We start from the raw sequence: 288,358 nt of genomic DNA on the forward strand, positions 1-288,358 counted from the left end.
TCCATCAAAGCTTTTACAGGAGTTTATGTCCATCAAAGCTTTTACAGGAGCTCATTTCCATCAAAGCTTTTACAGGAGCTCATGTCCATCAAAGCTTTTACAGGAGCTCATGTCCATCAAAACATTTACAGGAGCACAAGTCCATCAAAGCTTTTACAGGAGTTCATGTCCATCAAAGCTTTTACAGGAGTTTATTTCCATCAAAGCTATTATAGGCGCTCATGTCCATCAAAGCATTTACAGGAGCTCATGTCCATCAAAGCTTTTACAGGAGCTCATGTCCATCAAAGCTTTTACAAGCGCTCACGTCCATCCGCTGCCCTTTGCTGTTTGTCAAGACCCAGTATTTTCCGTTATGGGTGAATAAGAATTGTGGGAGGAATCAAGATTGTTCTGCTGCTGCCTCAGACAGGACACTTCCTCATGGGCTGCGGCCCATCTTTCACTGGAAGAAGGCCAGTCAGTACATTGAGTTCAGGTGTCACTCTCTTAACTGATGGCAGAGGATGTGGCATTGGAGACTGACCCTCTGACTTTGGAAGCTTCAGAATCATCAGGCCGTCAGCGTTCACATTTCACATGCTTTCATCCATCTTGTATTTCCTAAGAGAATTTAGTCTTTTCAGATGATGTGTTTCAGTGTCTTTATTGTCATACAACATATGACCCTAATGTATTACAAATTGTGAAGCTGTCCCCCTCAGGTCTGGGTAGCTCAGACTGTGGTTGGGTGTTTATGATGGGCAAGACAGAGAGTCCTGTCCTTCAAAGCTTTTACAGGCGTTCGTGTCTGGCAGCGCAGAGTGCACACCCACATCTGCGAGGCTACGCAAAGCCACCTTTCATGACGCTCCGGCAGCGCAGAGTGCAGACCCATATCTGCGGGGCTACGCAAAGCCACCTTTCATGACGCTCAGGCAGCGCAGAGTGCAGACCCATATCTGCCAGGCTACGTAAAGCCACTTTTCATGGTGGTCCGGCAGCGCAGAGTGCAGACCCATATCTGCCAGGCTACGCAAAGCCACCTTTCATGATGCTCTGGCAGTGCAGAGTGCAGACCCATATCTGCCAGGCTACGCAAAGCCACCTTTCATGATGCTCTGGCAGCGCAGAGTGCAGACCCATATCTGCCAGGCTACGCAAAGCCACCTTTCATGATGCTCTGGCAGTGCAGAGTGCAGACCCATATCTGCCAAGCTACGCAAAGCCACTTTACATGATGCTCTGGCAGCGCAGAGTGCAGACCCATATCTGCAAGGCTATGCAAAGCCACTTTTCATGGTGGTCCGGCAGCGCAGAATGCAGACCCATATCTGCGAGGCTACGCAAAGCCACTTTACATGACACTCTGGCAGCACAGAGTGCAGACCCATATCTGCCAGGCTACGCAAAGCCAACTTTCATGACGCTCCGGCAGCGCAGAGTGCAAACCCATATCTGCCAGGCTACGCAAAGCCACTTTACATGATGCTCTGGCAGCGCAGAGTGCAGACCCATATCTGCCAGGCTACGCAAAGCCACTTTACATGATGCTCTGACAGCGCAGAGTGCAGACCCATATCTGCCAGGTTACGCAAAGCCACTTTACATGATGCTCTGGCAGCGCAGAGTGCAGGCCCATATCTGCCAGGTTACGCAAAGCCACTTTTCATGATGCTCTGGCAGTGCAGAGTGCAGACCCATATCTGCGACGCTACACAAAGCCACTTCTCATGACGCTCCGGCAGCGCAGAGTGCAGACCCATATCTGCGAGGCTACGCAAAGCCACCTTTCATGAAGCTCCTGCAGCGCAGAGGGCAGACCCATATCTGCCAGGCTACGCAAAGCCACTTTACATGATGCTCTGGCAGCGCAGAGTGCAGACCCATATCTGCCAGGCTACGCAGAGCCACTTTTCATGATGCTCTCGCAGCGCAGAGTGCAGACCCATATCTGCGAGGCTACGCAGAGCCACTTTTCATGATGCTCTGGCAGCGCAGAATGCAGACCCATATCTGCGACGCTACACAAAGCCACTTTTCATGATGCTCTCGCAGCACAGAGTGCAGACCCATATCTACGAGGCTACGCAGAGCCACTTTTCATGGTTGTCCGGCAGCGCAGAGTGCAGACCCATATCTGCGACGCTACACAAAGCCACTTTTCATGACGCTCTGGCAGCGCAGAGTGCAGACCCATATCTGCGGGGCTACGCAAAGCCACCTTTCATGACGCTCCGGCAGCGCAGAGTTCAGACCCATATCTGCGGGGCTACGCAAAGCCACCTTTCATGACGCTCAGGCAGCGCAGAGTGCAGACCCATATCTGCCAGGCTACGTAAAGCCACTTTTCATGGTGGTCCGGCAGCGCAGAGTGCAGACCCATATCTGCCAGGCTACGCAAAGCCACCTTTCATGATGCTCTGGCAGTGCAGAGTGCAGACCCATATCTGCCAGGCTACGCAAAGCCACCTTTCATGATGCTCTGGCAGTGCAGAGTGCAGACCCATATCTGCCAAGCTAAGCAAAGCCACTTTACATGATGCTCTGGCAGCGCAGAGTGCAGACCCATATCTGCGAGGCTACGCAAAGCCACTTTTCATGGTGGTCCGGCAGCGGAGAGTGCAGACCCATATCTGCGAGGCTACGCAAAGCCACTTTACATGACACTCTGGCAGCACAGAGTGCAGACCCATATCTGCCAGGCTACGCAAAGCCAACTTTCATGACGCTCCGGCAGCGCAGAGTGCAAACCCATATCTGCCAGGCTACGCAAAGCCACTTTACATGATGCTCTGGCAGCGCAGAGTGCAGACCCATATCTGCCAGGCTACGCAAAGCCACTTTACATGATGCTCTGGCAGCGCAGAGTGCAGACCCATATCTGCCAGGCTACGCAAAGCCACTTTACATGATGATCTGGCAGCGCAGAGTGCAGGCCCATATCTGCCAGGTTACGCAAAGCCACTTTTCATGATGCTCTGGCAGTGCAGAGTGCAGACCCATATCTGCGACGCTACACAAAGCCACTTTTCATGACGCTCCGGCAGCGCAGAGTGCAGACCCATATCTGCGAGGCTACGCAAAGCCACCTTTCATGATGCTCCTGCAGCGCAGAGGGCAGACCCATATCTGCCAGGCTACGCAAAGCCACTTTACATGATGCTCTGGCAGCGCAGAGTGCAGACCCATATCTGCCAGGCTACGCAGAGCCACTTTTCATGATGCTCTCGCAGCGCAGAGTGCAGACCCATATCTGCGAGGCTACGCAGAGCCACTTTTCATGATGCTCTGGCAGCGCAGAGTGCAGACCCATATTTGCGACGCTACACAAAGCCACTTTTCATGCTGCTCTCGCAGCGCAGAGTGCAGACCCATATCTACGAGGCTACGCAGAGCCACTTTTCATGACGCTCTGACAGCGCAGAGTGCAGACCCATATCTGCGACGCTACACAAAGCCACTTTTCATGACGCTCTGGCAGCGCAGAGTGCAGACCCATATCTGCCAGGCTACGCAAAGCCACCTTTCATGACGTTCCGGCAGCGCAGAGGGCAGACCCATATCTGCCAGGCTACGCAGAGCCACTTTTCATGACGTTCTGGCAGCGTAGAGTGTGGACCCATATCTGCCAGGCTATGCAGAGCCACTTTTCATGATGCTCTGGCAGCGCAGAGTGCAGACCCATATCTGCAAGGCTACGCAAAGCCACTTTTCGTGACACTCTGGCAGCGCAGAGTCCAGACCCATATCTTTGAGGCTACGCAAAGGCACTCTGCTTGGCTTTCCATGGTCTGGTGGGTATGGTGTAGGGCAGCGCAAGACGCTGCGTTTCCTTACACTGCATCAGGGGGGCGTTCCATGGGCGCTGCAGTGGGTGTTCCCATGGGTTTTGACGCATTCCCAGATTTACGTGAATCTGTAAATCTAAGAATTTGTCAAGACTGTGGTTATTTTTCACTTCACTTCACGTGGTAAAATGAAATATGGCATATGCCAAGAATGGATTTTCCAATTATCTGGTAGACTGGGATGGTAGACCTTTTTTTTTTTTTTAAGACCTTTATTGTATCAAATTGCAAGAACACAGCAGTAGGCCTACAACCCTAAAGGGCCGGCCGCGGAGTAGTCCAAGGTATATACAGCTAAGTACTTTAACTCAGCCTTCCAGCCGACAACCAAAGGTCCGGCAGCGTCTCAATTCAACAAAATGATAAATATGTGTCCTGCATTGGGAATATAAAAGATAACAGCAGTCTCATTTTCATATTGACATTAGAACAACCGTGTACTTTAACATCCCCCCACCCGCAACAACCCCGGGATCTGATCTGTTCAACGATTAATAATGCATAGGACTTAAGGACACAAAGAAGCGAAGACATTGAGTTCGGTATACTCTTGGTTAAGGCAGCGGTCTCAGCTCTCCAGTTACCTATTATATCCCATTAGAAGAATGTAAGGGCATTTTCTACTTTCTTTTATAGCGCTATTTATACTAATGTAGGATCTCAGAGCACTTTACATCACAAAAACGGATTACACAGAGATAATGAATCATACAAGTGTGTAAATCAATGTACTGGGAATGTTACAAACGACAATGTGGGCTACACTGTATGGGCGTCACATATCACAAACTCGTAGGCGTTATATGTTAAGTGCACTTGGTGCAGAGAATCGCAAAGTTCGGATTTCAAATGTTAAGCAGTGGTCGCCTGTGCACAGACTTTATTACTATCCAATGGGGCCTTTCTTAACAAACGTGGAATAACGAAAAATGGATGATAAAAACAAGCCATGCCTTTCAGGGCACATGTAGCTCCTTGTTGCGGGTAGAACGACACAGCGCTATGCTAGAAAGATTGTCGCTTCTTAACTGCAAAGAACAAAAGGTTGTCTGTTACAAAAGCAGTAACCCACTGAGCGACCTACATTCAATACAACAGAGGTGGGCACGCCAACACATGAACAGGGAGTGCCGAGCCGGAGCCAGAGCGGAACCAAAGCTGGGCTCTGGCTCGAAAAGCCGGTGGTGAAGCCGAGCCATGAACATGTTTGTCATGTACATCACGGCACAAAGACCATGTTAGACTATGATACAGTATCTTCACAATTCAAAATAGTATTTTTTCAACATTCAGTGTGTTACACCTTAATACATCAAATTATACCGCCGCACTGAGATGTATGTATTAAAACTGGGAGTTTTAAACCAGCACTGACAAACGTTCCTGAATTGAATGATCGACCACGTTCAAAGCGGCAGCAGGTCCAATAGGACCAAGGTATTAATATGACCAGCGTCTAGCTTGCCGACGTCATCAAGAATAGAAAGGAGAACGGAGGAACGGATGAAAATCCGTCTGCATGTTATTTAGACCATCATTAGCCTAAAGCTGTCTACGCAATTAGTTTCCAAAATCTTAGCCTCAAAAGGCAGCAGCAAAACAGGGTGAAAATTCTTCACATTACGAGGGACTGTATCGTATGTTTTCAGGAGGCAGCTTTAAATGACGAGTAGAACTGGAGATATGCAATTTTCAAGAGTTAGATAAACGTTGAGCCAAAAGGTGTAAATGACGAACTGAGAGTATATGGTCGCACTGGACCATGGCAAAGTCACAAATTCAGACCGACCGTGAAGGAGTGCAGGCTGGGCACAGGACCAAGATTGGCATTCTGAGGTTTGTCACTTATGTCATTGGTGTGCAGTCTGCAGGCGGGTTTTACAAGTCTTTGCATCAAGTGGCGTCGGTAGTATAAGTGCGCCCATATTTAGCAACTACCAACTGTGTGTAGAGATAGGAGTACCTTTAGTGAGAGGTGCAGAGATGGTCTGTAGTAGAAACATTCAACCTAATCCCTTTTGGGATCATACACCTTATCCATCTAGCAATCTATACTAGGGTTGCTGTTCTAGACTGCCAATCTATACTAGGGTTGCTGTTCTAGACTGCCAGTCTATACTAGGGTTGCTGTTCTAGACTGCCAATCTATAGTAGGATTGTTATGCTAGACTGCCAATCTATACTAGGTTTGTTATACTAGACTGCCAATCTATACTAGGGGTTGTTGTTCTAGACTGCTAATCAATATTAAGGTAATTGTTGTAGACTTTCAACCTGTATTAGGGTTGTTTTTCTAGAATGGCAATCTATACTAGGGTTGTTATTCTAGACTGCCAATCAATATTAGGGTGGTGGGTCATTACCAATGGCAATCCTACAATAAATCCATACCGTTGGGAAGCAGTGACTTTGAAACGGGTGCACATATTGTGTTTTTCATCTTCAGCCATGTACTAAAGGGTCTCTGTGACAGTATGCTCAGCCACAGGTCCTGAAGGTAATTCCATACCATCAACAGCAGTTATTGGTTCAGAAGCTTCTTTGGTCACTGCTGGTATGGACGGACGCTTCAATGTCTGTAAATCAAAGAAATGACTAGGAGCCTATGAATCTATCATTGTACAAATGAGGACAGCGGACCGATTCATGGAGAGATAAACTAGTGTGTCTTCATGTCCTGTGCTCTACCTGGACAAAGAGAAGGAACTTCCCAAAGGGGGCCCCTTCATCCTGCAGCAAGGTGCTTAGAGTTCTTTCAAAACATCAGCACTGTGTATAACAGCGACTATTCCTGATAAATTACAAGCCTGCATATTGAGCCCTTTTGAGTGGAGCAAACTCTTTAGATGATGTGGTGAAGGTCTCATCATGGTTTATCAAGACCTTGCTGTGGCTTGGTTAGAGGCAAAAGCTTTTGCTAAGAGGGTCACTCAAATGAAACACAGGAACCCAGTCCGATCATGAATCTCTCACTTCCCAGGTACAGAAATGCAGGTTACTCCAAGTCCCCCTGTACAACCTCCAGTTGTGGCTCCTGATAAATCTCTATTAGGGCCTAAGGTTGTCCAGCTGTCTGCTCTGAAGAGATTTATTGGACCCACCAAGGTACAAACCTACTTAACCCTGGCGCAGTTGCAATGTGTGAGTTTCCCAGTCTGGGGCAGCAGGTTTCATTTCCTATTTGGGAGGAGAAAGCTTTATGGACAGTGCCGTTAGTGAGAGGATAACCCCCTCTTGTAAACTGGAGTAACTCTAGATCTGAATTTAAGAAGATTTTTGATTGAAGATCAACCATGTTGTCAGCTGACAGAGTACTGCTGGGCCCACAAGAAGGAAATCAAGACTTTCCGGCACATCTCGTCTATGTCAGTTGGCTGGAGGCAGAGACCGTGTGACTAGAAGAACACACAGCAGCTGTTTATTTTTTGCTGTCTCAAAGACTAACTGAAAGATGTCTACCAGACTGAGCCAGAGCTAACAAAATGCACAGATCTTATAAATTTTCCTTTACGGTTAGGCCAGAGGCTTCATAAGAGAACAGGAGACTGGAGAAAGTTTATGATGATTTGAGGGTCCACAGAAAGATATCACGCTTGTAAAAGCATGATTTCAGGCGAGAGCATCTCTGAACCCTTGGAAATCTGAAGCTTTCACTCTACTTTGTCTACGAAAGGAAAAGATGCAAAGCCTTGGAATGCACAGCGCCTACACTGTGGTAGGAAACGATACTTTGTAAGAGAGTGTCTGTAAAACCAAAAGATGAAATCATGGGAAGTGACGGAGAGACAGCGGATGGCCTACTATACATGTACCGGGCAATCATGAACGAGTCATACAACCCACTCTTGGTAGATGCTCTCGGCCTGCAGCCTTACCCACGAAACCAGACGCTGCTCAACACCAATCATGGGGAAGGCAGACACCAGACAACCCCGCCTGACTTTTGAAGCTAAAAAGGTGGGCCGTACTCAGCAGGAGCATGTCAGGGGGAGTACGGAGGAAGCCGCGCAGAGAGCGCCCTCCCCACCGGAGGACGATATGAAATCTTTGCTAATAGAGGTGCGCCAGAGCCTCACCACCATTTGCAGGCAAAATGGATGCCATGACTAGTCGTATGGATGCTCTTGTCCACAAGCTGATACCAAAGGGGATGATGGACGGAGCGCTTGAGCAAATCAAACACTCACCCCCCGTCAACTGACATCGGTTTAATCCATCACCATTCTTTAGCTCACTCCACCACCCCAGTTCAGACATGGCCATATGCGAATCAGTCTGACCCTGTGCCTCATGGGAACAATCCATCCCGAACTGCCAAGCCATGTCTTCACTGGACCGGAAACAAGCATCCTGGGACCGGTTTCGGATTCATAATCCTCATCAGCCAGGCTATCTTGAATCAAGTAGTAGAGTGAGCATGGAACCCACGTCTGGAAATACCCTGCCAACTTAGGGCAAACAAAGCGATACTAAAGGGGATGATGGACGGAGCGCGTAAACAAATCTAGGGTGCTTGATTCTGGTTAGGGAACACATGGCTTGGCAGTTCGGGCTGGACTGTTCCCATGAGGCACAGGGTCAAGGCTGATTTGCATATGTCCATGTCTGAACTGGGGTGGTGTGGTAAGCAAAAAAGAATGGATTTAGACCCAGATCTCTGTACTGGGGTGAATGTATGACATTGTTCTGCATTCTGTCAATCAATTGTTGTTTTTGTATTTGTGACCCCGTGTGGGACGGGTATGCTCAGACGTGAGTACCGTGCTCTCCACGCCACTGGAGTCAAGCTATCCTGGCTGAAGACGGCTGATAGCCAGAAACCCGGTCCTAGGATGCTTGATTCCGGTCCAGGGAAGACACGGCTTGGCAGTTCGGGCTGGACATGAGGCACAGGGTCAAGGCTTGGCAGTTCGGGAAGGACTGTTCCCATGAGGCACAGGGTCAAGGCTGATTTGCATATGGCCATGTCTGAACTGGGGTGGTGAGTAAAAAAACGGTGGATTTATGCCCAGATCTCTGTACTGGGGTGAATGTATGACATTGTTCTGCATTCTGTCCATCAACTGTTGTTTTTGCAATTATCCACAAGCTGGAAGGACACGATGAAGGCATTAAAGAAACTGAGCACCGAGTTTCAGATGTAGAAGACAGTACCTCCAGTATGTAAACCCATGTGGCGCAGATGGATACATTACTCAAGATAATTGCTGCAAAGTACGAGGACCTGGAGGCGCGCAGTCCCAAGAATAATATACGCGTCCTGGGAATTCCAGAGAGTACAAACACGGGCAGAATGGAAGTGTACATTGAGAGGCTGCTGACAAACACCATTGTTCTACATTCTTATCCTCCCATTTTATCGTCGAAAGGGTGCATCGAACCCTCGGCCCCAGGCCGCCACCGGGAGGCACCCCACGCCCTAAAATGTTGTCCTTAAAATAGCACGGGAAAAGCGCTAACTTGTTTAAGAAGGCAACAAATTTACGATCTACCCAGATTTCATGAGTGCAGTGCAGGAGGAATGAAGCAAGTTTAATCCCGCCAAAACAGAAGTTGCGCCAGGCCGAGATAGAATATGCTCTTCACTACTCTGCGAAGCTACGAGTCACACACCAGGGCACGCAATCCTTTTTCACCAATCCGCAGCAGGTATATGACTTCCTGAAACGATTGAAACAACAAAATAACACTTCCTCTACGCCGGACATGTCTCCTAGCAAAAATCCTGAAGACAAAGGCTAACTGCTGGTAGTGACACATAACCAAAGTTCTCATGACTCCCGGGGAACTGAACCCTCCTGCTATAACTGATGAACTGGATGAACTGCACAGGAAGAATTGCCCACCTGATGGGAATTCTCAGGCTTATATGGTACAAGGGCAAGCTACTCCACAAACCGAGCACCCTCGCCCTCGAGAGACATGATCGCTCCATCGTCCTACCTCTCTGAGGGCGGGGAGGAATCGTGCTTGCCCCTGGAAGTTCCCCATAAAGGGTGTACCCCCGTTGGCTCTTGTCACAGATTAATCTGCAGAAGTTATGTCATATTGGGAGGGGGGAGGAAATGTACTTACTGGCATGTTTTGGATGCTTTCTTGGGAGGGGGGAAAAGGGTTGTTAATAGGGGTTCTTCTAGAGACATGCCATATCAGACAGATAAGGTTTAGATTCTCAATGCGACGAACATTCATTTTTACGTTTTTGAATGGCTAATTCATTGCATCACCAAGGTCAAAAAATCCTTACCTGGAATGTTAGACGGCTGAGTGACCCGAGAAAGCGCCAGAGGGTTTTGTCATATTTAAACCGCCATCAGACACAAATTGTCATGCTCCAAGAAACCCATCTCAACCCTCACCACAACCACACCTTTGCATCCAAATGGGCGGATCACGAACATTTTCATGCTACTCCTCATAGTCTAGGGGGTCGGCATACTCATAAAGAAGAACAACCCTTTTGTAGTCGCTGGCAGGGCAAGCGATCAAAAGGGACGCTACTGCATAGTATGGGTAAGACTGGGCCCGATTTGGTCACCCTGGCGTGCTGTTATGGCCCTAACATTGATGCCCCAGACTTCTTTACCGTGCTGTGGGGAAGAAATAGGCTCCACTCACATTCTATGGGGCGGGGGTTTCAACGTTGCTCTGAATCCTGTCAGAGATAGGTCTAATCCCGCACCACATCACTATACTAGAGCACAAAAAGTCCACAAGAAATAATAGCCGATGGCGGGCTGATAGATGCATGGCGTCAACTACATCCCCACACTGCGGAGGGCACACATTTCACAGCACACTCTGCCTCCTGGGCTCGACTGGAGTATTGTCTCATATCTCGAGGCCTTGTACCTGCACTGCTCTCAGTCACGCAATTGACCCGCACATTATCTGACCACTCTCCTGTAAGAATGACGATCTCCCCTGTGGGGGGGACCTTCCACGCACAAGCTGGAGGTTGTCGCCTCTCACGCTGCTCGATGCAGTGTTTCCTGATGAATTAGGTCAAGAAATAACTGACTTTTACAGACATTGGATAGGGACCTTAAGGGCATAGAGACTAGACTTTCACAGGGCACTGATGGCAGAACACAGCGTGAACTACGGGATAAACTCTCGGACTACGCAGACACAGCAGACAGGGAGACAAAATTCAGGGGAAGTATTGGGTGGCTTGACGCTACGGTGAGGGAGAGAGACCGGGCAAGGCTTTGGCAGAGACCTTACGAAAGCTGGATTTTCCAATTCTATGTCAGGACAGGAGGCTCCGATTATGCTTTCTCATTTCTTTATTAGAAATGCTCAGCAGCCAATAGGAAAACAGCATATAAAAAATAAAACTACAATACCCATGAATCTTTGGGTATCACATGACATATCATAGAGTCACTGGTATAAAAGGTGCCATAGAGAATACCAAATCCTCTTTCTTTGCTGCTCGGCAGCCAGTTAAGTGCCTTTCTACATTTATCATTCTTCTATGTGGTTGTTAGATTTGCCATTGTACCTGTATTTTGCTGTGTTTTCAGTGTGCTTTGTTACCGCCTTGCTGGCGCTTTATTACTGCTGCTTCTGCCAACTTTCGCCTTTTTCCTTCGGCTGGTAGTTTTGGTTCTTTGTAGTTGTACTGCTTTGGGAGCGTGTGTTCGCCTCCTAGGTGCAGGCGCTATGCGCCCACATTTCCTTGTTTTGTGTGGAGCGGGAGATACCGGGGCAGGGGAGCTCGAGCACGGTGCGCGAGAGCTTTTCCTTTTGTGTGCTGACAGGCGGCAAGACCGCGCATGCGCGGTGGCCATTTTCCGGTGTTTATTTCGGCTTTTGTCGGCACAGGAAAATATTCTGACACGGCGTTCACGCCCACAAGAGCCCACAGCCTGCAGCTTGCCCTAATTTACGCCCTACCCAGAAAATATCAGGATTGGGCTGTATAACCATCATAGGCTTTGCCTAGAGTGGCTAGTCTGAGCAAGCCCTCCCTCCACGTTTTATTCTGCAATGTTAGACAGGTTTTGCCTGTGTGTGTTTCTTGGCTTGCTTTGGGGTTGTCCACTCCCCCTGCATTGTGCCTTTGGCCACCAAGGTTTTTCAGTCTCCTCTGTGGGCATTATTGTCGCAGTTTTGGTGCGACTATGGCTGAATATTACGAGGAGGATGACTGTTATTATGAGGATGACGCCTCTGGCTCTATGGAGCACAATTTGGTTGAGGCTCTGGTTTAGGGGGTCCAACAGTCAGTTAATAAGGCACTGGTCCGAGCAATAACTCCATTGAAGCGTCATGTGTCCAAGTACCCCCAGCAGCAGGGTTGGTTGCCAACTTTCTGTGTTTCGTCCAAGTCTCCCTCAAACCCCCATAAATCAGATTTTCAAAGGTTGGCGAGATCCTTGTCTTCTGAGCAGTCATCTGCCAAGTCCTCAGTGGGGGCTGCCACATCCCAGGTTCATTATACTGACACTGATGATGCCCATTCCTCTTCATCCTCAGGTTGATCCTCCGCCCTCCAAGAAGGCTAGTAAGGAACATTATGTTGATGCTCCAATGCATCCTCCCCTTCTCACTTTTGAGCCTTCAGACATCATTCATCCAAACTCGTCTTCATGGCTACCGTCCCCGGCTGTCGTGGAATTTTTTTAATTTTTTTTTTTAGAGTTTTATATAGCGCGAACTTGACCCGCGACATCGGGTATCAGAGCGCTTTACATGAGCACCAGTTTCTTTACAGATGGACACATTCATTTTTGTTAGGCACGGGGAGATTAAGTGATTTGCCCAGAATCACAGGATGTTGAGTGTCCTCGCCGAGACTCGAACCCGGTTGCCAAGCTTCGAGGCAGACTGCGCTTCACCGGCCCTTTGAAAAAAATGTCAGGGCTCATCTAAGGTCTGAGTGCCCTCGTCCTGATCTGGCCGACAATTTGTTTGACACCCCGGAGGTTGACCCTACCATGGTCACGTACCTTAAGAAGTATGCTAAGGACCCGAAGAAAGGAATTGACCGAGCATGGCGTTCCTGCCAGGATAAAGTACTAGATTTATTGGGTCCTCTTACTCAGATCTTGGACTTAGGTTTTCAGGCCACGGAATCTTTAGGTCTTGTAGGTCTGCAGGCGTCGCCTGGTTAGTCGAGGAGGGTCTTTGGGCACTGGACTTCGGGTCCCAGTTGCCGGGGGTACGTCCTCGTGGTCTTGGTTCGGTTGGGCCCGGCCCGGGCTCGGCGGGTGCAGAGTGGGCTGGTCCGGAGCTTCCTGGCTGGCACCAGGTGGGTTGTTGCAGCAGAGCCTCTGCTGATGGCCAGTCTTTAAGAGGGTCAAGGCAGGCAGGTTCTCTGGGTGTCCCAAGGTTGCTGTCCGCGCAGGTCGCCGGGATTAGGCAGGAGCAGGTTCCAGGATTGACAGGCCGGTAGGGCTGGGGCCAAGTCAGTTGTTGTCGTCCTATTGTTAGCAGCTGCACAGCAGGTCTTCTTTTTCTTGATCTTCTTTCTTCTTTTTGTATCGGGATCTGAGCAAGGAAGGTTCAGGGAGCCCTCAATACTAAATTTAGGGTCGTCACAGATAGGGCAAGAGCAGGGACCAATGTGTCCCTGTCCTGGGGTGAGTACACCCCCTAGCCTGCTCCTCTCCTGTGGGAGGGGGCAGGAGCCTAGCTGGGATTGGGCAGGGCTCCCCATCTACAAGATGGCCGGAGCCCGGGGTCGTGCTTCACCTCGTCTCCTCCACCTGAGGGGTGGAGTTGGCAACGGTTGGCACCCCCTTCTTACTGACGTAGTTTTTCACGCCAGTGTGGGGGTAGCACTGGTGGGGGCCAGTTGCTGGGTACAGCAAATGGTCTGGAGAAGCTCTCAGAGGTGGCATGCCTTTGAAGCTTCCCCCTGTCCATCCTGGGGGAGGAAACATAGCACCTCACCCAGGATGTGCATTGTTGCAGGCCCATGAGAGCGAGGGGCTCTCCACCCAGGGGTCCAGCAACATGTCTGCTGTGTGGCAGCCTCTGCAGCCACTCAGCCCAGACGTGGATTGTAAGTTCGGGTTTTGGAGGGCATCTCTAAGATGCCCTCTGATGCATTGTACATTAAATCCCACACTGGCATCAGTGCGGGTTTAATGTGCTGAGAAGTTTGGTACCAAACTTGTCAGGCTTCAGTGTAGCCATTATGGTGTTGTGGAGTTCGTAATGTCGACCTTCCAAAACCATATACTCTTAATGGCATCACTGCACTTACAGTGCCCAGGAATGGCCCTGGGTACTGTAGGGGCACAGGGCTCATGCACCTGTACCCTCACCTCTGGCATAGGGCACCCAGCTAGAGGGGTGCCTGAAGTATGCCAGGGCAGTGGGTTCTGTGGGCATGTGCCATGTTGACTCTTGTTTTAGTTCTGTACTTAAGCACTCAGCCTGCAAAGGCAGTGTGTGGGTGCCAGGGTAAGGGCCCCTGAGGGTGGCACAATAAGTTCTTCAGCCCTCAGTGGTCTTCCCTGGTCGCCATGCCCTGGGTACCTAGGGTACCATTTACTAGGGGCTGACAGGTGGCCAGAGATGCCAATTGGGTCTTTTGTTTCAGCATAGTTTTAGGGAAGGAACACAGGCCCTGGGTACCTGGTTGGCAGGAACCCAGGGCACACTCAGTCAAAGTACATTAGCAGTTCAGAAAAAAGTGGGGGCATACCTATGCAAGAAAGATGGCACTTTCTCACAGATGGGTTCCCCATTGAATTCTACAAAGCGTACATTGGTCTCCTCACTCCCATTCTCCAGGAGGTATGAGAGAGGCTCTCATTATCTCACTACTTAAACCTGGAAAGTCGTCCGCTTCTTGTGACTCATACAGACCTCTGTCACTTATTAATTGTAATGCGAAAATTCTCGCTAACGTCATTGCCAATCGCCTGAGCTTGCTCATGGAATAGCTGGTTCTTCTCAATCAGTCGGGATTTATCCCAGGGTGCTCGACCACATATAACTTACATTTTTTTTTTGGCAGAGTTTTATATAGAGCGAACTAGACCTGAACCGAATCAGGTATCAGAACGCTTTACATATTTTTTTTCCAGTTCCGTTACATGAGGACACACTTTCATTTTTAGGCACAGGGAGATTAAGTGATTTGCCCAGAATTACAGGAGTTTTGGGCGTCGTTACCAAGACTCGAACCCAGATCCCCAGGTCCGAGGTCGAGCGCCCTAGCCGTTAGGCCGACTCCTCTTTAACTCATTAACTTATAACTCATTAACTCTTTGCTATATTACATAATGTGGACCATGATCTGGCCCTGGAGGCCACCAAGGCGTTCGATTCGGTCGACTGTGACTATTTATTGGAGGTTCTGCAAAGCATGGGCTTCGGTCCATTGTTTCTCTTGTGGATCTGCTTGTTATATAATTTCCCTTCCACCAGGGTTATGATCAATGGCCACATATCTACGGCTTTCTATTTAGTCAGGGGGACCAGACAGGGCTGCCCTCTTTCCCCCCTTTTTTCCCCCTTGCAATTGAGCCCCTGGCTGCTAAGCTTCGGCAACATCATCAGGACAAGGCGTTATGTTGCAACTTGCAGCAAATACTGATATCCCTCTATGCCGACTATGTTACCCTATATGTTCGAGACCCCCAAAACAACTTAAATCCACTTCTTTGAGAATTTTTTGTATTTGGGATCTTTCTGGGGTACAAATCAACTGGGGAAAGTCGGAAGTCTTCCCTCTCACATCCGCTGCCATGCGATTCCCTTTGGACTTCCCATTGGAGTGGTGCGACTCAGATTTGAGGTACTTGGGGATACATATCTCCAGAGATCGTGAGGAATTAAACTGACTTAATTTCGGCACTGCCCACGACCGCATTGGAAGCAACGTGACTAGATGGATCTCACTGCCCCTTTCTATGGCTGGCGCCTCTCCCTGATAAAGATGGTAGTACTCCCACAACTGCTATATTTATTTCTTAATGTTCCATACCATCCAGGCAGGTATTTATTTAGGGCACTGCAGTCAGAAATGATCAGACTGGTTTGGCGGGGTGGGGGCAAGCACCCGCGTTTGCAATGGAATGTACTCATTAGGCCCAATGCAGAGGGGGGCTTTGACGTCCCTGATTTCGAATTATACCACACCTGCGCACAAGCACACTATGCTTATTTTTGGTTCCATCCCCCTGCGTACATGCCTCAGGTTGTAGCAGAGCATTGGCTGGCTGACCCTGTCCCTCTCGAGGGCATGATTTATTCCATGCTAAAACCCAGAAACAAAACGTCCACAACGCTCACAGGCACGGTAGAGGCCTGGCACCGCATTCTTGCAATGCACGGGGGAACAGTGCTCTATTCACCTTTACTCCCCCTAGTATATCACCCACTCTTGTACTATTAGAGGAGATGGGATTTCCCAAACTACTCACACGCCTGAACATTTCAACTTGGGGAGACCCATACTCCAATGGGAAGTTTAACTCGCAGGATCAAATGTTTTTTGATAATCGGCCATCCCCGTTAGACATATTCCTTTATTCGTGGCTCAGGCAGGGTGTGCAACACATTTCCCCAGCTTTCCCTCAGGAGCTCCCCACGCTCACCCCGCTGCACATGGTTTTGCAGCTGCTTCACCGGGACATGTTGTCTCCAGACTTTATCATACCATTCATATTCAACGAGAAACAGCCCCTTGCTCCGCTCGTACACATTGGAACACAGAACTAGGATTAGAGCTCACAGATGAACAGTGGGATTATTGTTGTTTACAAACAGAGCAAATCTCGGCCAGCAGCAGACTCCGTATTACACATTTAAAATGTTTAAACCGGGGCGTGGCCAAGATGGCGTCGGAGTAAGACGTGCTTTTGAGTCGCTCCGGCGCCCGACCTGCTAAGCATTGTACAGCATCGCCTACGGGGCCTCGATCCGCTCCCGAACGACGACAGCGGTCCGTGGTGCTGAGCGGAGTGGTCTGGTGCTATCGGCGCCCTCCGGAGTGGTCGTCCGGCGCCATTCAGAGCTCTGCAGCAACGGGCCTACTGAGCACCGCCCTTGCGCACGGACGAGCCCGCCTTGGAGCGCAGTAGATCGGCGGCGGCTGGGCGGGGCTTCACGGAGCAGCGGACGTCCTCTGCCTTCTCGGCTCTCGGGCCCCCTTCGCTGCAACGGAACGTTGGTTTGGAGGTTCACCTCTTGCTTTGGCCAGCTGGGGAGCTCAACGGCTGACTCCTTGGGGCAACTTGGCTGTTGTACGGACCATCCACCGGGCCCGAGCGACCGGGAGACGGAGGGCTCAGTCGTGCACTGTGCCGAGTGACTGATTACGGCCTGGCTCTGCGAGTCCGGTCCGTCGACTTTGCTGCCACTCCCTGGCTCCTCGGCTGGGGAACTTTTCTCGAGTGTCCATTGCTGTGTGCAAGTGCTCTTCCCTGCAACTCGGACGGCCTTGTGCCGCTACCCCGCCGCCATGTCGACCTTGCCTCGCAAAGGAAGGACGGTGAAGGAGGGGACCTCCAAGGCATCGCAACCGCCCAACTCCCCAGGGGCGAGTGGCTCGGCGAGACAATCGGATGAAGAGGCGCCGGCCACTAAGGCCTTCATGTCGGAGCTCTTTGCCTCAATCAAGGAGGACATCTCTGAACTGCGAGCCCAACTAGCTTCGGACCTCCGTGAAGTCCGGAGGGACGTGGATGGCATTGGTGAGCGAGTGGCCGTACTGGAGGACCATGACCTAAGTATGGCGAATGACGTCCACCAGCTACAGCAAGATGTTCTTCGCCTTACGGACCAGAACTTGAATTTGCAATCCTACGCCGAAGACCTGGAGAACCGCTCCAGGAGGAACAACATCCGGATCAGAGCGGTCCCCTGGGACGGTGAGGCTGGTGATTTGAGGGGCTACGTGCAGGCCCTCTTCCTCCAGGTGCTTGATGAGGAGGACGTTCTAGAGATTAAACTGGACAGGGTGCATCGAGTGGGCCTGCCCAGGCGGGGGGGCCCTCCTCCAGATATCCTGGCTTGTGTTCATGACTTTCAGATCAAGGAACGCATCCTCCGGAATGCCAGGGCCCTCTCCTCCTTGACCTTTCGAGAACATCGGCCACAGTTGTTCCAGGACTTGGCGGCATCTACCCTTCAGAAACGGAGGGAGTTCCGGCCGGTGACTGCCTATCTAAGGGAACAGGGCATCTCTTACTCTTGGGGTCACCCTTTCCGAATCATCTTCCGGTGGCAGAACCGGCTGGTGCAAATCCGCTCCTTGAAGTCCGCGAGGGAGCTGTTGGGACTGGAGGAAGAGCCACCCTCACAGGCAGCACGATCCTCGCCTTCACGGCGCCGCCATCGCTCCTCGTCATGGCAAAGAGTTGGGGCCTCCCCGGAGCGGCTGCGACCGGACCACTCCATTCGCCTGCAGGAGAGAGGATCAGCAGTGGCGTCGGTGGCCTCGGTCACTCTTGCAGACTCTCAGCACTCCTCTGGAGCGGCTTGACCCCTGATTTCTTTCAAGGTTGGGCGCCGGGGCGCCTCTACTTCGACGGCCCTGGGGTACTATGGTACTTTTGGAGAAGACACCCCGGGCCTTGGCCCTGGGGGCCCCCGATCTGGTGCCCCCGCCCCGGTACCAGTCTGATGCGGACCGTGTGACCTGTGGCCCATTGGAACTGCTGACTGTAATCTTCAGGTTGCGGGCCTTGTGCTCTGTTTTTTTGGTTTTGGGGCTGTTTGGGGGGGGTGGGCCAGTTGGTGCTTGGCAAGCGCTTGTAGTGGCAGTACAGCTTTGGTTGGGGCTGGGGTTTGGGGGGGTGGTGGTGGCGACCTGGTGTGTTAGCGGTATGGTGCGTGTGATTACAACCCTGTTTACTCCCACGCTTCCTGGAATGCTCTGTTTGAGGGGTCCTTGGGCCCTGGTGCCTCTTTGGGCCTTTGACCGCGAGGTTCTGATCGGGCTGTGTGGCTGTTCGGACGTATGCATGGCGTGGCTTTCTAGTTTCCCGATATGACTATTAGCATAGGTACATGGAATGTGAAGGGCCTCAACTCCCCGCAGAAGAGGCAGAAGTTATGGAAGTACATTGTGGACCACCACTTAGACGTGGTTGCCCTTCAGGAGACCCATCTGGCTAGGAAAGATGAACTGCGGCTCCGCCACAGACAGTTCCCTCTTCTCTATAGGGCGTCTGCGGCCACGAAGCATAGGGGAGTGGCCCTTCTATTCCGAGCTTCCCTGCATTTTCAGCCCCTGGGAGTGAATGTTGACAAGGAGGGTCGATGGCTGATGGTGAAGGGGGGGTTACATGGCCGCCTCTGTACCTTTGTTGTGATGTATGCCCCGAATACGGGTCAGAATGGCTTTTTGCAAGGCTTGCTTGATAAGGTGGGGGATTTTGTGGAGGGACACTTGATCTTGTTGGGTGACTTTAATATGGTGTGGGACAGAGACCAGGACGCTTCTGGAGCACGAAGGGCGGACACTGGAGTCTTTTCGGAGGAAACTAAGCGTCAGTTGGGTGATATGGGATTGGTGGATGGTTGGCGCTTTGTCCATGCGCAGGCTAGGGACTACACTTTTTTCTCTAATGTTCACCGCTCGTACTCTCGCATTGACTATGTCTTGGTGGGCCAAGCTCTCCGGGGTGATATCCAACTATCTAATATCTTTCCACTTTCTTTATCCGACCATAGCCTGGTGGTTCTGGGACTACGCTGGGCCCCTGGGGGGGACGGTTGGCGCAAATGGTACTTCCCAGCAGCCCTGGCGAGGGATGACCTGTCCTGTAAGGCTTTACGTAAGGCAATCGGAGATTTCTTTCTTCTCAATCCCCCTTCGGACACCTCGGTGTACACCACCTGGGATGCGTGCAAGGCCTCCTTAAGGGGCACTTGCCTCGCTCTCAATGCGCGCCTGAACAAACTGCGACGCGAGGAGAGGGAGGCTCTTGAATCGGAACTTGCCACTCTGGAGCAGGCCCACAAAGCGAACCCCTCCAGGGTGACTTTACGGCCCCTAACGGCGGTGCGTGGGAAGCTGAGGGCCCATTATAATAACAGGGCGGAGTTCACTCTTTTGCGCCTACGGCGCGCCTCTTACTCCCAGGGCAACAAGATTGGGCGCCATCTTGCCCGGCAACTCCGTGACAAGCGCGAGCGGGAATACATTGGAGGGGTGCGTGATCACACGGGCTTGGTTCAGCATAAGGATGCGGACAAGGCGGCCATCTTTGGGCGCTTCTACGCAGCACTCTACTCGAGTGATGCTCTCGACCCGGAGGCTCAGTCCAGATTCCTGGAGGGGCTCCCTCTCCCGAAGGTCTCCAATGAATGGAACAATTTGTTGTCCTCCCCCATCACTCGGGAGGAAGTTCTGGACGCTATCAAGGCTCTAAAGCTACATAAGGCGCCTGGGCCTGACGGCTACACGGCCCTCTTCTATAAAACGTTCGCCTCGGAGATTTGTGACTACTTGGTCTCCCTCTTCAATGCTATGGCGACTGACGGTAGGACTACGGACTCCATGGCCGAAGCATTGATCACCATAATCCCCAAACCAGGGAAGGACCCTTCCTCCTGTACGTCTTATCGCCCGATAGCGCTCCTCAACCTGGACGCTAAACTGTATTCCTCCATCTTGGCGGGCAGACTGCAGGACCTCATGCCGGCCTTGATCCATCCTGACCAATCTGGTTTCATCAAAGGTCGGCAGACTCATGACAATCTGCGCCGCGTGGTCCATCTCATAGAAAAGGCGGAACGATTCCGCATACCTGCGGTGCTGATAGGGCTGGATGCGGAGAAGGCCTTCGATCGCGTGGATTGGGGGTTCCTGCACCGGACACTGGAGGCCTTCGGATTCTCGCCCGGCTTCATTCGCATGATCGAGGCCAATTATCGAGGTCCTACCTCCCGGGTTCTGGTCAATGGCCACAGATCCGAGAGTTTTAGCCATTCCAGGGGGACGCGCCAGGGGTGTCCCCTCTCGCCCCTCCTTTTCGCCCTCAGCATCGAACCTTTGGCATTGGCGATACGGGAAAATGAGCGGATCTTGGGGCTTCCCTTTACAGGTGAACAACATAAGATATCGCTCTTTGCCGACGACGTCCTCCTGTCCATACGCGACCCTGCTCAGTCCCTACCCCATGTCCTCTCAGTCCTCTCCGCCTACGAGGCTGTGGCAGGTTTTAAGGTCAACTTTGATAAGTCCTATATCTTGAATCTGACCCTGTCCCCGGAGATGTGCAACAGACCCGGATGCTTACTACGCTTGCTTGGGCGTCCACGTCCCTGCTTTATTTGGGGGTGCGACTGACCCCCACCGTGGGAGCCCTGTTTCAGGCTAATTTTCCGCCGATATTGTCCTCAATCCGGGCTGAACTGGAACGGTGGAAGCCTAAATTCATCTCCTGGCTTGGCAGGATTCACGCCCTCAAAATGGTTCTTCTTCCTAAACTCTTGTACCTCTTTCAGGCTTTGCCGATTCCGGTGGGGCTGGACTATTTCCGCCGATTGAAGACCGTGATGCTGAAATATGTATGGCAAGGTGGCCGTGCCCGGCTTCCATTTGCGGTTCTTCGGCGCCCACGCTTAGATGGAGGGGTGGGTTTCCCGGACATGCAATTGTACTACAAAGCTGCTCAACTGAGAGTTCTGGTGGAGTGGTCCCAACAACGCTCGGAAAAACATTGGCTCCATATGGATCGGAGTGTGGCGGGCCGCTCCATATGGGATTTGGCATGGAAGCCTAAGATGGACCGGCCCAGGAACGCATACCTTAGCACCCCCACGAGCACGGTATTGAAGGTATGGGACGTGGTGAGTGGTGATGACCGCTGGACCACATTTCCGTCCCCGTTCACCCCGATCCATTTTAACCCGGCCTTCCCCCCGGCCTTGACGGAGGGTCCTTTTGAGGCCTGGAGGGAGGGCGGCTGCAGAGCCCTCACTCATTTATTTCATGGTACTGTGCCCCTCACTTTCCACAACTGTATGAGGGACTACGGGGTGCTGCCAACGGAGCGTTTTAGACATCTCCAGCTCCTCCACTGGGCGACATCGCCCTCGGTGGCGGATGCCGCCACCAGGCCCCTGACGACTTTCGAATCTTTCCTTCTTCGCACCTCCACCATGAAGGGGGCGATCTCTTTCATATATAAGCTGCTATTGGACACTACTATATCTCCGAGACCGCGGTACCAGGACCATTGGGAATCTGCGTTGGGAAGGGACATCTCAGCTTGTGAATGGCGGGGCCTGTGGCGGGACGTGTCGGCGCATAACCACTCCACCGACCTCAGGGAGGCCCATATGAAACTCATCTTTGATTGGTACCTGTATCCCTCTAAATTGCGACGCATATTTCCGACTGCTTCGGATAGGTGCTGGAGGGGCTGTGGAATGTTAGGGGATTTTAGCCATATCTGGTGGGACTGCCCCTCCATCAAGCCATTCTGGGCCGAGATTCTCTCACACATGAGGGATATCCTGGGTTATCCAATCCCAGACTCCATGGCTTTTGTCCTATTAGGCCTTAGGGACCCTCTGCTCGAGCATCAAACTAGGGCGGATAAGCGTATCATGTGGTTGTGTTTGGGTGCGGCTAAGATGACCTTGGCAGCCGCCTGGAAGGCTCCGTCTGCCCCTGCTGTCTCCTTGTGGCACGCCCGTTTGTGGCGCTTGTTGAGCATGGAACGTCTCTCTGACATTTTTCTGGGTAAATTTAAGAACTTCATGCACAACTGGGGCCCACTTGTACGATTTCTATCTCGGGGCCTTCCTTCGGCAGTGTGTCCGTCAGCACTGCGATCCCTTCATCTTTTCCAGATCTGATTGTGGGTGTGATTGTGATGGATTGTGTGTTTGGTGTCGCCACCACTGGGGGGGGGGTGAATGTTGGGGTGGGATGAGGGTGGGAGGGTAGTTGGGGACGTTTTCCTTTTTTGCGACTTACTTTACTCTTGGGATGAACACTACATCTTGCTTAAGGCTGGAGCTGCTTCCCCTCTCCAGGGACACTGCCTCTATTGTTGGTACGCCTGGCTTACCGTGGACGCTCTGATGGGTGGGCCTCCTACCCATGCCTCTGTTGCTTGCCCGGTCCCTGGTGTCATGGTGTGGACTTTGGAGTTTAGCTGGCCTTGCTTTGCGGACGTTCCTCTCCCCAATCATTGCTCCCCCTGTGTGGGGTTTGTGGCGGCATGTCGCCTGTTCTTCTTTCCTTCTCCTTTGATCCTCTTGCTCTATTCCCTTCCCCCCTTTCCGTTTCACCTTGCATACTACAAAATAAAAATTTTACAAAAAAAAAATGTTTAAACCGACTCTTATACCCCAGTCAAAATGTATAATATAAATTGAAGGAATCGGACCGCTGTGACAGATGCAGATGTGCAGGAGCAGATTTTTTTTCATCTGGCCTGGGATTGCTCGGGGGTAAATGAGTATTGAAGGCAGGTTTTTGAGGCCCTAGCACAGATGACAGCCCTTCCTTTACAGCCCGCTCCACTGACGGCACTACTGGGCTACACTGCACTGGTGGCAAAGCCCCACCGACGCTTCATATCACTTGCTTTGCTGATGGCTAAACGCTGTATCGCTTGTAGATGGGGCAGAGCGTCAAAGTTTAAGGACTGGCTCTCCAATCTCACATATTGTCAAGAAAATTGTGTTCTTATGCTGAGCTACTTCCATTTTCATCCCGCCCCAGAGGCATTTGGGATCCTCTGAAGGCCTACCTTGCTGCCCAGCCCTCAGACACACCTGAAGACACTAGTGTGGAAACAGAGACATGGATCCCAGGGGAGACTTGTGCCTGTAATGCCCTTTGGCATAGAGTGTAACACAGTGTCATCCTCGCCTTTCATATGCCTATGGGTGACTACATGAGAGTAGATATATGTCTACTGGATCATGGACCTGTATTATGCGAGCACTAACTGCCTCCCCTTTATGTGCCCAAGGATTGTGGACACTGAGGTTTGTAGGATGTAATGCTTGATGGATTTGAGGGAGCCCAGAAAAAACAACATGATGAACATGACCTTTTCCTTTTTCCCTATGCAACGCTTTTGAATGTATTGACTAATATCTGATGATCCAAATTGATATGTCGGTCTATGTTTGATTCTGATGTAGTGATTACATGCCGTTGAAAATCAATACAGTTTCAACAACAAAAAAATAGACCTACACGACAGACATATGTTTAGTGAATTGAAAGTTGGCCCCTCCACGCGCAACAGGTGGGAAAATAACTGGAGAGTGCGGTGCGTCTGCACAGGACACTGCATATGTGCGTGGAGAATCCAGAATTGCAGCCATGAATTTCTGATCTGTGTGTTGAGCACGCATACACCCAGTGGCAGAGGAACAGCCTGGGGAAAGCAGATAAGGCGCAGGCCAAGTTGCAATTTGAGCCACGAACGTCTAAAAAGCAGAGACACCAAACCTGATGATGCTGACTCTGGGCCTGAAGTTAGTAAACTCCTGTGGATGCAGATCTCAAACAAATATTGGTAGCCATGCAACACAGTTTAACAAAAATAGATGGGAAAATAGACACGCTTACTAACCGTATGGACAGAATGGTGGAAAGACTAGACAAACATGCAGAGAGACTTGACACTGTAGAAAGAAGAGTCTCTGACGTGGAAGACACATTCAGTGAAGGAGTGATTAGGAACAAGGTAATGGATGGAATACTCCGCATCCTGCAAGCAAAGACAGAGGATCTAGAAGCACACTCTAGGCGGTGCACTATACGTATAGTGGGAGTTGCGGAAAAAGCCAAAATAACGAATATAGAGCAGTTCGTGGAAAGCACACTAGTGAGCATAATAGGCAGAGACACTTTTCCAGAGATCTTTGGTATGGAGTGGGCTCACAGTGCCTTGTCCCTGAAGCCGGTCCTGGGGTCCGCCCCTCACCCAATAATTGCCAAACATTTAAATTATAGGGACCGGGATGGTGCACTGCAGAAGGCCAGAGAGATTCGGACTCTGCGCCACGAGGACATGAAGTAATCCATTTATCCCGACTTCACGCCGCAAGTGCAGGAACTTTGCCGCCAGTTTGTGCCAGTGAAAAGAAAGCTGCGAGAGTTACAGCTGGAATATAGCATGATGTATCCCGCTAAGCTCAGAAATGTAAATAAAGGGAAGACTCTCTTCTTTACAGATTACAAGACAGCACTCCAGTTCCTTAAGCAAAAAAGAAAAGTTAAAGACAAAAGGGACCTCCCCAAAGATAATTTGAACGAAGATGAGGACTCTCCGGACCTAGAGGAGCAATAAGGTGTTGTTAACATCAGAGCTGCCCCAACTCCCCTGCTAAATTGTGGATATGAGATGTGGAGCTGCGCTAAGCGCACTGCAAACATTTTAAGCACACCATGGTTTTATCCTTTGCTGAGAGACGACCGTGAAAGTGTTAACCTGGTGTGGGAGGAGAAGATTTCTTATGCAGTTACACGTATGGATTATTGGTAAAATGGCACTAGGGTCATAGGACCATAATATCCTTACAAGACCCCTTTGTATAAGTAATCTTTATACAGTATTTTAACTTCCCAGATAGACCCCAAAAATAAAGGGAAACCGGGGATCTATCTAGGTGATTTTATTTATCTTCAGTAAAGCCCCCTCCTCCAATATATCAGAAGAGCTTCCCAATACTGTGGTTGAGCCCACCCTGACTTGTAGGGGTCGGGGTGACCCGATGATGAAGCATGACACCACTAGGGTGTGTGAGGGTAATATAAACAAGATTAAAGTATTCCCCAAAGAAACATGGTAGCATTAGAGGCAACCAGATAGTTAGACCACCCTATTAGCTCCCACTTCTCTTTCTTATAGATCGCGGGCATAGAACTCTATACTCTACTCAATTGACTTACCTGTGGTCCACTGGAGTATTTTTTCGTGTTGTACTATTCTGGGAGGATATACTCCGGTTACCTCTCTTACCCTCAGGGTATCTAGTTCATTCCAGTGCCCGTTTGTGTTTTTGTGATGCTGAGCATGGAACGTACTTGCGTGCAATGGAGACGGGGAGGCGGGGATAGAGCTCCTCTGAAGGGAGAGGACTCTATTATCCAAACTGGCCCTTGATGTTCTTAACGCTTAGCTAACAAGTGGAATCAAGCAATGTTGTTTGTGCACAGAAAGTTAAGATCCGTGAGAGATAGCATCTAAATGAACGCTGGGATTAGGGAAGAGTGCCGACGGAGCAACACCCGCCCTCATGTGTGCACCACCGTGTATAGTTTACAGTACTTTTAAGTAACCGGGAGGGACATATGGGGGGGGGGTCACAGAGATGCTATGCAAAGTTTGGGAATGTATAGCGTGGGTGGGATCCATAACGGGGTTGGTATGGTCTGTTTAGTTTTGTTAGGTAGAAGTGTGTATGTTGACAATTTGGCTACTCGCAACTGCACAGAACACAAAGCACTGAGATCATGGAAGATACAAGAAAAGGAATGATTGATCCACACACAGAGCCGCAGATTAGACTCCTCACAAGGAATGTTAGAGGATTGAACGACTGTAGGAGAATACGGAAGGTGATAGAATATCTCAAACACTACAGTGAAGATGGAGCAATATTACAGGAGACGCACCGGCCCCCAATAGTGATGAATTGATGCAACGTAGACTGCAAGGTCAATCAATGAATCAAAATAGAATGGGGGTTGGGAGCACACTGCCTCACAGTCCCAGCACAGTTCACCCCTCTGCATCCTGGTAAATACAGTACACAGTTCAAACTTACTTCAAAATCATCTGGGGTTAATGGAAATGCTGTCAAGTTCCTCACAGGTCACAGTGCACTAATCTGCACCAACTTTGATGGAACACTCCAGCAAAATACCAAGTAAGCGCGTACTGCAAACTGCATTTAACACAATGCTAAGGGGCGAACTGTGCTGGGAGGTCAGCAGTGTGCTCCCACTCCTTCCCAATCAATCAAAATACTTTATTCAGCTTTTGTATAAAAACCATAAAAGTGCAAGTTACATTGTAGCAGACGGATCCTGTCCATGAATATCATTGAATAAATAATTTTAATTCCTTATAAAGTAGATAAAAAAAAGGCATGACAACGTATCTACAACATATATAAAAATCAAGAATGATCACACTTTCAGGACTACTTCATACATGAAATTTAGACACAGCTAGATCTAAGCCTAACTGCAACCTTTAAACGGCTAAGAACGTGCCATAAAGTGGACTCTGAAAGCATAGCCAAGGAGATAAAAGAAGGGCGCACTTGCGTAAAGTTTTTTGTTTTAAGACGGGGATTACAAACATTTCCCTCGGCACCTCGTAATACCTACAAAACATTAAAAAATAAGTCATATCCTGAGCGGATTCGCCATCGCAACTGCATGGCAACAGAGTCTCGCCTTTTCTACTCCCCCTCGGGTGGGCGGGGAGAAGGTGATAAATCAAAACGGAATCTTGTTAATAAAAAACGGCCATGCGTTTTGGGAAGCCCTAGGAGATACGGTTCAATTGTGGGTACGTCTTAAGAATAATATATTTACGTACACTCGGCTTCATTAACTCACGCTCTTCCCTGTTCACCAGCCGCTGTCTAAAAAAAGTCTCCTTGGCCCAAAGAAGATCTTTTCTTTCTTTGAATTCGGATTACTATAGAGATCCGCCCTACCAAGAGTCCTATATCCATCCTGGATGTATTTTAACCAAGGAATGTAGTGGGCATGGTCCAGAGCCATACAATCCCTTAGGATCTCTCTATTTAGGGCGGTACCCTTGTTCAACCAGACTTTGAGCCAATGAGAAAGGGGCGAAACGATAACATGACAGTTTATTGCATCTGGATTTTCCTTATCTGGGCTGACAATAAGGCTGGTGTGACGATAAAAAATGTGCGCATTGACCCAAGCGGTAGAATTGTGGTGTCCATTGTTATAAGGAAGACGTAGCAGTCCTGCCGGTTGGACTCTCCGGTCCTAACTATGATGATCCACAGTTTCACCACACACTCTGCGCCTACCTGCACCAGGACGATGGCCTGCCTCAGATTTTGGGGGGGCTACTTTAATTGCTTCCTGGACCCTGCTAAGGATAGATCAATTGTCCCGACCCGTTGACCGGCAGCGGGTGCACAAACCATCACCGATATAAAGGACTGTTTGGCAATGGTGGATATATGGAGACATTGCTCAAATACGGGAGGCGGGCATATGCACTATTCCTCCGTACATGGCATACCCACTGGGATAGATTATTGGTTAATCTTTAAGAGTCTAGTGCCTAGGGTTACCCAACATGAACCTCTCCCACTTACATATTCGGATCACTCGCCAGTGATATTGACCCTGGAGCTCTGACAATGTCAGACCTCTGCCATTACTTGGCGATTCCCACCGTACTCTCTCCTAGACTCAGCCTTTAAAGTGGAATTGAGCCAGCTAATAATTGAGATTTTCTCAGACAATGTAGGCTCGGTGGCTACATTTGCTACGGTCTGGGAAACATTCAAAGTTTATATCGGGGGGATGGTTATATCAAAGCACTCAGGGGTACTGAAATCCCCCGGAGAAGGTGAACACTCCTAGAAAAAGAGGCATCAGAGTTAGAAACATCAACGGTTGGGAGATAAAGAAACGTTAAGGTACATCCAGGTCAGACTAGAAGAGGACAATGAAATATCAGCCTAGGAGTTTCAGCATATGGGACAGTATGCAGTAGCCAGAGCATACAGAGAAGGAAAACACCCAGGGGCAACGCTAGGAGCATTGGTGCGCCCTAGGAGAGAGGTAGAGACTCTGTTGGAAGAGTTAGATGAAGATGACAAACCCCTACATGAGCCGCACTATATAGCCAAGAGATTTTGCAAATACCATGATGAGTTATATAGGTCTTGAATAATCCTAGATGAGGCAGCCATAAATGACTATTTGGGGCACATTAAAATTACGTGGGAGCATCTGATGGCTCCGCTGGACCCGGAGGAGCTCCGTGCAGCACCGGCGGGTATGCAACCTGGGAAAGTGCCGGGGATGGATGGCCTAATGATGACTTTTTATAAAGCATATCAAGATGTCCTGATACCACACTAGTCACGCTCTATGAAGAAATGGTACAGACCGGAAAAATACCCCTTTGAGGCACGAGGCTTTCAAAGTTACAATACCTAAACCTGGCAAACCTCCCCTTGCCTGCTCCTCCTGTGGGCCTTTATCGTTATTAAATGTTGACAGGAAAATATATGCTAAAATACTTGTCAATAGGCTGGAGTTGATATTACCAAGGGTGGTGGTGCCAGAGCAGATAGGATTTGTCCCGGGTCGGAGTCTGAATACTAATCCTAGGACGCTGCTGGATGCACTACAGCACCTGGACCCCGAAAGAGAAGAGACCGCAGTCTTTTTGGACGCCCAAAATGCATTTAACTCAGTTGAGTGGGTATTCATGAGAGCAACCTCAAGACGGATCGTAGTGGGAGAAGTATTTCAACAATTTGTTAGGACACTGCACAACAAACCGGTGGCACATATTGGTATTAGTGCAATAACCACGTCCCAAAGTCCGATTACAAGGGGCACCGGTTAGGGCTGCCCACTATCGCCCCTGCTATATGCTGTCATAGTGTAGCTACTGCGTGCGCGCTCCGAGAATATCATGGTCAAAGAGGGCCGCAATTCCTGAGCTACAGACTAGTCAGAACAGCATAGGCTGACAACATGTTGCTGTATGTTCGGAACCAGGGAAGAATCTTACGCCTATGCTAAGAGAAGTGGTACGATTTGGGGTCTTTCAGGGCTAAAAGGTTAACTGGGATAAGTCCTTCATGTTTCCACTTACCCCATCCACGTCGCCACCAGTATTGGAATTCCCCTTACGATAGACCACAGAAGCAGAACGATATTTGGGAATACAGATTCATACAGACCCAGCAATAGTCATACTAGAGAACTACGGTAAGGCAATACAAATGTTAGAAGAAAATGTGAACCGCTGGGTCAAACCACCACTCTCTCTCATTGGGCGCATAACTCTTATGAAAATGGTAATCCTCCCTAGGTTTCTGTTTCTGAACATACCTACTCTCCTGTCTAAAGCAATTTTTGCGACATTATGCAGTTTTCTGACAAAATTAACAAGGTCGGGAAAGCAGCCAAAGTTTCGGTGGGAGGTCTTCACTCTACCTTATGACATGGGGGGGTCTTAATGCCCCAGACCTAGAATTGTACTATAAAGTGGTGCAAAGCTCCTTCGCCTACTACTGGATTCATGGCCTACACAATCTGCCTAATCAGTGCTTGGAGAGAGACGCCGCACACCCCCACACACTCCCACAGAAACTTTCAAGGCTCCAACCCGCCAAACTGGAGTCTTTGATCTACTGAACACTACATCTCATGCACAGTGGAGCTTGTGAGATAAACAAGGGGCACACTCTTGTATTCCCGTATGTTAAACTGGAGCAGTGCACCTGGCTCTCGTTAGTACTGGTAAGAAAAATATGAAAACTGCCCTGCAAACACAAGGGGTAACAAAGATGGGAGATCTTTTTCACAAAGTAAAGTTTGAGAATTGGAGGAATATCCCTGAGCAAGACACCCGCCATCAGCCCTGACTCTATATCACTGCCATGAATTGAGAGAACTATTAGGACAAGACTTGCAAGAGCCACCAGACATGCCAGCTCGTTCTGCCCTGAAGCAGAAGCAGCCCCAGACAAGGTAGTAAGAGTGCTCTATGCTTACGCACAGGCAGGCGCAGACCCAGTGTGACTAAAGCAAGATCGGACTCGCGGAGAGACTTGGGTAGGCCCATAGAAGATAAGGTATGGCAGTCTTGCTGCGCTAGAACTAAGGAGGGGTCTGTAAATGGGGACACCAGTTGATACACTTTAAGTACATAAACCGTGTGTATTATACGCTGGAAAGATTGTACCGATATGGCCTACGGGAATCTGCAAACTGCCTGCGATGCAGTGAGCAGTAAGAAGGGTTTATACATGCTGCTTGATACTGTCCAGCGATACCTCAATTCTGGGAGGGAGTTTTCCAGGTATTGACGACTAGAACAGCCTCACTATACAGATGGAACCAATGCGAGTTTTTTTGTGATACGAGAAGGACCTAGGAAGCTAGTAGTTATTGGACTACTATTAGCTAAGCGCAGAGTAGCGATGCGCTGGGCAAGGGGCCCTGCCCCAAAATTGGGGGATCGGCACTCGGACATGGCATACTTAGTGGAAAGCTGCAAAAATGGCGAGGAGGAATGGCACGCAGAGGGGTGATGCTGGACAAAGGATACTAAAAGAGGATTGCAGGCTGCAGCGTGGTGGGCTATGGAATGGGGCTGCGGTAACACCAGACCCCTGCAAAGGACGAACGAATGTATGCAGTTGAAGAATGTACGGACGACAGGTCCTCTGGGGCAGATGTGTGGGGAGAGGTCTATCGAATGACTGTCAGCAGCAGAAAGGTACAATGAAGAGCGCCACTTTCCACTGAATGCTTTGCAGCAGAGAGGAGCTGGACAAGAAAAGAAAGGAATCCCATGAGAGTGTGAAAGATTTTTCTGGACTATACAGCCATTTCTGATATTTCAGGAATTGCCTTAAATAAATGGAAGATCCAAACTACCTGCTTGTGGAACAGTGGAGGATGAGTGGAGCCTGCAACCCGCAACCTGCAACCAATTATCAATTGCATTTTGGTTTCGGTGGACTGGTAATGGTGAGCCGCAGAACAGTGAACATGAAATGCAAAGTGCCACAGAAAGAAAGTGATTGTAGCTACGAAAGAAAAAGGTTTAGGCGATCCTCTAAACCAAAGTGTTTTTTGTTGATCCTCAGTTACAATTGACATACATACACAGTTGTTCCTGTGTCTTAGTAAGCATGTAAGGTAGCGCAGATTGTTAAGGCATCCACTGTGGACATCTGCAGCACGCAGAGCACAGGCTTGAAGCCTTTCAATATGCAACACATCCTCGACCCTTCTTTTGTGAAGGCGTCCCCTCCCTCCGATGGGGAATGCTATACAACACGTGGATTGGAGTAAAATGGACATAAGGCGTGGATATTCTTAAAAGGGTTGATGCGTGTGTGTGTCTGTTTTGTATGTCCAAAATGCTTGCGGGTATAATCCTATGTACTGTTCATCCCACTAAAATCTAAGGGGCAGATTTACAATAACTGGAGCATCCCCAGGGATGCGCCAGTTATTGTGCGCCACAGCTCCGCCACCCATGGTGTGCCGCATTTACATTGCGGTGCTCCATGGTGCAAAAATGGCAGAAGGTGCGTGACGCATCTGTGCCGTAAAGGCGGCACATTGCTGGAGTTGCGTCGCAAGCACGAAGCAGCTCCAGCAATGCTCTGGGGGCCCTATCTGTCCAATGCTGCGTCAAGCCTTATGTCTGCTTCATGCAGGCTCAGGGTTTTGACGCAGCATTGGCCTAAAAGTGACTGAGTGAAATATTGTAGATTTCACTCAGCCACTTTTAGGAGGCGTTCCTGCGCAGGAACGACCCCCCCTACGCCGGAACGCCTCCTTATGGCGCAGGGCTTTACAACGTGACGCATCTCCCAGATGCGTCACGTTGTAAATACCCCACACCATGGCGCATCTTTTGCGTCGCTGCTGCGTCACAAAAGTGACGCAATGACGGCATAAAAGAGGCGCATCAGGCTTGTAAATCTGCCCCGATCTATTCAGTTGCATTTAGGAACCAAACTGTGTTGTTAAATGAAACATACGGGAACCTTACTTAGGCAGAATTAAGTCATGCATGAACCAAGAAAAGGTAGACAAAGGGTTCGCTGTTACTCAGCCGTCGGCAGTGCAGTGACTCGTAATAATGATCATTTTATCTGAGCATGGTCCTGGAAAGATCGCCTCTCCTTCCAAAGCGTACAGCCCTCCATCAGTGCTAGCAGGAACGTCCTACTCGGGTTTATGCATATTTATGGAAAGATCAGGATGCCATGAGCTCAGGTGCAAGCAAAGAAAATCACCAATTTGATTGTTGTTGGGCTGCTAATATACAGTCATTTACAGAGTCAACGGGCCCCTCATAGCCCTGGGCCCCGTGCCACTGCACCTGCTGCACCATTGATAAAGCGCACAGAAGCATGAAGAGTCACCAAGCACCAGCAGGAGTGTGTGATGAATGGACCGAGAACAGCAGGAGCTTCTGCCGTCCGCTGGGAAAACACGAGCATGGACTTCAAACAAAATATTATCTCCAAGCTTAAGACTGAAAGAGACATCTGCAATCATGAGGAGCACAAATAAATGAATGCTTGCAGTGATTAAATTGTTTAAAAAAAACAAACCTGTGCCGGTGCTCAAGCCACTGCTGTTGCTGCACACGTGCAAAGCTGGCGCTGCACCATTAGTGTAGTGCCCTATTGGCTAGTTCTCCTACTGGGGGAGTAAATCATTAGGGGTCACTTGTACAAAGCATTTTTGAAGTCGGAAACGTCCAACCGCAAAAATGCTTTTACAAATGCACCAAATACAAATTGTGATTCAGTAACACGCTACCTACTTGCAATTAGTGTTTGAGATTTGGTATTTAAAAGGGGCGTGTTTACGGCATTTATTCCAATTACTGAATCTGAATGAGCTGTATGAAAGTTTTGCGACCAAATTAAGATCACATTTTACTGACTCCCTGAAGGAGTTAGTAACCTATTTGCAAATAGGTAGGGGTCCTTTGAATAATGGAAAACAAATATTTGTAAGAGCAGGCGGCTGTCCCACGGACCCCACTGTCTACTCTTAAAAAATTAAACGAAAAAGCTTATTTTCTTTCTTTTTTAATGCATCCCATTATCCTTTCAGGAAAACGGGCTGCATAAAAAAAACAACAGACTGCTTTATTAAAACCCAATCATAGACATGGTGGTCTGCTGTCCTCAGCAGGCTGCCATCTCTGTGATGGCTGTGATTCCTAATGGGTCTCAAATTGCGACCTACCTCACTAATATGCATGAGGTAGGTCTATTTGTCACTCGCTAGCAATCGCTAATGAAACTCAAAAGAGTTTCATACATTAGGAATTCAGATTTCCAAATTGCAACTCAGAGAGAAACACAATTAGGAAATCGGTATTCCTGATGCTAGTACATCCTGCCCTAAGTCTTGTTGTATTTTGCATTCTTCGAATGAGGAAAGCAAAAAAGGGCTGGGATGAAAAAAATAAATTAAAAAATCAGTCTGGACACAGTACTAACTTCTTACAAGAGGTAAATGAACTTATACCTGGTGGTACACATAGATACGGAGCTGCTTGGTGGGTTCGCTGCTTTCCAGTTGGTTGCGGCAGCACTCTTCACTACCGAAGCCTGAGTGCTGTAGAGCTTACTGAGCGACAAAAAAATAAATGTGCGCCCTATAGGAGGGGATCTTAAATGCACAGAATGCTAACTCGAACCCATTGAAATGAAAGATACAGCAGGATTTATTTAGGAAAAGAGGTCTAAATACATCTGCAATAAACACAGTTCAACTACTAACTTTTAAATGTATGTGATAAAAGGTATGATGGGAAAGGAAAAGAGCCCACGTTTTTTTCTGCAGCTCCAACGTTAATCAGGCACCACAAAGAGCGAGCAACACCTGGGCTGAAGATGGAAGCAAGTCCGTTCCACGAGTCGAGTACCTCTGTGCGCTGCAGAGGGGCTACGGGCTTCGATTTGTTAGGACTTTGGAATCTGCAAATAGGGGGCTGTGCTGAGAGCACTAGCTGTGAGCTCAAAGTTGTTGTGACGTGTAAGTAGTAGTTTAGTGTGTGTTTTGTAAGACAGCGTGAGAGCGTTGCGGCTGTGCCCTCATGTAATGCATGAGAGAGGTGGTAAATGAATCCTATATTCGGTTGGTACAATAGAATCAACTAGCAGTGAGAAACGCTCAGCACATTTATAAAGAAATTAGATTAGTTGGTGCGTTTGTAGATTTGCCTTTTGATTGAAGCTCTTCTCGCACACAGTACAGCGCAAAGGCTTTTCTCCTATGTGCGTTCCCTTATAAGCAAAGCGCTGGGAACACTCAGTGCAGTGATAAAGCTTCTTTCCTGTGTGTACGATTTGATGCTGTACAAGGGATCTCTTATCAGCATAGCGCTTGGTACACAGAGTGCAGGGATAAGGCCGCTCTCCTGTGTGCGCTCTTTGATGCCGTACGAGGCCTCCCTTTCGAGAAAAGCGCTTTGAACACACAGTGCAGTGATAACGTTTCTCCCTGGTGTGTTTTCTTTGGTGCTGTAGTAGATCTGCCTTTTGATTGAAGCTCTTCTCACACATGGTGCAGTGATGAGGTCTCTCTCTGGTGTGTATTAGTTTGTGCTTTAGTAGAGTTGTTCTTTGCTTGAAGCTCTTCTCACACAAGGTGCAGTGATAATGCTTTTTTCCTGTGTGTATGCGTTGATGCTCATGGAGAATTTGCTTTTGAGTGAAGCTCTTTGCAGATACAGTACTGTGATAAGGTCTCTCTCCTGTGTGTACCCTTTGATGCCGTACAAGGGTTGCCTTCTGAGAAAAGCGCTTGGAACACACTGTACAGTGATGAGGCATCTCTCCTGTGTGTATGCTTTGATGAGGCATCTCTCCTGTGTGTACGCTTTGATGAGGCATCTCTCCTGTGTGTACGCTTTGATGCCGTACAAGGCCTTCTAGATGTGACTGTTGTGCTGCAAAATAGAAAAACATTAAAGATTACATGAAGAAAATATTTCTTGAAAAAGCTGCATTGTTATAATATGGAGAGGTGAACAGTTACAATGCAGAGAAAACAATGTATGTTCTAAGAAGAAGAGTCACACTTCCCTTTGAGACACAAATGGTGGCTAGTCCTCCTACATAAAGTGCGGTGACCTAGTCCTGCAGCAGGAGCATGCTGGGAAATCAAGTGATTCACAAGAACCACTGTTTGACATGGTGTTTCTGGTTGGCTAGGGTAGGCACCGAAGCCAGGCAGAATCCACCACTCTAGTCAGGGTAAGTCAGATACACACCTGAGATAATCTGCGCTCACCCTCTGGTAGCTTGGCGCAGAGCAGTAAGGCTAGTTTAAAGAAGCAATGTGCAAAGCATTTGTGCAACACACTCGTACAGCAACACAGTGAGTAAACCACAAAAGGGAATCCACACAGAATTAAGTAAAAATAGATTCTATACTGTACATCAAACAAGACCAAAATGACTTAAATCACACCATTAGTGCATATAATGCAGGTTTGACAGAGAAAAACACACATTACTATGAAAACATAGGTCACAGCGAACCTGTTCTCCTATTACACGTCATATGGTAACTGTAGTAAACGTGGTTAAAGTGTTTGCATTTAGAAACCAAACTTAGGGCGCAGGAGCACCTACTAAATGCTAAACAGTAACTGAGCTTGAGGTTTACAGCTGTTCTCCTCTATGGACGGCCTGCGCCTTTCTTGAGGTCATCTCTAGAGCAGAGACAATGCTGTGAAGGAGAGCAGGGCAGCTTTACCACTCTTCTGGACCCAACCTGCCTCACAGTACCTTTATGGGTGCAGGGTCACTGTCCTCAGGGCATCTGTAAATTGCTGACAATGTGTCATGTCTCGGGAGTGGGACCCGATGTTGTGAGCTTCGTGCAGTATACACGTTAAAAACAGAGGGCGAGGCCGGCTGGAATTTGCCTCAGAATGTTCACCAGCCACATGTTATAGAACAACGTGCTGTTGAAGGCTTTGTGCAGCTCCAGTAGCACGTATAATGTCCGTCATTACTAAATACTAAGCAATATGTAAACATATAAGTATGCATGTGTTTTCGAGCTCACCCCAAAATACATAAAATGCATTTGAAATGGTATAGATACACGAAAATGAGTATTATACTGTACGTTTTTCAAGCAGTGGTATCATTCAGATAATGCATATATAAATATCAGCTGAATGAAATGCGAAAATTACATTTATGAAATGGCTCTTAATACAGAAAAGAAGGTCGAGACCATTTCATCACATATTTATACAATACTCTACATGTGCTAGAGGCTACGTCGAAATATTGTCTCTAGAGTCTCTAAAAATAGAAGTTCTGTTCTCGAAGAATAGTTCTACTTTAAGCAGAGTACAAGTGCAAAAAAAAAGAAAATATTTTGGAGATTGGAAAAAATTATTTTGAAAGGCTTGCGAAAAATTGGTCTACAACAGTAGGTGAAAGTTCGACCAAGTTCGAAAAAGCAGCAATAGTGCAAATGTGAGAATCATTGCCATCATCGATTTCTACATCAGCAATGCTCACAGAAGGTTGTACCTGTGTGGTGCCGCTTTCATCTCATACTCCACCGCCACCTAATCGTAATGGTGAAGTCTCAACGAATGCCGTCATCAGAATAGGTAGCCACTGTGTTACAACACGTTGCATGAGCCGTTACCGAACCAAGCAAAGTATCGATATCCATTGGTACTGCTGATGGTAGTGTAAGACAGACGTCCAACGGGCATTCTTCTCCGCATAGCAGACATCAAAGCACAGGTAAGATGCAATCTTGCCAGATTGGTCTGAATGAAAGAAATGAGGTAGTACTCAGATCTCTTAGCCGGGCCAATCCGAGGACTCTAGTGATCCGGTCTCGGTATTGTATTGATAGGATCGTTTCTTCCATCGTTGCTGGAGTTTTGTCTGTGATTTGGCTTGCCATATCGGAGCAGAAGGAATAAAAATAAAATTCCTTCTACGAGTCCCAAAATAAGAGGTAGGCCGCCAAAGACAGAATGCACAAAATTCGGGAAGATGCCCAGAACTGTTTCAAAGGGTGCTAACAGTCCCGAAAAAATTGTCTTAAATACATGTGCGATGCCACTGGTATCAGACATGTTTAGAATTTGTCTTAACATTTCTACGAAATGCACGGGCAATTTGTCGACAATAGGATATGTATCACTGCTGCTGTCTTTGCAACTTGCAGATCATACGTCTCTTTGGACGAGGTTAAAGGCACAGTTGTCTATAAAAGAATAGACTTCATTCTGCTTAAAGTATCAATTCAAATAGAAGAGATATTCAGAGAAGGCCATATTGCTGCCTCCTTGTCTGGTTTGCTGTTTGGATACAATACTTGCATACAGCAAATGACCCTGGAAGTAACGGTTACGAGATAGGCTTTTCCTGGCACCATGCCACAACAGCTGTGGTCACTTATTAGAACGTAGCTGCTGTTGGAAAGCTGTCTGAAAAAAGGCTCTATCTGTTCTGCAGGGGTGCCGTGCAGGTGACATTAAAGGTTATTTGATGAACCCTCACAGGCTCCATGCAGGTTAATACCTTGACGCAGAAGTGTACCGCTTACTGAATTTTTACAGTTGTTACCACTAAGAAATACCTCTTTTTTCCCTTCACTATAGCATCTATGTGTATAAGGTAAATTCCAGGTTAACTTGACGTATCCTTTACCCAACTTTTCATACAGGCCTGCTGGTATATACTTTTGGCAATTTTGAAACTGAAAAGTTGTTATCGGAATTGTAATTGTTCCATGTATTATCCATTCAATGACAGGTCTCTCTGACATTGTCAATGGTAACCTCTCAAGTTTTTCAATGCTCAGTATCGTATAGTCTGCTCCTTTTTGTGCCAAACTGATTTGTTTATCAGTAAGGTTAAAGATAGAAAATAATGACGTTATGTTGCTTAGACGCCATGGCACATAGCCTGAACGCAGGTTTTGCAACGTCCAGCCTAGCTGTACAATAGAACGCAATTGGGACTGGCTATGTTGTAACATTAGCAAGTCCTGCTCTATTATATCAATAGCAGATGATACAATGCTGTCCAGTGAATATATTCTGGAGGACAGAGTCGTTAACCCATTGTCCACTACAGAAAGTGATTTTTCCAAATTAATACAATCAATTTCTCGTATTTTTTCTGCAGTTTCAATTTGTGTTTCTTTCCAAGCTTCGTTGTAAGCAGCGTATACACCGGCCGCAGTTTTTTACGCTGTTTGCCAGGTCCCAGTATGAAATCTCGCAAGTCAGCACCTTCTTTAAGTAAAGTCAAGTGTTGCTTAATTTCAGGCAGTGTGGATTTCTGTAGCCACTCAAGGCATAGTATTCCTACACTATATGTTGTAACTATCCCTGGATGTTGTCTCTGGGAATATCTTGGGTCTGGCCTGTTCTGTTTGAACCCCTGTGTTTTGTTCAGGAATCTATCTTGACAGTTATTAGTGTCTGTGGACCAGATCAACCATTTTTTCCAATCAGGATTTGTTCTGTTTTGGTGTAAAATATGGGATACGTCTATCCCCACATCTGTAGTGCTATTACTATCAGGTATGGGCTTTAGAATAGACAGTTTGTTTAAGTCTTTTATCTTAGCTAAGCCAAGACAAGTAGTCTGTTGAATGGTGTCATTCAGGAATATTATCTGTTCTGGGATCATGCAGGCTCTTAATAATGATTCTAGACCTTGTACCTGCCAGTCTTTTGTACCACAGATGGTTTTTGTCTCAATGTTGTTTTTCCAAAATTCAAAACCAGATGTAGACATTTTTTCATAACATTTTTCCGAATAAATCAATTTAGTATTTGTCAACATGTTTTTCATTCCTGTCTAATTTAACATTTTAAAATAAAACGTTTCTGGATCACTGTTGTTAAAACCTGAGAAGTATGGGAATTTCTCATAAAATGTTTTCTAGCTGCCTTTTGGTGGTGTTGGACAATGTTCTCATTGGTTATAACTAAAAACATTTCTAGCATTAGCAGATTTATGCAAATAGTGATGACCATAATGATTATAGCAATAGATTTCTTCATAATTTGATGAACCCTGTAGATAATCATGTTCTGTGAATTTTGCTGACATTTGTATGTCTGATTAACAAACAAGTGGTTCTGTTGGGTAGTGATAATAATTTCTTTAGGGGAGGCTGACAACAGCTCAGAAACACACAACAAGCAAAACTCTCTGATATGCAAAGTTTTTATATATATTAAAAACAAGAGAAAGACAATATACTGGAATTACTTCATTCCACTACATTACTAATAAGTACTTCAAATTCGTGAATAGTGACTGTGGTGATTAAAGTGACTAGTGCAATGCATATAGTGACACTTATATACAAAACAATTATTTACAATAAAACCACAAGGGGAAAAGACCGGGGGAAGGAAAAACGAAGTATTTTCTGTCGTTGTGAGGCCAGTATTGTAAAAGTAAATATTCCAAGGAAAACAAATGGTTAATGTCCAAGTTCCTGGAGCTATCTTGGCCAAATAAGAGCGTCGACGTTTCGACCCTAGTTGCGCCCCAGTTGGTGGTCGCGGCGGGTCTTTATCAAGACAGGGGGGGCTGAAAGGAAAGGGATAGGTATCAGAGAGGTGCTTGTAAATTACGTCAAAAAATGACGAGAGTCGCTGAAGGTTACTTACAAGGGGATCGGTCAAATGGTGAATTATTCCAGAGGGTAGCCCGTTGGTCAACCTAAATGGAAAAAGAACTTTTAGGACCATGTGGTGTAAAATTGTAGCAACCACATTTGTGTCTCTCATTAATCAAGAGGCATTTATTTAAGGTACCTAGGTGATTACCTAGGGTACATGATTACTCAGTAGATAGGTGTGGTAAAATTATTTAAATTAAGTGCCTAAGTGATTTAAAGCTGGCAAAGGAAGTGCCTAAGTGATTCTAAAACACGGTGCAAGTCCGAGCTCGGAAATACAACCGGAGTCCTAACAAGGGAAAATGATTAATACGGATCCCCTTGTAAGTAACCTTCAGCGACTCTCGTCAATTTTTGACGTAATTTACAAGCACCTCTCTGATACCTATCCCTTTCCTTTCAGCCCCCCCTGTCTTGATAAAGACCTGCCGCAACCACCAACTGGGGCGCAACTAGGGTCGAAACGTCGACGCTCTTATTTGGCCAAAATAGCTCCAGGAACTTGGACATTAACCATTTGTTTTCCTTGGAATATTTACTTTTACAATACTGGCCTCACAACGACAGAAAATACTTAGTTTTTCCTTCCCCCGGTCTTTTCCCCTTGATGTTTTATTATAAATAATTGTTTTGCATATAAGTGTCACTATATGCATTGCACTAGTCACTTTAATCACCACAGTCACTATTCACGAATTTGAAGTACTTATTAGTAATGTAGTGGAATGAAGTAATTCCAGTATATTGTCTTTCTCTTGTTTTTAATATATATAAAAACTTTGCCTATCAGAGAGTTTTGCTTGTTGTGTGTTTCTGAGCTGTTCTCAGCCTCCCCTAAAGAAATTATTATCACTACCCAACAGAACCACTTGTTTGTTAATCACATATACCCAGGTTCTGAGGGACACAGGGTTACCCCTTTTTGTTAAATCATCGACATTTGTAAGTCTGGCATCATAATATTAATATTTTCAAAGTCCCAATCATCAGAGAAAGTACTAGGTGATACAAAGTCACTTGAGGAAACCTTGAATTGATGTGGATATTTCAAGAGCTCAATCAGGCCATATATTTCGTAATCAGTTTTGTCCCATGCTACACCCCGATGTATAGGATTGGCTGTGATGTTCACTGATGACAGTTCTCTTTATTTGATGTGTGATGATCTGTGAGGCTTTAGGACCAAGTTGATGTTCTGACTTGCTGTGTCCATTGTACTATGTTTTCCATCAATAAATCTACCCAAACTTAAAACAATGATGAGCCAGAGCAGGAGGAAAAGTACACCTAACACAATCCATAATTCAATCCATGGTGAAATCAGATATGTTTCTCCAAGTTGATGAAAGAGTTCTGTAATTTTTTCTTTGAAAGTTTTTGTTGCTGGCATTTCTTCCTGTTCACTTGGATCATCAGAAAAGTCATCGAAATTGATGAAGTAGCTAGATGCAGTTCTGTCAATTGTTGGAATTGCTTCCGGATTTGCATTAGTCTTTGAATCTTTTTTTTTTTCGTTTGCATAGTCTGAGGCTACATCGTTGTAGACAGGCGTTTCATAACGAACTGTCGCAATTTGGGTTTCAAGAGGCACAAGTTCCATGGCTTTGTTGCATAGTCCTTTTTTATTCACTGCAGGTTTATCAAATGTGATTAGTCTTTCAGTTTGAACCTCTTGGATTGTAGCAAGATTTGGTCTTCTGCTATTTCTTGGGCGTCCACTGGGCCTACTACTTATTATTGGCCACATGATTGTGGTTTTACCAGGTGGATTGATACAACTCTGTTCTCCTTTTTACCAGAAAGGGGCGGTAGTACTACTGATCTTGTTCCGCTGACAGCTAAGACAGGTACTGCTTTTCTGTAAGAAGGCCCAAATTCCTACTTCACCACGATCTTTTCTCTGACCAGATCCCCAATCTTTGGAATCCAGACAGGTCTTGCTGGGACAGGTGGTTTTTCTTCAGTGGTTGTTGGCTTTAGCTTTATGTTACTTAGACTTCTTCTTGTTTCATTTAAGTCCTGTAAAACAGCCAAACAATCTTTGATATCAAAGGTTTTTTGTTTCACCACTGAAGTCTGACAATCTAGGTCCTGGATGATCATTCTAGTGCCGAACAATAGTTCGTATGGAGTGATACCTCCTAGAGAATTTCTTGGCAGATTATTAAGACTACGTTGGATACTTGTTAGATGTTTGACCCACCCGTCACCCGAACCTAATACCCTCACTGTTATAGATTGCTTTATGTCACAGTATCGGGTTCCTGCCACCACTGGGGTGCAGGAAGGGATAGAGCATACATTATTGACAAGACATAACTTTTATACTTAAACCATATAATGAATACCAATACAGTAGGCGTAACAGCTGAGAGAAACAAGATAACAGCATACACGTGTTAGCAATACGTAATCAGAAGGCGTGAACTAGGCGTGGACATAGAGGTTTGTGCTAGAAACGTCACATGTAAGTGTCACGAGTAGGTGGGTACTTAGCAGAATTGTGCAATGTCAGCAGAAATCTGAGGCCTGGATGCGCGCGCAGCTGCATGATGTGTGATTGACGTGAAGCTGGAGGGTGCAGGGGACTTGACATTTACACTAGCGGAAAGAGACAGAAGTCTGGCATGTCAGATCAACTCGTACCTATATCATATCTGATATCTGATGTTTGGGAACCATATTATCTAGAGGAAAAGGTCTCTTGGGCAGAGGCTATTCTATACTGACTGTGAGTGCGTGTATAAGCGTCTAAGTGTCTGCATGAGATGCGCGGGGGCATGGGCCTACCATGGTAACAGAGGCTATGAATTACTTGCACGGAGACAGTGAGGCCGGGCCCTTTGCTCTGCAGCTGGAAGGATGTTTACTTGAACTAGTAGGCAGGAATGTATGTTTGAGGAGCGGAACAGATAATTTGAAGGTTGAATACAGTTTTGGCAGGCAGCAGGCTGAGCCAAGCGCCGTTAGCCGCACAGGGAGTAAGGCAGAGGTCACGGGTACAGAAGCAGCCCAGGCTGAGGCGTTCAGAGTCAGAAGGCAGAAAAAAGGCTCGATGGCAGAATTCAGGGCCTACTTCGCCAGAGCTGAAAAACGTGTAAAGTACACCACAAAAAGACGTTGGCACGGCATACTTAGGAACGGAATATTCAACCCGTTCAGGGTGGATCTGAAAGAGGACATGTTAACGTTGGACGCAAATGTATTTGCGTCTTCATAACTGGCACAGGAGGGAAGTTACATGCACTTTAAGCTGGTACATGGAGACGGTGGGGTACACGTTAGGGAACATTTCTTGACCATAAAATCTATATTTCCTCATTCCCTCCTTGTTCCCTACGGACCCTTCATGATATATCGATCCTCATAAACCGATCAGTCTGTTCTTGTAACATCATTTGCTCTTCTTTCTTCTTTTCGCGTTTTAGGTGAAAACTGGAATGTGTAATACATGAAGTGGCGCACAGACCACAAATCGCTGGCCCACACTGTCGGCACAGGCAGCAACTGAATACTATGACAAGGGCAATGCCTAGGAAGGATAGGATCTTCCATCCCCAAGCGGTCAATGTTGTCCAGAACCAACCGGACCAAGTCCAGGTGCCTGGATTCTGATGTATCAAACTTGCAATCTTATGAAGACGTGTAATAGCTTTATATACTGTAGGCGCGTTTTCTGGAATGAAAACACAGCAACTTGACCCGATGACCTTACAAGCTCCGCCCCTATCTGCTAGGATGACGTCAATAACAAGACGATTCTGGAGAACAACAACCCGCATGGCAGATTGCTCCTCTGTTAAGTTGCCTAGAGCGGAGGTAGTTTCATTCACTACTGCTTCGAGTGTTCTAGTTAATCTTCGTATCAGTTTACTATTTTGGACGGGACCTGTGAAGAAAAAGAATCCTTTATTGAAATCTGTGTATTGCTCCCATGCCGTTTCAGTATAGTCGACAATCGGGAGATCTCTTCGGAGTCTATTCTTTACTAGATTTGTATTTCTGTGATAATCAGGAGGGGCTAGAAAAACAGGTGGCAGAAGGAATGCAATGTAACAGGTACCATCCCAATCTGGAGGTAAGCGTATGTATGCGGTATGGCCACAAACAAAGTAGGAATGACGAGTAGCTCTAAAGGAAGATTTGCCTTGATCACTGAATTCAACCACAGTAGTACATTTACTATGACCTAAGTGCACTGAGCCCTTCTTTCTGACACATAAGTCACCTGTGACTGGTAATACTGACATAGCAGGGAGAACTGGTGCAGCTTCGGATTCAACAGTAAGAATCATAAGGTTAATTGTATGATTACCTAATCCATATACTTCATTTTCTAGATCGGTTCCTATTCTAGTGGGAAGTCCCTTCTTGTCAGGGTAACAGGCGTTAAGCAGAACTAAGTTCAAGTTTCCCCACACCCAATTTCCTTCGAAAACAGCAATATCAGGATCTAAGGAATTAATTATTCTAAACCATGCTCCACATGAGCCATTGTGTGTGAACGGGTACGGAAAGAGGGGCAGAACTCCCTTGTATTTCTGATAAGGAGGGAGTCGGCCACATATCCAACAGTTTGTAGCATTATTAGTCTGATGGGAGTGATGTAACATACTAATGAATGTGTTGTTGCGCAGCGCAAGTCTGTAAGATAATTCATGGGGGGGTAACTCGCTAAAAGAATGCTCGGCAGTGACATTGTAAACAGGTTGTTCACGCTTGAAGATAGGGTAGTATATAGGCAGCAATATACTGGCAACAATAATCAGAAGACTTAGAAAAAACATAATCAATAATGTCACTATACAGTGACTATGGAGTGATTTACAGTATGCACGTTTCTTGAATCGTCTCTCTCTCTCTCTATCTCGGTCTAGGGGATACATGTCAGAAACTATTTAACCGATTCACCTAGGGGAGGACTTAAACAATTAAACTGTCTGACTTGCTAGACCGTAATTTCTCTTTGTATTCCTCTTGGGGAGTTTTCTCTCTTTTTGGAACTTTGAAGTCTCTAGTATCGAGGCAGTCCTTTGAGGGGGTGGAAGAGTCAGTCTCTGGCAGCAGTTCATTACATTTTTTAATATGACTCGTGTGGATCCACCCCTTTCTTCCTTCAACTTTAATCGCCGTCCTCGTGGTCAGAAGGACGATCTTCGGCTCCTTCCAGCGGGGCTCCAGCGGGCTTTTCCTGTCGAAGTTGCGAATCAACACAGTATCCCCGGGACGGACATCATGTGGCTTTACATCAGTGTTGTCAGGGAAGGCTGCGGCAACCTGTGAACGACATAATTGGAGTGCAGACATCAAGGAGGCAAGGTAATCTGTCAGCATGTTACAATCAACATCGGTTATTTTCTTAGGCATGGGCGTCCCCCACATATTCGGTGGTCTGCCAAAGACCACCTCATACGGGGATAGTCCTGATCTCGAATGGGGGACCATTCTCATATAGAACAGTGCAACTGGCAGGGCGACTATCCAGTCGACCCCTTTCTCTTTACAGATTTTAGCAAGTCGTGTTTTCAGTGTCTGGTTATGCCTCTCTACAAGGCCAGCGGCCTCGGGATGTCGGACGCAGTGGAATTTCCACTGATATCCTAGCAGAAGGGAAACCTGTTTCATGAGTTCGGATGAGAATGGCTGTCCGTTATCTGAGTACACGACACGAGGCAAGCTGTACCGTGGGAAGAATTCTCGAACCAGCTGCCTGGCAGTGGTCGGGGCAGTGTAATCTGGGACTGGATATGCTTCGGTCCAACGGGAAAGTGCACAAACAACTACGAGGACATACTTGAATCCTCGACAACGGTCCATCTGGATATAATCCATCTGGAGGACTTCAAAAGGGTGATCGGGAGGATGGAATCCACCTTGTTCTACAGGGACGCTTTTACCTGGATTGAACTGACAACAGATCATGCAAGTACGCACTTTCTGTTTTGCTGCTGCTCGTAAATGTTTGTTGTACCAGAGATTCTGTAAACTGTCTAACATAGCTTTTTCTCCTAGGTGTGCTGGACTATGTGCTGTATTTATTATGACTTGAACCATAGAGTCGGGGAGAAACCATGTAGATTTTCCCTTCGTCATCCAACCTTGATCTGTCTGGATCCCTCCTAGTTCAGTCCATTTCTTGATTTCATCTGGAGTAGCATGTGTCTGAATATCGATTACATCTAGTGTGGGATCCCTAACTGTCATACAATGTGTCGGTACTATTGTCTTTGTCACATCAGTTGTCTGGGTGTGAGTCAATGCTGTATGTTTTGCTGTTTGGTCTGACAGGTCGTTACCCTGGGAAATGGAATCTGTAACTTTAGTATGTGCTTTACACTTCATGATGGATATGCCTGAAGGCAGATGTATTGCTTCTAATAGTGCTTGAATGACGGGACCGTGTTGGATCTTGGCACCGTGAGAGGTCAGGAAACCTCGTTCTTGCCATAACACTCCGAAGTCGTGTACAACTCCGAAAGCATAACGTGAATCTGTGTATATGTTAACATTTCTGTTCTTGGCTAGTATACAAGCTCGGGTCAGAGCGATGAGCTCTGCTGCTTGAGCTGACAGTGTATCAATACGATATGTTTCTTTAACTTCAGTTTCAGTGGTCACTGCATACGCGGCCACTAATTCTCCTGTGTTTGTTCTCATACATGAACCATCCACATAAAGTGTCAGGTCTGGATTTGTCAGTGGAACATCTGTTAAGTCTCGCCGGGGTTTTGTTACTGCATTAATGATCTCTATACAATCATGCGGGGCTGAATTAGTCATAATCGAAGGTAACAATGTTGCGGGATTCAGAGTGTTACAGCGTCTGATTTCTATGTGTGGCTGGAATAGTGTCAGTTCATAACCTGTCAGTCGTGCTATAGTCAAGTGTTGAGTCTGGGTTCGGTTTAGAAGAACCTCTACAGAATGTGGAACTTGTACTGTTAATTGATGTCCTAAGACAATTGAATCGCTCTGTCTGATTGCTAGGGCTGTCGCTGCGACTGACTTTAAGCACGCAGGGAGTGCCTGGGCTACTGAATCCAATGTACTTGAAAAATAAGCGCAAGGCTTATGTGAACCTGCTTGATCTTGAGTGAGGACAGACAACGCTGTACCATCACGTTCTGTAAACAAAAAGTGTAAAAGGTTTGCTGTAACATGGTGTCGCTAAAACTGGTGCTTGACATAAAGCTTTCTTTAATTCCTCAAAGGCCTGCGTATGTTCCTGAGTCCAAGGAAGGGTAGTCGAAGTCGCTGCCTCCTGTGTTGTCAACTGAATGAGTGGTTTAGCTAGAAATGCATGTTGAGGAATCCATTGTCTGCAGTACGAGGTGAGGCCTATAAAGGCCCGCACTTCCTTTTGTGTCTGGGGTTGTGGCATATTTACAATTAACTGGATGCGGTCAGGAGTGAGCTGTCTCCCCACTTTGGACAGCAAGTGACCCAAGTACACAACTTGCTGAACACAGAATTGCAGCTTCGAAGGAGACACCTTGTGTCCCTTGTCGGCCAGAAAATGTAAAACTGTCAGTGATGCTTGTTCACATTCGCGTTCACTTCGTGCGGTGATCAGCAGATCATCGACGTATTGTAGCAAGGCGGTATTAACTGGCATTTGAATACAATCAAGTTGTCTTTTCAGTGCTTGACTATAGATGCTGGGGCTTTCTGTGAATCCTTGAGGTGCGCGTGAAAATTTGAAACTTCGTCCATTTAAACTGAATCCGAAGAGGTATTGGCTCTCTGGATCAATGGGCACACTGAAGAAGGCGTTCTTGAGGTCAATTACAGTAAAGAACGTTGCTTCTGAATCAATAGCAGTCAATAGGGAAGAGATGTCGGGAACCACAGGGTACTGTGGAACAATGCATTTATTCAGTTCTCGTAAATCAATCACCAGCCGATATACTGGCGGTGCATTGGGATCAGTACGTTTAAGAATCGGAATGATAGGAGAGTTGCAGATATTGGAGTCGGTCTCTACGACCACTCCTTGGGCAATGAGCTCTTCAATGATTTCCAGTAAAGCCACTACAGCATCGGGTGGTAACTTGTATTGTCTGATTCTCGGTAAAACAACTCCTTGTTTGAGTGTAACACGGTATGGTGTGATATGCATGCAACCTACATCGGTTGGGCCTTGTGCCCACAGGTGTTCCGGTACATTTTTCAATCTGACATCAAACTCTCGTAATACATAGTGACCCTTAAAGTCACGCAGGAAAAGTCTAACTCCTTCCGGAGAACAACATATCACAGCTCCTAGAGCCTTCAATGTTTTGATACCCAACAGATTTTCTGGACATGATTTCGTTAGCAACAAGTCGGTAACACGTGATAATGGACCCACAGCCAGGGGGACTGGTTTCGATACCTCATTTACAATAGGCTGTCCTGAAAAACCAAGGGAAACATTCTGTGAGCCTGAGAGGGGTGCCCCTGGGACTTCATTATGGCTGATTGTTGTGCGGCTTGCCCCTGTGTCAATTAAAAACTTTCTGTCTTTTCCCAATACTCGACTATGTACATAAGGACCCTCTTGATCTACAGGAAACTCAATAAGAGGCAAGCCAACCTCCCTCTCTAGGCTGTTTCATGTGTATCGCTGGTAATCGGGATAATCAGATTGGGCATACTGGTTCATCTGTCGTGAAACTTGCTGTGTCGCGGCAATGGGCTGTGGCTGTGGCTGTGATACCGCTGCGGTCTGTGCTGTATGTGGTGGAGCATGCCTAGGTTGTGAATTCTGTGAAGTCTGTTGCTGGACCTGGTCTTGTCTAGACGGATGCGGTCTTTCTTTAGTTTTACCTGTTGCTATATTGTGTTTCAGGACTGGACATTCATGTACGTAGTGACCTGGCTGCTTGCAATAATTGCATGTCCCTTTAACGGGAGCTGCGGCATTACCTGTCTGGATCTGGGTCGTACCCTTTCTCTGGCCGTCGGCTGGAACCGACTGGGCCACTAACATTTTCATTTTCGTGTCTTTCATACGTCTCTGTTCGTGATCCTGTTCTTCTCTAATTCTGTTCTGATGGTATTGTAACATTTGTAACATCTGGGATGGCGTGTTTGCTTGCCATGTACTTTCAACTTTATATACACGGTTTTTGACTGCTGTCAGGGAATTCTCGACTAACTTTGATACAAAAAGATGCGGGTACGACTCGCTACCTGGTTTTAGGCCACTATTAATAATGAAACATTTCTCGAATCTTGAATAGAAGTCACTGGTATCTTCATTGTGTTTCTGTTTACAGGCTGAGATTGCGTCCCAGTCTTCCTTTTTAGTTGACAATAATCTTGGCAAGACCTGTACTATTAAACCTGGTAATGCTTTTGCTTTCTCCCAAAGGCCTAGCCCTGGAGTACAAATTTTTTCCTCGTCTTCTATTTCTGTCCATATAATCTTTTTATCTCCCACCTCCCATTCCTTTTCCTTGAGTTTCTCGTAGATGCCCGTGGGCAGCAGTACCTTTAACAATTTCATAATATCTGTATATGTGTAATCTCCCATGAGTAACATGTCTTTAAGTTCTCGGTGAAAACCTGCAGGGTCTTTATCATGACAGGGTACTAGTTTCTTCATTTCTAATAATTCTAACTTGGTCAGAGGTGTGTATACATACACACGTTTCAGGGTATTATCGGTGCCCATAACTGGGTGTACTTCTCGTAACGGATTCTGCCTGTCAAAATGCTCAAAGTGACACATTTTTCTTTCGGGTGGCTGAGCTGGAACATATTGTGGACCTAAGAAAGCGTTATATTTACGTCGTTGTTCTAGAATTATTTGAATTAATCTGGTACTTAGGCCTCTCCATCTATTCATGAGTAGTGCTTCTAATGTATCGGGTAAGGGACCTGGATCAGAATGTTGTTGTCTGTATAACGTGATGAGATGCTGAATCATGTATATACCAGCTAATTTCTGCTCGTCTGGGGAAAGGTTCAGAAATGTCTGTGCTACTGTATCATCATTGTACGTGTTAGAATTGTCAGCCCATAGTACTGCTGACCTGGCTAGTTCTTGTTCATCCATAGAATTGAGTACATGGTACCCCATTTGTTCTTGAAGCATTTTATCGGTAACTTGAAACAGATGTTCAGGCGATTTTGGTTTTAATATGCCAGAGAGAAAAACTCTCTTGCTTTCTGGACGAATGCCTTTCCTAAGGTAATTTCCCTTACCTACATACGCTATCGTATCTGTAGTCGTTTCTGGTTCTTCAGGTCCTTCCTCCTCCTCCTCGGAGTCATTCTTGTCACTTTCTTTTTCTTTTTCATGTATTTCTATTACTGCCTTTCTGATTTTCTTGTACATGCTTGATATACAATTCATTTTATCATGCTTTCCTTCGGCTATATTTTGACCCCACTTGTTTAGTGATTCTATTTCATCCCGATCTACCCCAGGCCTGCTCTTATTAAGCAATTTATGAAAAAACGTAATATATATGCTTGAGTGTCAACTTTCTGGTGTGCCAGGGCCTCCTTAATACTATCGGGATTTTCTCCAGTCAGGACAAAATGATATATTCTATCTAGGTGATCAGTCATCCCTGGGAATAACACTAGGTAATCTGTAGCTTGTCGCAAGCGTAGTGATGCTATCAACATCCTATCTTCTTTACCGGGTACTGGATCGTATCTGCAAACTGGAAGGGGTTCTTTGAGTCTGTCGAGACGGGGTGATTGGGGGGTATGTTGCTTCAGCAGGTCTCTAAGATGTAATCTGTGTGTTGTTGGCGGGGTCTGGAGCCAGAGGCTTGAGCATTATTTCTCTGTGGAGTCTGTATGTGTATCTGAACTTGTCTCTTACTGGGATCGGGCACAATCGGATTTGGTATATTAATCTTAGGTGCGGGAAGTGGCGGAGGTGGAGGAACAAGTGGAGCGGGTTGTCGAACGGGGGAACCTTGTTGCGGTAATGGCAGGATATGGTCTGGAGGCGGGTTGCCACCTCCGTCCCCGTCACCGTCAGTAGGCGGGACGCGGGCACGTGGATTGGTGTAAGCGGGTGCTACATCGTCTAGATAGGAAGCAAGGAATATGTCTTTGGTGGTCCTGTGATTTACTTTAGTCGGAACCAATGGTGACGGCAGATTTTTCGGTATTTCTGAAGTGGCTTCAGGCGAACCCTCGGCCACAAGATACATGCCATTTACAAGATTGTTTCGCGCGCGGTCTACTTCTTCTGCTTTTACTCTGATCCCTTCATTAACTAATTCGTTTTCTCGGGCTCTATCTGATTCTTCTCTATGTCTGTCTTCTCTACGGAGCGCTCTTTCAGCACGTTTATGTGATTCTTTACGCCAAAATTCTATGGCGTCTTTCTGAGATTGTCTGGCTTTCTTTTTCCATAGCGCTTCTTCTACCTTCACGATGCACTCGGCATCCCATGTTCCTGTAACGGGCCACCTGTGTCTCTCGTCTAGGTGCTTAGTATAATCGGCCCATAAATCTAGATACAATATGGCATCTAAGCCATGCTTATGGTACATAAAATTTCCAGGAGTGTCCCTAGGGGGGATAGGAATTTCTTCCTCTAGCATCCCTTTCCTAGTTCCTATCTGTCTTAGTTTATTGAAGAACGGCATCTTGTTGCTTAGTACTGGATACTCGATACTTGTTACTTACTTCTGAATACAGCTAGTTACACAGAAACACAATAATGTACATCAACCAGTCACTCATACCACGACATTAATCACATGAAAACATTTTGAACATATATCACTACCCTTGATACTAGATGTACTGCTAAACAGCACAGATACACTGTTGAGAACAGTGCAAGAACTTGTATGCTTGATATACTGCTAAACAGTACAGATACACTGTCTAAAACAGTGCAGACCGTGTTTGTGTACCCAAACACGTCTTTACCGGATACATAATAATGCACCCGTCTAGATACGTCCCAGCAATGGTACTCACCGGGAAGCACGGAACAGAAGGCCTCGGAAAACTCGACTGGACTGGACCGGGCTGGACTCGACTCGACTCGACACGTGGATACTTCGGAAACTGGTGGGCCTCTTGACACCTCGGACCTTGCTTCTTTCTGCTAGGCTCTGGTCGGGATCCTCCGCACTCCTCACCGCCTCGTCTGGGTGCTGATCGCAGTCTCCGTCACCTCCGTGGGCCAGAGGGAGATACAGGAAATCCTGCGGGTACGCGTAGTGGTCCGTCTTGACTTATGGCAGGGGGCAAAGGTTGCAACGCACCAACCGGCGCGTGAGGTGGGGGAGGGGTCCCTATTCGGGCGCCAAAATAATGTGGTAAATATTTGATTTACCGTCCTAATTTCTATGCAGGTAAGTACTTAACAAAAATAACTCAATCGGAAAGAAAGACGCAGAGTCCGTGGTGTTAGAGTTCTTAGGGGTTTTATTCCTTAAAAAGGAATGGTCATGGTACCAGATCGGATATCGGGTTCCTGCCACCACTGGGGTGCAGGAAGGGATAGAGCATACTTTATTGACAAGACATAACTTTTATACTTAAACCATATAATGAATACCAATACAGTAGGCGTAACAGCTGAGAGAAACAAGATAACAGCATACACGTGTTAGCAATACGTAATCAGAAGGCGTGAACTAGGCGTGGACATAGAGGTTTGTGCTAGAAACGTCACATGTAAGTGTCACGAGTAGGTGGGTACTTAGCAGAATTGTGCAATGTCAGCAGAAATCTGAGGCCTGGATGCGCGCGCAGCTGCATGACGTGTGATTGACGTGAAGCTGGAGGGTGCAGGGGACTTGACATTTACACTAGCGGAAAGAGACAGAAGTCTGGCATGTCAGATCAACTCGTACCTATATCATATCTGATATCTGATGTTTGGGAACCATATTATCTAGAGGAAAAGGTCTCTTGGGCAGAGGCTATTCTATACTGACTGTGAGTGCGTGTATAAGCGTCTAAGTGTCTGCATGAGATGCGAGGGGGCATGGGCCTACCATGGTAACAGAGGCTATGAATTACTTGCACGGAGACAGTGAGGCCGGGCCCTTTGCTCTGCAGCTGGAAGGATGTTTACTTGAACTAGTAGGCAGGAATGTATGTTTGAGGAGCGGAACAGATAATTCGAAGGTTGAATACAGTTTTGGCAGGCAGCAGGCTGAGCCAAGCGCCGTTAGCCGCACAGGGAGTAAGGCAGAGGTCACGGGTACAGAGGCAGCCCAGGCTGAGGCGTTCAGAGTCAAAAGGCAGAAAAAAGGCTTGATGGCAGAATTCAGGGCCTACTTCGCCAGAGCTGAAAAACGTGTAAAGTACACCACAAAAAGACGTTGGCATGGCATACTTAGGAACGGAATATTCAACCCGTTCAGGGTGGATCTGAAAGAGGACATGTTAACGTTGGACGCAAATGTATTTGCGTCTTCATAACTGGCACAGGAGGGAAGTTACATGCACTTTAAGCTGGTACATGGAGACGGTGGGGTACACGTTAGGGAACATTTCTTGACCATAAAATCTATATTTCCTCAATAGTTATAGTTATGGGATCGCATTTCTCCGTCTGGATTTCTGCGTATAGATAGCCTAACGCTTCTAATAAAGGAGTCCGGGCAAGTGTCTGGTCCGGTTCACAATTGTGATCTCTATTACAGTTCTGCCAATTAATTGCAAAGTTATAAATGTGCACGCTCATCCCTGGCCACCAGTACTCCGATTGTAATTCTATTAGAGATTTCAAGGTCTCTTGGTGCCTCAGACCCATTCCCATGACGTGAGTCTTTCGTAGTTCTTTCTGTAAAAGAACTACTTGTTCCCATAGCTTTTTATGCTTTATTGTGGCACCTGTCTCATTTTTGTAACCATTTTGAATCCAGGTCTGCATGTTGTTATTGTAAGACCGGACGCAGTAATGTGAATTGCACACTATAAGTGACGGGAATTCGCGATCAGCATTTTCAAGCGCCTTCTTTAAAGATCTTATTTCAGCTTGCTGAGCTGTACAGTTTCTGAGGGATTCAGTTTTTGTTATTATCGGTCTGAATTTCCCTAAGCGCCCGCGACCTTTGACAATCGCGCACGCTGCATTGTAAGTTTGTTTTCCCACAACGTAGTGTTGTGCAAATCTGTCTGTGTAGATTACACAGGTGTATTGTTCTAGAGGCACAATTTCGATCGGCAGAGGATATTCATGTTTGTATTCTAGATTTTCTAGTTTTTCATTTTCGGATCAAAAGTGTGTTTCACGTCTTCTGCAGCAAGAGAATTTTCCCATTGTATCCATTTTGGATCTAATGCCACAGCATTTGGAATGCGTGGTCTTGTTACTGCCTCAAGGGCTGATACCGCTGTTAAAACAGATATGCTCCTAGAAAGAGCCCTAGTCCAAGTAGGGCTCTTTCTTTTGCTACAGCCGCAGTTAGAATTTTTTCAGTAGAACTGAATTTCATTTCAGCTTGTATGTACAAGTGTGATTTATAAGCTATTGGTACCGTTTCTCCCTCATTAGAGGTCAGGTATGTGAATCCGCATCTTTCTGGGATGACTCAGATTACAAGGTTGCGTACGTTTAGGCGTGTTTGCAGTTTTGTTTTAGTTAACATGTCTGTTTGTAATGATCTTAAAATTTCTGTGTGTTTCTGAGTCCAATAAATTGGTTTGAAATCAGGTTTTATTAATTCGTAGAGAGGTTTAACCCTCTCTGCATAATTTAGAATGTATATTCTTACGAAATTCAGGAAACCTACTAATGATTGTAAGTTCTTCAGCGTTTTTGGAGCTTGGAGTACAGCACACTTCTCTAAGAAGTTGTCTGCTAGGCTTTTGCCACAGGAATTTTTTAGGCCGAGGCAGAGTCCAAGCACGAACCTCTAGGAGTCGGGAAAGGAAAACAACCACAGAGATGGCCAAACCCTCCCAACCCCGCAGGCGAACGCTTTACCCGTCAGCAACACTACCGATGGTAACCAATGAACCTGTCAGTCTCAGTAATATTCCTGAACAAGATAATGCACTTCTCCCTATTTTCAATCTTACCCAGCACACACTGTCCAGTGGTGAAATGTCACTGCTCAACGAAGGACTCTCATTCGTTCCTACCATTCGCCCTAACTACCTTGATACCCAAACCGAGCTACTTAGATTTTTCAGAAAAACCAGGCTTCACAGCTTTTTTCTTCTGAACCCATCACCCTTGAAGCATGCCAACACTCCCTTCAAACCACCCTCGAAATTTTCTCCCACTAGAGGAATGATTCCACCTGAAATTTCCACCTTCGAGAAACTGGTTCTGAATGACCTCACCACCCTGGAAAAACAGAAATCATTCATTCCATATAACATTTCCATCAATGAAAAAAACGCCCTTGCATCTCTTAAAAACAACCCATCCCTTGTCATTAAAGCGGCTGACAAGGGGGTGGAATTGTGATCCAAGAACTAGACAACTACCGGAACGAAATCTTCAGTCAGCTCAAGAACACCGAACATTACTGTAAACTTCCACGCAACCCGACAGAGGAAATACAAAAGATGATTCATGATGTCACTAACGAGGCACTCGAATCAGGATATCTATCCAAAAAGGAACATTAATTCCTTAACACAAGAGCCCCCAGAATACTGGTGATTGACTGCCTCCCCAAAATTCATTAAAATTCCGACAGTCCACCTGGTCGTCCGATTGTCTCTGGGTGTGGCTTCGTGTTAGAGCCCCTCGGACACTACATTGACTTCTTCACTAAACAGCTTATCCTGAACTCCCAATTCTACATAAAAGATAGCATGTCCATGATAAACATGATTGAGGACCATCCGTTTGACCCCACACCCAGGACCATTTGCACGCTGGATGTGGAGTTATTATATACCAACATCCCTCAATTTGAGTCTCTTCGGGTAATTGAAAAAGTTCTGAATACACGACCGCGCCCACATAATGTCCCCTCACTATTCATTTTGCAACTACTGGAAATTTGTTTAACTAAGAATTCCTTTCTTTTTGAGGGACAATACTATGGCCAGGTACGTGGAACTTCTATGGGAGCTATTTTTGCTCCCAACCTGGCCATTCTGCACATGGACCACATCGAAACATCATGTATCCTGAACCCCTCTAATCCTTTCTGGCATAGCCCTGTGGAAACTGTACATAGACGATATCTTTCTACTATGGACTGATTCTACAGACTCTCTCGCCCACCTACTACACTGGCTCAACAACAGTGGTGGGCTAAAATACACGCTCTCCATGAGTAAAGACTCAATACCATTCCTTGATCTTGAAATTAAACACACAGATGGCCGCCTGACCACTACTCTCCATCGTAAACCGACTGAGCGTAATACTCTGTTAACCTACAACAGCCATCATCCCCGTGCCTTGAGAGACTCCCTCCCTTACTCTCAGTTCCTGCGTATCCGAAGGAATTGTTACTTTGAGGAAGATTATTTTAAGAAGGATAAAATTCTCAGCGATAAACTCAGGAACAGAGGGTACCCGAAAAAATTGGTACGCCACTTTTTAAAAAGAGCTTGGTACTGCCCCGTGAGGTCTTGCTAGAACCCAAGCCCAAAAAGATCCAAGACAGACTCATTTGTGTAACTACTTTCTCACCAGCCTCAAACTCTATAAGTAAAAGCATACTAAAGCACTGGCCAGTACTGAATGCAGGGGAACTACAATTAGAACGCCCCATGTTCGCTTTCAAACGGGCCAAAAATATCAAAGACCACCTGGTAGGAGCGTCCCTCCCACAACCCACACCCAAAGTTACATTAAATGATGTATGGGGACTACCCGCACTAACTGCCCACACGAAATGTGGCAACTGTGTAGCCTGCGACTCCACTATTGAAGGCAAAACCTTTTCATTTGACTCAATCAAGTTCGAAAGAAAACAATTTACTAATTGTAATTCATCAAATGTTGTGTATGCAATCTTTTGCCCATGTATGAAAATATATATAGGTCAAACCACCCAGAAAATAAAGCTTCGCATTGGGCAGCACCGGAGCAGAATAAGATGCAACACGGAAAACGCCCCCTTGGTGGAACACTTTATGGAAAAGGCACACAATGAAAGAGACTTGACTTGGACAATTATCACACAGATCAAACCACCACCACGTGGTGCGGATGTGTCACAACTTCTAAACAAGGAGGAGCTCCATTGGATACTAAGGACTAACGGTATCCGCATGGGACTCAACCGCCTTGAGGATTGGACAACCCTCCTCTAACTGAATGTGCAAACATCCCCACGATATGTCTGGTTAGAAACCACTGTCTCAAAGAAATATTCTGTCTCCATCTATGGATAGAAAATATTCTCTCAATGCGATCATCTGTCTCCATTTCCTAATAGTTGAATTGCCAATTTGAATGTACATTGTTAATACATTTTTGAATTTTTCACTGTAAGTCACGTTACCACCACTACCACTTCACAACGTCTTATTTCTCCACTCCAAGATGGCCACCGTGTCCTAGGTACCCAATTCCCAATCCAAAATGGCCATCACACAGTTATCGTGAGTCCCTCCTCTATTTTCACAGACCACATGCCCAATGCTAGCTTTTTTAACCGGCTCTCCCAGTACAGTTTAACAGCGATCCCCCGCCAGAGATGCCGTGCCCTGGGATCCTGCAACCGGTACAACTGTAAGTACACCAACCCTACCCCGCATAGCCTTGCTCCGGCCCCACTGTCACATAAATCTGAATTGTGCCCGTGCTTCCTTTCCCTAGCGAGCTGTGATTTGGATGGTTTCTTGACAAATACGTGGGATACCCTGACATTAAAGCGCTACCATTGGTAAATATACTCTGCCCATTTTTCTCACGCCCAATCTGCCCTAACTGCACTATACTTATGCTTGCTACCTTCCCCATAGGTCTTAAATCTAACCACTTCTCTCGACCTGAGCCACCCTCCCCGCCTTAAGGATCAGTCTTGGTAAAAACTTTTTTCCTCAAATGTCACCACGCCGCTTTCACTAAAATTGCTCACTTTATAGACAATTCTACTGCCAATGATCAGCCTCTTTAAAACCTTCTCCTCATATATCACCGCGCCGTTCACACTAAATTGTTCACTAAAGAGACCACTGTGTACTCAGTAATGTGAAGTCTCCGCTAATGCATGGACCGATTTTGATCCTTTCACTACTACTCTAAATATTGCCTCACACCGCGCCATTTATATAACGATCTGTTTTTTAATTCGCCTTTTTCCGAAAGGTTTCTCTTATTGTTCCAAACCTGAACTCTGGTTTTTAACTCAAACACAATTTCACACTGCGTCGAGCACCGATCAGAGTTCCTAGGCAAACGTCACTGCACCGTTGTTTAGTGCACAGCATGACATCCTTGTTCTAGCACTAAGCATGCCAGAAAAGAACGGTCCTTGAGGTGCGAGCAGTAAACTGTACCACTATCTGTATTCATGTCGCTTCTGTTCTAATTTAACATGCCTGGCCACGAATCCACAGTGTCTTTCCCTTCTCTCCCTAATTTTTTTCCCCACAACTGTCGTTTGTATGTAGCATGAAAGGCAACTGTTTATAATTCCAAGACAAACATGATTTATATATTTGTGCTGAAGATGATGCCATGTATCTTGTTTTTCGGCATCGAAACGTCGTCGACACAATACGATCATATGTAATGAATATGCTTGTGAATACTATTTTACAATGGTCACTCAAACTATAATCAAGTCTGTTCACTGATTATAAGTATACAGACCGATTTACTCGCTCTTGCCTATATTTGTTGTTCTGTCTTGTTCACTGTAGGTCACGGGCTGTGCCCCCTTGACATCACTTTCTGAATTTGTGCATCGCCAAATAAATTCCTGTCCGGCCGGACAAAGGACATAAATACTATTCAGTTTGTGTCTATCCTTACCTTGGTCCCCCAAACGACTAGGGTCCACTGTTTTGTGTAAGAAGGGAGCAATGGCAACATGCTAGCCCTTGTAAAATGGGCTCACCCAGCAGAAGTCTGGGAGAAAAGAGGCAACAAGGTCTTTGATGGCGCTGAGATCTCGAAAGAACAGGGGGCAAGCAAACAAGCCCTTGGAGAGCACTTTGGGGCACACAATGTGGTGGCAGAGGAGGAGGAGTTACGCTAGCAAGCAAGTGTAGTGTAGTTCCTATTTTCCCAATAGGCCCTGCGCATTGGAATAACATAAACAGTAGTATCGACGTAGAAGTGCGGATCTTCCAGGCCTCCACTGACTATGCTAAACTTAATTGGGTTTGTTACCAACTAGCTCAGAGGTCACTGGAAACTTTCTTGACTGAAATAGGAAGTGATCAGCTTCCCTGGCACAGCCAAGAAGGGATTCAGTTTTCCAACAACCGTGCAACATGACAACTTTGCTCCTCAGATCAAGAGTCAATCTCTAGGGTCGTGTGAAACAATAGACAGTTATTTTACTCAGTCAGTGGTTGTGCAGTTTACTTTCACAATATGTATAGAATAGAGAGACGGCGTTGTCAATAAAAGGTAACATTTATTGAACAGTCTTTCTTCTGGTACAAGAGAAATGAATTGCCACAATTGCAAGACTTGTTATTATAAAAAGTACGTACTGTAAGATAAGTATTGCGAAATAATACTGTAAAAGCATTGATATGGTTTCTTAGCCATACAATGGTTTAAAAGGAATAAAACATATATACATTCATATATACATTAGGCTGAAATACTCAACTGGTGCTTCTAACTACGCCTATCCCAGTGTACCTTACCTAAGCCTAATACTTGGGAGGGGAGTAAGTAAGTAGCTTTAAGTTAAGTTGGTTTTGCCAAGGTTTGCTTCAAGAATTCTCTCTCAAGGGTTTAGTCAACACCATACCTCTGGAATAGAATGATGGAGGTCTGGTATCTCCCTCAGGACTCAATATCCCAGTCACCCGCAAGGGTAGACCAGAAACGCCGGAGCTGGATTTCTCTGCAGGAGAAAGACAGCGTCTCTTCTTCAGCACGTCGAGGAGGAGGAGGGGCAGCGTCCGCGGGCAGCTTGCATTTGCTGGGCTCTTTGCAGGGTACGGCTGTTCAGCTCCTAAGTTCACCACATCATCGTTCGCTAGTTAGCAGCGATAGCAGTAGCGATAGCAGCTATGGTATCATCAGCATGACAGCTTCTTCAGCAGCAGCGAGATAGCTGGCAGCATCAGCTTCAGCGAAACAGCAACGAGACAGCAGCGTTTGCTTAAGGCAACGTTGGTAATATTTATACCAGAAAGGTGCCTTGTTTGACGTACGTTTTTGGACATAAGACGTCAATAAAGATGTCACTAGGAAGTGATCGTCTATCAGTGCTCATTAGAGTTCTATTACTAATCAAAACACAGCAAGCGGGGATTTCCAGGTTGCTGAGTTTTTATCTTGTTGAAGAACTCGGAGTGTTAATCTAGGAATCTCAGATAGTAACTTCTGCTATGTCATTGCACTAATTGGTTGCAGAGAAAGCTATTCTGGAATGTGGCTCTGTTCGTGTGAGGCCAGAGACGAGTTTCTGAATATTGCACTTGAACGGTTATGCCAATATAGGGAATAAATGGATTTATAGCCGAAAAGGGGCATAAGGTCACAGTATCGATCAGGGTCCTAGATTAGAACGCTACACAAGATGGCCGCATAAGCTCCCGGCTCCGCCGACCTCCGCCAGCAGCTCGTATATCCTGCAAGTTATCCTGTTTTCACACCGGACTCCCGTGTACATGAGGCGTTACTGACTCTGAAGGTGCAATCCCAAACTTTTTAACTCATCGGGTGACGAAGATATGCCGTATCTCATTCTCGGCCTAACTCAGCGTGGAAGCCGGGGCCTCGATCTCCAACCCATCCGGGCTGGAGTTGAACAACATCGGCTGTGGACTTTGGGCTTCGTCCGGTCTCCCGAACGGAGACACTTTACTTGTTTTTAACGGCGATTTAGTATCCTGTCTACAACGCAGACGCTGCAACGTGACTCTCCCATTGTTGTTGCCTGCTGCGGTTGTGCCTGCTACCTCGGAGTAGTCGACCTCCGGGGTTCATATCCTGCTCAGTCGCTACGCGAGAGGAGATGGAGGGGATAGAAGGAACACCATCGCTGTATCCCGTAATGGCGGCCATTGGAGCGCTCCACTCACAGATCATCGCCACCTGCCAGGCACTGTCGGCAACAGTGGACAATCTCTGCCGGAGACCGGACGGCCACTTCTCAGCATCATCTCAGCCAGCTGTACTACCCATGGAACATTGTATGCTCAACTTTGAGGACCCTGTGCGGAAGCCGGATTCCGTGTGCGCTGCTGATCCCTTCAGGACAGATCGCGCGCCCGTGAACATTGTTAGCTTCCCCTGCTTGAGCCATATCCCGCTTAACATCGCTATGGACAACCTTGAGTGCCTCAACAAGGTCACCAGTGACTATCGGAGAGTTTCATTATCCTTCCACGCTTTTCCTCGCTTGTTCTGTGGATACCGTGAACTTTTATCCTTTCTTCGATTCGCTCGTACTGACTTGAACTTTTATGAAAGCTCTGCTTCGCTCACTGTTGTTGTGATCTGGGTTATAAGTGCTCTAGTGAAGAATCGTACCGGCCAGGATTAGCTTGTGTTTTTTAGGGTTCGGCACAATAATTTAATTTGCTGCTGGGATTGTGACCTGTAATGTACGGGAGTCGGGTGGTGTGTATCATACCTCCCCGGATTGATTGTATATTTCGCTGCATTCTGTTCGGGGTGGTCGCATCTGGTGGGGGGTAAGGGAGTCCGGGAGTGTGTTTTTATCTCTCCTCCTCCGCTTCTCCTTTCTTTTAGGGATGTTTCTGGGCGACAGGCACGCGGGTAGTGGGTTAGGCCGTAGCCACTGCAGGGGTGCAGGGTGGGGGGGGGGTTGTTATATTGCCTTTGTTTTGTTCTATGGCCCCTTTTTCTTTCTTCTCTCTCTTTTTAGGGTATTCATCTGGGCGACAGGCACGCTGCTAGTGGGGTAGGCCGTAGCCATTGCAGGGGTGCAGGGTGGAGGGTGAGTGGGGGGTTTGTTATTTTGCCTTTGTTTTGTTCTATGGCCCCTTTTTTTCTTCTTGCAGTGTCCGGTAGCAGTACTTTCGGTTTCATCCTGAAGTATAAGAGTGGGCGGGGTCTGGGGTGGGCGGCTACGATGAGAGATCGGTTGTTTTGTTCTTCACCCTCATTGAGCTTACTAGCGCTTGCGTCTTTACTGTTTCTTTAACTTGGTCCGCGACTACCTTCTTGCACCTACCTGCCTTTCTTATATCTTCGAATGTGTGGCTCCGGATATATCCTGTATCTTCTTCTTTATCTTGTCTCTGGGGGGTCAGGGGGGGTTAAATTCAAAATGAAACCTTATGACTATCCTTCGATCTGTACTATTTTCAATGCACCGTATATCCTTTACCGCTGCCGGACCTCAGGGTTGCCGGCTGAAGAGCTGTGTTATTGGAACTTCTGATACGTATCGCCTACATGTGGTGACCGGCCCCTGTGGTTGTAGGGCTACTTCTGTAATTTTTGCTGAAAGATATAATAAAGGTTTTAAAAAATATATATAATAAATGAGGTGGCAGGGAGCAGACAGCAAATACAGTTAGGTTGCAAATTGGCAGTCCCTTCTGCAGCCCAGCAGCAGCAGGTCAACACAACAAGGCAGGTAGTCGTAATGGTAGTTGTTCCTGGCAGCACAGCAGTCCTCATGGCAATGAGCAGTTTGTAGAGCCAACAGTGTCTGACTACAAGTCCCAAGCAGCGTCTAAAAACATGGGATCAGAGCTCCAGTACATATACTCAAAAATGTCTTTGATGAACGGGTGACTTCAAATGAACCCTCAGAAGTGTGCAACAGTCCCTTGCAGCCCATTCCTGGCTCCGGACGATCTGTAGGGGATAAATCAGCTTTTTGAGTGAGGGCAGGACACAACCTATTCAAATGAAAGTGTGAATCACCTCTCCCCCAGCCCAAGAAGACTTGGGATGAATGCAGATGTATCCCCTGTCACACCCAGCCCTTCCCATTTGGAAAGCTTGGTTGTCATGACTCTTCAAAACATGATAGTTGCAGGGTTTTTTTTGTGGTTGAGCACGTTATAATTCTTTCCATCTATTGCATCTATGAACTCTTCAAAAGTCTCTATCCATCCATCTATCGCCAATATTCTGTTTTTTTGCAATATCAAACGCAGTTGGCGGTTTTAAGAATGCAGCAGCCGTGTATACATTGAAGGACAGTAGTGGTCTCGCAGGCACTCCCTGTGGAACTTGATCAGACAGAGCGTCTCTAGCGCCTCGTGATGTGCTGGCTTCGAGGTCAGCCTCAATGACTTTTGGAGCTTGGATCTCGTCCTGGCTCTCCATCGGAGCTCTGTATGTTATGGCTGTCTAAGGAGTTGTTTTGGGCCCCTTATGCAGCAGCTTTGGTGGTGGGCGGCTTCGTCTGGGGAAACTCGGCAAACCCAACTCCGATCCTCTTTCTGGGACTGCTCTCCAGCATGTTGTGAGACGATGATTTGTTGATGGTTTAGAGAAGGAGATAAATCTTTGTACACTACAAGTACATGAAAGCAGATAACACTGGTCGATTTTGTGCTGAAATGTTTCTTCACAAACACCTGGTTAATCTCTGCTTCACAGCATATGAATTTCAGTGTAATGTGTACTGAACTATTTCTATGTGCTTTCCTTGTCCACCTTTAGTTTTCTTACATAGTAGTATTAATTTGCGTATTGGCGCCATATATTCCATTAGAAGCTGTTTCATTCAGTTCCTGTCCAGCGACATGTAGACTTTCAGTATCGCTGTCATTATCTTTAAGCATTTTAAGCGGGCTGGCATTGCGCTGAGACTCCACCAGTGCCAGCATCGATTCTGCACTTAAACTGAGGCACACGTGGCACGCACGAGCAGTGTGTTGGTCCACGGCAAACTCTCTGGAAGAGCGCTTTCAGTGTACGTGCTTTGTCTCCCCTATCTGGTCACCAGTTATAGCTTCCTTCCAGCCCAAGGACTCGCCAATAACCAAGCCACACATGGATAGTAGTTGAACACGTCTTGATTACACTACGTGTACGTCAGAACTCAACATTCTACGCCTGCCTTTATCTCATCTCTCCAGCGCTTACGTGCTTACCGATGATATACCTTCGAAGTCACTCATGAAGGATCAAATTTGTTTCAGTTAGCCTTAGGACACCAACCTGTTCTACGCCACTGTGAACCCATGTGGTACCCTTTGTAAAAGCTTTCAGGACCAACTAGGCTACCCCACTGGTACTCCACAGCTGTCCGCGGCCAGGACCAGGCCCTAGACCACCCAGATGCCACTGGTCCTTGCCCATCCACAGAGTGGGGGTAGATACCCCTGGCACATAGTAACCATTCTCCACTCTTCTCCTCATCAGGGCAGTTCTAGACTGCCACTGATCCTCCAGCTTAGGGTCCGCACCCTCAGGCTGACTAGAAGTCACGGGCGAGGCTCTCCTCCCCCTACCTCTCCTCCTAGGGTTCCGCACTCTGCTCCTTTGAGAGGTACCCTTAGAACACAACTCTCCCGCCAGTTCAGGAACTCTCTCCAGCAACTGGTCTCCCAACCTAGGGTCTAAACCCTCAGGTTGCACCGGGGTCAGAGGTGAGGGCTCCCTCCCTCTGCACCCCCCTTCCAGAGTTCTGCACCCTCCCAACTGGAGCGGTAGCCCTGGAAGCCAAACTGGTCAGGACACTGGGTACAGATGTCCCTCCCTCCAGGTCAGGCAGATCCTGAACCTGTTCTCCCAACCCAGGGACCAACCCCTGCGGTTGAACACTTGTGTACGCAAGGACTTCTGGGGGTGCACACAGCCTCAACCCCATGAAGGTAAGACATGACTCATGTGTCATGTGAAACTCTGCCTGGCACAGATCTCCCGACCCCTGTTCATCTGACAGCATGTGAAGGTCCCCCAGGACAGTAGTGGTGTCACCATTGCCATTCATCGGTTACTCAGCCCTTTTGACTGGCCCCTGACCCACTGGTTCTTCCACTGGAGAACACATCCCCCTCTCACCCCTCAATCCAGACTTCTGCACCCTCCCAACTGGAGCGGGACTGCCAGACACCAGAACCACTGGAGCTCCATTTACCGACGTTCTAGGGTCTCCTAACACTAGGAGATCCCCCTCAAATGGATTCCTAGTACAGCCTAGGCCCTCAACCTGGTGTTCCCTTTAGGGAACCCTCCAGGCCCTGAGACTGGGTTTCGGGCACCTGGGGACACACAGTCCCACACTCACTCCTACTCCACTGAGACAGGACGTGATCCCCTACACCCCTCCCACTACTCTGGGACCTAGCTGGGCTACACTGAACCTCTTCCCCCACACAGGACGGGAAGATACTCAAGCCACTACTTTTGGAATCACTCTCTAAGACCTTGGCAGAACTTCGGGCACTTACCCAGAAGTGTGCCTCCTGAGCAAGTTCCCAAGGATTAAAGGACTCTCACTCCAATTGGTGTTGGCACAACCCCAGCAAACAACGACTGAGCATGTGCTCTTTGATAATCATATTGATCAGTCCCTCAAAATCATGTTCCAGGTTAACCATCACCCAATCAACCAGTGCAACAAAACATTCATCCGCAAACTCCCCCCAAGACTGGTGAAACAGTTTCTTACTGCCACTGGACTTCAACCTGTACTCCTCTTCTTGGGAACAAGGTACCATACTTTGGGAACTAGGGATGGGACTTCCTGCACTGGACTCCATATTGCTGCCTCCACTGGACCCCACCCTCGCTGGTGAATCCAGAAAACCACAACTGCACTCAGGGGATAATCTACCCTCCAGAGCTAATTTCTCCCTGGCGAAGGCCCTCTCAGCCATCTTCTCCTGCACTAAGACCCTTTTGTTCTCTAGCTTTTTCTCCTCCACCCTCAGCTGCGCTATCTCCTTGGCATGCTCTAACCTGAGCTTCTTCAAAGCCAGCTGATGCTCCCGTTCTTCCCTCTTATCTACCCACTCCTCTGGGGATAGGGAAAGGGATGGGGCACTGCCCCCGACACTGGACGCAGCTAGAGACTCCCTATCTATGGGGTCCTCACTATCTACTAGCGTGGCGGTCCTGCCATTTTCTTCCTCCCCTTCAAACTCCACAGGGCCCCCTCAGACCCACCACCCTCTTGGCTTGCGACCAGGGCCCTCATCTCCTCATTGCGCTCACGTTCCCATTCGTCCTTTTGCCGTTGGATCAGGTTTTCCAAAAGTTTTGACGTGGTGTCTGACCCACTCACTGCTATGTCTCTCTCCTCACAGAACCCCACCAACTCCCACATACTGTATCTAAACAGACCATAGAAATTAAATGCAGACTCCAATTTGGCAGGACGCTCAGACACGTGCAACACAGGAGATCTAGGTGCAATAGCTGCAACAGGAGTACGTAATTCAAAAATGACACTTTTAAAAGAAAAAAATCAAATAAAACTCGGAAACAATAGTGCAACCAGTTGTCGCTCTGGTACTGCGCAAACACATGTCCTATCCTCACCGCTGACCACCAATGTTAGAAACAGGATCTCTGGTTGGCTAAGGCTTGCACCAAAGCCAGGCAGAGACCACCATTCTAGTCGGGGAAAGGGAGTTACACGCCAAGGATAACCCCTGCTCACCCCCTTGGTAGCTTGGCACGAGCAGTAAGGCTGATCCCAGAGGCAATGTGTAAAGCGTTTGCACAATACACACACACACAGCAGCAACACACTAGGCACAACACAAAAGGAACTCCACACAAGGTTATATGAAAATTAGCCTTTGTATTGTCAGAAACACATTAGAAACATAAACACATAATATACACTGTGCCAACTGGCACTAGGCAATATTCACAGGGAAATATATACAGGACCAGGCCAATCAGGCCCTGGTCATAACCACCAGAACATGTAAGTAAAACACAAGTAATGAAACAACCAGTAACTACTTGTACCATAATGACCTCAGCATTATCACCTGTAATAAACACATTATGTCTGCATCACTTTGGGCATATACACATTACACTATCTCCTTAGGCATAAACACGTTAGGATAGATCTCATACTCCTAAATCACTTTAGGGCCTCCGCCCTCAAACCTATTGGTCCCCCTGGCCAACTGGCCTTCTAAGGGGCTCAAATGCCTTATGTCCCAAATGTCAGGGCTCTGCCAATGCAGTGGAATTCGCAGTGTGCAATTGCGCTGGGCAGAGAAGTGCATCTCACTCCTACCTCATGCAGAAATGCCCCCAAAGGAATTGCTGGCCTAAATGTGGCAGCTGCCCTCTACTTGCTGGGCAGCTGTGAAATCCAAAAAGATGGGCACTGGCACCCTCTGTCCCCCACTGGGACTCTAACAAAATAAATGGGCCAAAAGTTGCAGCTGCCTGAGCTTCGCAGGGCAGCTGTGGGAATGCACTGGCAGTCCTGGCACTCACTGTGCCTCTGTCGCCCAAAACAATTTCCCACAAGCAATGAGGACAGGCACAGTGCACATGGGAGTCTCGCCCTGGGACTCTGAAAATAAACCCTGCCCCAAATTTTGCAGTTGCCCACTGTCACGCGGGGCAACTGTAACAAAATGTTGCCAACACAGGGAAGAGCACAGGCCTCTCGTTGGAGATTAGACTGGAGAAGGGCCCAAAACGTTGCAGCTGCCCGCACCTGTGGCACAGCTGAGAAAATGCCAAAAGCACCGACAATGGGCTTCAAGCGGCACCAACACTGAGGTGCATTCAGCCCCCACTCACTCACTGGGGGCGCACTGGCATATTTCTCGGGGTCCCGGTGGGTGGGGGCAGGCACCGACAACGTGCCTCGTCTCTCTCCCACGTCTGGGCCCCACCTCACATGGTCGGGCAGTCTCTCTCTCCTTTTGGTCCAAGGAGCGCGGGGTAGGCTTCCGTCTGCTTCCTATCTCCTTTTTCAACAGAAGCGTGAGGTAGGCTTCCGTCTGCTTCCGGCGTCTTGAGGAGCACCCCGCCCACAACCAGACCGCTCTGCCTGGCTTCAAGGTCGCCGAGGGCAGCACTGCGGCCCCTCTTGTAGATCCTATATGTTCTCGGCAGCGGCCTCACGAGGGGCGAGGGGGCTCAGAACCGGCGGTGTGGGCTCCGCATTGTTTTGTTTTTTTAAAAATACTAATACGTGGAAACAGTGGCAATGCGTGGTGGGCACCCATTCTTTCAATAAAGATGATTGCGTGGTGGGCACCCGCCAGTAGCACACACATATGCAAGGGGGGCTACTGCTTCAATAAGGAGCTCAGGGGAAATCCCACACGCCAGGATTCCCTAGCAGACACGCGCTGCAGCAGGGCCTGCTCCTCTCCCTTTAGGCGACCCAAATTCAGCGCTCACGAGGCACTAGGCCACAAAAGTCCTCAAAAAGGCAGAAATAAGAGAGTCCTTGGTGCTGGGGAGACCCCAGCAAAGTCAGGCAGGCCAGCACGCAGGGACCCCCAGGAAACAGCAGCTGGGTCCCACGGCGGTTCCTCCTGGCAGAGTGTCCTCCCAAAGTAAGAACAAGCACAACACTTTCATGGGGTCACAGCCCCTACATTTATAGGACAATTTAATTTGTGTTACAGCATTGGGCTTGGGAAACCAGATGCAATTGGTTTTGGAGCACTCTGTTTACCAGGCTCCTCTTCCCTATTGTTAGGTGGGGGCTCAGTTATCAGACGCACCACAGGGGGCAGAGCCAGCATTGTGGAGGGAAGGCACAGACCTATTCAGGTCCCAGGTGCAACTCCTCCCTCCCATCTGAATGCAGATCTCTCTATTCATCACTGGGCTGACTCACCCTGTCTCCTGGAGCCACCCACACCATCCAGCCCCTGTCACTCACAAGCCAGACATGCAATTCACATCAGGCAGGCAGACACACAGCAATGCCAACTTCTAAAAGTGGCATTTCTCCCCCAGTCACTATAAATATGTGCACACCATTGCGCAGAATTAATTCTTCATTCATACTAAACTCGACCCTGCACTCCTCTCATACCAGGAATTACCATGGACACACATATCCCCCATGCATTCCTGTGGGAGGGCATGCCAATCTCACCACAGCTCTCAGAGAGCGCAGGCACTCTACACTGGGCCACAGTGCTAAAGTGCCCAGAGGTCTAAAATCACTACCACCATATCAGAGCTTAAGGCAAAAAGTTCAGGGGGCAACCTGCTTAAAGGGCCAAGTCCAACACAGATGAAAAGTGGGTGGAGTCTAGGGAAGAGCGAGAGCTGCACTCAGCTTTAAAGTTACAAAATAAACCTTAAACGGCACGGCTGAAGCAGCGAAAGGAGAGGGCATTGTTTGTGGCCTAGCTTCTGGTGTATGCAGGAGGGTAGGGTTGATGAAGCAATAAAAAAAAAATTGAGTAGACTGACAGCAACATACTGGTTACCTTGGACTTCTGCGCATTATATACTAGTATCCCCAAATCTGGGGGATTGCCGCCATACAGCATTTTTTGGAAATCGGAGACGCCACTCTACTTGAGCATTGTGAAATGCTAATAGAATTGATTACTGTTGTTTTGGCTAACAATGACTTTATCCGGGGAGTAGTATGATTTTACAGCAAGTTGCAATAACTTAGCATGGCCAGATTATCAGGCACAATCTGTTTTAGGATTTCACCCGATGCACTTGGCTCTTCACAGGGTATCCTTCAGGATCACAATGGGGTTCTTCTTGTTCTATCTGGTGGTGGTGACTTAACTGCTGCATTTCTTATCCCTATGTCATTGTTACAGTTGTGTAAGATACTTTCTATATCCTCTTGCAGCTTTGAAAAAGTCTCTATGACGAAACACTTGACGTCTGCCTGTCTGTAATGGATTTTACGTCTCAGGCGCAAGAAAGGTGAATAATTGTGGAAACAATAAATCACAACAAACATCTCTGATCTTGCAGTACTTCTTTACGAGCCACAAGGCATGGCCATTGGACTTCGCTGAGTGCTTCGGTATTCCTCTGCTCATTTGGAAGCGAGGTGCTGGCAGGATAGGCCTCTTTGACTTAACGAGGGGGAGCAGCTGTCACTTATCACAGTTGCACATCACAAAGGCTCTGCATCAGCGCTCGCACAAAGCAGTTATCACTGGTCTTTTGTGACTCCAGACAAACTGGACCCAAGGCAAGGAGGAATCAGATGCCTGACACGTCATGGCGGTGGAAGCCTCTAGAAACTACTACTAGTGGGTGTCAGGTATAAATTATGGACTCCAGACCGCAAAAGAATAAATGAGGTCCCAGTGCCACCTACTGTCCCTTCTATTACTTCATGCCAGTAAAAACAACTCTCAACAAATTCCCACAAAATTATAGTGTCAGACAATTTACATCAATGACACCTAGAGACCCCTCCTAACATATCTCACCGTTAAAACTCTCAATGAAGTTCCACAATGCTAAAGTGCAAGATGTTATCTTGCGAGTATACTGTGTCTTTATATCTACACTGTTTTTCTAAGCCTACATGGGGATTGTTTTGCCCATCTTATTCCAATATTATCTCGTGCATATACTGTCATCTCAAGTTGATGCTGCTTCCTATCCTACCACGTGCCTATAGCAGTGACCCATCCTTTGTGATGTCTACTAGTCTATGCTGATAGTGATATACTACCTATGATGTGGGTGTATAACTTATATATATGCCCTCGAATATAAAGGATGTTTCTGCAGACTGACCAATAAACTCCATCACAACCTCCAGCTCCTAGATACCATGGCCACTAAGAACCCAGTGACATCAACAGGCCCACTGGCGCTTTTCGGCATTCAAGGCCCACTTTTCCTCTAAGGGATCCTACCAGATCGCCTTGATGACCTTTTTCACACGCCTCTGACACTCGCATCCCACTCTTCCAAAGAAGTGCCCACCAACCGTCCATTGAAAGGGCCCAATGTTACAATCAGGCGGCTATCTTAGCTGTCGGACACCGCCTCTTGACCACTATGCACACCTCTGAATGCTTCTCCTGAAGTCTAACTTTGGTTATCCCCAGAAACAACTTTTGAGTATCACTTCAACTTCGGGAGCGTGGAAAGATACGCCCTCAACTCGTTTCCGCAAAACCTCTCCAAACATGCTGCTAAGAAGTACACACAGAAAATCCTGAAAGAACACCTAGAGACACTAATACCAGACATCTTCTACAATCCAACACACGCAAGTCTTACAATGGATTAATCTTCTGCACTACGAACCCCGCCAAAAGGAGAGAAAACGTCATTCAACACCTTCATGTAACTAATGCTACCAATGTCCCTTATGGATCTAAACAAACTATATCCCTATCCCAGAAATTTAGCGGAGATCTGTCCATAACTATATACAGAAATTGGAACATCCTAATCCAAGCCACTGAACAAAATTATCTATTTTCCACTTTCCGGCTCTCTGCGCCACCATGCCATTCGCTCCCACCACCACCCCTCCACTCTCTCCCATGCACGCACTCATCTACTAGCCGAACCTTCTACTCCCAAACCCCCTCGCACTGCCCCCACCTCTACCTCCCCTACAGCCTCTCTGATCACCTGAAGAAGCACTTAAGCTTCTGTTTCAATACCAAAACTACTTGCCCCCTCGGCATGGCTCACCTCCACTGCCCAGCTTGACTTATCTATTCCACAGGAATCCTCTCAGTCCTCCAACCACAGCAGGCTGGATACTACATTAGCCCAGGAGCAGCCTGTGCAGGTAAGAGCAGTGGGGGGCCAGGGGAATGCGACAGACGATGACAAGGGAAAATTAAATAAATAATTTCCCCCTCTTTGTCGTCTATTGAATCCCCCCCACCTGGCCCCACCGCTTTTACCTGCACGAGCCGCTCCTTCATTAGCCTCCGCCCCAAACTCTGCTGAGCTGCATCACACTCCACTTCCTACCACTGACCCAACCGCCACTCAACTGATCCCTAGAACAGCCCAGCTTGAACTCACAATCAACACTATTCTGGATCAAATCTCGTCACTCACTACGTAAGAACGCAAAGATTAACTAATTCTGGCCCCAGCTTCACGCATCTATAGCGAACACTGATCCTGGGACAAACATACACTCTAATCCTCTATCCTTTACCCCTAGACAAACTATCTTTAATATCCATCACCAACTCAATCATAGATGCACCACGACTGAAATCACGCAACAGGAAGCTGAAATGCTGAGCAACACGTATGACAATGCCCAGAGCAAGCCTTGCCGCCGCAAGATCCCGGTTATCCTTGGCACGAGTAGAACCCTGAACATCACTCGCCCTCCCAGGCGTCCTATCCAACTAACTACCATCCAACCCTGTCAGCCTGGCCCAAGATAACTACCTACACGTTGCTGCATGCTATTAAACTGTCAGTCAGCAGTCAAGCATGCCACTCAAATAGCCGAAACCATCCTAGGACACAAAATTGACTTCTGCTTTCCAACTGTAGCCCGGCAGAACGACCACTCATCCTCTTTCATCAATTTTTCTCAACCCACAGGGCTTCTCAATCATCCGTACGACCGCTAGGATAGTATTGGCCGTGGATTAACCATCATACACAAAAACTATCTGTGCTTAACTCCATTCCTCAACACGAAATACCCAACCTTTGAATATGTAGGAGTTCAACTCTCGTCCAAAGGCCCCAACTCTATCAAGATTCATGTCATCTATCACCCTCCTGGTGAAAAATGCCTAATCTTTGAGGACTAAACAAACCTATTAACGCAAAACTACCTTAAAGGCAGCGCAGACGTTCTACTAGGAGACATGAATCTGCACTTGAACAATGCCGATGATCCAACAGTAAAAGCCCTATCCACCCTTCTGGAAGCGAACGATCTCACCCAACACTGCAATAAACAAACTCATACCAAGGGCTCTATCCTTGTGTTGTATATGACTCTAGGACCCTCGTGTAATTTTCCCAATTCATGCTCATATATAGGTATAAATTACTCTATCCTTATATAGGCATAGAAATCATATTCATATTTAGACTTAGCCTATGCAGCCAAAATACGGCATGGCTACTTCCACTAGTTTCGAGAATCCACAATGATTTCTTGCGAAAACCCGCCTTCAGCAACTAGGGACTTCCCCTTGCTTGAATACTAATTTATCTGAGAAATCATGGAGTTTTAAAAGAACAGAGTCTTTGATGACTTTATTATGTCCAATCGTACGTCAAACTCGGCACCTTCAAGGTATAAATATGCCCACATTCGCCCAGACAAACACACAGTGGTTTGGAGCAGTTCGACTATTTACTTGCCCGACGCATCACGCCGCAGCAAGTGCCGAAGGAAGCCGACCCTCCAGCAGCGCACTGAGAGACGCTGTCTTTTCTCTGGCCGAGAAATCCAGCTACAGTGTTTCCAGGCCACCCTTGTGGGTTGCTGGGAAATCGAGTCCTGAGAGAGAGATACAAGATCTCCTTCATTCTAAACCAAGGTACGGAGCTGAGTAGACCCTTAGAGAATTCTTGGAATAGATTCTTGGCAAAAAGAATACTGAAACTAAGCTACACCTCACTTACGTCTTCCCTTGTACTAGACCTAGGTTAGGTACACCGGGGTAGGCGTATTTTAAAAGCACCAGTTGAGTACTTTTAGTCACTATTTATTAATGTATGTATTTTATGTTATTTTATATGGCTTAGAAACCATACCATGCTTTTACAGTACTACTTTATAATACTCTTCGTATTATATGCAGTGTAATTTATAACCAGTATTACGATTGTAGCAGTTCATTTCTTGTGCTTGAGAAAGAAGACTGTTCAATAATTACCTTTATTGAAAACGCCCGTCTCTCTATTTTCCCTGCACCTCTGGTGAAACGAAGCATGCACGATTGACTGAGTGAAATAATTATCTATTGTTTCCGCGACTCTAGAGACTGATTTCTTATTCTTGGGAAACAAAGTTGTCATGTTTATGCGGTTGTCAGAAACTAATCCCTTCTTGTTTATTCGAGAAAGTGTCTAGTGGCCTCTGAGCTAGCTAGCACTCACAATTAAGTCTAATATATTCGATAGAGACCTAGTCGACCTCAGTCCTACATCTAAACTATAGTATATGTTATTCCAATGCGCAGAGCCTATTGGGAATATAGGAACTACACTACATGGCGCCCAACGTTTGGTAAGGCGATAATTTAACGCTAGATACTAGAATAACTCAGTCGTGCTTTTCACACAGACCCCTTTTTCCCGTAAAATACTCCAATACGTCTGGAGTGGGTGAAAGGATATAATATCTGCCAAAACTGAGTATGACGAAAATCCTATGTATTAGTTTTTGGTTTGTTCAACACTGAAGGATACAGTGTTCCAAAATATTGTATACCTAATCTTTGTTTCCTTGAAACTTGCTCTGCAAACGTTTGGCCGACAAAAATGTCGGCTAGTGACGAGGATTTGGATAGAGCAGCACAGGTCTCCAACAAAATAACCCGGATGCTATATTGATCCCGGTAAATGTAAGAAAAACCATAACTTACAAACTAATAAATAATGGAGTATCATCGAGAGGTGGTAAGAGGCACATGAATATCGGCAGACAGAGGTATTCTATTTATGGATTCAGTTTCCTGCAGCAAATGCAGTAACAGATGAGTTCCACTACTACAAAGTAGAGGAACCTCCAGCGGAATACGTTCCTTACGAGGACGTTGAAATGCCATTAACTTACAAAGAGCATCAGCTCTGGTTTAAAGACAAATTCAAAATCACATTACCAGGCTCGGTCCACTAGGTAGACCAGGAGCAACATGGCCGGTACTAGCCAGCTATACACCACATCCTGACATTGAAAAAATGACAGGTCCAGAACTGTTAGCTCAGCTGAAAGATCTAATTAAAATACATAGACAATTGGTTCAATATGTCATGAGGACTTTAACAGTCCAGGCTGCTGTAAGGATTCCACAGCACACCCCTCACCAGGGGAACACAAACAAAATTACACCACAGACTATACAATCAGTCATTGGTAAATTGCCCGCAAAGAGGGATCAAATTCCGTTCTGGTTAGCTCAGAAAATTACTCAAATTGAGGCTGTATTCCCTGATAGTGCACCTCATGAGAAACACAGAATTCTGACAATCTGCTTACCAATGGGGATAGCACCACATGTGGAGGACTGTCACACTTGGGGTACAGTCTTTGCTTCAATCGACACAAAAACACATGGTGTTCCGTCTATGGCGGTAATACCAGACGTCCTAAGACAGATTCAAAATGAATACGGATCTGAACCTGCTTTGAAACTTGGTATGAAACTGCTAAAAGATTTCAAACAGATCTCGGCTATTCTATTAGCCAACATTAGAAGTGAAGCAGCATCAGTGGCAATCCGCCAAAAGCTAAAAGAAACAGATATGAAATCAAATCAATATCTTTATTTAGATATAACACAGATATCTTTAAAAGAAGAATGCAATGTTCACGTTATGTACCAAATATTAAAATAAGTACAGAAAGGCGATCAATTATTGATAGTCGTAATAAAAGTTGAGATCGTCCACATCTTGAGCCTCCTTGTTCCATAACATTTAAAAATAAGATTTAAAAACACAAATATATAGTGAACCAAAGGGAAAGTTGGTTAACTCGTAGTGTACAAAACTCTTCACCCCTTTTATATTACTCTCGCAGTCAATAGCATCCTGCATATAGAAACAACCCAATATTTTTAGGGATACTGCGCATGCTCTTTTCATATTGTTCTCCTTGGAGTAGGTTGTAAGGTGGGTTAAGTGGTTAAAAAGAGTAAGGGGGAAGCTTAATGGGACCTCATTTGCTTAAAATTACGGTATGCTTGCTGAATGAAATTTGCTAGTCTTATATTTAGGGCTGTATTTTCAGGATCTAAAGCCACAATAATGGCTTGCCTACAGGTCCGGGCACCTAGCCTGTTCCATTCAGCTTTTAGTTTGCACCTGCGTTGGAAATTAAAAAGTGGGCAAAGGCAGACCACATGCAGCAGGGTTTCAGCTGTTTTACCACACCCTCTACATGTTGGATCTTCCACCGTGCGTCGCCAGGAAGGCAGATCTTGCAAAAAACGCGAGTCACCCATCCTAATAGCAATAGTGCTACATTTTAGGTACAGTGAATACGTACAAGACAGGTAAATGGCGGGGCTAGCCGTCTATACGAGTTTATGAGAGCCCAGGCGTGACTACGTTTCGCAAAAAGTGCTTTATCTGTGGTGAGTGATCTCATTCTCACACATTTTTTGATGGCCTTTTTAAATGCTGTCTGACTGGGGTGCGAGCGGACTATCTTGGGGGGCTGTGTCCTGTTGGTCCTGGATGTTCTGGAGACTTGAAGTAGTCAGTGAGGAATGTTGCCCAATCCGATTCTTGGATATTTGCTGATCCAAAACTCGATGTACTCGGGTTTGTCCGGTTGATTAAGGCCCAAATTTTTCTTGAGTTTTTATTCTTACTCTCCCACACCAGTTTGCACCAGAATTGGTTTTCGTGCGACTGTTTAACTTTAATCATCGCCAGTCTGAAGGACTTTTGGGCGGTTTGGTAATGGTTTAAGCATTCACTGTTCCCCGGGTATTTTGCAAGTAGCCGCAAGGCGTTGTTTCTGGCTTTCTTAAGTAACTTTGTCTGTATCGACAGTGTAAACTTGCGACGCTGGGTTGGCCTTTGGGCCTGCTGTTTTGCTGGGAAATGGTTGGTCAGGTGGGAGCACAGCGTCGACCAGGTCGCAATCATTTAGGCATCTTGGTCGATTCCGCCTCTTATGACGTCCATACTTTCTTGTAGGATGTTCGGGCTGATGTCTTCACTCCACTTGAGACGCTTTAGGTTCTCCGTGTGTATTCCCCGGCAGGTTAACACCATGCGCGCTAGCAGAATTTCGCTTGCACGCTGGGGTTTGCGAAAACGCACTTTACGTGACGAGCTGGGCTCGTCATCAGCGTGCGAGGAGGCTACCCCATGACGAGCCCAGCTCGTCATCAGCGTGGAAGGGGTTAAAGGAGCAGGTTTATGGTTCACTGGTTTTATGTTGAAGGATATGACGTGGGGCCTGTAGTCACTTTCGATTCGTGGATGAATACGGAAGCTAGCCAGGCAGTGAAACAAGGCAGAATTGCAGATGGTATAGTCCAAGTAAGATTGCTTACTGCCAATTGTCCAGGAACAGTTTGGAGGGGTGTCACCCGCCGACCTGCCGTTGATTACCAAGTAACCAGCACTGTAAAATCGCATAACACAGAGTTCGCCCAGTCCACAGTGTGCTTGATTTGACTGTTTAGTTTGTGTCACGGCCTCTGTGATCGGAAATAAAAAAGGCCCTTCAGTGTCTGATAATTTGCCCTGCAATAGGTTAGTGTTAAAATCTCCCGTGACAATACAGTCTGCGCTGGGGTATTCCACGGCTATGTCGCTCATAATTTCCGTTAGACGCGCCAGGTGGTCTTTTTTTGTACGTGTACTTGGGTTAATGTACACGTTTAGAAGGAAAAGTGAGCTCTGATTCCTCCATGAGCTAATTTTGACCCCAAGTAGCCAGTCTTCGTCTATGGATAGTCGTAAAATTGAGCCTTTTTAGTTGTTTGATATGTATATTGCAGGCCCCCTTTAGAGTGACCATAGCGGCTGTCCCTGAGTGCTGGTTTCCTTAGCTCAGTAAAGCCAATGACGGGACATCCTTGTAATGCCCAGGTTTCCTGCATGGCTATTACTGCGTGCTCGCATAGAAAGGAGAGGGTTTCAGGGTGCATGAGTTTCTGCTGGAGTCCGCTTATGTTCCAGGAACACATTAAAAAGGTGGAATCTACTTGTGGGTTAAGCACAGTTGTTGGTGAGGCCACTAGGGAGATTGACTTTACCTGGGTTTTGTGATTGGGGCCCCTGCGCTCCACTTCGAGCGGTCATTCTACGCTTTTGGTTGACAGGATGGCTGGGAGCCACTCCCATCCTCGCCTTGTGTCGACGTAAGAGACCACTGTTGGAGGGGTTTTATACTGTTCTTCGGGTCCTGACGCGTTTTTTAAAATTGAGTATGGTCTGGAGTGTTCCTCTGGTCTGGTGATTCTGGCTTTACAGGGTGGGGTTGGCTGGTTTAATAAGGCAATGGGGTAGCCTGGGGCAGAATATGGGTACACTCGAATGCCCCAGTCCCGCAGAGTGGCCTTACGGTCCAAAAAAGCTCCTGCCCAGCTGGCCGACTTGAGACACACCAGGGTAACCTCAGATGGTTGAGTGCCTCTTGGTGGAAGAAATTTGATGGATTCTATGTCGTCCAAAACCAGGCCTGCGAGCCCCGGGATGCCGTCCACTACTTTTATTATGTTCGACCTGTTAAGGATGTCTTGCCGGCCCTTTGATTTGTATTCCGGTGCCAGTAGAATATAAAAATGTGGTGGATCGTTTTTGTTCTCGTTATTTTTTACACTTAGGGTCGTCTTATTAAATTTATTAGGTAACAGACCTGCGTCTTGTTCCTGCTCCTGTTGCATCGGGCGATGGGAGGCATTCCACAAAGGCTGACTGTTTTCAAGGCGAGTTATTTTTTGAATATGAATTGTTTTTGTAAGGTTCATTCTTGATATTATGGAATCCGCCTGTGTCAGAATTGAGGCTAACACTGGTTTAGGTTTTGCTTGGGTCACTATGGACCCAGGTAGGCTTAGTTCGTCGATTTTCATCCTTGGCTTTTCTATGACAGTGCTGGGCTCATCTACTGCTATTCGCACCGCACGTTCAGTTGAATCATGGGAACTCCCCGCGGTTAGCTGGGTGGTGGATGCAGGTGGATCCCCTTTAGGGTTGTTGGCGCTGTTTTTTTTTGGGGGGGGGGGGTGTAACTGTCTCACTTGGAGCTTTTTTACTAGCCGCCATTTCAAAGAGGGGAACAAATTCTGAGTGGACAGCAGTTGCTTTTACCCTTGTTTTGTTTCTCTGTTTACGCAGGCTTTTGCGCTCTCTCTTACTACAGGGAGGTTGAGGGGCTGGTAGCCCTTCCGATTTAGAGGGGGCCGAGGTCACTACACTGGCCGCTCGCAAGCTGCAACGCGATAGGGGAACACTGACCTCCTGATTTTCACAGCCCACGGACGCCCTTGGACCATTTTGGCAGCAGCTTTGGGGCATTAGGACGGGCGCGGGACTGCGAGGTCCAGCACCCTCAGCGGTTTCACACTAGCTGCAGCTGGAGCCTCTTCCCGCCCCGCCTCCTACTACTTAGCTCCACCCCCACACGCGAATCGCGGGCCGCGCGCGGGAGAAGCGCGGGCGAAGCCCGGGCCAAGGGCGGGCCCGTTGTAGCCCCTCTAACTTCTGAGCCCTAGTTGGACTGAACGTACGTGCACGTATTATATATTATTGTTTAATTGTCATTTGGGTTTCACTTTTAATATTTTTGTTCGATATTTGATAATTATGTGCACTTGAGGGAGCAGAAGTAAAACGGCAGCGGGGGGGCACTACAAACAGGCACTCTAGATAACTTCATAATAAGGGCAAACACCTTCATAGAGCAAGAAATTATTGTGTTTCTATCTAGGAACCTAATTTGATATTTCTATTTTATGCCCTTGTACGGTTATAATAAATAATATCCTTATAAAGGCATAAGAATCATATCCATATTAAGTCATAGCCCATGCATTCCACATTAAGCAAGGCTACTTCCCCAGACACCTAGAAAGCACAACGAGTTCTCTAAACAAAACAAACCTCCAGCAACCTGGGAAATCCCCATTGCTTTTGTTTTTGTTTTGATTGTCCTAGAACTCCTGTGAGCACGGTAAGAACGGCCAGTTCTTAGTGACATCGTTATTGACGTCTTATTTCCAACCTTACGTCAAACCCGGCACCTTTCAGGTATAAATATACCAACGTTGCCTTAAGCAAACACACGGTGGTTTTGGAGCAGAGCGGCTATCTACTTGCCCGAGAGCCCAGCTGATGCGAGAGCCCACGGACGCCACCCCTCCCTTTTGACGCACTGAGAGAGACGCTGTCTTTTCTCCTGCCGAGAAATCCAGCTCCGGTGTTTCGAGATACCCTTGCGGGTTACTGGGATATCGAGTCCTGAGAGAGAGATACCAGACCTCCTGCTTTCTATTACCAAGGTACGGAGCTGACTAAACCCTTAACGAGAATTCTTGAGTCAGATTCTTGGTGAAACCAACTTATTTAAACTGCTACTTACTTACTCCTTCCCACGTATTAGGCTTAGGTCAGGTACACCGGGGTAGGCGTATTTAGAAGCACCAGTTGAGTACGTTAGTCAATGTATATATGTATGTATATATTTTATCTATTTTAAAGTATCATATGGCTAAGAAACCATATCAATGTTTTTACAGTATTATTTTATAATCCTCCTTTTACTGTACGCACTTTACTTTACTATGAGTATTGCAATTGTGGCAATTCATTTCTCTTGCATGAAAAAGAAGACTGCTCAATAAATTACACCTTTTATTGAAAACGCCCGTCTCTCTATTCTCTGCAATCTGGTGAAACTAAGTATGCACTGCTGACTGAGAGAAATAGCTGTCTATTGTTTTCACACGACTCTAAAGATATACTCTTATTCTGAGGGAGCAAAGTGGTCATGTTTTATGGTTGTCAGAAGCGAATCCCTTCTTGTCTATCCAGGGAGGTTAAACTCCTCCTCGTTTATTCGAGAAAGTTTCTAGTGACCTCTGAGCTAGCTGGCAAACCTTAAGTCTAATATAGTCAGTAGAGACCTAGATGACCTCAGTCCTACGTCTACACTGCTTTTTATATTATTCCAATGCGCAGAGCCTATTGGGAATATAGGAACTACACTACAAAATGTCATCAATGGAGCGCAGAGTATCCCAAGAGCTTGCCCTGGCAAAAAGATCATCTATGGGCCACTTTGCAACAGCTAAAACACCCGACAAACCAAAGGGCGTGGTCCCTTTGGAAACCCCAGTAGTAACCCATGCCGATATACATGTTCACATACAGAGTTTGCCTGGCACGGTAGATCTATCAGTATCTCATCTATCAAGTACAGACTTAGAAAAAACTCCGGACATTGCTGCTATTACTTCACCTGATGATCTGAGTGCTAGCCAGCTGAAGGGTAAGAAGGAGGGAGCTATCCCTAAAAAACTCAAGCCAAAAAAAGTAAGGGATAGGGCTAAACAATTGAAAAAGACTTGTGGGGATTCTGTTTTAATCCTGAATATAGATCATGATGCCTCTCGTAATGTCCCCTCCAAAGAGGCCTTGAGTAGAGCGAATGCAGAGGCCCCGGAAAATCTGGACAGGATTAGTGTCAGGGATAACGAGGTCAATATGTCACTCCTACCTAGGACAGCTGAACTCTTCAAACTATATCTTAGGCCCATTGAGATAAGACTAGCCCACATTGAAAAACAGCTAGCCGACCTGTGCGCTGTGCCCAAAAAACAAAACCCACAGGGGGCTAAAAAAAATAGGGGGAAACAAATCCAACACCAATAAACCTGCCGACCAGGCTACCAAAAAACCACCAACATTAGTGATCAACCCAAAACCTAAGTTGGTCTTGGCCTCCGAGAAGTCGGCTGCAGCAAAAACTAAAACCTGTGCCACCCCCCCCTCGAGAGGGGCAGACTTCACCCAGGGTATATACCACGCAAGTAAATAAGAATAAGAACGATGGAGGTTCACTTAGGAGAAGAGCGGTGAACCTGCCCCCCGAGGCAAGTCCCTACGTTGTGGTTATGACGGGGGTCCCTGAATTGGGTGAAGCCGACGAGGAAGCTAACTGGTCATTAAAAAACAAGGTCCAACATTGGCTTAACTCAAATCGGCCCTTACCCCCTAACCAGACAAGCAGGATCTTGACGGTGCGCAGGGTAACATGGGTGGGACATGAGAGGAAATCGGTTTAAGGTGATTGTGTTCTGATTCATTTTGCGGATCCTCACACGGCTAACCATGTTTGCGCATGGAACACTCAGGATAGATATGAGGGAATTGCAACTAGACGACTTTCCTTCTTTTATCCCCCTAGGAGTGGACCAACACGTGATTGGGACATTGATAGAAATTGGCATATAGTAGGGTATCGTGGGCGGGGCGGAGATTGGGGGATGTGGGGGGCGCAGCGCCCTAGGGAGCCAGCTTACAGGGAAAATTGGGGTGGTTTCCAAACTGCAAATAGATTCAGTTGCCTGGAGATGGTTGACTGACAGCTAAATCCTACTAGTTTATTAGAGGGTGAGAGGATGGATCCTGTAGTTTTAAGGGGGGGTGGAAGAGGGCTTGGTGGGTCTATAAATGGTGGTTCTGTAGTATTAGATGTCCAGGAGGTTGGGGGAGAAAGTGTGGTCCATATCACTCGTGGTCCGGCATACATAGGAACAGACAGCACCGCTGAATTAGGGTCAATTCCCATAAATGATGATAGTGAAGTAAACATTTTGAATATGACTTGTCATACTTGCCCAGTTGTAGTAAAGGAGGTTGTGGGAGAACCTGTAGGGGGTGGCTTAGTAACGTCATCCCAGCGGGATGGTATCCGAGACGTAATCCGTCTAGTATCAACAATTGTCGCCCCATTGAATGACCATGGGGACAGACTGGCCTTGTTATCATGGAATACAGCGGGTCTGGCTAGTAAAGTGAAGGATCCTGACTTCCTGGCATTCATAGACAATTTCGATGTAATTTGCCTACAGGAATGCTGGGAACGATCCGAGATACATCTCAATGGTTTTCGCACCTTTTTTACGCCAGCACAGCATTCTAGCAGGGGTAGGCCCTCAGGCGGATTATGTACTTTTATATCTAACACTGCAAATGTGTCAGTTAAATGTCCACCTGATAAGGGCAATCATCACTTTTATCAGACATTAACACTCATGACGGGAGGAAACCAGTATATCAATCTGATCAACCTTTATAATAACATTCCAGGGGAAGATCGGATTAGGATAATGGACGACCTAAAAGCAGACCTGAGTAGGGGAACTGGCCCAGAACAAGAGGGTAGGTGCACTTTAGTGACAGGAGATTTCAATTGTCACCTTTGTCCTCTTAGTAATCATGACATATGCGGCATGGTTAACTTGAAGGGAGATCCCTGTACTCACTTTGAACACTCCCCATTTGGGAATCTATTGAATAGCTTGCTATTTGATTATGATTTTGGTTTTGTAAATGAGCTCTGTAACCCCCAGGTTGAGTTTTTACCAACTTTTATCGGGAGGGGCTCAAACTCGGTGATTGATTTCATGTTGATCACTACACGTCATCATTGTAATGTCCGATCATTTAATACAGAGAATATTGCTCTTAGCGATCACTTTCCAATCTCCGCAACTTTCAGCAGGGTAGTGGGACGAGCCAAAAGACCCAATGTTATAGAAAATCTACATAGTCATGGGATATACCTAAGTCGAACAAATGGCTATGCAATAAAATGGAGCAAGGTTGACCCTTTAGGTTTTCTGTAAAATTTGGTAGCAGAGCATTTACAAGATTTTATGATCTGCCTTGCGGAAAATCCAAATTTCGTAGAGGTCGCGGCAGCTTTCCAAAACATTAGCGCACAAGCCCGTAGCAAATTAACAGGGATTGCTCGGGTGGGGGGGGGATAGTCGCAAAGCGAAGGATTGGTTTAATTCTGCTTGTAGTAAGGCGCACGCCCTTCTTAAAAGAACTTTAAAAGCAGTGCCAAAAATCCCCCTAGAAATAAAGTCTGCTAGAGCAATTTATAAACTTGCCCTCGAAAAGCGCAAAAAAGAACTGAAAGAGGCGGCATGGGGAGATCTACTTAAGGCGTATACACTGAGAGATAATACTGCATTTTGGAGAGCAGTAAACGCTCCTTTCTTTGTGGACAGAAGTTGTGATGTGATGGAGATCGCCATAGAGGAGACGATCTGGGTTAGGCATTTTACTGAACTCTACAAAATAGACGACACTGTCAGAATAGGCAGGACAAATACAAATGAGCACGTAACATTAGAGTCTACTTCCCATGAATTATTTCCCCTAGAAATAGTTTTCTCCCTAGCAGAGGTGGAACTGGCCCCAGGACCAGATGGGATTCCCATTGATATTTATAAGGAAAATACCTCTTTATGGGCACCGCTCCTGACAAATGTGTTAAACAGCTATAATAAAGTTGGATTGCCGTCCACTTGGCAGGATGCGATAGTAGTGCCAATACTTAAAAAGGGCGAACGTAATGATCCCAAATGCTTCAGGCCCATTTCACTGCTTGACTCCCTTATAAAGTTGGCAGGTCGAGTTATATTAAACAGACTACAGAGATGGGCTAAGGATAAAGGCATTTTATCTAAATTTCAATATGGGTTTAAGTCCGGTCTTGGTACTATTGAACAAGGACTCAACTTGGCATTGTTGATAGGGAAATATAAGACCGCAAAAAAGGGAAACTTATTTATGACATTTGTTGATCTTAGTTCAGCATTTGACTGTCTAAATCACGATGTCTTGTGGGATACCCTGTCACGGCTTGGAGTGGATCCAAACATTCGATATTTTATCATGGAACTATACAGAGGGGCAGGGGCGAAGGTGCGTTACGGTAAGAAAGGCGAATGCTCAGATAAGTTCCCAATAATGAAGGGCGTTCGCCAGGGATGCATCCTGGCGCCCTTTCTTTTTAACCTTTATATTAACAGTGTAGCAGATCACTTAACACATCTGGCCGTGGACTTTCCTCAAATCGATGGCACGGCGGCGCCTATTTTACTTTACGCAGATGATGCGGTTATTATGTCAAGAACTCAAGTAGGTCTCCAGAAGGCGCTAACTGGATTCTCAGCATACATGGGTTCTAGGGGCCTAAAAATAAACATAGGGAAAACCTACACTATGTGCTGCTCATCAAAAAAGAAGGTTTCTTGCTACACATTTTTAGAGCAGTCAAAGATAGAAATGACAAACACTTTTTCATTTTTGGGGGTTGTTTTTAATAGTAATTGTTCATGGACTACAGCCATTACTACCAGGTGTTTAGCTTTTTCGCGAGCCATTGGGGCATTAATGCAGTTTGCAAACAAGCTGGGGGGCAGGCCTGTACGCATTTTGCTTGACATTTATAAAGCTAAGTGCGTATCGAACGCCATACATGGGGCTGGGATCTGGGGTATCTCAGATTGCCAGGAAATACAGGTGAAGGAAAATGGATTTCTTAAATATTTGTTAGCTGTTCCTAGGTCTACCCCAACCTATGCGTGCCATAAGGAACTTGATTTGATTTATATTACTGATTTAATTAGGATCAGTCCAGTGCTGCTCTGGTATAAAATATGGACCTCCACAGAAACTGATCTTAACAAGGCAATCATCACAGATTGCATGAGGCTTGTGGGGTTAAAAAATATAAAGTGGCTTTCCTACGTGCAGGATTTTTTAACAAATATAGGGCACCCAGAATTTTATCACACGCCCTTATTAATAACTTCCATTTCCAAAAAGACTCTCAAAGAAAAATTTACCTCCTTCTTGGCCGATCAACGCTGGTATGTTGAGGGTAAGAAGGCTTCAGTGCTTCATCACCTTTCATTATTGCAGGAATCTGGTCTACAGCTTTATTTGGGCCCCGAGTGGGGTAGCTATGATAGAATGTTATTGGCACGGCTGAGACTGGGCCTCTGTTTTAGGATGGTTACCTTCCCTCACACAAATGATTGGTGTAAAACTCGAAGTAATTGCCCATGCGATGATCGTTCTGCACAGTCTACTATTCATCGTGTTCTTTTTTGCAAATTTTATTATTATTATTAAAGAACTGGGGTTTAAGGCAGTGCAGACCAGCGCTCTTTAGGATTCTCCTACTCTAGGATGAAAAAAACATCATTACTGTAACAAAGTTCTTAAAATTCATCATTAGATGTAGAACTTCAATGAGCTAATGAATTGTGAACGGTACTATGCACTTTTTGTAAATAGTCTGAAAATGAATTGATGTAGTGGAACTGAAATTGTTTATCTTAAATCAAAATGTTAACCTTAAACGTCCTAATGTTTTTTACAAGTGCTTTTATAGTTTTTATGGAATCGAATAAAGCGATCTTTGACTTTGACTTGACACTAAACAGGCCGTTGGGCCTATCACTTGATGGTCCGTGCAGACTGTGCACCCACTTGGGGTCCCGGCGTTTTCAGTCATCGCTTTGATCGAGTCAAGGCCCGTTGATGCTGATTGAGGTTGGCCTGATTTTGACTGCTCGCTCGGCTGGTTTGGACAAAGAACTGTTCCCCCGCTTGACTTGGTACCTTTGTTTATAATAGACCACGGATTAGCACCATCTTGGATCGTGTCTGGCATTTTTTGCAATTGCGAACAGGGTGTTATGGGTGAGTTGCCTCCCTTCAGCTGTTTGACTTCTTTTATTACACTAGTTAGGAAGTCTGGAAGCGAGGAAAGTGAATCAATGATTGGGGAGCAGCAACAGACCGACTGTATGAGCTTTGTCGAGGCTTGCGCTCCTAGTATTAAATTGTTTAGTTTATCGAGTTTATTATCAATCCCTGCCGTAAACAGCGCTATGGTATTCAAAAGATCGACCTGCGCATCCAATTTATCCGAATAGTAATTTAATACGTTAACTGTTTGTTGGAAGGTTTGAAGAAGTTGAGGCCAGACCCCGGTTACTGTGGGTTCTTCTTGGTTAGGCTTTTGGTTTGGCGTGTGATTGGCGGGGTTTTGATCGTCTTTGAAAAAGAAATGACAGGTCCGCTAAAAGCTGGTCATTAGAATCAGATTTTTTGGGCGATTTTTGTGGAGATGTCATTATTGCTGCTGGTGGTGAAAATGCAAAGTGCTGGGGACTTGACGCGTCCAGGGGTTCCCTGGGTGTGCTTTTAATTTGAAGTAAGTTGGACAGTTGAGGAATGATATTATGCACCTGCGTATTTTGTGCATGGATTTGTGCAAGTGTTAGTTGACGATGGGGAACCATTGTGGGTTCCTTTGGCACGACTGGATCTTGTCAGGGGGATGATATTGGTATTTCCGGTTTCTGAATTTGATCTGTAGAAAAGCTTGGGTTATGCTGTAAACTCACCGGAGAGGGTTGCAGCGGGCATACTCCTTGCATATCCTCTGCAGTAGGTGAGAGTTGCTGGCCGAGTTGCGGCTCTAAGTGGTGACTAAAAAGGTTTTGTTTGAAGCTTGCATTCCCGAGTCGGGCCAGAGCCAAGGCGTTAAGTGCTGATCCAAAGATGTAAACTCCCGAAGGTTGAGTTGACTCCTTGGTTTTCGTTGGCCGCCGTAGTGGGGGAGGCAGTTGTAGGGGGGGCGTACTTATTTCAGCCTGCTGGTCCGAGGCTGCAAAATTGGTTGACACCTGGGGCTGGAACTTTGGAGGAGCGTTGGTCGTGGTTGGGATTTTTTTAAAGTAGTCCAACAAGGTTTTAAGGCATTTGACGTGGCCATACTCATGCCTTTGAGACTGGGGTTGCAGCATCCATCTGGCGGAGATTTTGCTGCAACCGCTGCTTTCTGACAGGCCCAGGGGGGCTTGTGATTATCCGGATGGAGCACTTCATTGGTTGCCGGCTGTTTTGATTTCCGCCGTTTTAGCGCCGCTATGGTCTTTTTTGACTTTTCCCGACCCCAGTGCCTGTCAGCGGTGACCCACACACGCTGCACTACTCGGACCTGGCCCAGGCTGGGCCGGACTGGCTGAACAGGGAGTCCAGACCTCACCTCTGTGTTAACCCCCCACCAGATGGGGTCGCACAGATAGTAAAGGGTCAGTCGACTCGACCGGTCAGCCAATCTGCCAGCCAGGCGACTACCCGAGCAGGCAGTGAGGCCGGCCGTCACTCGGCAAACTCGGGGGGGGGAGGGGTTTGAGCAGCCCCAGAGCTGGAAAAAGCAGACGGCTGCACAAACGGCCGGCTGGCTAAGCGGGTGGGTGAAAGCGGTGCAGAAGCGGGCGCTGACCGGTACGCAAGAGACAGAGGCAGACACGGCAGGCCAGGGCAAACGCGGGACGTAGCCAACAGGGGAAAGATTAGTATGTGACAACGTGCGGTTCAGAACGGAGGGGGGCTGAGCAAGGTCATACGTTTACAGTTTACTGTTTGAACTAACCAGCCAAGCACCCCACCCACTACCGGCAACGGCAGCGGCGGGGGTGGTGGAGACGGTTGCACGCCTCGCATCTCCTCACCCTCACCTCCTCCCCGCACTTTCCTCGTCAGCTTACCGGTGTTCCACCACTGCCACTGCCGGTCCCGACTATGCCGCCAAATCCCCCGGGGGAAACCGAGTCGGCTTCCCGACCGCAGCGGCGTTTCGCCTCGCCTCGCCTCAACCTCGCTGCGATCACCGTCCAGCTCCGCCCACCTCACCTCACCACGCCGACGACACGTCCGGACAGCAGCTACAGTTCCATTAGTGGGACGCGGCCAATAGCTCATCCAGTCAAGAAACAGATATAGCAGAGCAACCATATGAACTTGCAAGAATTATTGAAAAATCATATGAAGAACTAGGTAGAGATAGCTGGCTGGGAAACCATTAAAACCCCAACTGACAGAAAATCCTGAAAACTTTTTATTAAAAACAATCAAACTACTCCTAAAAAGAAGTGGGAGAATAGTAAACAAACACTTCATAAAGAGAAGCGTTCTCAGTCCAGAGGAAGATCTCCCCAACGGTGAGGTAGGTCTCCCCAACGGGAGCCCTCTGAAAAGAGGTATAACCTCAGAAATAGGCATTTGAGAAAACCTGATAGATATCAAGATACTGATACACGTTCCTCTCGTACCTTTCAGACTTCCTCACAGAAATCCGAAAGAAGAGGACGATCTGAACAGAAAGAAGAACGCGCGAAGTCCAAAGACGAACAGCACGTTCCAAAAAATAGGAAAACTCAATTCACCAAAAAGAAGGTGGCAAACGTAAAGACCAGACATGCCGAGGATCTTGAGGACACAACTCAAGAACGGGGAACGGGCCCAGATAATGCTAGAAAGCGCAGCAGAAGTAACCATAGCTCGCAAGATCCTGAAGGATCATCTGGAGACATTGGACTTGAATAAATGCATTCAAGTTGAAACTGCCGACACCAGGCTTAGCGTACCGCATAAGTTATATAAAGTAACGCTCTGGATGGAGGGGGACATACCTAGAAAAATAAAAGCACTCTATTGGGCGAAGTTTTCTAATGGTTATGACGTTCTTCTAGCTGAAAAAGACAGGCCACCTGAACTTGTCAGGGACGCCCACATGGCGAAGAGATAATGATGCCAGCCTTCTCAAATCGCATTCCAATACTCACAAAATACTCTCACTCTGCTGTCACTCATGCAGTCACTCTCACTCTGCAGTCACTCCTGCTGTCACTCTCACTCTGCATTCATTCACACTCTGCAGTCACTCATGCAGTCACTCTCACTCTGCTGTCACTCTCACTCTGCTGTCGCTCATGCTGTCACTCTCACTCTGCTGTCACTCTCACTCTGCAGTCACTCATGCTGTCACTCTCACTCTGCTGTCACTCATGCTGTCACTCTTGCTCATGCTGTCACTCTCACTCTGCTGCCACTCATGCTGTCACTGGGTTACAACATTGTTCTAATAATAAAATAATATTAAATGGAGGCTTAAACCGAACAGATAACGAAAACAGATGTTTTGCCCTGTGTTATCTTTAGACACAGGCCTCAGCACGCCAAAAGACGCAGATTTTCCTGACTGCTGAACTCCCCCAGAGATTGTTAAAGGGTAAACTGACAACCTGTTGACTGAACAGCCTGTGTTGAAACCTTTCAAGTATGAAAGGCATCAGCCTGTCAGGGACGTTAGCTAACCCTACATCTGCAACGTGGTTCGACATATAGAGATACAAATAGCACAGCCTCACACACACACACAATCACACTCACATTAGAACCATTTACCCAAATAATGGTACTGCTAGGAAACAAAGGCTGGCATGGGCTGGGCTATGGACATTGACCATAGAGCTCAATGAAAAGTGTTGAACTCTTTTGGCGCACCTAAACATATGAGTAAAACACAATAAAATGCTTGCGTAGGAAGGACCAAACACATTTTACTTTCATATTAAACAGCAAAAACATTATATCACTAAATAAAACGATTACCAAATCTAACCATACTCAACCTAAACAGGTCGCTGGAAATGCCAGAAACATACACAAAGGGCACCCAGACTAAGAAAGGACAATGAAACCATCGTAGTAATATTTAATGATAAAGATATTTTCAAAGTGATAAAACGCCACAACGACGTCTCCTCGCAGCGCCACGGTCACAGGAAGCCGGGGCCAGGGGTGAAATGTGGCCTGCTGTGGGTTAACGGTTAGCCTAATGACTGCTTTGGGATTACAGTCTTGCAAAATAATTGGAGCTTTCGACAGCACACACACAACTTTTTCCCTCGAAACCAGGCCGCATCCCGCTGCTTAGGTAAACATAATAACCAGCCATTTTCTATTTGCTTGCAAGGAAAGTACGAGAGAGAATACCAGTCAGTGCTTTATAAAAACTGGAGATGAAGATATATTTTAGTTTCTGTTCAGAAAATCGGGTTTGGGTACATTTTAGAGAACTAAATGCATTTAAGTATATTGAAGTTGTGAAAATTGCGCTCGCTTTGGTAGACGGGCAACATCCCTCTATATCAGATGAAAAAAGGATGTGTATGAAATAAGAAAATAACCTGTGCCCACATCCAAGCTGGATCGCGGCAGAAAGTGAATTTCTGCCCCGCACACTGAATCTCTTGCGACATCCGTGCCAACGATCCCCTGACTGGAAGCTGGTTATGTTGGCGCTCATTTTCATGTAGCATAACATGAGACCGATGAAAGGGAGTTCCTAAACACAGTCGTTTTGGAATGTAACCAGCGCCGAAATGGTTAAAGTGGGTCAATCTGTAGCGGCATTCTCCTCAGAGCAGGCTGTCGCCGCCGTACGTGATTAATCCGGCGGCACATTAGTGAGCGCGCAGGAGGCAAGGGGGCTGCAGGAAAAGGTTAACAGGCTGCCTAATGAACTTCTTAACTCATTTGCGCTGCGAGCAGAGAGGGAACCGTGGAGCCATCAAGGCGACTTAACCCGGGCCCAGGGTGAACGCGTGGCGGGGCTGTCCATCAAACGTTCCATGGCTGGGCACCCACGTGGGGTAACTTCGGCTAAGCAAGCACAAGCAACGAAGAATGGCAACCTTTGGCGCGAGGTAAGTCTCGCGAAATTTCAATGGAGGGAGTTCAATGCGGCTTCGAACGGGTCTAGTTGCGGAATGTGTGTGTGTGCATTGCCTACGGTATGTCAAATGTGAAACAAGGCATTGCTGAATGATAAAGCGGAACGCATTGTGATGACGGAAAAAAAAGTACCGATCCTCAACCCACAGCTCAAACGAAGCACCGAGTCACAGACGTCGGGATTCTGGATTCCAGCCTCAGAGAGGGGGGTGCAGCCTCAGCTGATGCCCGGCCCCATGGGACTGAGTCACCGTCCCCTCCCGCCTCTGCACACAGCGCAGGTTTCTCTTTCCCGAGAAACGAAATTCAAAACGCTGTAGTTTTGTTTTCAGAGCCGGGCCCTCCTGGTTAGTTGCGGTCACTGTGCAAGCAGAAACAAAAAAAATGCTTGTGAGTGGTGCGCACACGCGCTCCACTGCGAGCATATGTCTTCAATTACCGCGGCCGTCAGATATATGGCCTCTTGTGCGCATAACAGACACCAATAGCCCATGGGCAGAGCTACGCGACTGCACATGGCATATTGTGTGTTCTGTTCTAAAAACACACGCACACGAAGGCCAATGAAAAATGGACCTAGGAAACAACAGGCACGAGCCGCTTGGAATTCCTAGGTCCATTTTCAAAACGCTGAAAAAAGGACTCTCGCTGCACGACACTGCTGTGCAGTGTACGCTAGACCAGAGACCTAAAAACTCAACCTACAATGCAAAGGCAATATCCTGTTAAGCAGGAAGCTAAAAAACAGGTCAGGGAGATTCTAAATATATTGGAATACAAAGGGGTGATTGAAACATGCACCTCATCTATGAACAATCCTTTGTTTTCGGTCTCCAAACCAGACATTTCATATCATCTAGTTTTGGACTACAGACACTTAAACTCTTGTTGCAAAACATTTGCAGTACAAAATGCACACAGTGCAGCACTGATGAATAACATTGTGTGGAAAAAATATAAAACGACATTAGATATTTCAAATGGTTTCTTCTGTCAAAACATTGCACCTAAAAGCAGGCATTTGACTTCTTTCTCAATTATGGGGACACAGCGTCAATTTTGCCATCTCCTCCAGGGATTCAAGAATAGTCCAGGGTTCATTTCAGCCAGAGTAACATAGTTACTACAAACGTACGATGATGAAGCATTATCGTATGTCGATGATATCTATCTTACAGACGATGACTTGGACGTACGCTTGAAAAGAGTGAACACCATAATACTTGGGTTCGCTTCTGAAGGGTACAGATTCAATTTTAAGAAATCACGAATTGCCCACCACAACGTCCTATTCTTAGGATATGAACTTTCAAGTGAAGGCAAAAGCCTGCCAGCAAACTTTCTAGAGAAATGTGCGCTGCTCCAACCTCCAAAAACACTGAAAAACTTACAGTCAATTCGAGGTTTCCTGAATTTTGGAAGAACTTATGTTCTAAATTACGCAGAAAGGGTTAAACCTCTCTACGAACTGATAAAATTTGATTTCAAACCAACTAATTGGACTCAAAAACACACAGAAATTTTGCGCTCAGTACAAACAGATATGTTAGCAAAAACACAATTACAGACACGCGAAAACGTGCGCAACCTTGTGTTCCGGATCATTCCAGGGAGATGCGGATTCACATACCTAACCTTTAAAGAAGGTGAAAAGGTACCAATAGCTTATAAATCACACGTGTACACACAAGCTAAAGTGAAATTCACTCCTACAGAAAAAATTCTGACAGCGGTTCAAACTGCAGTAGCAAAGGAAAGAGCCCTAGCACAGGGTAAACGCATAATGATCGTTACACCTGTACCTGCTTTAGAAGCAGTGACGAAAGCGAGCATTCCAAATGCAAAAGCTTTACATCCAAGATGGATACAATGGGTTATTTCTCTTGCTGCAACAGACGGTGAATAGTTGTTTGACCCCTACTTGAAAACACAAGAATTCCTACAATACGAACACGAATGTCCTCTGCCAACTGAAATTCTGCCTCTAGAACATTACGGATGTATAATCTATAATGACGGTTCAGCACAACCCGCAATTGGGGGTAAACAAGCCTAAAGTGCTGTGTGCGCGATTGTTAAAGTTCTAAAACAACGATAGATGCTGAAACAATGCTAGCAGTTAATGCCTGTCAGAAGGTTCAAGTATCACTGGAGTCGACGCAGGTTCCTATGCCCACCACCTCTGAAAGGAATGACTTAAGTATTACACTCTAAACATTTAATGTGAATTACTTGGAATAACAGGTGATGTCTCTTACCCTCTGTATGAGCTGGACAGGCCTCTCTATGTGGTAGCTGACGGGTTCTTCACAGTTCCTTCAAGTGGCCCAAAGCAAAGGACTAATTGGCAATTGGGAGGGAGAGTCTCTTGGGTAATAGGGATGGATGAATGAACAGACTCAAGAAATGTTCGCTGAAGTCGACACTGAAATGACTAGATAACGAGCTAAACCTTGCTATAAGTAAGCTAAAGTATTGTCCTAGGAAACAGTATGCTAATCTAAGGTGAGGGAATAAACCCTACTCTGGTTCTACGAAATATCTAACTAGAATCCTATGAAGTGGCACTAACTAAATGCAAATACTACAAAATTCTTCTTAAAAGTCACTTGCCAGAATCCCACGTTGCGCATGCGATAAGAAACAACCAAGAACAAGAAGCGCTGACAGGAATTTTTCGGAACAAGAACTTCACACGAGAGCCGCGCTATGACTCCGGTGAAGAGGTCAGTTGAAGTGCGCAGATTCCAGAGCAGCCGTGCGCTTCATCTCCACAGCTGCTCGCGCGCTCTCGAAGACTAGAACGCTCACTCAACACTGTTCGTGATCCTCTTCGGCGGCCATGTTGGGGTACTCGCTTTCCTAGATTCAGGACACAGCGCTGCAGGAATAACGTGGTCACTCTGTGCTGCCTCCTCCAACGTGGATATTTAGAGACCTGCTTTAATGACCGCTGAGTTTTTGCTTGCACTGACCTAATGCTAGCTATAGTGCTTGAAGTCTTGACAGTACCCCCTTTCAAGAATGGTCCTTCCAAAGTGGGTTTGTTGGGGTGCGCCTTCAACCAGTCGTGGGGCATTTACATTGACTGATGGTTCCCACGACCGCTCTTCAGGTCCGTACCCCTTCCACTCTATCAAGTAAAACAGTTTATTCTTAGTGACCTTGGAATCTAAGATCCTGCTGACCTCGTACTCCTCGCTAGATTCTACCACTATAGCGGGTGGGAAGTCTTTTAACCTGACCTTATATGGACTTTTCTTCAGAAGGGAAATGTGGAAAGTCGAATGAATTTTCAATGACTTTGGTAATTGTAATTTCACCACTACTGGGTTAATGATCTTCTGGATTTTAAATGGCCCTATGAATCTAGGCTGAAACTTCCGATTACCCTTCAATCTCAAATGTTTTGTGGATAGCCACACCTGATCGCCTACTTCAAACTGGGGACCTTGTCTTCTCTTTTTATCTGCCTGTTTCTTATAGGATTGCTTGGCCTTTTTTAAGTTTCTCAATGCTCTTTTGTAAGAACCCTGTAGCTCTTCCATTACACTAGTAACGGCGGGGACCTCTCCAATCTGTTTTCCTAGTGTGATTGTCGGGTGTCTGCCTGTATTCAAGTAAAATGGAGTAAACCCTGTGGAGTCATGAGTTGCGTTATTGTATGCGAATTCTGCTGTCCACAGTAATTCAGACCATTCAACATCCTGTTCTAACAGATAGAGGCGTAAATACTGCTCTAGATCTTGGTTCAACCTCTCGGTCTGACCGTCTGTTTCAGGATGATAACTAGTCGAATAACGTGTATCAATACCTAAATTGTGCATAAAGGTCTTCCAAAATTTCGACATGAACTGTGATCCCCTATCTGAAATGATTACTTGTGGAATCCCGTGTGCCCGAATTATGTGTTGGTTAAAGGTCTGCACTAATTGTGAAGCTGTGGGTACTGTCTTGAAAGGAATGAAATGTCCCATTTTTGTAAATGAGTCCACCACCACCAAGATCACCGTGTTGCCTTGACTAGCGGGCAGATCCACTATCAGATCTAGTGTTACTGTGTGCCATGGGTAGGGTGCGTTGGGTAAGGGTTGCAGTAACCCTTGTGGGGCCTGTCGACTAGGCTTCCCCTTGATGCAAATCTCACAGGTCGAAACATATTGTCTTACTTGGGCTGCCAAATCTGGCCACCAAAAGTGTCGTCGGACCAGTTCTTCAGTCTTCTTAACTCCTTTGTGACCCGCCAACCGGTCATCGTGGCAACCTTTCAAGGCCTCTTCTTGAAGTTTTCTGGTCGGAAGATATAGTTTGTCTTCATGATAAGGAAGTCCATTGACAAGAGTTCTTTTCCGATCCGACTCAGCCCACTTACGGAGATCCTCCTCTGAGCAAACTTGCTGAATTTGTTCATTGAATTCTTTCAATTGCATGGCCCCGATAATTTGTTTCAACTGAACTATCGGTTCTTCGACTGAAGGTTTTTCTTCGGCTGTTGGGTTCATGCGTGAAAGGGCATCAGCCTTCCCATTTTTCGCACCTGGTTTGTACGTGATCACAAAGTCAAATTCTGAGAAATACAGAGACCATCTCAATTGACGTGGCGAAAGTGTTTTTGCAGACTTGAGAAATTGGAGGTTACGATGGTCTGTAAATACGGTGACAGTATGCTTGGCCCCCAGTAAGTAGTGTCGCCAGTCTTGGAATGCTTCTCGAACAGCCAACAATTCCTTGTCGGCGATGGAGTAATTACGCTCCGTGTCAGACAGCTTCCTGGACCGGTAGGCCACCGGATGCAGTTGTCCCGTCGTTTTGTTTCTCTGCGATAAAATTCCTCCGGTTGCAAAGTCTGATGCATCTGTTTCAACGAAAAATGCTTGTTCCGGGTCGGGGTGCACTAGGATAGGGGCGCTAATGAAGGCAGTCTTCAAGTCTTGGAAGGCTTGTTCAGCAGTTGCGGTCCACTCGAATTTTTGCCCCTTCTTTAGCAGGTGAGTGATGGGAGTGACTTTAGACGAGAAATTAGGAATGAACCTCCGGTAAAAATTGGCAAAACCAATAAAACTTTGGATTTCCTTCACACTCCCTGGTGATGACCACTCCTGAATGGTACGGACCTTTGAATTATCCATCTCGACCCCAGCTGCGGACAACATGAATCCCAAGAACTCCACCTTCTCTGCATGGAATGAACACTTTTCCAACTTCACATACAAGTGGTTATCCAAAAGTTTCTGGAGTATGGCTCGCACATGCTTGACGTGATCTTCCATCTTGTCGGAAAAAATCAATATGTCATCAATATACACTACAGCCACTCGATCCAAGAATTCCCGCAGAACATCGTTTACGAAGTTTTGAAATGCTGCTGGGGCATTGCTCAACCCATAAGGCATCACTTGATACTCGAACAATCCATACTTGGTCCGAAAGGCTGTTTTCCATTCATCACCCTCGGCCACTCTCACCAAATGGTAAGCCCCACGCAGATCAAGCTAGGTGTAAATTTTTGCTCCTTTGACTTGGTCCAATAGCTGATTGATGAGAGGTAATGGGTACCGGTTTTTTACTGTGACTTGATTCAAGGCTCTATAATCAATACACGTGCGGAGGGTCCCATCCTTCTTGGGCCGGAAGAAAAGCGGAGACGAAACTGGAGATTGTGATGGCCTTATGAATCCCATTTTAGTGTACTCTTCCAAATATTCTTTGAGATAGATGTTTTCCTTTTCCGTGAGCGCATAAACTCGACTACAGGGCAGGTTGGCACCGGCTTCCAACTCAATCTTACAATCGTAGCTCCTGTGTGGCGGTAGTTTCTCTGCATTCCTTTTGTCGAACACACTTGCCAAATCTTGGTATTCTTTTGGTATTTCTTCAGCGCTAACAGTGCAAATGTGGAGCGACAATTTAGCCAACTCAGTAGCCGGCGATCCCTCGCACTCTTCCGGACTTTTGGCAAAACAATTCCTCTGACAAAATTCCGAGTTCATCTTAACCGTCCTCCTCTCCCAATCAATAATCGGATTATGAGTAGTCAACCATGGCAAACCCAAGATCAGCTGGAACTGAGGTGCATCTATGAGGTTAAATCTGATAAATTCTTGATGACCCTGTAACCCCTCCAATTCTAAGGTCTCCGTTTCTTCTACTATGGGTCCTGAAGTCAAATTGGAACCGTCGACCGCTTTTACTACTTCGAGGTTCTTCTTCTTAATCGCCTTTATGCCCATCTCTTGCGCATATTTCAGGTCGCAGAAGTTCCCTGTGGCCCTCGAATCAATCATAACTGTAACTTCTTCCAACTTCTGAGGACCGAATTTGACTGTAAAAAACACAGTAAGGTGAGGGGCCGCTGACTGTAATGTGTTGATCAGTTGCTGAGGTTCATGAGTTGACTGTTCGGAACATCCCACCAGGGCAACTCCCTTTACTGGTGGGATCGATCTTTTAACCCCTGGCTATTTTTGTTTCTCTTCGGACACTCTCTCACGAAATGTCCCGAGGTACCACAATACAAGCACAACTGGTTTGCTCGCCTCTTGTCTTTTTCTTCCTGTGAGAGAGGTCCTCTGATGGAACCTATTTGCATCAGTTCCTCTCCGGTACCAGTATCGGGTTTTGAGGGTTCAGATCTCATACGGTCTAGGCGTGGCACAAATGACTTGTAATCTCGCTTCTTTTCTGACCTTCTTTCAAACAATCGATGTTCAATTTGAAGAACTAAATCTATAAGTTCTGATATCTCCTGAGGACGTTTAGGGATCTGTGCTAAGGCATCTTTTATTTCATCTTTAAGACCTCGATAGAATATCGCCGCACGTTTACTGTCGGGCCAATCTGTTTCGACGATTAGTTTGTTGAACTGGGCTATATAGGCTACCAATTCTCGATTGCCTTGTTTGAGATCTAGGAGTTCATTGTCTGTAGCTTGGTTGGCCGTTCTTCTATCGAATATTCGTAAAAATTCTTTCTTGAAACGGTTAAAATCATATAATGCTGCATCATTTCGAGTGACCAACGGCATAGACCAGGCAGCGGCGTCTCCGCTCAAGTAAGACAACATGAATGCGACCTTGGCTTGATCCTCTTTGAAAACCACTGATCTGCACAAGAAATGCACGGAACATTGCGTGAGGAAAATTTGGGCCTTATGGGGGTCCCCGCTAAAGCGTTCTGGGTTGGCTAAAGGAACAGTTGGAGCCACTGAATGAATCACTTGCGTGGCCACTTCTGCACCAGAATTGTGAGAGGAATTGAAACTAGGTAAAGGAGTTGTTCCCGCTATGAGTTCCTCTAATTTCTGTTGAACGTGATGAGTTTCTTGTTGGGACCTTTTTACCTCATCCCTAAGGACTCTATTCTCTTCTGTGGAGCGTGTAAGCTGGGCCTGTAACCCTGCTAAGATTCCCGCCAAGGAATTCATATCAAATCCCTCAGCCATGTCGACTCGAGTGAAAAGTTGCACTTCAATCTGTCAGAAGGTTCAAGTATCACTGGAGTCGACGCAGGTTCCTATGCCCACCACCTCTGAAAGGAATGACTTAAGTATTACACTCTAAACATTTAATGTGAATTACTTGGAATAACAGGTGATGTCTCTTCCCCTCTGTATGAGCTGGACAGGCCTCTCTATGTGGTAGCTGACGGGTTCTTCACAGTTCCTTCAAGTGGCCCAAAGCAAAGGACTAATTGGCAATTGGCAGGGAGAGTCTCTTGGGTAATAGGGATGGATGAATGAACAGACTCAAGAAATGTTCGCTTATCGGGACACAGCGTCAATTTTGCCATCTCCTCCAGGGATTCAAGAAAAGTCCAGGGTTCATTTCAGCCAGAGTAACATAGTTACTACAAACGTACGATGATGAAGCATTATCGTATGTCGATGATATCTATCTTACAGACGATGACTTGGACGTACGCTTGAAAAGAGTGAACACCATAATACTTGGGTTCGCTTCTGAAGGGTACAGATTCAATTTTAAGAAATCACGAATTGCCCACCACAACGTCCTATTCTTAGGATATGAACTTTCAAGTGAAGGCAAAAGCCTGCCAGCAAACTTTCTAGAGAAATGTGCGCTGCTCCAACCTCCAAAAACACTGAAAAACTTACAGTCAATTCGAGGTTTCCTGAATTTTGGAAGAACTTATGTTCTAAATTACGCAGAAAGGGTTAAACCTCTCTACGAACTGATAAAATTTGATTTCAAACCAACTAATTGGACTCAAAAACACACAGAAATTTTGCGCTCAGTACAAACAGATATGTTAGCAAAAACACAATTACAGACACGCGAAAACGTGCGCAACCTTGTGTTCCGGATCATTCCAGGGAGATGCGGATTCACATACCTAACCTTTAAAGAAGGTGAAAAGGTACCAATAGCTTATAAATCACACGTGTACACACAAGCTGAAGTGAAATTCACTCCTACAGAAAAAATTCTGACAGCGGTTCAAACTGCAGTAGCAAAGGAAAGAGCCCTAGCACAGGGTAAACGCATAATGATCGTTACACCTGTACCTGCTTTAGAAGCAGTGACGAAAGCGAGCATTCCAAATGCAAAAGCTTTACATCCAAGATGGATACAATGGGTTATTTCTCTTGCTGCAACAGACGGTGAATAGTTGTTTGACCCCTACTTGAAAACACAAGAATTCCTACAATACGAACACGAATGTCCTCTGCCAACTGAAATTCTACCTCTAGAACATTACGGATGTATAATCTATAATGACGGTTCAGCACAACCCGCAATTGGGGGTAAACAAGCCTAAAGTGCTGTATGCGCGATTGTTAAAGTTCTAAAACAACGATAGACGCTGAAACAATGCTAGCAGTTAATGCCTGTCAGAAGGTTCAAGTATCACTGGAGTCGACGCAGGTTCCTATGCCCACCACCTCTGAAAGGAATGACTTAAGTATTACACTCTAAACATTTAATGTGAATTACTTGGAATAACAGGTGATGTCTCTTACCCTCTGTATGAGCTGGACAGGCCTCTCTATGTGGTAGCTGACGGGTTCTTCACAGTTCCTTCAAGTGGCCCAAAGCAAAGGACTAATTGGCAATTGGCAGGGAGAGTCTCTTGGGTAATAGGGATGGATGAATGAACAGACTCAAGAAATGTTCGCTGAAGTCGACACTGAAATGACTAGATAACGAGCTAAACCTTGCTATAAGTAAGCTAAAGTATTGTCCTAGGAAACAGTATGCTAATCTAAGGTGAGGGAATAAACCCTACTCTGGTTCTACGAAATATCTAACTAGAATCCTATGAAGTGGCACTAACTAAATGCAAATACTACAAAATTCTTCTTAAAAGTCACTTGCCAGAATCCCACGTTGCGCATGCGATAAGAAACAACCAAGAACAAGAAGCGCTGACAGGAATTTTTCGGAACAAGAACTTCACACGAGAGCCGCGCTATGACTCCGGTGAAGAGGTCAGTTGAAGTGCGCAGATTCCAGAGCAGCCGTGCGCTTCATCTCCACAGCTGCTCGCGCGCTCTCGAAGACTAGAACGCTCACTCAACACTGTTCGTGATCGTCTTCGGCGGCCATGTTGGGGTACTCGCTTTCCTAGATTCAGGACACAGCGCTGCAGGAATAACGTGGTCACTCTGTGCTGCCTCCTCCAACGTGGATATTTAGAGACCTGCTTTAATGACCGCTGAGTTTTTGCTTGCACTGACCTAATGCTAGCTATAGTGCTTGAAGTCTTGACAATGCCTCAATGAAAGGCAACTATGTGGCGTTACCACTAAATTATCCACTCGGACATACATACATAATTGATGCAAACTCCGTTCCTTTTGCTCGAATCCCTGGAGTGGGGGACAGAATAATTCCAAACAGGAACCGGAGAGCTGCTTTGGTTCACAAAGCACATATGGGAGAGGGTGTGACACATCATGGGATCTTAAAATCTCTAATAGAGTTAAAAGAGGTGTACTGGTGGCCAGGAATGAGTGTTGAAATGTATGAATTTGGAATTAATTGTGATGCCTGTTACAGAGATCATAGCATTGAAAAACACCAAGTACCTGACTACAGTGTAGCCAGCCCAGCACAAACACCACTGTTAGACAGCATTAGACTTTCTACACGCAGACGTCACCATGGACGAATGCGGTCCCACAACTATTAGGACAAGATTCATTTGGATGTGACCTCAGCGCTCGCTGACGCCCGAACTGTTATAAAAGATTTGCGAGTCTTTATCGGCACATAAGCAATCGGCATGCTACATTCTGCCCAGGGTCCTGCGTTTAGCTCTCAGGCTTACAAGGAGGCCATGGTCAGCTTGGGCATTGCATTGCGGTACTCAAGTCCATTCCATCCTGAGGGAAATGCGGTAGTGGAAAGAAAAACCATGACATAAAGCAATCTATAACAGCTAGGGTATTAGGCTTGGGTGACAGGTGGGCCAAACATCTAATAAGTGTCCAACGTAGTATTAACAATCTGCCAAGAAATTCTCTGGGTGGAATCACTCCATATGAATTACTGTTTGGTACTAGAATGATAATCGAAGACCTCGATTGTCAAACTTCAGTGGTGGAACAAAAAACCCTTTGATGTCAAAGATCGTTTGGCTGTTTTACAGGACTGAAATGAAACAAAAAGAAGTCTGAGTAACACAACACAAAAGCCAACAACCACTGAAGGAAAACCACCTGTCCCAGCAAGGCCTGTCTGGATTCCAAATATTGGGGATCTAGGGCCCGATGTAGGTAAATCTAATTTACAACTTCTCAAATACCGAATCATACCGAATTGGTATTTTAGAAGTGGTAAATTAGAGGGGGGAGATGTAGGTATTTCAGAATCTGTAAATGCCGAATCTGTACCGATTCTGTAAATACCGAATCGGTATCCCCCATTGATTCCTATGGGCCTTGAAGCCCATAGGAATCAATGGGGAATACCGAATCGATATTTACCGGTTTGGTAATTACCGATTCCTGCAAGGGTGCAGGGGGTGTCACTTTGACACCCTCTAGCACCCCAAATACAGGCATGTGTGCCATGTGGCACACATACATGCCCTAAGGGCATGTCTGTGTGTCACATGGCACAGGTGTGCATGCACACATGTGCATGCACACCTGGATTCGATATTTTACCACCCAATTGGATTGGGTGGTAAAATACCGACTCCTAAAGACCTGTGGGACTCAGAAGAGTCCCACCTACATCTGGAAGGTACCGAATCGGTATTTTACAGATTCTGTAAATTTACAGATTCGGTAAATTTACAGAATCTGTAAAATCTGGCCCCCTACATCTCAAGATGCCAAATACTGGTCGGAAATGGCCGAATTCGGCCGTTTCCGACCGGTATTTGCCACCTACATCGGGCCCCTAGTCAGAGAAAAGATCGCAGTGAAAAAGGAATTTGGGCCTTCTTACAGAAAAGCAGTACCTGTCTTAGCAATCCACGGAACAAGATCAGTGTCACTACCGCCGCATGCTGGTAGAAGGGAGAACAGAGTTGTATCAATTGACCTAGTCAAACCACATCATGTGGCCGATAATAAGTAGTAGGCCCAGTGGACTCCCAAGAAGTAGCAGACAACCAAATCTTGCTACAATCCAAGAGGTTCAAACTGAAAGACTAATCATCTTTGATAAACCTGCAGTAAGAAAAGAAGGACTATGCAACAAATCCATGGAACTTGTGCCTGTTGAGGCCAAATAACAGTTCATCAAGACACTCCTGTCTACCATGATGTAGCGTCTGACTATATAAATATGAAAAAAGGAAGAAGAAGCTCCAACGATTCCAAACTATCCTGATGCTATTCCAACAATTGACAGAACTGCCTCTGGCTATTTCATCAACTTTGATACCTTTTCTGAGGATCCCAGTGAACCTGAAACAACGCCAGCAAACAAATCGTTCAAAGAAAAAAATAACAGAAATCTTTCATCAACAGGAAAAAAATATCTGGTTTCACCATGGGTTGAATTTTGGATTGTATTAGGTGTACTTTTTCTCCTACTTTGGCTCATTCTTGTTTTAATGCCTTAGATATGTTCAGTACTTATACATTTAGTTTTATTGAACTTAATACAGTGGAGTGGGTGTTGTATATGAATCTAGGACCCTAGTGTAATTTTTCTGATTCATGCCCATTTATAGGTATAAATTACCCTATCATTATATAGGCAGAGAAATCATAACCATATTTAGACTTAGCCTATGCAGCCCAAATACGGCATGGCTACTTCCACTAGTTCCGAGAATCCACAACGATTTCTTGGAAAAACACGTCTTCAGCAGCTAGGGACTTCCCCTTGCTTGAATACTAATTTATCTAAGAAATCATGGATTTTCAAAGAACTGAGTCTTTGATGACGTTATTATGTCCAACCGTACGTCAAACTCGGCACCTTCAAGGTATAAATATGCCCACATTTGCCCAGACAAACACACAGTGGTTTGGAGCAAGTCGACTATCTACTTGCCCGGCGCATCACGCCACAGCAAGTGCCGAAGGAAGCCAACCCTCCAACAGACGCACTGAGAGACGCTTTTTTCTCTGGCCGAGAAATCCAGCTCCAGTGTTTCCAGAATACCCTTGCGGGTTGCTGGGAAATCGAGTCCCGAGAGAGAGATACACGACCTCCTTCATTCTAAACCAAGGTACGGAGCTGATTAGGCCCTTAGAGAATTCTTGGAATAGATTCTTGGCAAAAAGAATACTGAAACTAAGCTACACCTCACTTACTTCTTCCCTTGTACTAGAACTAGGTTAGGTCCACCGGGGTAGGCGTATTTTAGAAGCACCAGTTGAGTACTTTTAGTCATTATTTATTAATGTATGTATTTTATGTTATTTTATATGGCTTATAAACCATACCATGCTTTTACAGTACTACTTTTACTCTTCGTATTATATGCCGTGTACTTTATAACCAGTATCCCGATTGTAGCAGTTAATTTCTAGTGCTTGAGAAAGAAGACTGTTCAATAAATACTTTTATTGAAAACGCCCGCCTCTCTATTTTCTCTGCACCTTTGGTGAAACGAAGCATGCACGATTGACTGAGTGAAATACCTATCTATTGTTTCCGCGACTCTAGAGATTGATTTCATATTCTTGCGAAACAAAGTTGTCATGTTTATGCGGTTGTCAGAAACGAATCCCTTCTTGTCTATTTGAGAAATTTTCTAGTGACCTCTGAGCTAGCTGACACTCACAATTAAATTTAAAATATATTCGTTAGAGACCTAGTCGACCTCAGTCCTACGTCTAAACTAGAGTAGGTGTTATTCCAATGCGCAGAGCCTATTGGGAATATAGGAACTACACTACACTTGATGCAATCATCTCTAAGCAGAACACCTTATCCCTCCGCTCTATCCTACCCACTGACTGGACTCACCACCACCTAATTCTTTTTAATCTCAATGCCATCGAACCAAAGGCCCACCCCCAAAATACCCGGCACAACTACTGAGCGAGGAACATACACTGAATCTCCCAGGCAGAGTTAGAAGCGTTAGCCAGTTCCCAAATTCCAAGGTGATGATCTCACTGCCCACTACAACAGAAAAATGGGAGAACTACTTGACATAGACGCCCCTTTCAAACTCAAGAAATCAAGAAGTATCTGTCATGCCCCGAGATTCTCGATGTACTGTCCCTTTAAGGGAAACCACTATAAATGTTTACTGAGCCCTGGGAGCGACGCTTTACGTTCTTGCGTCAAGCTCCGTTGTTTGCAGTTCTGTCTTGTTCCTGTGTGCCTGATTTCCTGTTTGATCCTTCCGCCTGGTGTCTGAAGTCGGAAGTCCTCTGTCATTCGTGTAATTGCACGTTGTACACGGCTCCCCCTTAGACTCTCTACTTGTGCTATTATTCTTGTCTACCGGTTGCTGCTCCACCCGACGGCCGGGCTTAGTCTCCGCTGTCCGGCCGGGCACTATTTTACTGCACCCTATCCCGTCTGCTGCTCCGCCCGATGGCCGGGCTTAGTCTCCGCCGTCCGGCCGGGCGATAAATCCCTGCAATCCTCCACATCCCATTGGCAACTCCGCACGACCGGCTGTCTTACGGCTAGCCCCTTCATCATTCATTTCCTGGGCCAGCATCCATTCGTGTTTGGGGATACTTGCGTGGACTCGATTGGGGTGCAAGATTCCAGCTACACATCTAAGAATCACGATACTCTTGCACAGTATTGGTGTTGGCATCGGATGTTTGTCAAGTACATATTGTTGAATACCACATCCATCCTGAAAGTCTTGTACAACAAACCAAGTGAGAGCATTGTGCTTTAGGTGCTTATTAATACATGTTCTTAGTCATAGGAGAGTTGTCACTAATCTTGGTTCTATCACTCCAGTTATAGCTCAAGACGAACTCCCACTCCTCCTACACATCTGTCCTGAGACTTAGACAAAACATTGGTGGTATGTAATGTTTATGTATAGAAACATAGCGACATATGTGTATTGGAAAACTGTTGTTAGATAACTTGTATATTTCTTTCAGCCCCACGTCTACCAGAAATTCTTACAGTGTTGTTACACCTTCACGCAGAAGATTACAGTCAAGATTTATTTTTTCCCTTCCCAACCTTTCCTTGTTTTGTCTCCCTGTTTTCCCCTGGCGAGCCTCTCGATACTCTAGTGTTTGAGACGGAAGGCCGTAGGGGAAGGCTGCAGATTTATCTTCGGATTCCTGACGCTCCTGCGGAACCTGCCTGGAAATCATTACAGGACGTAAAGCCCACGTGGTTTGTTCTGCCCGAGCGTCATGGATCTTGAAGCTGTTACCTTATCGGATTTAGCTAACATGTTAGGAAACTTGCAGGTTGAGACCCAGACATTGATGTCTAGGGTGGACACTTTACAAAGGCAACATGCGGCTGGGGCTACGGGGGGAGGCACATCAGTAGTTCAGGTCACCACACCTCCTTCCATACCTCTAGCCCCCCCTGAAAGATATGCAGGAGACGCAGCACGATGTGCTGCTTTTCTTAGTCAGTGTCAACTTCATTTTTCCTGTAAAGCTAATTGTTTCCCATCTGAGCAGGCAAAGGTGGCCTTTGTGATTTCCTATCTCAGTGGGGCGGCTGCTGATTGGGCCATACCTTTGGTTGACCGAGACGATCCACTTCTACATAGTTTCACTGCATTCAGGAGGGAGTTTCATAAATTATTCGATAGACATGTCTATACCCATTCTTCTGATACGGAATTATTGAGTCTGAAGCAGGGTAATCAAGATCTTGTTGCTTATATTACCTCCTTTCGTAGGCTAGTAGTAGAATCCAACTGGCCAGAAGAAAAACGCAGTACCATGTTTTACAGGGGCTTAAGAGACGATTTGAAAGATGCTCTCTCACAGATAGTAGATTTACCGACATCCTGTACTGATCTCATTGACCTGGTGGTAAAGATAGATCATCGCATCCAGGAAAGAAAGAAAGAGAGGGGTAAACTTGAAGCAAGATATCTGCCTCTTAGAGAAAAGAAGTGTACCATAGAAAAAACATGTGAGGAGAGTGAACCTATGCAGTTAGGTATAGCACGGGGACCCCTTACGCCAGAGGATAGACAGAGAAGACGAACACTTAGACTTTGCTTGTATTGTGGGAAGGCGGGTCACTTTTTGAAGGATTGTCCTGTTAAACCCGCACAACCTAAGTATTCGGGAAACTAGGAAGCCTGGAATCCTGTGAGACAAGGATTCCAGGTAGGTCTGGATTGACAGTCTCTTCCTCAGAGTATAATAGCACCCCTACAAATCACCTCTATGTGTCAGCGCTTCTATCCCACGGAGTGCATGGTTTACATGTGTTAGTAATGGTGGATTCCGGTGCATCAGGGAACTACATGGATGAGGAGTGGGCCAAGGAAAACATGATACCCTACACTAAAAAAGAGATAGCCAGTCATGTTACCACTATTGATGGAAGTTCGCTTGTTTCAGGTCCCGTAACTCATCATACTACATTACTACACATGACTATAGAACCAGAACATCAGGAAGATATAAGGTTTGATCTCATTTGTTCTCCACAAACTCCACAATTCCCGGTGCTCCTGGGTATTCCTTGGCTACGATCCCAAAACCCCGATATAAACTGGGAAACCTCTACGATAACTTTTCCCCAGGTAACGGGGGCACAAGCAGTAATAGCCTCCGTTGACAAGGTACCCTTTACCATTACAAGTAAAGAGGGTGATTCTGAACTACCATCCTGCTACCAAGATCTGCAGGCAGTCTTTGATGTTAAAGAAGCCGAGACTCTCCCTCCTCATAGGGTTTATGACTGCCGCATTGACCTGGAGACAGGGGCAAGGATTCCTTGTAGCAGGGTATACGCTCCCACAGAAAAAGAGAATGCGTATTTACAAGAATATTTGGACACCATGCTTGAAAAGGGCTTCATTAGGCCCTCCCGTTCCCCAGCTTCGCCATCTCTCTTTTTTATCCCTAAGAGGGAAGGCGGTCTTCGCTGTTGTATTGACTACAGGAAGCTGAACGACGTCACGATAAAGAATAGATATCCAGTGCCTCTGATCGCCTCTCTCCTTGAGCGAATCCGCAATGCCCAATTTTTTTACCAAGCTAGACTTGCGTGGCGCATACCATCTTGTGAGGGTCAAGGAGGGGGATGAATGGAAGACCGCTTTTTGTACCAAATACGGTCTGTTTGAATATCTCGTGATGCCCTTTGGGCTCTGCAATGCTCCTGCAGCATTTCAATTTTTTATAAATGAATTATTGAAAGACATGCTGGACTTATATGTCATTGCCTACATAGATGACCTTTTGATTTTCTCTCCTTCAATGGTGGAACATGTACAGCATGTATGCAATGTCTTAGAACGGTTACTGGAAAACCGTCTGTATTGCAAGTTAGAGAAATGCACCTTCCACACGCATGAAGTCCCCTTTTTGGGGTATGTTGTCTCTCCGTGGGGTCTTCGTATGGATTCCACCAAGGTGGATGCAGTATTGGCATGGCCAGCCCCTCGTACTGTGAAAGATTTTCAAAGCTTTTTTGGACTGGCTAATTTCTACAGACTGTTCATTCGCGGCTTTTCTACCCTTGTGGCACCCATCACCGCTTTGTTGAGGAAAGGAGTTCCTTTTGTGTGGTCCCCTGAGGCTGAAGACTCTTTCCGGCTCCTGAAGAAGGCCTTCACCAGTGCCCCTGTCCTGCGACATCCTGATCCGGCCTTACCCTTTGTAGTAGAGGTGGATGCGTCGCAAGTGGCAGTGGGAGGAGTACTGTCCCAAATTGATACGAACTCTGGCGAGTGTCATCCAGTAGCCTACTACTCACATAAGTTCACCCCTGCTGAATACAACTACGTTGTGGGAGATAAGGAACTTCTAGCCATTAAAAAGGCTTTCGAAGAATGGAGGCAATATTTACTGGGGGCCAGGTATCCCGCTGTGGTGTATACAGACCACCGCAACCTGCAATACATTAAATCCGCCAAGGCTCTTTCTATGAGACAATTGAGATGGTCACAATTCTTCAGCGAGTATGACTTCACTGTCCAATACAGACCAGGGAGAAGAAATGGCAAGGCAGATGCCCTATCACGGTTAGGGTTTGAATCCCCTATAGATGTAGTAGAACAAACTTACATCATCCCCAGAACTAGTATAATAGGAGGGATGACGACTGAAGATGATTTTCTAGCACAGGTGCAGAGCAGTCAGGCCGCAGTGGATGTGACGTCTTTGGTGGGTTCCCGGGAAGTGTCCCTAAGGGGAGGATCTGCATGTGTCCAGGGAGGAGTGGTTCTACCCTCTAAAGAGTTACAGGAACAGGCTATGCAATGGTACCATTCTCATCCTGTAACAGGCCATCCAGGAATCAAGAAGACTACCAAAGCTCTGAGAGACCGGTTTTGGTGGCCTGAAATGCTCAAAGATATAGAATTCTTTGTTAAGACATGTCATGTTTGTGCTCAGACTAAGGTATCACATCTTAATCCTGTGGGCCTACTCATGCCGTTAGCTTCCCCTCCTGGCCCTTGGCATACAGTGTCCCTTGATTTCATAGTGGAGTTACCACTCACTAAGATGAAGAACAACACCTTGTTAGTAGTGGTAGATTTGTTCACGAAGATGGCCCATTTCGTGCCATTACAGGGGTTACCCACAGCAGAAGAATTGGCTTCTGTATTTATGCAACAGATAATCTGACTCCATGGGTTCCCTTCCGTCCTGATTTCTGACAGAGGTACCCAGTTTGTGTCACGTTTCTGGAAGTGTTTATGTTCTTTGCTCCAGATTGAGGTCCGATTGTTCTCAAGCCACCACCCACAGACAGACGGACAGACAGAAAGAGTTAACCAGTGTTTTGAACAATACATATGTAATCAAGTATTGCACTCCCTGAGGGATTGGGATGAGCTTGTATGGCTAGCTGAGATCTCAAACAATAACAGTTCACACTCATCTATCAACACCACCCCATTCTTTTGTTCTTATGGGTATCACCCCAAGTTGTTGCCTTCAGGGACCCCGACTGATTGTTCCACTCCCGCTGCCTCTGACAGAATACAGAAATTACACCAAGTACATAAGGATGCTTTAGACTGTCTCGAGATGGCAAAGGTGAGATACACAGAAGGGGCAAACTTACACAGGAGGTTAGAGCCCATCTATACACCAGGAGATGAAGTTTGGCTCTCCACAAGATACATAGCTCTGGGGGGTCCACGCAAGTTTAACCCCAAATACATTGGCCCATATAAGGTGGTGAAGATGATTAATCCGGTGGCTATGAAACTGGAACTTCCCCCTTCATTCAAGATTCACCCTGTGTTCCATGTTTCACTATTGAAGCCGGTTGAACCGGGTACTAGATTGCCCCCAAGACCTGCTCCTGTGATCCTCCAAGACTCGGAAGAGTATGAGGTGGAGGCAATACTAGATTCCCGTAAAATAGGAAAGAACCTTCAATATTTGATCCATTGGAAGGGTTATGGAATAGAAGAGCGTATATGGAAACCTGTGTCAAACATTCATGCACCTCGTCTGATACGTATATTTCATCAGAAGCATCCTGACAAACCCAAACTAGGAGAAGGGAATTGTGGGGGGAGTGTACTGTCATGCCCCGAGATTCACAATGTACTGTCCCTTTAAGGGAAACCACTATAAATGTTTACTGAGCCCTGGGAGCGACGCTTTACGTTCTTGCGTCAAGCTCCGTTGTTTGCAGTTCCGTCTTGTTCCTGTGTGCCTGATTTCCTGTTTGATCCTTCTGCCTGGTGTCTGAAGTCGGAAGTCCTCTGTCCTTCGTGTAATTGCATGTTGTACACGGCTCCCCCTTAGACTCTCTACTTGTGCTATTATTCTTGTCTCCCGGTTGCTGCTCCGTCCGACGGCCGGGCTTAGTCTCCGCTGTCCGGCCGGGCGATAAATCTCAGCAATCCTCCACATCCCGTTTGCTGCTCCGCCCGACGGCCGGGCTTGGTCTCCGCCGTCTGGCCGGGCAATTTACCCCTGCATTCTTCTCTATCCCATTGGCTACTCCGCCCGACGGCCGGGCTTGGTCTCTGCCGTCCGGCAGGGTGGTGTGTGAGTTGCCCCTTTCTTTTAGGTATTTAGGTTTCATACCGCCCGTAGGCCGGGCTTGTTCTCCGCCATCCGGCTAAGCCCCATTGTTTGTCCCTTCATTCCGTTACTTGGCCGTCTTACGGCTAGCCCCTTCATCATTCATTTCCTGGGCCAGCATCCAATCGTGTTTGGGGATACTTGCGTGGACTCGATTGGGGGGCAAGATTCCAGCTACACATCTAAGAATCACGATATTCTTGCACAGTATTGGTGTTGGCATCGGATGTTTATCAAGTACATATTGTTGAATACCACATCCATCCTGAAAGTCTTGTACAACAAACCAAGTGAGAGCATTGTGCTTTAGGTGCTTATTAATACACGTTCTTAGTCATAGGAGAGTTGTCACTAATCTTGGTTCTATCACTCCAGTTATAGCTCAAGACGAACTCCCACTCCTCCTACACATCTGTCCTGAGACGTAGACAAAACATTGGTGGTATGTAATGTTTATGTATAGAAACATAGCGACATATGTGTGTTGGAAAACTGTTGTTAGATAACTTGTATATTTCTTTCAGCCCTACGTCTACCAGAAATCCTTACAGTGTTGTTACACCTTCACGCAGAAGATTACAGTCAAGATTTATTTTTTCCCTTCCCAACCTTTCCTTGTTTTGTCTCCCTGTTGTCCCCTGGCGAGCCTCTCGATACTCTAGTGTTTGATAGAGACGGAAGGCCGTAGGGGAAGGCTGCGGATTTATCTTCGGATTCCTGACGCTCCTGCGGAACCTGCCTGGAAATCATTACAGTATGCTTTCCAGATCTTGGTTTAACAAACACCTTAACAAAGAGTCATCAACTGAAAAAAACTGGAGACAACAAACCTTTTTAACACTCAATAAATGACTCTACCATGCACTGCAAAGAGTTTGCAACATTCTTCTCTCAAAAAATATCTAACATTGAAATCTCTCTTGACCCACCCATCTCTCCGTCCTACACCAAAGATGTCCCCCAAACAAAGAGGGTCTACCCAAGGCCCTACCTATTACTAATGGTCATCTCGCCAAACTCACCCTATGCCAGCTGAACTGAATTCGACAATGTCCCTTAAGAAGAAGTGCTCCAATAACTCGCTTGCATGAAACCAACATCGCACATTTCTGATCCCCACCCTCCTGAGCGTGCCAATTATCACAGTCACATCATATCTCGCCTGCATGGACCAAAATCATCAACTACTCCTTTTCGAGAAGCTCCATGCCAACCTCCCTCAAACTCTGCCAAGTCACCCCCCTCATCAAACAACACAGACGCTGACTAGAACAACCTTAACAATTACAGACCTATATTTATTCTCATTTACCTTCAAAAGCAAGTCTCATCAAAGCACAAGAGGGCCTGACGAACTTAGTAGTCCATACGCTGGTACTTTTTAGACTAGATTATTGGACCTCTTTCCTGTCTGGCCTTCCCCGAGAAAATTAGCATCACTGAGAGAAATGCTTCATACAGTTATCCACTTTGTGACAGGTCACAAAGTTTCTAAATCACATTTCTTCTATACTTCACATCCTACAATGGCTTCCAATTGAAGCAACAGACCAATGTAACACTGAATGCATCACCCACAAAGCCCTCCACAACTCCACACCCTCCTACTTGGTAAAAAACTGAAAATCCCTGGTTCTAAATAAGGATCGCAAATTCGTAAAGTCCTCCTGCTGGAACAAGTGACATTTATAAAGCTCGCCTTCTCTGCCAGCGCTACAAGGACCTAGAACTCCCTCCCACAACCACCTTGAACAACCACAAGTCTTGCCACAATTATAAACTCAAAATCTTCCTATTTTGAGAGACGCTCTGAATAATAAATATGTGGTTACTTTTCTGCATCCACTTTTCCAATGTATCCAGATATTAACTGTTTGAACTTTCTCCCCTGACGTGAATTGTGGGATTAGTCTATTGCTTCTCTGTTATTTTATGGCACATCTAATCTGCATTTTGGTCTTTCTTCTTTAGAAAAGTGCTTCAATGCCCTTCAGCAAAGATTGTATCATATAAAACCATAAAAATAAACACATTTAGTACCCACGTAGGGATCCAGCCTTATTTATTACTAGAAACACGTTGTTATTCCCGTATGTTGTTGACTAGATTTCGCACTGACTCATTTTACAGACTGGTAACTTTTCCACAATGTAATGACTGGTCTAAAGACCTGGTAATGTGCCCATATGACGACACCTCCCATCAATCTAACATTCATTGCATTTTGTTTTGTAAATTCTATCAGATCCCCAGGAAAAGGTTTTTAAAACCTATACTTACAAAGTGGGACATAAGGGGTTGCAGAGTGGCGTTCTGTAAAATTAAAACAATTAGAATCTGAATAAGTTATAAAGGCAGTATCTTCTTTTCAGATTCCGGAACACCATATGATGTATGTATTCGTTCATTCTGTTTTTAACAGGAATATCATCTGAACATATGTACACAATGTATATCTAGATTATAATATTCTGAATTGACCATGTATGTATAGGAGTGCTCCCCCCTAACCTTGAGACTGGTAAAAAAAAAAAAAAAAAAAACAATTTGGAGATTGGTAAAAAAAAGAAATAATCCATTTGGAGCGATGATTATGGTGATTGACGGGCTTGCATAAATTGTACATCAGTTTTTAAAATATTTGTATGTCTTTAAATCATATAGGGCCAGATGTAGGAGCCCTAATACCGGTCGGTAACGGCCGAATTCGGCCGTTACCGACCGGTATTAGGGTTTTCTGATGTAGGGGGCTATTTTTTACCGATTCTGTAAATTTACCGAATCGGTAAATTTACCGAATCGGTAAAATACCGAATCGGTATATATACCGATCCGGTAAATCCATATGTAGCTGACACTCATAAGAGTGCCACAGGCCCTTAAGAGTCGGTATTTTACCACACAATCCTATTGTGTGGTAAAATACCGAATTCAGGTGTGCATGCACATCTGTGCATGCACACCTGTGCAATGTGACACACAGACATGCCCTTAGGGCATGTATGTGTGCCACATGTCACACAAGCCTGTACTTGGGGTGCTAGAGGGTATCAAAGTGACACCCCCTGCACCCTTGCAGGATTCGGTATTTACCGATTCGGTAAATACCGATTCGTATTGCCCAATGATTCCTACGGGCTTCAAGGCCCATAGGAATTAATGGGCAATACCGATTCGGTATTTACCGAATTGGTAAATACCGAATGTTACAGATTCGGTAAATTTAGATTTTTGATTTACCTATATCTGCCTGCTTCTAATTTACCGATTCATAAATACCGAATCGGTAAAATTTGGTATTTATGAGTCGGTAAATTAGATTTACCTACATCTAGCCCATAGACTTTTTAAAAATTGCTTTTAATATGTGCTTTTATGATTTTGTAAACCAAATATCGAATAAAGGTTATTTGACTTGACTTAGCTTGAACACATTTGGTATAATAAAGAGGTACCAGAAAAAAAAATCTTTTTGAAAAGTTTGTGCAAATTTGTCAAAAGATTCCAAAATGATTAGCAAAGAAATAATTGCTTTTCAAAAGAAACTCTTATAACCACAAACTACGTGGGAGGGAAAGAAGGAAGAGCAGAAGAGAGAGAGAGAGAGTGAGAGAGAAAGAGAAATAGAAAGGAAGAAAGATTGAAAGAAAGAGAAAGAGAAACAGAGAAAGAGTGACAGAAAGAGAGAAGGAGAGAGAAAGAGAGAGACAAAGATAGAGAGAAAGAGAGAAGGATAGAAAAAGAGAAACAGAGAGAGAGAGAGAGAGAGAGAGAGAGAGAGAGAGAGATAGAGAGACACACTATGGTTTACATGAGTTTCGAATAATTTTTAAAAATAAATTAAGATGTTAAACGAAATCCCAATATTAACTTCATTGTGACCTTTGTGTTTTAGATCCAAGACTACCAGACAGCGCTAAAGACATCTTGGGGATATTCAGAAAGCATCCCTGGGAATACATTCCACCCATTCCTTACCATTGGATTTGAGGTTTGTAACTCACATCCGTCCCTCCCGCTGCCCAAACCTTGTTTACTATATTCTTCCACAAACACACTTTCTGTAAAAAGGCCTTTAAATATTGTTTTTATCTGGTCACATTTGCATTGCATTCAAAGACAGAGGTCAAATGTCAAGCTCTCTCTTTGAGAAAGCTTGGTGTTTACTTTTCTTCCTATGACTTCAAAATGAGAGAATGTATGTGACAATTCTGCTGAGTATCCATACAAGAGGAGAAGGTGTAAGATTTTTTTCCTAGCACACAACAAAAAACAAGCACTGGCAAAGCCAATTGGTCTTGCCTTGCGAACCTACTGACTTTGCAAATGACTTTTAGCAGTGTCCCACACCATCAGTCGAAAAATAAATATCCTACTGTATTTTGCCGGGTTGCAAAGATTAACACGTTGTGGTAAATATTTGATTTACCGTCTTAATTTCTATGCAGGTAAGTACTTAATCAATAATAACTCAATCGGAAAGAAAGACGCAGAGTCCGTGGTGTTAGAGTTCTTAGGGGTTTTATTCCTTAAAAAGGAATGGTCAGACCGGATATCATGTTCCTACCACCACTGGGGTGTAGGAAGGGATAGAGCAATATTTTATTGACAATACATAGCTTATATACTTAAAACGAATTATAGAAACCAATACAGTAGGCGTAACAGCTGAGAGAAACAAGATAAAACACACACGTGGTAGTGATACGTAATTAGGAGGCGTGAACTTAGGCGTGAACATAGAGGTGTGTGCTAGAAACGTCACATGTAAGTGTCATAAAGGGGTGGCAACAAAAAGCAGAATCTTGCAATGTCAGCAGAAATCTGAGGCCTGGATGCGCGCGCAGCTGCATGACGTGTGATTGACGTGAAGCTGGAGGGTGCAGGGGACTTGACATTTACACTGACGGAAAGAGACAGAAGTCTGGCATGTCAGATCAACTTGTGCTTCTATCATATCTGGTATCTGATGTTTAGGAACTAAGTTATCTGGACGGAAAAGGTCTCTGGGGCAGAAACTATTCTATACTGACTGTGCGTGTATAAGCGTCTAAGTGTCTGTATGAGAAGCGTGGGGGCATGGGCCTTCCATGGTAACATGGTAACAGAGGCTATGAATTACTTGCACGGAGACAGTGAGGCCGGGCCCTTTGCTCTGCAGCTGGGGGGATGTTTACTTAAACTAGTAGGTAGGAATGCATTTTCGAGGAGCGGAACAGATAATTCGAAGGTTGAATTCAGTCTTGGCAGGCAGCAGGCTGAGCTAAGCGCGGTGAGCCGCGCAGGAAGTAAGGCAGAGGTCACGGGTACAGAGGCCGGCCCAGGCTGAGGCATCTCAGAGTCAGAAGGCAGAAAAGGCTTGATGGCAGAATTCAGGGCCTACTTCGCCTGGGCTGGAAAACGTGTAAAGTATACCACAAAAAGACGTTGGCATAGCATATTTAGAAACTGAATATTCAACCCATTCAGGGTGGGTCTGAAAAAGGACATGTTAACGTTGGACGCAAATGTATTTGCGTCTTCATAGCTGGCACAGGAGGGAAGTTACATGCACTTTAAGCTGGTACATGGAGACGGTGGGGTACACGTTAGGGAACATAACTTGACCATAAAATTTAATTTTCCTCATTCCCTCCTTGTTCCCTATGGACCCTTCATGATATATCGATCCTCATGAATCGATCAGTCTGTTCTTGTAAAATCATTTGCTCGTCTTTCTTCCTTTGGCGGTTTGAGAGAAAACTGGAATGTTCAATGCACGATGTGGCGCACAGTCCACAAATCGCTGGCCCACACTGTAGGCACAGGCAGCAACTGAATACTATGACAAGGGCAATGCCTAGGAAGGATAGGATCTTCCATCCCCAAGCGGTCAACGTTGTCCAGAACCAACCGGACCAAGTCCAGGTGCCTGGATTCTGATGTATCAAACTTGCAATCTTATGAAGACGTGTAATAGCTTTGTATACAGTTGGCGCGTTTTCTGGAATGAAAACACAGCAACTTGACCCGATGACCTTACAAGCTCCACCTCTATCTGCCAAGATGACGTCAATAACAAGACGATTTTGAAGGACAACAATCCGCATAGCAGACTGCTCCTCTGTTAAGTTACCTAGGGCGGAGGCAGTTTCATGTACTACTGCTTCAAGTGTTCTAGTTAATCTACGTATTAATTTACTGTTTTGGACGGGACCTGTGAAGAAAAAGAATCCTTTATTGAAATCTGTGTATTGCTCCCATGCCGTTTCAGTATAGTCGACAATCGGGAGGTCTCTTCGGAATCTATTCTTTGCTAGATTTGTATTTCTATGATAATCAGGAGGAGCCAGGAAAACAGGGGGCAGAAGGAAGGCAATGTAACAGGTACCATCCCAATCTAGAGGTAAGCGTATGTATGCGGTATGGCCACAAACAAAATAGGAATGACGTGTAGCTCGAAATGAGGACCTACCCTCATCAGTGAATTCGACCACAGTAGTACATTTACTATGACCTAAGTGTACTGAACCCTTCTTTCTAACACAAAAATGACCAGTGACTGGTAATACTGACATAGCGGGGAGAATGGGTGCAGCTTCGGAATCAATAGTAAGAATCATAAGGTTAACTGTGTAATTACCTAATCCATATACTTCGTTTTCTAGATCAGTTCCTATTCTAACGGGTTGTCCATTTCTGTCAGGGTAACAGGCGTCGAGCAGAACTAAATTCAGGTTTCCCCAAATCCAGCCCCCCTCGATGGTAACAGCAATATCAGAATCTAAAGAATTGATCAATCTAATCCATGCACCACAGGAGCCATTGTGAGTTAACGGGTACGGAAAGAGAGGCAGAACTCCCTTGTATTTCTGATAGGGAGGGAGTCGGCCACATATCCAACAGTTTGTAGCATTGCTAGTCTGATGGGAGTGATGTAACATACTGATGAATGTGTTGTTGCGCAGCGCAAGTCTGTAAGACAGTTTGTGAGGCGGTAATGTACTAAAAGAATGTTCAGCAGAAACATTGTAAGCAGATTGTTCACGCTTGAAGATAGGGTAATATATAGGAAGCAATATACTCGCTACAATAATCAGAAGACTTAGAAAAAACATAATCAATAATGTCACTATACAGTGACTGCGGAGTGATTTGCAGTATGCACGTTTCTTGAATTGTCTCTCTCTCTCTCTATCTCGATCTAGGGGATACATGTCAGAAACTATTTAACCGATTCACCTAGGGGAGGACTTAAACAATTAAACTGTCTGACTTGCTAGATCGGAGTTTCATACGGTACTCTTCTTGGGGAGTTTTCTCTCGTTCGGGAACTTTAAAGTCACTAGGTTCGATGCAGTCTTTGGAGGGGGTGGACGAGTCTGTTTCTGGTTTCAGTTCGTTACACTTTTTAATATGACTCGTGTGGATCCACCCCTTTCTGCCTTCCACCTTGATCGCGGTCCTCGTGGTAAGAAGGACGGTCTTCGGCTCTTTCCAGCGGGGCTCCAGCGGGCTTTTCCTGTCGAAGTTCCTAATTAGGACGGTATCCCCGGGGCGGACATCGTGTGGCTTTACATCAGTGTTGTCAGGAAAGGCTGCAGCAACCTGTGAACGACATGATTGGAGTGCAGACATCAAGGAGGCAAGGTAATCTGTCAGCATATTACAATCGACATCAGTAATTTTCTTAGGCATGGGCGTCCCCCACATATTCGGTGGTCTACCAAAGACCACTTCATACGGGGATAGTCCTGATCTCGAATGGGCAACCATTCTCATGTAGAATAATGCAACTGGCAGGGCGACTATCCAGTCGACCCCTTTCTCTTTACAAACTTTGGCAAGGCGGGTCTTTAGTGTCTGGTTATGCCTTTCTACAAGGCCAGCGGCTTCGGGATGTCGGACGCAATGGAATCTCCACTGATATCCTAGCAGAAGGGAAACCTGTTTCATGAGTTCGGATGAGAACGGCTGTCCATTATCTGAGTACACGACACGAGGCAAGCCGTACCGTGGGAAGAACTCTCGAACCAGCTGTCTGGCAGTGGTCGGGGCAGTGTAATCTGAGACTGGATATGCTTCGGTCCAACGGGAAAGTGCACAAACAACTACGAGGACATATTTGAATCCCCGACAACGGTCCATCTGGATATAATCCATCTGGAGGACTTCAAAAGGGTGATCGGGAGGATGGAATCCACCTTGCTCTACAGGAACGCTTTTACCTGGATTGAACTGACAACAGATCATGCAAGTACGCACTTTCTGTTTTGCTGCTGCTCGTAAGTGTTTGTTGTACCAGAGATTCTGTAAACTGTCTAACATAGCTTTCTCTCCTAGATGTGCCGGACTATGTGCTGTATTTATCATGATTTGAACCATTGAGTCAGGGAGAAACCATGTAGATTTTCCCTTCGTGACCCATCCTTGATCTGTCTGAATCCCTCCTAGTTCAGTCCATTTCTTTATTTCATCTGAAGTGGCATGCGTCTGGATATCGATTACATCTAGGGTGGGATCCCTGACTGACATGCACTGTGTCGGTACTATTGTCTTTGTCACATCAGTAGTCTGGGTGTGAGTCAATGCTGTATGTTTTGCTGTCTGATCTGCCAGGTCGTTACCCTGGGAAACAGAATCTGTAACTTTAGTATGTGCTTTACACTTCATGACGGATATGCCCGAGGGCAGATGTATTGCTTCTAACAGTGCTTGAATGAGGGGACCGTGTTGGATCTTGGCACCATGAGAGGTCAAGAAACCTCGTTCTTGCCATAACATTCCGAAGTCGTGTACAACTCCGAACGCATAACGGGAATCAGTGTATATGTTAACATTTCTGTTCTTGGCTAGTATACAAGCTCGGGTCAGAGCGATGAGCTCCGCCGCTTGAGCAGACAGTGTGTCAATACGATGTGTTTCTTTAACTTCAGTTTCAGTGGTCACTGCATACGCGGCCACTAATTCTCCTGTACTTGTTCTCATGCATGAACCGTCCACGTAAAGTGTCAGGTCTGGATTTGTCAGTGGGACATCTGTTAAGTCTCGTCGAGGCTTTGTCACTGCATTAATGATCGCTATACAATCATGTGGGGCTGGATCTGTCATACTCGAAGGTAACAATGTTGCGGGGTTTAGGATGCTACAGCGTCTGATTTCTATGTGTGGCTGGAATAGCGTCAATTCATAACCTGTCAGTCGTGCTATAGTCAAGTGCTGAGTCTGGGTTCTGTTTAAAAGAACCTCTACAGAATGTGGAACTTGTACTGTTAATGGATGTCCTAAAACAATTGAGTCGCTCTGTCTGATTGCTAGCGCTGTTGCTGCTACTGACTTCAAGCACGCAGGGAGTGCCTGGGCTACTGAATCCAATGTACTTGAAAAATAAGCGCAAGGCTTATGTGAACCTGCTTGGTCTTGAGTGAGGACAGACAATGCTGTACCATCACGTTCTGTAACAAAAAGTGTGAAAGGTTTGCTGTAACATGGTGTCGCTAGAACTGGTGCTTGGCATAAAGCTTTCTTTAATTCCTCAAAAGCCTGTGTATGTTCCTGAGTCCAGGGAAGGACAGTCGGAGTCGCTGCCTCCTGTGTTGTTAACTGAATGAGTGGTTTGGCTAGAAATGCATACTGGGGAATCCATTGTCTGCAGTACGAGGTGAGGCCTATAAAGGCCCGCACTTCCTTTTGTGTCTGGGGTTGTGGCATATTTACAATTAACTGAATGCGATCGGGAGTGAGCTGTCTCCCCACTTTGGACAGCAAGTGACCCAAGTAAACAACTTGCTGAACACAGAATTGTAGCTTCGAAGGAGACACCTTGTGTCCCTTGTCGGCCAGAAAATGTAAAACTGTCAGTGATGCTTGCTCACATTCGGGTTCACTTCGTGCGGTGATCAGCAGATCATCGACGTATTGCAGTAAAGCGGTGTTAACTGGCATTTGAATACAATCAAGTTGTCTTTTCAGTGCTTGACTATAGATGCTGGGGCTTTCTGTGAATCCTTGAGGTGCGCGTGAAAATTTGAAACTTCGTCCATTTAAACTGAATCCGAAGAGATATTGGCTCTCTGGATCAATGGGCACACTGAAGAAGGCGTTCTTGAGGTCAATTACAGTAAAGAACGTTGCTTCTGAATCAATAGCAGTCAATAAGGATGAGATGTCGGGAACCACAGGGTACTGTGGTACAATGCATTTATTCAGTTCTCGTAAATCAATCACCAGCCGATATACTGGCGGTGCATTGGGATCAGTACGTTTAAGAATCGGAATGATGGGGGAATTACAGATATTGGAGTCGGTCTCTACGACCACTCCTTGGGCAATGAGCTCTTCAATGATTTCCAGTAAAGCCACTACAGCATCGGGTGGTAACTTGTATTGTCTGATTCTGGGTAGAACAACACCTGGTTTGAGTGTAACACGGTATGGTGTAATGTGCATACAACCTACGTCAGTTGGGCCTTGTGCCCACAAGTGATCCGGTACATTTTTCAATCTGACATCAAACTCTCGTACCACATATTGACCCTTAAAGTCTCTCAAGAAAAGTCTGACTCCTTCCGGAGAACAACATATCACAGCTCCTAGAGCCTTCAATGTCTTTATTCCTAACAAGTTTTCTGGACATGATTTCGTGAGTAACAGGTCTGTAACACGTGATAATGGACCCACAGCCAGGGGGACGGGTTTCGATACCTCATTTACAATAGGCTGTCCTGAAAAACCAAGGGAAACATTCTGTGAGCCTGAGAGGGGTGCCCCTGGGACTTCATCATGGCTGATTGTTGTGCGACTTGCCCCTGTGTCAATTAAAAACTTTCTGTCTTTTCCCAATACTTGACTGTGTAGATAAGGACCCTCTTGATCTACAGGAATCTCAATAAGAGGCAAGCCACCCTCCCTCTCTAGGCTGTTTCATGTGTATCGTGGATAATCGGGGTAATCAGATTGGGCATACTAGTACATCTGTTGCGAAACTTGCTGAGTCGCGGCAATGGGCTGTGGCTGTGACTGTGGTACCGCTACTGTCTGTGCTGCATGTGGTGAAACATGCATAGGCTGTGTATTCTGCATAGGCTGTATATTCTGTGAAGTCTGTTGCTGGACATGGTCTTGTCTAGGCGGACGCGGTCTTTCTTTAGTTTTACCTGTTGCTATATTAGGTTTCAGGACCGGGCATTCATGTACGTAGTGACCTGGCTGCTTGCAATAGTTGCATGTCCCTTTAACGGGAGCTGCGGAATTCTGGGTCTGGGTCGTACCCTTTCTCTGGCCGTCGGCTGGAACCGACTGGGCCACTAACATTTTCATTTTCGTGTCTTTCATGCGTTTCTGTTCATGATCCTGTTCTTCTCTAATTCTGTTCTGATGGTATTGTAACATCTGTAACATCTGGGATGGCGTATTTGCTTGCCAAGTACTTTCAACTTTGTATACGCGGTTCTTAACTAATGGCAGGGAATTCTCGACTAATTTTGATACAAAAAGATGCGGGTACGACTCGCTACTTGGTTTAAGGCCACTATTAATAATGAAACATTTCTCGAATCTTGAATAGAGGTCACTAGTATCTTCATTGTGTTTCTGTTTACAGGCCGAAATTGCATCCCAGTCTTCCTTTCTAGTTGTCAGTAATCTTGGCAGAACCTGTACTATTAAACCTGGTAATGCTTTAGTTTTCTCCCCAAGGCCTAGCCCTGGGGTACGAAGTTTCTCCTCGTCTTCTATTTCTGCCCATATAATCTTTTTCTCTCCCACCTCCCATTCTCTTTCCTTCAGTTTCTCGTAGATGCCGGTGGGCAGCAGTACCTTTAACATTTTCATGATATCTGCATATGTGTAATCTCCCATCAGTAACATATCTTTAAGTTCTCTGTGGAAACCTGCGGGGTCTTTATCGTGACAGGGTACTAGTTTTTTCATTTCCAATAGTTCTAACTTGGTCAGAGGTGTGTGTACATACACACGTTTCAGGGTATTATCGGTACCCATGACTGGGTGTACTTCTCGTAATGGGTTCTGACTTTCAATGCCATGCAGACGCTCCATATGATACATTTTTCTTTCTGGGGGCGGAGCGGGAACATATTGTGAGCCTAAGAAAGTGTTATATCTGTGCCGTTGTTCTAGAATTATTTGGATTAACTTGGTACTTAGGCCTCTCCATCTATCCATGAGTAGTGCTTCTAAGGTATCGTGTAAGGGACCTGGATCAGAATGTTGGTTTCTGTATAACGTGAGGAGGTGCTGAATCATGTATACACCTGCTAATTTCTGCTCGTCTGGGGAAAGGTTCAGAAATGTCTGTGCTACTGTGTCATCATTGTACATATTAGGATTGTCAGCCCATAGTACTGCTGACCGGGCTAGTTCTTGTTCATCCATAGAATTGAGTACATGGTACCCCATTCGTTCTCGAAGCATTTTATCAGTGTCTTGGAACTGATGTTCAGGAGAATTCGGTTTTGATATGCCAGAGAGGTAAACTCTCTTGCTTTCTGGACGAATGCCTTTCCTAAGGTAAGTTCCCTTACCTACATACGCTATCATATCTGTAGTCGTTTCTGGTTCTTCAGATCCTTCCTCCTCCTCAGAGGAAGCTTTTTCTTTCTCTTTTTCGTGTATTTCGAGACGGGGTGATTGGAGTGTAAAGGGCTTCTGCATGTCCCTAAGGTGTAATCTGTGTGTTGCTGGCGGGGTCTGGTAACCCCCGGTCGCACCTCCTGAGGCTGAGGCTTGAGCATTATCTCTCTGTGGAGTCTGTATCTGTACTTGAACTTGTCTTTTAGTAGGATCAGGCGAACTGATTTGGTATATTAATTTTAGGTGTGGGAAGTGGTGGAGGTGGAGGAACAGTCTGTCGGACGGGGGAACCTTGTTGCGGTAATGGCGGGATATGGTCTGGAGGCGGGTTGCCACCTCCGTCACCATCAGTAGGCGCCAAAATAATGTGGTAAATATTTGATTTACCGTCTTAATTTCTATGCAGGTAAGTACTTAATCAATAATAACTCAATCGGAAAGAAAGACGCAGAGTCCGTGGTGTTAGAGTTCTTAGGGGTTTTATTCCTTAAAAAGGAATGGTCAGACCGGATATCATGTTCCTACCACCACTGGGGTGTAGGAAGGGATAGAGCAATATTTTATTGACAATACATAGCTTATATACTTAAAACGGATTATAGAAACCAATACAGTAGGCGTAACAGCTGAGAGAAACAAGATAAAACACACACGTGGTAGTGATACGTAATTAGGAGGCGTGAACTTAGGCGTGAACATAGAGGTGTGTGCTAGAAACGTCACATGTAAGTGTCATAAAGGGGTGGCAACAAAAAGCAGAATCTTGCAATGTCAGCAGAAATCCGAGGCCTGGATGCGCGCGCAGCTGCATGACGTGTGATTGACGTGAAGCTGGAGGGTGCAGGGGACTTGACATTTACACTGACGGAAAGAGACAGAAGTCTGGCATGTCAGATCAACTTGTGCTTCTATCATATCTGGTATCTGATGTTTAGGAACTAAGTTATCTGGACGGAAAAGGTCTCTGGGGCAGAGACTATTCTATACTGACTGTGCGTGTATAAGCGTCTAAGTGTCTGTATGAGAAGCGTGGGGGCATGGGCCTTCCATGGTAACATGGTAACAGAGGCTATGAATTACTTGCACGGAGACAGTGAGGCCGGGCCCTTTGCTCTGCAGCTGGGGGGATGTTTACTTAAACTAGTAGGTAGGAATGCATTTTCGAGGAGCGGAACAGATAATTCGAAGGTTGAATTCAGTCTTGGCAGGCAGCAGGCTGAGCTAAGCGCGGTGAGCCGCGCAGGAAGTAAGGCAGAGGTCACGGGTACAGAGGCCGGCCCAGGCTGAGGCATCTCAGAGTCAGAAGGCAGAAAAGGCTTGATGGCAGAATTCAGGGCCTACTTCGCCTGGGCTGGAAAACGTGTAAAGTATACCACAAAAAGACGTTGGCATAGCATATTTAGAAACTGAATATTCAACCCATTCAGGGTGGGTCTGAAAAAGGACATGTTAACGTTGGACGCAAATGTATTTGCGTCTTCATAGCTGGCACAGGAGGGAAGTTACATGCACTTTAAGCTGGTACATGGAGACGGTGGGGTACACGTTAGGGAACATAACTTGACCATAAAATTTAATTTTCCTCAACGTAGTTACTGAGGCCTACCCTTTGAATTTCAATCAAATGTGGTGGGTATGATTAATGAAAATAGAATGCCGGGAATGGAGAGTTATTACTGTGCCATCAATAAGCTCCTTAGGTGCTGCACCTAAAAATGCTGATATTACATTTTTTTCTGAATGCCGGGAAAGGGGACTATTAGTCTGATAAGAAGCCTGAGATGTCCTGATGATTTTCTGCTTCAATATGGCCACCTCGCAGGCAGCGTCAATGGTGCTGGCATTGCAGGGCATGAAGGTAATTTTTCAGCCCTCTCACACCTTCTTCACAGCAGGCACCAGGTGTGTGTAGAGGGGATCTCCCCGCACTCAGGTGTGTTATTTATTTATTAATTCAGTGTTTTATATAGAGCAAACGTCACCCAACTGGGTATCAGAGGGCTTCACAATTCTATAGCACTGTACTTCTGAAATTTGGTTGATTAGTCCTTTAAACAAACTAGTACGTATATATATTCAATTTTAAGTGGAAAGCATGTCTACTTTACAAATAATACATGTCCTAAACATTACTGGAGATCAACTTGCATTACAATAGTATGTGTCCTAAATATTACAACAATTGACATTTTAGAAATACATGTACTAAGAATACCTCATATCATTTAGTACAGTGGATTGTACGTAGCAAACAGACTGGTTACAGAATACATAGCTATTATCCTATACTGCTTTCTGCCCGGAAACGTTGTACAGATGTGGCATGGTCGCGTCATGATGCTGCTGGTGAGAGCTGCCAGAAGATGCTTCAATGGCACGGCCCACTGTACATGCCAATGTCCCCTCCACCCCAAGCCGTCCTTCCATTACCTTAGGTGCCAACTTTACAGTCTACGGTGAAGTTTCTGGTCGGCAGCAGTAGACATGAGCACTTTAGTTGAAACGGCTGCTACCATTATGCGAAGGGGAGGTGGTGAAGGCAAGAAAATGAAGTAATTTGCTTTTATAAATAACAAGCAAGGAGAGGCAAGCAGCGATGAGTGAGACGGTGAGGAACTGGCTCTCTTACTTTGAAGTCAGAGAAAGAACAGGCTTTTTAGGGGAAACATCATCTGACATTTGATCTCGGTCTGTGAATGAACAGCAAATGTGACGAGATATGAACAAGAATTACAGCCATTTACAAAAAAGCTTGGACTGAGTGAAAAAAGTGCGCATATGAAGTGCTCTTAGACAAAGAAAAAAGAAAAAGTGCCTAAAGCAGTTGATAATATGGAACCATTGCAAGGATACAAGTAATGGGACGGTGCTCCGTGGGAGGGAACAATTTACAAAAAGCATTTACAATGCAATGGTCTCGGCATTGTTAACGTTAGAGCTATTGGCATTGCTCATGACATTATTTTTATTTATGTTTTTGTTTGTAAAACATAAATAAATGACATTGTCATTTACAATGCTAATAGCTTTAACTTTTGCAATGCCGAGACCGTTGCATTGTAAATGCTTGTAATTAGAGTGTGTGAAGCCGCTAGGAGCGCAGCGCTTCCTGGAATGGGGCAAGCATTGGTTAATCCAATAGATCTTGTGCCTCTGGGACCTACTGATTTTATCAATGTTTTGTTTCATGGTGTGCAGCATCCACGATGCTGTGCAGCATGCATACAGACAACAAATAAAAAATAGAAAAAGGTAGTATGACGTTGTGGGCGCATCATTTTGTGGCAAACAATTTATTTACCGAGTTGGATTGGTAAATTTTTAAAAAGCGGCGGAAAAGCCTTTGGTTCTTGAAGCACGGGTGGAAGAAGCAACATGGAGGGCACGGATGGGAATGGACAACACATAGGACAAGTGTGGGGGGAAGCAACATGGGGCAGAACTAGCAACATTAAGGGTGGGGATGGGTAGGAGGAGCAACAGGCAAGTGAGGAGGAGAGTGAGTAGGGTGTAGCAACATGGAGTAGCAATGGGAAAGAGGAGGGTGCAGGTGGGGGAAGGAACATGGAGGGTGGGTGTGGTGAGGATAAGTAAAGTGTGAGAGAACAAAATAAAGCAGAAAGGGAGAAGCATATTAATAAGAAAGCAATGAGAAATAGTGCACAAGGGTGAGAGAAACATAGAAAGGGTGGAAAGAAGCACAGAGGTGACAGAGAGAAACACAGAGTGCAAGGGGAGATACGTACATGAAGGAGGCAGTCGGAAAACATGTGTGCTCTCATGGAGTGCTTAACCAAAAAGAAAAGGGTAGTGCTTGACAACCAAGCAGTGGACTCCTATAGAAGCTAGCGAATCAAAAGAGATAGTAAAGAGGCTATGCTCCATGGCTGGAACGAACGCAAAATGACAAGTTGGGATACGGATAAGCAGGCAAATTAGAGTGACAGGAGGGCCCACAATATGTGTCGCAACCAGGCTCAATCTGAAAATCAGCTGGTTCAGGGTGACGAGGGGAAACAATTACCCATAAGCAAAAGAGGATAAAGAAGGTTAAAAAAATGTATGGGGTGCAGGAAAAAAATGAAGAATGGTGGTATTCTGGTATCACAATGCAAAAGTGAACTGCTAATAAAATGTGCCTTTCCCTGCCAAAAGTTACTGCAGAGAAATCTGGTGTAATCATGTATCACAGTTTTTGCTATTTTCACTGGTCGCCATTTGTGCATAGAGCCATATAATGTTAACGTTAAGATAACTTCTACAGCAAACTTGAACTGTAAAGCTTTAGAAAAACTAAGGATTCTGAGAAGTATTTTGGATTCCTTTGAATTCAATGAATGGACGTTCCTACCTGGAATGTTTTCAAGTAATTTTGGTTGTGCTTTATGTTTTGTTTCTTGATACTGCATTTCTGTTCTGGATGCTTTTGAGGGTGCTAACTTACCATTAGGCCAGAAAGCGTCACGAAACACATTAATGTAGTAAACAACCATCTGCTCACTGAAGATCCAATGAACGGTATCGCGTATTTGTCTGTGGAAAAAAAACTGTTTAAAAACCAATATCCTAACTAGCCTTAGCTAAATAATCCTCAGCACGAGAAGAGTTAGCACTGTCAAGAGTACTGTGATATACTAACTATTCCAATCACTTTTATTTTTCTCAAAACAAATCTACATGCCTTCACGTGACGTCACCCGTTTCCTTATCCCAATGATCTATAAAAAACTATATATATAAAACAATATGCTTCTTCACTGTAAATCGAATCCCTTGCTACGGCTTATTAAACTGTAAAATGCTTATTAGTGAATTAAGGGGGTCATTATCAGCTGGACTGAAGTTACTGTGTGCATCACCTCTGACCCGCCCATGTAATTCACAGTCCGCTATGAGGTCCCATCACACACGTTCAGAGCTCACTTTACTAGTGGTACAACCAGGATGTGCACAAGTGAAGGGAAGATTTAATAAGGACGAACACTGTAGTTGTGTGCTGCGACACCTGCAGGATAATGCGAGAGTGCACTGTGCGGGTACGGAGGTGCATTTCGGAGGGATTACAGGGCGAGTGAGCACTCTGGGACACATTCTAAGGTCAAAAGGGTGAAATGGGTCGCAGGGCCAGTTTTGAGGTTGGAGCGGGTTGTGGCACTAGTACCAGTGGTATAGAAAGAAGAAGCTTGCCATGCCTTTCACATTTCAATGTAAAGCCCAGTTCAAGAATGTTCAAGAGTCATTGTCCTCGTGCGCTCCGTTGACGGCCGCAGCCCCGGGTCTGCCGCGGCCGGTCCTGCAGTAAGGGGCACGGCGCATGCGCAAACCCGAAACCTTCCATGGGGCACGGCGCATGCGCAAGCAGCGGGAGGTATAGCTAGCGTCTCAGCTTCCGAGGAGGACAGCGCGTTCGCGCGCGCGTGGCCGGCGCAAATCGCCTTGCGCGCGGCCAGGACTGTCCTCCTCGGAAGCTGAGCCGCTAACAATAGATCTCTGGCGAGAGCGAGCTTCGCTCGCTTCTAGCCGAGACCTAAAAAGGAGGGACAAGTAGGAAAGACTAGCCATTTGGAAGCAAGGCTGTTTAAAGGAGATTCGGAGAAACAAATAAAAAGCAATGGATGGGCAGTAAGCCCACAAAGTTAAGCGCTGTTGCGGCAAGACCTAAAGAAAAAACTGTGCTGATGTTTCAGAATATATCAGAATTAGTACAAATGAAGCACATTTTTTTGAATTACTGAAGTGTGGAGAAAAATATTTGAATATGATTGAAACACATTAATACACTAGGGAATGACATTTGCAAACATTATCATTTATGTGCAGTAAAACCATATTTCGGTGTGAATATAATGATCATTGCAATTGAAAATGTGTTATCTGTAATGGCGGTGCGCTACCACACCAAGTATACTCCACACTACGCCACTCAACTCCACACCACTCCACTCCAATGGATGCCACTCCACTCCAATCCACCCCACTCCACTCAAAAGTACCCCAAACCATCCGACTCCAATTCACCCCATTCTAATCAATCCATTCCCAATTTACCCACTGCAATCTACCCCACTCTAACTCAGTCTACCCCATTCCACTCCAATCTACCGTAATACACTAAATCTAACCCAATCTACCCGACTCCACCCCAATCTACCGCACTCCACTCAGATTTACCCCACTCTGCTCCAATATACCCCAGTCTACCCCACTCCACTTCAATCTACCCCAACTCTAATCTACTCCAATCTAACTGACTTCACCCCAATCTACCTCACTCTACTTCAGTCCAATTTACCCAACTCCATTTCAATGTATCCAACTGCAATCTTTTCAACTCATCTACACTCCTACCACAACCTACCCAACTCTAATCTACCATAATCTACTGTACTCCACTGCAATCTACCCCACTCCACCCAATCTATCCCTCTCCACTTAATCCAATCTACCCCACTCAATCCAATCTACCCCACTCCATCCAAACCACCCAATCTACCCCATTCCACTACACCCTAATCTACCCCACAATACTCCACTCCAATCTATCCAATTCGACTCCACCCCACTCTACCCAAACCTACCTCATTCCAGTCTAATCTAATCCACTCCACCCTACTCCAATCTACCTTACCCCACTCCATCTCAAACTTACCTATCCCAATCTACCCCATCCAATCTACCCACTCAAATCTACTCCAATCAATTCCACCACACTCTACCCCACCCCAACCCAATCTACCCTACACCACTCAATATAACTCTACTCGAGTCCAATGTACCGCAATCCAAACTACCCCAATATACTGCACTCTAATCTACTCCAATCTATCCCCTTCTATCTACCCCACCCGACCTTGTGCCACTAACTTTTAGCCATGCCAAACAGCAGTCACACTGGGGTACATAATGGCTAAAACTCGTTGCCAAAGCCAATAGCTTTCGGATAGGAGACACCTATTTGTTTTGCCAATGCTTGTTGTCAATGCTTTTTTCCCCTATCATATATACACGCAGCAGTTCCCTGCAGCCAACACCAAGCAGGCACAGCTGTTCAACGGTGCCTGGGCACAGCAGGGGATTCCCTAAAGGGCCTGGCTTATGTTTTTTATTTTTTTATTTTTAAGGGTTCCCGGACACTTTCTTGGGGTTCTCGGACCCTTGCAAACTTGTGTATCCTTATTGGACATCGATAGGGTTTCAGACCGAGCAGCAGGTCTCCGAACATCACAAATGTCCACCAGGGTACAAGGACAATTACTGTGCCTGCGCAGACACCTGCCTAAGGTTTGCGGACCTCAAGGGTCATGATGTGGAATCTAACCTCTGTTCAAAATCAGCAATTTCTTTCTACATTTTAACATTAGTCAGCCCCTGTGCCAGGGAGAGACAGGATGGCACCACAGCTCTTTATGGCTTCTTTAGTATTTTTACAGGATGCAGGGAACAAGTCTCTTCATCAAGTAATGGTTCAAGATGTAGCCAGCCAATCAGGGAGCTTCAGGTCTGCAGACCCAACTTTGGGTTTACGTATCCGAAATGGATGACGGGAGAAAAAGCTTCCTCATCCAATCGGATCCAATATATTTTTACATTTGTGTCCGCGAGTCCAGATGCACGGACCATTCATGGGCTAAAGGTCCCGCTAGCTCTATCTCAAATGACTAGTGACTTAATTTGAGGACCACAAAAATACACTGCATGAAACTAGCCATGCCAATCCCAAATAGTTTTGTGAAGATTCATTGAACTGTGCCAAAGTTATTATATGTGTATATATATATATAATTATATTACATGGGATTCTGTAATCCCTGTATAAATGGCAGTCTCTAATTTCTTTATAATCAGGAATTTGTGACGCACCAAGTCAGTGATTATGAATAAAAGACGTCAGAACTCGGCTTTTATATGTTATTACAGTCGAGTCCTGAGGGCACAATGCCTGCTACCAGCGCCAGCAGCTGATGTGAAAAGAAGGTCAAGTCACGAAGCATAATTGAAGCAGCTGTTCACAGCAACAAACATAACTTGGCTTTTATTACTACTGCTGTATGTTACTAGTTTACTATGAGCAGCAGAGGGAATATGTTTAATAGTTTCCTTAGATAAAGGAAGGGTGGAATCTTTCTGCATGTTTCTACACGTTTTGAGCTGCTGCAGCTTTTTGTTTTAAATGGACTTTTATTTAACTGTTTCTAACATCTTTTTGCAACAAATATCTAACAGTTTTTATTTTTACTTTTGCACAAGAGGTTTAAGGTTCATTCTTTATGTTTGCAAACATGTTAGCTGCTGCATATGTAGGAGCTACGCACCAAGCTTTGTGGGAAAGGTGATGGTGTGACCATGTATTATACGGGATAAAGTACCACCTGGTGCATATAATAAGATTATTGCAAGTCACCTCAGAGTTCCATAACCTTTGTGCATCTGTCTATCATGAGGTGGTGTGCACTCCAGGAGAACCCTGCAGTGACAACAACATCCCTGGTCGGCCCTGCTGTTGAGGCCGAATACAGACTAGTATTTTCATATCAGGAACTGGAGACGACTGCGTCTTACCCAATGTAACTGTGCAACTGGAAACACAGTTCCCTCTCCAGACTGCGCATGCCTGCTATTCTCAATGAACACCACATCACTTGCATCCAACTATTACGTGTGATTCTGGCCAGTAATTCCTCCCATGAATTGCGCTATTTCCAGTTCCTCAGCCTGAAATGGGGACGAACAAGGAACGAGAAGAGCTACTGGCCTGTTTGTCTCATGCAGAGTCCCATTACCAGGCCTGTTTCTACACAGGGAGGATGCAGTCCTGTGTGGATCCAGAGGAGGAGAATGCAGGGAAACATCTGCACCGTGTGTTCTCGTACTCTGGGGGTCAGTATCGCTCAGTGGGTTCCATCCAAACCCTAATCCTCCCCTCAGAGACTTTCTTAAATCTGCCCATAAGCATTTTGAAGAGGTTACATGTGTTAGTATGCACTCCACAAGTCCATTTATAGTAAAACACATACCTTGGGTAGCTTCGAACAGCACTAAATGTGATTTTGTATTTCCTCTCGAAATTGAATCTTCATCTGCAGTATCCAGTCCTAAGAATGATGGAGGCACCCACTGACCCCACTCATCAGGACAGAGCAGTTCTGCCTTGCAGTTCTGATGTTGATGCTGCGATTCAGGGTGCAGTGGTTCGAGTATGTAGTTCTGATCTGAACCCTCTGCATTAGTACAGGGAGGTTCTATCTTGTACTTTTGATCTGAACCATGTGCATCTGCACAGGTCTGTTCAAGCTCGTCGTTCTGATCTGGTTTCTGTGCTTCAGGAAGCACTGACTCTAGCTCTCGGTCCTGTGCCACAGTGTGCAGTGGTTCTAGCTTGTACTTTTGATCTGAACCATGTGCATCTGTACAGGCCGGTTCTAGATTGTCATTTGTATCTGGTTCCTGTGCTTCAGGGCGCATAGATTCTAGCTCATAGTTCACGTTTGGATCCTGCGCATAAGGAAGTTCCTGCTTCAAGCATAGGTGTTGCTGTAGGCACTGGGTTTGTTGTGACCCCAACTCATCAAAGGACAATAGCCCAGACTCTAAGTGTTCGTCTGATGACTTCCCATCAGGTGAAACGGGTTGTAGGCACTGGTTCTCCTGGCGATCTTGAAAATCAGAACACCTCAATTCTTCCTCCAAGGGATCATCAGGTCCATTCTTATCTGGCAGGGCGGGTTGTATACGGTGGTTTTGCTGTGGTTCGTGCCCATCAGGAAATAGTGGGTGTGGGCAGAGGTTCTGTTGTTGGTCCCAGCTATTATCAGACAATGGAGATGGTTCTTCCTTCAGGGGCTCATCTGGCTCCCACTCTTCTGGGAACGCTAATTGTACGCTCTGGTCTTGCTCTGGTCTCTGCCCATCAACAAATTCTGAGTGAAGGCACAGCTTTGCCTCCTGTGATCTGCATGGAGGATTTGTCTGAGGGCACCGGGATAGAGGACAATCCTGCTGTACTCCATTTCTATCTGGAAACCCAGGTTGCATGCACTGGTCCTGCTGTGGGTGATGTCGATCTGGAAACATTGGCTGTAGACAAAGGTTTGGCTCCTCTGGACGCCCTTGAATATCTGTTGGCGAGGAGAGCGTACACTCCTGCTTTGGTGCATGCCCATCAGAGAACACCGGCTGAAGACACAAGCTCGGTTCCTCTGACCTGTCCAGTTGAGGTGTCGCAGGAGACTGGCTAACAGCACAATCTCGAATGCTCGCCGGACTGACCATCTCCAAAGACACTGCACAATTATCTAGGTAACCTTGATCCTTTTCTATCCAGATTTTCTTAATCAGCCCAGCGACTCTAGACGGTACGCCCTCCACAGTATTCATCAAGTTATCCAGTTTGGCTTCCAACTCCTCCAGCATGGATAGAAGAATAATGTGGGGCAGGTTCTCCGAAAGCGGTTCCAGGTCCTGGTCCCTCTGAGCATCATTTCGTATTCTTGAAGTTGAGATGTCATGAAGAGGTAAAGATGGGACTGTGGCTCTTACGGTTTCACGTGAAGACAGCGCTGTCACTTTCTTTTCTGGAGCCCGTCTTCTGCCCATTCTGGTAAATTGATGTGCAAGTCTCAAGTGTCTGCAGAGGAGAGGAAAAGAGAAAAGACAACACGTCACCACAGGACAGTTAGGTCAAAATACTCCTGATCAGAGAAAATTGTGGAATTCTAAAACCTGAAAAAAATGGAATCATTAAAATTTCACAATACCTGCAACATAGTTCATATATTATGAAAGGCAAGGATTTGAAATGTGTTTCCAACACTATGTCTGTTCCTTGGTCTGCTCAAATTGCACACTGTGCAACCACAAAAAAAGAGAATATTGTAACTGCCTTGCAGCAATGAAAGGTTTATAGCACCCTAGCAGACCAGAGTGCACTATCATTCTCACTTGCACTGTACAGCTCTCTTTTGCAATATTCAGTTCAGTGACTGAAGCACGTTCCAACATACCAAACCTCTACAGGATTTACAAAACGCTTGTTATGCCATTGCATATATAGAGAGCATGTTCAACCTGTGGTTTCTCGGAACTGAATCAGAAATACATTAAAGAGGAGATAAAAAATCAGACCAGGGAAGAATCTAGTCTGAATAGGCTTGTGGGCTGTCAGATTTCTGGATGAAAGGAGATTGTACCAAAGCTGTGACAAATAGTCATTCTAAACTAATAAGTTGTCATGATAGCTGCACCTATCAGTCAAATGACGACAGTCACCACCTTCCCCCAGAATGCCCTGATTGCAGCCGCAGCCAACATACCGCCTGCGCTGCGACAAAAGCTCACCATGTACTACATCCAGGCCCCAGTACAGCCTGCCATATTATACGTAGAGACCCAGCCACAACAAGATGTACAATACGTCCAGGCCCAGCGACAGCCATCTGATCAGTACATACAGCCACAGCCCCCAGAACAATACATAGCAGCACAACATGCCTACAGAAATGACCAACAAAATTATTATATAAATAACAGAAGGAATGCCACCAGAAAATGGGGTATACAGGGAAGAGTGAATGGAATGGTACAACTGAGGTTCCAATCACAGCCAGCACAGCGCACTTGTTATTATTGCCACAGAATAGGTCACATGCAAAGACAGTGCCGCACTAGGCTTCGAGACCAAGGCCAGCAACTTATGAGTCCAGCCCAACAAGGACTAAGCCCCTATGGCCCCTATGAATGTGGCCCAAGTCCAACAATAGCTCCTGTGAATGCACGTTCCCATGCAACAGCAACAATAGACACCTAAATACAAAATGATGCCCCAAAAAGAAAAATAACTGCAGCACCCAGGTACTAAGTACAAAATAATTTACTCATACCTGCGTCCGAATTCAGTACCAGTTAAAGCAGGCAAGGCATCGGTCTGAATGCAAGAACAGATTGGGGAGGGTGTCACAACAGAGCACTGACAGTTGATGTTCGCGATTACAAAATGAGGTTTTCGAAATTATGGCTCGCGTTCAAGTTGAATGGTGCCACTGGCCTTAGAGCAACGTAGATATCGGAGCAGATAATAATAAACTAAAAGAATCTCCCCCAATTTCTTATGCACAGAAATAGTGAGAGAATAGGGGGATAAAATGATGGAATGGAATACACACTAGCATGTAGAGGTCCAATACATTATTGTAGGCCCTTAGGAGCAAAGGGCTAGAATATACGGCGTTTACTCGGCGTGCACGACATACAGAGAACATGAGCCTGTGTTTAATGTGATATTAAATATTCTGGTCAGCAAAGCCTACAATTAAAAAGCACATGTTTTTAGATATTACAAGGTGACAAAAGAGTTAACAGGCTTTCTCTGCCGTTGGAAGTAGCACTCTTTGGCCGACCACACATTCTGGGCGTTGAGCCAGGCAGGAAATACACTTCCTGTGGTTTGTGACGAGAGTTTTAGGCATTTGGAACACCGATCGCAGGATCACACAAAATGAGAAATATACACATATATATATATAAGTATATATATTCCAACAGAACGGCGTTCCAACGAGCACTAGGAAAACAACACCAGGACTCAGGTATAGTGCACCAGAGCAAAAGGGTTTATTACGTCATAAACCTTGCTACGCATTTCGCGCTTGAAAATATATGTGCATAAAAGAAGTAATATGTATGTATATGAATTGTTTTGTTTCTAGGTTCTTCAAAGCTGCAGGAAATAGCGTGTACTTATACTGTATCGTGAATGTGCTAAAATGCTTCTTAAGCAGTACATAAGCCAGGGACTAAAATATTGATTGTGCATTGACAAAGCCAAAAGGTTAACAAAATATTTTAGGCCTACTGGATTTGGCAAGGCTTGTTAATTTTTATGTTGCAAAGAAATGGTACGTACCTGATTCAAGTAGTTTAGTGAAATGTTTTAGCATTTCGTTTTATTAAACGGGGGCAGGTTGTGAACAGGTGTCACTGTGACAGAGATTTTCAAGTATGTTTGACGTTGAGACAAACTATAGCCCAACATTTTTTAAATTCCTTCTTTTAGATAATGGATTTTTCCTTAAAATATCTTATAGAAAAGGCAATATAATTCCCAGATTCTTTCCTTCATTTGGAGTTCCCTCCATACCCCGGCTAGCCAACATACCGCATACAGCAGTGAATAGTACTGCTATTGCCAGGCCGGTTGAAGTACAGTTGCAGACTTCAGATGGTTGAGTATATGTTTTACCTGCTTTAAAAGTTTAAATACCCTTGGAATTATGACAGTATCATGTTTTTGGTGCGTAGTGCATTTTTTTAAGTTAATGGATGTTCCAAGGTTTCACAAAATTATTATTTATGCATCAACACAAGTGAAAACTCTTCTGAAATAATGAAAAATATTAAAAACAAAAAAAGTTTGTATGCACTAACATGCACTGCTAGGTTTTCTTTTAAAGTCAGGTTTCCAGGAAGTGGGACCACATCAGTTCTGGCCTTTGACATATCAATAATGGAACACAGATCTTGGCCCAGAGACTTTTGGAAATAATAGACTACTAACCAGCTGTTGCCAAGAGGAAAGAAATAACAGAACAGACTTCAGGGTCAACCCTGCAAACTAGAGAAGATTAACTTGTTTCCATGTGACTGTCCAAGAGGAAGAAGGCGGTGACAGCTTGGTCGTTTATGGATTCAGACGTAGCCACAACACCTGCCGCACAGAAGTGTCTTATCTAAAGTTATGTATTTTGTATTATAATATTTTGCAATACTGGCAGAAGTGGCATTAGGTAGATGGAATTGGTTTTGTCTCATTGTGTTAATAGGAAGACTTGTATTGCTCATATTTTTGAAGTTTCCAATAGCAACAAAGTCACCTTCAATATATCTGTTAGCACATGGAGTAAATGGCCCTTGCAAGCATGCAGAAAGGTTCAACAGTCCCTCTACCAGCACAGTCAGCACCCCAGAATAATTGTATTTGCAACATGTGTCCTCATCGCCCTCCCCTGATGGAAGTAATAATGCAATAATAAGAAATAGTGCCCAAGCAGCTAGACAGCATCCTGCTCACGATTCTCTATACAGCATGTGATACAGTCAGATGACAACAATAGGTAGACAGAAGACTGAGGCGCTGTTACATGACTCATACACACCCCTTGCAGGGAGAACAGATAGATTTTCTCACCTAGGCAGATACGACCACAGACTAAAGAACACCTCCTGCAGGATACACAAACTAATGTCAGATTATTGAGGCCACTGTCTCTAAAGTGTTTATTCATAGAACTGGAAGGGACCACCCCTCCACCTCAATGATGCATGAGGTCATCACTGACATATGCAGAATGGAAGTGAAGGCAACAAGGCTATTTTAGATGACTGTTCATGATATGGCCCATAGTGTAGGTTTTTTTTTGCAGCATCAATGGGTTTATGATAGCAGGTTCTATGTCAGACTAACATTGCTCCGTCCCCCACACCCTACATTGCCCATGACAGATTAGAACGGCGTTGTTGTTATTCGCACAAAGTTACGCCCATGGCAAAATTGAGTGCCCGAGGTTAGTTAAGGTATAAAGAAGCGCTCTTAGGGCAACATAGGGTAGACTAGGATTATAAAATAAGATAGACAGGTTGTCCACTTAGGGTGTATAAAGGGCAGCATAGGGGAGACTAGGATTATAAAATAAGATAGACAGGTTGTCCACTTAGGGTGTATAAAGGGCAGCATAGGGTAGACTAGGATTATAAAATAAGATAGACAGGTTGTCCACTTAGGGTGTATAAAGGGCAGCATAGGGTAGAGTAGGATTATAAAATAAGATAGACAGGCTGTCCATTTAGGGTGTATAAAGGGCAGCATAGGGTAGACTAGGATTATAAAATAAGATAGACAGGCTGTCCACTTAGGGTGTATAAAGGGCAGCATAGGGTAGAGTAGGATTATAAAATAAGATAAACAGGTTGTCTACTTAGGGTGTATAAAGGGCAGCATAGGGTAGACTAGGATTATAAAATAAGATAGACAGGTTGTCCACTTAGGGTGTATAAAGGGCAGCATAGGGTAGACTAGGATTATAAAATAAGATAGACAGGTTGTCCACTTAGGGTGTATAAAGGGCAGCATAGGGTAGACTAGGATTATAAAATAAGATAAACAGGTTGTCTACTTAGGGTGTATAAAGGGCAGCATAGGGGAGACTAGGATTATAAAATAAGATAGACAGGTTGTCCACTTAGGGTGTATAAAGGGCAGCATAGGGGAGACTAGGATTATAAAATAAGATAGACAGGTTGTCCACTTAGGGTGTATAAAGGGCAGCATAGGGTAGACTAGGATTATAAAATAAGATAGACAGGTTGTCCACTTAGGGTGTATAAAGGGCAGCATAGGGTAGACTAGGATTATAAAATAAGATAGACAGGTTGTCCACTTAGGGTGTATAAAGGGCAGCATAGGGGAGACTAGGATTATAAAATAAGATAGACAGGTTGTCCACTTAGGGTGTATAAAGGGCAGCATAGGGTAGACTAGGATTATAAAATAAGATAGACAGGTTGTCCACTTAGGGTGTATAAAGGGCAGCATAGGGTAGACTAGGATTATAAAATAAGATAGACAGGTTGTCCACTTAGGGTGTATAAAGGGCAGCATAGGGTAGACTAGGATTATAAAATAAGATAGACAGGTTGTCCACTTAGGGTGTATAAAGGGCAACATAGGGTAGACTAGGATTATAAAATAAGATAGACAGGCTGTCCACTTAGGGTGTATAAAGGGCAGCATAGGGGAGACTAGGATTATAAAATAAGATAGACAGGTTGTCCACTTAGGGTGTATAAAGGGCAACATAGGGGAGACTAGGATTATAAAATAAGATAGACAGGTTGTCCACTTAGGGTGTATAAAGGGCAGCATAGGGTAGACTAGGATTATAAAATAAGATAGACAGGCTGTCCACTTAGGGTGTATAAAGGGCAGCATAGGGGAGACTAGGATTATAAAATAAGATAGACAGGTTGTCCACTTAGGGTGTATAAAGGGCAGCATAGGGTAGACTAGGATTATAAAATAAGATAGACAGGTTGTCCACTTAGGGTGTATAAAGGGCAGCATAGGGTAGACTAGGATTATAAAATAAGATAGACAGGTTGTCCACTTAGGGTGTATAAAGGGCAGCATAGGGTAGACTAGGATTATAAAATAAGATAGACAGGTTGTCCACTTAGGGTGTATAAAGGGCAACATAGGGTAGACTAGGATTATAAAATAAGATAGACAGGCTGTCCACTTAGGGTGTATAAAGGGCAGCATAGGGTAGACTAGGATTATAAAATAAGATAGACAGGTTGTCCACTTAGGGTGTATAAAGGGCAACATAGGGTAGACTAGGATTATAAAATAAGATAGACAGGTTGTCTAATTAGGGTGTATAAAATAAAAAATGTCCAAAAGTATGAACTGATTTCAAACTGAAAGACACCTCTTCTCTGTTTTCTAGAATGGCATGTTACCTGTGGGACGGCACCCACATTGCAAACAGCACAATGAATATGGCACCTCCGGCGAATGGACTTTTTCTGGGCCTGCAGAGAATGGCTCTATCTCCAACAGCCCTCACGAAGGAGCAGCCTGAGCTCACTAGAACATTGCACAAAGTCTCCATGATGGCTCCAGCAGCAAATTTCTCCCACATCGATGCCCATATCCGACTCTGTTATCTGGTTCCACGGACAATGGCAGTGTGCTGAGTTCTAAGGTGGACAGCATTCAAAGACCCACAAAAGGAGGTTTGCCGGTTGAACAGAGTCCAGCACTTTTTCCTACAGCATCATTGTGATGCTCCACACCAAGGCAGAAGGACTCTGGCTTCGAAATACCAAGAGGAGAGTATGCCTTTGGATAAGGAGTGAGCTGTACATTACTAACAACGAAGAACATGGCTCAACTGACCAATGCCATCAACAACTTGAAGAAGATAGAAAAGAAATGGATTGCTGGAGGAGATGCCGTAGTAGAGAGCCACTGATTTGTTGAACTTTGACTGGATACCTTTGTGGCAGTTCTAAAAAGTTTTTATTTTTTGCTGTTTCTTTTTGTGTTGCATCCCGCCGGTGAATGTCATTGTAGGAAAAGAAAGTTAGCACCAAGATAGTAGGGACAAACTACACTAGCATAGGGATTTACAGTTAACTGAGTATGAGGACAAAGATCGTGTTCATTGGGATGGGACTGGAATACAAATGGAGATGAGCAAGTTAGCAGCACCTAGCACCCACTATGGAATACAAACAGCTCCTCCACTTCTCCCAGGTAGAGACTGTCTGAGTAAGAGCCCAACAGCAGCCCAATATGTACGCCTGCTTAATGAGCAAGATGCAGAGTATGCGAAAATACTCATTAGGCCAAATGAAGACAAAGCCAACGAAATAGATAAACAAAAAGGTAGCTTTAAGTGTTATGTTAATGATATGCACTGGATACCGCCACTGGCTGAAGGGTCACAGAGATAGTCAGTTAAAAGAATGTTCATAGAATGAACAAGAGGAGAGAGATGATAGAGGGGCCTTTTTTATCGACCCTGGTAGCCTGAAGGCCCTACATGGCCCTGCTAGAGAAAATCTGAAAATATGCTTAAAACCCTCAATTTTGTGCTATGCATGATCAGCATATTAAATCCCACAAACTCCCTGAATCCTGGGGTAATAGACCCAAGGCAATGGCCAGAGAGACATGTCTTAGGCTAACAAAATGCACTAGGCCACAATAATGTTAAAAATGCATTCTCTGATGCACTGAAAAATAATGTGGTAAATTGGCCTAATGTGAAGTAGTAATTTTCCACAGAGTCAAGACCAACGCCCACACACACGTACACAAGACCCAGCTGGTGTAGAGGTAGATTGACACATTTCGGGGACTTTCCACTGAAGTCTTGTTTTGAAACTTAGATTGCCGAAATAAGCCACAAACTTCTTGCAAAACTAGCACCTAGCGTACGTTTCCGGTCACACATACATTTTTAGAAATATGTACAGAACAAGATGTTCTCGCCCTGTTCTGCGGTCAAGCATGGCCAACCGACCGTTAGGACACCCGACCGCCCCCCACTGTCCTAGGACAATGCGGCCAAACCACCTGCATCAGAAAGTGCGCCAGAAAAGACGTCAGAACAGTGTTCGTTCTGCATTTTTCAGGTATATTAGATTCAGCCCCTCAAATCTGAAGCCAGAGCTCTGCTGATGCGACCTTTGCATGCAAGTTCTCCGGCCAGCCGATTATCTGACTTGGGACGTCAAATCCTCTCTCCCGGGTGGTGGACTTCCTAAGCCAGATAATACTTTTGTCTTTTTAAATCTCTGTCCATGTTCTGTATTTTCCATTCACACCTAATTCCTTGCATTTTTAGATTCCCTTAAGCTATTAGGCCCTGCTGGGATAGTCTCCATAGTTAAGGTGCTTCTAGGCACTAGACTTTATAAAGTGTTCTGCTTTCCCTAACTAATTTCTATTGTGCCTTTTAAAAGATCCCAGTCCTTTTTTTTTTGTAAATTTTTATTGCAGGAAAGAAAAAACAATATCACATTGCATACAAATTTCAGAGGCAAAAATATCCAAACATAAATTTAACCGTTAAATAAATACAGAGGATAACAGTGTACATCCAAAAGTAAATCATTTTAGTTGCGGCCGGTACATATAGATCAGATGAAAGTATCCCAAATGTTTTGCCTCGCTTTCAATGCCTTAGTACCCCTTAGCTTGGCCAATAAAAGTTCCATCGTATGTATTTCATTAATAAGATTCCACCACTCCATAATATTAAAAGATCCCAGTCCTTTTGCACCTTGGATCTCTTTAGAATGTTAAACTTGCATGGGTAATTCTCTTCAGAAAAGTACATTTGTACGCACTATGTTTTCATAGAATGTATTCTGTGCCTTTTGAATCGCTTACTGATTTCAATTATACCGTTTTACAGGTCCTAATTCCAGCCTGTTTTCTAGGCTCTTGCACATAATAAATGTGAACTTGCGTTTTTTAATCCTGACAGATTGAAGTCAGACTTTCAAACGTTTCATTGCTCAGGCTGATCAATTAATAAATGCATTTTCTGATGTACTTAAGACTTAACAAATAAAATGCCACTTCAAATGTGATCTTTGTCATCTCATATCATTGTTCCTTGTTCCTCAGTGAAGTGTTGCGTTGGTGACCTGTGACCACGGCTCATGACCACAGAGGGGTGGTTTGTGACTTGTGACCACACCTTAAAGAGGCTTCTTTTCTCCCCTTATCACCACCTGATCTGATCCTCTGTAATTTTGGAATAGAAAGTAAATTCAAGTGAGGCAATCTCTGGTTTTGTATGTGTTAGGGCTGAGGCACAGGATCTGATTGTGGATTTGTTTTTTCAATATAGGAGTGGCGTGTGCCTACCTCTGAAGATGATGCACTAAACAAGCTGCGTCGCAGTGAATTATTTGCAGTCTATGAATGGTGATATTGGGTATTCTTACATATACAGGGTTGGCATTATGCGATCTAGATAGGACTGTGGCCACCGCTATTGACAAATACAAACTCTGGAGTGTTTAAGGATTACTCTATGTATAGGTTTTATACTGGAATTGTGTGTTTCCAGTACGAATCCTATGCTTAACAGCACACACACCTCTGGCTTATGGTGTAAAGGTTATGTGTGGCACTAGGTAGGCTGTGTTCTAGTGCTGGGGTAGTGAGCAGCAGCGTGCTGTATTTCATAAATCTGGCTCAGCGCGGCTCTCTCCCCCTCGCACATCACAGCGCTGCACCTAACTGCTGAACTATGCTGAACTAAAAAATAATAAATCTACTCCGTAGTGTGAATGCGTGGTCTGCCCAGCCTCAACCCTCACATTCTCTTGTGCACGCGTGGTGTGCCTGGATTTAACCCTTACATTCTCCTCTGTATGCTTGGTCTGCCCAGCCTCAACCCTCACATTCTCTTGTGCATGCTTGGTGTGCTCAGCCTCAACCCTCACATTCTCTTGTGCACGATTGGTCTCCCAGCCTCAACCCTCACATTCTCCTGTGTATGCGTGGTCTACCCAGCCTCACCTCAGAGTTGAGTTCTGTGTGATTATAAGATAAACCACGTCATCTGTAATTCTACGTGCTTGGTCATCAGCACTAATGATTGAATGTGTTTTACACCAAGCGCGTAGAATTACAGATGACGTGGTTTATCTTATAATCACAGTGAACTTTCGCCAGCACTTATTTGGTTGGAAATGACAAGGTGCCGCACATGACGATGCAGAATTAATGCTTTTCGCAAAAGCACGTAAAAAACTCAAGAAAAATGTTTAGGTTAACAGCAATGACCTAATGTTTAATTTACATACTGCATGATGATTTTAATACAATGTCTCAAGATGTATCTCCCAACATTGACTAAACAAGTCTGTTTTTCCAGCTCCGAGGACGATCAAACACCTTGAATCTGTTGTCACTGTCTATTACGTAGAGGTGTGTCACATGATATTGTATAAACACTGTGATTTGCATTGCACTCGTACTCGTGAACCAGGAGGTTGCCTCCGAAATGCGCCGAGTGACTTGGCTTAAAATAAAAACACACTGAAAAGGAATACTTGTGGCCCTGGCATAGTTTGTGGGATACCGGCAAAACGATTGTTGTTGAGATTTGGGGTTTGCGACACCGCCAAGGCCCGCCACTGAAAGCGGCTCGGATTTAGCTGTAGGTTTACACATATATAGAAGTTGAGATGGACAAGGCGGGGGAAGAGAAATAAAGAGAAAGTTATTCGATTTTCACAAATGCGATGGCGAAAATCCTGAGATCGGTGCTTTGAATTTCTATGCTGCAGCAGGAATGCCTATTGTGAAAGGAGATATATTTGTAATTACAAACATCTATATACACTTTCAAGTGCTTTATGTATAAGTCTTTTTATTTCAATGTTATGCACTAGTCCACTAAACGTAGAACACATAACCCATAACAGGATTTCCTGCAATGGGAGTAACAAGCTGACTGGACAGCCACATAAAACCTTTTTGCAAGAAAAAATATAGACTCAATCGCAAAAAGAAATATCTTTATCAATGTTTGTTTAAGCTTCTTTGATAGTACTTGGCTGGTGGACTCTAGTCAGCTTGGGCTTTAGATGCTGTTGCCGGCCACGGGTTCTGAAGGCTTAACACGATTAAATATTTTTGGGGCATCACACGGACTTCAATGACTCTAAAAGCAGTAATACATTCAAGTGCATTCCAAATAGGGAGCCCCAAATATGTGTTGCCCGGGCCCCACAAATCATTAGTATATCAACGAACTAGAAGGCAGCTTCATATGCTAGTTATGAATAAATCAACCACCTCACTTTAGGGAACAAAGTCCGGATATCAAAGGGTTCAATGTACAGAACTGTGGAGAAAGGTGCTTAATAAAGACATGAATTCTGAGAGAAGAAACTAATATTGTTCTGTAAAAATATGCTTTTGTTTCCTCCTTATATCAAGGAACAGGAGCATAAACCTGTCAACCGTGTTGGGATTGGGGTGAAGTGTAATAAGAACAAGGAGTATCCCAACTGGTATTATTCATAGGCAATTAATAAGGATATGCATACAACATTATCCACAAGGAGACTCTATTTGATTATAGCATGTGCTCATGGCATCATTTATATAAACAGTAAATTTGGAAAGGAAAAGTAAATTACAGTTGTGACAGCACTGTACTACATAAATAAAAAGCAATTGTGGCAACCCAAATTGCACATGGTGCTCGTGGTTTGTGAGTGAAGACCGAAGTAGTGACTCAGGTGACAATGTGAACAGCGTGGGCGGCGCAAGGTGACTGGTGCAGAAATATATACAGTGAATAATTGGCACAGTATGGTTCCGGATGGTTAGAAGAGTTCGTTTTGACTTCAATCCAATTTTACTGTTCGTGAACCACTCTGAGTAAAGCGCCTATGGCTGCGCTGGTGTGTCGATGGCGTTTCGATCCACATGAATTGGGATCATCATCAGGACTGGGTTGGGTTCGAAGGCAGTGCTGGATCCGTGGCCCGGGGTCATAAATCGCCAGAGTCTGGGACGTCTGTGGGGTGGCGGTAGAGGTGGTATCTGCGAGCGATCAGCTGAAATCCGTCCTTGGAGTCGTCATGCGTGGATTCGGCGAGGAATGCGGAACAGGACGCTCATTCACGTGGGAAGGACGAGGTCCAAGGGGCCCAGGGGCCCATTCCGTAGTGATCGGTCTTGAGAGACTGAATCTCTGGCTGGCATGGAGTCGGCACGAAGCTCGGACAAGGCTGGCGTTTAAGAAAGTGAATTGTGATGTAGTATCATGCGATGTAATGCCTGCGTTGTAAAGGATTTTGCGATGCAATGCCTGCGTTGTAAGTGTAGTGTGATGTAATGGTTGCGTTGTAAAGGTTGTTTCCCATTCTGAATATAAAGGAGTTAAGACCACACACTGAGGCCACACTAAATCTTTGATGTATTATAACAAGGTCACAATGTCACCCCCTTGCACAGTGCAACTCAAGTCCTGAATTTCAGCAAGGATACATAGCATTCTGGCACACGTAACTTGAATCTAAACACTGTTAATATGGGTGTTTAAATATCATAATGCACTGTTCTTTAAAGAGCCATGGCTAAATGAAGGGATTCATATATAACAGTGGGCCATGTCGTCTCACAATTAAACATTACACATACACCTGCAGGCTGCATCCCCTGATGATGTTGTGAGGTCAGTACACCTGCAGGCTGTGCCCCCTAATGATAATGTGAGGTCAGTACACCTTCCCCCTGCACCCCCTGATGATGGTGTGAGGTCAGTACACCTGCCCCCTGCACCCTCTGATGATGGTGTTAGGTCAGTACACCTGCCCCCTGCACCCCAGCTGATGATGGTGTGAGGTCAGTACACCTGCCCCCTCTCCCCCCTGATTGAGGTGTGAGGTCAGTACACCTTCCCCCTGCACCCCCTGATGATAGTGGAGGTGAGTACACCTGCCCCCCTGCACTCCTGGTGGTGGTGTGAGGTCAGTACACCTGCCCCCTGCACTCCTGATGATGGTGTGAGGTCAGTACACCTGCCCCCTCCCCCCTGATGATGGCGTGAGGTCAGTACACCCCCAGGCTGAACCCCCTGATGACGGTGTGAGGTCAGTACACCTGCCCCTTGCACTCCCCTGATGATGGTGTGAGGCTGGTACACCTGCAGGCTGCAGCCCCCAATGATGGTGTGAGGTCAGTACACCTGCCCCATGATGATGGTGTGAGGTCAGTAAACCTTCCCCCTGCACCCCCTGATAATGGTGTGAGGTCAGTACACCTGCCCCTGCATCCCCTGATGATGGTGTGAGGTCAGTACACCTGCCCCCTGCACTCCTGATGATGGTGTGAGGTCAGTACACCCCCCTCCCCCCTGATGATGGCGTGAGGTCAGTACACCCCCAGGCTGAACCCCCTGATGATGGTGTGAGGTCAGTACATCTGCCCCCTGCGCTCCCCTGATGATGGTGTGAGGCCAGTACACCTGCAGGCTGCACCTCCCAATGATGGTGTGAGGTCAGTACACCTGCCCCCTGATGATGGTGTGAGGTCAGTACACCTGTCCCCTGCACCCCCTGATAATGGAATCAGGTCAGGACACCTGCCCTCTGCATCCCCTGATGATGGTGTGAGGTCAGTACACCTGCCCCCTGCACTCCTGATGATGGTGTGAGATCAGTACTCCCCAGGCTGCACCCCTGATGATGGTGTGAGGTCAGTACACCTGCCCCCTGCACTCCTGATGATGGTGTGAGATCAGTACTCCCCAGGCTGCACCCCTGATGATGGTGTGAGGTCAGTACACCTTCCCCCTGCACTCCTGATGATGGTGTGAAGTCAGTACACCTGCCCCCTACACTCCCTGATGATGGTGTGAGGTCAGTACACCTGCCCCCCTCCCCCTGATGATGGTGTGAGGTCAGTACACCTGCCCCCTGCACCCCCTGATGATGGTGTGAGGTCAGTTCAGCTGCCCCCTGCGACCCCCGATGATGGTGTGAGGGCAGTACACCTTCCCCCTGCACCCCTGATGATGGTGTGATGTCAGTACACCTTCCCCCTGTACGCCCTGATGATGGTGTGAGGTCAGTACACCTGTCCCCCTCCCCCCTGATGATGGTGTGGGGTCAGTACACCTGCCACCTGCATCCCCTGATGATGGTGTGAGGGCAGTACACCTTCCCCCTGCACCCCTGATGATGGTGTGATGTCAGTACACCTTCCCCCTGTACGCCCTGATGATGGTGTGAGGTCAGTACACCTGTCCCCCTCCCCCCTGATGATGGTGTGAGGTCAGTACACCTGCCCCCCTGATGATGGTGTGAGATCAGTACACCTGCCCACTGCACCCCCTGATGACAGTGTGAGGTAAGTACACCCCCAGGCTGTATTCACACCTCTTAGGTTGTACGATGGTTGTGAGAGGCTCACTTACCCCTGCAGTGTCTACAATTGAAACTGAAGGTAACTGCAGCCAGGGCTCCTCCTTCCACGGGACAGACAGGCAGACCCTCAGGATTCCTACTTCCACTGGACAGACAGACAGAACCTCAGGGCTCCTCCTTCTTCTGGACAGAGAGACAGATCCTCAGGGCTCCTCCTTCCACTGGACAGACAGACCCTCAGGGCTCCTCCCCCCTGGACAGACAGACAGACCCTCAAGGCCACTCTCCTCTGCAGGAGGCTGGGGCTCGCTGCTGGTGCTGACTCTGCCCCTCGTGACCCAGACATTATCACACTCACAAGCCTGAGGAGAGCTCGGCAACATCCGGTACAGACGCCGATTCTGCCGACGCTGACCCGGAAGCAGACATTATTGAGAGGGGAGTGGGGCGGGGCTTATGGTATCCTGAGAGGAGGCTTCATTCAGCCTCCGCTGCTGGTGCTGACGCTGCCCCCTTTGACCCGGACACTGTTCACCTCTCAGGCCTGAGGAGAGCTCCATCGGTGTTCTAACTAAAATCGCACCCCCGTCGTTTTGTACACCCCCTACGTCAGAGGGGTGCCGATTCATGCAGGTTCTGCCTGTATATTCGCGCTGCCCCATCTGGTTGTGCACCCTTTCCTTGCGCATGCGTGAACATGCCCACTACTACCACGGGCACTTGGAAGCCAGGAGGGCAGAGCATGCAAAGGCAGCGCCGCTGCTGAGGAGGTGGAAAGAGGCCTCTTCAGCAGCGCACCTGGCCGCACCATGCTTTACGATGCCCCTTGGTTCAGCCCCCCCTTCGGGGTAGTGATAGGGAATGGAGGCAGGGAAGGAGCTGGGCCAGCAGACCCCAAGTGTGGGGTCTGCTGAGTCATAAATGTCATCTTAGGAGTTCGGCAGGGAGGGACGGTGGGTCATTGAAGCACAGGCGTCGGTCACAGGGCCCTCTTTAACCTGGGAATTGTACCAGAGAAGAGAGGGGCTGTTACTGCATACTGTGAAGAGAGGAGGGGGTGGGGAGGGCTGCAGGAGCCCTGGGGCTTGGGGGGGATGAAGTGCCGAGGAACAGGGTGAAAGGGTGGGAGAGACGTGGACAGCTTGCAGGGGGTGCTGTGGAAAAATGTGCAGAAAAAAGCGCCTGCCACAAACTATACTTTTATATCACGAAAATGACGTTTGGTTGTCAACCTTGAGGACTAAACTTTATCTATGTTTGTATAATTAACAATTGAACTTTGTGAGGACATCTTCCTGTGGGAATTAAGTCGCCGCTTGCCCAAAAATCAGGACAAGAAGCACAGTAATTTTAATTTCCTCTAAGATCTTGAGGTATTGTCAAATAAAAGCATTGTTGGGAAATAATAACTGTAACATGGTTGTCACATGAAGACTGCAATTGGGAGCCCAGCCTTGCAAGCAGGGGCTGTCGTCATGAAGTGAACAATGGCCAAGCTCAGCAGAGGTGACCTACAGTGAGAGTGCAAAGCAAGTAACTCAGCGCCATGAAGAGATGGCTGAAGGTGGCACCTACAATGCTGCTCTCTTGTTTCAATAAGCCAGGATGTCTATTACTATGGGAGGGGGAGGGGAGGGGGGGGACTCTTTTCTGCATTGCTCTTTCCATTTATGACCCTGACAGGATTCCGCGGAAGCGTCTGATCCTCACATGCGGTTGGTCTAACACCGCTTACACATCGAGTTTGTCCAGAAAAGGGCAGCGTGTGCAGTATTTTTATTTCTACGTCTCGTTGCTATGATGAAGTCTGTTTTCGAAGGGGAAAGTGAGCGGCTGTCCACATCAGACAAGACCCATCCCAAGCCCAGAGGCCGCCGTGCCTTCGATATTAAAGTACAGATTCCTAGGTGATGACAGGTCCCAGGATGGGACTTCTTGCAGCCACAGGTGTAGTGACGTTTGGACACCACTCTCTCCCCTCAAATGTCTTATACGTGATAACGCGCCCGAGTCGGGCGGGAGACTCCCGATTTTTACAGCAGGAAATAAGAAACTTTTTGTTGCTTCACACCTGAAATTGCCTTCACTACAATGGAAGTCAGTGGAAAAAATACACTCCCCCGTATTTTCTACAAAACTTTCCTCTTCTCAAATGTTGGCAGATATGTCAGGTGCACGATTTTCTGGTTGCAGGAGAAATGTAGTGTTTGGTTTGGTGGCGCCTCAGGCAGCTGCCCCTATTGCATAGAAAGGGGCATGTATGTGGCTGCAGGTGAATTTAACTGGTTTTCGCCTTATGTGGGATGATGAAATGCGGAGGGTGGTCGACATAGGAGTTAAACCCTCTGCAGACATCTGTGTGCTACTTGGAGGTCACCGGCTCCACATATCTGGTGGTCCTCAGTCTGAGGTGATAGCGTGCCACTTGGGGTGTAAAGGCAACACCTGTTATTTACAGCATTACAAAAACGCAGCATCCATGATGACAAGCATCTTATGCCGAATCAAACATTGTTATTCGTCACTGGAGGTCATGTTGAGTTTTTTAGTGTAGGAGTATATAAGAATATTCAGAATCTGTAACTACTACTTGAGGTACACCGGCTATTTTACTCAGCTGAACATACTCTTAACCCAATTGCGTCCAAAAGGTGGACCCCATTTTATTCTGAAATTGATAAGGAAACAAACCCTTAGTAGCTTTAAAGGCACCTTTTTGGGCGCCTTTTATGGCTACGAACCCCTAGAGGTCATATGGTGGCATAGAGTTGTTACCTTGGCTAAGGCAAGCCTTTAGCTGTATCCAGGCCCTAATGTGACTGTGTCTGGCCAGCATCATGGATCCTTTTGTGCACCTTAAAAACCAGCATTGCAAAAAGCCAATACCAATAAATCTGGCTGTAATCTGTGAAGGTTTTCCAAGACCCTTTCTGCGTGACCAGGTTGGCATTTTTAATTATGCCACTACTGTTAGTTTTGTCAATACTTGTTTTGCACACAGCACACACAATTACAACACGGACCCAGATACAGCTAACATTTAACAAGCATTGGAAATGCAATAGGTCTCGGATTTATTTGAGTTAGAGCTAATGGCATTGTAAATGGCAATGTCTTTTAGCCATGTGTTATGGAGTGTATGCATGTGGTGTGTAGTGGAATTATGTGGGTTGGATTTGAGTTGTATCAATGGTGGCATGCTGCGCTTTAGATGAATATGTTTAAAAGTAAAGTGCACCATATTGAGATTGCTACAATAGTTAATTGTGGATGCGTTAACAATTGATGTGTGCACTGATGGCTGTTGGTGTGTGTGCCTGTAGAAATTGTGCACTGATGGCTGGTGGTGTGTGTGCCTGGTGGAAGCGTGCACTGACGGCTGGTGGTGTGTGTGTGTGGTTGTGTGTGTGGTGGTGAGTGTGAGGTGGTTTGAATGTGGTGTCCGAGTGTGTGTGTGGTGGTGTCTGTGTGTGTGGTGTATTTGGTCTTATGTGTGTGGTCTTATGTGTGTGTGGTGGACTTAGTTCCAGTTTTTGTACCCTGCACACTCACACACTGCCCCTACACACTCACACACTGCTCACCCTACACACTTACACAATGTTCACCCTGCATACTCACACACTGCTCACCCTGCACACTCACACACTGCTGTGAGTGTGTGTGTGGTGTTGTGTGTGTATGATGTTTGTGTGTGTGTGGTGTTGTGTTGCGTGTGTGGTGTGTGTCTGTGTGGTGTGTGTGTGGTGTGTGTCTGTGTGGTGTTGTGTGATCCTCTGTGAGACACCGGGGTCTGTAGTCTGGAATGGAAGCTTTGGTCAGATGGGGGAGCATGGAAATGTTGCGCTCCTGTGAAAGAGCTGGCAGGTGATTGGGGTCCCCTTAGGAGGCAAAGACTCTGAAAGCAGTGCCCCTTTCTTTAACACCACCACACCAGTGTGCCTCAAGTAACATGTGCCAGGTCTTCTACAACGCAGGGGCAGAGAGGAGAGGAGAGGCAGGACAACACAGGGGCAGAGAGAAGAGGCAGGACAACGCAGGGGCAGAGAGGAGATGCAGGTGCAGAGAGGAGAGGCAGGACAACGCAGGGGCAGAGAGGAGAGGCAGGACAACGCAGGGGCAGAGAGGAGAGGCAAGACACAATGCAGAGGCAGAGTGGAGAGGCAGGACAACGCAGGGGCAGAGAGGAGATGCAGGTGCAGAGAGGAGAGGCAGGACAACGCAGGGGCAGAGAGGAGAGGCAGGACAACGCAGGGGCAGAGAGGAGAGGCAAGACACAATGCAGAGGCAGAGTGGAGAGGCAGGACAACGCAGGGGCAGAGAGTAGAGGCAAGACACAACGCAGGGGCAGAGAGGAGAGGCAAGACACAACACAGGGGCAGACAGGAGAGGCAAGACAATGCAGGGGCAGAGAGGAGAGGCAAGACACAACGCAGGGGCAGAAAGGAGAGGCATCTGGAGGGGAGAGTTAACTAGGGGAAAGGGTAGGGACATGAGCGGCTTTGAATTGGGCCGGGGGCTAATGGGGACATTAGCAACATAAAAGGGAATTAAGAAGGTAGATAAAAAATGAAGTGAAATTAGAGAAAAGGTGGTGAGAGGAAACATACCAGAAAGATAGAGGTGTGCTATTGGAATGAGAGGGGGTGCTTGAGGCGTGGAAAGGGAAGGAAGAACATGGAAACTGGAAAACGAGAAGAAGAGCATTGGCAGGTGGAGAGGCAGTGATTCAGAAAGGTGGGTGCCTTTTACAGAGCAGGAGAGGGCAAGGAAAACTAGAAGGGAGAGCGGCACGCAGGGAAAGAACCCAATAGAGCTGAAATTGTGCATTCAGGAGAGCAGAGAAGGCCAAATAGGGAAGTGAGGGGCGGGGACAGGGAGGAACAGGACGGGAATGGGCAGAGCAGGCCTATAATATGGAGAAAAACATGCGCAGAAATATAAAAGGGCGGGGGAGAGACAGACAGGCAGAATAAAAAAAGAAAAGGTGGTGCGCGGTGGAAAATGTGCAATAGGGTAGATGGTCTCTTGTATCCTGGAGAAGATAGGGGAAGAAAAAGTGGAATAAGATACGGCTTGTGGTGAAGAGCAGGGCAGGGGGGAGACAGGGACGTGGAACTGGTGAGAGGAAAGGGGCAGTGTAGATCGCACAGAAGGCGAGGGGAGGGAGGATAAGCGAAATCAGTGGTGAGGGAAAGGGTTGCAGAGAAGGTGCTGAAGAGAAATAGAGGGAGAAGGGTGGTGGTGACCGGTGCGGGGGCTGGGGTTGGACAGGCGGTTAGGGAGGGGTAGGATTGAAGCAAGAGAAGCAGAGGGGTGGAAGGGGGCGAGAGGGAAGGAGGGCTGCAGCCCTGAAAGATACAGCTTTTTGTTTTACACTCAACATGTTAATTTTTAGAAATGTCAAGTATAGAACTCTCAAAAGGTAAACTTGGATTTGAGGTTATACACTAGGGCTTCATGAAAAGAAATACTCACAGGTAGACAAAAACAACACAGATAATTTTGGGTGGCAAGCACTTTTCAAAACGGCATCATGCTGAGCTCCGTGCACATGCTCTTGCTTTCAGAGATGCCCTGCATTTTGCTAGAGGAGCTTTCAGCTGGTCTCAATCAAAAGGTACCCTACAGTAAAAAAAGCTGGCCGCTGTTGAATACCATAGATTGACTAGAAACCATACAACATGCATAGACCTTCGTGTTGAATGCAATTTTTAAAAAAAATGGTCAGGTCGCAGACTACCAGAAACAGGAGGTGTTGTTTCTCAAAGGAAAAATCAACTCCAAGTCACCCAAAAATATAACTCACATGTAGACAAAAACAACACGGATACTTTGGGTGGCGATTATTTTTCAAAACGGTAGGCTGAGTTCCGTGAACATGCTCGCGCTTTCAGAGATGCCCTGCATTTTGCTAGAGGAGCTTTCAGCTGGTCTCAATCAAAAGGTACCCTACAGGAAAAAATGGAGTATGTATATTCCCAACAGAGACATGTACGTATATGGCTTTCGGGACCGCCTATCAGCACTTAGAACGTATATTGCCATAGAGACTGTGTTTATTTATAACAATGTCCATTATCGGGGGTGTATATTCACACTGGGGAGTGTGCATTATCATGGATAACGCCCATAATTGGGGGAACTGTAGGAGGGTGGATACCTGACTATGGTTACCCCAGATTTTTTGCCTTGTGTTTAGCTGGTTTCCTGCTATTCAGGGCCCAAGGCTATCTGCTCTCTATTTAAAATGGACTCCATGTACCCTAGGTGCATAACTAATTGGATATTGGGTCACCTTATCAGCCCCTGTACAGTGTACTATAGGCACCCAGGGCATAGGTGCATCCAAGGCCTACCAGGGGCTGCAGCATATCTTTTGCCTCCCCTGAGTGGCTATCCAAACTGACAACTGGCTGATCACTCAGCTGGGGCAAGGCCGTGTAATCACCCCTTGCTTAGATATAGTATACCTATATCTAAACCTATATCGAGACACATATATACCTATAAGTCACTCCTATGGCAGGCCTTAACAATCCTGGAGTCAGAGTGCTTGGTTTTATGTGAGATGGTGCTCTAGCATGAGCTAAGCCTGTCTGCAGCTTTCGGAGCGCAGTGTTTGCCGCCCGAGTACATATGTATACGTCTACACACCTGGCCCTCTCCCAGGCATTATGTGGGCATCGTAGCAACAACATAAAAATAAACAAGCATTGGCATAGCCAATAGTTCTCGCATTTGGGACCTTATAATCTGGCCTCCGGGGGCCCTGCTTCACCATTGGTGCCCCCAAGGTGGTCCCCAGGCCCAGGACGCTGGCCAGTGTGGTAGCAAAGTACGACTCAGGACCCCACTGCAAACGGGCCCCAATGCGATGTAGCTGTCCACGGTGCCACCCTAGGATCACCTCACCCCGCTCACTTCCGGGTTCCGGCAAAGTCCTGCTGGCCAACGCGGGCGCCGGGGGGAAGGACTGGGGCACCGGTCACCTCTCAGAGTCAGTCTCCCCCGTTCCGACCACCGGGCGCGGGAACAGTAATGGTCGTTGTGAGAAGTTGGCCTGGCATATGCTGTTCACTAGTTATAGTGAACACCTTGCAACAGTCCAATTCCACCCTTATTGTGTTAGGTTAAAGACAACCTTTAAAGAAAGCTATCCTAGTGGTAGCTGTGGAGAGCATCCTTCAGGGTAAGTCTTGATGAAGTGTTAAGCTTATTGTTTTACCATAGATAACCTCTTGAATAGCCAAATGAAAGAGTAGTTGGTTACCGGCAGTTGCAGCTTGTGCCATGTCACCCCCTGAGTAGGGTGGAATCATACTCCCCCTCCAGTACCGGAGTGGGGGTATGATTCCAAGATGTTTGACACCAAACACGACATTGTTTGGTGCAGCCATTCTCAAGATAGCATTTGACCGCGAGCTATATAATGCACTTAAGAGTATATGGTATGGCTGCACTATAAACAACCTCGAAATCGATATAACGAAAGTTGCAGAGGGGCTCTGCTCATGCTGAGGGTCCCCCTCACACATAACCATGCACCCTACCCTGTAGGATTACCAGGGCCCCCCCAGGGCGATGCTGGGCTCAGCGCCACCCACTGCTCAGCCCAGCTGCAGTAACACACCACGCTGCAGACCCTGTGCTGAACCAGGGGCCGCTCCGCCGTCTCATCTCACAACGTCTTCCACCGGGGCAGCGTTCACGGCCGGGCGAGGTATCCGTCTCCGAGCACCTCAGCCTTTACACTGCCACTCTGGAGCACTGATACACTGCACGCCAGGCCATAAAATTATTCATAATCTGTCCGGTGGGTGGCATGGCAGTTTGGTGGTCCTGGGCCAGTTGCATGGCATCCGTTTAGCGGCCGCCAAACTTGAAAACATCCTCCCAGTCTTTTTCAGTGTTGCAAAGCACATGGTTTGGACTGAAATCAAGAAAGGTATGTCCAGTTATGACCAATGTGAGTACGGAAACTTGGGAACTTATATCTATGATGTTCGATTGACTTTTGTCACACTTTTTCATTATTTTCAATAGAAATGGATGCCACAAAGTATCAAGAGCTTCTGGATTATGTAAGCCGTAATGTGTATCCTGAAGGTTTCAGTAAAATGAAGAAGAATGGATTACGTAGACTGGCTAAAAAATTCACCATTGACGGTACTCTAATTTTCCAACTATTGTTTTTTTTATTACAATTTAATTATAGACATTTTAAATCGAATTGGGTACTTGCTTGAAATGATCAATATGAATTGTAAATCATGTAGGTGATACATAAAAATCATAACTTTGGTGCTAACAACTATTGCATAGTACATTTAGTTTATTTATATACAATGTTATGGGCCTCATTTCGATGTTGGTGCGGCATAGGGACTCCCCATCCTAAAATGTTGCCTGTATGGATTATCATGTTCCCTCCACTCCCTGCCACAAGGGTGGCAGGGAGAAAGATTAGTGGCTCTTAGCGGGCCCCCATTCATCACTGGCCCTTTTGCTTGGGTTGGGCACCTATGGTGCCCCCCCAACATATCCCTGTACCAAGTGACAGTCACAGCATGGTGCCTGTCATGTAGTACATGGAGATGTTTCACATCCCTGTTTTCCATTGCGGCGTGTGCATCATGGTAGCTTGTGTTACGGCCGGTTGAGAAAAGGGAGGTTCAGACATGCATAGTTACTTAAAAATCTTTTGCATTGTCCCTTTGGTTTTTACAATAGATGGTAACTTGTTCTACACTGGTAAAGAAAAGAAGTCAAAAGTTGTCATTGGTGAAGAAGCTGCCCAAAAATTTTTTTGTGAATTTCATTCATCTCTCATTGGTGGCCATTCAGGAATTAACAATACCAAAAAAAGTATTAGCACGCGATTTTATTGGCCGAAGGTGACAATTGATTTTGATCAATTTTCTCTTCAATATTGATAAATTTGCAAGTAATATACTGCCATTAACTATTATGCCACATGCTAATCTTTTGTTATTTTACAGCACGTTGTCTAAATACGTGAATGAGCACCAAAACGACTGGGATTTATTTTTGGATCATGCATTGTTTGCTTTACGATCGAAGCCACATACCACAACAAAAGTTTCCCCTTTCCAACTTATGTACGGCCGAGAAGCACGATTTCCAAGTGAGATTTCCGAGGATCTGGTATGGAATTTTTATTGTGTTTTTAATGTAAAGAATTTTTACAATGTTGTTTTTTGTTTCTCAGTGATTACTCCAAAGTCTGTTTTAATATGCATATTGTTATTTTGTAATTATACATACATTCACTTGCTGGATACTTTTTAACTTTAGACAATGTCGCCCTGCTTTAATCAAACTACAACCGTTGGCAGATAGATCACAGACTGTGCAAATTGCGAAATTTCTGAAATTGATGGTCAAAACTAGGAAAACAATGGATGGTTTTTAAATAGCCTGTAACTATTTAAATTTTTATACTGCTAAATTTTATGCTGTCACTTATGTGCTTTTATGGTTAATTGATTTTATACCGAATAAAGCGTATTCTGATTCTGACATATGAAATCTAATTTCTCTGTGTGTATAGTTTATTTTCTTTAGCGTAACTTTTATTTACAATAAAGCAAGTTATTTCACTTTGTTTTAATTTTTATATAATACTACACTTTTATATAACGAAAATGAGTGATTGCGTTTTATGTTTCCTATAATAGCTTGAGTTTACACTCCCAACTGAAAGTGGATATGCCGGCATTATCGTTGAAAACAAAATTAAAAAAGCAGAGTTGCAGAGGCAGACAAAACAGAATATTGAGGTTGCCCAGGAAAAGCAAAAAGAAAAATTTAAAAAGAGAGTTTCCCAAAAATATAAGCCGTGCACCTTCAGAGAAGGACAGTTAGTGCTTCTGAAAAATTGCAGGAAAGCTACAAGAAAAGGAGGCATTTTGGAACATAAATTTACTGGACCATACACTATTGCTGAAATGCAAGGAAAGCGTGTTAAATTGCTTAATGATCGCAATATCCTTTTACGAACAACACACAATCTCGACATGTTGAGCCTTATAAGTCGAGCGTCAAAGGTAAACAATCGAAAGTAATGTTTTGGTTATGCAATGTGAGATAATTGGATGTGTTTCGGAATAATATAGTATCAACATATGTAAATGTCTCCTTAATTTGGTGAAAAGGTATTAGGTTGAGCAGGAGAACGTGACGCTGCCTTTCTCCAAAAGATAGGTTTTTAAAAGTACGGTATATTAAACAAGGTATTATTGAATAATAATTTTTCTTTGTGTAGGGTTTTGTGTTTGGATGGTTGAGTAGTCTGTTTTTCCCAACTGAGTTTTTGTCAACCTCAAAACCAATATTTTTCAGGAAGAATGACCAATCATGAATCGCCAGCATCTCTTCCACTTGAAACACTTTCAGAGGAGAATGATGATTTTGCAGAAAACCAAGCTTGCGTGCTGTTGGGGGGTGAGGTTGCTACTTATTTTATTAATACTTCTGTTTTAAAATTGTTTAACAAATATTGACACTGAAGATGTAGGGTGTTCTCACAAGAAGCTTGATTTTACTATCTCTATTTTGGTAATTATACATCTTAGTACTTTGTGTCCGGCTGGTTTACTATATGGTGCTCACTTCGAAAAAAGTATATTACTTTACACTAATCCAAACAACCCTTTATTGGGTTTTCAGTGGTTTTAGACAACATTAGAAAGCTCTCTAAGTGGTAGCTGTTGATAGCAGCCTTCATGCTTAGGGCTCCAATTACGATGCCCTTGGAAATGGCTACGAGCCAGGGTTCGTTGGGAAGGAATCCTACCTGTGTTTTGGAAAAGGGCCTGTAATCCCAAAGCCGGCTATATCTGCCCGAGGGATTATGATGGCATATTCCCACTGCCTTTCTGTGCCGGCCTTTTCGAGACAGAAAGACTGTGGGAATCTGTTTTGAGGGGGCCCCAGCAGGGCCCACATGGGTGCAAGGCCTCCGGATGGCAGTCTAGTAGGCACCTATGGTGCCCCCCGTTGAGCCCTGCACCCCGGCGAAAGTAATTTGTTTGGTGTGACTGTCAGTTTTGAAGTTTATGTAGGTGTCTTTAAAACTTGTTTTAACTTATGTTTCTCACTTATGTATCCACAGACTTAAAAGATTCTGGATCTAAGACCAGGCAAACACTTTTGGATGTGTGGAAGAAACCAGTGACGGGACGCTTGGAAGCAATAGTGTCCGACATAAAACTGTATGATTCTTCCTTTTGTTCACTCAAAACGCACCAATGGATTGTTGATGAGGTTGGTTTCTATAACATCGATAGAAAGTATAGTATGTCTCGCCACCGCCGCGCTCAGGCCTGTCTGTTGGTCCTTGCTCCAGCAGATTTGTAATCATGCACTACTTAACTAAGTGTAATTTTTTTTTAGGTAATCGATGCGTACCTTAGCAAATTATGTATGTCACGATACAATGTACGTATATTTTCATAAATAACACACACAGACCTACCCCAAGATAACAATTGTTTTACAATGTGTTTAATGATGTCCTTTTATTTTAACCTTAGTGTTTAGCACTTTCTGCAACAGTGTCATCCTCTATCTTCCTGGGCAAATACCGGTCGCCTGTTTTCCAGGTACATATTTGAATCTCTTATTTGACTTTTCACAGTCTCAGGTTGTAATGATTTGTTAATGTAACTGATGGATTTAGTGTTGAAGTGTACAAGACACTTACAATAACGTATTGAACAATTGGCAACATTTCACATGTTGGTATACTGTGAATCTGTGTACTTGTCATCCAAGTAAATATTTTTCATTTAGAATTCTGAATAACAATCCATTGATACCTTTGAACGTATGGAGCCAGGATGACAGTTACAGTTATTAATGAGCACATTCTATTCTATGCAGGTACCTTATGAAACTGTGGAAACTGTCCTTTGTCCTACAAATATTGGCAATCATTGGATTCTTTTAGTAAGTGCCACTTTTTTATTTTTTATTTATCGTTCAGAAGTTTGAAAGTTATTGATGAAAAATATGAGTGGTTGTAATAGTTGGAGAGGCCTACCTTTTTTTTAATATATACATTGGCTATTACTGAAACTATTTTGTTTTAAAATGTATCAAGAGCGGCCCTCTCTAGCAACAAGTTTTAAAACTCAATACTAAAAATCTCAGTAAGTTTACAATCTGATATAACGAAGTAGCAATGTAAGCTTTATGATTAGAAATCAATAAAATGTGTAAATAAAAAAAAAAAGGTAAAGCAACATCACTTATTAATTGAAGGATGATTCCAAAGGGATTTTCTAAAGCTGTGTAAGGGTACTTGCGTATTATGCTCATTTACTTTGCTTACTAATTTTTAAGTTGGGTATAATCCAAAAGACATTATTTACAAAGAACTATAACAATCGAAAAAGTGGTATTAAAGTACAACAAACCTTACCTTACTCCCTTTCTCTTGCTGATGTTGTTTTTCAAACAGCTTTTATATAACCCTGGGCGTAGTGTGCGGAGTGGGGCTACGCGGAGCTACGCGAAGTGGGCACAAAACTACGCCCACCTGCGCACTCCGCGTAGCCCCACTACGCGCCGCCCGCCTCCCTCCCGCCCTCCCTAAATACTGCAATAAATGGCTAGAAAGCTTTTAAAAACACTTACCTTGTCCGCCGCGTCCCCGGGGCTCCCTCTCGCCGTCCCTGGATTCGCGCTGTCATTTCGAAAACTAATGCGCGGGCGCCCGTGCATGCGCATTTCAGAAATGCGCATGCGCGGGCGCCCGTGCATGCGCATTAGTTTTCGAAATGGCGGCGCGAATCCAGGGACGGCGAGAGGGAGCCCCGGGGACGCGGCGGACAAGGTAAGTGTTTTTAAAAGCTTTCTAGCCATTTATTGCAGTATTTAGGGAGGGCGGGAGGGAGGCGGGTGGCGGCCGGCTACGCACCGTCTGCGGAGCGCGCGTAGTGCCGCCTGGCTACGCCCGCTACGCAAAATGCATAGGAGACGGCACTACGCACACTCCGTGCACGGAGCGTAGCTGGCCGCCCAATCCTACTTTTATATCATTTCCACAGATATTGAAACCTTTTACAAAGAAAATTTTAGTCTATGATTCACTGCTGGCAAATCTTCATACCTACAAAGTCTTCTTGAGAAATTGGAGGTGCCCTTTCCCAAATACAGTTTCCATTATCTATTTAGTACTTTTAAGATTGCAAAATAATAAAATTCACAAACTTTACTAATTGATCACTATTTGTGACAACAATGTAATATCTTTATTGTTTTATTCTGATTGACAAACTCTAATATTTTACATAACCTTTCATATGTCTCTAAAGGGATTTCCTACAGGCACTGGAGCATCCTGACTATGAGCTTTGGGAATTAGTGGTTGATTCTAACATAAAGCAACAGGACAACTACAATTGTGGTGTTTTTTGCATGCTGGTAATGATACATTCCTATTAATACTATAATCCTTAATTTGTTTTTATCAAAGTGATTAATTGATCATATTCTCGAATGAGACATTATTGAAGTTAATTATGGTTTTTGTTATTGGAGTACTTATAAATAGTAAAGAGGGCTTTGACCATAAACAATTACAGGTGAGGGGAAATTCACTAATGAAATAGTTTAAACAGTCTGCCACATGATGCATGGATTTTAGGGGTGCACCACATGCTGCCTATTAGGGATTTCACTTCAGAAATCCGTCCGGATGAGGCCGTAGAGTCTGTCGGAAGCAGAGCAGTATTCCCCTCAGATTATCTCTCTAACCACTAGTATTGTCCTAATGCAGTTGTCCAGAGACCTCTGATGATGGCTTTCCAACCGATATCATATTGAGACCAATTGTTTTTACGTCCATTTCACTTTAACTTGTTCATTTGGATAACATATACATTTTACTCTACTTTTAATTGATGAAAGTAAAACTTTCAACTGTGTTCTCAGTTTGCAGATTTTTACATCAGTCAACAGCCAGTTCCAGAGATTTTAATAAATTCTACATTTATGGAGGATTTTAGATTCAAAATTGCAATGGATCTAATGGAGTCATCAGGTTTGAGTTTAACATTTCATGTCTCAATTTTATAAATGTGTCCTGCCTTTGGGTCAACAGAATGTTTTGATGATTTTGGTAGCTATTTTTGTTTCTTCAACGTTTTTAAAAGTACACAGCATACATTTTGTACATAGTATTACATATAGTACGGTATAGCAATTATGTGTTTGAGTATGTTAAAAGGTCATTTTTCTTGCCAATAGAAAGAGTTTTTAACAGTTGTGACTGTGTCACAGCAATATCAAGTCTTAGGAATAAACTTAGAAACATGTACCAGATGCCCAGAGATAAGTTTAGGTTTTTTACTTTTCCTGCTAAGATGTGCTGATCTACCTCAATATTACATTTAGATTCTATTGAAGATTTCTGCGGTGTCTGCAACGAAATAACTTCCGACGTAGGTCAGGAAAACATTATGGTAAATACACACAATTATTTTTAATAGGAACAATTGTAGAGGTCTGGCTAAAGATACTTTCAAATTTTCTTTTATATTTAAATGTATTTATTAGTTTTCCTAAAAACAAAGAACCCCACAGGGGCAATTGTATCATCGTAATACAGTGACTCATACATTGCAAAGACAGCCTCTTAGCAAGGCTAGGCATAGCGGTAACGGAAAGTCCAAAAAGAAGAAAGCACTAGGAGATCCCAAACAGAGTCCATCGTGCTATTTGCTGCCCCTGTTGAGAACCAAAACTCCACAACCCCCTCTCCATCCGGCATCCCCTGAACGGTCTTCATTGAGTACCTTTACAATGGTCCCGGAGCCCTCAACCATTTCCTTAGGCTGTGGGCAGGTCCTTTCATAGCTCCGGCAGACGCAGCATCCTCAGATATTGAGGCAGGGTAATCTCGCGAAATTGAGCTGAGAGAAGGTGTAGGAATGGGCTCCAAATTTTCTGGAAGGCGTCAGTGGAGTTGTTCAAGGTAGCAGTGATGCGCTCCATTCCCAGTATGTACCTGAGCCTATGAAGCCAACCCATGTCTAGGGGGGGGGAGGAGCCTGAATGCTTGAGGACATTTTCTAGTGCCGCACCCATGTCCATGTCGATCCCCAGGCAGAGCTGGCCCTTGCTGCCTCCGACCCCCCACTGCTTTTGGTGCCCCTTGCTCCTCTAAGGTGCTATCACCGCGTCATGGGGTGCCCTTGCCACGCCACTTGCTGCTCTTGTAAGCTCTAGCCAGTCTCTGCTTGCATCGCTGCGCCTTTGAATGGCCCAATGCATCCGGGCACGGGATCGGCAGTTACTTGTGGCTGGGTGTCTCTCCGCTGTGTTGCTCTGCTGGGCCCTGGGCTCGGCACTGCTCCTTGCAGCGACAGTGCCACCTCTGCGGGTGGCCCCAGCTTCACTGTGCCCAGCCCTTGTCTCCAGCCTGACACCGCGCCTACACCAGACCCCGGCCACCTCAGCCCCTCACTCTCGCAGTACCCAGGACGAGCTTTCTCCGGAGGTCCTCAGGGCCGACAATCTCTTCACTCGCCCCAACGCAAATCAGCACACACCCGTGGTGGCTGCCCCATGTCCTGCGGGTGATAGGGCCTCTTTGAGCTTGTGTGCTCTGTCCCCCTAACTGTGGCTCTCCGGCTTAGTGCTGTGCCAGGCGACTGTTGAGGGTCTTTCTGAAGGTGTTCAAAGAGGGGGGCGTGTCTGAGATCTTGTGGTAGGTTGTTCCATGTCTTGGCTGCGATGTGGGAGAAGGATCTTGCTCCTGCTCTGGCTCTGTGGACGCGCGTGGTTTTGGCTAGTGCGAGGTTGGAGGAACGTAGAAGGATCTGATTTTCTGGTGGAAGTAGGTTCTGAGCTTGTTGCCACTGACTGGGGACTGTGTGAAATGTGGAACAAGTATGTATTTACCATGCTAGGAAAGAGCACTGGCACTGGGGACCTTGTACGCATGAACCAAGTGACTTTATGTGAAAGTTGCTTTAGATATCAGTCACAAACTATGGTTGAGCATTTCAAATCAGTGCAGTTTCCTACAGATTTTTTTCACAAACTCTGAAAACTAATTTCACTTTACAAATGAAATAAAAACATATTTACCTGTTTACAATGCAAAGTGAATAAATATTTTTTTTTACTATCTTTCCAACAGGCACTATGTAAACAATGCTGCAGATGGATACATATCGAATGCATTCGAAAAGATGCAACATCCTTGTTACATCAAGAAGTTTTCAAATATAGCAAATGTATTTAATGAACAAGTTACTTACCTTCGGTAAAGATGTGTTCGCATGTGAGCTGTAGATCACATGCTTTGCATAATTGTGCCATCTAGTTTTGGTTACGGATGTTTAAAAGTAGTTTTTCTTTGAAGAAGTCTTTCCAGTCACGAGGTTAGGTGACTCCTTCTTTTGTTGATAGTGCGCATGGGCATCAATTCCATTGTTAGACTGTTTTCCCGCAAGAGGTTGAGAATGCAGTATATAAGTGTACTACAGAGTTGTCAATGCGTATGTTAAGTAAATAATAACAACTGCAACAACCACAGGTGTCGGGGGAGGTGGGAGGGCACATGTGAATCCACAGCTCTACATTCCAATAACAGATGCTTACACTGATAGTGACCCAGATCTCAACTGTGTTCTCTGTTTTCAGTACTGTGAGAGAAGTAAAGAAACCTTCTCAGTGAAGTGAAATGAGTTATTATGATACATTGAAACTATTTTCACAACTTGTTTACTGTAATATCGTTGTTTGTGGTGCTCATTTTATTTTTTCCGATACATTGGAAATATTTTTATAACTTCTTTACTGTAATATCGGTGTTTGTGGTGCTCACATTTATTATTTTTTGATACATTCAAACTATTTTTACAACTTGTTTACTGTAATATCAGAGTTTGTGGGGATTATTCTAAATTATATTTTTTGATATCCAGAACACAATATTGTACTTCAGTGAAAATTATTTTGAAAACATTTGAAAAATAAATTATTATAGTGTGATTATGTATTCTTTTTAGTGCTTTATTAAAAATATGCAGGGGCATGGTCACTTTCATTGTCATGACGGACACCGCCAGCAAATAAACTGCCTGTATAAACTCCACAGCGGCCCCTCGCCAGGCCCACCAGAAGCAGGGAGTGGTCAGATACATACCACGCCAGATAGGAAACCTCCCTAACCTGCCGTGCCAGCTCAGGGGTAATGAGGCAATTAACCAGCCGAGTATAAGTTCCCGTCGCCGAGGTGTAGCAGGAGAAGAGTCTGGATCCCGAGTGTCTTTACCTACATACACCAGGGTATAAATGTTGGATCCATTCTCAACAAGGGGAGAAGGAGTGCTTTGGTAAAGGGCACATGGTTACAATAGTTAGAGTTGCAAAAGTCCAAGACAGAAGAGACCAGTCCCCAGGAGAGGAAAGAGGAAAGAGGAAAGAGGGGGGGGGGGCGGGGGGGACAGGGAGCTGGGAAGCGGGTCAGATCTGGCAGATCAGCAGTGGGAGTGAAAAAACCTTGTGCGGGCCCAAGACGGTAGAGTAAACGGTCTCCAAGCTTAGATGGGGTCTCGTAGTTATAAATTGAAGTCTGGGTGCCATTTTAGAGTCAGGCAAGTCCCAGGTACCTGGACGCAATGAACCCTGGGTCCAATGGCCGCCATCTTAGGGTCAGGCAGCTGGGTTCAGGTTGGCTCGTGCTGAATCCCCCAGAGTCAGGGTATATTCCGAGGCACACACTCTCAATATCAGGGGGGCCCTCAGCATCCGTGGGAGACCCCAACCACCAACATCAGAGGGCTCCTACTGGTGCGCCCTGCAGGGGCTATGTATTGACCGCTACAGGCAGGCAGTTGCGCTGATTGTTATCACGCTGCAATAGCCACTGGGTAGATGGGAGTCTTTGTCGCTTTTTTTTTCAGAGTGCTGGGTTGGAGTTAATTGGATGCTGGGTTGGAGATGGATGGATGCTGGGTTAGAGATGGATAGATGCTGGGTTGGAGATGGATGGATGCTGGGTTGGGGATGGATGGATGCTGGGTTGGAGATGGATGGATGCTGGGTTGTGGATGGATGGATGCTGGGTTAGGGATGGATGGATGATGGATTGGGCATGGATTGATGCTTGGTTAGGGATGGATAGATGCTGGGTTGGAGATGGATGGATGCTGGGTTGGAGTTGGTTGGATGCTGGTTTGGAGTTGGGTGGATGCTGAGTTGGAGATGAATGGAGTGGGGCGGATGGATGTGAGAGGTGGATGAATGGATGCTGGGTTGGGGATGGATGAATGCTGGGGTGGGGATGAATGGATGGATGCAGGGTTGGAGATGGATGGATGTGTGAGGGGTGGATGGATGTGTGATTTGTGGGTGGATGGATGCTGGGTTGGAGATGGATAGATGTGTGAGGGGTGGATGGATGAATGCATGGATGGATGGTTGACTGTGGATGCTTGGAGCATGAATTGATGGATGAATTCGTGGGGAGGCGTGTTTGTGCACTGCTGGATGGGTAAGTGAAGAAACTGTGAGGCCAGAGGCCTAACGGCCCCCAAGGCCTGAAGTGCGGCGTATTCGCCATTCACGCTGGCTTGTGGCCTCTGTGTGTTTGCAACAAAGTGACCCATTGCCACCGAAGGTGCTGTATTTTCTGTATTTGGCATTTAGTCGGTTTATTGGAAGTAAACCAAGACTCTTGCCTCAGAATGTATTTATTGTTGTAGTGAATGCTTACAAATTAAATCCTCGTTTCCCTGTGACTTAGGAATATAAGGTCACCTCCCTGGACACCATAGAGATGTATGAGTGGGAGTCCCACAGGTGAGGGCCAGTCTCTCCCCTGAAAGTGTAGTTATCCTCTTCTCCATCGGATGTGATTTCACGCTATAGATTAGTGATGTCAATGATATTTAAAAACCCCGAACGCCAGATCTCTGCAACCCGCCCTTTCACCGCCTGCCTCTCCATTCAGATCCTCCTAGTTATCAAGCTAGATAGACATCCACCCATTCATCCACCACCACTTCACTCATCCTTTCATCCACACAACCACCTTTCCATCCACCACGCATAGAATCACATACATCCACCTATTCAGCTCCCCGCCCACCTGCCCAGGTATCTCATCCCCTACCCAGGCGTCCTTAAACAAGAGATAAGCTCCAAGTGTCAGACATTTGGTTGTAGAAGTTACTCGTGGGGGGGGGGCTGAAGCACTTTGAGCCCAATGTGCGTTGCACAGCGTGTGGTTGTGTTTAGTGCACGACCAGCATGTGGCGTGTGCACGTGGTTTGTGTTTTGGGAGGTCAGGCTGTGGATGGGGAGGGGGTGGCCCCCGGCTGTTCCTGGGACTTCAACCGCTGCCGTGGGGAGTTTCAAATTAAAAAACATATTATATAGTGCGCATGCGTGCAAGGACACGCATGCGCACTAAAGCGGCAGAATACCGGGGAGCTTAAAAATACCTGTATGAAGCCAAAAGTACATTGTGCGGTTGCGTAGGATAGTGCGCATGCGCACACACGAGGGGGGAGCGCATACAGACGGGGAGCAGGGAACCACGGAACACCGGCACGTTTGTGAGACAAACGCATGCGTGGCTACTGTTACGTGGATCCCAATAACCGCTTTAGCCTTGTTGTGAAGGACGCGATACTCTAGCCCTTACGCGTTGTGCAAGAGCAGAGACTACTTTGGCATCCATCTTTGTGAGGGATGCGGCCTGTTATTTCGGTGAGAAGACCAACGTTTCAGCGGCCATCTTTTTGTGTGACGCCTGCCTCCCCGGCCGCCATCTTAGCGTGGGGAGCGCTACTACCCAAGAAGCCATGTTTATGCGGGGCGTGCGATGCTGCGACCGGTTACCGTTAGACAGAAATGAAGGAGGTAGACATCATATTAAATAAATGCGCCGGTTATGGGGGCTCCTGGAAACGCATGCACGTGAGTGTGGACTATCTGTATCAGGCTTCACGGGGTATAAATGGGGGAGGAGGGTTATAAAGATAAGAGATGAAAAGTGACTCCCGGTTCTCTTCTCCTATGACTATCTGCTGTTCTCTTCCACCCCGCCTACTTCTTTAACTCCCTGTTCTCTTCTCATGTGCTGATCTGCTGCTCTCATCCACCCACCTCCTTCTTTAACTACCTGTTCTCTTCTCTCGTGCTGATCTGCTGTTCTCTTCCACCCCACCTCCTTCTCTACCTCCCTGTTCTCTTCTCCCGTGCTGTTCTGCTGCTCTCTTCCACCCCACCTCCTTCTTTAGCTCCCTGTTCTCTTCTGCTGTGCTAATCTGCTGCTCTCTTCCACCTCGCCTCCTTCTCTAACTCCCTGTTCTCTTCTCTTCTCCTGTGCTGATCTGTTGCTTTCTTCCACCCCGCCTCCTTCTTTAACTCCCCGTTAACTTCTGCTGATCTACTGCTCTCTTCCACCCCACCTCCTTCTTTAACTCCATGTTCTCTTCTGCTGTGCTGTTATGCTGCTCTCTTCCACCCACCTACTTCTCCAACTCCCTGTTCACTTCTCTTCTCCAGAGCTGATCTGCTGCTCTCTTCAACCCGCCTCCTTCTCTACCTCCGTTTTCTTCTCCCATGCTATTCTGCTGCTCTCTTCCACCCCACCTCCTTCTTTAACTCCCTGTTCTCTTCTCATGTGCTGATCTGCTGCTCTCATCCACCCACCTCCTTCCTTAACTACCTGTTGTCTTCTCTCTTGCTGATCTGCTGTTCTCTTCCACCCCACCTCCTTCTCTACCTCCTTGTTCTCTTCTCCCGTGCTGATCTGCTGTTCCTTTCCACCGCCTCCTTCTCTAACTCCCTGTTTTCTTCTCCCGTGTTGATCTGCTGCTCTCTTCCAACCGCCTCCTTCTTTAACTCCCTGTTCTCTTCTGCTGTGCTGATCTGCTGCTCTCTTCCACATGCATCCTTCTCTAACCGCGCACACACACATACAACTACACACACACAACCGCACGAACACACACAACCACACCACACACGCAATCGCACACACAACCACACACACAATCACACCCAACCACACACACAACCACACACACACAACCACACATACAACCACACACACATACAACTACATGCACACACAACTACACACATCTATCTATCGCCCTAACTGTATCTGTCGCCCTCACTCTATCTATCCGTCACCCTCACTCTATCTGTCGCACTCACTCTGTCTGTTGCCCTCACTCTATCTGTCGCCCTCACTCTATCTATCTATTGCCCTCACTCTATCTATCGCCCTCACTCTATCTATCGCCCTCACTCTTTATCTATCTATCAATCTATCTATCTATCTATCTATCTATCTATCTATCTATCTATCGCCCTCACTCTATCTATCGCCCTCCTTCTATCTAGCTATCTATCTATCTATCGCCCTCACTTTATCTATCGATCTATCACCCTCACTCTATCTATCTATCTATCTATCTATCTATCTATCTATCTATCGCCCTCACTCTATCTATCTATCTATCTATCTATCTATCTATCTATCACCTTCACTCTATCTATCGCTCTCACTCTATCTATCTATCGCCCTCTATCTATCTATCTATCTATCTATCTATCTATCTATCTATCTATCTCTCTATCGCCCTCACTCTATCTATCTCATTCTGTACTCCACCACCTGGTCTTCTAAAAGTACAGCCCTGCCACCTAACATGCCTTCTCCAAAGGTGCCAGGATACAGGAATCCTGCAATGATCTATCATCTCCAATGTTGCCTTCAGAGGTTTCTGGGAGAGGGCATCTTTTAAGTGGAGACAATTTGTTTTTATACCTGACCCACTCCACAGTGTCAGAAATGAGGCCAAATTAAATGCAGGGGTGCAGGTTGTCAGCTGGTCGCCATGCCTGCTTCCAGCAGGCAGGTCATAGCTGCTGAGTCCTCCAGTGGTGCCAGTCAGCAGTTATTATAGACTGCATGGCCATGCGATGGGGGTTTCAGGCCAGTGGTGGATTGGATATTTGTATAGCCGTGCTGTCCTTGTGGTCCTGTCTTTTTCTGTGCTCTGCCTGTTTAGCAGAACACAGCACCACTGTTTGTAGATGGACATTTCCGAGAGTTTTCATTTCTATTACCTACAAACATAGCACCTATATTAGTAGACTGCAAGTACAACCCCCAGAGTGTGGTTGTGCTATTGAATGGTCAAATATCCTCTGTTCAATGGTACTCATTGTATCGACCTCAGAAGGATGAAAAGCTATGTAAACTCATGTGGAATGAAACAAGTGAACATGTGAGTATAGGAGAGCAAACACAGATCCTTGGAGTAGGCACATTAGCTCCTTGGGCCACCAGTGTAATACATAACTGTTACCATACCACATGTCCCAGTAAGATAGCGGTGTTCGGACAGTGTAGTGACACACACAGTAGAGTGTTTTGCTGCCACTGCCTGTCTTCAGAGCAGCCTGTGACCGAAAATGGGGCTCTCTGTAAGCTCACTGGCTCCTAGCAGTCACTGTACCTCCCTGAACCCGCGGCGCCGGTATATAGCAGTGCAGCTGACTTGCTGTGGCTACTATGAGAGCTGTGCAGCCGCTGCCTGGCTCCCTTCTGCTCCGTTTTCCGTTGCCTGCCTTGGCTGGCAGTTATGTGGTTAATGCTGCTCAAGCAGGAGTAGTGTTCGCCGCTGGATCTTGAAAGCGCATGCGTGTAATCACACGCATGCGCACTAAACGGCCAGGAGAGTGGGGAGCTTAAAAATACATGCAGCCAAGACATGGGGTTTCCACGCATGCGCATAATGATGCGCATGCCTGGAAACGCGGGGGGTGTAAAGACAGATGGGGTGGGTCTATCCGTCACCCTCACTCTATCTGTCGCCCTCACTCTATCTATCTATTGCCCTCACTCTATCTATCGCCCTCACTCTATCTATCGCCCTCACTCTTTATCTATCTATCAATCTATCTATCTATCTATCTATCTATCGCCCTCACTCTATCGCCCTCATTCTATCTAGCTATCTATCTATCTATCTATTGCCCTCACTTTATCTATCGATCTATCACCCTCACTCTATCTATCTATCTATCTATCTATCTATCTATCTATCTATCGCCCTCACTCTATCTATCTATCTATCTATCTATCTATCTATCTATCTATCTATCTATCACCCTCACTCTATCTATCGCTCTCACTCTATCTATCGCCCTCTATCTATCTATCTATCTATCTATCTATCTATCTATCTATCTATCTATCTCTCTCTCTATCGCCCTCACTCTATCTATCTCATTCTGTACTCCACCACCTGGTCTTCTAAAAGTACAGCCCTGCCACCTAACATGCCTTCTCCAAAGGTGCCAGGATACAGGAATCCTGCAATGATCTATCATCTCCAATGTTGCCTTCAGAGGTTTCTGGGAGAGGGCATCTTTTAAGTGGATGCAATTTGTTTTTATACCTGACCCACTCCACAGTGTCAGAAATGAGGCCAAATTAAATGCAGGGCTGCAGGTTGTCAGCTGGTCGCCATGCCTGCTTCCAGCAGGCAGGTCATAGCTGCTGAGTCCGCCAGTGGTGCCAGTCAGCAGTTATTATAGACTGCATGGCCATGCGATGGGGGTTTCAGGCCAGTGGTGGATTGGATATTTGTATAGCCGTGCTGTCCTTGTGGTCCTGTCTTTTTCTGTGCTCTGCCTGTTTAGCAGAACACAGCACCACTGTTTGTAGATGGATATTTCCGAGAGTTTTCATTTCTATTACCTACAAACATAGCACCTATATTAGTAGACTGCAAGTACAACCCCCAGAGTTTGGTTGTGCTATTGAATGGTCAAATATCCTCTGTTCAATGGTACTCATTGTATCGACCTCAGAAGGATGAAAAGCTATGTATACTCATGTGGAATGAAACAAGTGAACATGTGAGTATAGGAGAGCAAACACAGATCCTTGGAGTAGGCACATTAGCTCCTTGGGCCACCAGTGTAATACATAACTGTTACCATACCACATGTCCCAGTAAGATAGCGGTGTTCGGACAGTGTAGTGACACACACAGTAGAGTGTTTTGCTGCCACTGCCTGTCTTCAGAGCAGCCTGTGACCGAAAAGGGGGCTCTCTGTTAGCTCACTGGCTCCTAGCAGTCACTGTACCTCCCTGAACCCGCGGCGCCGGTATATAGCAGTGCAGCTGACTTGCTGTGGCTACTATGAGAGCTGTGCAGCCGCTGCCTGGCTCCCTTCTGCTCCGTTTTCAGTTGCCTGCCTTGGCTGGCAGTTATGTGGTTAATGCTGCTCAAGCAGGAGTAGTGTTCGCCGCTGGATCTTGAAAGCGCATGCGTGTAATCACACGCATGCGCACTAAACGGCCAGGAGAGTGGGGAGCTTAAAAATACATGCAGCCAAGACATGGGGTTTCCACGCATGCGCATAATGATGCGCATGCGTGGAAACGTGGGGGTGTAAAGACAGATGGGGTGGGTCTATTGATAGTACACCGGCTCCGTTTCTTCTGCCGACTCTGCCCCGGGTGACCCGGAAGTGAAACTGTTCTTTAGTTTCCAACAGCAAAGGAGAAGAGAAGAGGCTCCTGAGAGAGAAGAGAGGGTGAGACTTAGAGGAGGGCAGAGGGGGGGCGAGGGGGGAGAGGAGGGAGGAGGAGGAGGGAGAGGAAGAGAGGAGGGAGGAGGAGGGGGGAGAGGAGGGAGGAGGAGGGGGGAGAGGAGGGAGGAGGAGGGGGGAGAGGAAGGGGTGAGGGGAGGGAGGAGGAGGGGGGAGAGGAGGGAGGAGGAGGGGGGAGAGGAAGGGGTGAGGGGGGAGAGGAGGGGGAGGGGCAGGGGGAGAAGGGGAGCAAGGGAGAGAGGAGGGGGGAAGACTGAGATGGGGGAGGGGGCGAGAGGGAACGGAGAGAGAGGGTGAGACTGAGAGGAGGGGGAGAGGGGGGGTGAGGTGAAGAGAGGAGGAGGAAGAGGGGGAGAAGGAGAGGAGGGGGAGGCGGGAGAAGGAGGGGCAGAGAGGGGACGAGGGGTGAAGAGAGAGTGTGAGACTGAGAGGGGGGCAGAGGGGGCGAGGGAGGGGGGCGAGGGGCAGAGAGGGGGTGAGAGGGGGCGAGGGGCAGAGAGGGGGTGAGGAACAGAGAGGGGGCACATGGGGCAGAGAGGGGGGTGAGAGGGGGAGAGGCGCAGAGAGGGGGGTAAGAGGGGGCGAGGGGCAGAGAGGGGGGCGAGGGGCAGAGAGGGGGTGCAAGGGGCAAAGACGGGGGCGAGGGGTGAGAGGGGGCGAGGGGCAGAGAGGGGTAGAGGGGCAGCGAGGGGGAGAGGAACTTTTATGTTCATTCTTCATGTTTACAAACATGTTAGCTGTTGCATATGTAGAAGCTACGCACCAAGGTTTGTGGGAAAGGTGATGGTGTGACCATGTATTATACGGGATAAAGTACCACCTGGTGCATATCATAAGATTATTGCAAGTCACCTCAGTGTTCCCTAACCTTATAAAGGAACTCTGCCTTCCTCGTTCCTCTTTATGGTTATGGAACACCTTGTTGACTTGCAATATTTGGTGCTGGATTTCACCGCGCTCTCGGCTGAGACGCGAAAGTTACGTTTTTTCCTGCTGTTGGATTCGGGCTCTTCTCAAGCCCCCCCCCCCCCCCCCCCGCCCACTCGACCCCCCCCCCCCCTGGATTGGAAGCGTTCGCTCGGCTGAGCGTGAACGCATGTGTTTCAAGACATTCTTTACCGGCAGTAGAGGGCAAAGGCAGTTCTTCCCGCAGGCTTGCAGGACACTGAGTTTTTACGCCCCTTCTCAGTAACTCTTTCCTCTGAGGTCCGGTAAGCTCAGTGGATTAACTGAGTTTCTTTGACTTGTTTCTTTTGGTTCTTTTCCTTGGTACTTTAAGAGCTCTCTGATTTTTCTGCGGCTCTATAACTATTTCCTTTCCGTTCCATTTGGAGGAGCTTGTGAAACATTTGGGTGCTCAGAACATGTTACAGGACATTGTTGTATATCTTGACAACCAAGGGGGATCTGTTTTCAAATCGTACCGGGCTAAGGAGGGGAGCAGGCGGACACACCTTCCCTCACCTGTTGCTGGGGCTCTGACGCTGCTCGTTCCCCCTGCCGCCGTTGTTTCCAGCTTCACGGCCGCAGTTGGGGGGAACTACAGCTCCCAGCAAGCCCTGGGACAACATCCTGCACCGCCCACGCATCCCGAGGACTAGCGCGCCCGGAGGCGCTTAAATTGAGGAAGCTCCCTCCGCGTCGCGGACACGCGCAATGTGCGGGCCATCTGTGGCCGGAAGAGGCCGGAAGAGGCAGGGCAGGGCCACCTCACTTGTTCCTTGCCTGCTTACCGCTGGAAAAAAGAGGTACACCTTTCAGACCTTTTAGACCCCGAACAGTTACTGCCTCGAACACTTTGGCTAACGCTCAACGACTACCGCGGTTACCACGTAACACGTTGGTCTAGCGCAGGAGTTTGTTCTTACCACTTAAACAATCCACATTATGACTGGTAAAGAAGTTTTAAAAAATGTTTTCTCCCAGGGGGGGCCTCGGAAGGGGACTCTGGACAACTACCTAACTAGGGTAACATCGGACATTGATTGTGAATTAGAGAGAGTTGAACAAAGTCCTTTAATAGAAGCCACACATAGTTGCCAATCCCCTATGATGGTAGCAGACCCTACTGGATGAACTTAATCTGCTATGCCAAACTGTATATGCCAATGTTGATGAGGGAAACAAACAATCAGGTGCCCCATCCGTACCTAAAGCAAGTCATCCGGGAACCCCTCTTTTTTCTCCAGCAAAAGTCAATACTCATTCGATAACGAACCCTCAGACTCCCTCTGTCAAAAGAAAGCGCAGAGGTGCCAAACAAAGGAGTAGACTAATGTTGGACAGGCCTCGTGGCATGCCCGACCCCTCCCCGCATGGCGGGTCGCGGACCCCTGTTTCCCGGACAAGAACAACTCCTGCAACCCGTCGGGTCAACCCACGACCCTTTCCCGACGGAACCTTGACTCATGAACACAACAGTCTCGGCTGGCCCGGGTCCCTTCCCGAACCACTGTCTCCAGCCCAGCCGCCATTTTGGACACACCACGACCAGTCCTCGTGGCCTCGGGTCGACCTCGGCCTCGGGCCTAGCCAGGCCCCGACATCGAGGCACCACCATCCACCCAGGGGGTAGAGAGACCACTTGGCAAGTCAATGGGCGAAGGAGTGTCGATGGCTCCCCTCCGCCCGGTTTCGATCACCCTCGGCCTCCCTGGGCGTTGGCTCCACCCCCCTGCTGGGTGTCTGGACTCCCTCATCCCGGACCTCCCGACCTCCAAGTGCGAGGGTCCGGACATCAAAGGGCGCCAGGCCTATAACTGGGGCAGCTCCAGAGCAGGAAGGCAGTTGTATCCTGGAGTCGAGAGACACCGAGACGAACTCATCCTTGGAGGCTTGCTGGCGCTGCCGCGGCTCCTCTTCGTGAACCACCTTTGAAGGCCTGCTGGCGCTGCCGCGGCTCATCCTCACCATAAACCATCTTGAAGGCCTGCTGGCGCTGGCGCTGCCGCGGCTCATCCTCTTCGTGAACTATCGTGAAGGCCTGCTGGCGCTGCCGCGGCTCATCCTCTTCGTGAACCATCGTGAAGGCCTGCTGGCGCTGCCGCGGCCCATCCTCGTCGTGAACCATCTCGAAGGCCTGCTGGCACTGCCGCAGCCCCTCCTTGCAAACCCTCCAGCTCGAGGATTGTGAGCTCCACCTCTGCTGCCCTCGTACCGGATCGGTACTCAGACTGTCCCGCTACCCCTTTCCCCAAAGAGACTAGAATTGACGGGATCCTCGAATCCTGGTCCCCACTGTATCGTCAAGTTAACCTGCTTAAGAATACCTATAAAAGTATACGTAACCTATCTTGGTGTGGTGTCCATCTGTGGGGGGGAAGTTACTCGTCCGTACGATTACCAGAGAGGGCCCTCGCCAGGAGGCCTCTCCCCCTTGCTCGGCCGACCCTCCGGGTCCCCGTCTAACATTGGTGGCCAGCGGCGCGATCCGAGCCGACGCATAATCTTACAGAGAGTAACTCACCCCACGACACACAGCAGCCATGACGACAAAAGAGAGTGGAACAACCGAAAAATTTCAGATGGAACGGCTGGAAGAATACAGCCACAAAGAACTAAAGCAATTCTGCATAGATTTGGGCATTGCTACCACGGGACTGAGCACAAAAGACGACCTCAAGCACGCCTTGGAATCTTGGGTGGAGACAGAAACGTCCCCACCCCAAAATCAAAGCCTCGAGACCGCAGAAACAAGTACCACCCCCGTGGAAGGAAGAAGAGCGGGCCTCTCGTCCGAAGAGGCCCAAGAACGGGAGAAAAGCCGGCTCCACGAGTTGGAGCTGGCTCGACTCCGCTTCGACGGAGAACTCAAGCTGGCAGAACAGAAGATAACCCTCGAACACTTACGGCTCAGGGAAGAACGAGAAGAGAAAAAGAGCCAGAGGGAGCTGGAAGAAAAGAGACTAGCATACAAGCATGAGCGGAATTTAAAAGAACTCGAAATTTGACGGCAAAACAAAGACCTCGGCGTCCCCGGGAACCAGAGTCCCGCTTCACCTGCGGACCCCAAGGTCCACATCCCCAAGGACGTCGTCCGGGAATACTACCGGAATGATGATATCCAGCAATGGTTTAAGGCCTACGAGGTGGCCATGACCTCCCACCGAAATTCCGCAGAGCGACTGGGGAGCCGGGTTATGGGGAAAATTCGTCAACGAAGGAAGAGATGCCCTGCTGCAACTCTCCGACCACGAGATGACATCCTACGACCACATGAAGGCCGCCCTCCTCACTCGCTATGGGCTCACGCCCGAGATGTACCGGCAGCGATTTCAAGACTGTAAGAGAATCCCCGGTACCACCTGGGTGGAGTACGTAAACTTTTTTAGCAGAGCCTTCGAAGGATGGATCAAGGGCAGCCAGTTCACCACTTACGAGCAATTATTCAACCTTATTGTGTGGGAGCACCTCTCCAATAATTGTTTCGTAGAACTGAGGCAGCACCTCCTCGATAGTAAGCTGACGAACCTCGGAAACTCGCCATCGAAGCAGACCGATGGGAGAGCACACGGGTCCCTCGGAGCTGGTCCAACGAACAGAACAGAGCCTCCCAGGGGCCCCACCGCCCCCGGGGAGGAGGAGGAGGCCAGGGTCGGGGCCGGGACACCGTCACGGTGCCCCCCACTAGCAATCCCCCACCCCCAAGAGGAAGACCTCCAACGCGGCCCGGGTTCCGCTCCAACGTCACCTGCCACAAATGCCAGCGACCCGGCCACTAAGCCAATGATCCCAACTGCCCGAAAAATCAGAGCCCCATGAACCGCCGGATCACCGCCGTCGCCCTGGGAGAAGAGCCAGGCCACGAAGAAGCCGAAGAGTGCGAGCAATACCAGCCCGAGTGGGAGCCAGCCGCCATGTCCCTGGTCTGTCTAGGGGAGAGGGACATGGTCCCGCGGGCGCCCATTCCCGCTAACACGCAGAAGTACAGCCAGTGGGTCACCATCAATGGACGCCAGGCTGAAGCCCTCCGTGACACAGGGGCCAGTGTGACCGCAGTCCGCTGCCATCTGGTGACCCCCGACCAAATCCTACCCAATGTACTTTGTCCAGTACGGTCGGCAGACAACTCCGAAAGCCTGTGCCAGATGGCCAGCGTCCCCTTCGAGTGGGGGGGGTGTCCGGCATGCTAAAAGTGACTGTCCGCGACGATGCCCTGGTGGACTGCCTTCTGGGGAACGACCTCGAGAGCTCGCCCTGGTCAGCAGTTGAGCGAAGAGAGCACCTGGGGATGCTTGGACTCCCGGAAGGGGTCTGTGTAACAACCCGATCCATGGCCACCCGCGCCATCTCCAGCCCAGAGGAACAGGAGTGGCCCGAACCTCCTCCACCGATCGTCGCTGAAGAAACCACCCCTGAGCCTGGTCCTCCGGGGCTCAGCAACGAAGAACAGGACCAGCTCCAAGACATCCCGGAGCTGGCCAATTGGCGCCAAGAGGGTGGCCCCACTCAGGAGCAGTTCCGCCAGGAACAAAGAGCGTGTCCCTCCCTCGAGGGCCTCCGACAACAAGCCATAGCCCAGAGCGCAGGGGATGCCTCAGGGGTCCACTGGATTTACTGGGACAACGGGCTGCTCTACAGTGAGCAAAAGATCGCCGAGCTTGGAGCCAGCCGGGTGCTGGTGGTCCCCCTCCGATTCAGAGACTTCCTCTTGAACCTGGCACACAATGTGCCTGTTGGACAGGCCACATGAAGGGCTCGCTCCCTCCCCGCACGACCAGGCCCGAGCCCGGCTCCTCAAGTGTTACACGCCACCACTACCCGTTTTCCGTCCCCTCTGGGACCCCTGCCTCTGAACATCTCGACCTCATGGGCCCGATCCCCGACCGGCCCTCTCGCCCGACCTGGGCGCCATCTTGGACACAGCACCACGAGGCTGCGTGGCCTCCGTTTGACCCTAACCCTGGGCCTGGCCAGGCCCCGACATCCCGGCACCACCATCCACCCAGGAGGTGAGCGGACTACTTGGCAGGTCAATGGGAGAAAGAGGTGTCGATGGCTCTCCCCCGCCAAGTGCCGATCACCCCCAGCTCCCCCAGGCGCTGGCTCCACCCCCCTGCTGGGTGTCTGGACTCCCTCATCCCGGACCTCCCGACCTCCAAGTGCAAGGGTCCGGACATCAAAGGGCGCCAGACCTATAACTGGGGCAGCTCCAGAGCAGGAAGGCAGTTGTATCCTGGAGTCGAGAGACGCAGTGAAGAACTCATCCTTGACGGACTACTGGCGCTGCCGTAGCCCTGCCTTGCGAACTATCGTCCTGCCTGCTGGCGCTGCCGCAACCTTCTGAAACCTTCATCGTCGTCGGGACCTGCTGGCGTGGCCGCGGACCGTTTGTAATCACCACCTTCATCGGGACCTGCTGGCTCCGCCGCGGACCGTCGCTACCTTCAACCATCTCGGGACCTGCTGGCTCCGCCGCGGCCCGATCATCTAGAACGCCGAGCTCGAGGATTGAGAGCTATTTCATCCATCAGATTGGTAACAAGACTGTCCCGCTACCCTTTTCCCAATCCAGAGACCAGAACCGAGGGGACCCCTGAGTCCAGACCTCCTTGTACCATTTTACCGTACTTAAAGAATTGCTTATAAAGTATCGTTGAACCTTATCCTTGTGTGGTGTACGTCTGTGGGGGGGAAGTTACTTGTCTGTACGATCGCTGGAGACGGCTCTCCCCGGAGACCTCTCCCCCTATCCTCGGCCGACCCTCCCGGTCCGTCTAACATTGGTGGCCAGCGGCGCGATCCGAATCACCGCATAATCGTACAGAGAGTAGCTCACCCCACGACGAAATCACAATGACAACCAAAGAAAGCGGATCCACCGAGAAATTCCAGATGGAGAAATTGGAAGAATACAGCCATCGTGAGTTGAAACAATTCTGCATTGAACTAGGTATCGCTACCACCGGTCTAAGTACTAAAGACGATTTCAAGCACGCCCTTGAGTCTTGGGCAGAAACCGGGGCCGTCAGACCCCCGGACCAAAGCCGCCTGGTGACCCACTTCTACTGGCCGAAGATGCGGAACGATGTAACGAACCACTGCCGGGCCTGCCCCACCTGCCAGGCCAGCGGGAAGAGCGGCCGAAAACTTAAAGTCCCCCTGCAACCCTTTCCCATCGTCACCACTCCCTTTGAGCGGGTGGGAATAGACATTGTGGGGCCCCTGGAGCCCCAAACAGCGCAGGGTCACCGGTTCATACTTGTCCTGGTGGACCATGCCACCCGCTACCCCGAAGCCATACCGCTCCGGACCGTGACGGCGCCTGTGGTGGGCCGAGCCTTGATGGGGATCTTCTCGCGGGTGGGCTTCCCCCGAGAAGTCGTCAGTGACAGGGGCACGAACTTCATCTCCAAGTACATGAAGTCCCTGTGGCAACAGTGCGGGGTCACCTACAAATTCACGACCCCTTATCACCCGCAAGGGAACAGACTAGTAGAACGATTCAACCGCACCCTCAAGGGGATGATCATGGGCCTGGAAGAGCCCCTACGTCGCCAATGGGACGTGCTGCTCCCGTGCCTCCTGTTCGCTTACAGGGAGGTCCCCCAGAAATCCCTGGGGTTCAGTCGGTTCGAACTCTTGTATGGGCACCCCGTCCGGGGCCCCCTCAGCCTGATCAAAGAAGGGTGGGAGGTAGCTCCTCAGAAGACTCCCCCTGATGTGTACAAGTACCTCTTGGCCCTCCGGAACCAGACCCGGCGGTTCAGGGAACTTGCCAAGGCCAACCTCGAAGCCAGCCAAGAGGACATGAAGCGCTGGTATGATCAGAATGCCTCGTCCATCGAGTTCGAGCCGGGACAACAGGTCTGGGTGATGTCCCCGGTTGAACCTTGCGCCCTCCAGGACAAATGGACGGGACCCTTCAAAGTGGTAGAGCGCAAGGGCCCCGTCACCTACCTGGTAGACCTGGAGTCACCCCGGAACCCTCTACGTGTCCTCCACGCCAACAGACTTAAGCCCCACTTTGTACGCTCTGAACTCAGCCTCCTGATAGCTACCGACAGTGGGGCTGAAGAGGACTCCGAGCCCCTCCCCGATCTCCTGAAGACACTCGAGAAAGACGGCTCCGTGGAAGGAGTCCACCTCTCCGATGCCCTGTCCCCAGCGCAACGCAAAGACTGCCAAGACCTGCTACTACAATTTGCCGACCTATTCTCCCTCATCCCGGGGGTCACCCCCTGGTGCCTCCACGATGTTGACACCGGGGATAGCCCCCCCCATCCGACACAGGGCGTACAGGGTACCTGATCGAGTACGCGCCTGCATCCAGTCGGAAGTCTCCAAGATGCTGGCTCTAGGAGTGATCGAGCCTTCTGACAGCCCCTGGGCCAGCCCGGTTGTACTGGTCCCCAAGGCCGCCGCCCCGGGCGTCGCCCCCGAGCTCAGGTTTTGTGTAGACTATCGGGGTCACCCCATTCCCCGGGCAGATGAGCTAATCGACCGTATGGGGGCCGCCCGCTACCTGAGCATCTTTGATTTGACAGCAGGCTATTGGCAGATCGGCCTCACTCCCGGTGCCCAGGAGCGATCCGCCTTCTCCACCCCGGATGGCCACTACCACTTCAAGGTGATGCCCTTCGGAATGAAAAACGCACCCACCACCTTCCAGAGACTCGTGAACAAAGTCTTGGCGGGTCTGGAGGAATTCAGCGCCGCCTATCTGGACAATATTGCCGTGTACAGCCGTCACTGGGCAGAACACCTCCACCACCTCCGGGAGGTCCTGAACGCCCTCCGGCAGGCCGGGCTAACCATCAAGGCAAGCAAATGCCAGATCGGCCAAGGGTCTGTGACCTACCTGGGGCACCAGGTGGGAAGTGGCCTGGTGGCCCCTCTCCAACTCAAGATCGCCGCCATTCTAGCTTGGGAGCCCCCGGTCACCCGAACAGAGGTCCGAGCCTTCCTGGGGCTCACCGGGTACTACCGGCGCTTCGTAAAAGACTATGGCAGCCTTGTGGGGCCCCTCACAGAACTCACATCCAAAAAGAACCCCCAGAAAGTCCACTGGACTCCCGAATGTCAGGCGGCCTTTGAGAAACTCAAGTCCGCCATGTGCACCGCCCCCGTGCTCCAAGCCCCCGACTACAGCCGGGAATTCATAGTACAGACGGATGCCTCCGATCATGGCGTTGGGGCCGTCCTCTCCCAACTCAACACCGAGGGAGTTGATCAGCCATTGGCCTTCATCAGCCGACGCCTGCTGGCCCGAGAACAGCGCTGGAGCACCATAGAGCGAGAGGCCTTCGCCGTGGTGTGGGCCCTCAAGAAGCTCCGGCCCTACCTCTTCGGTACCCACTTCCGGGTACAAACAGACCACCGACCCCTGCAATGGCTGATGCAGATGCGGGGAGAGAATCCGAAGCTGTTACGTTGGTCCATCTCCCTGCAAGGGATGGACTTCACTGTGGAGCATCGCCCAGGCCAAGACCACACCAATGCAGACGGCCTGTCCCACTTCTTCCGCCTCGGAAAGGAGATTACCCAAGAGGATGGGGGACTCTCCCTGCCTTCAGCTGGGGGGGATGCATGTTGGACAGGCCTCGTGGCATGCACGACCCCTCCCCGCATGGCGGGTCACGGACCCCTGTTTCCCGGACAAGAACAACTCCTGCAACCCGTCGGGTCAACCCACGACCCTTTCCCGACGGAACCTTGGCTCATGAACACAACAGTCTCGGCTGGCCCGGGTCCCTTCCCGAACCACTGTCTCCAGCCCAGCCGCCATTCTGGACATTCCACGACCAGGCCTCATGGCCTCGGGTCGACCTCGGCCTCGGGCCCAGCCAGGCCCCGACATCGAGGCACCACCATCCACCCAGGGGGTAGAGAGACCACTTGGCAAGTCAATGGGCGAAGGAGTGTCGATGGCTCCCCTCCGCCCGGTTTCGATCACCCTCGGCCTCCCTGGGCGCTGGCTCCACCCCCCTGCTGGGTGTCTGGACTCCCTCATCCCGGACCTCCCGACCTCCAAGTGCGAGGGTCCGGACATCAAAGGGCGCCAGGCCTATAACTGGGGCAGCTCCCAGAGCAGGAAGGCAGTTGTATCCTGGAGTCGAGAGACACCGAGACGAACTCATCCTTGGAGGCCTGCTGGCGCTGCCGCGGCTCCTCTTCGTGAACCACCTTTGAAGGCCTGCTGGCGCTGCCGCGGCTCATCCTCGCCATAAACCATCTTGAAGGCCTGCTGGCGCTGCCGCGGCTCATCCTCGTCGTAAACCATCGTGAAGGCCTGCTGGCGCTGCCGCGGCTCATCCTCTTCGTGAACTATCGTGAAGGCCTGCTGGCACTGCCGCGGCTTATCCTCTTCGTGAACCATCGTGAAGGCCTGCTGGCGCTGCCGCGGCCCATCCTCGTCGTGAGCCATCTTGAAGGCCTGCTGGCGCTGCCGCAGCCCCTCCTTGCGAACCCTCCAGCTCGAGGATTGTGAGCTCCACCTCTGCTGCCCTCGTACCGGATCGGTACTCAGACTGTCCCACTACCCCTTTCCCCAAAGAGACTAGAATTGACGGGATCCTCGAATCCTGGTCCCCACTGTATAGTCAAGTTAACCTGCTTAAGAATATCTATAAAAGTATACGTAACCTATCTTGGTGTGGTGTCCATCTGTGGGGGGGAAGTTACTCGTCCGTACGATTACCGGAGAGGGCCCTCGCCAGGAGGCCTCTCCCCCTTGCTCGGCCGACCCTCCGGGTCCCCGTCTAACAACTAACAAAAAAACTAAAATTGTACTCTAGTTCCCCCCCCCCCAGTCATTAGCAACACCCCGAAACCATCCAGGGCATGTTCAATTCCAAATTCCCCCTTATCTACCATATCATCTGTTCTACTGGCCCAGATCGAACTTCTTGTCAAATCCTTAATATCCCCACTGGTAAAGAGAATCATGGTAATAGGGGATAAGGTCACTAGTATAGAAGAGACAATGAAGGAGAACACGAAACTCTTAAAAAGATTGGTAGATCGAAGCAGGTAGAACCTCTAGTCACTACTGATGTTCCCAAAATTTTGGCACAAAGCACTACTGCCCCATCCCAGTTAGTTGCCCCAGTTAGTTGCCCCAAAAACGCCAATAATATTAAATACTCGGTTCACAACACCAAATTTGGTAGTACCGCAGAGCACAGTCAATAGTGTAGGGCCGATAAATGCTCCCACGCCCTTAGTGGGAACTTTTCCCAACCATGGCTATATGCAAAGAAAGTTTACCTATATTGACCTACCGCCGGAGGCCGCTCCATTTGTGTGCATTCTCTCAGGCGTGCCCGAACTAACTATTGGTAAGATTGAACGACAAGCGGAATTGGTAAATAAGGTATCTTTCTGGCTAACCAAGAACAGGCCCCTTCCACCAAACATTGAAGGCAAAATTTTAAACGTTAGAAGGGTGAAGTGGTTGGGACCTCTACCTAAAGATATAGTGGGTGACCTGATCATTGTAAACTTTAGGGATCCCCGCGTTGTCCCATATCTGCAAGGCTGGCAGCCACAAATAGGAGACGGCCCTATAGTTACTAGGGAACTGAGAGACTTCTATCCTATAACCGTATACTTGCCCCCTGTAAGTTTTACTGTAGAAAAGAACCACTGTAGAGGCAATAGAGGCCATATACCCACCAACTTTAACATACCCATCAGTAATCATTTTTTTCTGAATGGCCTGTTAATAATGACTTGAAGCCTGGGATTGGTCTTTACTTGAATACGTTTTTACGAACTTTGGACTCCCGTACATTCTGAAGCCCATTTGTAACACCCATGAATTTATTGTCTACACTAGTAGAACTGCGGAGGAGACAGTATTAAGTGTGGAAAAGCCTCTATGAATAGATTGTTTTCACCAAGAGACATTGAGGGTTGCATCTTTTTTATAACGAATGAGGTTTTTATTTATTTTTCTTCCTTTTGGTGTATTAACTTTATTATTCTTTGATACAGTATTTCCCTTTTTATTATGTATTGTAATGAATGTATTTTAAATTTTGTACTGTGCTTTTATGGTTGCTTTGTTTCAACCGAATAAAGCTTATTGACTGACTGAGCTAGAGGTTGGGAGGGTGAACTCACAAGTGACACATAACCAATCACTTTGTGTATCTGTCTACCATGAGGTGGTGTGCACTCCTGGAGAACCCTGCAGTGGCAACAACATCCCTGGTCGGCCCTACTGTTGAGGCTGAATTCAGACTAGGATTTTTCTATCAGGAATTGGAGATGACTGCATCTTACTCAATGTAACTGTGCAACTGGAAACACAGTTCCCTCTCTGGACTGCGCATGTCTGCTATTCTCAATGAACACCACATCACTTGCATCTGACTATTAAGTGTGATTCCGGCCAGTAATTCCTCCCATGAATAGCGCTATTTCCAGTTCCTCAGCCTGGAAAGGCGACGAACAAGGGAGGACGGGGGCTACTGGCCTCCTTGTCTCATGCAGAGTCCCATAACCAGGTATGTTCCTGCACAGGAAGCATGCAATCCTGTGTGGAAACAGAGAAGAGTGCAGGGATACATCTTAAAACTATTTTTATTATTTGCCTATTTAAAGAGCTTTGCATGTGCAGTTTTGCCTTTATGTTCTGCAAGTTCAGTAAACCTGCCCCCTGCACACCCTGATGATGGTGTGAGGTCAGTACACCTGCACCCCCTGATGATGGTGTGAGGTCAGTACACCTGCACCCCCTGATGATGGTGCGAGTTCAGTACACCTGCATCCCCTGATGATGGTGTGAGGTCAGTACACCTTCCCCCTGCACCTCCTGATGATGGTGTGAGGTCAGGCTACATTCACACTCCTTAGGTTGCAGATGTTTGTGAGAGGCTCACTTACCTCGGCTGAAAGTGAGGGTGCCTGCAGCCAGGGCTCACAGGAAGAGAGCGGGCGAGGCTGGGCTCCACTGCTGGTGATGACTCTACCCCCGCTGACCCGGACACTGTTCTACCTGCAGGCCTGAGGAGCTCAGCAGGATCCGGCAATAGAGGAGACTCTGCCACCTCGGACCCGGAAGCAGACATTGTGAGAGGGAGGGGGCGGGGTAATGTTGTCCTGAGACGAATGCTCCCTCCGGCTTCCGCTGCTGGTGCTGACTCTGCCACAATTGACCCGGAAGAAGGAATGTGTCGGTGTAATTTTACTTTCAGAAAACAAAGAGGCTTTAAACATCCTCCGTGCGGAGCTGCCTCCGGTCACCCGGAAGTGAATCTGTTCAAGAGTTACAGATAGTGTTGCCATATTGGGTGACATTTTTACCAATTGGGAGGGAAAAACCCATGCCTGGCTGAGGGGCAAATTTTTGGGCTGCTATTAAGCGTGTGTGTTTTTTGTGGCTTGGGCGTGCGCCGACCACGATGAGGACGTGGCGAGCGCCTATCACAGTGGCCAGACAGTCCGGTGACAAATGAGCTTGCTGACATCAGAGCAGCACAATGCTAATCATTGGCGGAGGACCCAAGATCACACCCACACTCGCGTGAATTGTGAAGTGTTGTACAGCCAAGACACACCTTGTCTAGTATCACTGTGAGTCCCCAGGGACCCAGTTAAAAGTTCAGTTATGGTTCTGGCTCAATGCGTTAACCCCATCAGGGGTAACAAGTGCTATATGAATGCAAACCTTTCTTCCCACTCCAAATAACTGACTAATATCCACCACTCAGATTACTTTCACATTTCACCATATTAATTCACCACTAGTCCTTTATGGGCTTCCGGAGTAGTGCGCTTCAACACCCCATTGGGAGTAACAAGCGCTATCTAAACACAAACCTTTTTTCCTCCTCTATCCTTCTACTATCCTTCCGAATCCAAATAACTGACTAACAAATCCACCACTTAAAAAATGTACATGCATGTTTAACTATAGAGGGGACGTGAGTCCAGGGGTGTAGGGGGGAGGTGAGTCCAGGGGTGTAGGGGGGAAGTCAGTCCAGGGGGGAGGTGAGTCCAGGGGTGTAGAGAGGAGGTGAGTCCAGGGGTGTAGAGGGGAGGTGAGTCCAGGGGTGTAGAGGAGAGGTGAGTCCAGGGGTGTAGAGGGGAGGTGAGTCCAGGGGTGTAGAGGGGAGGTGAGTCCAGGGGGAGAGGGGAGGTGAGTCCAGGGGTGTAGAGAGGAGGTGAGTCCAGGGGTGTAGTGAGGAGGTGAGTCCAGGGGTGTAGTGAGGAGGTGAGTCCAGGGGTGTAAAGAGGAGGTGAGTCCAGGGGTGTAGATGGAAGGTGAGTCCAGGGGTGTAGAGAGGAGGTGAGTCCAGGGGTGTAGAGAGGAGGTGAGTCCAGGGGTGTAGAGAGGAGGTGAGTCCATGGGTGTAGAGAGGAGGTGAGTCCAGGGGTGTAGAGAGGAGGTGAGTCCAGGGGTGTAGAGAGGAGGTGAGTCCAGGGGTGTGGAGGGGAGGTGAGTCCAGGGGGGGAGGGGAGGTGAGTTCAGGGGTGAAGAGGGGAGGTGAGTCCAGGAGTGAAGAGGGGAGGTGAGTCCAGTGGTGTAGAGGGGAGGTGAGTCCAGGGGGGAGTGGGTGAGTCCAGGGGGGAGGGGGGAGGTGAGTCTAGGGATGTAGAGAGGAGGTGAGTCCAGGTGTGTAGAGAGGAGGTGAGTCCAGGGGGTAGAGAGGAGGTGAGTCCATGTGTGTAGAGGGGAGGTGAGTCCAGGGGTGTAGAGGGGAGGTGAGTCCAGGGGTGTAGAGAGAAGGTGAGTCCTGATGGAGGGGGGAGGTGAGTCCAGGCGTGTTGAGAGGAGGTGAGTCCAGGGGGTAGAGATGGGAGGTGAGTCCAGGGTGTAGAGAGGAGGTGAGTCCAGGGGGGGAGGGGAGGTGATAAGCAGCTGTCTCCAAACGTTCATAGTGGCATAGCCTTGTCATTCTCAAGCCTTTTCATCTCTGGTCGAGGATTGTATGCAACATTTCTCTAACATGTTTGCTTGTCTTCCCCTTCTTCGCGCATATATACTCCTCGATCCTGATGTTATTCCTTCAGGACCTCTTCTCTAAGGCCTCCTCCTTTACTGAAATATTTTCCCCAACTAAGTTATGTGGCAGGGTTATTGCTCTTTCTCAGAGAATCTGTTTGTTTGTCGCCTCCTACAATGACTTCATCTAGTTTTCCAACTCATCTGTGTCCCTTTGTATGTCAGCTTCACAGAAACTTTCAATTTACAATTCACTCTCACACTGTTGCACCAACAGTGCGACACAACAAAATTAAAACCTTAATGGGGAGATTGATTCACGTACCTGCCCCCTGGTAGAGACCACTTCAGCACCTAGTATTATTTGGCACAGGGGGCTCTCCACTTTATACCCTGAGACTTCTGCAACTTCCTTTTGAGGTGGCTATACCTGGTTAGCTGAACAACGTCAATCCTGTAACAAATTTCAAACATCTGAATCTCTAAGTTGGACCAGTACCTCTGCCATTACTCCCCACTTATTTGTTAATGGTATGGTGCCTGCCCCTCTTAAAGACACCCCTGTGAATCCCTTGTTCTGGAAGCTAGGAGCAGATTCCTTGGTTTTAAAAAAGTTATTACCAATATCGTTACTTTCTTTTGCTCTTAGCTGGCGGAAAGGTTTGTAGCAAAACCACTTTCTCAAGGACACTAGGGCATGATTGAAGGCCATCACACAATACAGAGACATTGCCTCTACCGATTATGGATGAGCTGAAATGGGAGCAGGAGCCAATGCTTTGTTCTCATTAGATCTCTCTGCTGTCGTCCCACAGTTGAGTACTCCAACTTGTTGAGGCTTTGGGCATCGGGTGCTAGGCCCTAAAGAGGTTCATATCATTCTTTACAGGCTGAACATGTATCGCCAGATTGGGCAACTTTTCGTCCAACATATTGCATGCAATTCCAGAGTGACTCGTGGGTCCTCAATCTCGCCCCATTTGTTCACCAGCTATGTAATCCCGCTTGCTGAAGCTTTACTTGAGAAAGGTGTTATAGCATTTATGTGTTCTGACGACACCCAGATCTTGCTGTGTTTAGACAGTTAACTCTCCCCTCACCTCACATTCCACCAAACCCTGCCTGTCTGTAGCAGAGGCTGGGTTGCAATAAACTAAAGTGAAACACTGAGGAGACACAAGTTCTGCTTATTAATTGTCATAATGATTAATGGCTTGATGCCTACTAGCCTTTGTAGATGGGCGCTCTTTCACTCGTTGCTCAAAATATGTAGAGCTTGAAAGTAAAGATCAACAGTGCTTTCTCGGTCTGGCAAGGTCTGTGAGTCGTGTCATTGTGCATGTATCATATTAAACGCCAGAAAGAGATTGCCCCTTATTTGACATTAGAAAGCAGGCACCTTGTAGCAGCAGCATAGGTTGGGTCCAGTTTGGACTAGTCGAACATCCTCTACTTACAGTTTCCTACACTCCACAAGAATGTTTATTTTGAGAGCCCAAAGCATGGCCAAGGCCTCCTTCTGAAATGTCTACATTCAGCCTCAAGCAAAGTCCTAAATGCAAAGGCAATCATGACTTGCTTTCCATTCAGGCCGCTGTTTCAGTTCCACTCTGTGAGAAAGATCGGGTCGGAACCCCTGTTAGGGTTGAACTACAAAGCCCAGACGCCCCTGCACGAACAAGGATGCATTCCGTCTCACCTGAAACTTGGACGAAGACCGATATCTCTTCTCTCTTTCCACAGCGTGAGGTAACGGCTAGAGGAGGCGTTACGGACACTGGACGAATAAAAACAGACGCCATACAGGAAGCTGGGTCGTCGCAGAACGTCGAGGAGGCGGGACCAGAGACGGACCACGAGGAGGACGCCGAATCTCGGAGCCGGGAGCCGGAGCTGAACGCCGAGAGTCAAGACAGCGTTGCTGAGCGAGAAGAAGAAGCGGGGGAAACCGAAGACCGCTGGACGGAGGAGTGGTGGTGTCCCCCGGAGGAGGCTGGAGAGCGTGCCGTGACTCAGGAGAGTTACGGCGGGGCCGGTGAGTGACTTTGAACCGAAGCCCTTTGGGGAAACTGTTGTGTGTTGTGGGAGGTGGAAGGTAGAGAGGACATTGTGGGTGGTGAGTGGAATTTTGTAAAGGGGAACCCGAAACGTGCATGTGTAAGAGAACAGTACCGACCGTATCCCGTTCAGTTGTTGAACGTGGGATTAGGTGTAAATGGTCTATGCCTCAACCTCCACTATATTCTTATCCTCATTCCATACCAGTTCACTTCCCATTCCCTTACCTGTCACTCCCAATTCCTTTACGCACTCCCCTTCACCATACCCCTTTTCCGTGCACTACTTTACGGTGTAGGAGCAAGGGTTTCGAAACAACCATATCACTGACGGTCCCTTTCTCTTTTTTCCTCTCGGTACCTCCGGTACACCAACACCACGGAGACTCGGTCGCCCCTGGATCAACGACCCCTGGACGAAGAGGAAGGAACATCGACTACCACGGCAAACCCTTTCAACCCCGGAGAACTCGGTGCCGCGTGTGGAAGTACAGACCCCGTCGTGAAACCTAAAGCCTTGTTTCCTGACAATAAAAGTGCTGTTCGTCAATATATTCAGCCTCCGCGTCTGTATATCCGACCTGCCCTCCCACAAGTGGTGTCAGAAGTGGGATCTGACGGAGACATGGAGGCTGCAATTACCAAAATGGCTGAACATCAAGAACATTTGGGGAAAGTAATGGAAAAATTCTTACATGTTGTAGAGGAGGATCGGGAGAAAACACAGAAGGTCCTACGGGACAGAGCCAAACTCAAGAAGCAGCCCTGGACAAATTGGCTGAAATTCTCGGGAATCAAAAAGGACCTACTACACTTCCCTCAATGGTCATGCAAAAGTATGTCAGTGGAGAGGACCCTGATTTCTTTTTCACGAACTTTGAACGTATAGCTACTGCTGCCGCGTGGCCGGCCGACAAATGGGGTCAGTATCTGGGTCCACTTCTTTCAGGGGATCTACAAGCAGCCTACCAAGCAGCTACCATACAAGGAGCCGTACCATATGCAGATATCAAACGCTATATAATGGAAAGGTTGGGGGTGGATGACGAGTCATACAGGATAAAGTTACGCCAGATAAAAGAGGGTCCGCAAGAAACACCCCGAGCATTGTACTTCAGGGTAAAAGATATGACCGACCGATGGTTGAAGCCTGCCACCTCGGATAAGGACGGTATCATGTCAAAAATATATCTTGAGCAGTACTTGGCCTCTCTTCATCCGCCTATACAGAGATGGGTTAGACAACAACCACGTCTGACCCTTGAATCTGCCGTGGAAATTGCAAGTGCATATAACAGGGCCCAGGAACTCCAAAAGGGTAGAGAAGATACCCAGTGGAGAACTCCTGGACCGGGACATCACAGGCCGTCTCGTGCTTCTATTCCTAAAAAACCAGATCCCGTGGCTATTTTACCTGGACCTATGATACCCACCCCGGTGTTCAGATCACCAAATCCTGGACCCCAGTGTTTCCATTGTGGAGGGATGGGACATATTGCCAAATTTTGTCCCCAAAAAGAGGAACCAATGGAAATAGGAATAGCCAGAAATTACTACTGTTCTAACCCGAGAGAACCTTTGCCCCCATATCATTGTGAAGTAAAAGTGAATGGACAGCCCACTTTGGCTCTGGCCGACACGGGGTGTCGACAGAGTGTAGTTCGACCCCAAGATTTTCAACCTAGAGTAGTACCCAGTGAGGAGATGGTGGCCATCCGCTGTGTACACGGAGATGTTAAACAATACCCAACTTCCCAGGTTACGATCCAACACACCAATGACCCCGGAACCTCCCTGAAAGTAGGTCTGATCCCAAATTTACCGGAGAAAGTCATTTTGGGTAACGACTATCCACAGCTGTCCCACATGCTAGCGTATGATAGACACAAGGGAGAGGACTGGTGGGCTGAAGCTCCTTTTTCTAACACAGACGAACATGAGTGGCCTGAATCGAAACCAAGGAAGAGTAGGAAGCAGAGGAGAATAGAAAAAGGGAAGCCACCTATCGTGTTGCCTGTTATACCTGAAGAGAATCCTTGGGAAACAGACAGAAGTTTTCGGTCCACACAGAGAGAGGATCCGGTTCTGCAGGAGGCGTGGAAGAACGCACTAGAACAGGAAGACCCCCTTCATGTAGGTCCCTATTTTTTTCAGAACAACGGGCTACTTTATAGGAAAGGAAATCCTACACAGGACCCCCAGTTAATAGTACCCACCCCATTTCGAGAAAAGGTAATGTTTCTAGCCCATAGCCATTTGCTAGGAGGTCATTTCGGTCCCGAAAAAACAGAGAAACAGATCCTTGAGAGATTCTATTGGCCGGGGATCTACCAACAGGTTAAAAAGTATTGCAGAGAGTGCCCCGTATGTCAAAGACACAGCAGGTACATACCCCCTCGTGCACCATTGCGTCCACTCCCTGTGATAGAAGAGCCCTTTACCAGAGTAGGCATGGATATCATAGGACCCTTGTTACCATCAAGGAGTGGTTGTAGGTTTGTGCTGGTGTTGGTGGATTACGCCACCCGCTTCCCTGAGGCCATAGCCTTACGGCGACCAGATGCGATTAATATTGCCAAAGCAATGATAACAGTGTTTTCCAGGGTGGGGTTTCCAAAAGAAATCCTGACAGACCAAGGAACCCCATTCATATCCAAGGTCATGAAGCAAGTATGTACCCAACTAGGCATACATCAAATTCGAACAGCAGCTTACCACCCTCAGACTGACGGGTTAGTCGAAAGGTATATTTTACGCTTAAGACAACCCTTAAAAAACTGTTGGAACTAGAAACAAGGAAGTGGGAGGATATGTTACCGTTGGCACTGTTCGCTATACGGTGCAAAATACAGAAAAGTACAGGTTATTCCCCTTTTGAACTGCTATATGGCCATCAACCACGAACATTCTTGGACATGGCCCAAGAAAAGTGGGAAAATGAACCCGATAACACTAAGCCCTTAGTTGATTATGTATCCACTCTCAAAACACATCTGAGTCAGATTCGGACTATTGTCCGTAATAATCTGGAAGAGGCACAAGCGGCTCAGAAAAAACAATATGACAAAAAGGCAAAAGAGAGAAAATTCGAGGTGGGTGATCTCGTTCTGTTAATGATGGCCTCATCTGACCACAAATTATTGGAACAATGGCAGGGCCCGTATAAAATTACTGAGAAAGTCACCCCTGTGACTTATAGGATAGAGCTAGATGCGGCCCGGGGTACTTCACAAATCTATCACATTAATTTGTTAAAAAAATGGGAAGGACCTCAGCCTGTTCTAACTGCCCAACTTGAGAATGAGGTTCCTTTATTTTCTCAATGTATTGACACTACTCTTCCAAACCCTCTAAAAGAAAAATTAATGCAAAATCTCGCTCCCCTTGGAGGAGGGTTTTCCCTAACTCCAGGAAGGACGACCTTAGTACAACACGCCATCCGAACCCCTGTAGGTAAAAGGGTACGACTTCGGCCCTATCGGATACCGAGGCCCGTCGTCAAACCATACGAGAGGAAGTCCAAAAGATGCTGGAAATGGATATTATCGAACCATCATCTAGCGAATGGAACTCCCCAATTGTCATGGTTCCGAAACCGGATGGTTCGGTTAGATTTTGCATCGACTTCAGAGAAGTTAATAAGTTATCGGAGTTTGACACTTATCCGCTACCAAGAGTGGATGAAATGATAGAAAAAATAGGGAAAGCCAAGTACATCAGCACATTGGATTTGTGTAAAGGTTATTGGCAAATCCCTTTACGTCCCCAAGACAAGGAGAGAACAGCCTTCTCCACCCCGGAGGGATTGTACCATTTTAAGGTCATGCCATTTGGCTTACATGGAGCACCAGCCACTTTTCAAAGGGCAATGAATTGTATACTACGTCCCCACGAGAGGTACACCGGAGCGTATATAGATGACATTGTCATTTTTAGCGATACCTGGGACCAACACGTACAACACCTGAAACAAGTCATTGTAACACTAGGGGAAAATGGATTAAAGATCAATCCCTCGAAAAGTCACTTATCAGCCCAAACAGTGAAATATTTGGGGTACCTTTTGGGAGAGGGAATGATTAGACCACAAGATTCCAAATTGACAGCTATATCTCAAATTCCTCTTCCCAAAAACAAGAAAGACCTACGGGCCTTTTTGGGCCTTTTGGGATACTATAGAAGGTTTATTCCCAATTTTTCCCAGATTGCATCTCCTCTCACTAACCTACTGCAGAAGGCCTCCAATACTGAGGACCGTTTGAGACACCCTACTCCTGACATACTAAGAGCCTTCCATACTCTCAAAGGTTCCCTAACATCCGAAACAGTGCTAGCCAGTCCTGACTATTCTCTACCGTTTGTTTTACAGACAGATGCATCAGATCAGGGGTTAGGAGCAGTGCTCTCACAAGTAACACGACAGGGACAAGAACAGCCTATTTTGTATATCAGCAGAAAATTATTTCCTAGAGAACAAAATTACGCAGTCATTGAAAAAGAGGCCTTGGCAGTTAAGTGGGCCATAGAAACCCTGAGATACTATCTGGAAGGTAGAGAGTTTACTTTATTCACGGACCATGCCCCTTTGGAATGGTTATCCCGCAACAAAGGAAACAACAATCGTGTGTTGCGATGGTTCTTGGCGCTGCAACCCTATAGGTTTTGCACTAAACATCGGAAAGGGTCAGAACAAGGGAATGTCGATTTCCTGTCCAGGTATCCACAGGACAGAAACCCTAGTAACAGGACACCAAGGGAAAGGGGATGTGAGAAAGATCGGGTCGGAACCCCTGTTAGGGTTGAACTACAAAGCCCAGACGCCCCTGCACGAACAAGGATGCATTCCGTCTCACCTGAAACTTGGACGAAGACCGATATCTCTCCTCTCTTTCCACAGCGTGAGGTAACGGCTAGAGGAGGCGTTACGGACAATGGACGAATAAAAACAGACGCCATACAGGAAGCTGGGTCGTCGCAGAACGTCGAGGAGGCGGGACCAGAGACGGACCACGAGGAGGACGCCGAATCTCGGAGCCGGGAGCCGGAGCTGAACGCCGAGAGTCAAGACAGCGTTGCTGAGCGAGAAGAAGAAGCGGGGGAAACCGAAGACCGCTGGACGGAGGAGTGGTGGTGTCCCCCGGAGGAGGCTGGAGAGCGTGCCGTGACTCAGGAGAGTTACGGCGGGGCCGGTGAGTGACTTTGAACCGAAGCCCTTTGGGGAAACTGTTGTGTGTTGTGGGAGGTGGGAGGTAGAGAGGACATTGTGGGTGGTGGGTGGAATTTTGTAAAGGGGAACCCGAAACGTGCATGTGTAAGAGAACAGTACCGACCGTATCCCGTTCAGTTGTTGAACGTGGGATTAGGTGTAAATGGTCTATGCCTCAACCTCCACTATATTCTTATCCTCATTCCATACCAGTTCACTTTCCATTCTCTTACCTGTCACTCCCAATTCCTTTACGCACTCCCCTTCACCATACCCCTTTTCCGTGCACTACTTTACGGTGTAGGAGCAAGGGTTTCGAAACAACCATATCACTGACGGTCCCTTTCTCTTCTTTCCTCTCGGTACCTCCGGTACACCAACACCACGGAGACTCGGTCGCCCCAGGATCAACGACCCCTGGACGAAGAGGAAGGAACATCGACTACCACGGCAAACTCTTTCAACCCCGGAGAACTCGGTGCCGCGTGTGGAAGTACAGACCCCGTCGTGAAACCTAAAGCCTTGTTTCCTGACAATAAAAGTGCTGTTCGTCAATATATTCAGCCTCCGCGTCTGTATATCCGACCTGCCCTCCCACACACTCCTAGGCCCTTGTCTCTGGCGTCCATAACAACGCAATGGGACAAAACTATTCAGACTGTGAGCATTCACAAGACTCTCCTTAACATCTGCAAATTCTTCTCGTATTCCCTACTCCACATGTAGTGTGCACCCTTCCTCAGCAGGGCTCACATGGCACAAGAAAATTAGGTACAAACTGAGAATAGAATGTTTCTCACCAAAAACGTGAGTGCCTCTTCTTTCTTTATGGATCTAGGTATTTCCTGTGTGTCTTTAATTGATTCAAATTAGGGGCAGACCCCATCAGCAGAGATTACGTGGCCTAGGTAGCTTCTGACAAGCAAATTTGTATTTTTATCTGGGACCTTAAATCTATTATTCCTCAATGCTCAATTTCATAGAGAATATCTATTAAGGTAATGCTTACCAAGTTTTAATTAGAAAAAAATAAAGAATTACAAAAACATAATAAGTCCGTTAAATTATAGGGTTAGGTTTGATGAGGTCATACTGATAAATTTTGAAGCTTTACAGATCAGCTCTGGATAGGGAGTCCTCTCTGGAAGGGCAGAGCGGATCTGCATGAAATCTCACCATATCACGTGAGGGCAGCACTGAGCGGGTTTAGATGTGTAGCAGGGTAACTCTTGATGTCCTCGAGGACAGGCTTGACCTTGAGCAGGGTAGATCCTCTCCAGCTCTTGAGACAATTTAGTTCTTTCGAGCCATTAGCTGGACTGAATATTTTTTACTTAAAGCTTAAACAACGTGTGATGAGACAGGAAGGAGTATTTTGACCTAATTGTCCTGTGATAATGTGTTGTCTTTTCTATTTTCTTCCCCTTCACAGACACCTGAGGACTTGAACATCAGAATTTCAGAATGGAGAAAAGGCAGGTTCCAAGACAAATAGGAGAAGTGCAGAGTTCACCCGTAAGAGCCACACTCCCTTCTTCTCCTATCCATAATGTGCCTTCTTCAAGATCCCAAACTGATGCTCAGAGAGACTGTGAGATGGAACCACTATCGGGGAACCTGCCTAACATGATCCATTTTTCCATGCTGGAGCAGTTAGAAGCCAAACTGGACAAATTGCAGAATACCCTAGAGGACGTGCCGTCAAGAGTCGCTGGGCTTATGGAGCAAATCTGGATAGCAAAGGGTCTAGATCACCTTGTGAATGGGGGTTTGTCTTTGGAGATGGCCGGTCCCGTGGTGGTTAGAGATTGTCCTCTCAGCAGGTCCCCTCCGATCAATCTTTCACTCAGGGCCAAGGAGGTGAACCCATGCCTTCAATCTACATCTTCACCTGGTCGTGATCCACAGCCGAATCAGTGTCTTCAACCTCTGTCTCCTCGTGGGCATGAACCAAAGCAGAGCCAGTGCCTCCAACCTCTGTCTCCGGCTGGCCCTGGACCACGGCAGGACGGTACTGTCTCCAGGGGCCCTCCTCCAGATGTTCAAGTCATCCCAGGTGAGCCAAGCCTTCGTCTTCCACCAGTGTTTGATGACGGGCAGGATCCACAGCTGGACCAGTGCATACAACGAGAACCAGAGGAACACGAACAAGAGGAGCACGTGAAGAAGGAACCATTGTATGCAGATAGTTGGGGCGCACAACAGAACGTCTGCCTGCAACCACTGTTTCATGAGGGACATGAGCCACAGCGAAACCCCTGCAGACAACCAGTGCTCCCAGATGGAGAGGGACCAATTGAACACCTGAAGCAAGAGTTGTTGTGGTTTGATGGTGACGGTCAACGGCAAAACGTCTGCAGACACCCAGCATTTCAAGAAGACCAGAGTCTACAGCACATCACCTGCCTGCAGCAGATGCTCTCTGATGCACATGAACCACATCAGAACTGCAAGACCGAACCAATGCACCTTGAGGCACCCAGTCCAGATCGCGGCTATAAGCTAGAACCACCGAGTCCTGAGGACTACGATCAGAACTACAAGCTAGAACCACCGAGTCCTGAGGACTACAATCAGAACTACAAGCTAGAACCACTGAGTCCTGAGGACTACGATCAGAACTACAAGCAAGAACCACTGGGCCGTGAGAACCGAGATGAGAACTCTGACCTACAACCGACATGTGCTGATGTGCAGGGCCCATCTGGAGCCTCATCATTCCTGCCACAGAATGCTGCTGATACTGATGGAGCTATCGCTAGAGACCCACTGGAGAGAAGAAATACAGACGCAGATGGATTGCTGCTCAAAGCCATCCCAGGTATTTGGTTCGTACTGAATTAACATGCAGAATGGCAAGTAACTTGTACAGTTCTGAGGGAATGTAGCATAAAATATCTCCAAAGTGGATCTTTCCAGATTTTTAGTAAGATCTGCAGGGGGCCAAATCTGAGTTGTGTGGACTGGTATCTTTGGGGAGGGCCTTGAGTACACTAGAAGCGGTCATGTACCTGGTATCGCCTTTATTTTTGCAAAGGAGTTTCTCCTTCCCGTTCAGTGATAGGCTAAGAAATGGAACTCTGCACATGAAAAATTACCTGAATTCTGGTCCACGCATGAGAAGCCCCTTTCCGGACTCAGGACCTCTGAGGAATTAGTGGCAGAATCTGTGATTTCAATCGAAGCTCCGCGATACTCACCACCCCCTAAGTGTGAGATGTAAGTGAGGTGTTATTCACCGAGAGTAACATTGCCCTTTTTTGTTGCTAGTGCAAACTAAAGCACTGTAGAGATGGGACTGGGTCTATGTGATGTTCGAGTGTTCAGAATATTTATTTATTTATTTATTTATTTTCGAGATTTTTATTGCGCATTCAAATACCCGGAGGTGTCTCGGCGCATAAGGGGCTAAGAGCGATCAAACAGCAGCTTACTGGTTAAACAACCATGTTTTTAATAGCCTACGGAAGCTCATCAGATTGGGGGCAGTTTTAATCGCCAACGGCAGCAGATTCCACAATTTGGGTGTGGCCACCAAGAAGCGCCTATCTCCCCATGTAACAGTTCTTGTGCGCGGCACTGGAAGAAGGCGGGTGTTGGCAGATCTAAGCTGCCTCTTGGGGATGTACAGCTGAAACGCTTCTGTCAGAAATCTAGGCCCGACACCCTGTATTGCCTTATAGGCAATGCAGAGGGCCTTAAATTTAATTTGGTTCTCTACTTTTAGCCAATGTAGGTGACGAATGGCAAGAGTAGTGGACTGGCGACGGGGGATGTCAAGAAGAATCCTTGCAGCCGCATTTTGTATGGACTGCAGTTTCGCTATGACATGTTTCTGAGTGTTTAAAAAAAGGGCGTTCCCATTGTCAATTTTTGAAAAGACTAGGGTGGAGACCAAGGTCTTCCCAGCTGAGGTAGGGAGGTAGGGCAGTAATTTCTTGATTTTCTTTAAGATAAAGAACGCAGATGACACAACCTTGTTGACATGAAGGCTGAAAGACAACTTGCTATCAAAAATAACCCCCAGATTTCTAACCTTCTCGACCGGGACGGGTGGAGAGCCCAGCTGGACAAGCCACCAGATGGAGGACCATTCCGGAGAGAGCTTACCGAAAGTCATAATCTCGGTTTTATCCGAGTTAAGCCTCAGACAGTTGGAGGCCATCCATGTGCTAACCGCAAGCATGGCCTTTTGGAAATTGGCTGCCACCACTGGGCCGTCCTTGTGGATTGCCAGGACCAGTTGGGTATCGTCTGCGTACGACGTAAGTCGCAGTCCATGGGCCTTTATTATCCTCGCTAAGTCCGCTACATAGATATTAAATAGCGTAGGACTTAGCGAGGAGCCCTGTGGGACTCCACAGGGGAGTGCAGAGACAGGAGAGTAGAAATCACCCAACTTCACTGTCTGGGTACGGTTGGCCAGGAAAGATGAAATGAGATCCCTGGCCATGCCGTTTATCCCCAGGGCTGCGACACGGTCGACCAAAATAGCATGGTCGACCGTGTCAAAGGCCGCAGACAGATCCAAGAGGATCAGGACGGCCACACCTCCCTGGTCCATGATGGCTCTGATCTCATCTGAGGCCTTTATTAAAGCGGTCTCGGTTCCGTGCCCTTTCCTGAAGCCAAACTGCGTTTCGTCGAGAAGTTGGTGAGTGTCGACGAACTCCGAGAGTTGTTTGTTCATCAGAGATTCGCACATTTTGGCAGGAAAGGGGAGACACACAATTGGTCTGTAGCTGGCCACAGCTGTGGGATCCAGGGAGGGTTTTTTCAAGAGTGGTTTAACCGCCGCTTTCTTCCATGGGGTTGGATAATGACCAGTTTGAAATGCAGTGTTGCAGATTTCCATAAGTGGTTGCGAGATCACTTCGCTTAGGTTAGCCATCACAGAGGGAGGGCAAGGGTCCAAGGGGGAACCAGACTTAATGGTGGAAATGAGACTACTGATGTGGTCTTGAGTGATGGAGGCAAAAGAAAAAAAAAGATCGTAATCATGATCTAAGGTTGATTCATCCCTAACACAGACTCTGGGTTTGGTCCTTATGTCCCCCTCAAAAGATGAATATATGTCTGCCACCTTGGTAGTAAAAAAGGTGGACAGAGCATTACAGAAGGTCTGAGAAGGGTTAACCCCGGGTCCAGTGGGAGGAGTGGACAGTGTGGTGACAACTGAGAACAGTTCTCTTGCGGAGTTCTTGGCATTCTCTATTTGAGCAGAGAAAAGGGCACTTTTTCGAGCTGTGATCGCCCTTTTATATATTGTAAGGGCATCCTTATAGGATTGCTTGGCTATGGGGCAATAGAATTTCCTCCAACGCCTTTCTAGGTTCCTACAATGCTGTCGATGGAGCCTAAGTTCTTCGGTGTACCAGGCCGCCGACGGAGTTGTTTGGTTGGGTCTCGTACACTTCTCCGGGGCCACTTGATCAGCAGCATTCCGAATCCAATCTTGGAAATCGGAGGCTGATAAAGCAGGGTTGCCTCTTCCCATAGGACGGGGCAGTGCCAGAAGATCTGACATCTGAGGAATGTCCACATTCTTCCAGGAACGAGCCCCTGTCCTTGTTCGTGGCCTGGAGGGGGGAGGATTAATAGACCGGGTGTGTATCCCAAAGATAATAGCCCTATGATCTGACCATGTGAGGGGAAGCGTATTGAGTACACATATATCAGGGTTGTTGGTAAATAGGTCATCTAATGTGTGTCCCGCCTGATGAGTAGTTCCCTTTACCAGTTGACGAAGTCCTAGAGTTAAGAGGTCAGCAGTAAGTTGAATGGTTTCATGGTTATCCTGCTCTTCCAGATTGAAATTAAAATCTCCCAATATCATATATTCGCTAGAACTTATGATGTAAACCTTAAAAGCCGAGAGTGTGGAAAGAAAGGAGTTTCGAAGGCCAGGAGGACGATATAACAGAAATATAAGAGGATTTCTGGGTCAGTCAGGGTCTGACGCTTAGAAGGGCAGGAAGGCAGTGTGAAGAGGACAAGTGATCTGTAAGTCAGGTCTGTAGTGGTGGAATGGGTAGGGTAAGACCCGCGGCACCCAGAGCATTCGATAAGAAGTGGTCATTTTTCTGAAGTGTGTAGGTACTTGTAAATAGAACTGGGGGGCCTGCAGGTCAGAGAGGGCGGGCTGTATTATATCATACTACATCATGTAGAACAACGTACAAGGTCAAGGGAGTTTCAAGATTAAGTGTTGTCTGTAGGGTTATGTGCACAGTACAAGGTGGTCTGAATATCAAGCTGGGTTAGTTGTATTACAGTATAAAGGATGGGGTGATATATTTTCTTATGTTTATTTAATCTAATATGGGCCCCATTATAAGGCCTCAGTTGTGTCTCCATAATGTCTCCTGTTACATTTCCCTCACTTTTTCCTCAGGGGAATACCAGGACGGGTTCCCTAAGCAAGCGCCGGGACGCTTACGGGCAGCTGTGCGCTTTACAAGTCCAGCACATATACATTTTACATTTACATTTATATCATTCTTTTATCATTTTGCAAACAACTGGTAACTCTCTCCAATGAGTTTTTCCACATCCCTGTCCATGGCAGGCTACCAGTAGTGCATTGTCTGTCGTTTGTTGCTAGATATCGCACCTAAATGTCCTTCATGGCTCCCCCCTGACAGAATGAACTTGGCCATCGGTCTGCAGTTCACACAACAAATCGTTTTTCATTGGGACATTCTTTCCTCATGAAATGAATCACTTTCAGTAAAATAGAATCTTCATCCAATGTCTTTCTATACTTTTGCCCCCACACACAGTCTTTACCCGGCCAACAAATACTTGCAGCAATACATTCCACAAACTCACAGTCATTCTTTTTGTTCTTATGTTCCACATCTTCCTGCCCTCAGGGCAGTCGGGGCAAGCAATAAGTATTTTTGTTCCTCTCTCCTGCAGTGTGTTCGACCTCAAAATTATGTTTCAAAAGTTTTGAACGTAACCTCACCAAGCTGGCAGTAGCCTGCTGGTGTTCACATTATTACCATTCAAAAGAGGTTGATTATCAGTTCATATTCTGAACTTGTCCCCACACAAGGATGACTTAAACTTTTCAGTTGCCCACGCGCAGTCCGACATCCCACGCTCAATGGTCGAGTGTTTACGTTCATGTGGTCGCAGTGTGTGTGATGCCATTGCACATTCCTCATTTCCTTTGCCTTGAGTCACTATAGCGCCATTGCCAATGCTTCCAGTATCATCAGTGATAGAGCACTCATTGCCTGGTAGATATGGACTCGGAAGTGCTGCATTGAGCAGTTTTCCCCTAATCTCTGCAAATGCAACCTCCTGTCCCCAACCCCAGATAAATAAAACCTTCTTATTGAAAAGGTTGTGAAGTGGTTCAGCAATCACCGCAACATTTTCAGTACATTTTGAATAAAATTCATTCATTCCTGTGAGGAGGACCCCGAGAGTAGGGCCCTGAACCCCCGTTACCCGTCATGGAAACCGGAGATGCCACCGAAAACCAGGGGGCGGTAAGGGTTAACCTGTTGCACCAGACCTCACCTTGCAGGAAGAAGGAGGTGGCTTTACGGAGAAGGACCAATCAGGAAGGCCGACAAGAAAAGAAAATGGTGGAGACGGAAGACGCGGAGAGACCCAATGAGGAGGTGGTTTTACGGAGAAGGACCAATCATGAAGGCCGACAAGAAAATAAAAGGCTGAGATGGAAGACGCGGAGAGACCCAATGAGGAGGTGGCTTTACGGAGAAGGAGGTGGCTTTACAGATAAGGACCAATCAGGAAGGCCGACAAGAAAAGAAAAGGCAGAGACTGAAGACGCGGAGAGACCTGATGAGGAGGAGGCCGGAGTGTGCATCGAGTTGTAGCAGCAGGATGCCTGAGGAGAAAAGAGGGAAGAGACGTTGAGAAAACGGGACGACGACGGCAATGATAACCCGGACGAAGTAGAGGAGTGGAGCGAGGATTGGTGGATCCCCACCAACCCCAGGAGGTGCGAAAACGTTGGACAGTGAGCGAACCGGGCAAAGTGAGGGTACCAAACTAGAAAGGGAGGGCATATTGAGGTACAGGGAGGACGTCAAGGGGTGGTTGTATTGCACCAAGCTAGAAGGGGAGAGCATATTGAGGTACAGGGAGGAAGTCTAGGGGTGGTTGTACTGCACCAAAGTAAGCCACATATTGTCTTTTCTTTCATGAGGATATTTCCTTGGTGTCTGCCTTTATTTTTCTTTCACCGTTTACCGATGTCTTGGGCTATTACTCGTCTCTGGTGATTCTCTTCCTATAACTACTGAGTGACTCGGCTTGAATTACCTACACGGGGGGCCATTAAGCCCAGGGCCGTATTAAATAGGTGTTAACCCCCACTTCATACACAACGTGGTGTGGTGACGGGCACTTTCCCATCTCCTGACCTAGTAATTTTCCGAGAACCTGAGTCTCGTTGTCCTTTTTTTGTTCTTTTACTTTCAAGCCATCTGGGGGACGGACAGTCAAAGGGGATATCAGGAATCACCAGGATACAGGAACACACACCAGAAGAGACTCTCCGATCACCCGCCAGGACAGCAGCTCAAGAACCCATGATTTTCTCTACAAACTACAAATAAACCAGAACAATTGATAAACTCCTAAAGCCTCATAGCTTCTATTTCCGCCCATCCCTCCCACAATTCCCTTAAACTCAAGTTGTTGGTCACAGTGTTTTGGAACAGGTATTTTAGTGACTGTCAACAGGCCAGGCCATAGTGAAATCTCTTTAGCTGAAACCACATGCCCAAATTATTCATCCAATCATACATTTATCTTTTTTTTTTTAAATCTCAAACCTCTTTTCAGGAAGGCTCTCAAGATATTCAAAGTGTACGCATATGCTTATCTAAATCTTTGCCGAAAATCAAAGCATTGTTTTGGAAAACGAAAACTTCAGAGAGACCATTCACCTCCTCTGCCATCCTTCTTTGGAACATGGCTGCTGGAGGGGCCAGACCAAATGGCATTGTGTAATACTGATTTATTCCTTCAGGAACTACAAATGTCATCATCTGTCTTCATATCCAATTTTGAGAAGATGTTTGCTCTAGCAAGTGTTGTCATTTCATCTATTATCAATCATCAATCATTTTTAAAGCGCACTACATACCCGCGAGGGGTCTGCTGGGGGGTGGGGGTGCTACTAATCGAACAGCCAGGTCTTGAGTATCCTCCTGAAGGTCAGCAGGTCTTGGGTCTGTCGTAGGCTCAGTGGGAGGGTGTTCCATGTCTTGGTGGCGAGGTCGGAGAAGGATCTCCCACCAGTGGTTGTTCTTCAGATGCGCGGGACGGTGGCGAGTGAGAGGTCGTTGGAGGTAAGCTGGTAGTGGGGGATGTAGGAGGAGAGCCGTCTGTTGAAGTAGGCTTGGCCAGTCTTGTGGAGTGCCTTGTGTGCGTGGTTGAGGAGCTTGAAGGATATCCTCTTGTTGACAGGGAGCCAGTGCAGGTTTCTCAGGTGGGGGGGTGATGTGGCCGTGGTGTGTTACGTCGAGGATTAGTCGTGCCGAGGCGTTTTGGATGCGTTGTAGTAGTTTGATGAGCTTGGTGGGGCCTCCCGCGTAGAGGGCGTTTCGGTAGTTGAGTCTGCTGCTGACGAGGGCCTAGATGACTGTCTTTCTTGTATCTGTCGGGATCCATCTGTAGATCTTGCGGAGCATGCGGAGGGTGTTGAGGCAGGAGGAAAAGATGGCGTTGACTTGCTTGGTCATTGAGAGCGTTCAGTCGAGGATGATTCCCAGGTTGCGTGCGTGGTCGGTGGGTGTCGGGGCTGCCCCCTGTGCAGTTGGCCACCAGGAGTCGTCCCAGGCTGAAGGGTTGGAGCTGAGGATGAGGACCTCAGTCTTGTCTGAGTTCAACTTCAGACGGCTGGTCTTCATCCAGTCGGCGATGGCCTTCATTCCTTCGTGGAGGTTTGCTTTGGCGGTGATGGAGTCCTTGGTGAGGGAGAGGATCAGCTGAGTGTCATCGGCGTAGGATATTATGTTGCGGTTGTGCTGTCGGGCTACGTGTGCGAGCGGGGCCATGTAAATGTTGAATAGTGTCGGCCTGAGGGAGGATCCCTGGGGTATGCCACAGATGATCTCGGAGGCTGGGGGGAGGCGGACGCTCTGGGTTCTGCTGGAGAGGAAGGAGGTGGTCCAATCCAGAGCCTTGTCTAGGATCCCTGCGGCGTGGAGGCGTGCGCGTAGTGTGCGGTGGCAGATGGTGTTGAAGGTGGCAGAGAGGTCTAGGAGGATGAGTGATGTGGTCTCGCCACTGTCCAGCAAGGTCCTGATGTCATCGGTGGCGGCGATGCGGGCAGTCTCAGTGCTGTGGTTGCTGCGGAACCCTGACTGGGAAGGGTCCAGGATTCTGTTTTCTTCAAGGAATCGGGTTAGCTGTGTGTTGACAGTTTTCTTGATGACCTTAGCCGGCAAGGGAAGCAGAGAGATGGGCCGGAAGTTCTTGAGGTCTCTTGGGTCTGCCTTAGGTTTTTTGAGTAGGGCGTTGATCTCGGCGTGTTTCCAGATCTCTGGGAAGGTCGTGGTCTCGAGGGGGAGATTGATGACGTTGTGCAGGTGGGGTGTGATGGAGCTGCTTGCTCTGTTGAAGACGTGGTGCGGGAATGGGTCTGATGGAGAGCCGGAGTAGATTGAGCGCATGGTCTTGATGGTGTCATCAATGCTCACGCTGGCCCAGGCTAGCAGGGGGTCGTGGTCAATGGTGTACGGAGGGTCTGTTCTGTTGCTGTCTGTTGGTGCTGTCTGGGTGTTGAAGCTGTCGGGGATGTCTACTATCTTGCGGTGGAAGAAGGTGGCGAGGGAGTCGCACAGGGCTTGCGACGATGGGATGTCGTAGGTGTTGGAGCTGGGGTTTGAGAGTTCCTTCACGATGTTGAAGAGCTCCTTGCTATTGTGTGCGTTGTTGTTGAGGCGGTCTTTGAAGGAGGTCCTCTTGGCCACCCTGATGAGGTGGTGGTGGTTGCGGATAGTGTCCTTGTGTCCTGCGTGGCTATCCGGAGTTTGTTCACTGTGTCATTTCTTCTCTAGTCTTGCTTGGAGGCTAGGAGTTCTGGGGTGAACCAGCTGGCCCTCTTCCTGGTGTCTCTGTGGGGGGGGTTTCTTCAGCGGGGCTAGGGTGTTGGCACAGTTCTCGATCCAGCGTCTGAGGCTGTGGGCTAAGTTGTCTGTGTTCGAGGGTTCGGTGGGTGGGCTGAGAGCGAGGTTGGCGTGTAGTTGGTCTTCGGGGATTTTGCTCTAGCAGCGGCGGGGGATCTGTTGGGTGCAGTGGTGTGTGGTGGGTTTCAGGAAGGCGAAGTGGATGCAGCGGTGGTCGGTCCAGAGGAGTTCGGTGGTGTGGCTGATGGAGACGTATGGGCTTGAGGAGAAGACGGGGTCGAGCGTGTGGCCGGCAGAGTGGGTGGGCATTGTGACAAGTTGCTTCAGTCTGAGGTTGGCGAGGTTATCAATCAGATCTATTATGGTTAAAGGATGATGTAGGACAGTGCCCTTTTTGTAAGGTTACCCCTGCAACCCCACACTTTTTCCCAATGCTGATGGCTTTGACCTGCTAACCAGACCCCTGAGCCTGTGCTCTCTCCCAAAAACTGTTACATGTGAATTGGTAACCCCAATTGGCAAGGACTTTAACCCGCTTGTAAGTCACTGGAATGTGGTTCCTGTGGTACCCAGGGCAGGGCCAATAAAGGGATCATTAGGGCCTGAAGCTCTGTTTGTGCCACCCCGATGTTAGCAGATCTGCCATTACAGACTGCGGAAGCAGTGCAAACCTCTCAGACTCGACTTTGTTTTCCATGGCATCTTTCTTTCACTGTCTCTGTTGTTCTATTCTACTGTCTGCCTCTATCATTTCCAGGAACTTTTCATCTCTATCTTTCCATACCTTGTCTCTGCCTCTCTCTGTGCCCCAGAATCTCTGTCTTTTTCACTGCGCCCGTGTCTGCCTCTTTTCTGCTTTTCCGCTCTCTCTCTTCCACTGATGGTGTCTGCCTCTTTCAATGCCCCAGTCTCTGCCTCTCTCTTTATCTTTCATTTATGGCCGTGGTGTGGCCTGCCAGAACCAAAAACAAACCACAGATGCATTTCCTTGCAGTTAAACAGCACTACCATGCAACAACTTCACGTTGCACAAACGGAAACACGCTGGGGTTAGTTCCAGCAAACGAGAAGAATATCCTCTTGTGAAAATCAGGGCCTGTTTATAATTCTTGGTTTGTGGATTTAGCACTTTATTTTGAAAATAATTAGGAAAGTAGCAATTTAGTGAAAATGCAATAAAAGCAGGGGGTGCAAAATCAGATTTACTTGCCTGAAAAAGAATTATTTTAAATACCCAAAACAGCTGTGTCAAAGCTTTTTCCTGTTGAGCGAAGAGAAAATAAAATGTGAATATCAATTTTTTTAAGTAGCTTTTTTAGTCTATGCTGCCCAAACAGCAAGGCCTATTGTCTGTGCCAATACTTGTTTTAATTGGGCTCTGGATCCGTAAATCTCCACCGATTCACACGGTGGGTGCGCGCTAACCGGCGTGGTGGATCCTCCTGCGGCAAAAATACAATGTTTTTGGGCAATTTCCTTCCCAAGAGGGGCCCCCCACAGACTCCTACATAAGTCCCATGGGGTCAGGATACACCTATCCTGACCCCTCATATCCTATTTACACTTTATTGCCCTACCCCGAAACCCATGTCCCAATTCACAAAATGGCGGCTGCAACTTTTTGCTAAGGTTCCAGCCAGACAATCACAGCATTGCTGTTGGCGCGTGGATCCGCTCTCAATATATACATAAATCTTTTTTCTTAAAGAACTCCAAAACTACTCAACAGATTTACACCGAAAAACAAAGAAACGTGGTGTAATTCCGTTCAGCGGTTTGGGCTGTAGTCCTGTCGAAAATCCTGTGGGAATTTACATGGGGAAATCGTGTTTTGGGAACCCCCACTCCCCTTTTTCTTGGCCCCTGCTTGACGAATCACCCCAAACCGATCTCTCTCTTTCTCTCTCTCTTACTTGGGTGTTGAAATAAGGTAAAAGGGAACAAAAAACAAACCTGAAGTTCACCAGGTATAATTTACTGATCTAACCATTACATGTGCCCCCATCATACTCTGCTTGTGCCCTCACATATTACTTCAATCATGATATGTTAAATTACATCATTGATGAGATCACTTTTGACCTCTCAAACAGCATTACTGATGACATCACTGATGACATCATAGTCATATGCAGCATAACGTTACTCAATGTACATGTGGAAGTCAATAGCATGAAAATAGTGTAAGCCCAAGAGACAAGTGTAAATGTGCATTTTAAAAACTATACTGTGCATGCTTTTCAAATCGCTAACATTCAGATGGAAGAATTACTCCATATTGAAAAAGGTAATATCTGAGTGCACCTCACGTGGGTGACAGAGGTATATTTGAAAGTAGGCTCTGGCTTTAAGCCCATTCAAAAGAAAATCTGTGAAAAAGGCCAAAGTAGCTGTTGACAATTCATTAACAACCTGGATTTCTGGCCCAAGTTAAGTAGTTGTGACACAGTGTTCTAGAGACATTTTATAAGCTGTGCATATTTATTTGTAGTACTTAACTAAAGATTTTCAGGCATTACTGAATATTGAATAATATAAAATGTAGGGGTGTCCCACTTAGAGGTGGTTTATCTCATTCTAGTCCTGTAGGCATGACTCTGAGGTTGCAGCTGTGATGCCCATCTCCAGGATGTGTTCAGTGTATTTGACTAATCTTCCTAGCGTTGATCCCATGGAGCCCTACAGAAGCAAACGTATACTTGCCAACCTCTGGACTTATAATCTGGATCAATCCGAAGTCTTTAAGTTGATAATAGAAAATTGTCAAGCATGTTGAATTACTTAATGTCAACACACTCAATAGGACAGTGTCAGAATGTCTGTATGGTGTCCTCAATATTGTCAGTTGTGATGTAATATATGAGGTCATAAGCAGTGCATGGCGGGGGCTCAAGTTCTAGTTTGGGTTATTGTTGGTAAATATAAGTGTTTGTTTTGGTTATTTAACATTAGTTTTTGTAGCATTTCAACACCTAACTATAATGTTACTTTTAACCTTAAGTCAAACGGGACTTAAGTTATTAGTGATACGAAAACACTCTTCCTATGGAAACTCTGACCTAACTAGAACTACTGCCACTGCGCTGTGTGTGTGTAGACTCGTAACTCGTATTTACTCAACTCCCCACAGAAGAGGTCCAAGCCAGTACTCCTAGATTCCTAATTAGGTCGAGACCTGCCAATGCGCAAGTATTGCAGCTTGACATATAGAGGTGGATCAGGAAAGCTGACCAAGGGGCTTTGGCAGGCGGATTACGCAGAGAGCATGTGCCCATGCACGAGCTTGCCATTTGCTCCCGAGCCGCCTCGCATCATCGCATCAGACCCGCCACAGCAATGCCCAGAGCTTCAGATCTCAAAGGAATGCTCTCCCCCACCCCCCTCTGCGCAATGCCACTCCAAAGACTTTTTTTTTACACCCCATATGCTCGAGCCTTGGCGTCAGCCCCCTGCTCCAGACTTCAAAGGGATCCGCTCCCCCGCCCCCTGCTTCACACTTCAAAGGAATACGCCCCCCGCCCCCGCAATGGTGAGAGCATTTCCCGGCCACTTTTAATTTCATTTTCGCGGCCGCTTTTAATTTCATTTTGCGGCCGCTTTTTTCACTAAGAGAGTTTACGAGTGCCAGGATTGTTTCTCTAAAACTCTCTTATGTGAGCACTAGCGGATGGGAGGTCAGCATGCAGTCTCACCACCCATTGCCAAATACCCTTAATAACTACCCGCGTCCCACACTAAATGCCTCACTTGTTTTTTTTACTGCAGAGTGGTCAAAGTGGAGCATCACTTTGGTTTTATTGGTGTTGTAGGTGAATTTCTTTAAGAATGCTGCTGTGCTAATAAAGAAAGACGAGCCTAATCCTCGTCTGTGTCCTTCATAGAACTGAAAAGTGTCCTGGAAAGCTAGGACATCACCTACAATAATACAGCGACTCATTGAGAGTCATGGAGCAGGGCTCGGTAATAGAGGTACAGGCATGCTTGGAGAAATAGGTTCCGAAATACAGAGGTCAGCTCGTGGAGACTGCTTGCTTGCTGCAGTTCTGACACAAGAGTGTCTGTTTTGCATAAAGAATCGCTAGTTTTGCAAAAACTCTCATGGTGACCGGTTTCCTCGGTTTGGTTTTGTCATGCCTACAGGGATCTCGATTAATCGGACTGCTTGTTTGTCTGTGTTCCGCACTGTTGTAGAATCCTGTCATGCGCCGGGTTGATTGTTTCTCTTAGGCATGGCTACAAATTTCAAATTGCGTACCCTATCCTGATTTGTTCATGTTATGGTCCTGAAAACGCACATTTGTGTGGACAAAAGCCACGGCAGGCAACAAGCACAGCTGTAATAACAGAGGTGGCCTCGTTTGCCTGACCCTGCTACGGCCATCTCCCTTACCGATGAAAGGTATGTTATACATCACTTTTAAATTGTAGGGCCTAAAACGACTTTCTTTTTTAGCTTTCGACAGATGCTGTCATTGATATTTTCCATTTTTAAGAGACGAAAAACGAGACCGCTAAATCATTTCAGCAGAGAAAAACAGATACTGTGACAACTTTAGGAACGGATTATGAACGTATTTTCTGTGCAAAGTGAAGAACATGCCCTTCCATCCCAGCGAAGCCCTTCCATCCTCCCTCTCACCACTCTCCACTCTGTCCCCTCCCACCACTCTCACCACTCTCCCCTCTCACCACTCTCCTCTCACCACTCTCCCCTCTCACCACTCTCCCCTCTCACCACTCTCCCCTCACCACTATCCCCTCTCACCACTCTCCCCTCCTCTCGCCCCTCTCTCCCCTCCTCTCTCCCCTCTCCTCTCTAGCTCTCCCCTCTCCTCACTCTCCCCTCTTCTCACTATCCCCCTCTCCTCACTATCCTCACTCCCCCCACTCTCTCCTCTCTCACCACTTTATCCTCTCTCATCACTCCCCCCACTCACTACTCTCCCATCTCTCACCACTCTCCCCTCCCTCTCTCACCTCCATCTCACTTCAATCTCCCCTCTCCTCACTATCCTCACTCTCCCCACTCTCTCCTCTCACACCACTCTCTCCTCTCACACCACTCTCTCCTCTCTTACCACTCTTCCCTCTCCTCACTCTCCACTCCCTCTCTCACCTCCCTCTCTCCTCACTCTTCCCTCTCACAACTCTCCCCTCTAACCACTCTCCCCTCCCTCCACTCTCCCCTCCCTCTCTCCCCTCTCCTCACTCCCCTCTCTCCTCCCTCTCCCCTCTCCCCTCTCCTCAACCTCTCCCCTCTCCTCACTATCCTCACTCCCCCTCTCTCTCCTCTCTCACCACTCTATCCTCTCTCATCACTCTCCCCCTGACCACTCACCCCTTTCACCACTCTCCCCTTTCACCACTCTCCTCTCTCTCCTCAGTATTCTCCTCTCTACCTCCCCCTCTTTCCTCACTCTCCCCTCTTTCTCCTCTACCCTCCCTCTCTACCCTCCCCTCTCTCCTCTCCCCCCTCTCTCCTCACTCTCCCCTCCTCACTCCCTCTCTCCCCTCCCTCTCTCCAGTCCCTCTATCCTCACTCTCCCCTCTCTCCTCACTCTTCCCTCTCCCCTCTCCTCACTCTCCCCTCTCCTCACTCTCCAATCCCTCTCTCCCCTCCCTCTCTATCCCATCTCTCCTCACTCCCCTCTCTCCTCACTCCCCTCACTCCCCTCTCTCCCCTCCATCTCCCCTCTCCCCACTCTATCTATCTATTGCTCTCACTCTATCCATCGCCCTCACTCTATCGCATCACCACAGCATCACTCAGTACCACCACAGCATCACTCAGGGGCACCACAGCATCACTCAGGGGCACCACAACGTCCCTATGCGCCACCACAGCATCACTGAATGCCACATCATCACTCAGCGCCACCACAGCATCAATCTGTGCAACCATTCAATAATAACTGGTTCAAATATGTTCTTGGATTTTCGTCACAATAAAATACACTGAACATAATCTTCATAAGTTATTTACAAAAGTTTAAGCTATTGCCATTATAAATTACAATAATTTTTATTTAAGTATTAATTAATAAAAAAATTAAAAGCCATTGTTATTTGTAATATCACTACATGTAAGTCACGTAGATACAACACATATTGCATTTCAAATGCTATAGGTGTCACATTTGCAAAAATTATAACTATTGGCATTGTAAATGACAAAGCTATTAATTTCGTTATTTTTAAAACCAACACATAAATAAAAAAATTGTCATTTACAATACCAATAGCTCAAACTTTCCTAATGCGAGACCTATTGCATTGCAAATGCTTGTTTGTGTTCAGCAAGTGTCGTAGTGATGCGTTGTGGCTTAACAACAAGCCTTTCTCTACCTCAAGTGAAGTGCCCTAATCTCCATAGATCTGCATCTTTTGGTCCGCAATAGACAATCAATACTCATTGCTACTCCTTTTCACATCATCAATCACAATCATTTTTAGGATATATTTGTTTTGTGCACCAATGCACCATACTAACAATGGGTTCATTATAATCATCTTTGTTCATTCATAGAGTGTTTAGAGCTTTACATTCATTTTCATGGTATTCGGTATCCGCTTTGGTTCTGTCGTCAGTTAATATAGAAATGGGACTTCAACTCGACCTGTCACAAATGTATAATTAAATTATTGTTTCTATAGCATCCAGCAGTTTGTTGCTACTATGTAAATGCATGTGGGTCCATCAGATTATGTCGTTCTTTTGTGGTGGATCATAATGAGTCCAAGCAATAGCGCCTGGCCCTTGGCAGCTGAGCAAACTAGAGGGGAGCGGGTGAAATTAGAACTATGGCAGCAAGTATCACAATGTATTATTCGATGCTCTGTTCCATTGCAGAAGAGTAGAACCCTATCTATGTCAGTCTTTTTTGTATATGTATGCTTTATGGTTATGATTAACCAAATAAAGTAAATGTTTGACTGACTATCTATGAATATATCACTTGGGACTCGACAGTGAGGGTATAATAATACAATGCAAGTCATTGCGGTAATACCAGAGTGAGAACCCCAGTGCGCATATGATTTCCTACAATCACATATTGGCCCACGTGTACACAGTATTCATACTGGATCAGATCCTCTGATATATTCAGTTTCACAGACCCAGTGGGCTCTATTCCCAAAAGCAGGCATTGCTCAATTAATCCGGAGTTTGTATAGTGCAGCTCCTCACCCCTGAGGGTCTTAAGGCGCTGAGCGGAGTGGGGGGGGGGTACTGATCCTCAGGGCGTGGATGTTCAGTAGAAGAACCGGGTCCTGAAGTCCTTCCTGAATTGGAGCAGCGACAGGGATTGCCTGAGGTAGGAGAAGGCGGGTACATGTAATGTGAGGCAGTGGTTCAGGTATGCTGGTCCTATGTCGTGGAGAGCTTTGTAGGCATGTGTGAGAGGCTTGAAGGGGATTCTCTTGATGATTGGGAGCCAGTGGCGTTGTCTGAGGTGCTGATATGTGGCTGCAGCAGGGGATGCCTAGGACCAGTCTGGCTGTGGCGTTTTGGACGTTCTGTAGTTTCGTGAGCTGTTTCTAAGTGACGCCTACGTAGAGTGCATTACCGTAGTCAAGTCTGCTGGTGATGAGTGTGTGTGTGACCATCTTTCTAGGCTCTATGGGGATCCAGCTGAATGTCGTTTGAAGCAGGATGAGGATACAGCGTTGATATGGTGGTTCTTTGTGAGTGAGGAATCGAGTATGATGCTGTGGTTGTGTACACAGTCTGTAGGAGTGGGAGGGGTTCGTAGTGCGACGGACCACCAGGAGTCGTCCCAGGCTGAGGGGGCGGGTCACAGGATGAGTACTTTGGTCTTGTCTGAGTTGAGCTTGAGGCAGCTGTCTTTCATCAAGGTAGCAACGACCTTCGTTCCGCTATGAAAGTTGAATCAGGTGGCTGTAGGTTCATTGGTGAGGGAGAGGATCAGCTGGATGTTGTTGGCTTAGGAGACGATGTTGAGTCTGTGGTTTCTGACAATGGCTGTGGGGGTGCGGGGGGGGCATGTAGACGTTGAAGAGGGTGGGGCTCAGGGAGGATCCCTGGGGCATTCCACGGCTGATCTTTGTAGGTTCTGAGAGGAACAGGATAGTCTGACACTCTGTGTTCGGCCGGTCAGGAAGGAGTGGATCCAGTCCAGTGCCTTGTCGTTGATACCGGACTGTTCAAATTGGGCGCAGGGTCAAGACGAATTTGCATATGGCTGAGTACAAACTGGAATCGCATGGTGAGCAAAAAAATGATGGATTGAGGCCCAGATCTCTGAAATGGGGTGAATGTATGGCATTGTTCTGCATTCTGTCCATCAATTGTTCTTTCTGCATTTTTCGTGGATACCAGCGTCCTGGAATCTTGTGATTAGGTGCAGTGGGAGATGTTGTCGAAGGTGGCCGAGACGTCCAGTAGGATGAGGGTGGCGGCATCGCCCCATTCGAGGAGGGAGGGGATGTCGTCGATGGCGGCGAGGAGTCCGGGATCGGTGCTATAATTGCTTTGGAAGCCAGATTGGGATTTGTTCAGGACATAGCTTGCTTTAATGAACTTGGAGAATTGGGCATTGATGGCCTTTTTGATGACCTTGGCAAGGGGGGGGGACTAGGGAGATAGGTCTGAGGTACTTGAGGTCTGTCGGGTCGGCAGACAGCTTCTTCAGCAGGGGTTGAACGCGGCGTGTTTTCAGCTGGCAGGGAAGGTGACAGTTTTGATGGAGCAGCTGGTGCTGCGGCTGTTCAATGGAAGATGTGATGTGGGCAAAGATCCAGTGGGAGTGGATGCCCTGCATTGTCGTGAGTGTGTCATCTGTGGTGAGTGGAGTCCCCTTGAGCACGATATGTTGAGGTAAGGCCTTGTTGTGTGCGGTGGTGGCAGGCATTGTAGCAGGGTCTTGGGTGTCAAAGTTGTCATAGTTCTGCCTGATCTTGTGGTGGAATAATGTGCTGAGTTTGTTGCTGAGGTCTTAGGGAGGGTGAGACATCTGTGGTCTCGCTGTTGGGTCTAGCGAACTCTTTGACGATGGCAAAGACTTTTGTGCTGTTGTGTGCGTTTGATTCTGTCTTTGATGGCCGTTTTTGTTTGTGGTTTTAAGGAGAAGGTGGTGTGCGTTGACAGCGGTTTTGAAGGTTGCTTGGGTTTCTGGGATTTTGTTGTTTTTCTATCTCTTCTTGAGTTGTCTGCTGGTACGTTTGGACTTGTGGAGGGCTGAAGTTAAGCAGATGGCTTTCTTGAAGTTTTGCCTGCCTGGTGTTTTCTTGAGGGGTGCTGGTGTGTCAGCTCAGTTGGAGATCCATTGGTGACGGTTGTGTGCTGCAGTGTTGGCGTCTGCTGGTGGTGCGGTCATGCTGAGAAAGTTGATGAGAAGTTCTTCGGTTGCCTTGTTCCAGCTATAACAGATGGGTCATGGGGGGGGAGAGGGGGATGGTGAACGGAGGGAATGGCTAAGTGCACACAGTGCGGGTTGGTCCAGAGGAGTTCAGTGGTGTGGCTGTAGGTGAAGGTCTAGCGTGTGTCTGGCTGTATGGGTCGATGTGGTGACTAGATGCTTGAGTCCGATATTGGCGAGGTTCTCCAGTAGGGTGTCAGTGTTTTGGTCACTGGGGTTGTCCAAGTGGAAGTTGAGGTCTCCGAGTAGGATGTAATCGGTGGATGCTAGAGCCTGGGGTGCGATGAGGTCTTCAATGGCATCATTGAAGGGTGGGGGCCGGGGGTCCTGTAGATTTGGGAGCCATGGAGGGTGGTGTTGGGGTTGCTCTGGATCTGGAAGGGGAGGTGTTCCATGGTAGTCGTTGAGTCATTCGAGTAAGTGGTCAGTTGGTGGGTGTTCTTGGGGATGATGGCTTTGCCTTCTCCTGGTCGGTCGACGCTGTATTTGCGGGTGATTTTGTAGCCGCAGGGGATCCTTATCACTTGTTCGTCATTCTTGTTGTCCTTAAGTTCAGCTCTTATTTTCAAGTGCAACAAATGTGAGGTTGGCGAACTCCATCGGACTGCAGATTTAGAACTGTAACAAAAAAAACAAGTTAGCAGGCCTTTTCCATCTATGAACTCATTATCTCGAACAACATCCCTGTATCAATCAGGACCGCCCAACATTGCTCCCATTTAGGAAAGAGTTGAGGACTTCCTTCTTTAAAAATAATTTATGTTTATCATTGGCTCTAGCTTCAAGCTAGGATTGCAGTATAGAAATAACATATACATACATACATACATAAAGAAGCTGGCTTGAATACTTTTGAAAAACTCTTGTGAAAATGTTCATGGGAGAGTTGAGAATGGTTATCCCACCAGAGCACCCCTGGCATCCAGTTAAGGTTTTATCAAGAGTAACAAGTCCACCTTTTAAGCCACTACATCACTGCAAGCCTTAATGTAGATAGTGGTCTACCTAGTAGCAGTCACTTCCTCAAACAGTTAGCAAACTACATGACCCATTACTAGATGAACAGTTCCTGCAAGTTTACAAAGACAAAGATAAATATGCACCCAGTGTTAAACATGCGCTCATGCTCTACATTTTCAGAATTGAAAATGTATGAAAAATAAGACAGTTTTTTGCACTGGCACAGTTTGGTATATTCTGTTTTCTACTCGTGCGGAGACTAGGGGTGGGCGGAATTTGCGTAGTCGTGTTACGCAAAGCACAGCATAAAATATGTCTGTGAGCACACAGAATTCTGCAAACACGCGGAATTACTTCTTCCGCTCGTTCACAATGCTTTTTTCCTGTTTGCGTGCCCGGGGGGAAATATCTTGTGAACACACATTTTGAAAACCTGAACAAGCAAAAAATTCTACAAAGCCGCGGATTGCGGAGGTTTTGGCAATTCCACTTTCTCCGCGGAATGTGAAATTACCCAAATTCCACAAATTCCGCAAGTGGAACTGAATTTACCGCCCGGGCCTAGCGGAGACACCACATAGAAATACCACAGGCTGAGTCCACGTGTGATAAAGATGCAACCATGGCTTTTCTACCCAACATACCTCTAGTAGATATTTGTAAAGCAGAAACATGTGGTTCTGTGCATCCTTTCATAAAATATTTCTCTGGTGACATCAACATGTTCGGTCGTTGAGGTATGTGGGTCCGATGTTGTTGAGGGATTTGTAGGCGCGGATGAGGAGTTTGAAAGTGATACTCTTCTCAACGGGGAGCAAGTATAAGCTTTGTAGGTGTTGGGTCATATGTTTGTGGCGTGGTGTCCCTAGAATGAGCCTGGCTGCGGCGTTCTGGACCTTACCGATTCTTTTAAGTTATGGCACAACCTGTGATGTGCCACAGCTGCTGCAAATGGAAAATGTTACTCACTTGCAAATACTATCTGCTTGTCATGTTGCAGGCTCACATGCATCACACACTTGCTGTATGGTTGTAAAGTATATAGGTTGCTCAGATTAAGCAGTTTATTTTTTTTATTTTACACATATAAGCAGTTGTACTCCGATGGAGAAAACAACACAATGATTTTAATTGGAGTCTGCGCGCTGATGCATTATGCCATTCTGGTATGGGATTACGAGTCGTTCTCCAGATCGAAACTCAATCTTAAATTAATTCTTTTTAGTAGTCAGAACCCAACTCATGAGAGGTCACCACATGTGAACGGCAGAACTACAAGCAGCAAATGATTGTTTACAGGTAGTAACATTTTCCTTCCTTCCTAGATATTACTGTCCACCTTTCTCATATTATAACTGTGCATTTCTTTCAAGAAGTATTTCCCATGTATAATTCTCAGTGTTCATTTCATTCTGCAGCACAGCAGCCGACGACAGAAAGTATGAATGGGAAAGAGAAACGTAAAGCTTCTGGAGGAAGGAAGAATTTTGCTTATAAAATAAATGAAGGAAAACACCAAGGAATACAGAGCAGGGAGAATTTTAACAATAAAACACTACTTACAAGGCAGAAAAGAATAGACACCAACCTAAGAGCTTATGCCTGTGCTGAGTGTAAGAAAACATTTACTGGAAAGATGCATCTTTTACTGCATGAACAAACACACACAGATCGGTATCCCTACACTGAGCATGAAATGAGGTTTGCTGATAAGGCAACGCATGAAAAAACTCACAAAGGAGAGAGGCCCTTTCACTGCGATTTCTGTGAGAAAAGTTTTACTAAGAAGGGACATCTTCTACAACATCAAAGCGTACACACAGGAGAGAAGCCTTATCACTGCACTGTGTGTTCCAAACCCTTTTCTCAGAAGGCACACCTTGTACTGCATCAAAGAACACACACCGGGGAGAGGCCTCATCACTGCACTGTGTGTTCCAAACCCTTTTCTCAGAAGGCAACCCTTGTGCGGCATCAAAGAACTCACACAGGAGAGAGGCCTTATCACTGCACTGTGTGTTCCAAACCCTTTTCTCGGAAGGCACACCTTGTACTGCATCGAAGAACACACACCGGAGAGAGGCCTTATCACTGCACTGTGTGTTCCAAAAGGTTTTCTCGGAAGGCGTACCTTGTACAGCATCAAAGTGTACACACAGGAGAGAGGCCTTATCACTGCACTGTGTGTTCCAAGGGCTTTACTCTTAAGGCAGCCCTTATACGCCATCAAAGCGTACACACAGGAGAGAGGCCTTATCACTGCACTGTGTGTTCCAAGGGCTTTACTCTTAAGGCAGCCCTTGTACGCCATCAAAGCATACACACTGGAGAGAGGCCTTATAACTGCACTGTGTGTGAGTAGAGGTCCCTTGTACGGCATCAAAGCATATACACAGACCAGAGGCTTTATCACTGCACTGTGTGAAGCAAGAGCTTTGATCTTAAGGCAAGCCTTGTACTCCACCAAAGAACACACAGGCGACGGCCATGGCGCCGTACAGGAAATGGAAACTGCTGTAAACAAAAGGTGGTGCTCAGCAACCTCAAGTAACACTTACAAGATGGAAGCCTTCTCCAAGCACTGCCAAAAAACCTTCATTAAAAAAAAGAAATGTGATCTTCTACATCATCTAAGAATCTACAGCTGAAGTTAGACCTCCTATGACATCTAACAATACTTCTGGGCTGAGATCCTCCCTTTCCTCTGAATGTCAGAAGAGCTTTGAGTTAAAGGACAAACTCTAACGTTCGCAGCTTTCCAAAAAGAATGTAGGTTCTTCCACGTCACTAACGTCACTTCACCAAGCAATAAACTTCACAGAGGCTGCTTCACTGCGAATTAAACCTGTCAGACTCTCATGAAATGTGTGCAGTGTTGAGGACATGTTACCAACTGTGGATCATAAACTATCCTGATAGACATAACTTCTGGGATTCAACAAAAAATTATTGAAAGACCTGAGCACATGGAAAAAGAAACTAGGAGAAGAAATAGGAATCCATAACCACTTGAGTACAACAAATATAAACTCCGTTCATCACTAAAGCAGGAACTACTACTCGCTATCAGTATCTTCAGACCGGCTGTGTAAATATTCTGTACAACCCATCCAGGCTGAGAGATCAAAAGAGGATTCATGGCTGTCCAGATTCTAACAACATACAAAGGAGGCACCAACCATATCATTCTGCAGTTTTAACTGTTGAGACTGTGACACATTTCACAATGTTTTGAGATGGTTTATTATGGTGGGATTTGATAATCAATTTTATTATCATTTTGAAAAGAAAAAAAAAGACAGCATACATCATACACAGTAAAGCCAATTCCATCTCCAACAGACAGTACAAAACCCCACTGTGTGGGTAGGAGTATTTATGCAAGCAACCCAAGCTGAAAAGCAGCACCCCGTTACATGGGAGAGGCAAAGCTGTCAATTTAAAACAGTAGGTTCAGCCATTTGACACCTCGTGGGACAACCATGTTCCTTCTGGGCCACGCACTAATCCACTCCCTGGTGCCACTTTCACAGGGTAGGGGGGTTGGGCTGGGCCCAGGCCGCTGCCATATCTCATTTAGCCACAGCGACCGCAGTTCCCAGAGAATGTTTGTCCGCTCTAGAGCCGTCCATACCATCAAATACACCCAGGAGAAGATGTAAGGGATCGTGTGGAACCTGCCGTCCCAAGGTCTGTGTGAGCTCAGATTCCACCTCGGACCAGAATGGGTCAAGGCCTGGGCAAAGCAAACCATATGGTAGAAGTCGGCTGGAGTTTGGTCGCTATTTTGGTGAGAATTAAATACCCAAAAACTAACGTTCACATATATTACAAAACAAAGCAGATTGTCTGGTGAAGATACTGTAAGGAGTATTTCATTGCATGCTGTGATGTGTTTTGTGAGGTCAGTTGTGTCCTTTTCTAGTGTGAGGGGTGAGATTAACAACTAGACAAAGGACACTGCTGCCGTGAGCTGTTTGCCAAGAATGTCTTATTTTACGCAATAAAACTTTGCTAATAAACCAATCTGCCTGCCTGTTCCATGTGTTGATGAGACTGGAGATTCTTCAAACTCATCAGTACGTTCAGAGTGTCTGTTTTCCATCTTGGTGATTAGTATGTCACGGAAGAGGGTGAGGAGGAGCTTTTGCTCCCCTGCAGCCCTCCAACCACCAGCCCCTCAAATTTGAGGCATTTCAGTGTGCAGTTTGCTCCATCACTGTGTTTATTAGAGTAGTGCAAGCGTTACAAGTACAATTTGCACTGTTGATGTTTCAGAAGACAACCTTTGAAGTTTAATAGTGTAATTGCTTCGGGAACACCCTTGGACCTTTTCCTTCACTAAGCGTATTGGTTGGCTTTAAATAGTCCGACTACTCTGGACACTGTGCCATCTGTGAGCGCACAAGGCTTGCCTCCAAACTATTATATGGAAGCAACAGCACTAGTGTATGAAGTCTTGAATCATCCTGATGAATGTTGTGTGTCCCCCACAAGATCCACCCATAGTCATCAGTGACCATGAAGCAAGGGTCAGACAGATGCCTGGTGCAAGGCTGCTCTGGGGTCACTCAGACACCAGTGCCCATGTCGCCACCCCTATCCCCGACATTGTTTAACATCTACGTCTCTCCTTCGGCCAGACTTATCAGGAGGCGTGGATTTTCCCTGGCCTTATATGCTGATGATTCTCAGCTTGTTATCTTTATCTTCAATCAGCCTGAGACCACAGCCGCCAGCTTTCATGCTTGTCTCACTGAGATCATGACCTGGATGAACCATAGCTTCCTGAAAATGAACACTGACAAAACGGAGGTGATAGAGTTTGGCCCTGGCCGGTGCCTGTGAAATGACTCCTAGTGGCCGGTTGAGGCCGGGTAATGCCTGTGTCCTGCCCCAAGGTCAGGAACCTCAGAGTCCTCTTCGATGACCAGTTTAATTTTTCTGCCCAGGTAAACAGTCTCCCTTCCTCCTGCTTCTTTTTACTAAAAACCTTGAGAAAAATCTTCCCTTTTCTCTCATAAGAATTGCAAAAGACGCTGGTGGTGGCGCTCTTCCTGTCTAAACTGGACTATTGCAATGCCCTTTTTGGGGCATTGATAAGACCCAGCTGAGAAAACTGCAGTCTCTACAGAACACTGCAGCAAGATTACTTCTAAACTATCCTAAAGGACAATCAACCTCGGCAGGAATTAAGTCACTGCACTGGCTTCCCATCCAGCAGCGGGTGGAATTTAAGGCCTTATGCCTGGTGCACAAAGAACTTTATGGTGGCGATGCTGAGGATCTCCCAAAAATTTTCCTACCTTATATCCCCCAAGTACCCTTAGATCTGCTAATTTGGGCCTTATCCAGATTGCTAAGATCAGACGGGCAAGATGGGATGACAGGACTTTATCAAGTTGTGCATCAAAGTTATGGAACAAAATGCCTATGGCCATGAAATTTCAATCTAATCAGCAGGTCTTTAGGAAGGACTTGAAAACATGGCTGTTCACTTCCACATAGTCTCCCGGTAACACAGGCCATACTTCCTTTCTACATACACTAGCGCCAAGACGCCACAGCAATCGAGCGCTCTATAAACATATATCCTATCCTATCCTATTTGGGCAAGAGCTGGAGCTTGCTGTGGATGGTAGCAAGCCCTGGATCTGCAGTGACGTCTGGATCTCTAGGAATGAACTAAGTAGCAATGGTGGCAGGTATGTGTGTGCAATGATGAGACGCCCTGGGTGTAAGTGAATGATGAGACTAGGAATTGGGGGCCTCAGCTGAAGCTGTGATACTGGATTATTGTCAAGAGCAAGCCAGAGGGTCACAAGATTGTTACAGCTGCGTTGGCACATTTACGGCATATAAGCCAGACATAAAACTTTATTTGGCTTACACAGGCTCTAAAAGTACCAGTTACTAGCATATTAGACTCAAAATTCATTTACTAAAACACAGTGATCTTTTGGCGCCAGATGTTTGTCCCGCGCAGTAAAACCAGTGCGAACAGCACCACGCACAGTGCAAGAGGGCGCTGCATCTTTCCGTCGCTTGAGTAGAAGTTCTACTAGAGCGGCAGCTTCCTCAACGTGAATGGAAGGTTTCTCGACATGAGTGCGAGTGCCCATCCCCGGGCAGCCGCGTTGAGAAATCTCGTTGGGAGATGGTCTAGTACTGGATTTTCCTTGCTCACGCTCTTCAATTTAACATTGGTGAGCACAAGCAAGGAAACGTTTTTCTGAACTCCGAGTGTCTGAGGAGTGCAAAAACTCCACAAAGTCTACGAACGGAGCGGAGTTCACCGCCCAGACTTAATGTTTATGTCTCTGTATGTACGTGTTGAGAGAAAGCTCCAAAAAATTATCACGTCAAGAATTTAAAATTCTATTTAGCACATATTGATGGGAATAATGCTTCTTTTTCTATTACTGAATTTGCACAGCAAACAATCAACAGTAAACTTAAAAACGACATTTCCCATGATGTCAGTAACCACAGTCCACAAATCACTGCCCATTATGCTCAGGTATGGCCAGCACCATCTTACCCGTCTTTGAGTATTCTCAGTTTAAAACAGTTCAACCACAATATCCGGGTCCTAGATGGGATTACCTTCTTTGTCTAACCTGGAACGATGCAATAGTTGTATAAACATCACTCAGCTGAAGAGCTGTAAAGCTCCAGCTTGAAGTCTGTTACCTTGTCTAGTATCCAGGTGGCTTGAGACAACATGTCCCAGTTGTTAAAGAAATATCTCACTTTCCCCCCAACCCAAACGTTGTTTGACATGGAATGATCTGTACCCTGAAAAATAAGCATGGAGGGATGTCTTGCTCTGGACGGTCCCCCCTTAACTGAATTATTGTAGTCCTTCTCAGTGGTAAGGGCACCAGGAGCGGAGTACCCTAGTACTTGTCAGCTACTCTCTGTAGACACATAGTTTTACACTTGCTGGTGCAAACTCTGGCCTCATTTACAAGAGGCCTGCCCAGCTGGAGCGTCACTTTTTTTTTTAAAGCTCGGGTGATGCAGGTCTCTGAATCATATCTACAAGGCGACGCAAAAGGCTTCATAGATATGGAGTGAGGCTAGGCTGCGCAAAGCGCTGCGTTGGCTTACTCTGCATCAAGGAGGCGTTCCATGGGTGTTGCTGTGGGTTTTCCCACGAAACACCCATTTATTTTGACACCGCCCCAGATTTAGACACTCAAGTAAACATGGGGCAGCGGTAAACCTTACACCTCCCCAAAGCAGGCATAACGAGGAGAAATGTTTTCATTTCTCCTCTTTTATTCCTCTTTCCCTGTGTGCCACGTTCTTCAGCCGACATAGACCCCAGTGCACCATGGTGCAAGTGTGTCTGCGTTGGCGCTCGGCTGCATAATGTGCGCCTGAAAGGCCAGTAATGCACGTGTCCTGTACGGTGCATTCCTGCCCTTTCGATTGGTGCAGAGCAGGGCAACAAAAAAGACTCGCAATGCTGCTGGATGCCAATTCTTGGTAAATGAGGCCCTCAGTGTTCCCCGATCAGTGTATGAGGTGATATTGAACGTGTCTTGTTGGTCTAATTATCACAGCTCGGCCATGGGCTTATTGCTCGTGCAAAGCGGAGTGGGCACACTGGGGCGCGTGCATCAAAGCAGGCAGTAGAGGGTACGCTCCTCCGATCAGAGAGGGCACACTGGGGCGCGTGCATCAAAGCAGGCAGTAGAAGACTGAGCTCCTCCGATCAGAGAGGGTACACTGGGGCGCGCGCATCAAAGCAGGCAGTAGAGGGTACGCTCCTCCGATCAGAGAGGGTGCAGTCTGACCCAAATCTACTGCTCCACAGATGCAAACGCTGTGGCAATATCCCACTGATCGCATCGTTTGGCAGACAAGTGTAGCAGCTTCTCTTTCAATTACATTAACAATCAAATAAAAGAATCAATCAAGAAGCAAATACACTGTACATACATTATATAAGAAGATCTGACCACAACCAGATATATGAATGATAACTGTAGGGAAACTGGCTCTTTATATAGTATACCAAAAAGAGGTCTACTGTGCATGGAGTCATGAGTAGACGGGGTTTGCTTTAGCAATCTTCAAGGTGCTCTTCTACGGAGTAGTGAGGTAGAGCAGCTTTAGGCTTATCAGAGAGGAGTGTCAGACATCTGCGATACACATAGAGTCAATAAATGGTACACACGACTCAATAAGGAGATATATAACCCTTGATATATATATTTAGGCACCAGAATCAATACGATCAGGTAACAGTGCAATTTTCATAAGCGTCAATGCTATCCTATGGTGGAAAAACAAAGGCTGCATACAAGTTCTTTACAGCGACTCACCTGATCACTCTCTTGGTCTTAAGGGGAGTATGGGGCAAGGTCCAAGGCAGCATCAACAGGTCACCCCCAGGGGTTCTACGACGGCCGGGTGCAGTGGTGCAATTCAGCATCTGGTGCCCAATGTTAATCTACGGGGATTGGTCTGGTTAAAAAAAGGCTTCGAGTTTAGACTGGAAGGCCAGTCAGGCTGAATCAGCAGGTGGACTCGGCTCTTATGATGCTCAGGGACACCTTTGGTCCTCTTCACCAACGGTGCATGCCGTGTTGGGTTTTTGGTGTCTGGAGTCCTCTCAGTCCTGATGGGTGCCTGCAGGATGCAGGGAAGCAGCTCTGCTGCTCCATGGGCGATCCTGGTTCATGGGTGAAGTGCTGGCACTTCTCTCAGGCTTCTGGAGACACGGCAGCTGCAGGACAAGTGGTCTTTGTCGCAGTCGTTAAGGACAGCAATCCGGTTGGCACCAAGTCAGTTAGTGTCTTCTGTTCCTTCTTGCGAATCTTCACAACCGTCTTCTTGTTTCAGGTCATCAGGATCTCATTTCATGGTGCCAGAAGCTCCCCTAAATACTAGATTTAGGGTCTTTAGGGGAGTGAAAGGTAGTAGCCAAAGAGTCCTGAGGGAAGTGGGCATAACTCTGTCCTAGAGTTCCTAATTCTGTCATCACGAAGATGACTCTGAGATTTCACGGTCACTCAGGTAGCCCATCTTAGGGGCGGAACTATCCTGAAGGTGAACACACCTTTCTGACTACAAATGTTCCCACCTTGTCCAGGCGCCAAACAGACCCTGGCCAAGAGGGGTCAGCATCCTCTCCTGTGAGAGAAGCCAGGTTCCCAAAGGCGGTGGGCTCTTTGAAGCTTCCTGCCTTGGGATGCTATTCACAGGTCATCCTGTAGGAGGGGTTGTAAACACCCTCTGCCTGAGTGGGCTTTGTTTCGGACCTACTGAGAGAAAAAGGCTGTCACCCTTGGGTACCAGAACCTTGTCTGTGGTGACAGGCTGGCTAGGACCAGTCAGCATAGCACACTGGTAGTTGGTAGGTTTTCCAAGGTGCCCCCTGGGTGCATGTATTAATAAATCAATACTGGAATCAGCGTGGGCGTATTAATACCAGATGTTTGATACCATCATGTAGTTGGGGAACTCGTTTTCTCCAGTGTTCTGCACATGCACTTAAAACGGCTTCCCTGTTCACTTTTTCAGGCAGTAATGGAACTGACCAACACAGCGCCATATCTGCTCATGCAGATATGTCCACACATGTAGCATAGTGCTCCCTGCCTTAGGGCTGTAAGTCCCGCTGTAGGGGTGACTTACCCACACTGCATGCAGTGTATGCTGGCATGGCAGACAGGGAGGTGAGCGATGTGGTGTTTTCACTTTTGTCTGCACCAAGACATGCAGCCTGCAGTGGCAGTGCGTATGTTTTTACTGAGGGGTCCCTTAGGATGGCACAATATATGCAGCAGCCCTTAGGTGCCCTCTTTAGCCTCCTTGCCCTAGGTACCAGGGGTACCATTTACTAAGGACTTACAGAGGGTGCTAAAGGTATTGCCATTTGTGGAAACAATTGAACAGTTTTGGGAAAGGGATCTGGCAATGGGAACCTGGTTAGCAGGAACCCAATGCACTTCCAGTCAAAATCGCATCAAATACTAGATAAAGTAGGGGTGACCATGTCAAAAAGGGGCGCATTCCTACAATAACGTCTGCACTCAAATACTTCCGCATTCATTTTGGCTGCTGAGCAGCAAAAAAAGAGGTATTCAAGATGATGCCGGCCATATTTGAGAAGAGTAAAGGGCAGTGATTGGTAGGCAGTGGTTACTGATATATAGTATACTAGCAGCCCGTCCCGACGTTGTCCGGGTATGAAATAGAATGTGTGTAATGTGTGTATTTGGCATGGGCAATTTATTTTAAAATCTCACGGTAGGCAATATTTTTTGTTTCATTAGAATAGGGACGGAGAAGCGCCAGCTGCAGCCCTGGTTGATTTTAGCAGGCGCGTGTAATGTCGTTGAATGAGAGAGTTCAGTGACAGCGAGTAGGAGAGGCTGCAGTAATTGTCCCCGCAGACACGCGCATTTGCGTGTTCCCCCGCTTGAGGCCTAGCTGCAGCCCTGGTTGATGTTATCAGGCGCGTGTAATTAGTGTACTGATCCGCCGCCTGAGCCCTGCTAGAGCCCTGGTTGATGGTAGCAGGCACGTCTAATTTCGTTGAATGAGAGAGTTCAGTAACAGCGCGCAGGAGAGGCTGCAGTAATGTTACTTACCAGGCCTCCAGCTGAATGCGTTTGTCATGCCCCCTGCACACGGCCACAGCAGACGATCTTCTGATTAATGTACGACCCACATGGCATGAAGGGCGGAACGTAGAACGTAGCCCCCAGCATTTCCCATGCCCCAGCGTGCCCCTTGATGCGGCGCAATTGCGTTCACATGGCATAAAGCCCGGACACACGCCCCCAGCGTGTCACGCCCCCAGCGTGTCACGCCCCCAGCGTGTCACGCCCCCAGCGTGTCACGCCCCCAGCGTGCCCCTTGATGCTGCGCAGCAGTGTAATTGGCTCTTGTATGTACGACTCACATGGCATGAAGGGCGGATACATGCCCCCAGCATTTGTCAAGGCCCCAGCGTTTGTCACACCCCAGCACATGCCCACAGCCCACAATGTGATGGCCATACCACATGCCCCCAGCGTTAGTCACGCCCCCAGCTGGTCAACACGCACACCCACAGAGCCGGACACATCCTCAACCCCATCTTCGCAGGAGGGACAAACATCCACTTCAGCCACACCACACAGCCCCTCCAGGCAGACCACCACTGTATACACTTAACCTTCAACACCACCACCGCACCCAAACCTGCCCTGTGCCGGCCACGCGGGAACTGGAGTAAGATCACAGAGGAACACCTCAGCACCAACCTCCTCCACGACCCCCCTCGCCACAACCAACGCCAACTCCGCAGTCAAATAACTACACCGCTGGATCTCCAGCTGCGCAGACAAGGTCGCACCCCACCGCCACCCTGTCTAAGAATGCCCCCTGAAGGCCACCTGGTTCACCTCTGACCACCAAGAAGCCAGGCGCTCCTGCAGATGCCTCGAGAAACTCTGGAGGAACATGAAAACGACCAAAGATCAGAACACCTACAGGAATGCCATGACTGAATACCACCAGCGTATAAAGCCACTAAGTGGACCTTTATCAAGAACAAAATCCACACCACGCAAGTAACGCAAAATTACTCTTCAACGTTGTATAGCAGTTTACCAAACCCCCCTGCGAAGCCACAGACGTCTCCCCACCCCAGGACCTCTGCAACAAGCTCAGCTCCTAATTCCACCTTAAAATCAAGGCCCTCTACGACATCATCAGCGAACAGACTCCAGACACCAACCCCCTCCCCACGACCAAAAACCAGCCCACCATCACCACCTGGAAACCTGTCACCACCGAAGACACCGCCATGACCATGAAGAACACTCACTCAGGAGCCCCACAGACCCCTACCCACCGCATATCTACCACAGAGCAGCCGCCACCATGGCACCTGAGCTAGGCCGGACCATTAATGCCTCCTTCAAATCCGGCATCTTACCCAACATCTGGAAGCGGGCAAAGGACAAGCCCCTCCTCAAGAAACCCTTGGACGACCCGACGGACCTAAAGAACTACTGGCTTATCTCTCTCCTTCCCTTCGCAGCCAAAATCACAGAGAGATCCATCAATGCCCAGCTGACCACCTTCATCGAAGAGAACGCCATTCTCGACCCCTCCCAGTCTGGAATCTGCAGCAACCACAGCACAAGACCGCCCTCTTTGCCTCCAGCGGCAACATCCGCATGCTACTCGACCAAGGCCACACTGCGCCCCTCATCCTACTAGACCTCTCTGCAGCCTTCGACACCGTCTCTCACCGCACTCTCGCAACCAGACTCCATAATGCCGGTATACAAAGAACCTCCCTCAACTGGATCTGCTCCTTTAACTCTGGCAAAACCCGAAGGATCAAACTCCCACCCTTCCTCTCCGAACCAACAGAGGTCAGCTGCAGAGTACCCCAAGGATCCTCGCTCAGCCCTACGCTCTTCAACATCTACATGGCCCCCACGCCACCATTGTCAGACAGCATGGACTCAGCATAGTATCTTACGCCGACGACACCCAGCTCATCCTCTCCCTCATGAAGAACCCCTAAGACACCAGACTTTGCTTCCAGGAAGGAATGAAGGACGTCGCAGCCTGGATGAACAACAGCTGCTTGAAGCTGAACTCGTCGAAGACAGAGGTCCTCGTCCTTGGACCCTCTATCAGGAAATCCTGTCACATTATCCTTGGCTCGCCATGTGTTATTTTCCAACATACATGTGGTCAAAAGCTAATCATGTCGCAGTAATTCAACAATGAATTAACTGATACCAGTGGTTTCTTTCATTATTCATTTGTTGCTGTTGGATCACTGAAATAATATCGACTGACAAAATATCGACTTGCCAAAATATCGTGGACAAAATATCGACAGTCAAAATATCGAGTTTGTATCTACAAACAGGTAAGTACAAAAATATCGAGTACAAAATATCGTTAACAAAAATATAGATGTAAAAAATATCGACTTTATTAAAAACAGTGTTAAATTAAATTAATATTAAATTTTAATTACTAAAATATACTTAAAACGACTTAAATTAAATTATAATAATAAAATAATAAATGAAAATAATAAAAATAATTTTTTAAAATCTTATTTGTTGACCCTGAACCCTAAAAATACCCCTTAACCCAAAAACCCAAAACTGACCCTGAACCCTAAAAATACCCCTTTACCCAAAAACCCAAAACTGACCCTGAACCCTAAAAATACCCCTTTACCCATGACCTGAAAACTGACCCTGAACCCTAAAAATACCACTTTACCCATGACCTGAAAACTGACCCTGAACCCTAAAAATACCCCTTTACCCATGAACTGAAAACTGACCCTGAACCCTAAAAATACCCCTTTACCCATGACCTGAAAACTGACCCTGAACCCTAAAAATACCCCTTTACCCATGACCTGAAAACTGACCCTGAACCCTAAAAATACCCCTTTACCCATGACCTGAAAACTGACCCTGAACCCTAAAAATACCCCTTTACCCATGACCTGAAAACTGACCCTGAACCCTAAAAATACCCCTTTACCCATGACCTGAAAACTGACCCTGAACCCTAAAAATACCCCTTTACCCATGAACTGAAAACTGACCCTGAACCCTAAAAATACCCCTTTACCCATGAACTGAAAACTGACCCTGAACCCTAAAAATACCCCTTTACCCATGAACTGAAAACTGACCCTGAACCCTAAAAATGCTCCTTTACCCAAAATTTATCAATATTATTTAATTACCAATTAATTATTAATTAACAATAACAATAAAGTAAATATATTAGAACATTAGGTGTAATTATTGTAATAATTAATATTATTTTATCAAAATTAATTACTTAAAAATAACACAAAATTATATATATATATAAAAAAGTACTCTAATTAATGTAATTAACTAATTACAATTAATTAATTAACAATTATTTACTAATACAAAATATATTCAAAATTATATTAATTAATTAACTAATTAATATTAATTAATTATCAATTAATTATTAATTAAAAATATTAACAAACATATATTAATTAATTAATTATTATTAAATTACTTCCCACACTATTCCCCTATAAACCCACAACCCGCTACAGAATTACATTACGCAATTATTATCAAAACAAAATTCATGTAATAAAATATTTAATAACATTAATACACACTATTCACACATATTATTACATAAAAATACACTATAAAATATTATATATTATTAAAAAATCGATATTTTTGCTATCTATATTTTATACAGTCGATATTACTTCACTTACCTGAAAAACGATATTTTTGTAGTCGATATTATGTCCAGTCGATATTTTGTCCAGTCTATATTTAAAACTCGATATTATGTCCAGTCGATATTTTGGAGTCGATATTTTGTCTCTATACCGTTGCTGTTTTCTGTGACCAATGCTCATTTGTATATTGTTTTCCTTTTTTTTAAAAATGTTGCCAATGCTTGTTGAAAGTAGGGAGATAGGGGAGCACGTGCATTTAAATGAGACAGCTGCTCTATGCAGCTTAAACATGTGCTTGGTAACTGAATTGACACGTTGCCAGAACGCGCCCAGACAAAGCCCAGCATCCAGGCTATAAATAGCCTTGCTCTTCAAAGCACTGGTTGCCTGGCTTTTTTGATTCCTGCACGTCGTTCAAGGATTCCACAGAGCCCTGCGTCATTCAAGCCTTCAAGGAAGAATTCCCCAGAGCCTTCTCCTCTTCAGCCAGCACTGTCACTCAGCCTCCAGGCATTTCTCCCAACTTCAAGTTCAGGCAGAGTTCAAGGACATTGCAGAGCCCGCGAATCACTCGGAAGAGCTACGTTTGCAATCATTGTTTATTTTAACTTCATCTCCTTTCCGCTTCAGGTATATCTGTGTTAATTGCTTGGGACTTCACATGCATTTTTGATGAGTGGACATTGTGGGACAACATTGATCTTGTTAATACTATCCTTTATGAGGACAATAATTATTTAGTTTTCATGACTATTGCCTAATGTAAAAGCACATGTTACTGGGCTGAGAATAGGCAATCATTATTCTTTTTCTTGTAAAGTGTGTAACCCTGTTTGTACACGTATTTGGCAGCGTGTGTGCAGAGGACAGATCTTGTACAGGTCGCCTGATTTAGGCATACATGTTTTTTGTTTGTTTTAAAAGTGACTTTATTTAAAGGCGCAAGTAACTCCCTCTAAAGGTGCGCCATCCCCAAGTTGTTGGAGAATCCTGGCAGCGTATTAAGGACACTTTGGCCATAGCATTATATGATTGACATTAGGAAACTTCTTGCATACATTAAGGTGAGATCATAGGGTGAAATAAATCTATTGCATAAAATCTCATGTAATGATCTAGATTACTCAGCCTAATACAATGCCTGTTTATGTTATAGAAGCAAACTGTATATACCATAGTCTTTACTGAGAGACAACCTAGTTGACAAGGCATCACACAAAGAAAGGTAATGTGAACATTAACCCATGTGTATGTTTCACATGTAGTCCAATGAAATTGGGGAGTGCAATGCTTAAGCCAATTGTGTATTTTTTAGGATATATCTCAAGTAGCTTGCTGAGTAACCTTCCAGAACCTGGCTGGCCCAGACAGCACATCCTCCTTTTGGTGAATCACGAAGTGTAGCAGTCTCTCTCTCTTTGTCTCTCATCCCAAGTCCCCTTCCCTCTTTGGGCACCTGCCAGGGATTCTGTTTTTATCAGCAGCACTGAGAGGTGCTCAGGGTGAGTTGAGGAATAGTCATCGCCCTTGCAGATGGACCTGCTTTCCAGGTGAGTTGCTGGACTCACATCTTACACCCCCCTCCACTGCCTGTAACCTATGCATCATTCTAGACTCCTCCCTCTCCATGACCCATCAGATCAATGCTGTCACCTCCACCTGCTTCAACTTCCTCCGCGTACTCCGCAAGACCTTCAAGTGAATCCCCCCGAATGCAGAAAGACCATCACCAATACACTTGTAACCAGCAGACTGAACTACAGCAATGCCCTCTACGCTGGAATAAACAGAAACCTGTTTCACAAGCTCCAAACCATCCAAAACACAGCAGCCAGACTCGTCCTCAGAACCCCTCGACATGAGCACATGACCCAGCACCAACGAGACCTCTACTGGCTCTGTGGGAATAAGAGAGTAACCTTTAAACTACTCACCCACGCTTACAAATCCCTCCACAACATCGGACCAAATACCTCAACGAGAGAGCCACCTTCCACGTACCCAAAAGGAACCTCCACTCCGATGACCTTGCCCTAACAATGACCCCACGCATCCGCACAACTCAAGAAGGTAGAAGAGCCTTCTCCTACGTCGCTGCAATGGCCTGCAACGAGCTCCCAGTCAACATCAGATGGTCCCCTACTCTGCACACTTTCAGGAAGAGCCTCAAGACCTGGCATTTCGACTGATTCGGAGCTGCACCCCTCCATCCCAGCGCCTTGAGTCCTTCGCAGGTGAGTAGCACGCTTTACAAAACCCTGATTGATTGATTAACGCTAACTTACACTAACTATCTAACCCTAACCCTTACACTAAGTATCTAATATTATCTCTTACACTAACTATCTAACCCTAACTCTTACACCAAGTATCTAATATTATCTCTTACACTAACTATCTAACCCTAACTCTTACACTAACTATCTAACACAAACTTACACTAATTATATAACGTAAACTCTTACACTAACTAACCCTAACTCTTACATTAACTATTTAACCCTAACTCTTTCACTATCTAACCCTAACTCTTCCACTAACTATCTAACGTTAACTCTTACACTAACTATCTAACGCTAACACTTACACTAACTATCTAATGCTAACTCTTTTGGAATGCTGATATGGGATGCAATACAATTACCTCTTAATTCCATTGGAATACCTCAATACAGTATTATCTTGCCAAACTAATCATGAACAGAACATAGGGCAGGGCGCAGTGCATTTAAATAGTTGGAGATGTACTTTAAAGTTTTACATTTCCTGGTAGTAAAAAACCCACACTACAGTGAGGTCTACCTCTCACAAAGGATAATATTGGATTACCTTTTTACCTTTAATAAGAGATAAGGTTTGTTTGGGAGCGGGTAGTAATGGCATGTTTGGTGTATGAATAATTGTATTTTAAAACCCTCTGTAGTGGTAAAGTCAGATTGTAAGACATAATTCTAGAAATGCCACTTTTAAAAAGTTGCTATGCAACAACAACTGGTTCTTTAGGGAAGAGTACATTTATTTCAAGCTAGAGGATTCTGGTCCTGATTAACTAGGACGTGCCAAATAATGGTGTAACAGAGAAGTGATTTTTGAACACAGCAAATGAAATTAATAAGCACCACAGACTTAGAAAAACGTATTCTCTCAATAAATCTGACCTCATGCGATTTCTTCTTCAATCGTTCCTTTTTAGGACCCTTACAGAACTTGGATACACTTGATCCTTTGTCCGCCTCTTCACTAAGTGAAGGGATACTTCCCAGTTCATACTTTGATGAGAACCTCAAGCAACACGATGTTTTCTAGTCCTTAGGACGATCAGTTGCGATGTTTATGAACAAACCTATTTCAGGTGGTCGAAACGTCAATGATACAAATAAGTGTTCCATACCAAAACCTTACATATGTACTGCCAAGAAATTAGGATATGTTTCAACAGACTAAAGAGTTCTAAACGGACACCGCATTAAGTGATTTTTGTTCTTGTATATTGTCAATTGTTTGTTATGTGGTATTACTTTTTATGTGACCTCATTTTTCGTATGGTACTGATTTATGTTTATTATTATTATTTTTGCTGAAAAACAGTCCTGTGTCTGTGATGTGTAGCACTTTGCATTTCTGCATTATGTGAATGTTATGCAGAAAAACATTTTTTTTCTTGGTCTATGGTGCTTATTAACTTAATTTATGTTTTCAAATCCTGCATATGCCATGCCATTCATTGGCACATCCTAGGTAATCAGGACCCAAATGCTCTAGCTTAAAAGAAATTGTTCTCTTCACTACAGAACCAGTTGCTGTTGTATAGCACTATTCTCCCAGGTTAAGCAGGATACAGGGTTTACCCATTAGAATTCATGGACTTTCAGAAAGTTGCCATTTTGTTGTCTCTTCTGGATCACTAGACTAGGTGATTTTGGCAGTTGGCCTTTGTGTATTCCTCTCAGACAGCGACACAACAGAGGGCCTGGGTGTTGGCAGTTTGGGCCACCCAAGGCAGGATGGGGAGGCGGAGCTGTGAACAGCCCTAATTACACTTCAAAGACACTGCTGCAGCTCAAAACCAAAGAACTTTGCACTAGCCTATGTTGCTTGCAGATGGACTGGGGCCAGGGCAAGGGGCAATAACTTCCAGACACCTTCCAGTGGGGAAGGCTCTAGAAGTTTCTCCCACTTTTAAGTGGATACCAGGTATAAACAGGGACCCTCAAACCCACTCTTCAGTACACTCCTGGACCTGTGGATAAGAAGGACTGCTTGAGGCCTGCTCTGCTCTCTGGGAAGGAAGACTGGACCTGCATCCTTCATCCCAGGCTACCTGAGTGACTCTAAGGGCTAGTTAATTGGCTGCCTGTTCTGAGCTACAGGAACACAACAAGCTCCAGTGGTCTCCCTGTAACTACCCATCTGTCCTGTTGCACTGAACCTGCGTACCCTGCTGGCCTCTGTTCGAGTGAGTTCCTTATCCCAAGAGGTGCCTCCCAGGTCCTGGCCCCTTGGCGTGGCATCGCTTGAGGTCTAAAATACTGAAGTTTTGGGCTCTTTGAGACCAAGATCTTGCTAACCACCAACATGAAGCTCCGGGGAACCGGACTCTTCACGCTACAGCGACCGCCATTGATGACTATGTACGTGAGAGCTGTACTTCGGCTATAGCATTGATCGGATGTACGTTGTTACAACGCAGGTTGTAACAACGCATACCTTTACCACGCGGCCGCTCCAACGCAAGTCGTTACCTCGACTTGCGTTGGAGGGCGCGGATTTAGGATTATTATAATTTTATATTCCAACACCAGTCCCCGTAACAGTAGGGAAGGTGTTGGAATATAAATTTTTTAAATTCCTTATCCCACAGCGCCCTCCACCGCAAGTCGTGATAATGACTTGCGTTGTAACGGCCGCGTGGTAAAGGTACCGCGTGGTAAAAACTTCGTGGTAAAGGTTGTTTACCGCATCGACGCGCACAGTGACCACCAAGATACAACAACGACCATCTGTGACGTCCAACAGCTACAGTGCCACCCGGCCTGCTTGTTTTTGCCTACAGTGACGACTGTGGGGAATGCTGTCCCTTGTCCCTGTGGCCTTTACCATCATGAACAGGACTCTTAATGCTTAACTTTAGAAGATAACCTTTTCAGTAGGTCTAATCTGGCCCCTCTATCCTGCCTGTGCTTCAACATGGTTTGCCTGAATTTGTGACTTTCCCTCGGTCTCGCACGACCAGATACCCACGAGTGGCACTTTGTGCTTTGAGGCGCTGTACCTACCTTAAATCTTTGAAATTGCATATCTCCAGTTCTTCCTGTTGGATTATTATCATTTTGTGTTAAATCAATAGAAACATATTACTCAATTTCTTTCTAAATTCAGGTGGGGGTTTTCTTGTGTTTGTGTTTTTACTTTATTACTGTGTGAGTGCTGTGTTGGACATGGCCCTGTTTGCAGGGTCATCCCAGAACATTTTGCCTTCCTCCTGTATGTTTTTTCTGACCTGTTGTTGGTGGTTTTATGATTCTGGACACTTTATCTCTGCTGATCAGTGCTAAAGTGCATGTGCTCTTTCTTGTAAACTTGGTAAGATTGGTCTACACCTGTTTGGCATATTTAATTTACCTGTAAGTCACTTGCACAGTGGTATCCCATATACCCAGGGCCTGTAAATTAAATGCTATTGGTGGGCTTGCATCGCTGCTTGCGCCACTTACCGAAGTAGTCTTTCAAACCTGTCTCAGGCCTCTGTGACTGCAAGGTCTGCGTGCGCAGTTTGCTGCCGGCGTGATGTGGCACGTAAAGGGGTTGCCAGGTCTGCAACTTCCCTTTTACTACTTGTAAGTCACCCCTAAGGTAGGTCCTAGCTAGCCCTAAGGAAGGGTGCTGTGTAGGTAAAAGGTAGGACATGTGCCTTAACTGTGTGGCATTTCCTGGTAGTGACAAACAGCCTATTTGTTTTCTCACAACTGTGGGGTTGCCCTCTCATAGGGATGCATTGGGGATTCCCAGATATGTGCTTCAGTGGTCATTTCTGATCTGAGAGGGGTATCATGGCCATGTTTGGTATGTTTGGAATAGTAGAGATAAATCCTGCTTATTGGTGAAAGCAAATGTATTATTGCTATTTTAGAAATGGCACTTTTAGAAGTAGGAAGTTCTCTGTGCTAGGTGTGTTTGTGCCCTGTCTGGGTGTATTGACCGTCTGGCTCTGAGTGACATGAGACAGGGGATGTGCATTCACTCCAGCTAGTCCCTGGTGGGTTGAGGTGTGTCCTGTCCTGCCTGGGTGACTCAGCGCTAGGCTGAATAGACCTTGGCTGATTTCAGAGTAGCAGGAGGAGTTTTCCCTTGCACCCTGAATTTGCCTGTTCTGCATTTGGAGTGGTGGGAGGAGTTGTAGCTGCAACTGAATAGGGCTGTGCCTGTCTTCCATAATGCTGGCTCAACCTTCTGTGGTGTGTCTGGGGCTGCAAATGTGAAAGGGGGTGTTGTGCACTTCAATAGTGTTTGAAGTGCCCCCAGAACAAACACATTGCACTATAAGTACAGGGGCTGTGATGCCATGATGAGAGAGAAGACACTGCGTGGACTGCTGCACACCAGGAGGAACCACTGTTTGAGACTAAGCTCCTGCCCTCTGGAAGGCTGAAGGGACTGCCCTCTGCTAAGGGGCCCCAATGTGCCGGCCTGCCTGTGCCCTGTCCTTCGAGCCGCACCCGAAGAAAGTTCCCTTCAAGCACTGAAACCCGGAAGGAGCCTGCATGACTGGAGGCGGGCTTGTGGGTGATGCGCCACAGTTCTTGTCCGGACCTGAGGAGGCTGCTACGGGGGCACCCATCATTGCTGCATTGGGTTCCTGTTTTGTTTTTGTAGCAGCTTTGTGTGTTGGAGGCAGCTGCTCCTGGGCATTTCCCATGAGTGAGGAACGAGTGACATCTGCCAGCAGCGGTGGAAAGTGGGTGTGCTCCCTCCGGCCTCTTGGTGACATATCGCTTGAGGGGTGCACTTGTCCTGGTGTTAGCCTTACGGTGAGAGCCCTGGACGAAGGCCCCAGTTCACCGGCAAAGGAAGGCCCCAAGTATGACATTACTGCATTCCCTGTGGTAGGTGGGTGTAGGAAGGTGGATATCTGACTAGATGGTTACCCCAACTTTTTGCCTTGTGTTTTGCTGGTTTTCGACTTAGTTGGCCTGGGATCCTGCTATTCAGGGCCCCAGGCTATCTGCCCTCTCTATAAAATGGACTCCATGTACTTTAGGTACATACCAAATTGGATATTGGGTCACCTCTGTGAGCCCCTGTTTAGTGTACCATAGGTACCCAGGGCATAGGTGCATCCAAGGCGTACCAGGGGCTGAAGCATGCATTATGCCACCCCTGGCTGGCCATCCAAACTGACACCACAGGCTTATCACTCAGCTTGGGTAAGGTGGTGTAATCACCCCTTACTTAGATATAGTATACCTATATCTACCCACATATATAGACATATATACACCTATAAGTCACTCCTATGGTAGGCCTCGACAATCCTGGAGGCAAAGTGCTTGGTTTTATGTGAGAGGGTGCCCTACCATGAGCTGAGCCCCTCTGCAGCTTTCGGAACCATGTCCTTTTAGCTGTTCTATGATATAGCCGTACCATATACTCTTCAGTGCATTATAATCCTCGCGGTTAATGCTAACTTTGGTTTGGCTTCATCAAAACATGTTGTATAAGGTGTCAAACACTTTGGAATACTACCCCCTCTCCCTCCCCCCCGCCAGATCTGGCGGCGGGGGTAGTATTCCACCCTTCTAGAGGGAGAAGACATTAGTTACTGCTTTACCCGGTTAAAGTTAAACAGAGCCTCAGCATCACAAAATGGATGCTGCTGCCACAGACACAAGTCTGACCTCCTACAGCTGGACGAAACTCCAGTAAGGGAGGCTTGGACAATAGGTTTCACCTCCCCAGACAGCCTGTAATATATTGGGGCAAGGTGGGTTGAATGGAAAGATGCTTTTCCAGACACTGCCTGGGGCACACAAGGTGCTCCATGCATAGCCCGGTTCAAACCAGTTGCTGGGGCACTCCAGCCCCGCTCTGGTGCAAAACTGGTCAAAGAGAAAGGGGTGTAACCACCCCCTTCTCAAGGTCCACCCATAGGAGGGACCTAGCAGGTAATCCAGCTCCTAGATTCAGAATAAAGATATGAGCTGTGTCTAAAGACATTAGATTATCCTGGACTGAAACTCTGAAACAAAACTCTTGGACCTTCGACGTTCTATACCGACTAGAAGACTGAAGACATCTCCCTTGTGGTCAAGGAGTGACCACCCTGTGCAAACAGGCACCACCAGTAACTTGCCAGTTTGCTTTGTCGACGCTCCTGCCGGAACCCGAAGACTCAGCGACTCGGGAACTAGATCTCCAGACTTCTCCGACTTCGATCCACATTCACAGCAAAGCTGAGACCCGTGGCGGACACGAGAGACGTGGGACCGGACACCCTGGACTACCTGCACTTTGATAAATAGTGCAACTACCGAGGCACCCTTGCAGTTGTGCATTGGGGTTTGAGAAGTCCCAGACCCGAGCGCCATTTGCTCCGAAGCTCAGCCCTCCACACTACACTAGTGCTGCATGGGGCCTGCCTTTGCATTTCAGCTCTACGCATCTTCCCGGTTGCTAGCCCGTTGGCTAGTTAGCCCTCCGAAGACTTTCTTTTGAAACTACACTGCTTGCCTGGTTGCTCCAGGTTTGCTCCAGCTTCCCTGCAAAGGAGAAGCTCCCCAGACCTGCTGGTCTGAACTGAAGCCCATCTTCCCTTCCTGCGTGGATTGTATTTGCCGAGGCTTGTTGGGTCCAATCCGGATACCGATACCGCAGTCAACTAGATCCTTTGTGGGACAGCTCGTATCTAGCTCCTGGTCATCATCGACGCCTCCTGGTCCTCATGACAAGCTTCACCTGATTGCACCTCGACATCGCCCTGTTCCTTACTTGTCACTGGCAAGTGACCCAGACTCTATCCCCTCTGTTTTAGGTTCTTCACATCTTCGAACCACCCTTGGATCCACCTGGACACTTTTCTCCTGGTCGCCTGCAGCACTTCTTTGCAGCTCTCCATAGGAAACAGCGACAAAACCCGACACGAAAAGACACCTATGCACCCGGCTTCCCTGGGTGAGGTAACTCGAGTACTTCGGTGCTCCCGTGGGTGTTGACTCTCGAAGTCTCCTAGTTTGAAAGGGGTTTACAGTAGTCCATCCGGAAGTATCCTTAATCAACTACTTTGTAACTTTTACGTTCCCATTATAACTCTATGGTAACTCCCGTCTGTGGGCCCGATTCACAGAATGAACTTAAGACTCAATCCTAAACTTACTACTATTTTGGTATTCACAGAATGCACTTACTACTTTTGGCATTCACAGAATGAACTTACTACTTTTGGTATTCACAGAAGTTAGGATTTTGTCTTAAGTCTGTCTTAAGTTTGTCTTAAGACAAACTTAAGACAAAATCCTAACTTCTGTGATTACCAAAAGTAGTAAGTTCATTCTGTGAATACCAAAATAGTAGTAAGTTTAGGATTGAGTCTTAAGTTCATTCTGTGAATTGGGCCCTGTGTTCCCACACTGCACCCGTCTCCCGTGGTTCTCCTACTTCCTAACCTACTTTTTTTTTTGTGATGTATTTCGATCTCTGACCTCATAAAGAGTTCAGAGGGGCTGTGTTAGAAATAAATACATATGTATATGATATATACCTTGTGTGGTGTCCTTTCATTTCAATCAAACAATCAATCATATAATTTGTAAAGCGCACTACTCACCCGTGAGGGTCTCAAGGCGCTGGGGTGGGGAATGCTGCTACTGCTCGAACAGCCAGGTCTTGACGAGTTTTCCTGAAGGTCAGCAGGTCTTGGGTCTGCCGTAGGTGGATGGGGAGGGTGTACCAGGTCTTGGCGGCGAAGTGGGAGAACAATCTGCCCCCTGTGGTCGCTCTTTGGAAGCGGGGGACTGTAGCGAGGGTGAGGTCAGCGGAGCAGAGCTGGCAGGTCGGGGTGCAGAAGCTGAGTCGTCTGTTAAGGTACGTTGGTCCGGTGTTGTGGAGTACTTTGTGTGCGTGGGTGAGGAGCTTGAAGGTTATCCTCTTGTTGACCGGGAGCCAGTGCAGGTCTTTCAGGTGAGGTGTGATGTGGCTGCGGAGAGAATGTTGAGGATCAGGCGTGCAGAGGCGTTCTGGATGCGTTGGTATGCGTTTGGTATTCAAGGGATTATATATGGTAAAACAGCTGGCTTCACATGCTCTCTGAAGATTTAGCCTAAGACTGCTGGTCCATGCTACCACTAGGATAGCTTGTCTATAAGGTTGACTTTACAACCAACATCAATAGGGGTCGTTTAGACTGGCGCAATGTGCTCACTAGAATAGTGGACATCATATGCCAGGCTAACTTCTCACAGTAGGTAGGTAGCCCAAGAGCCAATTCAGGGAAAGGCAATGCTGCAGTACTGGGCGCAGGAGCGCAGGTGCCGCTCTTAGTTGTGGTAACCCATTGTCAGGGTTGCACCCTACGTACAGTACAAGGAGGGCGATTTGCAGCAATGGTGGTATGCCGAAGGTGGGCATGATGTGGTTATGATAAGTGCACTGTATAAGTGGCTGCTATGGTGCACTGCTGATGATGCTTATACCTAATGCTTTACGAGAAGCGCAATCCTGCCAGTAGTCACTGGGTACCCTAACTGTAATGTTTATGATGGTGCCTGACTGGCCTGACAAGTGCCTGGTGGCACAGTAATATATGTGATTGTGATCTAATGTGTTTTTATGGATAATACAAAGAATATTGTTATATAACCTTGTGTGGAGTTTCTTTTGTGGTGTGCCTAGTGTGTTGCTGCTGTGTGTGTGTTGCACAAACACTTTACACATTGCCTCTGGGATAACTAGAAATAGATACTTTATTTGATTTTTTAAAAATCATAAAAGGGTGGACTTACCACCATGCAAGCGACATTTACATCATAAAAACAACGCAAAATCAACTTTAAATCAAGTTGAAAACTGATATCGTAAAATGTGCAAAATTAGCAGGGAAAGGTCTAAAAGGAAAAAGAATAAAAGGAATAGCGTGAGTTCGATCTGGGTGCACGTTATTTTTGACTCATAATAAGAGGGAGAAAAGTAAAAGGTGTGGGAGAATAATGAAAGTTCAAACAGGGTGCACGTTGTTTTTAACTCATGATACAAAAAAGACGACCGTTTAGGGAGGAGGGGGGGGGAGAGGAACAGTCCATGGCCGGCCAGAGCCTGGCCTATTGTCCAGAGACCTCTTTGGTTGCTGCCCTGTTTTTCAGCTCTATGGCGGCAAGATTAAAAAATGTTATGGTTTTACATGAGAGTTCTATCCAAGATCCACTTAGGCATCTTATCACCGCCACCCTGCAAGTTCTCACCTGGGCTTCTCTTAGGAGTGGTAGAAGGAGAGTTTTTCTAAGGTTCTGAAGTGCCGGGCATATGCATATAAGGTGCAGTAAAGACTCTGCACCGTTGCCGCAGAGGCGGCAGTCGGGAGTTGCCCACAACCGTAGCAATTTGGGAGTGAGATCTTTAAATGAGAAGCAGCCCAGCCTTAGAAGGCTCAGTTTCCTTTTGTAGTAATCCCTGAAGCAGTCTTTCAGATATTCCTGAGGTTTTAAATAGGTGTATGACGGCAAAACGATCCAGGCATGGCTTTTGCCAGCCACTGCTGCTTTATCCATGAGTAATGATGCTTGTTTGACTGCTTTCTTGGTTATCAGCTTGAAAGCAGAATAAGTCATGGGCAGACACCAGGATTCTTCCAGTTTTAATGATTCAAGTGCTTGCCTCAAGGTCTTGTATGTTGAGTCTGGTAGCCCGGCCTGTTTTTCAACTTCTAACCAGCAAAGGTGGGCCAGGGATTCGTCAGCTGAGTCCCTCATACGCCAATAATATTTGGCGAGTGTTCCTTGTCTTGCCGGGAGCTGGTTAGTGAGACCAAACTCCAAACGAATTTGAGCTTGAGAGATATGACGCGGGATTGAAAAGAGATTTTTGAACAGCCTGGATTGGGCGAGATTTAGCACTGCGGAGTCCCGGGATGCCAGTAATTCAGAGCTGTATGTTAGTGATGGCAGAAATTTAGCGGCTGCAATCTTAAGAATGTGGCCGGTGGAATGTCCGCTTAGTTTCTTTTGAACAGTTTTAAAAGCAAATTGAAGCTGTTTAGCTTTGGATTTCCCTGTTCCAGGTGCTGTTTGAACTTTAATTGGTAGTCCAGTAAGATTCCCAGGTATTTATATTGGTCTACCTGGGTTAGTGAGGTTGAATTTATCTTCCAGACGAATTTTTGTTTTTTCTTTCGTGAGCCGCAGAAGCATAGGATGGTTTTTTTTTTTAGATTTATAGTCAGTTGTGCGTTCGAGAGGTACTGCGACAATTTGGAGATCAAGCGTTGTAGCCCGATGGGGGTTTTTGAGAGGAGCACAATGTCGTCTGCGTATTGTAGACTTATTATAGGTGAGTGGGCCAATTTTGGTGGATCTCCCTGAATGGTACGTAGGTCACTTTCTAGGTCCGCGGTGTAGATGTTGAAGAGGCTGGGGGCCAGTACGCAGCCTTGCTTTAAGCCGTCGGTTGTATGGAATTTCCTTGTCAGTCATCGACCGTCTCCTTTTTTCACTTGGACCCAGGTGTCTGAATAAAGCTCGATAATTGCTCCCAATAACTTTGGCGGCACACCCCAAGCTTTCATTTTGGCCCAAAGATTGGATCTGGGCACTTTGTCAAAGGCCGCTTTTAGGTCCAGGAAACAAGTATACAGCGGGTGGAGTTGTAGATTGCTTTGTTAACAAGGAGGGTTAACGCAGATAAGTTGGTTAGGGTGCCCAGTCCTGGCCGAAAGCCTGTTTCTGTCCGGGGAATTATCCCTGTACTGCTCACCCAGGATTCCAATTCTACCAACAAGTTGGAAGCGTAAATCTTGGCCTCCACATCTATTAAGGCTATAGTTGTTAGGGTCTGAGCGGGACCCGGATTTATAGATTGGGTGAAGAATGCTGCCTCTCCATGATTCAGGGATGTTCCCGGTCTTTAGACTGTGACAAAATAAGGGTGTTAATTGGCTGGCCCAGAATGTTAGGTCTTTCCTAAATAAGGCATTGGGAAGCCCGTTTGGTCCAGGCGCTCCATCTGCTCTCAATGATTTTATGGTGTTTGAGACCTGCTTTAGTGAGAACAATTCCATGTCTCCTGTATTCAATGATGTCGGTAAATTGCCAGTGATTTTTGGAACTGGCTTTGTACTCAGGCTGGACCGAGGAAGCTCTTCAGGACGCTCTGCGTTATTATCCGTGAGTGAATTATGCGAGGAATTATATAATAAGTCGATGTGACTGCTCCAGAGCTGGTCCGTCATGTCTGAGTTAAACTGGCGATATTTGCCTGTGAGCATAAAGTTTATTTTTGCCCAAAAATCTTTTGAATTCTGCAATTTGCTTGCTTGGAGTATGGAGCACGCTAGTTTTTCCCTATACATTCGCTTGGCCAGATTGATCTCTCTTTTTAGTTCTTTTTTTAGAGATTCGATTGTATTCAGCGTGGGTTGTGATAACTGGGGATCTTTTTTGTGTTCGGCCCTGAGAAATGCGTTTATTTGCCTTTTTAGTTGACGCAGTTTTGGTGTGTACCATTCCCCCCCTCTATTTCTTATGGGTTTGCGTCCTCTGTTGTTAGATTGGTGTATCTTATTGATCTCCATTACGAAGTTTTCCCAAGTTTTTACTATGTCTCTCGATGTTTCAGATGGTTGGAGCAATACGTGGCATGACGCCATTAGGATAGAGAGATTTCCTTTGTTCCAGTTTAGCTGTTGTAGGTTAAAGATTTTTGTATTCAAGGACAAAGGCAGGGCCTTCTCCGACTATGTAGGTTGAATGGTCAGGATGAGGGTCTGTGGGAAATGATCGCTTTCTCCGCGTTCCTGAATCTAGAAGTCACTGATATGATGGAATAGGTCGGGGTCAGCCAGGGTATAATCTAAGGTAGAACCTGAGTTCTTGGAGACCCTCGTTAGGGTGGCTGGTCTGTCCAGATGGCCTCTCCCATTTAGGGTGTACAGATGGAGAGCTTCCAGTTCTAAGGCGAATTTCCTTCCCAATGCACTTTGTCTGCATTGATTACACTGCCGTGGCTCGATGTGAATGGGGAGGGTTTCCTCCTGTCCACGAATTAGGTTCAGATTAAAATCTCCCGTTATAATCATGTTTTCCCTTGGGTAGATTGATTTCAATGACTTGATTGTGGTGACGAGTTGTTTTATCCTTTTCCCTTTCTGTTTTCCGCAGGGGTGCATGTAGAGATTCACAATCAGGAGACCCAAGTTAGGGGAAATTTCCACTTAAATACATTGCATCCATGGGGAGTCTAAGTTGATGCAAGTTGGTGACCAGGTGAAATCTGTTGATGAGAAAATGGATAGGCCCCCTTTGGCCCTACCGGAGCGTCCATCCTTCTGGGCTGGGACGAATAATTCTTTGTATCCCACTAGAGGTGAGTTTTTGCCATGTTTCTTGAAACAATAGTATTTTGAATTGGGTTGTAAACTCAATAAAATCGTCTTCCTCCAGCTTCGCATTTAAACCATTGATGCCTCTGGGATAAGCCTGACTGCTCTGCAAAGCTACCAACGGGGTGAGCCGGGGTTATCTTCAGTGTGTAACTCCCTTGCCCTGACTACAGTGATGGAGTCTGCCTGGCCAACCAGAAACACCCTTTATAACATGCTGCACAAATACTTTTCACTTTGCCTGTACCTAAAGCCTGACTGCTTTTGTGCGAAGCTCCCTGAAGGCTAAGCACAGGTTCATTTAGGGACTGTGTGTGGTTCACCCTGAGAAGGATTGTGGCTGTTGATCGAATAGAGTTTCACCCCCTCAACCAATAACACAATTTGTTACACAAGATATACCATGCAATCCAACCTCAAGAAATAGGCTTGCTGGTTCATGCGTTAGCCAAAATTTAGCACAGTTTAGATACATCTTTAGGGTCTTAGATGTTAGAAACTTGCTAATCGTGTCAGAAAGTTCCTTTTGTTCTCTCTGACCATTACATGCCTTGGTGCATTTATTTTTTTCATTGTTTATGGTTACTGTTTGTATTTTATACACTGCAATAAGACTTTAAAATATACATTTTGAATTATACATCCCATTTCGTAATGCTATTAGGTCTCGGCCTGCTTAGGCTGCGCTTGCGCAGTCTCGCTGGGCGAGCAATTATGTGTTTTATAGGGGGGTAAACGAGCCAGCTCTTCTCCATTGGATGGCTTCCTAATCGGCGGCCAGCCATTGGAGAAGAGCCTTGTCTGTCCCTTTAAGCCCCGTCCGTTTCAGATTGAGGGGCGTGTTTTTTGCTGTCCTTTTTCTCCGTGACGTCTTCAGTCACTCAACAAAAAACACGCCCCCCAGTCTGAAAAGGACGGGGCTTGCTCCCTCTCGAGGACACAAACTTTGTGTTGGCAATGCTTTAAGCCCTGTCCTTTTCAGACTGGTGGGCATGTTTTATGTTGTTGACATTTTTCGAAAAACACGCCCCCAGTCTGAAAAGGACGGGGCTTACAGTGTGAGCACTTTGTGCCTTGATCCGCCTTGATCGAAATGTCGATAAGAGAGGTGCCGGTATCGGGTTGCTTCTGCGTGTCTGCGCCGAGAGGTGTGTTATTGTGGAAACTGCTTGCCCCTCGCTCTCTGCTAGCACAGATTTTGAACCTCTGACTGCTCGTCACTCTTCCGTTCCTTGAGCCCTTTGCAGTTTGTGTTTTATACCTACCTAGCCTCAGCACCAGTATCCCCCAGCTTCACTGTCAGAGCTTTACAAGTTCTCGTCATCATCAACGTAATCCTTACAGTAGGTTCTTACGTTTCACACAGTTCATAAGATTTAAATACACGTTCTAAAGCACTTCAAAGGGAGGTGCTTATTACCCAGTGAAATGAAACCCGCTTTTATTTAAATAGAAAGAAAGGCAGGCTCCGCCGAAATTCAAGCCGCCCACATGCAGGTAGCACGGAGATCTCTCCAGAAGACACATCAGTGAACTCTAAACCATGGTGTCAGGCGCAAGAGCGCTCAATTACAGGCAGGGGAGACCTAATTGGTCACTGTATGCTGGGAATAGTCCACACACGGCGAACGAGTCCTTGCACCACCCGAGTAGCGATTCAAAAACCGACTAATCACTTCCTACATCTTCTAAAACATACAAAAGTACGTTTTCGTTCTAAAACAATGACAAAGGAGACTGGCTTCTGATGCAAAGAATAGTTAGAATTTAAAAGAAAAAACACGCACCAGTGAAAATGAAAAAAGCGTAAGGAGAAAGCAAAATAAATAGAGGCAGCGCAGCTGCAGTGACAAGCACATATTATTTGGTTACGGGAACACCCCTAACCGCAATGCCATCCACCTTCCATGGCACAACAGTGTGCGATTGGGGAGTGGCCACCCGTTCCGTACCCATGTACAAGCACATGTGCCCGGAGCACCCGATGGAAACAGATGAGCAGTACAAATGCGAAACCCCATTGCATTGCCGTGGGGGGGAGACATTTTACTAAACTTTCCCTCATGAAAGGCTGATATGGGTCAGACTCGCAGATGAGATTTGCATTGTGGGGAAATAATGGCGACAAGAGAGTTGCCGGTATCGGGTTGCTTCTGCGTGTCTGCGCCGAGAGGTGTTTCCTTACCTTCAGTTACTCTGAGCTCTGCAGCAGAAAGAGGGGGAGGAGGAAGGAGGTAGATGGAGGGTGCGGGCTGAGCTGGCGGTCTCCAGCTCTCATGTCTTGGCCATCCTGCGGCAACCACCGGAGAAGGCAGGCTCACAAGAAGGAGGGCAAAGGGCACACGGCCACTGCGGGTGTCTTCAGACCTTCGGGTGCCAGTCCACGTGGGCACATCTCTGAGCAGGGAGGACGCTTGCAGCGTGTCAGGTGGCGGTTTTCCGCCGTTCAAACACCACAACATTCATGCGGGAATACTCACTTCCGGCCGGAAAGAGTATCCCGGTCTAGACCTCCGGCCAATGACAGCGCTTCCGGGGGACTAGGGTTAAAGGCAGGAAGCACCTCCGGGTCGGCGCTTCTGATTCCGCTTTCTGGATTGTGCTCGGAGCTCAAGCTGACGGCATCGGACTGGTTCTGCCGTACCCTGATCCCTGGAGTTCCACGGCATGACTAGTCACGGTGACGCCTGCCCCTAGCCTCCTGGCGTTGCGTGACATCCTTCTGGCCGCATTTCGAGTACCAGCGTGTGCTGCGCTGTCTAGTACTTCTTCGAGCCCTCGGGGCTCAGACTACCTTGCGGGGTTTCTATCTCCACTTGATCCGGTTGCTGTGTGCAGGAGCGCAGTGCTCCGTTGTTGGATTAACCCTATCCTGGCGCAGGAGCGCTGCTGCATGTCTGTTAGCAAGCGCAGAAGCGCTGTGACAGGCTTTATTTGTTTTGTACTTTACTTACGCAGGAGCGCTGCTGCATGTTCTGTTAGCAAGCGCAGGAGCGCTGTGACAGGCTTTGTTTGTTTTGTACTTTACTTACACAGGAGCGCTGCTACTAGTGACCTGACGCATGACGCGTAGGAACACTGCTGTTCTATTGCATGTGCCTCAGGAGCATTGTTCAAACATGCATTGGGCCGCGCTATAGCGCTTACCCTGGAGTTTTGTTATTGGTCACTTATGCGCAGGAGCGCCTTCTGTTGTTTCTTTGTTATTGGTGGTTCTGGCACAGGAGCGCTTCCTTTCGTTTATACTACAAGGCACCAAGGTACCTGGACGCTACGTTGTGACGTCTTCCTGGGTTCGGCACGAGTGTGTCTTGGTGAGTACCGGAGCCAAGGGCTCCATCCTGCATGCGTGTTGTGGAGTGTTCTGCTGCAGAAATAGTACCTATTCCTCATCTGATCTCCTCTTGTTTCCCAGCTGTGCCAAGACCCTGCCCTTCGACCCGTCCACCAAGGCCACTCCCGTTATTTATTTGGCCCCCTTCCCTGGATCCATCCAATCCGTGACGGGTGTTGTTCCCTGTGGGGGTTGTTTGGGAACAGGGGCGGTGGTCCCTGTCGTCTCTGCAGTATCGCTTCACAAGCCCAGGTGAGTCTTGTGGGGCACCTGACACAGCGGACTGAGGCTCCCTCTGAAGGGAAGGCGAGCCACTGCTGCAGGGAGGGGCCTGGCCCTGCCTCTCCTTAGCGCAGGCAGCCAATAGCCTGAGGTCAGGTATGCTCGGTGGCGGCCTGATAGCAGCATGACCTGAGCACAGGTAAACAATGGCTTTGCTTTCTTGGGTCCTGACCCAATTGGTTACTCATGCTGCTGTACTTCTTCAGCATGGCCTCGTCCATCTGGTGAGTTATCTTTCTCACCTGGTTCCTGGCGGCTGGCATGAAGTAGGGCCACAAAGTCATTGGAGCCAACTCGCAGTACTTCCACTGGCTGCTTGGAATGTGCCCGCTGTCAAGACCATCAACAGCTTAGCCATGGGACAAGTGAACGTCGATGTGCTGAGCGGCGGCTGCTTTGTGGGCATCAACAGCGTGGACGCTCTGCGTTGCTTCGTGCTCTTCATTGGCACCTCCTTCCTGCTGGCTGGCTTTGTGTCACTTTTCCGCATTCGCACCATCATGAAGCACGATGGCACAAAGACCGAGAAGCTGGAGAAGTTGATGGTGCGCATTGGCATCTTCAGCGGGCTCTACACCGTGCCTGCCACCATCGTAATAGCCTGCTACTTCTACGAGCAGGCCTTCTGGGAGCAGTGGGAGCACGCCTGGGTCACTCAGAGCTGCTAGAGCTACGCCATCCCCTGCCTGCCAGCTGGCCACGGCCACCGGCACTTGAGCCAGGACTTCACGGTCTTCATGATCAAGTGGAAGCTGCCCACGGTAAGCCGGGCTCTGACGCCGCTTCAGGGAGGGAGGGGCGGAGGCTGCCTGTGGGCAGCTAAGGACGGTGATGTGAGAGTGTGTACGAGGAAGGCGGCGGGGTGGGGGCTTGGAAAGTGAGGGGCAGAGACTCGGCGAGTGTCCCGAAGTGACTGAGGGGCTCAAACTGTTAGGAGTCAGTGGATGCATGAGTCAGTGGGTGGATAGAGTACAGTGGTAGATATATGTTTCATTGAGTTAATGGAGTTGAGTGGTGGTTGGGTGGATGGAGTCAGTGAATGCATGAGTTGGTGGGTGGATGGAGTACAGTGGTGGATGGGGTCAGTGGGTGAATGTGGATGAGTGATGGTTGGGTGGATGGAGTCAGTGGGTGGATAAAGTTGAGTGGTGGTTGGTTGAATAGAGTTGGTGGATTCATGAATTGATGGTTGGACGTATGTGTCAGTGGGTGAATGGAGTTGAGTGGTGGTTGGGTGGATGCATGAGTCAGTGTTATGTTAACAATTTTTTGTTATGTTATGTTATGTTAACCGTTTTTATAGAGGGCACAGCTGCCCCAGCAAAGGGGCGTCCCAGGGCTAGCCACAAAGAGGGCACAAACAACAAATACCAGACTGAGAAATATCAAAAGGACCGATCCCATTTATAGTGAGGTGAACAGAAAGGTCTTGATAGCTTTCCTAAAGGCAAAAAGGTAATCAATAGCACGTGGATGCATGAGTCAGCGGGTGGATGGAGTCAGTGGATGCATGAGTTAGTGGGTGGTCCAGTTGAATGGTAGTTACATTGATGAAGTTAATGGAATGCACGAGTCAATGGGTGGCTGGAAGGAGTTTTATGTTTGAATTGAGCCAGTGGATGGTTGAATTGAGTTAGGTGTTGGATGGGTGGATTGTATGTTTGATGGATGATTCAGTAGGTGGGTATATGTCTGGATGGGTGAATGGATGGAAGATGTGTGGCTGTGTGTGTGTGTGGCTGTGTGTGTGTGTAGCTGTGTGTGTGTGTAACTGTGTGTGTGTAGCTGTGTGTGTGTGTGTGTGGCTGTGTTTGTGGCTTGTGTGTGGGTGTGGCTGTGTGTGTGTGTGTGTGTGTGTGGCTGTGTGTGTGGCTGTGTGTGTGGCTGTGTGTGTGGCTGTGTGTGTGTGTGGCCCTGTGTGTGTGGCTCTGTGGGTGTGTGTGTGCCTCTGTTCCCTGGTTGTGATTGTTTTTCTTGCCTCTCTTCCCTGGTTGTAATTGTTTTTTCTTGCCTCTCTTCCCTGGTTGTGATCGTTTTTTCGTGTCTTTCTTCCCTGGTTATAATCGTTTTTTCTTGCCTCTCTTCCCTGGTTGTGATCGTTTTTTCTTGCCTCTCTTCCCTGGTTGTGATCGTTTTTTCTTGCCTCTGTTCCCTGGTTGTGATCCTTTTCTTGCCTCTGTTCCCTGTTGTGCTCGCTTTTCTTGCCTCTGTTCCCTCTGTGTGTGTGTGGGGGGCTTTCTGTGTGTGTGTGGCTCTGTGTGTGTGTGTGTGTGTGGCTCTGTGTGTGTGTGTGTGGCTCTGTGTGTGTGTGTGGGGGGGGCTCTGTGTCTGCTAATACTCTCTACTATCCTCTAAAGCTCACCTATTGCCATTGTAAATGACAATACCATCTATTTATGTTTAAAAAAAAAAAAATGAAAACAATGCCATTTGCAATGCCAATAGCTCTAACTTTAACAAAGACGAGACCATTGCATTGTAAATGCTTGTTTTAAGTGTGTTATTAATTTATGAAAAGAGTTTTGGGAGTTGTACTGTGTTTCCCATCTCATCTAGTGGGGCTGGTAGTTACCAAAAAACACTCCCTACGCAGTGCTGCTCAGCGAGCAGTGTTTGAGTCAAAAACCAGTTAGATTTTGACTCATTTTGTTTGGTGCATTAAACTGAGTCCTTGTTCTATGGAGTTATAAATCCGGGCCAAACACCTCTGGGGGAGCAGGGGGTGCACCCTAGACTGTATGAAGAGTCCAGGTCACTTTCACTTTTCTGTCTGATATACTTGTCCTCTTGCAGAACACTCATCATGTTCCACTCTTAATGGACTCCTGCAGTGGAAGAGAGTCAGTCTTTCTTTTGTGTTTAGCCTGCTGCTTCTTAGTTTCCAGAGCAGCCTTTTCTTTACCAGAAGCCTCCTATTCGTTTTTTGCTTTGAGTTGCAGTTTTGCGGCTTGAGAACCTAAAATATTCCGGCCACAAAGGAGCAGATTTCTGATTGATTCATTATAGGATGCCTCTATTCACAATACTGAACAGGAACTGCAGCCAAGCGCTAGCTCACTCCCAGAGCAGACCCTTCTCCATGAATACTGCGATAAACGATCAGGGAAAATGTTTCAATATTCCATATTGACCTCATAGCTAAATCAACAGGTGGTGCGGCTTGATAGGATTGGATATTATTTAACGAGTGTACTTCTACCCAAAGGTGTCAAGGCGCTAGAGCAGACAAACGAGGCGAAATGAAAGAAGTACACCTGCAGCAACCTTAGATGAGATAAGCCAGGTTTTCAGAGGTTTTTTAAAAACCGGATTAGAGTCCACGCTGGAGGTAATGGTGGGTAGGGAATTCAATAGCATGGCGGCTGCTACCGAAAAGGAGCGACCACCCCATCTGGTCCTGAAAATCTGAGAGTCACATGTTTTTTCTGTGAGGGGGATCTCAGGAGCCTCCCTGGGGTGTCCCATTGAAAAGAGTTTCTATAGATGTGGCGACCTGTTAGCGCAGCAGGAATACTCTCATATCCGCTTATATGAGGCTCGACAGGCCTGGCTTACTATCCGTAGTAGGATCTACCAATGGGGTGACAAATCTAGTAAAATGCTGCACCGATTGTGTCAGGGTTTGATTCGCACCCCAGGACCTTCCAGGTGTCGTGGAGTCGGATGGCCTACCTGTGTCAGGCACGTCAGCTATTGCATGCAGTTTTGCAGAGTATTATGCTCAGTTATATGCCCCTAAGGAATGCCTCCCAGCGGAAGTCATTGATCGTTTCTTGGACGACCTCCCACCGAAGGCACTCTCGGATGCGGTTAGGGAACAATTGGAAGGCCCGCTTACTGACGAAGGCGGCCTTGGGTGATATTGATTCTGGCAAGGCCCCAGGCCCTAAAGGCTTTCCCTGCGAATTAAAAAAAATATATTTTTTGCAGCTGGGACCCCACTACCGCAGGGTGGTGGAGGAGGCCAGGCACTGGATGTGTCTGCCCAGCACTACAAATATGCTGATATAGTAGTTTTTCATAAGCCTGGTAGACAGCCGGAGCAACACGCCTCGTATCGCCCTATCTCCCTCCTGACCGATATTAGCTAAAGCTTTGGCGAACTGCCTCTGCCTTCACATAGCCTTACTGGTACACCCGGACCAAGCTGGGTATATGTCCCAGCGTGTAACACGCCATAATATTAGGCAGGCTCATGTGGCAGTCTCGACGATCCAGGGACTGGGGGAACGGGCAGCGCTTCTGTTGGCGGATATGGACCGGGTGTTTGACTCCTTGAGTTGGGTCTATTTATTTGCGCTACTGCGGTGGCTGAATTTCGGACCGCGTTTTTTGTTCTACCTCACCCTCTTGTATACTGACTTAACGGCCTCGGTGCGAGTGGCAGGCTTTGTTTCTTCCGCATTCCCTATTGGGCGGGGCACCAGGCAGGGGTGTCTATTAGCCCCATATCTTTTCGCTTTAGCAATGGAACCCTTGGCTGCTTGGGTTAGGATGGACGTTCAGGTGTCCGCGTTTGAATGGGTGCATGGACTGTCCGATTGCATCATCCTTTATGCTGACGATGTTTTGTTGTTTCTTACCAACCTGGAACGAACGCACCCTCAGCTGTTTTGTATTATGAAGATCTTCGGGGTAACATCTTGTTTATATATGAACCCTCGGAAGTCCACCCTGTGGGTGTTGGGAGGTCGGGCGAGCTTGGTTCTTGGGCGTCCTCTGTACAGGTAGTACAAGGGGGCATGAAATATTTGGGGGTGTATTTGTCCGATTCCCCCACCACGGCCTGGGAACATAATCTTGTACCTGTATGGGAGCGGGTGCGTGAGGACATTAAGACCCGGTCCCACATACCTCTGTCCATCTACGGCCGGTCAGCCATCTTTAAGATGGTGTCACTCCCGCGACTACTGTATCAATTACAAAATCATCCCTATCAGATTCCCCCACGGTGGTTCCGGCAGGTGAATTCAGTTCTGGGACAGTTCGTTTGGGAGGGTGGGGCGGTGAGGGTGACGGTCCAGACGTGCTTCCTATGTACATATAGCGGGGGACTGGCAACCTCTGATATTTGGTCCAATTATGTTATTATGTTGCATTGCATCTACTTGTCTTAAACGAGTGGTGGTATGGAGACAGGGTAGACCCAGCGTACGCGTGGAGCGGCGCTGCATGGGGGACCAGTCCCTACACATTATTCTATACTCTGCTCCGTTGAGGCGTCTCCTTCTGCCTGTCACACAGAGTGTTTTTCAGATCTGGAGGCAGGCATTGCGGAAGATGGGCTGGTGGAATAGATTGACTAGGGAGACCCTATTATGGCACAACGACCGTTTTCTGCAGTTGCGGAGTCTCTCCGGGTTTCGCAATTGAGATAACATCGGGATATCTACTCTGGGGGACGTTATGCACGGTATGGTGTTGAAATCCTTTCCAGACATTCGGACGTCTGTCAGTTCCTTAAATATTTACAATTTCAGCATGCTTTTGCTCCCAGCTTGGAGGGTCTCGACTTTAGCCCGGCTAAGGTTTTTATCGGGGACCTCCTAGACCATAAGATCTCCAAAATCTATCAGTCCCTGGTTACGGACGGTTCCTCCTCTTTGCAGCGTCTGTGGGAGGCCTGGGAGGGTGATGTGGGCCAGATGGAAGAAGAGGACTGGACAGAAGCTTTGGCTTCCCCTGTGTGGGGCGGCTATTGCAGTGCGCCTGTGGATTATTCAATTTAAATACCTCCACCGGGTTTATTTTACCAGGGTTAGGCTCTGGAGGGCGGGCTTGGTGGCTTCCCCGGTGTGTCTCTGCTGCGGGCATGAAGAGGGGACCTTGATACATACTATATGTCACTGCACAGCGCAAGGGGCTGTACCCACCCCAAGGAAAGGGCCCATTAGCCCCAACCTGTCTCTACCAGTCACACCCCAAAATTGAGTATTTAGGGGCAACACCAAACTTTGGCTCCTCAGACCAGAGCCGAATAGGAGAAAAGAAGAAAGACCGAAAAGCCTTGCGACGAGGAGGACAACTACTGACTTGGCCCCAGCCCTACCGGCCTTTCCCAACCTCGGACTCCTCCAAAAGAACTTCGGTGTGTCCTGCAGTCGGCAGTCCTCAAAAACCCAGAGAACTCACCCTGCCTTCAAATCCTAAAAGATTTTTTTGTCAACTGTGAGCATCGGACTTGTTCAAGCTAAACCAACATTGATTCTGGCCCACTCCGTGGGTCACCTCCACTCTGTACCTGACGACCCGAGCCTGAGCAGGAGTGAATCAAACTCTCAAGGAGGTCCTACCAGTGATCCAAGCCTGGATCATAGTGATGCCCGACAAGCAAGCTCCTAAAAACCAACATGCAGTCGTCAACTGAAGATCTCCTCTCAACTACAACCGAAGGCAAACGCACCAAACGAAAGAGTCGAAGCAGTCCAGAGGAACCAACCACAACTGTCCGACTGATTCTGTCATCGAACGAAGCAGGCCCAAAAGCAGCAACTCCTAAAGATCTCCTTCGCCTACAGCAACTGACTGATTCGGAGGAATCCTTGACCGATGCCTATAACCACAGCCAGGACTGCATCCTACACCCAGCCGCCTCTATGCCACTGGCAGTGTAGTTCTTGTGTGGGCCATTTTGCCTCCGTGTTGTCCCTAACCCCAGGAGTCCATGTTTATCCAACTTGGTGGCCTGCTTGCCGCAGTCCACCACTCCCACAGCCATGCTTGCGCCATTGGCTAACATACGGACCGTGCACTTCGCACCTGGTCGCCTCGGTGCCGCTGGTGGTGCAACTTACTGCCACACTGTGAACCTACTCTTACCCATGGACACATAAACCCTAGTTCTGCTTTCGGAGAACTAGATATTTGCTCATCAGTACATTATAAAAACTGAAACAAATGTGCAGAAACATTGACCATGTTCTTCCTTCCCACAGGAAATGTACCAACCAGGTATCTTGAGATACCTGACTGAGCAGGAAAAGTAATTACAAAGTAATTCAACTGTATATTGATTCACTGCATTTGAACTGTCATTTGATTGCATATATTTCTACAAAGTATTGCTATACATACCTGTACCAGGCCGGGCTTGGCTCTATAAAAATAAACTACAACTAAATAATATTTTATACAAACAAGTTGGTCTGAGTTCAGTCCTTGAGTGTGTGAAAGTATTCCTTGCCTGAGTGTGTACAATAAATGCTTAGCACTACCCTCTGATAAGGCCTCACTGCTCAACAACACAACCAAAAATAGAGAGTGAGGTACTATCTACTTTTACCTCTGCCTACCTTCGGGGATCCGCTGGATTCTGTGCAAACTATACCTCACTTTGGTATAATATATACAGAGCCAGCTTCCTTGCAGTCGTCATCAATTGGGAGCTGGTCACCATTGAGCCCAGTGAAAATGTTTACCTTCAGACTTAGACAACATTTTGGAAGACCGAAACCTCCAGCGTGACAGAGCTACAATCTGTAGCAGAAGAGGGCTCCATTAAGCCAGACACTATCACTGAGCGGCCCTGGTGAGCAGAATTTGCCGCTACATAGACTAACGTAGCAGGAGCTACTACACAGTCAGACCAACGGTCAATTCACCTAGGGTGGATCCACTGTCAGGCAGCTCCTAGTCTTCTGTCAGTTCTTCTAGTACTTTCAGTGAGACTTTTTAGAAGTCCCACATTTAGGGCTAGGCAGGAGCAGGACCTCTAATACCACTTCCAAGAGTGCAAGACCTGGAAGACACGATTTGGTGGGGGGAAGGGGGTATTAACACTCAGTCCAACAGAGATGAGGTGTAGATTTCAAGGTCTCTGGAACTTGTTATGCCCCTGTAGCTCACACAGAAGGCTAGCCAACTATCCCTTGCACTCATGTTTGGTGGTCCTGTATTCATGGAGATGGTACAGTTCTCCGTCAAGCATCAAGGTAGGCTTCTAGTAGCAGGGACGTCCTCTGGAAAGCAAGGTTCTCAAGCAGCATAACGGGCCTCTAGCAGCAGGGACGTTCTCTGGGAAGCAAGGTCCTCAAGCAGCAGAGCGGTCCTCTAGCAGCAGCAGTGCAGACCTCCGGAACCCAAGCAGGCCTCTAGCAGCAGGGAAGACCTCTGGGAAGCAAGGTCCTCAAGCAGCAGAGCAGGCCTCTAGCAGCAGGGACGTCCTCGGGGAAGCAAGGTCCTCAGCAGCAGAGCAGTCCTCTAGCAGCAGGGACGTCCTCTGGGAAGCAAGGTCCTCAAGCAGCAGAGCAGGCCTCTAGCAGCAGGGACGTCCTCTGGGAAGCAAGGTCCTCAAGCAACAGAGCAGGCCTCTAGCAGCAGGGACATCTTCTGGGAAGCAAGGTCCTCAAGCAGCAGAGCAGGCCTCTAGCAGCAGGGACGTCCTCTGGGAAGCAAGGTCCTCAAGCAACAGAGCAGGCCTCTAGCAGCAGGGACGTCCTCTGGGAAGCAAGGTCCTCAAGCAGCAGAGCGGTCCTCTAGCAGCAGCAGTGCAGACCTCCGGAATCCAGGCAGGCATCTAGCAGCAGAGACGTCCTCTAGGAAGCAAGGTCCTCAAGCAGCAGAGCAGGCCTCTAGCAGCAGGGACGTCCTCTGGAAAGCAAGGTCCTCAAGCAGCAGAGCAGACCTCTAGCAGCATGGACGTCCTCTGGGAAGCAAGGTCCTCAGCAGGAGAGCAGGCCTCTAGTAGCAGGGACATCCTCTGGGAAGCAAGGTCCTCAAGCAGCAGAGCAGGCGTCTAGCAGCAGGGACGTCCTCTGGGAAGCAAGGTCCTCAAGCAGCAGAGAAGTCCTCTAGCAGCAGGGACGTCCTCTGGGAAGCAAGGTCCTCAGCAGCAGAGCAGGCCTCTAGTAGCAGGGACATTCTCTGGGAAGCAAGGTCCTCAAGCAGCAGAGAAGTCCTCTAGCAGCAGGGACGTCCTCTGGGAAGCAAGGTCCTCAGCAGCAGGGACGTCCTCTGGGAAGCAAGGTCCTCAAGCAGCAGAGCAGGCCTCTAGCAGCAGGGACGTTCTCTGGGAAGCAAGGTCCTCAGCAGCAGAGCAGTCCTCTAGCAGCAGGGACATCCTCTGGGAAGCAGGGTCCTCAGCAGCAGAGCAGTCCTCTAGCAGCAGGGATGTCCTCTGGGAAGCAAGGTCCTCAGCAGCAGAGCAGTCCTCAAGCAGCAGGGACGTCCTCTGGGAAGCAAGGTCCTCAAGCAGCAGAGCAGTCCTCTAGCAGCAGGGACGTCCTCTGGGAAGCAAGGTCCTCAAGCAGCAGAGCGGTCCTCTAGCAGCATCAGTGCAGACCTCCGGAACCCAGGCAGGCCTCTAGCAGCAGGGAAGTCCTCTGGGGAGCAAGGTCCTCAGCAGCAGAGCAGTCCTCTAGCAGCAGGGACGTCCTCTGGGAAGCATGGTCCTCAAGCAGCAGAGCGGTCCTCTAGCAGCAGGGACGTCCTCTGGGAAGCAAGGTCCTCAGCAGCAGAGCAGGCCTCTAGTAGCAGGGACATTCTCTGGGAAGCAAGGTCCTCAAGCAGCAGAGAAGTCCTCTAGCAGCAGGGACGTCCTCTAGGAAGCAAGGTCCTCAGCAGCAGGGACGTCCTCTGGGAAGCAAGGTCCTCAAGCAGCAGAGCAGGCCTCTAGCAGCAGGGACGTTCTCTGGGAAGCAAGGTCCTCAGCAGCAGAGCAGTCCTCTAGCAGCAGGGACATCCTCTGGGAAGCAAGGTCCTCAGCAGCAGAGCAGTCCTCTAGCAGCAGGGATGTCCTCTAGGAAGCAAGGTCCTCAGCAGCAGAGCAGTCCTCAAGCAGCAGGGACGTCCTCTGGGAAGCAAGGTCCTCAAGCAGCAGAGCAGTCCTCTAGCAGCAGGGACGTCCTCTGGGAAGCAAGGTCCTCAAGCACCAGAGCGGTCCTCTAGCAGCATCAGTGCAGACCTCCGGAACCCAGGCAGGCCTCTAGCAGCAGGGAAGTCCTCTGGGGAGCAAGGTCCTCAGCAGCAGAGCAGTCCTCTAGCAGCAGGGACGTCCTCTGGGAAGCATGGTCCTCAAGCAGCAGAGCGGTCCTCTAGCAGCAGGGACGTCCTCAGGGAAGCAAGGTCCTCAAGCAGCAGAGCGGTCCTCTAGCAACAGGGACGTCCTCTGGGAAGCAAGGTCCTCAAGCAGCAAAGCAGGCCTCTAGTAGCAGCAGTGCAGACCTCCGGAACCCAGGCAGGCCTCTAGCAGCAGGGACGTCCTCTAGGAAGCAAGGTCCTCAAGCAGCAGAGCAGTCCTCTAGCAGCAGGGTCGTCCTCTGGGAAACAAGGTCCTCAAGCAGCAGAGCAGGCCTCTAGCAGCAGCAGAGCAGTCCTCAAGCAGCAGAGCAGGCCTCTAGCAGCAGCAGTGCAGACCTCCGGAACCCAGGCAGGCCTCTTGCAGCAGGGACGTTCTCTGGGAAGCAAGGTCCTCAAGCAGCAGAGCAGTCCTCTAGCAGCAGGGACGTCCTCTGGGAAGCAAGGTCCTCAAGCAGCAGAGCAGGCCTGTAGCAGCAACAGTGCAGACCTCCGGAACCCAGGCAGGCCTCTAGCAGCAGGGACGTCCTCTGGGAAGCAAGGTCTTCAAGCAGCAGAGCAGGCCTCTAGCAGCAGGGACGTCCTCTGGGAAGCAAGGTCCTCAAGCAGCAGAGCAGTCCTCTAGCAGCAGGGACGTCCTCTGGGAGGCAAGGTCCTCAAGCATCAGAGCGGTCCTCTAGCAACAGGGACGCCCTCTGGGAAGCAAGGTCCTCAAGCATCAGAGCGGTCCTCTAGCAGCAGGGACGTCCTCTGGGAAGCAAGGTCCTCAAGCAGCAGAGCGGTCCTCTAGCAGCAGAGCGGTCCTCTAGCAACAGGGAACTCCTCTGGGAAGAAAGGTCCTCAAGCAGCAGAGCAGGCCTCTAGCAGGAGGGACGTCCTCTGGGAAGCAAGGTCCTCAAGCAGCAGAGCAGGCCTCTAGTAGCAGGGACGTCCTCTGGGAAGCAAGGTCCTCAGCAGCAGAGCAGGCCTCTAGCAGCAGGAACGTCCTCTGGGAAGCAAGGTCCTCAAGCAGCAGAGCAGTCCTCTAGCAGCAGGGACGTCCTCTGGGAAGCAAGGTCCTCAGCAGCAGAGCAGTCCTCTAGCAGCAGGGACGTCCTCCGGGAAGCAAGGTCCTCAGCAGCAGCGCAGTCCTCTAGCAGCAGAGACGTCCTCTGGGAAGCAAGGTCCTCAGCAGCAGAGCAGTCCTCTAGCAGCAGGGACGTCCTCTGGGAAGCAAGGTCCTCAGCAGCAGAGCAGTCCTCTAGCAGCAGGGACGTCCTCTGGGAAGCAAGGTCCTCAAGCAGCAGACCAGTCCTCTAGTAGCAGGGACGTCCCCTGGGAAGCAAGGTCCTCAAGCAGCAGAGCAGTCCTCTAGCAGCAGGGACGTCCTCTGGGAAGCAAGGTCCTCAAGCAGCAGAGCAGGCCTCTAGCAGCAGGGGCGTCCTCTGGGAAGCAAGGTCCTCAAGCAGCAGAGCAGGCCTCTAGCAGCAGGGACATCCTCTGGGAAGCAAGGTCCTCAAGTAGCAGAGCAGTCCTCTAGCAGCAGGGACGTCCTCTGGGAAGCAAGGTCCTCAAGCAGCAGAGCAGGCCTCTAGTGGCAGTAGTGCAGACCTCCGGAACCCAGGCAGGCCTCTAGTAGAAGGGAAGTCCTCTGGGAAGAAAGGTCGTCAAGCAGCAGAGCAGTCCTCTAGCAGCAGGGACGTCCTCTGGGAAGCAAGGTCCTCAAGCAGCGGAGCAGGCCTCTAGCAGCAGGGACGTCCTCCGGGAAGCAAGGTCCTCAAGCAGCAGAGCAGTCCTCTAGCAGCAGGGACGTCCTCTGGGAAGCAAGGTCCTCAAGCAGCAGAGCAGTCCTCTAGCAGCAGGGACGTCCTCTGGGAAGCAAGGTCCTCAAGCAGCAGAGAAGTCCTCTAGCAGCAGGGACGTCCTCTGGGAAGCAAGGTCCTCAGCAGCAGAGCAGGCCTCTAGTAGCAGGAACATTCTCTGGGAAGCAAGGTCCTCAAGCAGCAGAGAAGTCCTCTAGCAGCAGGGACGTCCTCTGGGAAGCAAGGTCCTCAGCAGCAGGACGTCCTCTGGGAAGCAAGGTCCTCAAGCAGCAGAGCAGGCCTCTAGCAGCAGGGACGTTCTCTGGGAAGCAAGGTCCTCAGCAGCAGAGCAGTCCTCTAGCAGCAGGGACATCCTCTGGGAAGCAAGGTCCTCAGCAGCAGAGCAGTCCTCTAGCAGCAGGGATGTCCTCTGGGAAGCAAGGTCCTCAGCAGCAGAGCAGTCCTCAAGCAGCAGGGACGTCCTCTGGGAAGCAAGGTCCTCAAGCAGCAGAGCAGTCCTCTAGCAGCAGGGACGTCCTCTGGGAAGCAAGGTCCTCAAGCAGCAGAGCGGTCCTCTAGCAGCATCAGTGCAGACCTCCGGAACCCAGGCAGGCCTCTAGCAGCAGGGAAGTCCTCTGGGGAGCAAGGTCCTCAGCAGCAGAGCAGTCCTCTAGCAGCAGGGACGTCCTCTGGGAAGCATGGTCCTCAAGCAGCAGAGCGGTCCTCTAGCAGCAGGGACGTCCTCTGGGAAGCAAGGTCCTCAGCAGCAGAGCAGGCCTCTAGTAGCAGGGACATTCTCTGGGAAGCAAGGTCCTCAAGCAGCAGAGAAGTCCTCTAGCAGCAGGGACGTCCTCTGGGAAGAAGGTCCTCAGCAGCAGGGACGTCCTCTGGGAAGCAAGGTCCTCAAGCAGCAGAGCAGGCCTCTAGCAGCAGGGACGTTCTCTGGGAAGCAAGGTCCTCAGCAGCAGAGCAGTCCTCTAGCAGCAGGGGCATCCTCTGGGAAGCAAGGTCCTCACCAGCAGAGCAGTCCTCTAGCAGCAGGGATGTCCTCTGGGAAGCAAGGTCCTCAGCAGCAGAGCAGTCCTCAAGCAGCAGGGACGTCCTCTGGGAAGCAAGGTCCTCAAGCAGCAGAGCAGTCCTCTAGCAGCAGGGACGTCCTCTGGGAAGCAAGGTCCTCAAGCAGCAGAGCGGTCCTCTAGCAGCATCAGTGCAGACCTCCGGAACCCAGGCAGGCCTCTAGCAGCAGGGAAGTCCTCTGGGGAGCAAGGTCCTCAGCAGCAGAGCAGTCCTCTAGCAGCAGGGACGTCCTCTGGGAAGCATGGTCCTCAAGCAGCAGAGCGGTCCTCTACCTCTAGCAGCAGGGACGTCCTCAGGGAAGCAAGGTCCTCAAGCAGCAGAGCGGTCCTCTAGCAACAGGGACGTCCTCTGGGAAGCAAGGTCCTCAAGCAGCAAAGCAGGCCTCTAGTAGCAGCAGTGCAGACCTCCGGAACCCAGGCAGGCCTCTAGCAGCAGGGACGTCCTCTGGGAAGCAAGGTCCTCAAGCAGCAGAGCAGTCCTCTAGCAGCAGCAGTGCAGACCTCCGGAACCCAGGCAGGCCTCTTGCAGCAGGGACGTTCTCTGGGAAGCAAGGTCCTCAAGCAGCAGAGCAGTCCTCTAGCAGCAGGGACGTCCTCTGGGAAGCAAGGTCCTCAAGCAGCAGAGCAGGCCTGTAGCAGCAACAGTGCAGACCTCCGGAACCCAGGCAGGCCTCTAGCAGCAGGGACGTCCTCTGGGAAGCAAGGTCCTCAAGCAGCAGAGCAGGCCTCTAGCAGCAGGGACGTCCTCTGGGAAGCAAGGTCCTCAAGCAGCAGAGCAGTCCTCTAGCAGCAGGGACGTCCTCTGGGAGGCAAGGTCCTCAAGCATCAGAGCGGTCCTCTAGCAACAGGGACGCCCACTGGGAAGCAAGGTCCTCAAGCATCAGAGCGGTCCTCTAGCAGCAGGGACGTCCTCTGGGAAGCAAGGTCCTCAAGCAGCAGAGCGGTCCTCTAGCAGCAGAGCGGTCCTCTAGCAGCAGGGAACTCCTCTGGGAAGAAAGGTCCTCAAGCAGCAGAGCAGGCCTCTAGCAGCAGGGACGTCCTCTGGGAAGCAAGGTCCTCAAGCAGCAGAGCAGGCCTCTAGTAGCAGGGACGTCCTCTGGGAAGCAAGGTCCTCAGCAGCAGAGCAGGCCTCTAGCAGCAGGAACGTCCTCTGGGAAGCAAGGTCCTCAAGCAGCAGAGCAGTCCTCTAGCAGCAGGGACGTCCTCTGGGAAGCATGGTCCTCAGCAGCAGAGCAGTCCTCTAGCAGCAGGAACGTCCTCCGGGAAGCAAGGTCCTCAGCAGCAGCGCAGTCCTCTAGCAGCAGGGACGTCCTCTGGGAAGCAAGGTCCTCAGCAGCAGAGCAGTCCTCTAGCAGCAGGGACGTCCTCTGGGAAGCAAGGTCCTCAGCAGCAGAGCAGTCCTCTAGCAGCAGGGACGTCCTCTGGGAAGCAAGGTCCTTAAGCAGCAGAGCAGTCCTCTAGTAGCAGGGACGTCCCCTGGGAAGCAAGGTCCTCAAGCAGCAGAGCAGTCCTCTAGCAGCAGGGACGTCCTCTTGTGGTAAATATTTTATTTACCGTCTTAATTTCTATGCAGGTAAGTACTTAATCAATAATAACTCAATCGGAAAGAAAAAGGCAGAGTCCGTGGTGTTAGAGTTCTTAGGGGTTTTATTCCTTAAAAAGGAATGGTCATGACCGGATATCGGATTCTTACCACCACAGGGGTGTAAGAAGGGATAGAGCAGTATTTTATTGACAATACATAGCTTATATACTTAAGTTACATTATAGAAACCAATACAGTAGGCGTAACAGCTGAGAGAAACAAGATAAAACACACACGTGATACAGATACGTAATTAGGAGGCGTGAACTAGGCGTGAACATAGAGGTGTGTGCTAGAAACGTCACAGGTAGGTGTCATAAGTGGGTGGCAACAATGAGCAGAATCTTGCAATGTCAGCAGAAATCTGAGGCCTGGATGCGCGCGCAGCTGCATGACGTGTGATTGACGTGAAGCTGGAGGGTGCTGGGGACTTGACATTTACACTGACGGAAAGAGACAGAAGTCTGGCATGTCAGATCAACTTGTGTTTCTATCATATCTGATATCTGATGTTTTAGGAACTGAGTTATCTGGGCGGAAAGGTCTCTGGGGCAGAAGCTATTCTATACTGGCTGAGAGTGCGTGAATAAGCGCCTAAGTGTCTGCATGAGAAGTGTGGGGGCATGGGCCTTCCATGGTAGCATGGTAACAGAAGCTATGAATTACTTGCACAGAGACAGTGTGGCCGGGCCCTTTCGCTCTGCAGCTGGGGGATGTTTACTTAAACTAGTAGGCAGGAATGCATTTTCGAGGAGCGGACCAGATAATTCGAAGGTTGAAGTCAGTCTTGGCAGGCAGCAGGCTGAGCCAAGCGCGGTGAGCCGCACTAGAAGTAAGGCAGAGTTCACAGGTTCAGAGGCAGCCTGGGCTGAGGCTTTCAGAGTCAGAAGGCAGGAAAAGAGGCTCGATGGCAGAATTCAGGGCCTACTTAGCCAGAGCTGAAAAACGTGTAAAGTACACCACAGAAAGACGTTGGCATGGCATACTTAGGAACTGAATATTCAACCCATTCAGGGTGGGTCTGAAAGAGGACATGTTAACGTTGGACGCAAATGTATTTGCGTCTTCATAGCTGGCACAGGAGGGAAGTTACATGCACTTTAAGCTGGTACATGGAGACGGTGGGGTACCCGATAGGGAACATAACTTGACCAAAAATTTATATTTCCTCATTCCCTCCTTGTTCCCTACGGACCCTTCATGATATATCGATCCTCATGAATCGATCAGTCTGTTCTTGTAACATCATTTGTTCGTCTTTCTTTCTTTGACGGTTTGAGAGGAAACTGGAATGTCCAATGCATGATGTGGCACACAGTCCACAAATCGCCGGCCCACACTGTAGGCACAGGCAGCAACTGAATACTATGATAAGGGCAATGCCTAGGAAGGATAGGATCTTCCATCCCCAAGCGGTCAACGTTGTCCAGAACCAACCGGACCAAGTCCAGGTGCCTGGATTCTGATGTATCAAACTTGCAATTTTATGAAGACGTGTAATAGCTTTGTATACAGATGGCGCGTTTTCTGGAATGAAAACACAGCAACTTGACCCGATGACCTTACAAGCTCCACCTCGATCTGCCAAGATGACGTCAATAACAAGACGATTTTGAAGGACAACAATCCGCATAGCAGACTGTTCCTCGGTTAAGTTGCCTAGGGCGGAGGCAGTTTCATGTACTACTGCTTCAAGTGTTCTAGTTAATCTACGTATTGCTTTACTGTTTTGGACGGGGCCTATGAAGAAAAAGAATCCTTTATTGAAATCTGTGTATTGCTCCCATGCCGTTTCAGTATAGTCGACAATCGGGAGGTCTCTTCGGAATCTACTGTTTACTAGATTTGTATTTCTATGATAATCAGGAGGAGCCAAGAAAACAGGGGGCAGAAGGAAGGCAATGTAACAGGTACCATCCCAATCTGGAGGTAAACTTATGTATGCGGTATGGCCACACACAAAGTAGGAATGACGTCTAGCTCGAAATGAGGACCTACCCTCATCAGTGAATTCGACCACAGTAGTACATTTACTATGACCTAAGTGTACTGAACCCTTCTTTCTAACACAAAGATGACCAGTGACTGGTAATACTGACATAGCGGGGAGGACGGGTGCAGCTTCGGACTCAATAGTAAGAATCATAAGGTTAACTGTGTAATTGCCTAACCCATATACTTCGTTTTCTAGATCAGTTCCTACTGTAACAGATTGACCTTCACTGTCAGGGTAACAGACGTAGAACAGAACTAAATTCAGGTTTCCCCAAATCCAGCCCCCTTCGAGGGTAACGGCAATATCAGAATCTATAGAATTTATCAATCTACTCCATGCACCGCAGGAGCCATTGTGAGAGAATGGATACGGAAAAAGAGGCAGGGCTCCCTGGTATTTCTGATGGGGAGGGAGTCGGCCACATACCCAGCAGTTGGTAGCATTGCTAGTCTGATGGGAGTGATGTAACATGCTAATGAATGTGTTGTTGCGCAGCGCAAGTCTGTAAGACAATTCATGAGGCGGTAATGTACTAAAAGAATGTTCAGCAGAAACATTGTAAGCAGATTGTTCACGCTTGAAGAGAGGGTAGTATATGGAGAGCAGTATACTCGCCACAATAATCAAAAGACTTAGAAAAAACATAACCACTAATGTCATTATACAGTGGCTGCGGAGGGATTTGCAATATGCACGTTTCTTGAATTGTCTCTCTCTCTCTCTATCTCGATCTAGGGGATACATGTCAGAAACTATTTAACCGATTCACCTAGGGGAGGACTTAAACAATTAAACTGTCTGACTTGCTAGATCGGAGTTTCAATTTATACTCCTCTTGGGGAGTTTTCTCTCGTTCGGGAACTTTAAAGTCACTCGGTTCAATACAGTCTTTGGTGGGGGTGGACGAGTCTCGGTCTGGTTTCAGTTCGTTGCACTTCTTAACATGACTCGTATGTACCCACCCCTTTCTGCCTTCCACTTTTATTGCTGTCCTCGTAGTAAGAAGGACGGTCCTCGGCTCTTTCCATCGGGGCTCCAGCGGACTTTTCCTGTCAAAGTTCCTTATTAAGACTGTGTCGCCAGGACGGACATCATGCGGCTTTACATCAGTGTTGTCAGGGAAGGAGGCGGCAACCTGTGAACGACATGATTGGAGTGCAGACATCAAGGAGGCAAGGTAATCTGTCAGCATATTACAATCGACATCAGTAATTTTCTTAGGCATGGGCGTCCCCCACATATTCGGTGGTCTGCCAAAGACCATTTCGTACGGGGATAGTCCTGATCTCGAATGGGCAACCATTCTCATATAGAATAATGCAACTGGAAGGGCGACTATCCAGTCGACCCCTTTCTCTTTACAAACTTTTGCAAGGCGTGTCTTTAGTGTCTGGTTATGCCTTTCTACAAGGCCTGCGGCTTCAGGATGTCGGACACAGTGGAATCTCCACTGATATCCTAACAGAAGGGAGACATGCTTCATGAGTTCGGATGAGAACGGCTGTCCGTTATCTGAGTACACGACACGAGGCAAGCCGTATCGTGGGAAGAATTCTCGAACCAGCTGCCTGGCAGTGGTCGGGGCAGTGTAATCTGAGACTGGGTATGCTTCGGTCCAACGGGAAAGTGCACAAACAACTACGAGGACATATTTGAATCCCCGACAACGGTCCATCTGGATATAATCCATCTGGAGGACTTCAAAAGGGTGATCGGGAGGATGGAATCCACCTTGCTCTACAGGAACGCTTTTACCTGGATTGAACTGACAACAGATCATGCAAGTACGCACTTTCTGTTTTGCTGCTGCTCGTAAGTGTTTGTTGTACCAGAGATTCTGTAAACTGTCTATCATAGCTTTTTCTCCTAGATGTGCAGGACTATGTGCTGTATTTATCATGATTTGAACCATTGAGTCAGGGAGAAACCATGTAGATTTTTCCTTCGTGACCCATCCTTGATCTGTCTGAATCCCTCCTAGTTCAGTCCATTTCTTTATTTCATCTGAAGTGGCATGCGTCTGGATATCGATTACATCTAGGGTGGAATCCCTGACTGACATACACTGTGTCGGTGCTATTGTCTTTGTCATATCAGTAGTCTGGGTGTGAGTCAATGCTGTATGTTTTGCTGTCTGATCGGCCAGGTCATTACCCTGGGAAACAGAATCTGTAACTTTAGTATGTGCTTTACACTTCATGACTGATATGCCCGAGGGCAAATGTATTGCTTCTAACAGTGCTTGAATGAGGGGACCGTGTTGGATCTTGGCCCCGTGAGAAGTCAAGAAACCTCTTTCTTGCCATAACATGCCGAAGTCGTGTACGACTCCGAACGCATAACGGGAATCAGTGTATATGTTAACATTTCTGTTCTTGGCTAGTATACAAGCTCGGGTCAGAGCGATGAGCTCCGCCGCTTGAGCAGACAATGTGTCAATACGATGTGTTTCTTTAACTTCGGTTTCAGTGGTCACTGCATAGGCGGCCACTAATTCTCCTGTACTTGTCCTCATGCATGAACCGTCCACATAAAGTGTCAGGTCTGGATTTGTCAGTGGAACATCTGTTAAGTCTCGTCGAGGTTTTGTCACTGCATTAATGATCTCTATGCAATCATGCGGGGCTGAATCTGTCATAATTGTAGGTAACAATGTTGCGGGGTTCAGAATGCTACAGCGTCTGATTTCTATGTGTGGCTGGAAGAGCGTCAATTCATAACCTGTCAGTCGTGCTATAGTTAAGTGCTGAGTCTGGGTTCTGTTTAAAAGAACCTCTACAGAATGTGGAACTTGAACTGTTAATGGATGTCCTAAAACAATTGAGTCGCTCTGTCTGATTGCTAAGGCTGTCGCTGCAACTGACTTTAAGCACGCAGGGAGTGCCTGGGCTACTGAATCCAACGTACTTGAAAAATAAGCGCAAGGCTTATGTGAACCTGCTTGGTCTTGGGTGAGGACAGACAATGCTGTACCGTCACGTTCTGTAACAAAAAGTGTAAAAGGTTTGCTGTAACATGGTGTCGCTAGAACTGGTGCTTGACATAAAGCTTTCTTTAATTCTTCAAAAGCCTGTGTATGTTCCTGAGTCCAAGGAAGGGCAGTTGGAGTCGCTGCCTCCTGCGTTGTTAACTGAATGAGTGGTTTGGCTAGAAATGCATACTGAGGAATCCATTGTCTGCAGTACGAGGTGAGGCCTATAAAGGCCCGCACTTCCTTTTGTGTCTGTGGTTGCGGCATATTTACAATTAACTGAATACGGTCGGGAGTGAGCTGTCTCCCCACTTTGGACCGCAAGTGACCCAAGTACACAACTTGCTGAACACAGAATTGTAGCTTTGAAGGAGACACCTTGTGTCCCTTGTCGGCCAGGAAATGTAAAACTGTCAATGATGCTTGTTCACATTCGGATTCACTTCGTGCGGTGATCAGCAGATCATCGACGTATTGCAGTAAGGCGGTGTTAACTGGCATTATGACACAATCAAGTTGTCGTTTCAGTGCTTGACTATAGATGCTGGGGCTTTCTGTGAATCCTTGAGGTGCGCGTGAAAATTTGAAACTTCGTTCATTTAAACTGAATCCGAAGAGATATTGGCTCTCCGGATCAATAGGTACACTGAAGAAGGCGTTCTTGAGGTCAATTACAGTAAAGAACGTTGCTTCTGAATCAATAGCGGTCAATAGGGAAGAGATGTCGGGAACCACAGGGTATTGTGGAATAATGCATTTATTCAGTTCTCTTAGATCAATCACCAGCCGATATACTGGCGGTGCATTGGGGTCAGTACGTTTAAGAATCGGAATGATGGGTGAATTACAGATATTGGAGTCGGTTTCTACGACCACTCCTTGGGCAATGAGCTCTTCAATGATTTCCAGTAAAGCCACTACAGCATCGGGTGGTAACTTGTATTGTCTGATTCTGGGTAAAACAACACCTGGTTTGAGTGTAACACGGTATGGTGTAATGTGCATACAACCTACATCAGCTGGGCCTTTCGCCCACAAGTGATCTGGTACATTTTTCAATCTGACATCAAACTCTTGTAACACATAATGACCCTTGAAATCCCGCAGAAAGAGTCTAACTCCCTCCGGGGAACAACATATAACAGCTCCTAGAGCCTTCAATGTTTTGATACCTAACAGATTTTCTGGACATGATTTCGTAAGTAACAGGTCTGTAACACGTGATAATGGACCCACAGCCAGGGGAACGGGTTTTGATACCTCATTTACAATAGGCTGTCCTGAAAAACCAAGGGAAACATTCTGTGAGCCTGAGAGGGGTGCCCCTGGGACTTCATCATGGCTGATTGTGGTGCGACTTGCCCCTGTGTCAATTAAAAACTTTCTGTCTTTTCCCAATACTTGACTATGTACATAAGGACCCTCTTGATCTACAGGAATCTCAATAAGAGGCAAGCCACCTTCCCTCTCTAGGCTGTTTCATGTGTATCGTGGATAATCGGGGTAAGCGGACTGGGCATACTGGTACATTTGTTGTGAAACTTGCTGAGTCGCGGCAATGGGCTGTGGCTGTGGTACCGCTACTGTCTGTGCTGCATGTGATGAAGCATGCATAGGCTGCGTATTCTGCACGGGCTGTATATTCTGTGGAGACTGATGCGGACTATGATCTTGTTTAGGCGGATGCGGTCTTTCTTTAGTTTTACCTGTCGCTATATTATGTTTCAGAACTGGGCATTCGTGTACGTAGTGACCTGGCTGCTTGCAATAGTTGCATGTCTCTTTAACGGGAGCTGTGGCGTGACCTGTCTGGGTCGCACCCTTTCTCTGGCCGTCGTCTGGAACCGACTGAGCTACTAACATTTTCATTTTCGTGTCTTTCATGCGTTTCTGTTCCTGATCCTGTTCCTCTCTGATTCTGTTCTGATGATATTGTAACATCTGTAACATCTGAGATGGTGTATTTGCCTGCCAAGTACTTTCAACCTTGTACACGCGGTTCTTAACTAATGGCAGGGAATTCTCGACTAATTTTGATACAAAAAGATGCGGGTACGACTCGCTACTTGGTTTAAGGCCGCTATTAATAATGAAACATTTCTCGAATCTTGAATAGAAGTCACTAGTATCTTCGTCGTGTTTCTGTTTACAGGACGAGATGGCGTCCCAATCTTCCTTTCTAGTTGTCAGTAATCTTGGCAGAACCTGTACTATCAAACCTGGTAATGCTTTTGTTTTCTCCCCAAGGCCTAGCCCTGGAGTACGTTTTTCCTCCTTGTCTTCTATTTCTGCCCATACAATCTTTTTGTCTCCCACTTCCCATTCTTTTTCCTTGAGTTTCTCGTAGATGCCCGTGGGCAGCAATACCTTTAACATTTTCATGATATCTTCATATGTGTAATCCCCCATCAGTAACATGTCTTTAAGTTCTCTATGAAAACCTGCAGGGTCTTTATCATGGCAGGGTACTAGTTTCTTCATTTCTAATAGTTCTAACTTGGTCAGGGGTGTGTGTACATACACACGTTTCAGAGTATGATCGGTACCCATGACTGGATGTACTTCTCGTAAGGGGTTCTGACTTTCAATGCCATGCAGGCGCTCCATATGATACATTTTCCTTTCTGCGGGTGGAGCGGGAACATATTGTGAACCTAGGAAAGTGTTATATCTGTGCCGTTGTTCTAGAATTATTTGAATTAATTTGGTACTTAAGCCTCTCCATCTATCCATAAGTAGTGCTTCTAATGTATCGTGTAAGGGACCTGGGTCAGCATATTGATATCTGAATAACGTGAGGAGGTGCTGAATCATGTATACACCTGCTAATTTCTGTTCGTCTGGGGAAAGGTTCAGAAAGGTCTGCGCTACTGTGTCATCATTGTATATGTTCGGGTTGTCAGCCCATAATACTGCTGACCGAGCTAGTTCTTGTTCATCCATAGAATTGAGTACATGGTACCCCATTCGGTCTCGAAGCCTTTTATCAGTTTCTTGGAACTGATGTTCAGGAGAATTCGGGTTGGTTATGCCAGAGAGAAAAACTCTCTTGCTTTCTGGACGGATGCCTTTCCTAAGGTAAGCTCCCTTACCTACATACGCTATAGTGTCTGTAGTTTTTTCTGGTTCTTCAGGTTCTTCCTCCTCGGAGGAGGAGGCCTTCTCTTTCTCTTTTTCTTTTTCGTGTATCTCTATTACTGCTTTTCTTATTTTCTTGTACATACTAGCTATGCAACCCCCTTTATCATGTCTTCCCTCAGATATATTCTGACCCCACTTATTTAGGCCGTCCAGCTCGTCCTGTTCTGTCTCAGGCCTGTCTCGTTCTCTTATTAAGCAATTTATGAAAAAGTGTGGTATGTATGCTTGAGTGTCAACTTTCTGATGTGCCATGGCTTCCTTAATACTGTCACGGTCTTCCCCAGTCCGGACAAAATTATATATTCTGTCTAGATACTCTTTCATTCCTGAAAAGTATAGTAGGTAATCTGTAGCTTGTCGTAAGCGTAGTGATGCTATAAACATCCTATCGTCTTTACCGGGTACTGGGTCGTATCTGCAAACTTGAAGCGGTTCTTTGAGTGGGTCGAGGCGGGGTGAGTGGAGCGTAAAAGGCTTCTGCAAGTGTAATCTGTGTGTTGGTGGCGGGGTCTGGAAACCCCTGGACGCACCTCCTGAGGCTGAAGCTTGAGCATTATCTCTTTGTGGAGTCGGTATCGGTATTTGAATTTGTCTTTTGGCAGGATCAGGTAGAAGTGGTTTCGGTAGATTAATTTTAGGTGCGGGAAGTGGTGGAGGTGGTGGAACAGGGGGGGCCTGTCGGGCGGGGGAACCTTGTTGTGGTACTGGTGGGATGCGATCTTGAGGTGGGTTACCACCTCCGTCCCCGTCGGTAGGCGGGGCGCGGACAGGTAGATTGGTGTAAGCGGGAGCTACATCCTCTAGATAGGAATTCAGAAATATGTCTTTAGTGGTCCTGTGAGTTACTTTAGTTGGAACCAATGGTGGCGGCAGATTTTTCGGTATTTCTGAAGTGGCTTCAGGCGAACCCTCGGCCACAAGATACATGCCATTTACGAGGTTATTTCGTGCGCGGTCTATTTGCTCTGATTTTACTCGAATCCCCTCAGTAACTAATTCGTTTTCTTGAGCTTTATCTGATTCTTTAAGTCTGTCTTCTCTACGGAGTGCTTTTTCTGTACGTTTATGTGATTCCTTACGCCAGAATTCTATGGCGTCTTTCTGAGATTGTCTAGCTTTCTTTTTCCATAGTGCTTCTTCTACCTTCATGATGCACTCGGCATCCCATGTCCCGGTAACGGGCCATCTGTGTCTTTCGTCTAGATGCTTAGTATAATCGGCCCACAAATCTAGATACAATATGGCATCTATGCCATGTTTCTGATACATGAAATTTCCAGGCGTGTCCCTAGGGGGGATAGGAATTTCTTCCTCTAGTATCCCTTTCCTAGTTCCTATCTGCTTTAACTTGTTGAAAAACGGCATGTTGCTTACTTAGTACTGAATGCTCAATCCTTACTGCTTAAATCTAGACACAACTAGTTACACAAGAACACGATAATGCACATTAAAAACAGTCACTCATACAACGACATTAATCACATGAAAACATTTGAAAACACATATAACTACCCCCCTACACTGGATGTACTGCTAAACAGCACAGATACACTGCTGAGAACAGTGCAAGAACCTGAATCATCGGATATACTGCTAAACAGTACAGATACACTGTCTAAAACAGTGCAGACCGGACTTGTGTACCCAAACCCGTCTAGATACGTCCCAGCAATGGTACTCACCGGGAAGCACGGAAACAGAAGGCCTCGGAAAACTCGACTGGACTGGACCGGACTCGACTCGACTCGACACGTGGATACTTCGGAAACTGGTGGGCCTCTTGACACCTCGGACCTTGCTTCTTTCGACTAGGCTCTGGTCGGGATCCTCCGCACTCCTCACCGCCTCGTCTGGGTGCTGATTGCAGTCTTCGTCACCTCCGTGGGCCAGAGGGAGATTCAGGAAATCCTGCCGGTACGCGTAGGTTCCGTCTAACTGATGGCAGGGGACAGAGTTTGCAACGCACCAACCGGCGCGTGGGGTGGGGGAGGGGTCCCAATTCGGGCGCCAAAATAATGTGGTAAATATTTGATTTACCGTCTTAATTTCTATGCAGGTAAGTACTTAATCAATAATAACTCAATCGGAAAGAAAAAGGCAGAGTCCGTGGTGTTAGAGTTCTTAGGGGTTTTATTCCTTAAAAAGGAATGGTCATGACCGGATATCGGATTCTTACCACCACAGGGGTGTAAGAAGGGATAGAGCAGTATTTTATTGACAATACATAGCTTATATACTTAAGTTACATTATAGAAACCAATACAGTAGGCGTAACAGCTGAGAGAAACAAGATAAAACACACACGTGATACTAATACGTAATTAGGAGGCGTGAACTAGGCGTGAACATAGAGGTGTGTGCTAGAAACGTCACAGGTAGGTGTCATAAGTGGGTGGCAACAATGAGCAGAATCTTGCAATGTCAGCAGAAATCTGAGGCCTGGATGCGCGCGCAGCTGCATGACGTGTGATTGACGTGAAGCTGGAGGGTGCTGGGGACTTGACATTTACACTGACGGAAAGAGACAGAAGTCTGGCATGTCAGATCAACTTGTGTTTCTATCATATCTGATATCTGATGTTTTAGGAACTGAGTTATCTGGGCGGAAAGGTCTCTGGGGCAGAAGCTATTCTATACTGGCTGAGAGTGCGTGAATAAGCGCCTAAGTGTCTGCATGAGAAGTGTGGGGGCATGGGCCTTCCATGGTAGCATGGTAACAGAAGCTATGAATTACTTGCACAGAGACAGTGTGGCCGGGCCCTTTCGCTCTGCAGCTGGGGGATGTTTACTTAAACTAGTAGGCAGGAATGCATTTTCGAGGAGCGGACCAGATAATTCGAAGGTTGAAGTCAGTCTTGGCAGGCAGCAGGCTGAGCCAAGCGCGGTGAGCCGCACTAGAAGTAAGGCAGAGTTCACAGGTTCAGAGGCAGCCTGGGCTGAGGCTTTCAGAGTCAGAAGGCAGGGAAAAAAGGCTCGATGGCAGAAGTCAGGGCCTACTTAGCCAGAGCTGAAAAACGTGTAAAGTACACCACAGAAAGACGTTGGCATGGCATACTTAGGAACTGAATATTCAACCCATTCAGGGTGGGTCTGAAAGAGGACATGTTAACGTTGGACGCAAATGTATTTGCGTCTTCATAGCTGGCACAGGAGGGAAGTTACACGCACTTTAAGCTGGTACATGGAGACGGTGGGGTACCCGATAGGGAACATAACTTGACCAAAAATTTATATTTCCTCACTCTGGGAATCAAGGTCCTCAAGCAGCAGAGCAGGCCTCTAGCAGCAGGGGCGTCCTCTGGGAAGCAAGGTCCTCAAGCAGCAGAGCAGGCCTCTAGCAGCAGGGACATCCTCTGGGAAGCAAGGTCCTCAAGTAGCAGAGCAGTCCTCTAGCAGCAGGGACGTCCTCTGGGAAGCAAGGTCCTCAAGCAGCAGAGCAGGCCTCTAGTGGCAGTAGTGCAGACCTCCGGAACCCAGGCAGGCCTCTAGTAGAAGGGAAGTCCTCTGGGAAGAAAGGTCCTTAAGCAGCAGAGCAGTCCTCTAGCAGCAGGGACGTCCTCTGGGAAGCAAGGTCCTCAAGCAGCGGAGCAGGCCTCTAGCAGCAGGGACGTCCTCCGGGAAGCAAGGTCCTCAAGCAGCAGAGCAGTCCTCTAGCAGCAGGGACGTCCTCTGGGAAGCAAGGTCCTCAAGCAGCAGAGCAGTCCTCCAGCAGCAGGGACGTCCTCTGGGAAGCAAGGTCCTCAAGCAGCAGAGCAGGCCTCTAGCAGCAGAGCAGGCCTCTAGCAGCAGAGCGGTCCTCTAGCAGCAGGGAAGTCCTCTGGGAAGAAAGGTCCTCAAGCAGCAGAGCGGTCCTCTAGCAGCAGGGACGTCCTCTGGGAAGCAAGGTCCTCAGCAGCAGAGCAGTCCTCTAGCAGCAGGGACGTCCTCTGGGAAGCAAGGTCCTCAGCAGCAGAGCAGTCCTCTAGCAGCAGGGACGTCCTCTGGGTAGCAAGGTCCTCAAGCAGCAGAGCAGTCCTCTAGCAGCAGGGACGTCCTCTGGGAAGCAAGGTCCTCAAGCAGCAGAGCAGGCCTCTAGCAGCAGGGACGTCCTCTGGGAACCAAGGTCCTCAGCAGCAGAGCAGGCCTCTAGTGGCAGCAGTGCAGACCTCTGGAACCAAGGCAGGCCTCTAGCAGCAGGGATGTCCTCTGGGAATGAGGTACCGGGTTTTTATGGACCCGGCGGTGCCAGGGGACAACACCCGAAGACCTCGAGTCCTTCCCTGTTTCGGACCACAGAAACACAGAGTCTTCTAGGTGTAGTCAAGATCAAATTTATTGGCTGCAACCAAGTAACAGGTGTCCTAGAAGTACAACAACACGGTGTGTATATTCTCAGGAGACTGCTCGTTTTTACAGAGCCAATCTTCCCTTTTTATACAAAATATTGAGCTTCAGGCAAGAATTCATAGATCTACAGTGCAAACATTCTTAGAATTACAGTGGGCTATTCACATATTTTCACTACAAAGAAAAGGTAGAGTCATGATGACAAGTCCACATTTCAGTGTGTCCAGTTCATAATAAATTACCCGGCAAGGCCCAACATTCTCATCAGATATCGGTGAACCCTCAATAAAACCGGGCTCCTCCTCATCATAAAGAGAAAGAAGAGAAAAGAGCAAAGACAGGTGTGAGCAAGATTTGGGCGGGAGTGTGTGTGCGATGCGAACAGTTTATGGCCTGTTGTGCTTTTATGCTATCTTGTTCGGCCACTGGGAGAGGAACTGACCGAACAGGTTTGGCTTGGGGCAATGGTTCCAGCTTGCCCAGGTCACAGAGGAGTCAGCAGAGGTGCACGTGTCCTTTGGTATCAAATTCAGCTGCGGTCATTTGACTATGTAAGGGCAATCACAAAATGGATGCCGCTCACAAAATGGAACCCACGGGTTAAAGACAAAAACTACGATTTCAGGGTGTTTGCGTCACTTGATCGTGACGCAAATACTGGTGTATAGTATCCCATTCATTACCGGTCTGCCAATACCAAAATCGTCATGATCCGATGACATTTTTGACACGAGTGCAGGGTTTCGGTACCATACAATAGCGGGGTCCGTAACTTTCAGTACAACAGACCCTCCTTTTGCCCTTGCATAGGCAATAACCTATACTCATGCTAATCTGAGTCCAAATCTGTATTCATAGTCGTTGAGATGTTGCTGTAACATCATCCTATTACTTAGTTCATCTCTCGATACAGGTTTCCTTACACATGATGTAGCACAGAGGCCACATATTGCAGGAGCGCACTGTACGCACAGACAGAACAGGAAAAGGATGGCTAAGATCATCCCAACGGCTATCAGAATCTTCCATCCCCAGCCAGATATCAGTCCCCAGAACCACCCCATTAAGGACCAGTCTCCTTCATCCACGTGAATGGACTCGGAGATCTTATGCAGGTTGGAGATGGCCTGGTATACTGTCGGAGCGTTATCTGGGATGAAGATGCAGCAACTGGATTGGATGACTTTACATACCCCACCACGGTCTGCGAGTATGACATCTAGGGCAACCCTGTTCTGAAGAGTCATAAGGCGTCCGACTGGAGCTCTGCAGTCAAGTTACTAAGGGCGCCAGCCGTTTCGATCACGGTGGATTCAACTACCCTTGTCAGCTGGCGAATGTTCCTGCTGTTCACCATAGGCCCCCAAAACGGCAGAAAACCTTTTGCAAAATCCCCAAACTCTTGTTCCGCAGTGTCGTCTTTACTCACAACACCCCTAACTGTCCTTGTCCTGTGGTAATCTGCCGCGGCCGTGTAGGTGGGTGGCAACAGGAATGAGATGAAACATGTGCCCGTAAAGTCAGGGGGCAGCCATGTGTATGCTCTATCGTGGCAGATGAAATATGTACCCTTAGCTGCTGAAAATGAAGGGGAGGTCTGATATGGGAAGACATATGTTTCTGTACAGACACTCGTCCCTAACTGAGCTCTGGGGTTTTTGCCATTTCCCTGCAGACATAGGTGACCTTGATGGGGTACTATCCAGATTGGGGAGGATTTCTTTGCTCGCTGGCTCTCACTTAAGGAAATTCCGTATTTTGTTATATTCCATCTACTGTAGGTCTTCAATTCGTCTCTGGGGAGCGTTCTATATGTGTCGATATCTCTGCTCATATTTCTGATTCCTGCTATCAGTGCCTTGTTGCTCGAGTTGCTCCCTGTGGAACGTGGGCATTCCAAACCTGGGGAAGAACTCTTTGACAAGGGCTTTGGCTGTGGATAAGCCAGTGTTGTCCTTCAGGGGGTATGCCTCGACCCATTTTGAAAAGGTGCAAACAACAACGAGTACGTATTTCAAATTGTTGCACCTTTCCATGTGGATGAAATCTAGCTGCAAAACCTTGAACGGATACGTTGGAGGCGCAAAATGACCAGCTGGAGTCGGGGTTCCCCTACCAGGATTGTATTTCAGACACAACATACAATTCTTGACCACTTTCTCTGCGCATTTAGGGATTCCATCATTCTGCCATACTGGGGCCAACCACTTACAGATCCCTTTCACACTGATGTGAGCCATTCCATGAGCCATCGTAACTACTGCAAGCACGTACGTATCGGGTAACAACCACCTCTGATGCTCTGACAATTCAATCCAACAATCATTCGCATCCAGTTTACCCGTTCTCTCTTTCCACACTTTTAGTTCTTTCTCCGTCGCTTCAGATTGAATGGATTTCACACTTTCAATGGTATCTTCACACATCCCTCTATCCGGAACCCATCTCGCCGGACCCGCAACATTCATTCGACTCATCACATTCCTTGCAGTTTCTTTCGCGACTTCGTCAGCAAACGCATTTCCACGACCAACATCATCCCTGACCTTTCTGTGTGCACTGCATTACACAATCGCAACTTGTAACGGCAAGGTCAGTGACTCGAGAAGCTCATTCACTAACTGACCATGCTGGATCTTAGTGCCATGTGACGTCAGGAACCCACGTTAACGCCACAATCGTCCAAAACTGTGAGCCACGCCAAAGGAGTATTGGCTGTCCGTGTACACATTCACTCGTTTCCCTTTCGCCAACACACATGCTCTTGTAAGTGCAATCAACTCTGCTGCTTGCGCGGAATTGTGGGGGATACGTGCAGCTTCAACAATCGTATGCAACGTCGTCACAGCATATGCTGCAGTCGTATCGCCATTTGGCAACTTGAAACATGAATTGCAATGTAAGAGTCTAGCCTGCACTCCTTGTGTTTTAACCAAATGTTAGTCTTTTTTGACAAATTAGCGTTATGTTTGTGGGAGCTTCCCAGTGGGTCAGTTGTGCCCACAACTGTAGTTAAACTGCTTATCGGAGGCCTAGTATAAACTAGGTCTGAACCGGGAGCTCTCGCTTCGTGTCCCTACGGTTTCAGAGTATGTAAGTTATGTTAGTGATGTTCAAATCAACTGTTATACAATAACTCATTCAACATATTTCTTCAAAGTTTGAAAGCTTATTTAGTAAGCATTGTTACAGTGCATTACTTCAGTAATATTCACAAAAAATAATAATATAGGTTCAATTGTCCATGAAGAATTCAAATTATTATCCACAAAATATACAGTAAACAAAATTGCACTTTTCCCAATGCATTTCGGGTCTACTCAACCCTTCTTCAGGGGAATTTCAAATGTAGCAACAAATTCTGTAACCAGTGTCAAGCACTTCAGTCTGATTTCAGGCACTGCAAAGTTAATGAAAAATAGTTGTATTCCTTTAGCAATGAGAACCATTATGTACATGATGAAAAATAGAATTAACACTACTTCACTCTTCATTATTGTGCAATCTAACATGCATATGTGCAATTATGCTGGTGGTATATAGACCTGTAAACCAAGCCAATACGGGTGGTTATTGTTAAACTTTTAGTGCTGCCCACTGGAATCGTGGGAAATTAAAAAGCATGTGAGATTGAGACACCCTTGTGGCCCGATGAAGTGACATTTTCAAAGCAAATAAGAAAAAGGCTCTCTAAACTCCCTAGGTGCCAAAGGCTACCTGTTTGATGCTCCAAACAGTCTTAGAATTGGGTCAACCGATCCTACTGAATCCTGTGCAAGATCTGCAAATGTAATATGCCGTATGTTAAGCATAAAAGTCAGGCTGTCTAAATGATAGTTAGTACTGGGTAAAAGATCGCTATCTTACCTATCGTCTGGCGCGCTGTATTGAGAGTCGGATGTTAGCTCGGGCAGTATCCCGCTATGAATTCCAAAGTCTAAGAGAAATATGATAACGCCCGTTATTTCTACCCCATCTTAGTTGGTGGTGGCTAAAAAGCCGGAGGTGAACAATGCTTACCGTTCCTTCGTATGCGTCTACGTGGACGTTTCTCAAATTAATAACCCCCGATGGTGAACCCTGCTCACTCTTCAACCTAATGTAAATGAGTAAAGGATAAATTGATTCCTTCTACTCATTCCCACTCCATTACTGCTCACTTAGCGCGCGCCATGGCGGTGCGATGTGCTCACCTTCTCGTTGTAAGCGTCCCATGACCTCTGACTCCTGAATCACTTCCGGCATCAACATCCGGTTAAGTGATGTTGATTTAAATACCAATTCCTAACGTTCGGTAAATGTCATAGAAACTGGCCTAATTTCTAGGGAATCTTGCCGAGATAAAAAACCCTAATCTAATCTAAAGACTCCCACTTCAGAGCCATGAAATTAAAATTAAAGTGGTGAAAAGTACATGCAAGAGACGTGGTGAATTTTACATTGAATCATCTAAGCGCAACTTATGAAATATTCCGCGCCTCTCGTTTTTTAAGTCAGTAATGTATTGCTAAAATAAAAAAATGTGTGCAACAAAATAAACATAAAAATGAAAAATTAAATTTAGGCATGCGAGAGATGTTTTAAATTGAATGTCCATATATGCACCATGAAACGTGAAAAGAAGGTTTTAAAAGTTAATCATGGTCGGTTGTAGTGTCAATCCTGTACAAAAAGAAAAACAATCATATTGTTCAATGCACGTCATGATGTCTGGTAATTGTGTTAAAAGTTATGTATTACATTCATGTAGTTTATAGAAAGCAAACTATTGCACACTGATCATTAAGCCCCCCTGGTGTAAGTGTACCGAGCATTTTGATCCAAAATGTCTCTCTGCGTGCCAAGGCTATATTGTGGTCTACACCCTTATGTTTTTCTACCACTTCTAGAATGGTATATCGAAGTTGGGGTATGGAGTGACTGGATTTCGTCCAATGTGTTGCAAGGCAAGATGTTGTTGACTTATTCCGTATGGTGCTCTTGTGCTCGATGATTCGAGTTTTGACTTTTCGGGAAGTTCTTCCCACATAAGTTAATCCACACGGGCATGTGATAGCGTAGATTACCCCCACTGTATTACAGTCACCACTGTATTTCAGTTGTATAGCTTTACCACTGTGAGGATGCTTGAATTCTTTACCCGTAGATACATTGTTACATTGTCCGCAATTGTAACACTTTCTCATTCCTTTGTGATTGTCTATTGGATGTTTTGAAGGAGATTTCAGTATTTCCCTAATGTTTTTTGCTCTTGTATGTGCTATAACGGGAAAAGTTTTGAACAAGTTGGTAAAATCGGGTTCATTGGCTATAATTTCCCATCGTTTCCTTAGAATCTGTTTGATGCGTTGAGACTGTGTCGAGTGTTTCATGACAAACACTATACGATCATTGATAGATTTCTCTCTCTTTTTCAATAAGTCTTTTCTTTCCATCCTGGAAACCTTCTGTTTTGAAGTCTCTAGTACTTCTGTTGGGTAACCCCTGGCGATGTATCTTTCCACCTGCTCTTCAATCATGTGGTTACTATTAGTGGAATCTGAAGATATCCTTTTAATCCTTATGAATTGAGAGGTGGGTGGGTGATCTTTTAGGTTTTTAGGATGAGCACTTGTGTAGTGTAATGCATTGTTTACATCAGTAGGTTTTCGGTAGATGTTGGTTATGATGCCATCAGGTGATTTGCAAATCTCAATGTCCAGAAACTGTATTTTTTGTTCTTGAATGTTGTGGGTGAACTGTATTCTGGGGTTACACCCATTTAATTCTCTGATAAGTTCTTCCAACTCCGTCCTGGTCCCTCGCCAAATTATCAGAATGTCGTCTATGAAACGTAGAAACAAAATCAGATTCGCCGTCCATCTGGTGTTTGATAAAATGAATCGTTGCTCAAAGTGGGCCATAAAAGTGTAAGCGTATGCAGGCGCCCCCGAAAAACCCATGGATGTGCCAGTCTTTTGCAAAAAGAAATCAGATTTCCAAGAAAAATAACTGTGATACAAAGAAAAGTGTAAAAGTTCCAACAAAAAAATCCCCAAGGAGTGATCCACCTCTGATTGTAACAGTCTCCATTCTATGGCCTCCAGGCCCTCTGTGTGTGCAATTGAAGTATAGAGTGCCACGACATCTATCGTGCAAAGTAATGTTGTTTCCTCAATCAGGTTGTCAACTTGTTGGAGTTTCAATAGACAGTCTGTCGTGTCTTTTAGGTATGTTTCCCAAGATTGAACCAAAGGTTGTAAATGAAAATCAATGAAACGGCCAACAGGTTTATGAATAGAACCGCATCCTGCCACGATGGGTCTAAACGGTGGATCGGTGATGCTCTTATGAACCTTAGGTATCATGTAAATGTGTGGTACTTGTCGTGTGCTGGTCCTGAGGTATTTGCCAGTGTTGTTATTAATGACACCCAAATCTTCTGCTTGTACAATGATGGTATCCAGTATCTTACTGAATTCATCAGTGGGATCTTGTTCCAGTTGTATATATGTCTCGGAGTCCAAAACATGAAGATCAACTTTTCTATCATAGAAAGTGGTGTCATTCATCACCAACGCACCTCCCTCGTCCGCCGGTTGGAATGTAATCGACTTATCTTGTTGGAGGTCATTCAAAATTCTCTTTTGTTTAATGGATAAGTTCTGTTTTTTGGGTGTTGCGTATTTGATGGTCTCTAGGTCCTTTTTGACTAGTGTTTCTAAGTTATCCAGAATTTTGTGTGACATTGGGGACATGAATTTACTTTTGGGTTTGAATTTCTCTTGAATCCTTGAAGTTCCATCCGTCATTGTGGTTGAGAAAAACCATTTTAATCTCAATTTACGTAGAAATTTAAAGAGGGCTATTTCAGTTTCCAAACCGTTTGATACATAAGTCGGTACAAAAGATGTGCCTTTATTGAGAACTTTCTCCTCTTCCATTGTCAGTTGTCTACTTGAGATGTTGATTATCAAGTTGGTTTCTTTGTGACCTGTCTCTGTGGTCGTCCTGTCTCCGTGGTTTTTTTTGGTGCCTTGTCCCCTGCGGGTGCGTCTGTTCTTGATTCTAACGACTGGTCCGGTGGTTGAATTGCTGATTGGCCCTCCGCCAAAAAAGAAGGTTGTAAATTCTGAGAGATACCAGACGTTGTGGCTTGTGATGTTACTGACGTCATTGAGACGGGTGCTGGTGGTCTTTGTAATGAAAGATCCTCATCTAATGCCACACTTTCTTCTGATGAGGTGTTCCTGGGTGTTTTACTGGAAAATCTTTTGTGTGCATAGGCCTCTGCCCATGTATATACCTCGTCTAATTTATAATCTATCGTATCTCTACGAAATTTGCGAATCTTCCGGTCGTGAACCTCCTTAGCATGGACATCCAATCTGTTGTTGATATCTTCAAGAATTTTTGTCCAGTCTGTATCCGGGATAGTTTTTGATAGTTCTTGTTGTAATTTGAAAATGTCTTCCTTTAGATCCAAAAGTATTTGCGAGAGTTCCTCAATAATCAGCAATATGAGATCTAGTGAACATTTGTTCAATATTGCTTGCCATTTGATAATGAAAGCCTTGTTACATTTGAAAAGCATGGGTTTAAGCGCAATACGTAACCCCCTAGGGATTCTCTTCACCTTGTGATACTCAATCAAAGTTGTTGCGTGTAAACGTTGGTTAACCTCCTTACGCATGATGTGCTCTAGTTGTTTTAGCATCTGGGTGGTTGTGCCTTTAGACGTGCTGAATGTGCGTACTTGTTCAATTAAAGAGTAGATGGAAGCTGCTTCCTCTGTGCCATATACCTTTATTTCTGCTTGGTTCAAGGTTAGATTTGCTATCTCTTGAAAAGAAGCCATTATCGTTCGTAATGTGGGTGCTGGTCTAGTGTCGGGTTGTGGTTAAACTGCAATGTAAGAGTCTAGCCTGCACTCCTTGTGTTTTAACCAAATGTTAGTCTTTTTTGAAAAATTAGCGTTATGTTTGTGGGAGCTTCCCAGTGGGTCAGTTGTGCCCACAACTGTAGTTAAACTGCTTATCGGAGGCCTAGTATAAACTAGGTCTGAACCGGGAGCTCTCGCTTCGTGTCCCTACGGTTTCAGAGTATGTAAGTTATGTTAGTGATGTTCAAATCAACTGTTATACAATAACTCATTCAACATATTTCTTCAAAGTTTGAAAGCTTATTTAGTAAGCATTGTTACAGTGCATTACTTCAGTAATATTCACAAAAAATAATAATATAGGTTCAATTGTCCATGAAGAATTCAAATTATTATCCACAAAATATACAGTAAACAAAATTGCACTTTTCCCAATGCATTTCGGGTCTACTCGACCTTTCTTCAGGGGAATTTCAAATGTAGCAACAAATTCTGTAACCAGTGTCAAGCACTTCAGTCTGATTTCAGGCACTGCAAAGTTAATGAAAAATAGTTGTATTCCTTTAGCAATGAGAACCATTATGTACATGATGAAAAATAGAATTAACACTACTTCACTCTTCATTATTGTGCAATCTAACATGCATATGTGCAATTATGCTGGTGGTATATAGACCTGTAAACCAAGCCAATACGGGTGGTTATTGTTAAACTTTTAGTGCTGCCCACTGGAATCGTGTGAAATTAAAAAGCATGTGAGATTGAGACACCCTCGTGGCCCGATGAAGTGACATTTTCAAAGCAAATAAGAAAAAGGCTCTCTAAACTCCCTAAGTGCCAAAGGCTACCTGTTTGATGCTCCAAACAGTCTTAGAATTGGGTCAACCGATCCTACTGAATCCTGTGCAAGATCTGCAAATGTAATATGCCGTATGTTAAGCATAAAAGTCAGGCTGTCTAAATGATAGTTAGTACTGGGTAAAAGATCGCTATCTTACCTATCGTCTGGCGCGCTGTATTGAGAGTCGGATGTTAGCTCGGGCAGTATCCCGCTATGAATTCCAAAGTCTAAGAGAAATATGATAACGCCCGTTATTTCTACCCCATCTTAGTTGGTGGTGGCTAACGCAACAACTTTGATTGAGTATCACAAGGTGAAGAGAATCCCTAGGGGGTTACGTATTGCGCTTAAACCCATGCTTTTCAAATTTAACAAGGCTTTCATTATCAAATGGCAAGCAATATTGAACAAATGTTCACTAGATCTCATATTGCTGATTATTGAGGAACTCTCGCAAATACTTTTGGATCTAAAGGAAGACATTTTCAAATTACAACAAGAACTATCAAAAACTATCCCGGATACAGACTGGACAAAAATTCTTGAAGATATCAACAACAGATTGGATGTCCATGCTAAGGAGGTTCACGACGGAAGATTCGCAAATTTCGTAGAGATACGATAGATTATAAATTAGACGAGGTATATACATGGGCAGAGGCCTATGCACACAAAAGATTTTCCAGTAAAACACCCAGGAACACCTCATCAGAAGAAAGTGTGGCATTAGATGAGGATCTTTCATTACAAAGACCACCAGCACCCGTCTCAATGACGTCAGTAACATCACAAGCCACAACGTCTGGTATCTCTCAGAATTTACAACCTTCTTTTTTGGCGGAGGGCCAATCAGCAATTCAACCACCGGACCAGTCGTTAGAATCAAGAACAGACGCACCCGCGGGGGACAAGGCACCAAAAAAAACCACGGAGACAGGACGACCACAGAGACAGGTCACAAAGAAACCAACTTGATAATCAACATCTCAAATAGACAACTGACAACGGAAGAGGAGAAAGTTCTCAATAAGGCACATCTTTTGTACCGACTTATGTATCAAACGGTTTGGAAACTGAAATAGCCCTCTTTAAATTTCTACGTAAATTGAGATTAAAATGGTTTTTCTCAACCACAATGACGGATGGAACTACAAGGATTCAAGAGAAATTCAAACCCAAAAGTAAATTCATGTCCCCAATATCACACAAAATTCTGGATAACTTTGAAACACTAGTCAAAAAGGACCTAGAGACCATCAAATACGCAACACCCAAAAAACAGAACTTATCCATTAAACAAAAGAGAATTTTGAATAACCTCCAACAAGATAAGTCGATTACATTCCAACCGGCGGACAAGGGAGGTGCGTTGGTGATGATGGACACCACTTTCTATGAAAGAAAAGTTGATCTTCATGTTTTGGGACTCCGAGACATATATACAACTGGAACAAGATCCCACTGATGAATTCAGTAAGATACTGGATACCATCATTGTACAAGCAGAAGATTTGGGTGTCATTAATAACAACACTGGCAAATACCTCAGGACCAGCACACCACAAGTACCACACATTTACATGATACATAAGGTTCATAAGAGCATCACCGATCCACCGTTTAGACCCATTGTGGCAGGATGCGGTTCTATTCATGAACCTGTTGGCCGTTTCATTGATTTTCATTTACAACCTTTGGTTCAATCTTGGGAAACATACCTAAAAGACACGACAGACTGTCTATTGAAACTCCAACAAGTTGACAACCTGATTGAGGAAACAACATTACTTTGCACGATAGATGTCGTGGCACTCTATACTTCAATTGCACACACAGAGGGCCTGGAGGCCATAGAATGGAGACTGTTACAATCAGAGGTGGATCACTCCTTGGGGATTTTTTTGTTGGAACTTTTACACTTTTCTTTGTATCACAGTTATTTTTCTTGGAAATCTGATTTCTTTTTGCAAAAGACTGGCACATCCATGGGTTTTTCGGGGGCGCCTGCATACGCTAACACTTTTATGGCCCACTTTGAGCAACGATTCATTTTATCAAACACCAGATGGACGGCGAATCTGATTTTGTTTCTACGTTTCATAGACGACATTCTGATAATTTGGCGAGGGACCAGGACGGAGTTGGAAGAACTTATCAGAGAATTAAATGGGTGTAACCCCAGAATACAGTTCACCCACAACATTCAAGAACAAAAAATACAGTTTCTGAACATTGAGATTTGCAAATCACCTGATGGCATCATAACCAACATCTACCGAAAACCTACTGATGTAAACAACGCATTACACTACACAAGTGCTCATCCTAAAAACCTAAAAGATCACCTACCCACGTCTCAATTCATAAGGATTAAAACGATATCCTCAGATTCCACTAACAGTAACCACATGATTGAAGAGCAGGTGGAAAGATACATCGCCAGGGGTTACCCAACAGAAGTACTAGAGACTTCAAAACAGAAGGTTTCCAGGATGGAAAGAAAAGACTTATTGAAAAAGAGAGAGAAATCTATCAATGATCGTATAGTGTTTGTCATGAAACACTCGACACAGTCTCAACGCATCAAACAGATTCTAAGGAAACGATGGGAAATTATAGCCAATGAACCCGATTTTGCCAACTTGTTCAAAACTTTTCCCATTATAGCACATACAAGAGCAAAAAACATTAGGGAAATACTGAAATCTCCTTCAAAACATCCAATAGACAATCACAAAGGAATGAGAAAGTGTTACAATTGCGGACAATGTAACAATGTATCTACGGGTAAAGAATTCAAGCATCCTCACAGTGGTAAAGAATACAACTGAAATACAGTGGTGACTGTAATACAGTGGGGGTAATCTACGCTATCACATGCCCGTGTGGATTAACTTATGTGGGAAGAACTTCCCGAAAAGTCAAAACTCGAATCATCGAGCACAAGAGCACCATACGGAATAAGTCAACAACATCTTGCCTTGCAACACATTGGACGAAATCCAGTCACTCCATACCCCAACTTCGATATACCATTCTAGAAGTGGTAGAAAAACATAAGGGTGTAGACCACAATATAGCCTTGGCACGCAGAGAGACATTTTGGATCAAAATGCTCGGTACACTTACACCAGGGGGGCTTAATGATCAGTGTGCAATAGTTTGCTTTCTATAAACTACATGAATGTAATACATAACTTTTAACACAATTACCAGACATCATGACATGCATTGAACAATATGATTGTTTTTCTTTTTGTACAGGATTGACACTACAACCGACCATGATTAACTTTTAAAACGTTCTTTTCACGTTTCATGGTGCATATATGGACATTCAATTTAAAACATCTCTTGCATGCCTAAATTTAATTTTTCATTTTTATGTTTATTTTGTTGCACACATTTTTTTATTTTAGCAATACATTACTGACTTAAAAAACGAGAGGCGCGGAATATTTCATAAGTTGCGCTTAGATGATTCAATGTAAAATTCACCACGCCTCTTGCATGTACTTTTCACCACTTTAATTTTTATTTCATGGCTCTGAAGTGGGAGTCTTTAGATTAGATTAGGGTTTTTTATCTCGGCAAGATTCCCTAGAAATTAGGCCAGTTTCTATGACATTTACCGAACGTTAGGAATTGGTATTTAAATCAACATCACTTAACCGGATGTTGATGCCGGAAGTGATTCAGGAGTCAGAGGTCATGGGACGCTTACAACGAGAAGGTGAGCACATCGCACCGCCATGGCGCGCGCTAAGTGAGCAGTAATGGAGTGGGAATGAGTAGAAGAAATCATTTTATCCTTTACTCATTTACATTAGGTTGAAGAGTGAGCAGGGTTCACCATCGGGGGTGATAACTTTGAGAAACGTCCACGTAGACGCATACGAAGGAACGGTAAGCATTGTTCACCTCCGGCTTTTTAGCCACCACCAACTAAGATGGGGTAGAAATAACGGGCGTTATCATATTTCTCTTAGACTTTGGAATTCATAGCGGGATACTGCCCGA

At 46.9% G+C, this 288,358-nt stretch overlaps 2 protein-coding genes and 1 pseudogene across 2 annotated transcripts; 2 read left to right on the plus strand and 1 right to left on the minus strand.

The window, feature by feature from the left end:
• Positions 1 to 34,328: 34,328 nt before the first annotated feature.
• On the minus strand, positions 34,329 to 148,381 carry LOC144767226 (uncharacterized). Its single transcript, XM_078650766.1, has 3 exons — positions 148,115 to 148,381; positions 132,617 to 134,226; positions 34,329 to 35,464 (listed from the first exon to the last, which is right to left on the minus strand). The coding sequence occupies exons 2-3, from the start codon at positions 134,193 to 134,195 to the stop codon at positions 34,707 to 34,709; spliced, it is 2,337 nt and encodes a 778-aa protein (XP_078506892.1). The 5' UTR covers positions 134,196 to 134,226; positions 148,115 to 148,381; the 3' UTR covers positions 34,329 to 34,706.
• A 47,933-nt stretch (positions 148,382 to 196,314) lies between these two features.
• LOC144757787 (uncharacterized) lies at positions 196,315 to 218,672 on the plus strand. Its single transcript, XM_078646399.1, has 2 exons — positions 196,315 to 197,671; positions 217,729 to 218,672. The coding sequence occupies exons 1-2, from the start codon at positions 196,315 to 196,317 to the stop codon at positions 218,670 to 218,672; spliced, it is 2,301 nt and encodes a 766-aa protein (XP_078502525.1).
• A 30,260-nt stretch (positions 218,673 to 248,932) lies between these two features.
• On the plus strand, positions 248,933 to 249,627 carry LOC144757804 (frizzled-1-like; annotated as a pseudogene).
• Positions 249,628 to 288,358: the final 38,731 nt, after the last annotated feature.

The sequence above is a fragment of the Lissotriton helveticus genome, chromosome 1_1 (assembly GCF_964261635.1).
Source record: "Lissotriton helveticus chromosome 1_1, aLisHel1.1, whole genome shotgun sequence".
NCBI classification, from domain to species: Eukaryota; Metazoa; Chordata; class Amphibia; order Caudata; family Salamandridae; genus Lissotriton; species Lissotriton helveticus.

What these genes read in the sequence shown, in the direction of transcription:
- LOC144767226 (XM_078650766.1), bottom strand. Translation starts at nt 134,195, where the DNA reads ATGGGCAGAAGACGGGCTCCAGAAAAGAAAGTGACAGCGCTGTCTTCA. An exon ending in GCTGTTCGAAGCTACCCAAG is followed by an intron (nt 35,465 to 132,616) that starts GTATGTGTTTTA and finishes TCTATTTTGCAG; the next exon opens with CACAACAGTCACATCTAGAA.
- LOC144757787 (XM_078646399.1), top strand. Translation starts at nt 196,315, where the DNA reads ATGGAGAAAAGGCAGGTTCCAAGACAAATAGGAGAAGTGCAGAGTTCA. An exon ending in GCTGCTCAAAGCCATCCCAG is followed by an intron (nt 197,672 to 217,728) that starts GTATTTGGTTCG and finishes TTCATTCTGCAG; the next exon opens with CACAGCAGCCGACGACAGAA.